The following is a 288,358-nucleotide window of genomic DNA, read 5'->3' on the forward strand; positions in this document are numbered from 1 at the left end:
CCACTGAAGGCACATTATATTCAGCTAACAACGCTTGCTCATTGAGTGCTATGGCGTGTAGAGATTTTCCTTTCCTTTATTACAAGAGGCTTCCTTCCTTCCCTCCTCCCTTTTGTGCTGTGATTCTGCCACCCCGCTGCAGGACTTCTCCCCCCATCCCCTTGTTAGAAAAGGAAAAAGAAAGGGAAGGGAAGGGAGGGAGGGAGGGAGGGACGAAAATCCAGTTTACAAAGGCTACAGCAGTATTTCTCAACTTTAGCAACTTTAAGATGTGTGGACTTCAACTCCCAGAATTCCCCAGCCGCCAAAAAACTCCCCAAAGAATTCTGATTTTCCAAGAATGCAGATACTTTTTACTTTCTTTTTTAGCTCTTTTTCTACTCACCCAAGTCAGCGGAAACACTGAGATTGATCTTTCGGGAAGGTGAGTGTGTACATATGGAAGAAATAAGCGTTTAGACCAAATGCTGCTTCTGATGCGCTCATTATGAAAATCTGAAGATAATCTCTGTTTAATGTCTTTGTGTTTTTTTTTGTGGTCAAATTTGTTGGAGAATTAGGAGGACAAATGAACGGGGCGGGGGTCAGGGTGACATCTAAACGGAGATCAAGGTGCAATTAAAATTCCTGAAATGTACCGGAGACTAATTCGAAAAGGATGACAAATACAGTTATCATCACCGACTAATTAGTCGCCCTGCTTCGGTGTTTCTGTGCTTGATTAATTTTGACTATGTGTTAATAAGTTATGGGAGATGGGCGGTAAGTTGTAAACATATACTTTTAGCTGGCCTGTCTACCTTGGTGAGAAAGAATCTCCTGGGGGGAGTGCACACGCACACCCTTGCAAAAATGCTTGTCAATATTTTATAGCCGGTTTTAAGACCTTGCGGAAAGATCTTACGCTCTCGCATTTTAGCTGCCAAAGATCCTAGGGCAAACTTCCTCCACAGGATTTAACATCTTGGGCTAAGAGCAGGGATACCCAAGTTCAGGTTGTGGATTTTGTAGGAGGGGAGCTTTATTAGTGTATGGCAACTCAAAATCAGAAGAAATATGGTAGCACCTTTTTTGACTAACAACTTTTATTACGAGGCAGAAGCTTTTGTGAATGCGGCATGATCAGATCTGCAAGATTCTGCTTTTATGGCCCATCGCAATAAAAATAGTTTTAGCCTTCCTGTGGAGTTGATTTATGCCTGACCCACTAGGTAGACCAGAGCAAGAAATCAACTCCATCAGAGACTAAAACAACTTTAATTGAGATGGGCTCTAAGAACAGAATCTTGCAAGTCTGACTGGGCTGGATCGCCTCCTCCTTATTGTTCAGTGAATTAGGGAAGTGTCTGCCTGACCTTCTTCTGAATATTATTTGTCTGTTGTGGACTTAAAATACGTTTTGCCCTTTGTCACCCTACCAATGGCACTTGCAGATCTCCATCAAGGTCATCTTCCTTCTCTCTACAATTTCCTGGTTTGATCTACCTAGCATGCTGGCTGGGGAATTCTGGGAGTTGAAGTCCATGCATCTTAAAGTTGCCAAGTTTGAAAAACAATGTTTTAGAGCATCAGACAAGTTTGCCCTGGATCCAAAAGTGGGTAATTAAGCTCTTAAATATTATTTATTATTTTATTTATTTATTTATTTATTAAACAGATTTATAAGGCCACCCAACTCACACATGGTGACTCCAGGCAGCTTACAGAATTAAAAACTATAAAAGCACAATTATATTCATCAGAGAGGCCAACAAAACCAATCTTTGTCTCTGTTTACTCTCTCTCTCTCTCTCTCACACACACACAGATTTTAACCTTTCAGTGTCATGGATTCCTTTCAGAACGTGGTGAAATCCACAGACCCCTTCTCAGAAAAATGTATGTGTGAAATAAAATACATAGATATACAGTAGATTGTATTACAAAGGAAACCAACTATGTTCAAATGGGGTTATCCAAATATTAAATATTAACTCAAATAATTTCAGATAGTGAGGTTTATTGAAGTTAAACATTTCTGTAGAGTAGAGGCCCTACACTGCTTTGTTGCCTACATTCATTATTGAACAGAAAGCTAAATTTCCATCAGACATTAGTGAAAATTGAAGCCAGTTAGTGGCCTGCTAGGACCACTGAAATGGAGCAGAGCTTAACACAGCTGAGAAGCTGCACACAGAAAAAGAATATTATCTTAAATAGCTTCAGTGAGCATGTCAGAGAAACACATGTTATTGATCTTACACACTCAGCCCTCCCAAGCGTAAAGAATTACACGCTTAGACATAGTAGGTTCAAAGGTAAAGTAAAAAAAGTCTTACTGACTTTTATTCTTGGTTCTGTTACATACATCTCTGGTGGAAAAATGATGTTCCTTGTTTCTTCTGTTCTTTAACTATACTTAGTGATCTCTTAGCCCTATAGCTGCCAAGAGCTGCATGGAAGAAAGGGCTAGGCACATGGCTTTAGGCCCAAGATGGAGACAGAGGAGAGCAGCATGCTTTCTGCCTCCTCAGAAGGTGGAAGAAGGAAGAGAAAGAAAGAGAGTGGCAACAAACAGCTTCCTCTAACAAGCATGGAGAGTGGGAGTGGCAACAAACAGCTTCCTCTAACAAGCATGGAGAGTTTGCATCCTAGAGCAACCATCCATATGCTAATGAGGCATGCTGGATTTGCCAGGACTTCCAACAAAAATAAAGTTGCCATTTTTTTCAGATCCAAATTCATGGACTCCCTGAAATCTCTCCATGGTCTCCCAAGTTAAGAATCCCACCTTTAGAAATGCTATAAATATGTTTTGTTTTCCTCAAATACAGTCATGATCTGGGTCTTGCTGCATTATTCCCTTTCTCATGTTTCTTTTCTTTTATGTGTGATTCTAATTCCTATTTTCTACTGCTGCCCTCAGTTTGATGTGTAATTCTAATTATCACAATGTACGTTTTGAAATTGCTTTAGTTCTTCTTTAAAAAGCAAAAGTCTGCTTTTCAGGACTTTATGATTCTACCACAGACTTTGCTTAAGGACTCACAGTTCCACATGAGACAGTCCTGCAAGTATGGTCAGTTGACATATATGTAATGTGCATGGATGTATGCACAGCACACTTCGTAATATTCCTCCTAAGACTACAGAACTATTTTTGTGTAATTGCAACCTTGTAAAAAAATTTGTTCTGGTGTAATTTTCATTGCTTTTTTTTTTCTTATGATAGTTTTTATGCTTTGTTGACTATTTGTTTAACTGCAGATTTAAAAATACAATTAAATGCATGATGATGATGATGATGATGTAGTATTTTAGTACAGTCATTGACCTGCTCAACAAGAAAAGTAATATGTATGCTCTACAAGCTTGGGAGAATTTTTGGAAAAAAAGTACTGCTTGACACCACTCGGACAAATCTTCTTTCAGAAGGAATTCCGTAAAAAAGACATTTTCTTTTCTCTGTTGTCTTTGTCTCACCAATACTGTTTTTTATTTCATTTTCCAAGTGCTCAAAACTTTGGAAAGTTCAAGAGGCTGGGTCTTTGGTTCATAGATCCCATGGCTTAGAATCAGATCAGGACTTCTTAAACTGGGTCACAACCTGTCAGCCTCACCAGGAGACCAGAAAAGAAACATGACCAGATGAGCTAATTCTACTTTATTGTAAAGCTACCTTAACAGAATCCTGCAAATCTGAAAGGACAATTCTCTTCCCGTCTCCTTTACTCCCTAGGAATAAAACTAGGGTGGGTCCCTTCTGCATCTCTTGCCCCACCCACTATCCAGCTGTGGGCAATGCCCTCTCTTATCTGACTGTTCCCTTGGCGGCATCTCTTTGTCCTGTCTCCCAAGGTCTTTCCCACATCCCATTACTCAACCTCTGAAGGCTGGCAAGCAAATCTGCGGGGCGCCAACAAAGTCAAGATGGCAGCTGCAATTGAACAATTGAAGTCCATGCCTTTTTCCTAGTGTTGCATGCAGGTGGGACTTCAATCATACAGTGGCAGCTGCCAACTTTTTAACCATCACTCCCTGGGCATGCTGGTCATAGCCAAGTCAAATTGTGTTCCTGCTCTGCCCAGACAAGCTTTCTGGCCAATTGTTTTGATTGGTACATAGCAAGTCCAGGATGGGCCCCAGACTTCTGAGATCCACCCCTGCATGTTCGCCTTGCCCATTTCACTCACTACCCCCTTCTTTTCTTTCTCTTTCATGGATCACAGGTGGTCTAAAAGTATGCACAGGCCTGCAGCTTCTAGCAGTGATCTACTGCTAGTATTCTCTTATATGCATTTATGAAAAATATAAGAACCCTGTCCTCTTCTGTATTTGATCCTGTTTGAGCTGTTGTGCAAACGAGCTGGATGCAGATTTAGGATTAGATGCAGATGGGTGGACAGGGGGGAATATATTGATTTTGGTTTCTCTCTGCTTCTCATTTTTGCTGATCTGCCAAGTTTGGCTCACTGAACTTGGGGATTTGTTTAAAGTTCATGCCACAATTTCTTTGCCCGTTGGTCATGTTGCTCCAATCTTAAGATTTTTTGCTTGCAATTTTGGCCAATGTGCAGTCTTTTCGCAAGCAAGTCACAAAATGCATCTATGTACTTTATTCTCATGAATATATGCATTTTTACGAAGGCTCCCCTTTTATGTATTTATTACTGGCAAACAGCATTGCAAAATCTGAACTAAGTTTGGGCTCGTCTATTTGATTAAAAAATGCTAAATTTAATACATTTGCACTCCTATGCAGGTTTAAACAGGTTTTATCATCCACATCAAATTTTGGTGTGCATCTCTGAAGATGGGTTATTACCAAGATCCTAGATACAACTCCATTCTGACCCCAGAGGGGAACGTTGTTCTGCCCTGCATTAAAAAAAAATGGAGATTATGAATGTCTGCGGCAACACCTGAGATTCTGCTAAAACACCTTCCCTTTTTCTGTATGTGGCTTCTTTGCGACTCAGATTCCAGGCTGGCAGCTGTTTTGCAATGGAGATTTTTTTTTTCCTGCCCATGTCCACTTACTCAAGCCAATCAGCAATTAAAAACTAGATCTGGTGCCCTGATAAGGCAGTCCTGGGCTCACCGCAGGGAGAAAAATGATACTAGCTTTTCTCTATCATTCAAGATGCAGGAATATGCCAAAAAATAACGTAACCCAACTTGTAATACTAGATCAACTTGGCTGACACATCCATTGTGTCTTGAGATTTACGCCTTTATCTTTTTGTGTTGAAAGGTAAGACTAATCGTAAAATGTTAATGCCATATTCTGGGTAATGCCGTACATAAACGAATGACATCACATGGGGACGTAGATAAATCACTGCAGTGTTCAGAAAGTAATTGGTTGGAGACTGAGCAATGCGCAGGTACAGCAAGCTAGAGAACCAGCATGTTCTTTGCTGTTTCACTGTGGAAGAGGAAAGAAATTCCAGTCTAACAAAGTCTTCAGTCTGTAACAGTAAAAATATGGACACTTGTGCCATCTTTGTCACCGGCTGAAATTTGGTTGTGAGATGTGATGCCAGAACAGGTGGAGAAGCCAATTGCTTCAGATGACTTTAGAAATATTGCAGGTTGCTTTGTGCCATATCAAGGAGCGTCCCGCTGTCTGCCAGTGTTTATCTAGGACTTTTGGAAAAGAGGACTACAAAATGTATGTTCAGGCTCCTTTGCTCAGTTTTTCAGAGTGGGGATCCTGCCATCTATCCCCAGCTTTTATTCCTAGAAAGCTATTAGCTCTGTCCCATCACTAATAGCCTGGGATCCTTGTTCATTGGGAAAAAACAGCTTGAATTGAATCACAGCTTGAACTGAGATTTTCTCGGAGTTAAACTGAGGTCCCTCCAAAGAGAACTAATAAATCAGAACACCCTGTCCTGTGGTTGAGATGGCCTGCTTTGAGCTTTTCAAAAGCGGAGCCATCCTGAAATGTGAAACACAGCCTGCTCTGCACTTAAAGAGGGTGAATGAGTGGGTGGGTGGAGGAGAGCCTGTTTTGTCTTCAAAACCTTTTGAATCAAATTTGTTAACAAGGGGTTCTCCAGTCACAGACGGCCAAAGAGGAGCCAGGGATGAGCAAAGATTTTAGTTGGCATGGTGTAGAAAAAAACACTTCACCCTGTTTCTCTGCTTCCTCCTTCCTCCTGTTCGTCTGGATGCAAGCTGGAGAGAGGCAGGAGTGTTTAATTCTACCAGATAACAATAGATGAACACATCTTCTCCTTGGGTCTTCCTTATGCCCTTGTATGCCTGCCTTGGGTTCTTCACCCCTAAGGATGTGGCCCGTCCCCTGTGAATGGATCAGATTATCATAGCCCCTTCGGTTGAGATGGGTGGCCTTATGAAGTCTTGAAATAAATAAATAAGTCGCAGCTATAGAGGATAGCAGTATGTCCCTCCATGGTTGCAACATTTTTTTTTAATCCATTCAATTGTGTCCGATTCTCGGGGACTGCCTGGACCAGTCCCTGCAGTCTTCTTGGCAAGGGTTTTCTGAAGTGGTTTGCCATTGCCTGTTTCCTAGGGCTGAGAGAAAGGGACTGGCCCAAGGTCCCCCAGCTGGCTTTGTGCCTAAGGCGGGACTAAAACTCATGGTCTCCCGGTTTCTAGCTTGGTGCCTTCACCACTACACCAGACTGGCTCATTTGCAACATTAAATGTTATTAAACTAACTTTTTTTTTAAAAAAAAGGGGCCCTAAAATTGAACAAGGGGTTTCCACGAACCCTTTCCACAACACAGCCTTGGATTTTGGTGGTTGTGTGTACTAGTAGGCTGGATTGACCAGGAGGATGACCCTGGGAGACAGGAGAAAGGGCTGCAGTTTGGGCAATGGTCAGATGAGAGGCAGCTGAGCCCACAGAAGGAATGGGGACATGGCAAACATCTCAGAAGGGCCCCTCCCTGGTTTCTTGGACGGTAAAGGCGAGGGGGGGAAAAATGTTCTTTCAGACTTGGAAGATTCTGTTAATGTTACTTTACAATTAAAGATAAAGCTGGTACTCCTGGGTGCGTTTCTTGTCTGGACTACCTCGCAAGGCTGACAATATTGCTCTTGCATTAAGGCTGTCATGCGAGTTCTCTGTCCAGACAGTGTGTTAGACTTTGAAGGTTTTCCACTTTGGATAGCTCCATTGCTACCTTTGCTTAAGGATCCGGGCTGGCCAGAGATACCATAAAGGTTTTAATTAATTAATTAATCATTTGCATGTATATCTTACCACAACCTGAATCAACTCTTGGTGAGATATAAATGCAACATACATGCTATATTTCCCAAAGCCAGACAAGTTTATTTATCTAATTTATTTATTTATTTAGAATGAATGAATGAATGAATATATATATATATATATATATATATATATATATATATATGTCCAGTTTAAACAAGTAACTCTGAGCAGTTAAGAATTAAAAAAAACATATACACCAGGTAGTCCTCAATTTACGACCATTCGTTTAGTGACTGTTCGAAGTTACGATGATGCTGAAAAAAGTGACTTATGACTGGTCCTCACACTTATGACCGTCACAGTGTCCCTGCAGTCACATGATCAGACTTTGGGTTCTTGGCAACTGGCATGAACTTATGATGGTTTCAGCATCCCAGGGTCACGTGATCGCCATTTGCAACCTTCCCGCCAGCTTCCGATAAGCAAAGTCAATGGGGGTAGTTGGATATGCTTAATGACCACATGATTCACTTAACCACAGCAAAAAAGGTTGTAAAAATGGACGTAACTCATTTAACGACTGCTCTTGCTTAGTGACAGGGGTTCCGGTCCCAACTGTGGTCGTAAGTTGAGGGCTACCTGCAATTAACAGTATGCCCCCCAATATAAAGCAATGCAAAATGCAATTAAGAATGATCAAGTTAGTTTGGCATATGAAGCAGAACCTCTTACTAGCAGTAATAGCAATAACCAATACAAACCCCATTTTACCTAATGGTAGGACTGGACCGGTGGTAGTTACCACCCATTTCTTTAGATGAGCAGTTAAGAAAATCTTTTTTTTTTTTTAATTCCCCTCTCTTTTTTTTAACCCTTTCTATCTTTTAGAAACTTGATCCCGGCTTCTGGATTGAAAGGTGGCAGGGGGAAGGTGCACCTTTTCAAATGCCCCCCCCCCCCGATTTGAGATTCTCTGGGTGCAAAGCTCTTGCTCGAGCTCCCGCCTCTGCCCCTCCCGTCTTTTTGGCGAAAATGTGCTTGTCAGCAATAATAGTGCACTTTCCTCCCCGACAATCCAAATCCTCGGTTAGTGAGCGAAGCCATTATAGCTTGCGCACGGAGGGTGAACTTATCTCCGTTGCCATGGAAACGTTGCTCGGGCGAGGGTGCCGCTTCCCGCGTGCCAGAAGTCCCGTTGACCTCACTTAGAATTATTAGCTTTAGCCAAATAAAATAATTTGTATTAATAAAGAGGCCGTTTTCTCTCGGCGCCCAAGTGCGCCTTCCCCAGAAGGCAGAGTGACTCCTTAATTACAGTTTTAACGGTGTGGTGATTAATGTTCAATATATGCAATACCCCGTTTAAATAAGTCACTTATTAACACCTTTAATATGTTTTAATTCCTGGCCTCCCCCCCCCCCGACTTTGCTGTCAAATTAGCAGGGTGGCTTATGGACTGTGGAGTCCACGGCCTCGCCACCGATGGAAGTCATGCACCACACAGCACTAGGTGGCGCTCTTACCTTGGACAACATTCTGGCTGGCGAAAGGATGATGGACGTTCGTTTTCCGAAGGCTGGAATGCCTCGAAATGGGAATCTTTCTGCTTTTTCCCCCCCAGGCAGCAGAGAGGGAAAAGTCGACTCAAACTAGGGATGACATATGTATTTTGTTCCTCTTGCCACTTCTCCTGTGACATCTGTGAAAAAGCTGCCCAGGAGTCCCCCCATGCCCGTGAATGTTCGTTCTTTCAACTGTCAAATATGCATTGCAGGCTTGATGTAGATAGCTGAGAGTCGATAACACTTGGTTTCAGTTTCTGACAGGTTGAGGGGTTGCAGGATGCCTTGTTCAACACCTCCCTCCCTTTTCCAAAAAATAAATGCTCTCCGTACAAAATTTCAGATGCTGGCAAACTGTACTTACTTATTTATTTATCGAATTTTTATCGCTGCCCATCTCCCCCACGGGTGGGGGGGAGTATTTATACATATCTATGCTATTGTTTATTTTTGGTATTCTGACTTTTTTCAGTTTCCCGTCTCATCTTCAGGGTTTGGGGCCTTGGACTGTCAACTTCTGCAGCAAGGCCAGCCGATTCCTGACGTACAACGCCTTGTGCGGAGTTTTGTTCTCAGGAAAATAGGAAGCGTTGGCTGATAGCTGGATCATCTGCAGGGTGAAAACAGCGCTGTACTGTCCCAATGCTAGCTCCGCCCCTTTTGTATGTGCACCACATCATCATAATGAAAGGGGTGGAGCTTGCATCACAGTGATGCAATTTATTTATTTATTTATTCATTTTCTATCCTGCCTTTCATTTCATTTCATTTTATTTTTTGCAATGCTGCCTAAGTCATTTTGACCACATCAGTGGATCCTAGGGACACCTCTCAATCAAACCTCCCCAACTACCGTTCTTTCCCATGATGGCTTTAACTCTGAGAAGCCTACGAGGTTCTGGGCCAGCCCTACCACTAGGCAGTTGCCTCAAACAGACAGCTGGTTTTGAGTATCATACATGCATCTCGCCCTTCCAGCTGGCTGGGGAATTCTGGGAGTTGAAGTCCACCTATCTTCAAGCTGCCAAGGTTGAGAAATCAAGAGAGTGAGAGCATTGCCTGAGATAGAAGTTTTTGAAAATTATGCTCCATAACTCCTCATTTCTTACTGCATTTTGATTGTTAGGATGGGGAAGAGATTACTGAAGGTTTTCAGTCCTATGAGCTACTGGCATGATGTACCTTGATGGATGGAAGGGAAGGAGGGTGGGAGGGAGGAAGGAAAAGGTGGAAGGAAGGAAAGGGAGGAATAACTAATAAAATCAATAAAAGTATAATTGACCCAAAATGGTGAAATAATAAACCTTATAGGAAGCTGGCTCGCAATTTGAGTGTGGTTGTTTAAGTGCAAACCGCCAAAAGACTTTGTCTGAACCTTGCTTTGCTTCCTCAGACAGTCGTCCAACATCGGTCAGCAAATCCACTGTGACCTGCATTAACATTTCTGAACTGGCTGCATCTCATAGGCCTTGGCCCTTGGGGCTGGATTTAGCTCCAAGGCCTCCAAGGGCTGACTCTTAATTTAGGCTGAAGGAACAATCCTTAGAGAATTCAAGCTTCTTAAAATATGTGCTTGTATGTATGTATGTGTGTGTGTTTATACACACACACACACACACACACATTTGTCTGTCTGTAGGTACTTCCAGACAACACTTCATCCCTTATAGACTAAATTTTACAAAGGTCCAGGCATGGTCATCTTCACTTTGGAGCCTTTTTATGTTTTGTTGCTGAACGTTTTGCCTTTTTCTTACGAGAAAAGAAAGAAAATCTGCTCACCTTTGGGGGACTTCCTTTTTTTAAATTAAGACATTGAAAGGAAAATTGAAACACCAACTGCTGATTACAGAACATCAGGTAGTACTTCTCTATGAAAAGACAGAAAGATAGGTAATACAATCTGCACAAAAGCATTTCTCCTGCCCTTTCTCAGCCACATCATGAGGACTAGTCACCTTTAAAAGGAAACCAAAGCATGGTTGCACTATCATTTTGCAAAACCTGTGGTGAACTCTTGCTTGCAAACAGAAATGAAAGAATCCAAGGTTAAACAGTTGTATTTCCCATATCTTTCCAGGACGAACCTTTCCAATTCCTTCAGATTTTCCTCTTAGAAAAGATCATTTGCTGGAAGACTCTTGTCATTTATAATTTAAGAATTTTAAAACAAATCATATGGTAGAAGACAAGAGGGGGCGAACAATTAAGCTAGAAAAAGAAGGGTGTTGGGGACAGGACCAATTGTTCTTGAGAAGCACTCAAAATGAGCATAAACAAGTAAATTGGTTTGCTTTCTTCCCCGTTTCTTCATTTCATTCAACATTATGAAGCTGTGGTGTTTATAATGGAGTTTTTTAAGTTGGTCTGAAGAAGTAGAAATAGTTCCTGTAATCATGGTAATTTCTTATGTCACTTAAAGCTGAAGAAACACAGAGGTGTATAAGTACTAGCAGAAATGCTGTTCGGTCTTTTTTTGCACCCCCCTCCCCAAATCTGGTAACTCTTATTTCACTTTCTCCCTTTTTTAAATACATTTTTAATCTATCTATCCAATTTCTCTAAAGCAGGAGCAAGTTAAAGGCCCTTCAAAGTGGGGCACAGTAGGACGCCCAGAAATAATTGTTTTATTTCATTAGCAAACAGTTTACTTCTCCCGGTTTAATCGCTTCTGAAGGTAGGAGGGAAAAACATTTCAAACATGTTTTTTGCTTTCTCGGCAGGCAATGCAGAGGACCAACCTTCTCCCTGTCTCTCTCTCTCTCTCTCGCTTCCCAACTGCCTTTTCTCCATCCTCTTCTGCTATTATTCACTGCTTTAATGTTGGTTCAACGACATTGCAAACAGTTCGGCTCAAGGCTGCGATTCATTATTTTTCACGATGGGGGGAAAAAAAATTAAAAGTCGTTTGAAAGAGTCGCAGGGACGGTGGTAGCCTGCCACTCTTCCCAGTAAATAAATAAATTAGGATGCTGAGTGATTGCCTTGCCTGGCGATGTTTTATTCCCGTTTTTAGTGGCAGAAATATTAATTTTACTCCATAATGGCTTCGTTCCTTGGATTAGTTTTAGTCACAAGGATGCTGAAGTCCTGTTTCCTCCCTTCCTCCTGTTTCGTTTGGTCCCACTTTATCCAGCCCAATCCCATACATGTTTACTCAGGAGTAAACCTCACAGAAGTCCAAGGCGCTTTCTCTAATGCAAGAGGCACAGCCATCATTCCTTATTTGCTTCTAGGCAGTTCAGCGAAATAAATAAATTTATTCATTCATTCATTCATTCATTCATTCATTCATTCATTCATTCATTTGTATGCAGCAAATCTCAGCAAGTGACCCCAGGCAGCGGACAATCTTAAAATAAATTAAAAACGAATCCCCATCACAGATACAAAAATTAAAATCCGCAGCATTTTTAAAGCATGTTCTACTTTTAAGCCTGGACAACCTTTGGAGCAAGTCATCCTTAGCATTGATGCTTGTGGATGGGGCTCAGGAAATACGAAATAAGCATGGGCTCTTTTCTATCCACTTCACACAAAGCAGAGGCCATAACAAGGATATGGAATAACTGTTTTCCTCTACTCTCCAGGTAAGGGGAAAACTCCCTTGTGACATCATTACAGTAGAGGCAATTCTCAGCCGGAGGCTCCTGTGGTTTAGTCTAGAATACGATTCCTCAAACTTGGCAGCTGTTAAAAAAGGTCTTCACGTGTGTTTCTGCACTGGAAGTCTGGATCTGAAGCTTTGCTTCATTGATGGCATTTCCTCCATCTTTCCTTAGCATGTTGGTTTTTAGGTGTGCAAATACAGTAGGTATGAAAAGGAAAGCGGGTTGAAGTAAAGGCTATTGACATTGCACAGATAAAATAAAGGATAGTATTTTTTTCTCTGTGCAGGACTGTCCTCCTGAATACGAATATTACCAGGTTTCCAATGCTAGATATTTTTCTCTGGCTTCCGCCCACCCCCTCCAACTTAATCTAAGTTAAGTTGTTAAACTGACTATGTTTTCCTTTCGAAAAGCAACTGTACCCCTTTTCTTTCTTTCATGAAATTTGCTCTTTTGAAGGTGTTTCTTCATTTAAAAAAAATAGACAAATGGGTTAATTTAACAGGTGGATTGAGAACTTTTGGCAGGATGTGGTGTAAGGAAAAAAAGTTAAGGTCCTGCACCATATTTCTCAATCTGATCCAAGCCTGCAGATTGTCCTTCCTTCTTTCCTCGAGAAAAGAACCATGGAGAAGCACAAATTCCAAAAATGCATCTAAGCTGACTTAGTTCTTCAACAGGGCCACCCAACCATGCCGGTGAAATGGTTGGAGATGAGAAAACTCATGGGATATTGGTTCATTATTCTAAAATAGGGGTTGAGTTGCAATGCTCAACCCACAGATAAATTCAGGTAATCCTCATGTCTGAAATGTATTTGTGGAGTTCTTGGTGCTCTCTGAGCTTGGTTGGTTGATTGCAGACATTTCATTACCCAAGTAGATAACATCGTCAGGTCACCTAATCGGGTCATGCAACGTCTGCAAGCAAACCACCAAACTCAGAGACCACCAAGGACACCACGCTTCAACCCTGAGCTATGGATGTTCTCTTCTATTGAAATGTATTTATTTATTTAACACTTGATGGCTGCCTGTCTTAGAAACACAGCTCTGGGTGGTTCATAGCAATTAAACCTCTGACAAGAGGGACCTGGATGGGGGATTCACCGTCAGCCTGCTGGCCAGAGAGGAAGGAAAAAGAGGGTGTTAGGAAAAGAATGGGGATAGGTGGATGGTAAAGCAGAGAGAGATTCTGTCCTTTGCTTCCATCCCCAGTGGACATGTGGCCCCAATTCCCCTAGGCAGAGCAAAAGGTTCCCCATCTTGCCCTAGGATATTGGGTTGGCATCCATATTTTAACAGAAGCATCAACCCAAATTCAGGGAAGGAATGTAGGATGGGCATAAGCAGGCACCTTCCAAGGTCCCCGATCGAATTCCAGGTTGCTCCGGAGTGCATTCCAAACATCTTTGAATCTAGGAAGCTGCAGTAAAAGTTTGTATTAGTTCTTTATCTTCGTATTTTTAAACTTTAATCAACATTATTATTTTTAAAAAAAAGAATCTAAGAAGCTCCAGGAGATGGCAAAAGACCTTTTCCTGAGATCATAACAAGCCACTGCCAGTTATAGCAGAGATTCGGAGCGTGGCAGACAAGCAGCTTTCTCTATTAATGATTCTGTGGTCAGAAATCTTGTTTGCTGGATTGGAAGAAAGGCCTAAAGGTCTATATATGGGAGGCAGGGAGGGCGTAGATTATTCCCCATCTATACTTAGGCTTATCTATAGTGATGTTTCTCAACCTTGGTGACTTTAAGCTGTATGGACTTCAACTCCCAGAATTCCCCAGCCAGCATGCTGGCTGGGGAATTCTGGGAGTTGAAGTCCATACAGCTTAAAGTCACCAAGGTTGAGAAACATTGATTTATAGGGTCATGGCCACACAGGGGTGGTGGGTCGGACTTCCTTGGATGTTCCTGCCATTAAAAAAAAATCCTCAGCAGGCCCGCAACTAGGGACTGTGCCACCCAGGGCAAACATGGTTTCTGTGCCCATTTTGGCACCCCCCAGCACTCATTTTGGTGCCCCCCCAGTGTGGTGCCCGGGACACATGCCCCGCTTGCCCCCCACCCCAGTTGTGGCCCTGATCCTCAGCAATTTACAAGTTAATGCATACATGCAATATTTTATCCAGGCGTCGCGATTAATATTTTAAATGACCTGTACTGTATATATTACCTATCTGGATATGAATCTGTCTAATGGTAGGCCTGAACCTAAACAAATTCTCCTACCTTAGACTAACCAAGAACTGAAAATTCAGTAGCTTCTTCTAACCATTAGAGACCCATCTTTTCTGGAACCACCACAGACCTGTAGGTTCCTCCAAATGACCTAATCAAACCAATGTTCAATATGGAGATGTACAGTACCAAACACTTTTTGATTCTAGCAGCATGAAGAAGTCATTCTACCTTCAACTGAAAATTTGGGAAGGAAGTTGCAGGAGAAACTGCTTCTTGGGTCCAAAAAAGTATGTGTGTGTCATCTCTGGTCCATGTAAGTAGATTACCAGGGACATCTACCTGCCCTGTATGGAAAGTCGGATGCTGGAATAGATGGATCCCTTCATCATAGATGGAGCCTTCGGGAGAAAACAACCAATATCCATCAGTGGCATTCTGTAGAGCTCAAGGGATCTCCTGTCTCAGATGTATTAAGGATTATCTGAAAGTGACAGATATATACAGGGTGTACTAAAAGTCAGGCCCCATAGGCCCATCACAATTTGTTTTATTAATTTCTTTTTTTCAGAGAAAACGTTACCATAATTAGGAATGTGCCATAGGTCATGCGTCAAACGAGTAAGGAAGTGCTTAGAAGAAAATGGCAACCAAGTCGAATTTCTATAATTTATTTATTCATTTGTTTTTCAAATTTCTATTACTGCCCACCTCTCCCAGAAGGGGGACTCTGGGCGGTTTACAATAAAATCAAAATTAAAAGCATATAAATTACAATATAACAGACCAATAAATAAAGATAAAATAGATATAAAATCCAAGATGTGAAGATGTCATTCGTTGGGGAGAGATCTATGGTATTAGAATCAATTGCCTGTGGGGCCTGACTGTTTGTATGGAGCCTGACTTTAGGTATGCCCTCTGTACAAATTGACTAAGTGGGTGTCTTTGTGGGATTGTGGGGTTAGAGAAGAAAGAGATAAAGGAAATGCAAAAAAAGAGTATAGTTTAAAATTAATGTAAACAATCATGCAACCACCATGTATAAGTACTTCTTAAACAACTGAAGCATGGGATTAACAGATCCAGCTTTCAAATATCCAGATGACTGTTAGGTGGCAGACAAGAGATGGGATTTCTTGAGTCTCTTCATTCCCATCTACTGGTCATCCAGGTTTACCGATGCATCTTGTAGTGATTAACCCAATAAACACGGAATTTAAAAAAACACACACACCACAATATCTTCATTCAGGCCACAGAACGCTTATTTTGACCCAAATTTTCACGCCAACAATTCTAAGCTGCTTTTCCTGGCACTTTCTTTATTATCTTTCTATCTTCCTCTCCTCCTCAACTCCAATCTTCATTTATTGTCTAAATTTAGACTGTAAGCAGCTTGTTGAGTTGTTAAACGTAAAAAGAGTTGCGATCCGAAGATGGCAATGGGCAGAATGCTGTATTGCTCTGAAGAAAACGTAGTTTTGTTTCCCAAATAGTAGCTTTAAAATAGAAAATGCTTCTTAGATTCACGAGGCAGATAGGTTTTTGTCTGTCTAATATTGTTTTAATTGGAAAGCGATTTTTCCTTAAATTCAGGGATATCTTCCTTTCAAATCAATACCGAGGCATTGCTGGTTTCCTTCTATTTCTTTGTAAAATGCCGTGTGTTGATAGAACTAAGTAAAGTAGGTGTGAATCTCTGAACAACGCATAATCCAAAATTGCCCAAACCTGGTATTACAAACAAGTTTAGAACTTAAGCCTTTTGCTTTATTTTAAATGCCGAAGATGTTGAGAAACATCTCTCTCAAGATTTTAAAATTCCCCAGCAAGTTTATTTGCACGGCACACAAAATTTCCTGTTTATTTGTTTGGCCTGCCATTCAGCTATTCACCGGTGCACATTTGCCCGTGGCTTCGAATAAACACCATCTTGTGGCATTCCCTTTTTCAAAAAATTAAACGTGTGGATCCCCTTTCCCTTTCAGTATCCGCCTGCCTCCTTTTTTCCCTTTCCACCTTTTAATATCATTTTCACTTGCAAGCAGATGGGTAGGGGCCTATAATTTCTCTCTGACCCGAATGGCTCTTTGCCTTTTACTCCGTATTTAAGCTGAACAAGACGGAGGTGAGTATCAAATAAGCCGCCGTTCCCTATTTACCCTGCCAATTTCCTTTGATAGCAAGAGGCGGTATTGAAATTAACTCGGCTGTTGTCTAATGCCGCAAAATGTTTACAGGCAAAAAGAGGAGATAGATTGTAGCAACCAATTACTGACACCGGAGGCCTGATTATGGCCACTCGAGCACCACAGTCATTTGCGCTGATGAATTTCGGATTAAGGCTGCCACGAGGAGACAGGCAGGAGAGAATGGGGGATTTCACCAAGGAAAACAAAGGAAGAAATCTGGCCTGGTGTGATTGTGGGTTTTGTGGTTTTCATGGGGTGGGGGTGGGCAGGGGGAACAACAATTCCACCTTCACCAGTAGGTGAATCAAAGTGGATCACTCAAGTGGTGGGATTTGCAAACTGCAGCAGTAGCAATCACAGAATGTGTGAGGTGTGTCGATTAAAGCAAATCTGGAAAAGTCTATCCATTCCTCAGCTACTTCAAACAGTAGGGTTTATTTTGAGTTTTTTGGGATGGTGTAAGAAAAGATAGACGGGACTTTCAATTGTCTCATAAAGTTCAAAAAACAAGTTGGATTCTTTTCTGGGGCAAGAAAAATACCAGCTGGGCTTCATCCTGAATGTTATTCCATGAAATTTTGCAATCTCTCATCAGAATCTACAGTGTAATAATAACTATTTGGTATTATTATTATTATTATTATTATTATTATTATTATTCCTTGTTTTCCTCCTACTCCATCCAGAAAGGATGCAAAAAATCACCCCTTGAAACATAGGCTAACCTCTCCCCTCCACCCCCCCCCAAAAAAAAAACTGGCAAAAATTCCCTTATTTCTCACTTGCTTCAAAAAGAATGCTCAGTTGTACTACTGGCAACTTGAAAGTTTCCTTTCAGACTGTTTGGGATGCAGTGTAAATGTCTGGCGGTAAATGAACCTCTCTGAAGACAAATGGGTGTGTGCCAAACCGTGGCAGGCAATGGGAGATCAGAGGGATGAAACGATAACCAAGTGACCCGTCTGGCCATGGGGAAGTTTCAAATCTAATTGGTATAATTAGTATTAGTATCATACTTAGCATACAGTAAACTTACAGTACATGCTAATGTATTCATCCCTTGAAAGATGGGGGATTTATCAGCTGAACATTCTTTCATCAGCTGACAACCCTAATTATTATATTATTAACTCCGGTTGGCTGGGAAAATTTGGATTTTCTGGGGGAGCCTTAAAGATGCAGCTGCATAACATTTAACCGAACGCTTTTTTCTTTTCTGCTCTCACTTCTGGCAAGTGAAGACCCAAATCTAATTCTTTTGTGATATGGCTAGCTGTTCTTAGATCATCTTTTCCCCCATCATCCTGTAAAATGAGTTTTTGTAAACTTAAAGCATGCTGTCTGGGGAATTTTGGGAGTCAAAGTCCACCCATCTTAAAACATACTGGCTGAGGAATCCTGGGAGTGGAAGTCCACACATCCTAAAGCATGCTGGTTGGGGAATTCTGGGAGTTGAAGTCCACACATCCTAAAGCATGGTGCCAAGATTACGAACAGGCGACTCATCTGCCTACTTGCTCAATCGGCTGTCTCTCTGGGTCAGAACCGTCTTTGTTCATCTTGCTTTCACTCTTAAGTCCTTCAAATAGAAGATGCCTCCAAACAGATATCTCTTCTTAGGATAAGTGAAGTGGGACACAGAATTATCTGCAGAGTGGCCAAAGAAATTAAAATGGGTGAACACAGCCACTTGATCAAAGCCCTTCCCCCTTTTTACATGCATCAAGAGACAGTGATGATGGCCACCATCTTGACTTTTCTTGTCATTCCCCCTCCCAGTGGATGCTTCTGTAGGAGACATGACTACCTTGCTGACTTACTACCCCACATTTTCCTTAGTTGTTCTTGGGCACTAATTGAGAATGATGAAAACATTTCTAACATTTTAACATTTTACTCCAAATAAAATTGAACCCTGGTTGACAAGAGTTTGGGAAGGATGGATAGACAGACAGATAGATAGAGATGATAGAGGTGATAGATAGACAGATAGATAGAGATGATAGAGGTGATAGATAGATAGATGATAGATAGATAGATAGAAATAGATGATAGATAGATGATAGAGATAGATAAATGATAGAGATAGGTAGATAGATAGATGATAGATGGAAATAGATGATAGAGAGATGATAGAGAGATAGAGAAAGATTTGTAGCTGCCTCCCTCAAGAATTATATGTTATGAAACTCATGGTACAAACAAGAGGATTGGAGGCTGTAAAGAAAAGCATGCCTTGAGAATTAAAGGACTTTAGTCACTTGTAGAAAGGAGGCTAAAATGACTTATTTTATGTCTGCTTGCTGCTGTTTGAGTGATACAGCATATACTGGGGGTATTTTTAACTCAACTGCTGCTTTGTTTCACTGTACCTTGTATGATACTTGTGGCTTTAAGATACTCCATCGTTTCCAGATTCTTTCCCTTCCCAGATTCATTAACCCCCATTCTGGGTGGAGTTAATGATAAAAGCTAGAAGGAGTTCCAGAAAGAGAGGTTGAATGCAGGTGCCTTTGTGGGGAGGAGGGGGTCAAAAGAGTCAAGATGGTGGCTGTGACCACATGACTAAGCCTCACCCCTTTTTTACGTGCAACTGCCAGCTTTTTAAACTTGCCAACTTAATTTCTGGCAAGTTTATTAAAAGTATAGGAAAATGCAACCTCACCAACTAATGACAAAAAAATTACAAGCACAAATTATGAACAAAAATAAAAAGGAAGAACATAACAATAAATAATTACAAACAAAACAAAGAGGGAAAAATTATGGACCACCTAGGGATGTCATCTGTATATTATGTATTAAACAATATACGGGGGGAAAACCCTTCATTCTTCTAAAATATTGTGAGATCTGTGCCAAAGAGATATTGCATCATTTTTTGATTAGTGGGAAAAAGTACCTTTTCAAAAATGGATAAATTACAACTCCAACATGACTTTTTGACCTCCCCTCCATCAGATGCCTTGGCTGAAGGCAAGAATCTGTAAGAGGAGTGGGAATTGAAGCTTATAATGGCATTAAAGGTCTTGAAACTTTCTGCACCAACCATGGATATACTTTACAGGTTTGGGAATAGCTTATCATTTTTCTTCGGAACAAGAAATGTAGTATTAGTATGACAAGCTACTGGAAAGCATCAATGATGTCAGGAACTCATCTCCCCCACCTGAATTCTTGGAGCCCTTCTTCAAACAAATTAATTTTTTTCTTCTTGTTTATCTGTCTATCTGTGGGAACATCCATGCCTGCTTCTTTGAGCAATACACGTAGTCCTCACTTAACAACCATTCGTTTAGTGATGGTTCGGACTTACGACGGTGCTGAAAAAAACAAATTATGACTGGTCCTCACACTTATGACTGTTGCAGTGTCCCCACAGTCATATGATCACGATTTAGGTGCTTGGCAACCAGTTTGCATTTCTGACTGCCACCGCATTCCATGGTCATGAGAGCGCCATTTTCTACCTTCCTGGCTAGCTTCTGGCAAGCAAAATCAACGGGGAACCACGTGATTTGCTTAACAACCACATGGTTTGCTTAACAGCTGTGGTGATTCACTTAATGACAAAAAAGGTTGTAAAATTGGGTCAGATTTGCTTAATGACCACTTCGCTTAACAACTGAAATTCCAGGCTCAATTGTGGTAGTTAAGCAAGGACTACCTATATGGTAAATTATAATATTTCTCAATAATAAACTTTCAACAAAATAGTCCAGGAGGGCATTCCTGTTTGCAGAGGGTAGCCATCCAGCAAAATTGATCCCTTTTTGGGGATACAGCAAGTTACCAGTGCATCTTGAACTACAAACTCCATAATCCCCAAGCAACATGAACCATAAGTGGGAATGGCTTGAGTTGTGGGTAAAAGGATAGAAGAAATCAACCCTGATCTGATTTAACATCTGTCACTTTTTACTGGAAAAGTTAGTGGAAAGCAGCATTTGTCTGAGAAAGTTGCTTCCCAAAATGCCGGTCAGAATCACAGAATTAGATTCATCTTTTGATTGGACCTTCTGGGCACAGGACCTTCCTCTCCAAGGACTTCTCCTTCCGCAAAACGCACTGGAACCCATGGGACCTTCTCCAATGGCCTGGGCCATTCCAGTTAACTTAAAAACTTTGGGGTGTAAGAAACTGCTTTGCAGCAAGTCCGCTACCCACAGTGGTTGATATTGTTCTACTCCTTGTTTTCAGCCCTAGCTGGAGAGGTCGAGGAATGAACCCTGAATCTTTGGGATGCACAGGCAGGATTCTTCCACTGTCTTATATATGGAAAGGCTCTGTTCTGTTCTCTCCTGTACTGCCCTACTCTACATTTCTTTTATCCTACTGTACCCAATTGTACCTTAGTTCCCTTCCCTTCCCCTCCCCTCCCCTATCCTACCCTCCTTACCCTTACGCTTACCGTTTGGCTCTGTTCTGCACTGCCCTACCTGACTTCTCTTCTACTCCTGTCCTTTTGTATCCTAGCTGTCAGCCTTCCCAGGTAGACCAGACGGGAAACACGACCAGATGAGCTAATTCTACTTTATTGTAAGGCTACCTTAACCGAAACTTGCAAATCTGAAAGTACAAATCTCCCGCTGTCGCCTTTACAGCTTGAGGAACATGGGAGGGTCCCTTCTGAGCCTCTTTCTCTTCCCATTATGCGGCTGCAGGGTAAGCTTTCTCTTATCTGACCATTCCCTAGGCAGCATCTCTTCGCCCCGTCTCCCAAGGTCTTTTTCACATACCATTACACTGGCCTATCCTATCCTACTTTTCATTATTCTCTTCTACCCCTCCCCTCCTGTATTCCATTCCATTCCATTCCATTCTGGAACCTGTCTTATATTTGGTGAATATTCCTACATTTCTCCTCCTAGCTTAGACTTGCCTGCTGTCCCCCGTGTCTGAGGGCTTTCATGTCCCCTTACCTAAGATCTATTTCTATGTGCACTGGGGTAGAAATACATTTTTAATTCCCCCTTAACTGTTTAGAGGCCTTTGGATGGTTGTTTAATTGACAAGGGAACGAGGAGGCGGAGGAGGAGGAGGAAGAAGAAGAGAAGGAAGAGGAAGAGGACGAAGAAGAGGAAGAAGAAAAGCATTATCATCATCATCGGAATGATAACAGATCTTTCTTAAACTTGAACAGAAGAAATAGTAGCTGTGTAAAAAATAAAAACAAATGTAGTTTGGAGAAACTACAGCAACTTGGCCCCGAAAGCAGTTTGCAAAAGTGGTTCACGTTGACCCCTCCCCCAAAACACCGTAACTGGGCTTGCCAAATGTAAACAAGGTTTCCAGACGTTCTCCCCTGTTCTGCACCTGCAATACAAATGGTGGGATGCTAAGCTTCTTGTACTTACAGTGGAGGGGAAGGTGGTGGTGGCATTGTTTGTCCTAACCTGTTCCAGACATGAGCCATTTTGCAGAAAGTGGACCTTCTCCTGCTTGGAGATGATCATCCTGTGGCTGGAGACTTTTTGTAATTTAGACTTCCGTCTAAAAATGCCTGCCTGCATTCACAGAACAAAAAAAAAAAACATCAGGGAAATTTGTGTTAAAAAGGCGTTTCTCCACCATTCGGGAGACTCTGGGCGGTTCACAATAAAACAGTTTAAAATTCAGTAAAGTCATACATGATATCGTTCATCAATAAGTATCAATATCAACAAATATGAATATAAAATGTAATGAGATCCAAGTAATGGCAGATCTAATTCCACCCAAAGGGGGACAAGACAAGATTGTATGTATGAGAAAACTGTAAATGAAATGGATAGAGATTTTTTTCCTTAATGGATCTTTAAAAAAAAAATCTATTAAAGCCTACAGTAGATGGCAAACTGTGAATTCCTAAAAGCTGGTTAGCTGGGGTGAGGGGGCCAACCTCAAACTCAAGCAATTTGTCCCAAAGGTGGCTTAGATGCTGCACAGGTCAACACAAGACCCCACATGAATGTTGCTGCTTCCTGAAATGTCTTTCCCCCCCCCCCCTTGGTTTTGGGGAGTTCAAGATTTGGGTTTCTCAGCCCTGCACCGTATTTGAAAGTTAAACTGCCCCATCCTAAAGGTAAACAAATAACAAATATTGAGTGGCTATTTCTCCCGTTACAAGACGACGTATCCGTTCAATCCTGGCTGAATCTAAAGAAGAGGTGGTGGTGCTCTTTGTATGCAACATGCCCCATCAAGAGCACGCTGGAAGGTGGAATAAATTTCACGGAGAACAACGACAATGAACTTTGCATATTACTGGGCATAATAAAAATGTGGAAATACCGTGGGGTTAGGGCTGGGAATGCAGCCTATCGATACAATAAAGCCAACTCCAGTGCAACTTATACATGCATATAAGCCTTAACAGGCTGGTTATTTTAAACATTGCATGACATATAGAATGTCATTCCTATATACATTTGCGCGCACACACACTTTCCCACCGAGCAACCCTCGATCCAAAGAGAAAAAAGAGATGCAGATCTACAGTTTCGCGCCCCATCTTATTGTAAAGGCATCAGCAGCTGCCAGACCAAATTACCGTTCATCTAAGCGTTGTTGTGGAAATTTTCATGGGATTTGCAGTAATTATATGACAAAATGCTTGCAAATCTTACTCATTGCTGAATAGAAACACCCGGGTCAAAGATTGAACAGGTTCTGCAAGGTAATTTGTAAACGTCAATCAAGCCAAGGAAACACTGGAGGTGTACAGGCATAAGTAAGTAGCGAGCAAACCATGATCCTGTAGCAACAAAAGCTTTTCCATGCATTTTCCACCCCCCTCTTTCTCTCTGTTTGCCAGTATGTGATATATATTGCATAGGTGTGTATATATTTATATACAAACAATATATGTGTGTTCAAACGGTTAGATATTCTTGTGTTAACCAAAAACACACTGATCACCCTCCGCCAAGGAGAGACAGAAATATATTTGTCTGGGTGGGTGGGGGGCAGAATGAAAGGCAACAGAGAGAGAGAGAGAGAAATAAATAAAAAAGGAAGAACAGCCCAGTTTAAATAAAACTGGTAAAGATTAAATTAACTGATACATGCAATTCGCCAAGGGTAGATCGTTTGCTTTGCAATAAATATAGGCCTCTATCTTCCCTCTTCTCGAGCCCGGCCAGGAAAGCAAAATAAAATTAAAAGATATAACAATAAAAATTATAAATGCATTGCAGCCCAGAGAGCAAAAGTCTATAATGAAGGCTGCAGACGAGACACGCCGAGGGTGTTATCTGTAGGGATCGTAAATAAACAGAAGCAGTCAAAGATTAGGGGGTTCGCTCTCACCCACACGCTCCACGCAGAAAAAACGGGGGTGAGGTCTGGAGAAGGGATTTCACGCCTAAGTGGTTGAAAAGCCAATTCTGAATGCATTTCCAGAAATGGGCTTCCGAAACAGGGTAACTCTGAAACTTGCAAACAAGGACTACCATCCAGACAATGTCATTTCTTCCTTCCTTTGAGGAATACATGCAAATCGTGGGCTTTGCTTTGTAACAGCAGCTTTTCTCCAACACAATGGTTATTTCAAACACAATTGCTTACGAGATCCCAGGTGGGTATTGTGAATTCGGAGAAGCTGCCCCCCCCACAGCCCCTCCAGTCTTTCCAGAGTTTCAGAGTTGCTTTACAACGTGCTTTGTGTTTGGGGAGGGAGCTGCAAGGATCTTATTCTTGAGGCCCCGCGTTTCACAAAGCTCATTCTTTCTTGCTAAAATATATTAAAAATAAGACCCCATGACTTTTGGCTCATTCGTTTTGCAAATCGCCATCCTTTCTGCAGTACAGCCTGCGATCTTGTATTTTAACCTCAGTCCAGCGCCCATCAGCATGACCAGGTAATCTGTTCTGAGCAGCAGAGATCGATGTGATCTGCAACAAAATGTTGCAGTCTGATTGATTTATTTCCAGGACTTATATGGCCACCTATCTCATACAATGACTCTAGGTGGCTGACAACAATTCATAAAACATAAAAAATGATACCCTTTCTCTTTTCTTTCCTCCTTCCTTCCTTCCTTCCTTCCTTCAATGGCCACCATCTCTCCTTTCTGCCCAAGTGCTAGAAAAATGCTATATTTTGGTCATTTTGGAGGAGAAAGCTGCTATCCAAACACAGCAGCCCACGATATTTGTTTGTTTGTTTATACGACTTATATGGCGGCCTATCTCATACAGTGACTCTGGCCGGCTCACAACAATCCATAAAAACGAAGATGAAAACAGAAGTCCCCTTCCTCCCAGGCGCCAGCCCAAACATCCTCCCAGCTCAACCCCCATGCTAGCCCAGTGCTTGGGGGAAGAGCCAGGTCCTCACAGCCCTCTGGAAGGCTAAAAGGGGAGGGACCCCTCACGTCTCAGGTGGGAGGCTGTCCCAAAGTGTGGGGGCGGCCACCAAGAAGGCGCCCCTCTGAAGTCCCACCAGGTGGCCACATTTAAGGGAGGGGCCCTGGAGCGCACCCACCCAATCTAACCTAGTACGATGGGCAGATACCCTCAGGGAGAGACGGCCCTGGAACATCCTCCCTCCAGAAATTAGGATGTCCCCAACCGTTGGCCTTTTGTAAGGCCGTGAAGACCTGGCTTTGTGCCTGCGGCCTCGAGCGTGTGGATGGTCCTGTCTCTTGGCTGTATTAACATCCATGCATTGCTCACTTGGCAGCCATGTATATTTATTTTGTATTTATTTTATATTTTAACTGTTTTAATTGTAATTGTTTTAATTGTTTTATGGTTTTATTGTTGTAAGCTGCCCAGAGTCACTTGCTGAGATGGGCGGCTATAGAAATCAAACAAACAACCAACCAACCAACCAACCAACCAACCAGGCCCTGTGCTATTTGGGGGCTTAAAGGTGATAACCAGCACCTTGAATTGCACCCAGAAAGCAACTGGAAGCCAGTGCAGTTCCCACAGCAGTGGTGTAATTCAGGTGAGCTGCGGGATACCAGAAACTCTGCATGCCGCTGCCTTCTGGACCAGTTGCAGCTTTGAGATGGTCTTCTGTGGTCTTCTGGATGACTTCTATGCAGCTGAGCATCTCTCTGGGATACCCCATCTCACTCCCCACTGGGCAGATAATCAGTCCACTGAGCTTGTTGCATTAAAGGGCTATCCTCCAGAATATGAGCTGGCCAAAATTTATGCCAGCATAAGTTGTACTGTCGTTCTTGGCAATTCCTCTTCCATCTCACTTACACAATTAGCACGTCAGGCTGTCCTTCCATTTTAAGGAGGAACAAGTAAGGGAAAGTGATGGGTGGAGTCCCATGGCTTTGTTTCCCCTCCCCTCAAGGATACCCACCAACTGATCTCACTGTAATGGTATGTGGGAATGACCTTGGGAGACAGGGCAAAGACATACTGCCTAGGGAACTGTTAGATAAGAGAGGGCATAGCCCTCAGCTGGATAATGGGCAGGGCAAGAGGCTCAGAAGGGACCCTCCGTAGTTTCTTGGGTTGTAAAAGAGACGCTGGGAGAATTATACTTCCAGACTTGCAAGATTCTGTTAGTGTAGCTTTAGAATAAAGTAGAATTAGCTCATCTGGTCGTGTTTCCTGTCTGGTCTACCTGGGAAGGCTGACACCCTAATGTGGAATTGGGCAATCAGAGGTCAGGTTTTAGCCACCTGTCAAGTCTTCCTGGTTAACAGGTCATGGGGCAAAGTGCTAAACCCAGGTTCAAAAACATCCTGGCTGATGGGTGAGAGGTATAGAGGATGGTTATGGGTGAAGCAGGAGGGGACCAAGTTCCATCCTCAATTATTACTGCAAGGGAATAGCAGGGCAGGCCAACAGTACCTGAAAGTAGTCAAAGTAGTTGTTCTGACTTGAATGTGCAAGGCTCCAGATAGAACAGGAACCACAGTCTATCTAACCCAGCATTTTTCAAACTTGGCAACTTTCAGATGTGTGGACCCACATTGAAATAATACAAGCAGGAAATAGTAAGCTCATGAAATCGCTCACTGGCAGAACAAACCAGGATCAGTCCCGGCAGAACAGACTCTTTACAGATTGAAATGAAATTCTGTGCAGCTCAGCAAGATTGCTGTCATAAGGATGGGGAGATGAATCCCTCCTTTGCTGCTTCTCCCTTCCAACCCCTGCTTCCTCTGAGGAAGGAGGAGCCTTCAGGGATATGAAAGGAGAATTTGGGGTAGACTAACTATCATGATGCAGGTGGGGTTAGGAGAGAGTCAGCCTGGAAGGTTGGAATTCTGGGAGTTGAAGTCCACACATCTGAAAGTTGCCAAGTTTGAAAAACGCTGGGTTAGACAGACTGTGGTTCTGATTCTATCTGGAGCCTTGCACATTCAAGTTAGAACAAGCATCTCCAAAAAGGTGCCCTCCAGATGTCTTGGATTTCAACTCCCACAATCCCTAGCCAGCAAGTCCGGGCTGGGCACAGCTGCTTTAAGGCAGAGAGTTACATGCTGCCATTTGCGTGCATATTGCAACGTGCGGTTTGACCCTTTGTTTCACATTGATTTTATGAGTCGTTTTGAATGTCTCTGTACAGGGCTGGAAAAAAAAAAGCAGCCTTTTCTGCTCACTGGCTGTGAGTGCTGTTGCTTGCATGTTCAAAACTGAGGCATGGGTATCCACAAGCTGGTGGGAAGGCAAGCAAGATAGAAGCTTATCTGCAGAAAATAGAACGCAGGAAAACATCCAAACCTCTACTGCAGATTTTCTAGGCAGCTGTTCAAGCACGGTGACTTTGAGGAGGGCCCAGAAAATGGGGAGGAGGGTTTGGAACACTTTGTCATAGATCCTACTTGTATTCTTCAGAGTCAGAGCCCAGAACAGTATCCTGGAGAATTTTCAGTTAATTTCCCATCAACTCACTAGAAAAGACCGCTTAAATACCGCTTAATTGAAGTTGGATTCAACATTTGAAGGGAAGGCTGAGAAAGGCTGTTCTGGAACCCAGCAGAAAAAGCAATACAGGGACATGATGCTTTTTAATGGATTCTGAGCCATCAAGTCATATCAGTGTTGACTTTTAGGGACCACATAGATAGAACTTCTCTAAGATGATCTGTCCCTATCCTGGTCCTTCAGGACTTCCAATGGTACCCCCATCGCCGCTTGAGTCAGTTCCCCTTGCTGCTGGTTGTCCTCTTCTCCTCTTTTCTTCTACCTTTCCCAGCATCAGAGTCTTCTTCAGAGAGCTGTCCAAAATATGATAATTTGAGCCTGGTCATTTGCACCTCGAGTGAGAACTCTGACTTGTTCTATAATCTGTTTGTTTGTTTTCTTGACTATCTGTGGTATTCTCAGGTCTCCTCCAACAGCAAAAGCATCTTCCTATCCCACTCCTTCAAAGTCCAAGAGGGGAATGATAGAGGTGCAAAGAAGAATTAAGAATGAGGCGAAGTCAATGGATCTAGTGAATGAAGCTGCTTCAGAATGGGTAACAGGAAATACATCTTTATCAGTGGGGTGTCAGGTTTAGCGTGTTGGACTAAGGTCAATTAATTGCTCTCTCCCAACAGTTACACTTCTAGGGACAAAATGAAGGGAATGTCAACCTGAGGCCTTGGAGAAGAGGTGGGATGCAAATTTAACAAACAAAAAAATAATGCAACATGGATGAAAGGATCAAAGCAGATGAACCAAGATTCCCCCAAAACATGTTTGGTTGGAACAGGTTTCCCAAAAGGTATAGGGTCTGGAAAAATATCTTTGAGCTTGATTTTCTCCATTTTCTCCTGCTTTATTTAATTTCCCTGCTTTCAGGTATGTTCACTGCTAGTCTTCAAAATGCATCAGAACAACACAGAAGAGTCTCCAAGAGGTGATTTGGAATACTCCTTCATAAAACCAACACAGACCACCTACATCTAGAGAGCTAGCTCATTAGGGAGAAAGGTTCCAGCCCAACTTTTGGTTTGGTGGGCCCATTCTCAGCTTGCAGGACAATCCATACAGGGAGAAATTTGGAACAAGAATGGAATTCTGTTTCCATGGTTTTTCTTACCTCTCTCTCATACATATGGAAACTGGGATGTGCTTTTTTACTTGGGGGAGGGAACATGGATGGTCAGGCAGGAGAAAGGGAGGGAGCTAAACATGAAGCATCTGCTTTCAGAGCCCCTTCCAAAACCATCAGCGAAGGGTCTTTTCTCACACAGGCCCTGTGACCGACCGAAGGAACCATTCAATGGTCGTTGGATCCCAGCCTGTAGGATCTGAACAAACCACTCTCGTCATTAGGCTGAAAATGTAATCTCTGCCAAAAACCAGCAAAAGAAAAGAGGAAAAGGAGGGAGGGGGAAGGAGGAAAAGAGAGGGAGGGGAGGAAAGAGAGACTGGCTGAGGCCATGGTAGACTTCACAGGGCCTGTTTGTGTGATGGGAATTTAATGCACCTGGTAGGAACAAAAAGCAGGCCATTGTGTTTTATCGGCGGAGCGCGGGTGATGTAGAGACTCAGGAAAACATTAACAAAGCCCTTCTTTAAAAAACAAAACAAAACACAACACAACACTAGAATCTGATTTTGCATCCCCAATTGCTGAACTCCCAGTTCTCAAAACAAAACAAAACAAAACCCTTTCTTTTGTTCTTAATTCTTTTGTTCTGATAGAATACCTCTTGAGAATTAAGGTGAGATATCTATCTATCTATCTATCTATCTATCTATCTATCTATCTATCTATCTATCTATCTATCTATCTATCTATCTATCTATCTATCATCAACCTACCTACCTACCTACCTACCTACCTACCTACCTACCTATCTATCTATCTATCTATCTATCTATCTATCTATCTATCTATCTTCTCTCTATCAACTATCTACCTATTCTCTCTCTCTCTCTGTGTCTTTCTATCAGTCTATCCATCTATTTGTCTGCAGGGGCTTAAAAAAGTCAATAGGATGATCCTAACTGCACCATCAAAGCCCTGATCTTTTTAGCATGCATAAATGCATGTAAAAAGAGCAGGGCTTCGATAGCATGGTCATGGCCACCATCTTGACTTTTTTGACCCTCTTCTGTGGACACCCCTGCTATTTCTTTCTTTTTCTCTCTCTCTCTCTAGTATGATATCTATCTATAATTTCCACCTCCACCTTTTATTGTAATTAAATTGCTATGACTGGAGAGGGCAGTCACATTTGGAACCAAACAGTAGAGTTACGGCTCTGCGCATACTTGGAGGCTTTTTCCTCTCCTTTCTCAAGCTGGAGGTGATATAATTACATTCAAAACAAGCATGTATTTTCAATGTATTTCTGTCCGGCAAAGCCCCATTTTGAAAACTACAGTACAAAAGTTAAATCTAGATTCTTTTAAAAAGGGTTTTCCCACAAGTGTTAAAAATCTGTTTCACTTAATTGCTTTCACCAAGTACATTATGAGCTTTGGAGGAGACTGAAGCCCAAACTGAGGGTACAAGAGGAAGTTGTGTGTGCCTGAGTGTGCATTACACTTACTTTTGGGGAGATTGGGCAGCACAAAACTCAGACTTTGACTAGGACCCTGGGGAACACTCCCATTAGATCAATGGACACCAGCTGCATGGTATGATAGTCCCAGATGCAACATAGTGGCTTGGGAATGGAGCCATTTATCAAATGCACAAATACTGCATACTACAGGTAGTCCTTGTTACCTTGTCCAGGTAGCGACTGCCTCATTTAGTGAACATTCGCAATTACGATGGTGATGAAAAAGTAACTTTGTGACCAATCCTTGCAATTACAATCTTCACAGGTCTGTAAAGCGAAAGATCATAAGCACAGTTGTGGTTTCACTTAGCAACCGCTTTGCTTAACAACCAACTTGCTGCCCCAATTGTGGTCGCTAAACGAGGACTACCTGTAAATTGCAGCCTTTGTAGGAGTTCTTGCATGAGTTAATTACCTAAGCTACAGCAAGATAATCCATCAACCACCAGTCATTTTCTCTGAACATCTGATTGAATTCTGTCTGTAAAGGAGGGATAGACAATATGGCTCCCTCAAAGCAACCCACCGCTAGACACCTTACCTTTAGCATCACAATTATTTACAGGAGTGTCTTTGGGAACCTCAAAAGTCCCACTAAAATGATAGAGAACATTTCAGGAAAGTAGTTAGACTCTGGTAAACATGGCTATGCCTATAGCAGCAGCCATTTTGTGATTGGGCAACTGTCCCATGGCAGCCATGTTGTGAGTTGGCCCGCTCCATGGCCTCACAATCCTAAGTCTGCTCCAAGCCCCAAAGTTTGGACAGTTCCTGCCGTGATGCATGATATTGCTTGTTTAAAAGAAAAGACTAGGATTTTTTTCCCAGATGACTTCATAACCAACTTGGCCTATCAAAATCTTCCAGGTTCCAGAGATTGCTTAGATATCAGCAAATGAATAAACTGAAGTCTGAATTCCATCAAGAATCATGGGATTTTGACAGCAGTGACAAGAGGATTTGTCCATTCAGAAAAAATCCAGTGGGGAGAAATGAAATTCAGCTAGAAATGAAAGTCATTGAACCAAAGTATCCCTCCATGTAACAATATTTTGGAAAATGAGTCAACTTCCAAGCCAAGTTGACAATGAAGTAGCCCCATTCCGAATCAAATGCACAGAGCGGGGTTTTTCCACCAGGGTTCCGTGGCACCCTCGGGTTCCGTGAGAGGTCCCTAGGGGTTTCCTGGGAGATCACGGTTTATTTAAAAAATTATTTCAAATTCAGGCAACTTCACATTAGAGAGGTAAAGCTTCATTCTTTATTTTCAGTTTAAGAACACTGTTAATGCATGCACATGCGCGCGTGCGCGCACACACAAAGAAAGAAAGGCCTACATATGAAATGAATATACTAGTTTCATAACTTCTGGCCTATATTTGAGCCTGAATGTGCAGGGGGTCCCTGAGGCCTGAAAAAAATTTCAAGGGTTCCTCCAGGGTCAAAAAGTTGAGAAAGGCTGGCATAGAGTAAGCATCAGAGTTGGGTCCCTGTGGAGGTGCTGAAAACTTAACGACCCCCTCAGCTTGCTAGATGGTGGCTGAACCTTCTCCCAACTGAACATGGTGTGCCACTAATGCCCCTGACCCAGTTATCCGTGCTCTAGGGACCTAGTTAGACTACTGTAGCGTGTTATGTATGGGCCTGCCTTTGTCTCAAACTGCAGCTGGTCAGTTGGTTCAAACTACTTGTTGGGACTGGGTTGAGGGTTGAAATTTTAGAGATCCTCTTTTGTCATGAGTGAGGGTGATGATGCTGGCAGTAATAGGTAAGAATGGAAATAAACAAACAAATAAAGAGCAGTCATTGAGAGGACCTCCAAGAAGACTCAGAAGATTTAAATCTCCTTTCTCAGGTATGCAGATCTTTTAGTAACTCTAGCTGATGTACGCCAGGCCTGGTCTCCAGGTTGTCACATCTGCACCCCTCGCTCCATATACAGCAACTCGCTGAAGGGCATCTGGTGGAACCTAGTGTCACCTTGTTTTGAAGTGACTCTAGCACTGGAATTCAATAAGAGGAAGAAGAAGAAGGCTTCCTGTTTCAACTGGTCACTCACTCGGTTGCAGGTGGCCCATTTTCAATGAAGCGCTTTCTAACTCTGGACTGGCAGCTCACACCATTTGGAAACTGGATCCTCGTGGACACAAAGGAATCAGAAAAGGGTCCCTCTTCTTCCGGTTCAGCAACAAGTCTCCTGAATGAAGCTGTGTTTCTGTTTCTGGAGATGCCTGTTGGTTATTAGTTTTGGATGGTCCTTCAGTTTGGGCATCTTCTTTGAGTTTGCACCATGGGTCTTCCTTACTCTTCAGTCATGGTTTCTGGGTCCATCCCAGGGTTCCTGCTTGACACTCTCCCATCACCACAACCTGACAAGAATTCCATGTTTATCTTCTCTGCTGGTGCTGTGGTTGTCTCTTATCAACGAGTCTTCCATATTACCAAAAATTGTAGCTGGTGGCTATAATCTTTTACTGGTGCCCTGGTCCTCAGTGCCTTCTTTTCTTGCTTGGTCTTGGGTGACCAAGTGTTATTGCTCCACCAGTGCATTCTTTCTAGCATTGCAAAGGATGTTCTAGCAGCCTATTGATATTGTGAAATAATGCTATGCATGGGCAATGCTTGGACATAATGTCTCACATATTTTTCTCCTTTTTTCTCCAATCAAGTATAAAAACATGTTCATTTTACAGTCTCCTTTTTATCTCCTTCTACAATGGGCACATAGAAATTGAATTCATACTTCTAGGCCATCATGCTTGCAAATTCAAGATGTGGGTCATCCAGTTCCTTCCTTCCTTCCTTCCTTCCTTCCTTCCTTCCTTCCTTCCTTCCTTCCTTCCTTCCTTCCTTCCTTCCTTCCTTCCTTCCTTCCTTCCTTCCTTCTCCCTCCTCTCGTCTTTACAGTCCAAGAAATTACGGAGGGTCCCTTCTGAGATGTTTGCCATGCCCTTTGCTTCTCTAGGCCCAGCTGCCTCTTATCTGACCATTGCCTGGTCTGGGCTCTTCCTCCTGTCTCCCGAGGCCATTCCCACATACCATTACACTCCACTAGAAAGGAATGCAATATGTTTGTTGAGATGATTGTACATATTTATGCTTATTTGTCTGCAAATATGAGTAAATATTTGGCCATATAGATTGAACAAACAAACAAACAACACATGGAATTTTTTTTTGTCTGACTTTTTCTTGGCCAAGACCACAACCGATGTGGAAGAAATCAAAGGACGCCAAAATGTATGGGTTTGGCCATCCCTTGATTGCACACATTGGAAGGGGAGAATTTGCCCACATTGAAGACAGCACACATTGGAAGTGGAGAATCCAAATTTCCAAGACATTTTCTCCACTCTTTATGCTAGAGCTGGCCGTTTAGAAGTCTTCTTATTTGCTTTCTAATTGTGGAAGCCATTGGATATCTTGAATCCCAGACCACTTGTATCCTGTGGGTTCAGCCCTAGAAGCAGTGGTGCTGGGCTGTTGAAGTCAAAGCTAGTTTTGAAGTTCCTGGTCAGGTTGTCTTCTGACCACTGGAAACACATTCTCCACCCAGAAAATTGCAATTACATTCCTGGAATTTCCCTAGGAAACCCCCACGATTGGCCTCCAAGAGACCAAGGTGGTATTTGCAGTAGGTGGCAAAGCACAAGAGATCAATGGTGGGATTTAAGGCAGATGATGTTGGATGTAGTTCAGGATCAACTGAGATTGGAGATGGGCCTGATTTCCCTGCCCCCCACCCATTTCCTCCGAGCTCTTCTTCCCCTTGATTATCATTTCTGTGCAGGAACTTAATGACCCATACTGCCAAGATTTTGCACTTAAGCAAAAAATACTTAACAAGTCATGTCCTGAGCCGCAGGGAATGTGATTTTCCCCAGGTTAGCTATTTGCATTAAGTTCATTTTGCTCTGGCTATATATTGCTTATTCACTTTAAAAAAAAATAGAAACCACCCCTTTTGAGCTGGTAGCAGTATTCTAATTCAGCTGTGTCACCCCCACTGATTTCTGGGAGATTCAACCGGGCAGTGGTGGGGGGGGGGAAGAAGTTTGGACTATTACCAGTCATTGATCTGTCATTGCAATGTGTAATATGGAAAGAAGAGGGATTCATACGTTGCAGAGGCTCCTCTGGAAGGAAGTGTTCCTGTTTGTAGACCAAGACCGATTGCAATCCAGCCATTCTTACCCAGGTCTCTAGCAGATGATGTTGGATCAACCAATCAAGAATCCAAGAAACCTTTTGACTTTTTTGTAAGTGGTCCCAATGCACTGTTGAACCTGTCCCCGTGGGAGCAAAACTCAGCCACTCCTGGTTTTGCTTCAACAAAATAGGATGCTTAACAGAAAACTACTGGGACAGAGTTAAAACACTGAGTTCCTAATGCCGGGGAACTCAGTAATTCTACCACCTGAGGATTGAGGCCATACCTCTCTGCATAGCACAACTTTTCATCTGCAAGAAGGCATACTTGGGAATACACAGCGCATTTAACTAAGTAGGTAAAGACCTAGCAGACAGGGGCATTTCTAAGTGGGGAGGAATCAAGATGGTGCTGCCCACATTGATGTATGTAGCTTCAACTGCATGGCGAGGTACCATCTTGACTTCTTTGACCCTCCCCTGAAGATGCCCCTACTAGCAGATGTAGTTGTACAACATGGGAAGCTTGCTTAGCTTGTGTCTCCGCACGTTTTCTGGTACAAAACCCAGCCAGTTTTATTAGCTCATGGTTTAACATATTGTAGAATCTATGAAATGAGTTCTAGTTGGTCTGGTGGTGAAGGTTAGGACTGAGAAAACTTAGTTTCAAATCCTCGCTCAGCCATAGCTCCCTGGGTGCCCAATCTCACTTGTGGAATGGTTGTTAAGGGAGGAGGGGGGTTTAAAATGAAGGGAGATTCCATATTGACTACCTAGAGCTCCTGAAGAAAAGTTGTGATATAAATTGAACAGATGACTATTAAACAGGTTGAAAGTCTTGATCTTGGGAACTACTGGAATGAGACACTACCCCTTGTGGCAAAATACTGAACTGCAGAGGTGAGCTTTGGTTCTGCCAGCCTTCCCAGGTAGACCACACAGGAATCACGACCAGATGAGCTAATTCTACTTTATTATAAGGATACATTAACAGCATCTTGCAAGTCTGAAAGTACAAATCTCCCACTGTCCCCTTTACAGCCTGGGAAGCTAGGGAGGGTCCCTTCTGAGCCTCTTGCTCCATCCATTATGCAGCTGTGGGCTATGCCCTCTCTTATCTGACCGTTCCCTAGGCAGCATCTCTTTGCCCTGTCTTTCAAGGTCTTTCTCATGTACCATTACAGGTTCAGACTCTAGACCAGGGAATTCTGGGAGTTGAAGTCCACACATCTTAAAGTTGCCAAGTTTGAAAAAAATGGCGTAGACTGACTCCATCCACCCCGTTTGGTTAATCTGAACAGGAATGGGAACAGGAGGGTGTCTTGTTCCTGTTAAGGCTTTCTTGGCCAGCAGGATTTTCTTGAGCTCCAATGTATTCCTGTATTTGTTGGCTGTCCTTTGGTCCTGATGTTTGGCTTGCTCTAGATCTTGCCAACTCCACTTTTGAATGCTCACTCAGAACCTCAGATTCCATTGGCCTCCATCCACTGAGTTTCTTTTTAACTCTCAGGGCTAACCCAGATGTGCTGGTTGCAGACTTATCTGTGATCTATATACCTGCCTTGGTCCACCGATAAATCAAGCTGATTTTTATACAGAAAAAGGCAGAAGAATGACTGCAGCTGATAAGGTCAAACCCAAATGGATGGATGGATGATGTTTACATCAGTGATTTACATTGTGGTGATCCTGTAATTTTAAGATTATAAGCCTCTTCCTTTTTTTAGTGATCCGTAAACTACTTTCCAGGGGGAGTTAAATGCTTTAAAGTAACACTACAAATCAATAAATACACAAACTGGAGCAAAAGTTTCATTCCTCTCACCTGCATCCTTTTTTTCCAGGAACATGAACTTTGCACATATATAAAATTGGCCCTCCACTATTTCTAGAATGGTGGCCAGTCTTCTGAGATGTAGATGTAGCTCCTTGGCCCATCTCACCACTGATGGAATTCCCTTCCAACCAAGAGAAGGTCCAAGACATTTTGTTGTTGTTAGAGGTGATAGAAGAGATACTTACCTTTCCTCCTTTCTGTATGATGGGGTAGCATCCTTCATTATATGGGAGGAAAGAAGCTTGTTTGAAGAATCAAGAAGGGCATGTGGCACTCTAGGTTGTTTGCAGCAAAGCAGGAAAAGCTATGCCAAGCCCCACCTTATGGCAACCTTACTGCACAAGGCCCTCCTTTACATCCCTGTATGGTAATGCTGCAGGGCAGAACTTACACAGTGATGTCATTGCAATGCTTAGACACCATGAAAGCCCATTATGTTCCTTGCTTGCAGGCAAAAAACAGGCCAGCCAGCTCAGCTGGCTGGTTTTCTGCTGGTAATTGCCAATTATTAGCCAAGAGCAGGCTAACTGTTTTGCTGGCAAGGAGTAATTAAAATGCCATTATTAACTTTTTTGCTGCCCTCCAGTTGGTTTTTTTTTTTTTTTAAATTCTGGGAATCAAGTTATGCCAATTGATTTTACTGGGGATAATCACCTACGATGCATGCACATCTCTATTTCACAGGATAGAGATGCTTCACGGCATCTGCTTCCTGAGGCCTTTGCAACGTGGTGCCCAATAGCTGGGCTGGTATTATGGTTATCTGTGAGGTGCCATCATGAGATGCCATCATAGGGACCATTGCTATAAGGAGCTCCTTGGCTATTCACAGTCAATTTTCATTTTCTCATTTGTGACTTTATTTTGTTATCGTCATTTTATTGCTTTAGCTCAAGACTGAAGTAAACCTTGGCTCAAAGCCGGTGTTTTTGATGGCCAGGATTTTCTGCGACTATCAGCCATTCTAGATTTCCTGAGTCTATTTCCACTGGCATTTCCAGAGATACTTTTGGGAGAAATCCCCAGCTAAAACTCAAATTTGCATTTAAATGGAGTTTTTTCCCCCCCTCCTCTCTTTTTTTAATGAGCAAGCCACGCGGGAGAGGAAGACTATTAATTTTATTTTTTTCCCCCTGGACTGTAGTGTTCAGCACATGCTCACCTCTGTTTCTTCCACACCCCTCTCAGGAAAGGTATCCATTTACATGCTGGGGGGGGGGGGAGAGAAAAACAACAACAACAAACAACCATTAGAACCCCACAACTACCCCAACCACAACAATGGAGAAACAAAGGAACTGCTTTCTTATCATAAAAAGAACTTGGTTATCTTTTTTGTTGTACAGATCTTCCCCTGGTTCCATGTGGTGATCAAAATAAATATCACAAGCTTTGCATTTGCGGGGGGGTGGGGGCTGGACAGAAGAGATTTAAGCTTTCCTTGTTGCAACTGATGGAATTGATGAAGCTAAATCCAGCCCAGTGGTTCAGACAGTCTTGTTTTCATTGCTGGGGTAGATGAGAAGAACCCAGCCACAGTCTTTTCAAATGATAATCAAGAGGGAAGGCCATTTCCACTTGGCCTGTCCTCTATTTGAATTTTACCTCTTGCCTCCTTCAAATCCTCCAGGGGGGAAGATGGAAATTCTCAACATTTCTTTTTCTTTTTCTCCCCCACCCCCATCTTTTCCAATGAGCAAAAGATGGCACCTCTGTGTTTCTCTGTATGTAAGCATTTTCTGCATGATCTTTGTGGATCAGATGAAAAGCTTTTGAGGTGCGTTCCTGTCTTCCATCCTTGTCAGGCACTGCTAGCAATTTTCAAGGAAATGAAACTTAGCAGTTTCAAAGAAGCACAGAATGAGAAAGGGTAGGTGGAGAATACCACCCAGCTCTTATGACTTTGGGTGATTTACCATCCTAAGATTTAAAACTCAACAAACACACCAAAAGCAAACTCAATAACCCATTGAATAACAAAATCATTGCTGCCCATTTATAACAATTCAACAAAAAACATTTAAAAAATCATCCACCAAGCACTCAAATAATATGATCTTCACTACCTTGCAAGATACCAGAAAAGAAAACAAAGCATCTTTCTGAAGGAAGGGCATCCCAAACTATGGAAGCCACTGTGGAAAAGGACTGCTTTGACCATATTCAACCTAATTTTCATTTCATTTCATTCTACTTCATTCATTTTTGTTAATATGTTTTCTACTACAGAGTAAGGTTACTATGGTAACTAATCATTTTGGCCCGGTGAAGAGGTTGAATTTAATTGTCCCCTTTTCACGGTTAATGGCTGCATTGCCTAAGGGAGGAACTTGCCTGAACTTGTTTTAGTTTCAGTTTCCCTTCTGTGTAGGCTTGCAGAGAATATGCAGCTGAGAGAAATCTTTCCCCTCAGCAAACAGCCTTTAAATACATTTGATTTCTGTAAATAAAATTATTTTTATAGAAATGCCTGGTGTGTGACTTTTCTGATCTCTCCTGGGCCAAATGCTTTCTAAGCACTCTGCCAACAGGCTATGGGCCCAGTAAGCAGCCCAGTAAAACCCAGAGAGAATAGAGAGATCAGCTCCACACCTCATGCACAATTTAAAGGCAGGTAGCAAAGACCTGTGAAGATTTTCTGTGGAGCCACCTGGAGATTTTCCAGCAACTGCCGGTCTACAGGACAAAGAAACCAGCTGATGTGACTTGCAAAAGAAGGAAGAAGCCATGGCTACCTCCCAGCCCTCAGCAATGCCTCTGGAGCGCCTATCAGAGACCAACTATTTGAATTGGGCCCTGAAGATGGAGATGTATCTTCGCAGAGAGAATCTTTGGCTGCCAATTGGTGAGCAAACCCCCCAAAATCCCAGTACTGAATGGCTTAGACAGGATGAGCGGGCTAGAGCCACCATTAGACTGGGAGTTGAGGACAATCAGCTAGTCCACGTGCGAGGTATGCAGTCTACAAAGCAACTTTGGGACGCTTTGAGAGACTTGTATGTAAAGGCAACAGCAGGGAGTAAAGTTACCCTGACAAAAAAGCTGTACAAAGCCTACCTTGCAGAAGGAGATAGCCTTCCTGAGCACCTGCATTATATTCAGCAGCTGTTTGTTGAGTTGCAGGAGAGAGGAATGGAATTTACACCTCTCACAAAATCCTATATCCTCCTGTCCTCACTGAATGAAACGTGGGACACACTGATTTGTACCCTGGAGGCTATGCCTGAAGCAGACCTCACCCCATCATATGTTACACAGCGCTTACTCGCTGAATGGGAGAAGAGAGAGGAAAGATCCCCCCCATCTCTTCTGGAAAGCTGCAGTACCAGAAAACAAGGGAAAAGAAGGGAAAGGAAGCTGAGGCCACAGCACTAGTCAGCCAGCGATGCTTCACTTGCGGTTCAGCTGGACATTTGCAGAAAGACTGTGCCTTGAGACCCAAGAGTAGAAAGACAGAGAAGAAGAACACAAGGGCAACACAGAGGAAGGCTCTTTAGACAACCCAAATTGCACAGGTTGCTGAGAAGGGTAATTCTGATGTATGGGTGTTAGATTCTGGGGCCAATTGTCATTTATGTAATTGTAAAAGCTCTTTTGTGTCACTGTCTAAAACTGAAAGACAAAGTGTATCTTTGGCTGATGAGTCTGTGGCCAAAATTATGGGACAAGGTGACTTGTATTTATCCTGCTTGGGAGAAACTGTAAAAGGTGTGTTGTATGTGCCAAATTTACAATCAAACCTTTTATCTGTGGCACAATTGGCTGCAACAGGGTATGTCATAACGTTTAAGAAAAATGGTTGTGAGATACGTAAAAATGGAAAATTGTGTGCTACTGGTATATTAAAAGACTCCTTGTACATTGTGCAAAATGCAAGGAAGCCAAGCTGCAAGGCTGCAATTGGCAACATGCCATATCATGACCAATGTGTACACCTGATGCACAGGAGATTTGGTCATGCTAATTTCAAGTATATAGCACAAATGCCACAGCTGTGTGCTGACCTAAAGATAAAACCCTGTGATAAATACTTAGACTGTGTAGTTTGCAAAGAATGCAAAACACTAAAAGCTCCTGTGAGTAAGCACAGTGACAGAGTTACAACTAGACCTTTGGAAATTGTACACTCTGACATTATTGGTCCTTTTGCTCCAAGCCTTGGACAAGCAAGGTATGCAATGACCATCATTGATGATTTCTCAAGATACACATTTATCTACATCTTAAAACATAAAGATGAGGCATTTGAGAAATTTAAAAGTTTTGTGACATGGGCAAATGGAAAATTCCCTAGGCCTGTATCTGCACTCCAATGTGATAGAGGAGGAGAGTACCTTTCTCACAAATTCAGAAGGTTCCTAGTGGAAAAGGGGATAGAACAAATTCTTTCTAACCCTTACACCCCTCAGCAAAATGGTGTTGCTGAAAGAAAGGGCAGAACCTTGCAAAATGCGATGGAATGCATGCTAAAAGATTCATATTTATCTTTTAAGTATTGGGGAGAGGCAATATCTACTGCCTGTTATGTACAAAACAGATTGTATAACTCTGTGATTCAGGATACTCCATTCCATTTGTTTTATGGTGTGAAACCAAAGGTAAACCATCTTAGAGTGTTTGGTAGCACTGCATGGGTTCATATTCCAAAACAACAGAGAAGGAAAGGAGGCCCCACAACAAAGAAAGCCATTTTTGTTGGCTATGAACAAAGCCAGAGGAGCTACAGGGTCATAGTGGGAGAGAAATTGATAATTAGCAAAAGCGCTTCTTTTGCTGAACAAAATCGGGGGAGATTAAATTCTAGCTCTCCAGTTGATCTGACCACCACAAGAGAACAGCAAGGACTTGCTGATGGTGATCTTTTGCCTGATGAGGACATTAAACCAGAAAAGCAAACTGAAGATCTGTCTGATGAGACAGATGCTTCTCAGGAAAGTGATAGGAGTCAAAATTTAAGCCCTGTATTACCTCGCAGATCTCAGAGAAGTAATAAAGGCGTTCCTCCATCACGTTTTCAGGCTGAAACAGTAAAGGCTTTTCACATATTCACAGAACCTGAGTCTTTAGAACAAGTGAATGCTTTACCACCTGAGATTGCACAAAATTGGCATTCTGCCATGCAACAGGAGTTAGCATCCTTGAAAGAAAATAAAACATGGAAACTGGTAAATCTACCTCCCAATGAACGCTGTTTAGGTTGTAGGTGGGTTTTCAAACTGAAAAGGGATGCTGATGGCAAAATCCAAAAATATAAAGCAAGGCTGGTTGCAAAAAGGGTTCACTCAAAGGAATGTCAATTCACCACTATGACATTCAAACTGCATTTCTCTATGGTGATTTAGACCACAAATTATATATGCAGCAACCCCCTGGCTATGAAAAAGGGGAGAATCTAGTCTGTGAACTGCAGAAGTCAATCTATGGGTTAAAACAAGCTGCTAGATCCTGGAACCAAAAATTAGATGAAAAACTGCAGAATTTTGGTTTTGAAAAAGGAAAAGCAGATCCATGTGTATATATGAAGAAAGACAAGCAAGGCTGTATGTATCTGTGCATTAATGTTGATGATTTGCTGCTGTTCACACCAACAGAAAAACAAAGGCTTGATTTTGAAGCCTGCATGAAAAGCCATTTCACATTAAAAAGCCTTGGAACTGTAACAAATAACCTAGGTTTGGAAATACACAGGAAGAAGGATGGTACCTTTCTGTTAAACCAAAGGGGGGATAATGTTAAAATATTGTGAATGGAAAGACAGAGTTGTCAAAGAAAATTGGTTTACATTTTATTCTGTAGTATAAAAAGGGGAGTGTTAATATGTTTTCTACTACAGATCAAAGTTACTATGGTAACTAATCATTTTGGCCCGGTGAAGAGGTTGAATTTAATTGTCCCCTTTTCATGTGTTAATGGTTGCATTGCCTAAGGGAGGAACTTGCCTGAACTTGTTTTAGTTTCAGTTTCCCTTCTGTGTAGGCTTGCAGAGAATATGCAGCTGAGAGAAATCTCTCCCCTCAGCAAACAGCCTTTAAATACGTTTGATTTCTGTAAATAAAATTATTTTTATAGAAATGCCTGGTGTGTGACTTTTCTGATCTCTCCTGGGCCAAATGCTTTCTAAGCACTCTGCCAACAATTTTCATTTTCATTTTCATTTTACTTGGATCAATGCCAAGGGAAGTAGTAATCAAGAAATCAAACGATGTATTGCGCTGGGAAAATCTGCCATCAAAGACCTATCTAAAGTTTTCAGAAGTAAAGATGTCAGTTTAAAAAGAAAGGTACATCTGACTCATGCCATGGTCTTCTCAATTGCCACATGTGCCTGTGAAAGTTGGACATTAAAAAAAAGAAGATAGAAGAAGAATTGATGCATTTGAATTGTGGGGTTGGCGAAGATTATTGAAAATACCATGGACTGCCAGAAGAACAAACAAATCAGTTTTAGAAGAAATACAACCAGAACGTTCCCTAGAGGCGAAGATAACTAGGCTTAGACTCTCATACTTCAGGCACATTGTCAGGAAAGACTGATTGCTTGAAAAGGACATCATGTTTGGTAAAGTCGAGGGCCAGCAGAAAAGAGAAGGACCTTCAATGCGATGGATTGATACAATCACCGCAACAATGGATGCAAACTTTGGAACAGTCAGGTGTATGACGCAAGACCGAACAGCATTCCATTCTGTTATAGGTAGGGTCACCATGAGTTGTAAACGACTCGACGGCAACTAACAACAACAACAACCTAGCATCTGGGATTCAGACATAGACTCTGAAAATGGAATTTCCATCCTACTTTATGATAGCTATTAAAAGCCTGCTTGCTGGGTCAGGCTGGGAAGGATCTATGCTGTACATGTGGTGGTAGTGCTCCAGAACATAACTCTGTGGAGCAGCACATTCAATGGTAGCTGTATTGAGAGCATGACCTCCAAACACCTGTCTAGGAGAAGTGAGGGATGCTGAAGTCTATCTGAGCTTGGCAACCAAAAATCCAACGCTTACAGGCTGCAGTTATTACATTTGTTTGCTCAATTTAGTTCAGTTTTCAGGCTTCAGATGTGCAGAAATCCAATTCTTTGTTCTTTCATCCTAAGCATTACAAGACGTTTCTCCTGCCCCCAACAAAGAACCATACCTTTCCTGCCCACCAGTTCCTTGATGAAAACAGAGATTAAGGGAAGCACCTCAAAGCCTCCTTCCTTTCCAGCTTCCTGCCTTTTCTAGTCAATTTTATAACTCCTTTTCAGAGGCCTGGTCCAGTCAATTTCATCATCCCTTAGCCAGTTTCACAATGCAATATAAAACTCTCCAGCTTGATTTTCCCAGCTTATAAAAGTTGTGGGTATGCATGTACGTGGGCATGCTCCTTATCTTTTCCATGTCCCACAAGTCAAATTGGTTGTATTACTCTTTGAAATCTATTGTATCTGGCAGCACAAAACTTTGATTACCTGGAAGACCTAGATTGACTGATTGATGATGTGCCAACAAGTTGGTGTTGACTCTTAGTGACCACATTTTCTCCAGGAGCATCTGTCACCAACTTGGTTCTTCAGGTCTTCTGACACCACACCCATCACCACTGTAACCGAGTCCCTCCACCTTGCTGCTGATCTTCCTCTTCTCCTCTTTCCGTCTACCCTTCCCAGCATTAAAGCCTTCTCCAGAGAGCTCGGTCTTTGCATAATGTGTCCAACATAAGATAATTTGAGCCTGGTCATTTGTGCCTCAAGAAAGAACTCTGGGTTGATTTGTCCAATGGTCCATTGGTTTGTTTTCTTGGCTGGGAAGACCTAGAGGGAAAACTTTGAGTGAGGAAGACAAGTTGGAAGACATACTACTGTATGTGCTGTTTGAGAGAGCCAGTTATCATAATAATAGAATGTAGGACCCAGGTAAATCTGCCAAAAAGGTCCGCCAGCATCCTAGTTCACACAGCATCTAACCAAAGGCTTTTAGAAAATCTAGAAGGAAAATAACTTGCCCCTTTGCTGCACCCTGGCAACTCACTAATATAAGCAAGGGCAGATCTCCCAATATTTTAACATAAAATAAGGACCTTTATGACAGCAAGTTGACCACCAAGAATTAATGTCAATTACCCCCCCCCCACATCACACATTACCGAATACTCTTTTCTGCTCACCATTTACTCCTTGTATTTATTTTACCATCGTGTTACTTGTTTTTGCTGCAGCCGATTCAGGATTTATCTCTACCACTTTACCATTAAAAATAATCAAAGCAGCTCACAATTAACGCAAAGTACAATCAAGTCCAATAAAAATCCAAGTACAATAAACAGCCAAACAGTAAAATTACTCAGTTGAGGATATTTATAGTTACATAGTTCTCGATGCTGCACTTTAAAAAGGATATAGACAAATTAGGAAGGATTCAGGGGTGGAAGGAAATGAAGACCATGAGAAGTTGGAAGCAAGTCAGTTAAAAAACAAGTTGTTTGTTTGTTTATTTATTTATTTGATTTATTTGAGTCTCAAACTCATAGGAATAGGGAAGTGGTAGAAGCTAGCCGAAACTGCCTATAACTGGTTTCCATCTGCTGATGCTAAAATGCTTATGTGCCAAATAATAAGAGGAAGATTGTGAGCCAAGCCCTCGGAGGAGGGGGAGGACAGTTAGGGTATAAAAGAAAGTAGCCAAGTATTATTTGGGGTTCCTTCTTGTATGGGGGAACCCACCTTTGCAAACGCGTACAAATAAACTCTTTTCCTTGAACCATCGAACCTTGAGGTGTGGTTTTTGCACCATATACCCGCTGACAAAGATCTCCCAGGGATCTCGTACTCTGTAGCACCCCCTTGCCTGCCTGTGCACTCCCACCCTCCACGTTCCTTATCTGGGACTCCCGTCGCTTCCTGCTTCACAACTCATGTGACTTGGGGTTATGATGGGAAGCGGGACTGCCGGGATTGCCATAGCAAAGCAACGGGGTCATGTGACATCATGCTTTACAATGGCATCGTTTAGTGACGGCAATCCCACTTCCAATGCCGTCCTAACCCAAGGACTAACCATACAGGCATTTGAGGCCTTGCTGTATGAAAATAGTCGGGAGGAACTTGGGATGTTCTATCTGGAGAAGACTTGTCTGAGGTCTGAGGTCGTGGTAGCCATATTTAAGTACCTACAGGGACACTGCAGGGAAGATGGTCAGGCAGGGCCGCAACTAGAGGGTGGCAAGTGGGGCATGAGCGTGGGGTGGGGCGCCAAAATGGGCGTGGAATCCATGTTTGCCCCGGGTGACACAGACCCTAGTTGCAGCCCTGTGGTCAGGAACTCTCCTTCCTGGCCACAGAAATTAGGCCACAGAAATTAGGACCAGCAACAAGAGGTGTTGGGTACAGCAATCTAGATTTCATTTAAATATAAGGAAAAACTTCTAGCCAGTAAGATCTGCCCAACGTGGAACGGTCTCCTTGTGGCTTCTTCATCTCTGGAGGATTTTAATAGAAGGCTGGATAGCTTCCTGTCAAATATGGCTCTGTTGGTTTTTCTGCACATTTCAGAGAGTTGGACTGGATGATCCTTGTGATCCCTTCCAACTCTATGATTCTATTTGCTACTTACAAAATTAAGGGCAGAATTCCTTAAATCCCAGCTAGAGAGCAGCAGCAGAAGAGAGACCATTTTCTTGTGCTGCTAGGGAGGTTCCCAATTTATTGGATTGGCCCCTGGTGGGCCCGGATTGCTGGACTGGATGGGCCCTTGGCCTGGTCCACCGTTGGGGCTACAATTCTTCTGTGCAGAACACATGAACTTAACAGGCATAGACTTGATTTCTGACGAGCGTTCAGCATATCTTGATAGTGACAGCAGTTTCATCATCAATTACCCAAGACATCCCACCGGCCCTTAAAGTTTATAGCATCCCCATTACTCCTCTAAAAGTGTGTTGTTTATTCGTTTAGTCGCTTCCGACTCTTCGTGACTTCATGGACCAGCCCACGCCAGAACTTCCTGTCGGTCGTCAACACCCCCAGCTCCCCCAGGGACGAGTCCATCACCTCTAGAATATCATCCATCCATCTTGCCCTTGGTCGGCCCCTCTTCCTTTTGCCCTCCACTCTCCCCAGCATCAGCATCCTCTCCAGGGTGTCCTGTCTTCTCATTATGTGGCCAAAGTATTTCAGTTTTGCCTTTAATATCATTCCCTCAAGTGAGCAGTCTGGCTTTATTTCCTGGTGGATGGACTGGTTTGATCTTCTTGCAGTCCAAGGCACTCTCAGAATTTTCCTCCAACACCACAGTTCCAAAGCATCCATCTTCCTTCGCTCAGCCTTCCTTATGGTCCAGCTCTCGCAGCCATATGTTACTACGGAGAACACCATTGCTTTAACCTTGCGGACCTTTGTTGTCAGTGTGATGTCTCTGCTCTTAACTATTTTATCGAGGTTTGTCATTGCTCTTCTCCCAAGGATTAAGCGTCTTCTGATTTCCTGACTGCAGTCAGCATCTGCAGTAATCTTTGCACCCAGAAATACAAAGTCTTTCACTGCTTCTACATTTTCTCCCTCTATTTGCCAGTTATCCATCAAGCTGGTTGCCATAATCTTGGTTTTTTGAGGTTTAGCTGCAAGCCAGCTTTTGCACTGTCTTCTTTCACCTTCATCATAGGGCTCCTCAGTTCCTCTTCGCTTTCAGCCATCAAAGTGGTATCATCTGCATATCTGAGATTGTTAATGTTTCTTCCAGCGATTTTAACTCCAGCCTTGGATTCCTCAAGCCCAGCATGTCGCGTACAAGTTGAATAGGCAGGGTGAGAGTATACAGTCCTGCCATACTCCTTTCCCAATCTTAAACCAGTCCGTTGTTCCGTGGTCTGTTCTTACTGTTGCTACTTGGTCGTTATACAGATTCTTCAGGAGGCAGACAAGATGACTTGGTATCCCCATAGCACTAAGAACTTGCCACAGTTTGTTCTGGTCCACACAGTCAAAGGCTTTAGAATAGTCAATAAAACAGAAATAGATGTTTTTCTGAAACTCCCTGGCTTTTTCCATTATCCAGCGGATATTGGCAATTTGGTCCCTAGTTCCTCTGCCTTTTCTAAACCCAGCTTGTACATCTGGCAATTCTTGCTCCATGAATTGCTGAAGTCTACCTTGCAGGATCTTGAGCATTACCTTACTGGCATGTGAAATGAGTGCCACTGTTCGATAGTTTGAACATTCTTTAGTGTTTCCCTTTTTTGGTATGGGGATATAAGCTAATGTTTTCCAGTCTAATGGCCATTCTTGTGTTTTCCAAATTTACTGGCATATACCCTCTAAAAGTAGCAATTGAATTATAAGATTTGAACGTGACCCAATGGGATACTTGTTAAAATAAATGAGGGCCTTGTGTTTAATTAAGTTTGGTGGCAGTCTGTGTCTGACCTTGTCTGGATTTGGAAACTAAGATGGATCAATCCTGGTTAGTACTTGCATGGGAGACCACAAGGAAATCCCAGGACTATAGGCTAGATGAGGTTGAAAAACTTCCCTGAAAAAGGCAACGGCAAACTAATACCAAGAACACTACAAAAACCTGTCCATAAAATCAGCAGGTGTTGTGAATGACTGAAGGAGTCTTTATTTTCAATACAGTTTTGATTAATTTTAAATTAATGAAGTTAAATTTAGTTAGGCCTTGGCCCTAACAGCCTTTATGTGCCACAGGCTCACCACTCAAAGGCCATTGCACACCCCTGTGGGGTACGTGATGGTGGTTCTACCTGGTGGGAGGTTTTTAAAAAAAAGGTAAAGAGATATTTCTTGCAGATGCATGGAGCAGGGGGCTGGTTTAAATGTCCTCTGAGACCCTCTACTCTCTGATTCCATCCAGCCATCCGTCCATCCATCATCACATTTCCAACCAAGCCTAGGATAACAACGGAGAGCTTAAAAAGAAATGCTTAAAAAAATACTGATTAAAAGAAATGGGAAGAGAACTGCCAAGTCTCTGTAGGGAAGAAGTTTGATGGTGTATTTTGTGCTGCTCCTGCTTGGAGCAGGTGCATTAATAAACTTACAATAACACTTGCCTTTAAAAAAAACCAATTAAGAATGCTCAGTCTCACTGTTGGAGATACTCCTGCATATCTTACAGCTTCAGCAAAGGCAGAACAGCATTTAAGGAGTGGGATAAAACTATATTAGCCTCAGTATCCAACAATTAGCATATGCAAGTAGAAATCTAGCTCTGAGTTACTTAAGGCAGGTCATTCCAACAGAAATCCTGTAGAAATCCTTTCTATAGGAGGGCTGTAGAAAGATCAACGAAAACTAATAGGCTGCGTTCATCCAACAGATGGAACTTGGCTGAAATGAGGTCAGATAATGGCCCTCAACTCTGGGATGTCTGCAGGATACAGTCATAAAAAGTTGCAACGGCCACAAAAAACAGGTGGAGCTTCCGTCGCACCATGCTGGCCAGCATCTTGACTTGTTTGACCACACCCTGTGGACACCCTGGTTCAGCTGTGCCCACTTTGTGCCCTGTTTTTTTTTAATCTGTTCATCTTTTCTTTCCTTCCAAATGGTACACCTTCTGGAATGGAATTCCAGTTTGGCATTGCAGAATAAAGGAAGTGAAAAAAAATGGGTGCCCAAATGTCAACAATAAAAAATGACAAGGTAGGCAAATAACACTAGTCCAAAATACTATTCCTAGCCCTAATTTTGGAAGGGAACTTTTTGTTCAGGGATATGAACAGGATGGTACAGTAGGTCTCCATGAGTGTGGTTCATGAATCCCATGAAATAGTTGCATTATTTGAGGTTGCACTCTTCAAAGCAATATTGTTATAGAAAATAGGGTACAGGTAAAAAATAGGGTACAGGTGAAAAAATTAAAACATATTTTTATATGTATATTAATGAAATATTACAGTAAAGGATAAAAATAATATAATTTAAATGTATGGTTCACAAAATCACAGAGGAGTTATAGAAAGTGAAATAAAAAGAAAAAAATTCTACCGTAGATTCAGGTATCCCAACACCTCCTCCTATTTTAGCGTTGCTATGACCACATTGATGCCATTCAGTTGCATCAACTTTTTGTTCTAATGCAGTGTTTCTCAACCTCGGCAACTTTAAGACGTGTGGACTTCAACTCCCAGAATTCCCCAGCCAGCATGGCTGGCTGGGGAATTCTGGGAGTTGAAGTCCACACGTCTTAAAATTGCCGAGGTTGAGAAGCACTACTCTAATGTAATAATGAGCCTCTTCTTTTTAAAATTTGTAGAGCGCTGTTTTCCTCTGATGGAATCTGCCTTTTCTCCATTTTGCATGCAACCTGGTATCAATTTACATTTTGCACTAAACCGAATTTCTCATTATTCAAACATGCCCTAATTGCGACCTCCCTGTGTATCCCTGATCCTTCTCCATATAAACTGGCCCTCCGTGGACATGCATTTGGTGAAGGAGTGATTAGAAATGTTACCTAAATGGGAAAGGCTCCTTTGAATTCCGCTCAGCTGCTGATGGTTGTGCGAACTTTCAACCTAGTTTAAGCCCTGGGATTTCTTAGTACCCCTTTTTTTAAAAAATGCCTTCATATCAGTCTTGACTTCTGGCTACTGCCTGGACGAGTCCTTTATGTTTTCTAGCAGTGTTTTGAGAAGTGGTTTGGCCTTGCCGTCTTCTTCTAGGGCTGAGAGAGAAGTCCTCTGGCTGACTTCGTGCCTAAGGCAGGACTAGAACTTAGGTCTATTGCCCTTAACCACTATACCAACTGGCTCTCCCTGCAAGTATTAATGAGGCCCAGTCCTGCCTAGCTTTTTCAAGCTCAGCAAGGGTCAGCTAGACATTGCCACCCAGCTGACAGCAGATGAAATCTGGGTTCGGTGCAGTGGGAAAGGTGCTAGACTAGAAACCAGAAGATGTGAGTCCTAGTCCTCTTTAGGCATGAAAGCCAGCTGGGTGACTTTAGGCATGTGTCAGCCTTACCAGGTAGACCAGACAGGAAACAACCAGATAAGCTAATTCTACTTTATTGTAAAGCTACATTGACAGAATCTTGCAAGTCTGAAAGTACAGATCTCCTGCCCTCTCCTTTACAGCCCGAGAAGCTAGGGAGGGTCCCTTCTGAGCCTCTTTCCCCACCCACTATGCAGCTGTGGGCTATGCCCTCTCTTATCTGACCGTTCCCTAGGCAGCATCTCTTTGCCCCGTCTCCCAAGTAAGCTCCTACCATCAAGTACCAGTCAAAGCATGCTGGTGATCATGGGTTGAGCATTCAAGCACATCTTTTGACCCCTTGCCCATTTGGTGCATAACGTGGATACATGAATTTGATAACACTTCCACAGGCTAAAAATTACTACAGTAGATTTGCTATTATTTGGCAAACTAGGAATTGTAATGAAATTCTCTTTTTACAGAGGAGTAGGGAGTAGCTGTGAAGAAGATATGTAGCCAGCTGTTCAGAAAAAAATGAACTTAGTCCAGGAAAACAGGAAGGGGTGAGGAAGAAATTCAGAGTTGTCCTGCCTTGACTCTCTTTGGTTTAAGAGGGAAGGAAGGGGAAACACTATCAGGAATTCAAGATTCTGTTATTATACCCTTTTACAATAAAGTAGAGTTCTAGCATTTCTTGTGGGATTGGTTTCCTGACCTGGCCCACCTCGAAGGGATGACATTGTTTAGTGAACTTTTGGAACGAGTTTGTTTTTTGTGAGAATAAAAGGTGGGTTGAAACCCAGCAGTAAATATTAGGGAAGGGGGGGATTTTGTAGGATGATCCTTTTTTATAATTTGTAAATGGCATGGAAGGACCTACAATAAAGTTCAGTATTTGAAACTGTCTGTTGGATGATTGCCTCAAAGGTGTTTGAGGTGAATCAAAGAAGCCCATTATCACAAAGACCATTATTTTTTTCTCTGTTCTTGTACAGATAGTCCTCACTTAACAACCGTTTGTTTAGTGATGGTTCGGACTTACATCGGTGCTGTAAAAATGACTTATGACCGGTCCTCACACTTACAACCATCTCAGAGTCCCCATGGTCACGTGATCATGATTTTGGCACTTGGCAACCAGTCCACATTTATAACCATCGCAGTGTTCCATGGTCATGTGATCGCCATTTCTGACCTTCCCGGCTGGCAAGTAAAATCAATGGGGAACCATATGATTCGCTTAACAACCACTTGGTTCACTTAATGCCTACTGTGATTTGCTTAATAACTGCTGCAAAAAGGTCGTAAAATCGGGTTGGATTCACTTAATGACTGCTTTGCTTAGCAACCAAAATTCTGGTCCCAATTGTGGTTGTTAAGCAAGGACTACCTGTAATGGTATGTGCGAATGACCTTGGGAGACATGGAGAAGAGCCACAGCCAAGGTAGGACAAAAGGCAACTTAGCCCACAGAAGGAACGTGGATGGGGCAAGCATCTCAGAAGGGACCCTCCCTAGTTTCTTGGGCTGCAAATGCACGGGGGAGAATGGTACTTTCAGACTTGCAAGATTCTGTTAATGTAACCTTACAATAAAGTAGAATTAGTTCATCTGGGTGTGCTTTCTGTCTGGACTACCTCACGAGGCTGACAGTTCCCCCTCCCTCCCTATTGAAATCAACCACCCAGCAAACAAGGGTGTTTGCAGAATCCTTGGCCTGCAGGCATTTGCCCTAAGTTCTCACGACACTTGCCGTCAGCCAATCTGGGAAGAAACAACCCAACTTCACTCCAGGAAACTGGGGGTGGTGGTGGGGGAATGACGCTTGGCCTATGACGGGCCTGTAATTTCATCAGCATCTCCTCCTGACTGATACCAAGTGACACAGCTATTGTATAAGTAACAGCTCAACCCAGTGATGAGTTTGTCAGTTCCATGTAATGTGGTGGGTTGACAGGCTGGCTTATTTATTTATTTCTCCTCCCCACCCCTTCACCCCCTTTCTCCCCAGTAGAGAGGAATGAAATTGAAGGAGAAAAGGTCAGCAAGGGCTGGTCCTCTTCTCTTTCTCCTTGAAATGGCTTGTTCCCTTCCAGGAAAATTGGAGGCGACAGGTTGCTTTTCCTCTTGCGGAATCTGTGCCAAGCCAGAGTGACATCCGAAAGGAAAACTCGTTAGAATGGCAGGAGGATGGCAATGAATGTTACTTGTTCATAATGAATTTCAAAGGTGCCAGACCCCGGTTATTGTGAGTGGCATCTGCTGCCACCGAAGCAACAGGGACAGCTCCTTGGATTAGCGAGGTGGGCTGACTCCTTTGGCCACTCTGCCTGCCTTGCCACGTGTAGGGAGAAGTTATCTTCCTGGCCAAACACTCACCAAGGATGAGTAAAAGCAAGTGTGTGATGCTGAAGATATTTCTCCTGTGATTGCCCAGTGCCCATGGCCTCGAATATGCAAAGTCCTAAAGCTGGACCACTGATCTTCGTGGCTCAGGAACTTCTCTTTTAAGTTGGCAGAAAATGTTTTGGAGTCTAGAGTAGTGCCAGGGTCGGGTAGAGTTGGCCCATGGTTGGGGAGAATATGTAAGACAGTGTTTCTCAATCTTGGCCACTTTAAGCTGAAGGGACCAACTCCCAGAATTCCCCAGCCAGCTATGCTGGCTGGGGAATTCTGGGAGTTGGTCCCTTCAGCTTAAAGTGGCCAAGATTGAGAAACACTGATATAAGATAAGGGTTGCAATGCATGTAAAAAAAAAAGGCAGGGCTTTAATCATACAGTCAGCGGCACCATCTTGACTTTTTTGACCCTCCCGCCACAGACATCTCTGTCAACCACCCTCAATGGGAAAAAAAAAAGGTTACTTTCCTTATCCTTATAAACCACACCCAAATTTTACAACCCAAGCAACTCAAATCCTTCCCCAGGAAGAGGCATATGCCGATGCCATGTGTATTTTGTGTAACACAATGAACTTTGCATAACTTCCATAACTTATTCTTATTTTCTATCTAGAGGGAAGGGAAAGAATCTAGTCAGAGCAGTGAAACTCTGCCCCCCACCCCCAACACCCAAATATGATATATTTAGGAACCGCTGGTCTGCATGCTTTCAGGTTTGATATTTTTCTTCCACCAGAAACGTGCTTTCAAAAAACATGGAAAGTGAGATTCTGAGGAATCCGGATTCCTTATCTTGGACATTTTTCCCCCCCTGTTCTCCTGTGCAGTTGTGGTATATGGATAGTCAGCCCATCAGCTATGTAAGCATGAAAGAGGAGAATACAGCAGAAATATAGCATTTATGCATATCTTGATAGGTTTAATGCGCTAAGGGCTAAGAGTACAGTGATGAAGATAATGGGGCATGAGTCACTGGCTAATTGAGCTTCTGCTGAGTATTTGTTTATTAATGCTAGTGTGAGTCAATTATGAGGCTGGAGGAAGACAGATTTTTTTCCCCTCCCAAATGATGTATTAAACAATCTTTGTTCATTTGTGCTTTGGGATCCATGCTGGATGTTTGCACTGCAAACATATTGCATTGCCCCATGATGCTAGTATTTTTCTGCTGGTAAAATGTGATTCTTCTGGAAGGCAAGGGCACCCAGTGTGATCAGCTGATAGGGTGACTGTATTCGGATTGCCAAATTCTCCGAGCAGTAAAAGGCAAGGAAGAGTTTTCAGGGCCTTTCTGCTGCCAATGCCTGGTCATCTGGATTTTTGGGGCCCAGACAGAGCCACTCCGTTATAAGCAACAAACAGAAGTTGGAGTAAAATGTTCCATTGCCCAGTGCTCCTGTCTGGATTGCCAACCAGCCCGCCATGTCCACTTGGATACACCATTGCATGTCCTTTCCTTTTTAAAAACTCCCTCAACAATCTGCATTCTGGTCCCATATTATTTAACCACATCTGGATGGAGTAGGGTTCTAAACTTTAGGAATTTCACACACCCCCATGATCAATATAGGTACAATATAGGCCAGATGCTTTGACATGGGGTCGCAGTCTAAACCCTGCCTTGTGTGTGTGTGTGTGGGTGTGTGTCAACATTGTACACACGCACAAAGGGGCGAGAACTGGTTCACAATGCCATGGTCACCTTCTCACCCTCTCTGTGGGCACCAATGTCTCATCCAGTGATCCTTGGACTCCAGCAAACCTTGGGATCTCCCAGTCTGGCTGTTACAGCTCTTCTGAACATGGAAGTCCAGTTAAAATTGAGACTGCTATTTGGAACATCTTGGTGCATTGGGGAATTCAAAATGTCTTTCCAAGAGAGTCTTAAGAATGTCGTAAGCAAGACTGCAAGCTCAAGATCCCTTAACAGAGGTCCCTTATAGTTTGTCTTGTAAGAGATCTTAGGGACGCCTTCTTCCTTGACAAATTTAACTGCACGTTAACCAAGCGATCTTTGACATTCAGTAGATAAGAATGATAACTATTATTTACAAAATGGACCATCATTTAGGGTTCTTCCTCACCACTGGCTTAGTGCTGTCCACCACTTCTTGAACTGGCAAAATACTAGAGCAACATAACATTTGCTCCCACCCCCACCTCAGTGTTCCCTTTCCTGCTAATGGTAGATGCTGGTAAATGGTATTGTTCTTTTTTACAATGTACAGGGCACTTTAAGGATGAGGATTAATGGATTCTACTAAAGGTCACCAGCCAGTGGGAAAACATCAACCTTTTTTTAAAAAATGTGGGATGGGGCTGGGGAGGAGGAGAGTTTCGACTGATGGCTACCTGTGCCAGTGGTTTGTGTGGGTGTGTTCAATGGGTAGCCCAGCTGTCAGCCCCCAGATAACCTGGCTCATTTTGGAGGTGCTGAGCTTGCCAATCGGAAAGTCGGCAGTTCAAATCCGCGTGACGGGGTGAGCTCCCGTTGCTAGTCCCAGCTCCTGCCAACCTAGCAGTTCAAAAACATGCCAATGTGAGTAGATTAACAGGGACCGCTTCAGCGGACAGGTAATGGCGTTCTGTGTAGTCATGCTTGCCCTATGACCACAGAGAAAGTGTCTTTGGACAAACGCCGGCTCTTCGGCTTTGAGACGGAGATGAGCACCGCCCCCTAGAGTCGGACACGACTGGACTTAATGTCAAGGGAAACCTTTACCTTTACCTTAGTGCTAAACGTGTGTTCAAAAGTAGCTCAAGCAACAGCTGAGAGGCATGGAGAGGGTTATCACTGAGAAGCAGGAGAGGAAGGGGGAGGTCTCCTTTTGCATCCTGCACAGTACCCCCATCTTCACTGCTGATCAGCTGCTGTTCAGGCTAATCCAGGGATTCAAGTCAGGGGCTAGCTCAGAGGCCTGGCGGGTCCAAGGGGAGAATCTCATTTGAAAGAACCAGATTTTCCTGCAGCCCAAAGCAGATTTGGCCCTGGATGACAGATTGGTCAATATCTTCTGGGCTCTTCTCATTGCCTAGGGTAGAGTTTCTCAACCTTGCTGGCTGGGGAATTCTGGGAGTTGAAGTCCACACGCCTTAAAGTTGCCAAGGTTGAGACCCACTGCTCTAAACATTATTGAACATTTCCATTATTGTGCACCATGCTGGCCGGGGAATTTTGAAGGCTGAAGTCCATACATCTCAAAGCTGCCAAGGCTGAGAAACACGGGCGTAGGGGATCACCTGACGGTGACACCAACCAGTGGTCCATGTTATTTGCACCGAAGGCATTTTGTGGCCTGATTAAAGGGGACGCCACCAACACCACAACAACGAAAGACAACTTGAAGCTGCCCCAGGTATGGGCCTGGGGAGGGAAGGAAGGAAGGGAACTTCATGAGGACAAGTTTGCTGTCTCACAATTGTGATGAAGTCAGGGGCAAATGGGGAAAGGCCCTTTGGCTTTGGGTACAGAAGAGTCTAGCTTCAGTCTGCACTCCTAATGAAAGGAATGAGTAGCAGTACCAATCGAGCAGCAAAGGCTCGGCTAGATGAAAAAAATATCCCAACTAATCTGCCTAATCTGGGGGATTAGAGTTCCTGAATCTGGGCCTTTTCTAGATGTGTGAACCTCAACTCCTGTGTTCCCCAGCCATTGCTGGAAATCCTGAGAATTGAAGCCCCCATATCAGGAGGCTGTCTAGGTGGGGAAGGCTCTGGTAGATGACAAAGGGGCCATGTAGCATGATACAAGTTCCTCACCTTTAAAATAAATGGGAGAAGAACAGGGAATTACGAGTGAGGCTTCTGTTTTACCCCAAACCTTTCCTCTCACCTTTGTGTTCAGCATCAGAGCTCTTGAACAGCTGAAAGAGCTCCTGAGCAGCTGCAGAGTGCACTCCCTTCACCTCCAAGGCCCTAAGGACAGTTTCAACCCAACAGGTCTCAAGAGAAATACAGGTAGTCCTCACTTAATGACCATTCATTTAGGGACAGTTTAGACTTACAATGGTGCTGAAAAAAACAACTTACAACCACAGTCATGTGTTCATGATTTGGGTGCTTGGCAACCGGTTCACATTTATGACGGTTGCAGTGTCCCATGGTCACGTGATCGCCATTTTTGACCTTCCCGGCCTGCTTCTGGCAAGCAGTCAATGGGGAACCACATGATTTGCTTAATGACCACGTGGTTTGCTTAACAACCACAGTGATTTGCTTAATGACCACCACAAAAAAAGGTCATAAAATCAGGTTAGATTCGCTTAATGACCGCTTCACTTAGCAACTGAAATTTTGGTCCCAATTGTGGTTGTTAAGCAAAGACTACCTGTAGTTACGGTCAGTTTATGGCATTTCCAATCCCAACTCTTATTTTGCTTGGAATAAAGCATTGAGAAGGTGTGAGTATGGTTGTTGTCTTGTGTGTGTGTGTGGGTGGGTAACCTTTTTGATTTATTCAAATGTTCGTAGTCAGGAAAGCGTTAAGACTTCCCCCTCTCCTCCTCCTCCTCCTAACTTTCTAAATGGTTGAACTCTTGCGTGTTGTAGTTTTTGACCGCAAATCATCTTTAATAGCAGACATCATGGGACGACTCATTACATTAAACTATTTTTCATGCTATCTCCTGTAATATCCTTTAATCCAATGCGTTTCAAATCACCTCGGGCTAAAATAAGAGACATAGCAGTGTAATAGCTTAGTGTATTAGTGGATTAATTGCCCTGTTGTGGTCTCTGTTAGGAGATCTATGGAATGGCCCCCGACATTAATTGTCAACTGCAAAATGAATTTAACTCCTTGAGGGATGAGCAGGGACCTGGGCTGATTTTGGGGTTCCAGCTGGTTTGGGTGACTGTCCTGGCCCCATGGGAGCTCATGGAGGTGGGGCAAAATTGGTCTTCCGAGAGAACAAGCTCCTAATTTCCGAAGGGATGAGAGGACATTGATGTAATAGTATGTGGGAAAGACCTTGGGAGACGGAGCGAAGAGATGCTGCCTAGGGAATGGTCAGATAAGAGAGGGCATAGCCCTCAGCTGGATAGTGGGTGGGGCAAGAGGCTCAAAAGGGACCCTCCCTAGTTTCTCGGGCTGTAAAGGAGAAGGCAGGAGAATTATATTTTCAGGTTTGCAAGATTCTGTTAATGTAGTTTTGCAATAAAGTAGAATTAGCTCATCTGGTCATGTTTCCTGTCTGGTCTACCTAGTAAAGCTGGCAATTCCTGGAAAGTTTTACCCCATCAGAATCCTCAGCGGATGGTTTAATGCCACATAATGTAATGCAGTCAAAGCCATGTTGTGAAAATGGGGTCTAAAAAGGAGACCATTGATGGAGAAAGGACTCCAGGAGGGATAAATGTCCATGGGGGAGGTGCCAAAATGAGCAAGATGGTGGAAGGAGCATCGTAATGCAAGCTCTGCCCCTTTGGAGGTTCCACATGCTCAGAAGGGGTGGAGCTTGCATCGTGGGGCCCCTTCAGCAATTTTGCTGATTTTGACCTCTCCCCTTGCTAGGAAGCCATTTTTTCATTGACTCACTGATGTTCCCCATAATATCAGTCTTTGTGAACTGATCCTAAATCCGCACTCTGCCTTAAGAATTTCAGGAGGATTTGCTGCATCAGACCAACATCCGTTGTGCTCCACATGCTTTGCAAAAATCCTGGGAAAGAAATGGCATTTAAGTGAAGGATTGCAAAAGAGGTCCTTCAAGAAGCTTCCATGGCTACAGAGGGACTAGACTAGTGTTTCTCAAACTTGGCAACTTTAAGACATGTGGATTTCAATTCCCAGAATCCCCCAACCATAAACTCAAGTGCTAATGGTATTCCCTGTGATACTCTATGGAAGGAAAAGTTGGACTTTAAAGAAGCAGGATAGAAAGAGTATTGACACCATTGAACTTAGGTGTTGGAGAACACCATCAACAGCCAAGAAAACAAACTGATGGATCATTGAACAAATCAACCCAGAATTCTCGCTTGAGGCACAAATGACCATGCTCAAATTATCCTACTCTGGAAACATTATGCAAAGACCCAGCTCTCTGGAGAAGGCTCTGATGCTGGGAAAGATGGAAGGAAAGAGAAGAAGAGGACAACCAGCAGCAAGGTAGATGGACTCAGTTACAATGATGATGGGAGCATCGTTGGAAGACCTGAAGGAACAGGTTGAGGACAGATCAACTTAGAGAAGGTCTATCTACGTGGTCACTAGGAGTTGAAAACAACCTGATGGCACACAACCAATCAATCAACGTGTGTCCTACATTGCAATGTTTTATTGCAATCCTTACATGTGAATGCCTCAAGTGGCTTCTTTTGCTGATTCATCATGACAGATAGCCATGGGATTTGCTCTTGTATGAAGGCCTGGGTTATTAAAGAGTGCAACACACCATGGCCCAACTTCAGCACTCAAGACTCTGGAGGGAAGCCATGATGCTGGAAAATAGTTTAAGATGGATCGGTGTTTATAGCACAAGCACACACCTAAGGGACCATGGGGAAATTGCAAATATTCTATGTTCTTTGCAAGGAACTCTCCTTTTCCTCCACCCCTCAACTGTTAACTGCTGAGCAAAATGTGTGTGTCTGCATTGGAGGGGACATCCACCAAGTTTGTTGATTTGATTGGTGTATCACAATGTTCCATTTGTAAATGTCATCTCCTCCCTACTGCTTGCCCGCTTACAGTTGTCATTTTGGCAGCAGCTGCGGGAAAGAGTGACAGGTCCTATATTCCCCCAAGGTTCCTTCAATTAATCCGTTTTAATATGTTACAGATGGCCATTGTGCAAATGGCTGCTGAGACCGTAAAACCCTGACACACAACAGCTCATGTTGTGCTCAAAGGGGGATTCCTGCGTAATCCTTCTCCCCCACCCAGATGTTTTCCCTTGACCTAACATCTTGGCCTGGTTTGCAACCTACATGGCTGGGATGGGTTGTAGAGATGATTATGGACCCTATCTAAAGAGTCTTTAAGTATCAATAAGTTATTCTACCCTTGAACTCATATACTTCCTTGATTTCAGTAGAAGAGAATAGCTCAGTGTTGAACTGTGGAGTCCTTGGTGCTCTCTGAGCTTGGTTGTTTGCTTGAAGACGTTTCATTACCCAACCAGGTAACATCATCAGTGTTACAACCACACTCAGAGGACACCAGGAAATCCACATTTCTTCATTTCCCTCTTGCCTGCCTCCATAACTTCTTGGTGCATGAAAAAGAGCACATCAGCTGCTCAGGGACCCACACAGGGCCTTTCTTGACACCTACAGTTCCAGAAGGGAAGGTTGGTTGTCAGGGCTGTCTGCAAGATACGATCAAAAAAGTCAAGATGGCAGCCACGATGGGACAATCAAAGCTTTCCCTGCTTTTTATATTTTTTATACACATGAGGCATATAAAAAATGGGCAGAGCTTTGAATTCACCGTTGTGGCCACTGTTTTGACTTTTTTTGAGCATGCCCTGCAGACACCCTTGCTGGTTATCCAAAAAGTCTGTCTGTCTGTCCGAGTGGAAGGCAAGCCTTCTCATGGCTTTATTTTATTCAACGTATCAGTAGTGTCTTTTCCCTGCTTGATAACTTAGACGGAAGTACACTAGAAAGACATGGGGATTAAAAAAATCTTGAGAAAACCCAGAAACAGGGGAGCAAGCACTGTGCAATTGGAAGGAGAGAGTGGCAGATTGCGACTCAAGACTGCTGGTTAAGAAAGGAGATTAATTTAACTCAGTGTTTTGGGAAGTTGGCAACTTTAAGATGTGCGGACTTCAACTCCCAGAATTCCGCAGCCAGCATGGCTGGCTGGGGAATTCTGAGAGTTGACATCTGCGCATCTTAAAGTTGCCGTGTTTGACAAACACTGATCTAACCCATGGCAGGGGCTCTGTGATGGAACTGCTCTAGGCCTAGATGCTGAAAAAGAAGACAATGCAGGAATTGTGGAGAACCCTTTCAAGTCTGGGTTGCTAGCAAAGTCTTGAGTCAGTCGGGATCTGGGACACAGGAGCTATGGACCAGCCCAAGATTTGGGACAGAGATGATCTCAGGACTGAAGAATAAGCTAGAAGGATTGAAAGGCAGGACAAGATCTTTCCTGCTTAAGTGAAGTTCAGCTAGAACAGGAAGCTGTTTTATATTCCCTGAGTTCTTAAGGTACACAAGCCAGGTTTGGCTGATTTCATAAAACTAACCAGCCTTGGAGTTAGTGATTCGTTGGATGGAGACTACCAGAAAACCCCAGGGCTGTTAGCTAGATTGGGAAATTGGGGGAGGGGGTACTCACAACTACACAGCCCTGAAGAAGGCAATGGCCAGCCAATTCTGTATTCTTGCTCTGAAAAAAACAAGACAGTGTCCTCGTAGTGACATTTGTAAAGTTCGGCTCAAGGGAGATGTTCGGTTATGTTCTGCGGGTGGTGGATCTTCCTCTCTGTATTGTTGGTGTTGAGGTCACAGCAAGGATATCACACTTTCTCCCAGCTGGCATTTTCATTTCCATAGTCTGTCCTGGAAGGAGCATCATTCAAGCATGCTCCAGATTAAAAAGGGCAGCCGTTCCCCCACAAATCAGAAATAAATGGCAGCCCATAGTGCTGGCCAGTATGGCAATATTGTATTTTCCCATTAAATGATCCCTGAAAAGACTATTCTGCAGAGTTAGTTAGTTATTTATATTTTTTATTCTGTGCAGGCTGCTAACAATCCCATCTGTTTTAATGCCTGCTTCTCAGAGCAGATTTTTGTCTGGGAAGATTTACGTCTCCATTTTGCATGATTGCATAGTCAGTCCATGAAAAGTTTCATTCCAGAATATGTTTGCATGATCAGATGGTCAGTCCAGGAAAGGTTTGCAAAGGATCGTTACCTTGTCGTGGTGCTGGAGCTTGAGCACCTCAATGATGCCATGAGCTAAACCGTGAAGGGCCACCCAATACGGGAAGGTCATGACAGAGAGGTCAGACTAAGTGCGATCCCTGGGGAAGGTCATGGCAACCCACCCCAGTATTCTTGCCGTGAAAACTCAATGGATCAGTACAACCAGAGATATGTCGGTATACCATCGGAAGATGAGACCCCCAGGTCGGAAGATGGTCAAAATGCTACTGGGGAGGAACAGAGGATGAGTTCAACTAGCCCCAGACGTGATGACGCAGCTAGCTCAAAGCCGAAAGGACGGCTAGCGGCCGACGGTGCTGGTGGTGAACGGCGAATCCGATGTTCTAAGGATCAACACGCCATTGGAACCTGGAATGTAAGATCTATGAGCCAGGGCAAATTGGAGGTGGTTATTGGTGAGATGTCAAGATTAAAGAGAGACATTTTGGGCATCAGTGAACTGAAATGGACTGGAATGGGCCACTTCACATCAAATGACCACCAGATCTACTACTGTGGACAAGAGGACCACAGAAGAAATGGAGTAGCCTTCATAATTAATAGTAAAGTGGCTAAAGCAGTGCTCAGATACAATCCAAAGAACGATAGAATGATCTCAATTCGAATTCAGCGCAAGCCATCTAACCTCAGAGTGATCCAAATATACGCCCCAACCACAGATGCTGAAGAAGCTGAGGTAGAGCAGTTCTATGAGGATCTGCAGCACCTACTGGACAACACGCCTAAAAGAGATGTTATTTTCATCACGGGAGACTGGAATGCTAAGGTGGGCAGTCAAATGACACCTGGAATTACAGGTAAGCATGGCCTGGGAGAACAAAATGAAGCAGGACATAGGCTGATAGAATTTTGCCAAGACAACTCACTCTGCATAACAAACACTCTCTTCCAACAACCTAAGAGACGGCTTTATACATGGACTTCCCCAGATGGACAACACCGAAATCAGATTGACTACATCCTTTGCAGCCAAAGATGGCGGACATCTGTACAGTCGGTAAAAACAAGACCTGGAGCTGACTGTAGTTCAGATCACGAACTTCTTCTTGCACAATTTAGGATCAGACTAAAGAGATTAGGGAAGGACCCACAGGTCGGCTAGATATGAGCTCACTAATATTCCTAAGGAATATGCAGTGGAGGTGAAGAACAGATTTAAGGGACTGGACTTAGTAGATAGGGTCCCAGAAGAACTCTGGACAGAAGTTCGCAGCATTGTTCAGGAGGCGGCAACAAAATACATCCCAAAGAAAGAGAAAACCAAGAAGGCAAAATGGCTGTCTGCTGAGACACTAGAAGTAGCCCAAGAAAGAAGGAAAGCAAAAGGCAACAGTGATAGGGGGAGATATGTCCAATTAAATGCAAAATTCCAGAGGTTAGCCAGAAGAGATAAGGAATTATTTTTAAACAATGTTTAAAAAAGTGGAAGAAGACAATAGAATAGGAAGGACAAGAGACCTCTTCCAGAAAGTTAGAAACATTGGAGGTAAATTCCAGGCCAAAATGGGTATGATCAAAAACAAAGATGGCAAGGACCTAACAGAAGAAGAAGAGATCAAGAAAAGGTGGCAAGAATATACAGAAGACCTGTATAGGAAGGATAACAATATTGGGGATAGCTTTGACGGTGTGGTCAGTGAGCTAGAGCCAGACATCCTGAAGAGTGAGGTTGAATGGGCCTTAAGAAGCATTGCTAATAACAAGGCAGCAGGAGACGACGGCATCCCAGCTGAACTGTTCAAAATCTTGCCAGATGATGCTGTCAAGGTAATGCATGCTATATGCCAGCAAATCTGGAAAACACAAGAATGGCCATCAGATTGGAAAAAATCAACTTATATCCCCATACCAAAAAAGGGAAACACTAAAGAATGTTCAAACTATCAAACAGTGGCACTCATTTCACATGCCAATAAGGTAATGCTCAAGATCCTGCAAGGTAGACTTCAGCAATTCATGGAGCGAGAATTGCCAGATGTACAAGCTGGGTTTAGAAAAGGCAGAGGAACTGGGGACCAAATTGCCAATATCCGCTGGATAATGGAAAAAGCCAGGGAGTTTCAGAAAAAGATCTATTTCTGTTTTATTGACTATTCTAAAGCCTTTGACTGTGTGGACCAGAACAAATTGTGGCAAGTTCTTAGTGGTGTGGGGATACCAAGTCATCTTGTCTGCCTCCTGAAGAATCTGTATAACAACCAAGTAGCAACAGTAAGAACAGACCACGGAACAATGGACTGGTTTAAGATTGGGAAAGGAGTATGGCAGGGCTGTATACTCTCACCCTACCTATTCAACTTCTATGCGACATGCTGGGCTTGAGGAATCCAAGGCTGGAGTTAAAATCGCTGGAAGAAACATTAACAATCTCAGATATGCAGATGATACCACTTTGATGGCTGAAGGTGAAGAGGAACTGAGGAGCCTTATGATGAAGGTGAAAGAAGAAAGTGCAAAAGCTGGCTTGCAGCTAAACCTCAAAAAAACCAAGATTATGGCAACCAGGTTGATGGATAACTGGCAAATAGAGGGAGAAAATGTAGAAGCAGTGAAAGACTTTGTATTTCTAGGTGCAAAGATTACTGCGGATGCTGACTGCAGTCAGGAAATCAGAAGACGCTTAATCCTTGGGAGAAGAGCAATGACCAATCTCGATAAAATAGTTAAGAGCAGAGACATCTCACTGACAACAAAGGCCCTCATAGTTAAAGCAATGGTGTTCCCTGTAGTTACATATGGCTGCGAGAGCTGGACCATAAGGAAGGCTGAGAGAAGGAAGATCGATGCTTTTGAACTGTGGTGTTGGAGGAAAATTCTGAGAGTGCCTTGGACTGCAAGAAGATCAAACCAGTCCATCCTCCAGGAAATAAAGCCAGACTGCTCACTTGAGGGAATGGTATTAAAGGCAAAACTGAAGTACTTTGGCCACATAATGAGAAGACAGGACACCCTGGAGAAGATGCTGATGGTGATGCTGACCCTGGAGAGTGGAAGGCAAAAGGAAGAGGGGCCGACCAAGGGCAAGGTGGATGGATGATATTCTAGAGGTGACGGACTCGTCCCTGGGGGAGCTGGGGGTGTCGACGACCGACAGGAAGCTCTGGAGTGGGTTGGTCCATGAAGTCACGAAGAGTCGGAAGCGACTAAACAAATAAACAACAAGAACAACAACAGTCAGTCCGTCCAGGAATTGTTTATACGATCGCATGGTCAGCTCAGGAAACGTTCACATGATCGCACGGTCAGTCCCGGAAAGGTTTGCATGATTGCATGGTTAGTCCAGGAAAGGTTTGCATGATCGCATGGTCAGTCCTGGTTTGAATTCCAGAAAAGAACATAAGCTGTGCCCTGCTGGATCTGACCCCTGGCCCATGTAGTCCAGCAGTCTGTTTTCAGAGTGGCCAACCACCTGCATCAGGGAGCCCTCTAGTCTCCCAGCAGATGGCTTTCGGAGGCTGTCCACAGCCATCAAGCCTAAAAGCCCTTGATCCCCAAGAATTGCATAAACTGGTCCATCCCATTTTTGAAGCCAGCCAAGCTGGTAGCCAGCACCACACCTCACACTAGCGAAATCCAAAGTTTAATTATGTGTCATGTAAAAAACTACTTGATTCTTCCCAGATTCAAGCTAAGGAGGCTCCTAAGGACGTGACAGGAACAGCTTATGTTCTCAGCCTCAGCTGCAAATTCCTGGCTGCCCAGCTATTCTCTAAGCAACCCTTCACCCTTTGCTACCTCAAGCTGCTTCCAAGGAGCTACGACAGGGCTGGGAAATGTGTTCCCCCTCCCCGCCTTGCATCTTCCTAATTGGCTTGTTTGTTTTGTAATAAGCGATTCCTGCCGGTCTCCGTTCTGGATAGTTTCTCACACCATTAAATGAAGTTCTGCTTTATTGATCACTGTGTTTCCAATTTGAAGCCCGAAAAACGATGAAGACGTTTTCTTGGTTCCCCCCCCCACAACCCCCCCACCCTCTTCCACTAACTCCCCACCCCAAGTCTGCTTCACTCCACTTAGGTGACCTGCTCCTTGTCCTCACTGTGGCTTGAGATAATGGCTTCTCTGGAGGAATGCGACGTAACGGCGGCTGTATTTGATGCTCCGCATCTTTATCCCTGGGTGGGTGAGTGGGTGGGTGGGGAATAGTTGCTTGCTTCGAGTGGCAGCAGACAGGAAGGAGACAAGGTTGAAACCATCGGCCTTGCAGTCGTTTTCTCATTGGTGATATTGCCACACAGCTGGGTCAGTGTCACCACTTCTGCAGATTAGAGAAGGACCCGGGCACCTTTTGCTACGCCGGAAAAGCCCTGCAAATATATTATTCGTGGATGGCTGGGGAAGGCCTCTCTCTCTGGGACCAGCCTTGGCACTCGCTTTAGCCAATTAGATGCTTCTTCTGGTCTCCGGCGGAAGAAAACAAGCCGGGATCGTGCGTTGCGCCAGAAACGACCTTGGTAGGCCTGCTTTATTTATTTATTTATTTATTCATTCATTCACTTTTGGCCATTCTCATTCACCTTGATGGGCAGTAAATGTGTTGTGGGCTCCACATCCCCAAAGAAGCGAGGAAAAAGGCAGAGAAAAATCAAGGAGCAGTGAGAATGCTGGAAGATTGTACTTGTTGTAACCCCAAGATGAATGAAGGGTCTGTTCCACCAGGAAAGTTTGCAAACTCCCTGACTTCCCACAGAAAATCCCAAGTACAGCCATTATGAGAGCCAGTTTGCTGTAGTGGTTAAAGCGCCAGGCTAAAAACTGGGAGCTGTGAGTTCTGGTCCTGCCTTGGGCACAAAGCCAGCTGGGTGACTTTGGGCCAGCCACTCTCTCTCAGCCCTAGGAAGGAGGCAATGGCAAACCACTTTCGAAAAAACCTTGCCAAGGAAACTGCAGGGACTTGTCCTGGCAGTCTCTGAGAATCGGATCCGATTGAACGGATTAAAAAAAAAAGCCATTATGGAGGAATTCTTGTTTGGAGCGTTTCATATTAGAGCAGCCAGGAGAACTTTGGAGGAACTCGTCAAGACATGTAGAATGTTAAAAAAATGTGTACTGTATTCGCAGTGGAAAAATAAGCCCAAAATCTTCACAGGAAAAAAAAATCTGAAGGAACCCTAAAGCATCTGGAGAATGAGAAAGAAAAAGAAAAGCTTTGTTTGCCAGGAAGGAAAAGGAACATTTCCATAAATGGAAAGTGGATCTCTGTAATGTTTTCGTAATGCAAGCTCAGTGCTCCCCAACACAACCAGTCCCCCCCCCCCATTTTCTTAGCACCAATACAGCATTTTAGAAGAAGGGGGGAGGCAAAAGAGGACAACGATGTGCATTAATCCGCATCTGGAATTTTCTTAGGATATGCATGACATTTTACAAGAGGGCCTAAACAAAGTGGATCTTTTACGGAATGAGTAAGCATTCAAGCTTACTTTTATTGCCCTTCGTTGCAAACATTTTACAGCAAGGTTTTCAAAAGAAAGCAACATTTTAAAAATATATTTCTTTTAGAGCAAAGGGACTGGACAGCCTGTGCCACGTTCCAACGGTTCTTCTTCTGAGAACGGACTATAAACAAACCCAAGGTTGCAAATCCCATTTTTAGGGAACAAGGGGAAAAAAAAGCCAGCCCATGTGCCCTTATTGATATTCATGGGAACCTGGGACAAGATATCAAGGCCCTCGAAAAGGTATCTGCTGGATGCCCTCTTGCCATTTTTTTTATGGGGGATCTTAGGTTAATGAAATTAAATGCCAAGTGCTTCATGCGGAGGATGAACCTGAGGTCGTCCCTGCAGCAGTAGAAAGAAAAGCCTTGTCTGGAGGGTGCAGCATCACTGATTTAGACCCCCAGCAAGCGAGTGAATAGCAGGCACTGAACCATGAAGGTAGATTTTTATATTGCATTGCATGGAGGGGAGCTGGTGGCTTCTGCTTTCAGTGAGAATCACCCGCCTGTTCCCCCATTCCTCTTCCTCCTCCTCCTCCTCCTCCTCTCCTCCTCCTCCCCCCTCCTCCTTTTTTCCCTTTCTTGGAGCAAGGAGAAAGAAAGGGCTCCCTTTTTTATACAGAGACGCTGTTGCAAACAGTTAAAGGGCTATAGGTTGGCTAGGAAAAGATGGGATGGAGGAGGATGGAAACATTGGCTCTGCATTTCCTCTCCTTCTGCTCCGAAGGACCAAATGTGCAGCGCCGGGACGGTTCTAGGGTGAAATTCTCTCCTGCTACTCGCGTCTAGGCAAGGCTTTCTAGAGTGAACCTGCAGGAGTCTTTATGCTGGGTTGCCTGGGAAAAGCAAATTGCAACTCACTAATTGGGGAGCGAGATCTAGTTTGGTATGGTGGTGAAGGCAGCAGGCTAGAAACTGGGAGACCGTGAGTTCTAGTACTGCCTTAGGCACAAAGCCAGCTGGGTGACCTTGGGCCAGTCACTCTCTCCCAGCCCTAGGAAGGAGGCAAGGGCAAACCACTTCTGAAAAACCTGCCAAGAAAGCCGCAGGGACTAATCCAGGCAGTCTCTGAGAATTGGACACGATTGAACAGATTAAAAAAAAAAAAGGGGGACCACGGGCATCTACAAGGGAGATCAAAAAAGTCAAAAGGGAGGGCGTGGCTGTGCACTTGGAGCCCCGCCCCTGCATAAAGAAAGGGGCAGGGCTTTGATCATGTGGTCAGGCCTACCATCTTGAATTTTTCACCCACACCCACATACCTGACCAATGCCCATGCTGGGGAGGCTGTTTCAAGGTGAGTTTATGCAACACCCAACTAAGACCAAACTACATTATAGGCTTGATGCAAACTATGTTCCCAACCACAATAGTGGGTCAACAATGGTTTATGGATTAGTATGTTGGGTGGACCTCACCAATTGTGATTTTTTTTCAGTAAACCACGGTGAAGCAAAGTGGTGTGATCCGGATCTGTTCTGCTGTGGTTTGGCTTAGCATGTCCCGTGAACCTAGCCATGGAAGTTTGTAAACCATGGTTTATGGTTTCAAATGCCACCCTGAACATCGCAGTAGTTAATTCAATATGCAGGTGCGTCTGCAGTGTGTGTGTGTGTGTGTGTGTGTGTATGTGAAGGGAGGTGTTTCAGAGAAATCAAGATGGCAGCCACCACTGTATGATTTAAGTCCCCCTCCCCATTTTTAAAGTGTACCACAACATATAAGATAGGAGGAGGAAGGAGTATTAGATGTGTTTGCTGCCTTATTTATAAAAATAATAAAGGCGGGATGAAGAAAAATCTAAAAAAATGCGGCAGAGCTTCAATTATACGCTTGTAGCTGCCATCTCGCTTTCTTTGACACACGTTAATGCTGCTGTCAATAAAGCCCAGTTAAGCAGTATGTGAACTCAATCTCCAAACAATAGGGAAGTGTCTGGACCAGGTCCCCTAATTAATAGGCGTGAAAAAACTCCATGGATTTCTATAGGAGCGGTTTTGTGAAATCTGAAAAGGAACTCTGCTATTACAACACTGCAGCACAAAATGGAATTTCCTAACATCCTAGTCGGATTAAAAACCCACCTCAACTACCCTCCGTGGTGGCCAGCATGTCTGAAAACAAAAGTACCTTTCTAAACGTTCTCTACAGAAAGGAGTACATATTTTAAAAAGGAGCTTACTTTGGAAGAAATGGATGCTAAATACTGGGGAAATTTGAGTCTCTGTGTGTGTTTCAAAGGTTTATCTAGGAATTTGTGTTGCAAACTTTATATTAAGGGAAGGTGGGTGCAAAGAATGTGCATATTAGGAAAAACTGCACGTGAACATGGACGCTGATTTTTAAGCCAATCTCTTTTTTTTAGGCTGTAAAAAAACACCCTAGTCTGCTGGCCCAGCATATTGCCCTAAGTGGGCAGACTATAAAACAGACCAGATGTTTACCGATGTGAACATCTGCAGGCAGAAAATTTGAAGGGTTCCTGTAGAAATGTTATATGGAAGGTTATGGAAAGTGACAGAAGTGGTTCATTTGGTTATGTTTAGGGTTATACATATAATTGTACCTGCTATCTGAAACAGCCCCCACTGTACCTGCCTTTAAATGAGCCTTAAAAATCTGGCACTTCCCCCAGGCCTTGGATTAGTGTGTGGTCAGATCCCTCTAAGTTAGAGGATGGGGTGAATGTTCTTTCTTTATTTACTCCCTTTATTTGGTTTCATTTTTTAAATTATTGTCAAGCTGCTCAGAGCTGTTGTAGAACGAGGAACCCACAAATATGATGAATGAATGAATGAATGAGAACTGAATCCCTAAATGTAGAAATGTAGCGCATTAAGGAGAAGTCTAGGTTGACAGCTTTCTCCCTGAGATGCTATTTCTCTATGAACATGGAGTGCAATGGAATCATGTAAATTCATGTCTCAAAGGCTGGAGTAGTTTGGACCAAGAAAACAGATTCTAACAAATATATTTCTTTTTCTTGGTCCATTCTGTTCTTACCCACACAGTTTGTATTGGCTGACATACAAATGCTGACCCGCTGAACCTTAAGAACAGAAAATTAAGTCCTCCTAACTATCAATTGATTATAAAACCATAATAATTGATGTTTAACATCCCCATTAATGGGGCGAGTTTCATTATCTAGCCATTAAACTCTTGCCACATATATTTAAAATAATCAATTAGTATTTATTTAACATACAATAACTTTGCTGTTACATCTTAATTAGGAGCCAGTTAGAAGTGCGTAAAGGGGAAATATGCTTTGCCTTTGGGCAATACTTCACTACTTCTCTGGTTGCCAAAATTCTGGATCTGGAAAGTTCGGAAAATCAGAGTTGCAAAGATGAACTTGCTCACCAAATTTCATTCTCTGCTTGGCTTCAGTACGCCTGGACAATGAAGGTCTCCTGAGTCTTGAGGTCCTGTTTGATGAATTTGCACAAGTCTGTAAATTCAAATCACCTTTTGCAAAACTAAAGGTTTTTAAAAGACAAGAATGTAACTTACAGGTAGTCCTCACTTAACAACCACTCGTTTAGGGTTGGTTTGGACTTATGATGATGCTGGAAAAAATGACTTACAACTGGTCCTCACACTTACAACTGTCGCAGCGTCCCCGCAGTCACATGATCACGATTTGGATGCTTGACATTTATGACTCTTGCAGCATCCCGTGGTCACATGATTGTCATTTTCGACCTTCCTGGATGGCTTCTGGCAAGCAAAATCAACGGAGAACTACGTGATTCGCTTAATGACCACATGGTTCACTTAACATCCACAGTGATTCGCTTAACGGCTACCACAAAAAAGATTGTAAAATCAGATCAGATTCGCTTAATGACCGCTTTGCTTCGCAATTGAAATTCTGGTCCCGATTGTGGTCATTAAGCGAGGACTACCTGTATTTACTTTCAGTCTTCATGGATTAAAGGGCGGGGGTGGGATTTCATACCATTTCTCTTTTACTAGTTCTTGACCTCAGTTGGCCTCCCTACCATTTAAAACTATTGCCACATGATGTTCTTAATCAGAGGCTGGCAGTCTTATTTGTGTTTAGTGGTCCTCACACAGTTCTGCACAAGGAGGTCTTTCCCCTCAAGTTCAGCCCAAATCTTGCAAGTTTGTTCAGTCTTGGGCAATTGAAATCCAGCGGACTCTACCAACCTGTAAAGCTACGTAAAGCGTAGCGTTTAACTTGCAATCTGCTCCCTTTTGCTAAATTCAGTAAGTAACCTCTGTTGCCGCTGAAGATGAAAGCTGCTGTTTAAACTGCACAGCCAAGGAGATTTGGCACAGCACAGCGCTCTCCGCTCTGGAGCGTGCTTCCCAAGTGCCTTGTTTTTTTAAAAAATACGAAAGAGTTGGTATCGTTTTCCACCTTGAGCTCTATTAACTCCAACTTGTTAAAAAAGAAATAAATAAATAGGCGCAAGCCCACCGTTTTTATATGCCTCTACCTTTTATGAGCTGATGTTTCAATTACAAAAAAGGAAAAAAGAAAGAAAGAATTGCAAGTTAAGAACCAGAGAATGCGTGGGGCTTTAAATAAATGAACAACCGCAAAAATCAGGTATCTCTGGAATGGATGTTTTGTTTCAAAGAGGCGCAGGCAGGCGAGACAGGGACAGGCTGTAAAATTCTCCACAGACCTGATCCAATGTTGCCTGTTGCAAAACAGGAACTCCTTGAATGCAAAATTTTTGCGGGGAGGGGTGTCGTGGAAATTGCCGAAGTAAGGAGCACAACACGGAGAAAAACCATATTTGTGGCAACGATCATTGGGTGCCTGCTTTACAAGAAAGAGGGGCCCTGAACAATGGAAAAGCAAAGATTTTTATAGACGCTGAGAGCTATAATGCAGGGAAATCCTAGGGATCTGATTGGCTGGCCAGGTTTGGGGAAGCTGGGCAGGTATGGGCCTAACAGAAGAGAATCTCTGTAGCTCAGGGTTGAACTGTTGAGTCCGTGATGCTCTTTGAGCTTGGTTGTTTGCTTGCAGACGTTTCATCACCCAACTAGGTGACATCATCAGGGTGAGGGAGGGTGGGGTTTGCACCCTGTTTATCTACAGTGGCTTGCCCTGCCAGTGTTGGTGGGGGGTGGTTCTCTCCTGGGTCTTCTTAGACCAAGCTTAATCCAAAAACACTAGGGAATTCCTAGAAGCTTCACATTCAGACAAATTAAACATCAATAGACACATAGAGATAAACCACATTGACACACCGCTCAAAAGAGACAACAAAATAGATAAGAAGGAAACAAAAAAGACCAGAACACATCCCCTCCACCAACCAACACTCAGATCAGCAGGGATTAACACCAGACAAACAATCAAGCAAGCAGAAAACTATACCCTAATCAAGGAACTACCAAGGAGAAAACCCACCTTCACCAACATTGGCACAGGGCAAGCTACTGTATATAAACAGGGAGCAACCCCACCCTTACCAGCACTGATGATGTTACGTAGTTGGGTCATGAAAAGTCTGCAAGCAAACAACCCAGCTCAGAGAGCACCAAGGGCTGCACAAAATGACCCTTTCAGGAGGGCAGCAGAGCTGGGAAGCCCATTGTGAAGAGGATGGAACGTTGAGACAATGGGGGGCGTGTCCCCGATTGAGGGTGGAACCTTGAGACAATGGGGGGGGTGTCCCAGATTGAGGATAGCACCTTGAGACAATGGGGGTGTGTCCCTGACTTAGGATGGAACATTGGGGTTTCTCACCTTGTTCCTATGTTGCAACTCCCTTATTAGGGCCACCTGTGGGCTGCGCTGTGAGCCAGTGGGCCAGGCTTCTGTTCTGTGGTCTAGAAGGGGTTGTTGCAGAGTATTGGAAAGTGTTTGGCCCAAGAGATCAGAAATAAGACACCAATCATTTCTACAAAAATAATTGTATTTAAATAAAGCATAGAACACAAACAGTTTCCTTATCCAGAGCTGGATAGGCTCAAAAGCTTCTTAAATACAAAGAAAACATATTTACAAGCTCATACACACACACACACACCTGCTGAGCAGAACAGCTGCTGGGCTGGAAGAGAGGCTGCAAACCGAAACTGAAACTTCTGGTGGCAAGTCCAGGCAAGTCCCCCCAGGCAATCAGCAGCTTTTTCTTATATGGTCATCCTTTTTCCACACCCCAACCTGAGGACAATGAAGTCTGACCTTCTCACCCTGCCGATACTTAATTACCATGGATACTGTTCCTCTATGACTTGCTCTTTGCATAACAACCTGAAATACCAACAGGGGAGTCGGGGGCTTTGTCTGGGAGGGGGGGGGGGCGTCAATCTGGGTCGGATGGGAATAGGCAAAGAGAGGAACTGGGTTTGACCCTGCTCGTGTCCAGAAGACAGGGAGGAAAGGTGTGCAGCCTCCATTTTGTTCGCTAGCTCTGTTTCCTCCACTCCAGAGGGATCTTTGGCTGCCTTCTGCTTACTATTTCTTCCTCACATGCGCCGTTTCTGGAAATAAGGAGAAAAAAGGAAGCAAGGGTGAGAACAAACAAATGGCCTGTGATTATTGTCAATGAGATGGCTTTATAAACTGAAATAGTAACAGTAATAACCACAATAATAAGTAACTAGGCCACAAACAAAATGCAGTAGTCCCCAAGCCCAGGACAAATATTTCTCCTGAATCTGGGGATTCCAAAAATTAGCTGAGAGATAATAATATCAGAATTTTCTCTAGAATGCAAAAGGACAAACTTTCTATGACTCTGTATTTTTCTTTGGCCAGTGTACCTTTTACACATGTACATGCACACGCACGCACACATAGCAAATTTAATCTCGGATGTCATGCAGCTCAATCGGCATCATTCATGCACAGTGTTAAAGCTGTAGACGTTGGGGGAATCCCAAGATTTCGAGAATTACAAATGAATGAATGGGAAATCAAAGTCAAGGGTGGGGCGAAATCCATGGATTGGGGGCAGGAGGGAGGGCAAAACCAGCTTCGGTATGCATGGAAGTCTGCCTTTGGGATGAGATGGATGGAATGGGAGGAAGGGGCTGGACATTAGCAGCATATATTCTGTACTGGCATAGTTTGGCCAGCTCCATACAGTGCCTCTTTCCAAGCCATACCTCATTAACTGTGGGTTATAAACTGAGCTGCATTGCTGAGATTGCACAACAACACAACACTCTAAGTCATGCTAGGGCTGGGAGGGAATATGTTTTAAAAAAAAGTTTGGGGGCTTTGAAAAAGGGGCTGTAAAGAGTAAGGAAGATGAGCTTGACAGAGATACGCAGGATCTGTTGCCAAGGCAAAAGGGGCTGAAACGTTTTTTAAGTCCGGAACAGCAGGATAACATCTGGAAGCAGCTTGGGCAGACACTTCCCTAATTCACCGGAGTTGGAGGAGGTGGAGGAACAGCACAACCAGACTTGCAAGATTCTGTTGTTTGAGCCAATCTCAATAAAAAGTAGTTTTAGCCATCCTGTGGAGTTGATTTCACGATCTGGTCTATGGAGTGGCGCTGACAGTGACGGGTCCGGTGACGAAATGTTCTCAGTGTCAACATTTTTGGCCCGTTTTGGGTGTTAGGAGTGGGAGGGTGGGGTTAAGGACTGAAACAGATGCCTCTATTTTCCAGAGACTTAAGGCTTCTGTTTTACCACAGCCCCCCAGGGAAATAATGCTCTGGTTTGACGGGGGTAGTGTTCATGTAATCCCTTAAAACCTCCTGAGATCTTTCCCCCCCCCCCAATAGATTGAAAATGTTGGGGATGGTCTGATTGAGGATGTTCTGGGGGCCCCCAAATGGATGGCTGCAGATTGTTTCTGGACTGTGAGTAGTGCAGGCAGAGCTGCTTAGCAAAAATCTGGAGAATGACTAGATGCCAGCAAAGATATACAGGTAGTCCTTGACTTACAACCACAACTGGGAGTGGAACTTCTGTTGCTAAGCGAGGTGATTGTTAAGTGAGTCACTCCTGATTTTATGACCTTTTTGTTGCAGTTGTTAAGCGAATCACTGCAGTCTTTAAGCGAATCTGGCTTCCCCTATTGATTTTGCTTGTTGGAAGCTGGCTGGGAAGGTTGCAAATGGCAATCACATGACCCTGGAATGCTGCAACTGTCGTAAGTACAAGCCAGTTGCCAAGCGCCTGAATTTTAACCATGTGACCGCAGAGATGCTGTGATGGTCATAAGTGTGAGGATTGGTCATAAGTCACTTTTTTCAGCGCTGTCATAACTTCAAATGGTCACTAAATGAATGGTCATAAGTCGAGGACTACCTGAGAAATCTAACTGTTTGCTCCCATCTGATGGTCTTTTGCTAGCAATATCATGAGCCAAGATTCATAAAACACTGGGGAAGATTTCACATAGCAGACTAAGCCATAGACAAACAAACAAATAAGCTTGGTGTAGCATGTGAACTCAGTTTTTGGCACTTCCAGATGACCCATTTCCTGCCAGACTCCACGTTGGAAACAGAGCCAAATTTCAATGGGCTATTTTGACCCTTGATCAGATGCTGTTGGAGAGGGCGTGTTCATTCTTGGTCAGAATAAATCTGCCTTTTCTACATGGACCATCACACTGTCAGCATGGATGACATCTCCCTTCTCCCATTGCAAAAACTTCCTGCCTTTTGCAGCTTGGATTTAATGGCGCTGTTTTCCAACCTAAGCTGTTTTAAGCCCTTCAGAGTGGATGGTCTCCAAACACCTTGTTCTGTTCTAGTAGCACCTCCTGCTCTGATTGGTTGCACAGCCTGACACACCCCCTTCCCTCCCCTGCATCAGCTGGTTGCTGCCTGGGGCAGCCATTTTCCCCTGGGCGGCCAAGCTGCTATGTTCTCTGCATTTTTAAAAGATATACTTGTGGTCTAACAATGGCCTGTAAAGCCAGTGATTGACTGACTGACTGATCAATAATGTGCCATCAAGTCAGTGTCAACTATTAATGACCATATTTCTCAAACTTGGCAACTTTAAGACATGTGGATTTCAACAGTTCTGTTCTGTGATCTAGATGGGATTAGCCTTGCGAGGTGGTCCAGACAAGATGTACTAGATCTAACTTCATTGTAAGGTTACATTAGCTGAATCTTGCAAGTCTGAAAGTACAATTCTTTGGCTGTCTCTTTACAGCCAGAGAAAGTAGGGAGGGTCCCTCCTGAGCCTCTTGCCCCGTCCACCTTCCTGCTGAGGGCTAAGCTGCCTTTTATCTGGCCATTCCCTTGGCTACAGCTCCCAAGGCCATTCCTACATACTATTGCACTGAAGAATGAGGTGGGGTGGGTCAAAACAGGCAAGATGGTAGATGTAGCACCTGCCCTCTTCCCTGTTTTGATGTTACCCTGTAGATTGCACTCTACCTGCCTCAATTTAGGGGAAAAGTAATTTCTGCTCACCTCATGAGTTTTAGGGGAGAGGGACCCTAAAAGCAGCATTTTCTGTGGGGCCAAAGGCGTATCCCATCCTCATGTCCTTCTGAAAGTCATTTGGGACCAGATTGATGGGCAGGGATTGGCGCCAGATTGGCAACTATTAATTGCAATTTTAATATTATATAATTTTAACTTCTTGCATTTTACCTTTTTTTTTTTTTTGCACTGGCTTATCCCTGCCATTCTGGTGCACAACCTAGACCCTTTTCAGATTTGAGGTGGTTTAAAAATCTGATCAATAAATACATGTTGAGCTGGTGGAGGATGAACTGGATTACAGGTTGTTGTTGTTTATTCGTTCAGTCCCTTCCGACTCTTTGTGACTTCATGGACCAGCCCACGCCAGAGCTTCCTGTCGGTCGCCAACACCCCCAGCTCCCCCAGGGACGAGTCCGTCACCTCTAGAATATCATCCATCCACCTTGCCCTTGGTCGGCCCCTCTTCCTTTTGCCCTCCACTCTCCCCAGCATCAGCATCTTCTCCAGGGTGTCCTGTCTTCTCATTATGTGGCCAAAGTACTTCAGTTTTGCCTTTAATATCATTCCCTCAAGTGAGCAGTCTGGCTTTATTTCCTGGAGGATGGACTGGTTTGATCTTCTTGCAGTCCAAGGCACTCTCAGAATTTTCCTCCAACACCACAGACCTCTTTAGTCTGATCCTAAATTGTGCAAGAAGAAGTTCGTGATCTGAACTACAGTCAGCTCCAGGTCTTGTTTTTACCGACTGTATAGATGTCCGCCACCGTTGGCTGCAAAGGATGTAGTCAATCTGATTTCGGTGTTGTCCATCTGGTGAAGTCCATGTATAAAGCCGTCTCTTACGTTGTTGGAAGAGAGTGTTTGTTATGCAGAGTGAGTTCTCTTGGCAAAATTCTATCAGCCTATGTCCTGCTTCGTTTTGTTCTCCCAGGCCATGCTTACCTGTAATTCCAGGTGTCATTTGACTGCCCACCTTAGCATTCCAGTCTCCCGTGATGAAAGTAACATCTCTTTTAGGCGTGTTGTCCAGTAGGTGCTGCAGATCCTCATAGAACTGCTCTACTTCAGCTTCTTCAGCATCTGTGGTTGGGGCGTATATTTGGATCACTGTGAATTGAGATCATTCTATCGTTTTTTGGATTGTATCCGAGCACTGCTTTAGCCACTTTACTATTAATTATGAAGGCTACTCCATTTCTTCTGTGGTCCCCTTGTCCACAGTAGTAGATCTGGTGGTCATTTGATGTGAAGTGGCCCATTCCAGTCCATTTCAGTTCACTGACGCCCAGAATGTCTATCTTTAATCTTGACATCTCACCAATAACCACCTCCAATTTGCCCTGGCTCATAGATCTTACATTCCAGGTTCCAATGGTGTGTTGATCCTTAGAACATCGGATTCGCCGTTCACCACCAGCACCGTCGGCCGCTAGCCGTCCTTTCGGCTTTGAGCTAGCTGCGTCATCACGTCTGGGGCTAGTTGAACTCATCCTCTGTTCCTCCCCAGTAGCATTTTGACCATCTTCCGACCGGGGGGTCTCATCTTCCGATGGTATACCGACATATCTCTGGTTGTACTGATCCATTTAGTTTTCACGGCAAGAATACTGGGGTGGGTTGCCATTACCTTCCCCAGGGATCGCATTTAGTCTGACCTCTCTGTCATGACCTTCCCATCTTGGGTGGCCCTTCACGGTTTAGCTCGTGGCATCATTGAGGTGCTCAAGCTCCAGCACCACGACAAGGTAACGATCCTTTGCTGAAGGGATTACAGGTAGTCCTCACTTAATGACCAAAATTAAGACTGGAATTTTGGTTGCTAAGTGAAGTGGTCATTAAGCGAGTTCAACCTAATTGTATGACCTTTTTTGCAGCAGTTGTTAAGTGAATCACCATGGGCATCAAACGAACCACATTGTTGTTAAGCGAATCACGTAGTTCCCCATTGATTTTGCTTGCCAGAAGCCGACTGGGAAGGTGGAAAATGGTGACCACGTGACCATGGGATGCTGTGATGGTCATAAATGCGAACTGGTTGCCAAGTGCTCAAATTGTGATCACGTGACTGCAGGGACGCTGCAACAGTCATAAGTGTGAGGACTGATCGTAAGTCTTTTTTCCAGCACTGTCGTAAGTCCAAACCATCACTAAATGAATGGTTGTTAAGCGAGGACTACCTGTATACATGCATCTTCGTGCCTTTGGGGGTTCAACTCCTAGAACACTCCTTCTTTCTCAGGTGACTTTGTTGTGCAAAATGTGCTCCGAAACTCACATTTGGGGGTTAGGGTGTCCGCATCTGGGTGTTGAAGCAGCTTTTAGAAAACCAGAAACCCTGCACTGTCAGCTGGTGATGTCCCAGACCTGTTCTGACAAGGCTGGTGGTATATTTACAGTTGGCAGGACTGAAGACTTCATCAATCTCCCCACTTTGAAAGGGGCCTGTTTCCCTGAGCACCTGCTCTGAGGGAACAGCTGAAGTGTGGCTTCCAGGGAACCGGCTGTAAATTTTCCCCATTCCTCCCCCCTTTCTTCTACAACCTACGCCAGCCAGAAGGATTTTAACCTTGCCCAACCAGCAGGCCTTCTGGCTTCCAGAGTCGAGATTTGCCCTCTTTTAAATTCACCTTTTCTTCTCCAAGGCCACCTCGGTTTCTTCTGTGATCCCAGGGGACAGAAGGGGCAGCTATTTTCATTCCACATCTCTTGCCAGTTTGCTGCTGGGAAAGGAGAATTCTCCTCCCCCCGCTTTTTCTAATTTTTGGTTTTTGTTTTGTTTTGCTTTCAAGTAATGCCGGAGTAAACTTTCGCAGTTTTGAAAGCTGGACCTAATTTTTCAATTTTACACAGAGGCATCTGCTGAAGGTAGAGTTGGGGGGGGGGGCAAGAAAAGGCAAATGGCCAAAGCAGCCTTGTGGCATTGTGATGCCAGCTCATCTGAATACATTGCGACATCACACACCTGCACGAAAGGAGCAGAGCCTTCCATCCTGTGGATCTATGAGATCGACCGGCCTCCCTTATTTTGCATTGTGCCTGGAGGATCTGCAGGGTTCAGGAGGGGACTGTTGCCTTGAAAGGTACCAAAGTGATCTGTTTTGTTGATTGGCCAGAGAAAGGGGTACATGTTTGGCTACTAGAAATGATATCTGGGCATTCTATGCACCTGTTCCAATTTCTCTGAGTCTTTCTTAAAATGCGGTTATTCAAAACCAGACAGAAACCTGGAGGGCTGTCCAGTGTGAAATACAGTGGACTGATTGCTCCCCATGACTAGGAAGCTGTACTTCTGCTGTCTAAAATTGCATTTGCCTTTTTTGCAGCCCTGCCACACTGCTGGCTCATATCAGTTATTAAAGGTAAAGGTAAAGGTTTCCCTTGACGTAAAGTCCAGTCATGTCCGACTCTAGGGGGCGGTGCTCATCTCCGTTTCTAAGCCGTTAGAGCCGGCGTTGTCCGTAGACCCGTCCGTGGTCATGTGGCCGGCATGACGACACGGAACGCCGTTACCTTCCCGCCAAAGCGGTACCTATTGATCTACTCACATTTGCATGTTTTCGAACTGCTAGGTGAGCAGGAGCTGGGACTAGCAACGGGAGCTCACCCCGCCGCGCGGTTTTGAACCGCCGACCTTCCGATCGACAGCTCAGCGGTTTAACCCGCAGCGCCACCGCGTCCCTCATATTATTCCAAGATCTTTGTTGAAGGTCCTGTTAACAAGTGAGGGATCCCTTGCTGTATATCAGTGCATTTGATTTCTATTTCCCAAGTAGCTCTAAGTTCTTGTTATTTTCAACCCATGTCTCTTAACCTTAGCAACTTTAAGATGTGTGGACTTCAGCTCTCAGAATTCCCCAGCCAGCAATGCTGGCTGGGGAATTCTGGGAGTTGAAGTCCACACATCTTAAAGTTTCCAAGGTTGAGAAACACTGCTCTAGTCACCTGAGATTGTTTTGAATTTTACTTCTGATTTCTAGGATATCAGCTATCCTGCCCAATTCTGTGTCATCTGCAGATCTGACTAGCATTTCCTTCAACAACTTGTCCAAGTGATTAATAAAAATATTGAAGTGTGCAGTGGGCAAATCCTAACCCCGACTAGCATCCTTTTTCCTTGATCCAAAATCCACAGGGCTGCAGGCTTAACTGCCGCCCGATATTTTATCATTATGGCAACACGAGAGGCAGATTAGGTAGAGAGATCGGCCCAAGGACTTTGAATGAACATGCCTGAGCAGGTTTCAAAGTCAGGTCTCCCCAAATTGGATTTGACACTCCAAGTCCATGATGATGGAATCTTTTTGTCTGGCCTCTGCAGGGTAAGGTTCTGTGGCATTGACTTTTGCACAATTTATTGTAACACAGGAAAGGGTCTGTGTGTCTATCTGTTCTCTCTCTCTCAGCAAAGAGGAATAATAATGACTTCTGTAATTTAGTAGGTACTTGGTCTGGGGGAAGAATGCCAACAAATCCATTCCACAAAATGATACTTTAGCTTCCCCTTTACAGGTAGTCCTCACTCAACAACCATTTGTTTAGTGATGGTGCAGATGGTGCTGAAAAAACTGACTTATGACAGGTCCTCACACTTATGACCGTTGCAGTGTCCTCACAGTCACATGATCACAATTTGGGCGCTTGGCAACCAGTTCGCATTTATGACTGTTGAAATGCTTTTTTACCTTCCTGGCCGGCTTCTGGCAAGCAAAATCAGTGGGAACTGTGTGATTCGCTTAAACACCATGTGGTTCGCTTATTGTCTGTGGTGATTTGCTTAATGACCGCTACAAAAAAGGTCATAAAATTGGGTCAGATTTGTTTAATGACTGCTTCGCTTAACAACTAACACTCGGGTCCTAATTGTGGTCGTTAAGTGAGGACCACCTGTATAAATATATATTTCCAGAAATGCTTTTCTTTCTTCTTGCTTTGATTACTGGGTTCCCACACCCAGCTGGGGATCAAGATGTTGAGTCAAAGACGGCCATATTAAAAAAATCTATGAAGGATAATAAGAAATCACCTATCGACAACAGGGATGTTGGGAATCACTGTGAAATATAGCTAAGAATTCAATTGTTTGGATTTTCTTTTTTTTTACATATAATTTTAATTATACAGCGTTGTTTGGCTTTTCAAAATGCACTTTTTTTCTGGAAGGGATCAGCATCCTAGCTAAGCGAAAACTCTGGTGAATGTTGGGCACCTGCACTGTAGTTTGGAAAGCCAACCAGACAGAAGAGCAAAGCTGCTAGGTAGGAGTGTCCGGGGGGGGCAGGAGAGGGGTCAAAAAAGTCAAGATGGTGGCCACAACTCCGCAATGAAAGCCCTGCCCCCTTTGCAAAATCTTTCACAGACTAAAAATGTAACTTGTTTTCCTGCCTCCATCCAGGCTATGCATGGTGCTTTTGTAGCAATTTGCCCGGGGGCAGGGCTGCACAGCTGGGTGTGGCTAAAGCAGGAAGTGGGTGTGTCCAGAAGAAATGCCATATTGTCATTTAATCCCATCTATTCCCTTCCTGGGAGCTTTGTGTAGTGGTTAAGGCACCAGGCTAGAAACCTGGAGGCTCTGAGTTCTAGTCCCGCCTTAGGCATGGAAGCCAGCTGGGTGACCTTGGGCCAGTCGCTCTCTCTCAGCCCCAGGAAGAAAGCAATGGCAAACCACTTCTGAAAAACCTTGCCAAGAAAACTTCAGGGACTGGTCCAGGCAGTCACCAGGAATCAACACTGACTTGAAGGCACCAACCCCCCCAAACCCCACCCTGATTATTATTCTTATTATGATTATATACACAACAATGTGAAAACACACCTGCCAGTTCTTTAGCTGGTGTTGGCCTTCATTTGTATCCAGTTCTTCCCACGACCCTCAGATGTTGTAGCATTATTAGTATAATTATATAATTATATCTTATGTTGTTATTATTTGTTGCATTTATAGCCCACGGTTCCTCCAGGAGCTGCAGGTGGTTTATAGAGCACCTCCACCACTACACCCTTGTGATATAGTCTGAGCAAAGGGAAAGTGACCCAGTGTGATCCAGGGAGCTTTTGTGGTGGGAGTGGATATGGAACAGGGTGACCCCAACGCTGCAACCGTTCTACCCCATCAGAACTCCAAATCATCTGCCTTCTTCACTTGATCTGTTCTTAAAATCACTCCCTTTCAGCAGGATTGAAGACAGGTGCCATAGAAGAAGCCTTGGGGGCTCATAACTGCTCAGGTTATTATACAGGTAGTCCTCACTTAACGACTACAATTGGGCCCATAATTTTGGTTGCTAAGTGAAGCAGTCATTAAGCGAATCTGACCCGATTTTACAACCTTTTTTTGTGGCAGTTGTTAAGCGAATAACTGTGGGTGTTAAGCAAACCATGCGATTGTTAAGCAAATCCCACGGTTCCCTGTTGATTTTGCTTGCCAGAAGCTGGCCAGGAAGGTAGAAAATGGCAATCACATGACCATGGGATGGAGTGATGGTCATAAATGCGAACTGGTTGCCAAGCGCCCAAATCATGATCATGTGACCGTGGGGATGCTGCAACGGTCATAAGTGTGAGGACTGGTAGTAAATTGTTTCTTCCAGCACCATTGTAAGTCCAAACCATCACTAAACAAATGGTCGTTAAGTGAGGACTACCTGTAAGGTGAAGCAGCCACAGCCTCCAGCAAGGAGTGGAATGAGAGAGTGAAGGCAGGGTTGGGATCCTTCATTATTATCTCTGTACCTTAGGACCTGGTTTCAAAGATGGAGTCTCGGAATGGGCCAGTAGAAAAACTTGGCACTTTGCTAAAAGACCGCTCATACCCTTGTGACCTCCACATTGGACCACTGCAATGCACTTTACGTGGGGCTGCCCTTGAAGAGTGTTCGGAAGCTCCAACTGAGGCACAATGAGGTAGCATGGGAAGTTACCGGTGCCAGTTATTCGGCACATGCGATGCCACTGCTCTGCGAGCTCCATTGGCTTCCGGTCTCCTCCTGGGTGCAATTCAAGGTGTGGCTTCTCACCTTTAAAGCCCTTTGTGGCTTAGGGCTGGGTTACTTAGGAGAGTGTCTCTCCCAATTGTTTCTACCTGTCCTACCAGATCTGGCAGGAAGGGCATGCTGCGGGTACTGTTGGCTAGGGAGTGTCAGCTGGGGGCCCAGAAGGAGAGCCTTTTCTACCATGGCACCTGCCTTCTGGAACATCATCCCCTCTGAGATTAGATTGTCCCCGTCCCTGTTGGCCTTCCCTAAGGCCTTGAAAACCTGGCTTTGTTTGGGGCTCTGGGCGTGGGATAGAAGCCGTCTCCTGGTTGTATGGATGATTCGTTAGATTATGCCCAGCTGCTGTGTATTTTATTTTTATTTGCTTTTTTATATTGTGCATTTTATGTTTTATTGTAAGCCACCCAGAGTCACGTACTGTAAAAGTGAGATGGGTGGCTATATAAATAGAATAAATAAATAAAGGCTTGCAAACTTTAAAGTAAACAAAGAAAATTTAAATAGAAAGGAGACAAAGGAAAAATCTCAGATGAAGGGCCAAATGAATGAATGAATGAATGAATGAATGAATGAATCAGTCAATCAGTCAATTTGTCCATCCATCCATCCATCCATCCATCCAGAAACATCCACGAGGGGAGGGGGGATTAAAAAAAAAGTTGAGGCCAGCTGTGACTGTGCAATTGAAGACCCTGCCCCATTTTACATAAAAGATTTGCCATCCTGATTTTTTTAATCTCTATCATCTCTATCTTTTCATCTATCATCTATCATCATCCAACTAACAGCATTATACATTTCTGTATAAATGTTGTAGCAGAAAACTAGAAGACTTGAGGATCATTCTCATAGCAAGAAAATAATGCAAACTTAGGGCTTTAATTAAAAGAAGAGTGGAAAGGAAAAAATAAAATAAATGAAGAATTTTGCCCAAAATTATCACTAACCAAGCTTAGCATGTTGGATGAATACAGGGTTGCCTGCTGCAAACAGAAGCTGCAATTGCATATCATGCTGAACTTGGTTACTGTTAACTTTGGTTAGGGGTGGGTTTGGTTTTTTGGGTGGGGAGATTGCTCAGTGAGCTGTGCCCTCCCCCCTGGGAAAATTCAGTAGATTCAGGCTGTTGTCGGAACTGAATGAGGGAGGGGTTGTTTTCTGCTGAGCCTCTGAGATGAAGCCAGACACTGTGATTGATGAAGTTCTGATTCAATGGCTTTGCACGTTGCTGTATCGGCTCAGCCAATCATGGCTTATTCAGGAAACCATGGTTAAGGAAACAGTGGCTTAGCACAATGTCTGGATTGCATTTTGGCGGGGAACAGGAGTGGAAAAATATATTAGGAACAAGGAAATGGGGAACGGAACAGAATGTGCCTGGAATTGGGCACGGCCGTGTGGCAGTTAACCTGAACGGGAGTACTTCATACTGCAACCCTTTGTTGAAGGTTTGGTGGTTTTATTTTATGTATTTTGGGTGGGTGGGTTGGTTTTCGTTTTGTTATTTTATTTTATTTTTGCCCCACGAAGGTGATGTTTGGAGGTAGATAATCTTTTAACTGAAGGAAATTATATGGTTAACAGAAAAAGATTTAATTGCCAGGAAGATTTGGGGTAACTTGTGTTCAGGCATGGACCAGTATAAAGCCAAAAGTGGGGCATCATGTCACCCCTTTCCTCTCTCTTTTCCATTTTTTCTCTTCCCCCCCCTTTCAATCTTACTTTTTTCTTCCTCTTTCCCTCTCCTCTGCCTGCTGTATTCCCCCCCGCCGCCCACTCACCTCTTTCTCCCTCCCTCTCCCTCCCACCTTTTCCCCCAATCACTTTTATTTCCCTCTTTTTCAAATTTCTTCCTTTTCCTTCTTTTCTTCTTCCTGGGTTGAGGAGAGCTTCCTCTCACCCAAGTTCTGATATGCTTGCTTGGAGAAACCTTTTGAAACTGGGGCAAAAAAGTGTCAGGAATGTCACCCCCGATTTAAAAGGCATATTTAAACTTGTGCTTGGCTTTATTCGATCTATCCTTAATATATTTGGGTCTTAAAAGGCAGTGGCCATTTGTTGTTTTTTCAAAGGTTAGCTTGAGTTAGGCAACCCTAAGTTTCTTTAGTCGAAAGTAACCCCACTATAGGAGTTCCTTTGTGGAAGATGTTATATTCAAAGACGCTGTTCACATTTCTGGGAATGTGGTGCATTATTGCTATATGAAAAAAAAATCACTCTCAAAAATGTCATTGAAAACATGCCAAGTTTTTCTGTTCTCTGCCACTAGAGGCTGCTCCATACCTCATTAAATGAAATAAACCAGCCCGTTAACCAAGGTTCTCAACGGGACTTCAACCCTGATTTCTATCAGTTCTGACTCGGTACTAGCCAGGCTGACCATACGTACCATTTTGAACGGGACGGTACCGTTTTTTTCACATTTCTTGACCGTCCTGTCATTTTAATGTAAATGTCAATTTTGTCCCTTTTTAAAAAAACCGCCTATCAGTGCGCGCGTTAGGTGAGCTGGGAGGCGGGCCGAACAACAGGAGGCGTGATTGGCTCCCACACGAAAATGGTGGGAGAATCGCGCCAATAAAAGGAAACTGATGCTGGTAGAGGTTGCCGGAGACAACTGTTCCAGTGAGCCCACACCGACGACCCGAGACTCCACACCAGAACCTCTCTCGGAGCCCTGCCCTGCTGCCATGATGGAGCCCGCTTCAGAGCCCTGTCTGACTGCTGTGCCAGAGCCCGATCGTGGACCGCGGAACCTCGTCACGCCAGATGCCAGCTGCTTACCCTGCCTTGCTGCCATGCCTGAACTCGCCGCTAAGCCTTGTCTCGCCACTGCGCTCAATCTTGCCTCCCAGCCTTGCCATGTTGCCATGTGGAACCCCAGTGCTGAGCCAGAGTTTGCTGCCGGGCCTTGTCTTGCCGCCGCACCTGATCTCGCCTTCCGGCCTTGCCCTGCCGCCACGTGGGATGCTGCTGCTGAGCCAGGCTTTGCTGCTGGGCCTTGTCTCGCCACCACACCCGATCTCGCCCCCTGGCCTTGCTGTGCTGCCACGGGAGACGCCGCTGCTGAGCCGGACTTTGCTGCCAGGCCTTGTCTCGCCATGCCGCCACATAAGACCCTTTGTCTGAGCCTTGTCCGGCTGTTGCACCCGTGGACTTGCCTCACCCTGTCTTGCAATTGCGTGCCTGCCTTCCGTGCCTGACTGCTCCTCTCATTGGGAAACAATGCCACAGGGGCTGATCCACGTGCAAACAGGCACCGATGTGTTTACCTGACTCTACCTGGGATTGTAAATAAAGATTGTCTAAAAGCACCACTTCCGTGTTGTGCCTCTACTTTTTCATGAATATGGAATATTATATAAGTTTAACCCTGTCTTGTTTTTGCCATCCCAATGTCCCATTTTTGTCTCAAGGAAATATCGTCGGCCTAGTACTAGCCCAAATATTGTCAGGACTTTCCATCCCTGCTGTGTCACTAGCCGACATTGAAAATCCAGGTTTTCTTCCTCCTCCTCCTCCTCTTCCTCTTCCTCCTCCTCCTCCCTTCTCTTTCATTCCCCTTCCTTTTCATCCTCTTCCCTTTCTCCCTCCTTCTTGTTCTCCTCCTTCTCCTTCCCCTTTCATAGGCTGTCCAATTCCAAATGACCCTGGCTGGCTTACACTTTCACAAGCAAGAACAATGAAATGCATCATATGCATCATATCTCCTGAAAAGCCACCCCAATCCAAAAAACGATAGAATGATCTCAATTCGAATTCAGCGCAAGCCATCACCGTGATCCAAACATACGCCCCAACCACAGATGCTGAAGAAGCTGAAGTAGAGCAGTTCTATGAGGATCTGCAGCACCTACTGGACAACACGCCTAAAAGAGATGCTATTTTCATCACGGGAGACTGGAATGCTAAGGTGGGCAGTCAAATGACACCTGGAATTACAGGTAAGCATGGCCTGGGAGAACAAAACGAAGCAGGACATAGGCTGATAGAATTTTGCCAAGACAATTCACTCTGCATAACAAACACTCTCTTCCAACAACCTAAGAGACGGCTTTATACATGGACTTCACCAGATGGACAAAACCGAAATCAGATTGATTACATCCTTTGCAGCCAAAGGTGGCGGACATCTGTACAGTCGCTAAAAACAGCTGTCTGCTGAGACACTAGAAGTAGCCCAAGAAAGAAGGAAAGCAAAAGGCAACAGTGATAGGGGGAGATATGGCCAATTAAATGCAAAATTCCAGAGGTTAGCCAGAAGAGATAAGGAATTATTTTTAAACAAGCAATGCGTGGAAGTGGAAGAAGACAATAGAATAGGAAGGACAAGAGACCTCTTCCAGAAAATTAGAAACATCAGAGGTAAATTCCAGGCCAAAATGGGTATGATCAAAAACAAAGATGGCAAGGACCTAACAGAAGAAGAAGAGATCAAGAAAAGGTGGCAAGAATATACAGCAGACCTGTATAGGAAGGATAACAATATCGGGGATAGCTTTGACGGTGTGGTCAGTGAGCTAGAGCCAGACATCCTGAAGAGTGAGGTTGAATGGGCCTTAAGAAGCATTGCTAATAACAAGGCAGCAGGAGACGATGGCATCCCAGCTGAACTGTTCAAAATCTTGCAAGAAGATGCTGTCAAGGTAATGCATGCTATATGCCAGCAAATTTGGAAAACACAAGAATGGCCATCAGATTGGAAAAAGTCAACTTATATCCCCATACAAAAAAGGGAAACACTAAAGAATGTTCAAACTATCGAACAGTGGCACTCATTTCACATGCCAGTAAGGTAATGCTCAAGATCCTGCAAGGTAGACTTCAGCAATTCATGGAGCGAGAATTGCCAGATGTATAAGCTGGGTTTAGAAAAGGCAGAGGAACTAGGGACCAAATTGCCAATATCTGCTGAATAATGGAAAAAGCCAGGAGTTTCAGAAAAAGATCTATTTCTGTTTTATTGACTATTCTAAAGCCTTTGACTGTGTGGACCATAACAAACTGTGGCAAGTTCTTAGTGGTATGGGGATACCAAGTCATCTTGTCTGCCACCTGAAGAATCTGTATAACGACCAAGTAGCAACAGTAAGAACAGACCACGGAATAACGGACTGGTTTACGATTGGGAAAGGAGTACGGCAGGGCTGTATACTCTCACCCTACCTATTCAACTTATACGCAGAACACATCATGCAACAAGCTGGGCTTGAGGAATCCAAGGCTGGAGTTAAAATCGCTGGAAGAAACATTAACAATCTCAGATATGCAGATGATACCACTTTGATGGCTGAAAGCGAAGAGGAACTGAGGAGCCTTATGATGAAGGTGAAAGAAGAAAGTGCAAAAGCTGGCTTGCAGCTAAACCTGAAAAAAACCAAGATTATGGCAACCAGCTTGATTGATAACTGGCAAATAGAGGGAGAAAATGTAGAAGCAGTGAAAGACTTTGTATTTCTAGGTGCGAAGATTACTGCAGATGCTGACTGCAGTCAGGAAATCAGAAGACGCTTCTCTTGGGAGAAGAGCAATGACAAATCTCGATAAAATAGTGAAGAGCAGAGACATCACACTGACAACAAAGGTCCGCATAGTTAAAGCAATGGTGTTCCCCATAGTAACATATGGCTGCGAGAGCTGGACCATAAGGAAGGCTGAGAGAAGGAAGATCGATGCTTTTGAACTGTGGTGTTGGAGGAAAATTCTGAGAGTACCTTGGACTGCAAGAAGATCAAACCAGTCCATCCTCCAGGAAATAAAGCCAGACTGCTCACTTGAGGGAACAATATTAAAGGCAAAACTGAAATACTTTGGCCACATAATGAGAAGACAGGACACCCTGGAGAAGATGCTGATGCTAGGGAGAGTGGAGGGCAAAAGGAAGAGGGGCCGACCAAGGGCAAGGTGGATGGATGATATTCTAGAGGTGACGGACTCGTCCCTGGGGGAGCTGGGGGTGTTGACGACCGACAGGAAGCTCTGGCGTGGGCTGGTCCATGAAGTCACAAAGAGTCGGAAGCGACTGAACAAATAAACAACAAAAAGTTGAAACGTAGGAGCCACTGGTGCCCTGGAGCCCCAAGGTTGGAAGAGGTGAAAAGGGAGCCCAGCAGGGGCCCAGAACAGACAAATCCTGGGAGATGGTGGCTTTCAACCGTCTCCGTAATGGTTGGGTGGGAATAACATGTATCTGTTCTGGAGCTGATGACCTAAAGAGGTTTCTGTTGAGGGCTCAAAGTGAGAACAAACAGTGTTTAAAAAGGTGACACCAGAGATTTGGTGGGCCTAGAAAATGTTTGTGTGCATAGGGGAGAAACATATAACTCACCACCTTGTTTTGCTTTGAAGAAGAACAATTCTTATAGGTGAAAAGTGAGAATTTTTAAAGGGCATTTTCCAGGTGCACATGTTTCTCTGCCTAAAATGATTTCAATTCTATTTTCAGTGTATATGTGTTATTTTGGTTTTTTATATATATTATATTGTGAGCCATCCAGAATCAATCAAGAGTTGGGAAGCTCCTAAATTGAATAAATACATACATATACATTTGCAACGTGATAATATGGTTGAACAGCTCATGATTTCTGGGCCTGGTTTATCTAAAGCAGCATGGAAGTTCAGCCATGTTGTTGTTTATTCGTTCAGTCGCTTCCGACTCTTCGTGACTTCATGGACCAGCCCACGCCAGAGCTTCCTGTCGGTCGTCAACACCCCCAGCTCCCCCAGGGACGAGTCCGTCACCTCTAGAATGTCATCCATCCACCTTGCCCTTGGTTGGCCCCTCTTCCTTTTGCCCTCCACTCTCCCTAGCATCAGCATCTTCTCCAGGGTGTCCTGTCTTCTCATTATGTGGCCAAAGTACCTCAGTTTTGCCTTTAATATCATTCCCTCAAGTGAGCAGTCTGGCTTTATTTCCTGGAGGATGGACTGGTTTGACCTTCTTGCAGTCCAAGGCATTCTCAGGATTTTCCTCCAACACCACAGTTCCAAAGCATCGATCTTCCCTCGCTCAGCCTTCCTTAGGTCCAGCTCTCGCAGCCATATGTTACTACGGGGAGCACCATTGCTTTAACTATGTTCAGCCATAGGGGCTTTTAAAAGCAAAATGGTGCAATTTGCCCCAAGGAAATCCATTGTGTCAGAGATGGCTCAGCGTCCATAAAATCTGAAGCATTTCTCGGAATGACAAGACATTCTTTTAAGAAAGAAGATAAAAAACTAATAGAAACTAATTTAGAGTAAGAAAAAGAGGGAAAGAGATCAAAGAAAGAGTGCAAAAGTGAAGAAAGAAAGAAAACACAAAGAAGTAGCTTCCAATTTTCTTTATAGCAGTTATAAGTAAAATGATAACTTTACCTCTTGCTCTATGATTATAGCTTAACTCATTTTTTTCTATAATCTCTCCTGTCTAATCATCAAATCCATAAATCGTAAGTTCATTTTTTTTTCTGTTTCACGCAAAAAGTCCATTTCCAGTCAGCAATAAATGTAGATACTGTCTCTAACCAAACAAGTCAAATTGGCCATCTCAGCAAATTCCATCATCTTCTCCCACCATTCTTCCATGGTGGGTAGTACCAAATCTTTCCATCTTTTTGCATGTAATTATCTCGCTGCAGTTGTCATGTGTATAAACAAAGTTCCATGACCTTTTTCCAATTGTGTGTCTATCAGTCCCAAAAGAAAAGCCTCAGGACATGCGTTGTGTTATCTGTCATGGTACAAGCTCTGCCTCTTATGAATGAGTGATGTCATGGCACAAAAGAGGAGGTCTTCCATCACAAAGTTTATTGTCTTCCTGCCCTTTATGAGTCTGCAGGTGCCCATGGATGGGTTTCACCTCAGTCCAATGCAGTCACATACAGGGGCATCCACAGCAATGGACACAAAGACTTATATCAGTGTTTCTCAACCTTGGCAACTTTAAGATGTGTGAATTTCAACTCCCAGAATTTCCCAGCCAGCATGGGAGTTGAAGCGCACACATCGTAAAATTGCCAAGGTTGAGAAACACTGACTTAGATTCTATTTTCTTGTTCTCTACCAACTGTAACCAAATTAGAAGCTTTAATGCAACAGAAAGAGGAAATAATTAAATGCAGGGGGATTATCATCTTAATGTTAAATCCAAGTGTGCCCCTTGGCAAGGGCATCCAAAAAGTCAAGATAACAGTTACCATTGCATGATGCAGCCCCCATCTCGACTTTTTTTGACACCCCCCTCCCTGGTCCTTTGCCTGGGAAACACTGCACACTTGAGTCAGAGAAAGCCATCAAGGGCCTAAATGTACCAAATAAGTTAATATCCCTGAGATTTAACTTGTTGCCTGAGAATAATTCTGAAAACATGAATCTTGGGGACTGATCCTTAGCAATTTCTGCTGTGCAGAAATGCTGAAATTCAAAATAAAAACTAAGATTGATTTTCAGTTAAGCTTCCTTTTTTTTTTTCATTTATGTGATGAGATGTTTGGAGAGGTTGGCATTCGAAAATGATGATAGAGTATATACAGCAATGTTGGAACAATGAGAAGGCCTTAGTTTTCATTCATGCCAACCTGTTTCCCTGACTGGGCAAATTTGCAGAGCTCTTGAAACTGATCAGGCCAGGTGGGGACAAGTGATGCTGACATCTGAAAGGAGAAGTGGGAAAGACCTTGGGAGACTGGACAAAGAGATGATGCCAAGGGAACAGTCAGATAAGAGACAGCATAGCCCTCAGCAGAATAGTGGGTGAGGCAAGAGGCTCAGAAGAGACCCTCCCTAGTTTCTCAGGCTGTAAAGGAGATGGGGGAGAATTCTGCTTTCAGACTTGCAAGATTCTGTCAATGTAGCTTTACAACAAAGTAGAATTAGCTCATCTGGTTGTTTCCTGTCTGGTTTGCCTCACGAGCCCGACATCAATCTTGTTCGATGATCCATTGGTTTATTTTCTTGGCTTTCTACAGTATCTATTATTTGTTAGTTTACTTCGATTTGGACACTGCTCAACTGCAACTGACTCTGGGCAGTTCACAAATAATAACATTAAAAACCACTATACTGTGGCTTCCACCCTTTAGTGGGTTCCCCTGTATTGAATCTGGCTCCTGTAAGGCCTCTTCCCTCTGCAGGAAATGCCAGGACCCTATTAGAATAAAACACAGTACACTGATTCCCTGAAGCCTGCACACATTTAAAAGTAATTCAAAGTTAGCAAAAATATTAATTTTACCATTTTTCTTCAACCCAAGCTTGTCTGGCTCCTCAGAGCCTTTGAAACCAAACTCCCTGTCCCAAAACGAAGGTTTTCCCCCAAATCTGAAGGAAGCCCCCCAAAACACTTTTCTCAAAATTTCTGAGTTCCCTTGACTTGGTGAAATTTTTATACAGGGATGCTCTCTTTGTATTAGATTATGGCTGGCAATCTTGACTTTGCTGTCCATCAAGCCCTACATGGATGTGCAGGATCAGAGAAGCAAGAATGACCCAGATCGCAGTCAGATCTCTTTAATGCTAGTTGTGGGGTGAAGGCAGAGTTTTGGAAAGGGCAAGAGGAATTTCCCATCCCCCTTTCTAGTGAGTTCATTGAGGCAGAGTCTCTTTTTGAAGGCTTTGAAACGCTTCCTCCCAGCTTTCTCTCCACCTGGGCTGACTTGCTGTTTATGAGATCGGCTGCCGACAGGTCTGCTTTCTTTCTCTTGAGCATTTATGTCTGCATTGTCTTCTGTGCCTTTCCCATCCTTCCCACTTCTCACACACCCTCTCACCATATTCTCATTTACCAAAAATTGGTGACTATTCCTTAATCTCCCTTGATCCCGAACAGATAGTAACAACCCAATTTTCAATAAAGCTCTTCTGTGACTTGCTTTTTGGCTGAGCTCTGGTTTGGGTTTTACATTTTAGGAGCATGCAACCGGCATGCTTCCTTCCCATAGGCTTTTAAGTCAGTCACTTCGGCAAAATTCAATGGGTGGTAAAATATACCCTATTCTAGATATGAATGGATAATCAAACATCATTCGTAATCTGTGGATCCATACCTTTCTGAAAAACTGAACATTAACAGATTATCCTAGCAGGATAAGTAAAGCCTCTCTGTTTGATGTTGCTATAGAATCACTAAGCTTGCAGATACTTAGGATCTACAGTATTGTAATATCAGACCATGTTGCCCTACAGGAATATGTTAAGACCTTAAACATAGATAGGCAGATAGATAGATAATTAATAGATAATTAATAGATAAATAAGCAAATAACTATAGGCAAATAGATACAGTAGACTCTCAGTTAACTAGAACTCAAGCAACCGGCAGAAAAATCGAATTGGGAAAAAAACCGGCACTCTCAAGCAACCGGCAAAAAATCTGTATCTCTCTGCTGCCATCTAGTGGGTATTCGGGTTTAATAGTAACTCTCAAGCAACCAGAAACTACATTTATCCAGCATTTACCAATCCCCATGGGTGCCGGTTAACGAAGAGTCTACTGTAATAATAGGTAGACAGACAGACAGACAGGTAGGTAGATATTAATAGAGATAGGCAAATAAATAGTAATAGATATAGTTAGGTAGACAGATAGATAAGCAGATATTAATAGGTAGATAGACAGGTAGATAGACAGTAATGTCTTTTTTGTGTCTTAAGGGAACTGAAAATTTTGGTTGACCTTTCTGAACAAGACAAGGCATTGGTCCCTTCCTCTTTAGGCACCCTTTCCACTGGAGAAGATAATTCTCCATCCTTCATCTTCCAAATCCATGTTTGCATTTTAAAATCTAAGTGAGTTTCTAGTCCTTATGATCATTTAAAAATCCTCCTGCCTTTTACAGAACAGTTCTCCCTCAGTGTGATAAAGAGAATTTGCTTTTTGCAAATTCTCTCAAAGGTGAAGAGAAGAGGGAAATGTAGGCCTCTTGCATTATGTAATTATGAAGTAGCCAAGCAAGGAATGGGTAAGTGAATAGGTGACTAAATGCCCTGTTTTTCTTTAGGTGACTCTTTCGGCAGGGTCTGCAGCCTGGTTTCCCACGTTCTTTTGTGAGCTTTCCAAAGTGAGAAATGTGGGGGGTCTTCCAAGGAATGCAAGAGAAATTAGAAAGAAATTGTCAAGTGTCCTGAGACTGAGTTAAAAGAACAGAAGTCCTTTTCTCAAGGGGGGTGGGGGACAAGAAATTGCAAAGCAAATTTCATCACGATATTATTTAAAAGATGTGTGTGCCTTTTCTGATGCAGTCTCCAGTCTGGTTGTCTGTCCTTGATGTGATTTCTCTGACTGGTGCCCTACATTTCTCGCTCCTGTGGGGTTGCAGGCTAATTTTGCTTAATTTACATGAAGAATTAAGTTTTTCCTTGCTGAAGAATTTAGGTCACAATGGTGTTAAAGGCTGGCATGATTTAAATATATATATAAAAGGGGAGTGGGCCCTAATCTGAACTCTGGTTTCCCTGTTATGAAATCAAGCCTGTTTCTATGCCACTTATGGCAGATGGTCACTCAGGCATTTAGGATTTCAAAGGCAAGAACGCTGCCTGTGTTTTTAGTTTAGAACGGATTTTGGAGAATCCGTGGCCCTTTTCTGCTTACTCAGTGCCTACATGGCCAAGGGGCAGGACTATGTAGCAATCTCAGATGACCCGCAGCTTCCCTATACCCTGAATTTTGAAAAAAAAAGATGACTAGATGGTGATATCACCGACATTCCGTGCACAAAGAGGGAAAAAAATGGAGAAAGCGCATGATAATTTCATTATTTTTATTGTTTGCTCTGATGATGCTCAAGGGGGCTGATCAAATTAAAAAACCAACACAGAATATGTGTTTACTTGTTTGAGGCAGGTTATAAATATTATAAAACAATCTCAAGCTCCCAGTCTGGACTGTACAACATCCAGCAAAACAACAACAACCGCACAGTACATTAAATCCAAAGGAGTATTAAAGGAAAATTGTAATGGAAAGCAAGCGTAAAACTTTATATTCAGGCAAAATAAGTGTCCCAGCCAGTCAGCTGGGACCAAAAGCTCATTGAGATAAAACGGGTTTAACTTTGAAAAGTTAAAAACAAAAATGAAAAAGGACGTAAAAGATGGGGTTGTTTTCTTCTGCCTGGGGGAGAACTCACAGCCAGGGTGGGGTAGCAGTGCGGGTATGGACTAGGAGCAGAGTTCAAATGTGTCCTGAATCATGCAAGCTCCCTGGCTGACTTCGGGCCAGTCCCTCTTTCTCCGCCCAGTCTACCTTCCAGGGTTGTTGTTGTAGAGAAAAATTGCTGAAGGGAATGCTAGATAGTCCTTCTGCAACTCCTGAATGAGAGGGTGGATAGAAATAAGAGACCCAGTGTGGTATAATGGCGAAAGGGCTGGATGAAGGATGGGGAGACCCAAGTCCATCTCTGGGCCCATTACTCTTTCTCAACCCAACCTACCTTGCCCGGCTGGCATTTTAAGGATAAAATGAAACCTGTTTTAAAGCAATAAAATGGCCCCTGTCACCTACCTTGAGCTTTTGAGGAAAAGCAGGATATTAAATAAATAATCCATGAATGCTGGCTAGGAATTCTGGGAGTTGAAGTCCAACTATCTTAAAGCGTGGTTGGCTGGGGAATTCTGGGAGTTGGAGTCCACACATCTTTAAATTGCTGAGGTTGAGAAATACTGCTTTAGATAATCAGGCTGTAAGCCATCTGGAAAGAGGTCCTTCATCACACAAAAGTTCCTGTTGTGCTTCGTCAGTGAGCATTGATTTAAAAAATGGCTGTTAGGCAAATACAGGCAGTCCTCACTTAACAACCACAATTGGGACCAGAATTTTAGTTGCTAAGCAAAGCAGTCATTAAGCGAATCAGACCCGATTTTACAACCTGTTTTGCATCAGCTGATAAGCAAATCACCATGGGTGTTAAGCGAACCATGTGGTTGTTAAGTGAATCATATGGTTCCCCATTGATTTTACTTGCCAGAAGCCAGCCGGAAAGGTCGGAAATGGCAATCATGTGACCATAGGACACTGCAATGGTCATAAATGCGAACTGGTTGCCAAGTGCCCAAATTGTGATCACATGACCACGGGGATGATGCAATGGTTAGTGTGAAGACCAGTCATAGGTTGGTTTTTTCAGCACCACTGTTAGTCCAAACCATCACTAAACAAATGGTTGTTAAGCGAGGACTACTTGTATAATTCTGCTTTCTGTTTTTCTGCGATTTCCATTCTAATAAAAACACTTGCTTGCTACATCTCCTCAGTGTGGATAGCAACAGTTCCAAGCAATGTTGCAACTGCAGATCTATGAACACACACATCTGTAAATCAAAGATGGGGAATAATTTGTTTCCTTTGTGTTTGAATGGAAATGTATCCCATTCCACATTTTCAAACCGATATACAGTATAAAACGTAGCTATCCTTTGAAATGTGTATTTCTCAGAATTCTGCAGGCTAATGCAATTATATATTAAATGTTAACATACAGTATATAAATTCATCTGATCAAACTGTTTGCTGAGCCTGAGTACATTAGGCCAAATCACTGTAAAAATGTTTAAGGGGAAAGAGGCACTCAAGAATCTATCTATTAGAAAAAATGGCATGGGCAATCTTTTTTTTTTTTTAAAGATTCAAGCGTAATAAAATAAACTTGATTTACAAAAATGAAAAGTTGAGAGAGACTGAGACAGAGAGAAGCAGAAAGAAAAAAGTCTGGTTGTCCCTGAGATATGGCACCAGGGATAGGGGAATCTCTGTTTTTGTATTTTGTATTTGTATTTTATTGTTTTATTGGAAACCAGCAGAAGTCCCTCAATGATGTGGTGCTCTACGAATATTGCCAAGACACGAATAAATCTCCGCTAATTTAAGCAATCCACCACATGGAGAAGTCACGAAAAATGGAGCAGGATAGACTAGCCCTATCTATCCATTTCCATTTTTTGTGGCTTCTCCCTGTGGTGGATTGCTTAAATTAGTGGAGATTTTTTTGTGTCTTTGACCTCAAGGTAGACGGTGCCAAGTACAGGTAGAGGGTGCATGCTGGCTGGGGAATTCTGGGAGTTGAAGTCCACACATCTTAAAGTTGCTAAGGTTGAGAAATACTGTCCTAGCCCATTAAACTCATTAAACTTTCTTCTGAGGAAGCATCTGCTAGATTTTAATGAAAACTAAGCATCCATGGGTTTTTGAAAATTTCCACTAAATCTGTGGATATTGAAATTAGGGGTGGGGGATCCTCACACTTAATGCCAGTGAAGGACAATTCTTCTACAATTTCTCTCTCCCTCTCTCTCTCTTTCTCTCTCTCTCTAAATCTTATTAAAAGTCTTTTAAAAAGATAAAAACTAAGAAAAACTAATTTAAAGGAAAGAAAGGAAAAGAGAAAGACAAAAGTGCAGAAAGAAAAGATGAAAAGAAATATAAAGAAGAAGCTTCCAATTTTCTTTGCAGCAAATCTGAGTATGATTACAAAATGATCTCTTACTCTATGGTTACAAAAAGAAAAACTCTCTTTTTTCTATTATCTAGGTTTTTTCCCCCTAATCATCAAATCCACAAATCATCAGTTCATTTTTTTCTGTTTCATGCAATTCTTCTACAATTTCTCAAGCGTCCTGGCTCCTGATTGGTTTGTCTTTGAGCTAGGCTGCTGATTGGTTCCTTGTGTAGGTGGACTTCTGATTGGTTGATTTTGGAGAATCCAAGAAAGTCAGTTCCCGACTGGAGTGTTTTTGAGCCAGGTTACTGCTCGGTGTCCTTTCTGGTGAGGCTGTTGCAGATGGTTTTTGAGTACATAGCAGTGTTTTTCAACCTTGGCAACTTGAAGATGTGTGAACTTCAATTCCCAGAATTCCCCAGCCAGCATGCTTTAATTCTGGGAATTGAAGTCCACACATCTTAAAACATGCTGGTTGGGGAATTCTGGAGTTGAAGTCCATGCATCTTCAAGTTGCCAAGGTTGAAAAACACTGCTATATAGTGATCCATAAGTGAAATGACCATCTGGTTTGCTGATCTGCCTTTTGGAGAATGCTTGCTCAGGTTTGGCTAGCTCAAGATTTCAGCAGGCACTGCAGAATTCCATCTTCTTTCCTTTCCATGCGGCTTTTTCAAACTTAGCTCACTGAAATGGTGACAGTAGCAATGCTTCAAAGAACTGGGAGATGCCAACCTCATCCCCCAATAGATCCCACAAGTATTTGCATGGAGGGAAATCAAAGTGGAAATTAAACTCTAGGAGTCAGCTGTCTGGCATGGAGAGCCTGGGGCAAATGCCAGTAATGGTGGGGCCAAGGATGCCCTGATCCTAGCATCACACCAAGCTTAACTGTCTCTCTCACTGAAGCTTCCCCATTCCCCATTCCTCTCTGTTGCATTGTTGTGCCACAGAATGAATCCAGAATGGTTCCTACAATTCCAGTGTTTTTAGAGTCATCCATCTTTTCCCTTCTGGTGGCCCAATTCTTGGAAAATTGCTAAAATATGAGAGGGACTACATTATCTGCGAGAGTATCAGCACAGGTTTAAGTCAAATGAGTCACTTCTCCTCCTCTTCCTTCCTAAACTGGAGGCTCTTCTCTCATTGAGAATCTAAATTTGTCCAATGAGCACGATGGGGATTAATGGATTTCTCCACCCTGCTGCTCCAAATGTCTTTCTGTGTCATCCTTGCAGACAGGTATAATTTTGAGTCATGCAAATACCGTATGTAAGGGACAGAAGAACATTCCACACCTGCCCAGTTGAATCAAAGACAAGGACAATATGGGCATAGGGGAAGATGCTATCAGTCAGAGGCCCAGGAGATGGTGGGAATGCAGAAGACCCCAAGTTCCATTCCCAGCCTTTTCAGTTAAAAAAAAAGGAGCAGGCAGCCCATCCTTGAAACTTGGTCCTTATTTATTTATTTATTTATTTATGTATTATTTATTTATTCAATTGCTATAGCCGCCCATCTCAGCAAGGGACTCTGGGCGGTTGCGACCATGTTTTCCACCAAGAAGCCATGAGTGTCACTTTTGGAGGCCTCTCAATATGGCCATGAATTGTAATTTTAAAACTACAGAATATAATCGGAGAGGAATCGTTGTTTATTTTGCATTATGCTGAAAGGTAAGAAAATGGAGTTGAACTTAGCTTTTGTCCTGGACCGGCCTACCATTTCTTGGAATGCAACATTCCATGTGAAAGTGGGGATGAGGTGCAGAAAAAGGTTGTGCGTTCCTGGGCTAAATGGATTAGCGGGGCAAGTAGACTTCCTGCGTATTTCCATGAACAGCCTGCCCTATTTCTGACATTTGGGGATGGAAGATTAAAGGAAACGAATGAACAAACAAACACGTACTAAAAGTTCTAAAAAGTTCTACAAGTTCTAAAAAGATGAGTAAATTAATCAGACACTTTTTTCACTTCCCGGTGAAAGATGTTTTGAATCAGGTTGGAGGTCCTTGTGGGGTTTCGTGGAAATACCTTGTCGGCCACTGCGGGATCAGAATTCCAGACGAGATAAGCCTTTAGTCCGACTGAGTAGGGCTCCTCTTAGGTTCTGTCACTGAGCAAATAATGTTTCAACGGCCATTGCTCAACTTTTAAAGTCTCCTAAATGCCGTGAAATAAAACTTCAGCAGTTTGACTGCTGGACATTTAAGAAGCAGGATAGAAAGGATATTGACACGTTTGAACTTCAGTGTTGGAGAAGACTCCTGAGGAAGCAAACCGATGGATCATCAAACACATCAACCCAGAGTTCTCACTTGAGGCACAAATGACCAGGCTCAAATTGTCCTACTTCAGACACATGATGCAAAGACCCAGCTCTCTGGAGGAGGCTCTGATGCTGGGAAAGGTGGAAGGAAGGAGAAGAAGAGGACGACCAGCAGCAGGTGGGGGGGGGACTCAGTTACAGTGGTGACGGGTTGAAAGATGTGAAGGACCAGATTAGGGACTGATCATCCTGCTGAATGTCTCTCTATGTGATTGCTAAGAGCTGATACCAACTTAATGGCACATAATCAGTCAATCAATCAATCAATCCAATTTTGACTGCACTCTTACAGGTAGTCCTCACTTAACAACCATCCGTTTAGTGACAGTTTGAACTTATGACAGTGCTGAAAAAACCCAACTTATGACCGGTCCTGACACTTATGACCGTTGCAGCATCCCCGCGGTCACGTGATTATGATTTGGCCGCTTGGAAACCAGTTTGCATTTATGACCATCACAGCATTCCGTGGTCATGTGATTGCCATTTTCCATCTTCCTGGCCAGCTTCTGGCCAGCAAAATCAACGGGGAACCACGTGATTCACTTAACGACCATGTGACTTGCTTAAAGCCTGCAGTGATTCACTTAATGACCACCACAAAAAAGGTTGTAAAACCGGATTTGCTTAATGACCGCTTTGCTTAGCAACCAAAATTCTGGTCCCAATGGTGGTCATTAAGCGAGGACTACCTGTATTTGTTTGTTAGATTTATATCTCACTTTTCCTCCAGAAGCCCAAGAGGACTTACATGGAGATCCCCTTCATTTTTATGCCCATAACAGCAACCCTGAGATATAGGTTGGGTTGAGAGTGACTGACACTAATTCCCTCAGAGAGCATCCATGGATGAGACCAGACTTGAATCTGAATCTCTCTAGTCCTAATTCTTGTCCAGTACATTCACTACTACTTCGTACCAGTGGTGGAATTTAGTTCTCACACGGCTAGAGGAAAACAATCTGCTGTCAGGTCTGTCTGTTGTCAAATCGAGAGAGAGAGAGAGGTGGAAATCGGGCTTCCAAGCCCAAAGAGAAGGCAATCTAGCCCGCTGCATTGTTTGGGCAGGAGAAAGAGCCCCCAGAATATGAATTTGAAACCCGGCAGTTGTTGGAATTCTTTGGAAATGGCTTCTTATTTTTTCTACAATGACATCTATTTATCAGAAGTCCTGGGATTCTCCTGTGCCTTTTAGATGTTTCAGGTCCAGCCTGCAGGAGGAGCCGGACACCGGCTCTCAGAAAGAGAGAATCAGTCTGGTTCCTCCGTGGACAATTAGGAGAGGAAATTGGGAGCATGTCAGGTATAAGCAACTCTTTATAGGGAACAAGAGGCTGAGGGACAATGCCTGGTGTCAAATTGTGGAATGAATCCAAAATACTTGTGCTGCTGGGTCAGATTATGGGTCAGGGGGCAGGACGATTCACCTGTATTCCCGTCAGGTGATTTAGAGCACTGGAAGATGCTTGGTTAGTGTTAACCTTGGTTTATGTATATATTGTGTGTGTTTGTGCTTTAGTTTATTGCAGACCAACCCTGTTTGGTTCTCTCTCTCTCTCTCTTCGATTTGTATAGCTGCACATCTCAAACCAGTGACTTGGGGTGGTGAACAACCACAAAAACAATTAAGAAATTAAACAAAAAGAAATTAAATACAAATTGCAGCCAAGAGGTGTCAACACAACCAGGAAACGGGGCCCTTCACACACTCGGGTCAGTCTGTAGTTGAGGGCATTGTGGGAACCCAGACAACAGGTTAATTCAACAACCATGTTAACCATATTGGGGGAACAACCTTAGCGTACCACTGATGTCCTTGCTCAATGGGCTCAGTCAGTCATGGGCATCCCTGTGTGTGCATGTGTGCATGCAAGGAAGGCCAGTAATCTTGCATGTGTCAGGAGGGTATAGTGCAAATGGTGCAAATGATATCATTGGTTGGCTGTTGTAGCCAGAAAGTGTGTCCCAGTGCAGGAAATGACCTCAACCTCATTTCTCTTCACAACATATGGTTGCTACCAAAACCTCAGCACACCTCTTCTCCCTCCCTCCCTCCCTCTTCTATGTCTCTTCCTTCCTTCCCTCCCTGTCTTTCCTTCCTCTTTGTCTTTCCTTCCTTCCTTCCCTCCCTACTTCCTTCCTTCCTTCCTTCCTTCCTTCCTTCCTTCCTTCCTTCCTTCCTTCCCCTCCCTCCCTCCCTCCCTCCTTCCTCCATGCCTGCCTGCCCGCCTCCCTCCCCTTCTCTCCTTTCACACCTGAGACCCGTTCCCTTCTTCTCTGTTTTTACAAGGAAGGGGAACTCGGTGCCCTCCAGATGCCGCTGAATCACACCTCCGTGCCTCCTTTGCTGTGTCGCTTCCTGGATGAGGTTCCCGGGGCCAGGGTTCAGCCGTCCTGGAGGGCTCCAGACCGCCCGTCTGTTGCTGGTTAGCTTGTACAAGGACCCCCCAAAGCCCCGTCCCGTCTATCTGTGCATTTTAGACCACGAAATACATTTGGGCAGCCCCAGAAGAGGGCACGGGCTATCTGGGGCTCCGCGTGCCCAACCCTTCCATCCCACCCTTGCCTCCGCCGCCGCCTCTTCCTCCTCCTCTGGACGCAACTCCCTTTTGTGGGGGCCCCGCGCTCCTTTCACGCCCCCCCGCCACACGGCCGCCCCGGCAAATATCTCCCCAAATTATCGCTTCTCGCCGAACGGGGGTGCGAGGCCCGCGGCTCGAGGGGGGCGAGGGTTCCCTTTCAATCTGCCGCCGGCCTCCTGACACCAAAAATAAACAGCATAAGCCCGGAACGTTCCCCGTCGCAAGGGGCAGAGAGGGCTTGTCAAGCAGGCCTGTTTGAGTTGCTAGGATGATAATGTGGCATGACACTTCTGAAATGAGACACCGGTTGCCATGGCGAGGGCTCGGGAGGAACTATCTCTCCAGAGGCAGAAATAAAACATGCTTTAAATGATGTTTGATTAGAATTTAGATCATGTAACTGAATGGCTGGGCTTGCTTTGCTGCCTTGCCCGCCTCCCCGCCCTGTCGCCCATCTCGGCCCCCGGTCCCTTGTCATCTTCAGCTGATGGAACCATTCACATTCATTTGAAAAAGAAATCAGCCCTAAAGTGGGCGGGGGGACCCCGAGGTCGGGGTGGCGGGGCCGGACTCTCATCTCGACAGTGGGGAGCTTCAATTCTCCCCTCTCCCTCCGTTCCCGGCTTTATTTCTCGCGGGCGGAAAGAGATTTCTGAATTTCTGAATGCAACGTCCAATCCATTAAGCTTTTTTACGTGCATCAATTGCGCCCACATACACACAGGGACACTCCGGTGGATGCCAGCTTCAGCCGATTAAACGGCGCCAGGGATGGAATGATTGTCGGCCGCGGGAGAACAACCACCCCCCAGACAAATCCCCGCACTTGGTTAATCTTCTTTTCCTTCTCCCCCTTCCCCATCTCTCCTCCTCCTTGTCGTCTTCCTTCCCTTTCCCCATCTCTCCTTCTCCTTCCCTTTTCCCTTCCCCTTCCCCTTCCCCTCCCCTCTCCTCTTCCTTCTCCTTCTCCTTCCCCTTCCCCTTCCCCTTCCCCTTCCCTTTCCCTTTCCCTCCTCCTCCTTGTTGTCTTCCTTCCCCTTCCCCTTCCCCTTCCCGATCTCCTCCTCCTTTTCATCTTCCTTCCCCTTCCCCTTCCCTCCTTCTCCTTCCCTTTTCCCTTCCCCTCCCCTCTCCTCCTTCTCCTTCTCCTTTTCCTTCCTCTTCCTCTTCCTCTTCCCCTTCCCCTTCCCCTTCCCCTTCCCCTTCCCCTTCCCTTTCCCTCCTCCTTGTTGTCTTCCTTCCCCTTCCCCTTCCCCTTCCCCATCTCCTCCTCCTTTTCATCTTCCTTCCCCTTCCTCTTCCCTCCTCCTCCCCCTCCCCTCTCCTCCTTCTCTTCCTTCTCCTTCCCCTTTCCCTTCCCCTTCCCCTTCCCTTTCCCTCCTCCTCCTAGTTGTCTTCCTTCCCCTTCCCCTTCCCTCCCCCTCCCCTTCCCCTCTCCTCCTTCTCTTCCTTCTCCTTCTCCTTCCCCTTTCCCTTCCCCTTCCCTTTCCCTCCTCCTCCTCCTTGTCTTCCTTCCCCTCCCCCTTCCCCTCCCCCTTCCCCTTCCCCATCTCCTCCTCCTTTTCATCTTCCTTCCCCTTCCCCTTCCCTCCTCCTTCCCCTCCCCTCCCCTCCTTCTCTTCCTTCTCCTTTTCCTTCCCCTTTCCCTTCCCCTTCCCCTTCCCCATCTCCTCCTCCTTTTCATCTTCCTTCCCCTTCCCCTTCCCTCCTCCTTCCCCTCCCCTCCCCTCCTTCTCCTTTTCCTTCCCCTTCCCCTTCCCATTCCCTCCTCCTCCTTGTTGTCTTCCTTCCCCTTCCTCTTCCTCTTCCTCTTCCCCTTCCCCTTCCCCATCTCTTCTCCTCCTTGTCATCTTCCTTCTCCTTCCCCTTTCCCTTCCCCTTCCCCTTCCCTTTCCCTCTTCCTCCTTGTTGTCTTCCTTCCCCTTCTCCTTCCACTTCCCCATCTCCTCCTTTTCATCTTCCTTCCCCTTCCCCTTCCCCTTCCACTTCCCCATCTCCTCCCCCTTTTCATCTTCCTTCCACTTCCCCTTCCCCTTCCCTCCTCCTCCCCCTCCCCTCTCCTCCTCTTCCTTCCCCTTCCCCTTCCCCTTCCCCATCTCCTCCTCCTTTTCATCTTCTTTCCCCTTCCTCTTCCCTCCTCCTCCACCTCCCCTCTCCTCCTTCTCTTCCTTCTCCTTCTCCTTCTCCTTCCCCTTCCCTTTCCCTCCTCCTCCTTGTTGTCTTCCTTTCCCATCTTCTTCCCCTTCCCCTTCCCCTTCCCCATCTCTCCTCCTCCTTGTCATCTTCCTTCCCCTTCCCCTTCCCTCCTTATCCCCCTCCTCTGTGGCCATCCCCCAATTTAAAGTTGTTCTCTCCAAAGGCTCTGCAGAAGAGAAGTGTTTTTACCCCTGTCCTAAAAACTGGGGCTGGGGGGGGGAATAATTTGATTTTAGAGGGCAAGTTATTCCATGGTGAGGGGGTTGCCAGTGAGAAGGTTATTTTCTGGACCTCAGGCCTCTTGATCTTTTTAGGAGCAGGTACTCATAATATCCCCTCCTGGCTAGATTGTGTCAGGTGGGCAGGTTCTGCTTGGAAATAATTTCCGGTTCTTTCTACTTCTACATCTCTCTCACCGTCACCATCACCACCTAAGGAACAGAGATCAGCCCAAATGAATTAGTAGCATCCTGGGATCTCTTAAGGTGGCTCCCTAGCTGACATGGCTATAGTAGTTAATTTATTTATTTACAATATTTCTAGCTAGAGAACCAGTAGTTATGGTAGTTGGGCCAGTAGTTAAGGTCCTGGACTAAGGTGAGAAACCTGAGTCTTGTCTTAAGCATGAAGCCATCTGGGTGACTTTGGGACAGTCACTTTTTCTGAGCCCTAGGAAGAAGGCAAGGGCAAACCACGTCTGAAAATGTTACCAAGAAAACTGCATGGACTTGTCCATATAGCCACCAGGAGTCAAGGCTGATTTGAAAGAAAGAAATCTCAGCAACAAGGACTCTGGATGAGTAAGTTGTATACATAAAGAAGAGCATTGTTTAAAACCACCAATACAGACAAATCTTATAAGTGTCCCATGTCTAAAAATACAATAATGGCCAAACCCCAGCTGAGGCAGTCCTGGTTTAGCTAGTTTCCAAAATGTCAACAGGATAGGGGTCATCCATTACTTCCAGGGGGACAGTCCTCTAAAAGAAGCATAGCAGTTATTTGGAAACAATATATCCATCCTCCACCCATTCATCCCTGCATCATACTTTTACTCAGTGACATTGACAGGCCCCCTTAAGGTCAGTTTCAGTTGTAAATGGGAAGCCTCACCGTAGAACAGTCTCTAGGTTTTGACTTTGCTCCAGCTGTAAAGGGAGGCCAAATTGAAGCTGAGCGAGTGTCATGTTCCCCGTTGCAAGGCATAAGTGCATCACAACGGGGAACATGCACATCAGGAAAGAGGAAGGGATAACCATTATCCTTTAAACACACACATCATCCCTTAAGCACCCAAACCCATAAATAAATCAACAGGACAAATGAACCGCACCCCGGACAGGATCTGGGAACCATTAACAGATCGGGAGAACTCCCACCCATTACCCCGGGGGACACACCTGCACCAGACGAAGGCAAGGAGACAAAGGGGAACGTCGGAGATCGCCCGAATCGCCCATCGTCAGACCCATACCAACGCTAATCACCCATCCGGACCTGGCTTGGGGGACAATAGGGGGTGGAGGAGAACAAGGTCCACCACCGGGGTATAAACGAGAGACCCTGATACCACACCCGCATTCCCGTCTTTTTCTCTGCATGCATTCTGCTTCAATAAACCCAGAAATCCTTAAACCCTTTAAGTGAGTCCGCGTTTTATTGGAGCAAGGCTGCCCTGACAGCGAGCAGAAGTTGGTGGAGACAGAATTCCATCTGGACTTTGATGAAGAGCACAGGATGTTGAGTTATAAGATGGTGAAGGGATGTGGATCAGTACCTGGTTGCCATTGGGCGGTGACCTCTGGAACTGTAAGGGGTCATCCTGCCTCACAGTGCTTCAATTCAATTCATCTTCTCCACGGGGACTTGGTTTAGATCAGTGTTCTCAACCTTAGCAACTTTAAGATGTGTGGACTTCAACTCCCAGCATGCTGGCGGGGGGAATTCTGGGAGCTGAAGTCCACACATCTTAAAGTTGCCAAGGTTGAGAAACACTGGTGTAGACTGAGAAGCACAGCCAGACAAAGAGGCTTTAGGAAAGATATGGGGCTAAAAACACTGCTAGTCCCAACAGTAAAATCAACTCAAAAACACCACCAAGAGAAATTTGAAAGGAATTCTGTGTTTTTAAAATAATTTTTATTAAGAAGTTTCCAAAATGTAAAAGAGAAATCCAAAGAAAAAGAAAGAAGAGAAAAGAAAAGAAGGTGCAAGAAACAAAGGAAAGTTAGAAAAGACAGAAAGTGAAACGAAAGACAAATAAATGACTGCCGACCTCCTTTTCAACAGATATTTACGAACTTCTTATCCCTCCTCCCTCTTGGATGGTAGATAAATCTCTTCAACCCCTTTATTTAATCCACATCTCAGTCCTCAGATCCATAAATCATCATTTCATTTGTTTCTTCCTTCAGCCAAAAGTCCATATAAGATTTCCAGTCTTTCAAAAATGTACTTGTTGTCTTTTCTCTGACCAAATGGGTCAGTTTTGACATTTCTGCAATTCTGACAGTTTTACCATCCATTCCTCTGTTGGGGGAATTTCAGTGTTCTTCCACCAAATTTGAAATAAATTCTGAAGCATCTGAGAGTAAGGCAGAAGAATGAAGCTTGTTAACTGGCAAAGGATGCTTTTGAGAAATGGTGAGGCAGATTTCAGCATAGTATTTAGAAGCAACTTTCCTAAATATGTACTTTCTTTTTAAAAATGCATTTTCTCCTCAAATAGACATTTTTAGTGGCCTCCTTGCATTTTTGCTTTCTATGCCATAACAGAAACTGCACTTGATGGATATTATCATTATAACTAGAAAACTGTAATATAAAATAATTATCTATCTTGATTTGGGGAATAAGAAGCATACACACACAAATGTTACCCCTTTGGGAAATTGGAACTATCTGAACTAAACTGTACATTATTTTACCACTAGTCCTCATGGTTTTCATCTCTTGACCTTTGAAAGGTTAGAGTAACAGATGAATTTCCAGGCTTACAGATTATGTAAACACATTCATTAGGACTTATTAATAATTCAAATAAAACAAAAGTCCTCAGTGAACTTCAAAATCAATTAAAACAGAGGATGGGATGTATTTGAGAGCTAAATTTAAAAATGAAAAAAAGAGGGTAACACAGTCTTTCATGCTATCCTCGAGGTGTCACAATTAGACCTGGAAATTATGTTCAACATTGATTAGTTAAACATACTGTTAAAACACTTGACAATGGATATAGGCTTGGGAGCTAGATTCACAGAGAATATGAGCGAGAGAAACCAATTTAGTAGTTCTAAACCAAAGAAATGTGGAAGGTTCTCAATAAGATGCTCAGATGATCTTCAGGAAGTCAAAAAAACAGTGTGATACATTGGATGGATGTCAATTCTTTTTCCATGGCATTTTATTTCTGAATGCTATGGAATTTCAGATTTGATAGTATTTGTTCACAAACAGAAGAATATGTGGTAGCTAGTTTCCAGACAGTGGTCTAATGAAGCAAGTGAACAGGAAGAGCAAACAGAACTTTGGCAGGGGGGTTAAATAGGAGGAAGAGACAAGGCAGAGAAAGGAGTGACCATTTTAACTAATGACATCCTCAGCTAGGTAGCTGAAAAGTTCACTTCTTAAATAATTATTCATCGCAAAGGATATGACTTGAGAATTGGCACTTGCTAAATGTGGATGATAGACTGATTATTCTTGCTGAGTAAGCAGAAACTGTAGAAAGAATATCAGGCAGCTAGTTTCCTGGGGACAAACAGATGGCAGTTTGGCAGTGGATTTCAAGAGGGTGAACCCTAACAACTTTTTCCCAAGTTGCCTAGGAGTTCCTAAAGAAAAGAAGACACAAAAGTACAACTGCAAATAACTCCATTGAGGAAAGAGATGGAAGACATTGGATGAAGCCAGTGCTCAACACAAAAAGTGAAAATTGGAAGATTAAAAAAGACATACAGTATTTGAGAGGTAGAAAAAAGGACAGGTCACTAAGGAAGAGTACAGAATTGTAGAGATGACATCTGGGATGCTAAAACTCAGAACTGATCTGATGTTAATGAATAAAAAATATATTCAGAATAAAAGAAAGAGAAAAGAATCAATATATCAACTGCTTAGTGAAGTTGGCAAAAAAAGATATTAGGTAACAAAAACAAAACAGTTTAAAAAACCTACTCAACTCATATATTGGTTCAGATTATACCATTATATACATTATACCAGGGAATTCTGGAGAGCAGCTTGAAGGAGCAGAATTCCAGCTATACTTTTCTACTTTTGTAGAAGAGTAATTAGGGATCCCTATTCACCTGGAATAGAGTTCTCACGAGGCACAAATGAACAGGCTCAAATTATCCTATTTTGGACACATTATGTGAAGAGCCAGCTCTCTGGAAAAGGCTCTGGGAAAGGTGGAAGGAAAGAGAAGAAGAGGACACCCAGCAGAAGGTGGATAGACTCAGTTATGGTGGTGGTGGGGGCACCATTGGAAGATCTAAAAGACCAGATTAGGGACAGATCATCATGGAGAAACCATCTTTGTGGTTGCCAAGAATTGAAAATGACTTGATGGCACATAATCAATCAATCAATCAATCAACCAATCAATCGACCTTGAATAAGTTCAAGTAAGTCCATCCTCAGAACTTGAAAAATGTTCTGATAGTCTGGCAAAACCTCTATCCATTATTTTGAGAGGTGGTGCTGCGGGTTAAACCGCTGAGCTGCCGATCGGAAGGTCGGCGGTTCGAAACCACGTGGCGGGGTGAGCTCCCATTGCTAGTCCCAGCTCCTGCTCACCTAGCAGTTCGAAAACATGCAAATGTGAGTAGATCAATAGGTACCGCTTCGGCGGGAAGGTAACGGCGTTCCGTGTCATCATGCTGGCCACATGACCCGGAAGTGTCTACGGACAATGCCGGCTCTAAGGCTTAGAAACGGAGATGAGCACTGCCCCCTAGAGTCGGACACGACTGGACTTTACGTCAAGGGAAACCTTTACCTTTACCTTTACCTTTACCAAACGACTGGAGGAGGGCAAATTATGTCCCTATTTGCAAAAAGAGGGGAAAGAGAGATCCAGGGAACTTTAGACCTGTCAGCCAGGTGTAGACACATGGGACAATTGTGGAACAGATCATAAAGGGACTGATCAGTGAGCACTTTGGAAACAATGCAGTAGTTAATAGAAATGAGCATGGATTTATCAAGAACATGTCTTGATTGAGGGAATCCTGAGGACATAATCTATTTTGACTTTAGCAAAGCAGTGGATGAAGTAGCCCACATTTTGATCAGCAAGCTAATTAAGTTTGGTTGGATGATATGTCTATTCTGTGGATACACAATCATTTAGAAAACATACTTGGAGAATCCACTGTTGCTCATCAAACTGGAAAGAGGTATCAAGGGGATGCCTAAGACTTCAGTCCTGGGCCTGGCATTCTTCCCATTTTTCATTAATGACTCTGAGAAGACACTGGAAGAAACATTGAGCAGATTTGCAGATGACACAAAAGCTCATAGGACAGCTGACACGAGAAACAAAACTGGTAATGGTTTACCATGATCTTGGTTAACAAGATCTTGGAATGGTACTTGATCACAATCTTGATAAGAACCAGCATTATGATATAGGGGCTAAAGAGACAAATGCACTTTTGGCTTCATCATTAGAAGCATAGTTACTACAAGTTTTCCCCATATATTGTGCAGTGGTCATACCCCACCTTGGCACACTAAGAAGATTTCAGACAGACTGGAACAGGGCAACAAAAATGACCAGGAGCCTGAAAAAGGAATCGTATGCAGGGAGATGGAAAGCACTAGGAATATTTATCGTTTATAAAGATTATTTATGAAAATAATACGGGCAGGATAAAAAAAAATCTAAAAAAACTATTTAGCCTTGAGAATAGGAGACTGAGACAACCTTCTTCCACTACTTGAAAGGATATCGTACAGAAGAAGGTGAAGATCTTTTGCCTGTTGTTCCAGAGTGGAGGACACAAAATAATGGATTTAAGGAAGGCAGATTCCAACTGAATGTTAGGAAAAAAATCTAACGGGAACAGCCATTCAACAGTGGAACCAATGACCCAGAGGGATCTCTTTGGATGCGTTCAAGATGAGATTAGATAGTTGTCTTGTTGAGGATGGATTCCTCAACAAGATGGATTCCTGCACTGATTTAGATCTGATAGTCTTGACTGGCCCTCTAACAAGGTATAGCAGTAAGAATCTATCATAGGCAGCAAGGGAGTGCATTCATATATACAGGTAGTCCTCGACTTACGATCATTCATTTAGTGACCATTCAAAGTTATGACAGTGCTGAAAAAAGTGACTTATGACCAGTCCTTGCACTTACAACTGTCGCAATGTCCCTGTGGTCACGTGATCAAAATTCAGGCACTTGGCAACCAGCTCACACTTACGAGAGTTGCAGCATTCTGGGGTCATGTGATTGCCATTTGCAACCTGCCCAGCCAGCTTCTGACAAGCAACGTCAATGGGGGAAGCTGGATTTGCTTAATGACCATAGCAAAAAAGGTCGTAAAATGGGGTGTGACTCACTTAACAACTGCCTCACTCAGCAACAGAAGTTCCAGTCCCAATTGTGATCACAAGTCAAGGACTATCTGTACAACTTTCCAAAATAAAATAATAATATAATAAAATATAAAACAAAAAACCCAATAAAATAAAATAAAATAACTCTATAGCACTCATCTTTCAGATTAAAGACAGAGAGAGAAGGGTAAGATCTCAGACCAGGTTTTTAACAGAGGAGAATGAAACTTCCAATGTAGCTACTTAATTTCTATTACTTTGGTGCTGCCACACTCCCAACAAACTCCTGATGGTGCACAGCATAAATCTGGTAATGCCGTCATCAAAAGTTGATGGGTGAAATTAGAAATTTTGGCAGACTTCAAATCTTCTTTCTCGCCCTATGCAGGAAGAATAAACACATCAATGGCCAAGGGAGCTGAGTTTACTCGTAAAATCTAACAAATTTTCAGAGTTGCTTTGGAAAAAATAAAAATGGGAGAAAGTCACTGGCTCTGTGTGTGTGTGTATCCTTCCGAATATACAAAATATGCAGTGTGTTATCAAGAGCCAGCATTACACTGCCTGCTGAGAATTACGGAGATCTTAACCCTCTGAAGCTGAATAAATTATAAAAGGATTATTTCCGCTCCTGACAATAGCTAGTGTATCTCTTTGTCTCTCATAAATTAAAGGCCATGCATTCTTTTCTCCAAGACACGATTTGTGCCCGTTCACGCAGATTTTGCCGTCCTATTCCTATTTTCTCCACCTAAGTCTATATAAACCCTGGGATCCATCAAAATGCACAGAATGTATTGATGTTGGTCCTGCCATTTATATAGGAGAAGCTGGATCTTATATAAAAACCGGATTCTGCCCTTGGCATGCACAAAACACTATTCTTTAAGTGGAAATGTATTTATTTATGGGAAGCATGAAGCCGCTTCCTTTGGCCAATGCTAGGTCTTTGTTGACGAAGGCACTAGAGTCAAGAATGAGCTTTCCGGCAGCTTGCTTTATTGAAATATGCAGAACAAACTCACTCCTGTGAATCTGCAAGAGGTACAACATGTACGGGCAGCCCAAGCTAATCAGTTCATAATACTAGATCACAGGCATGATTAATCAATCGATGATAGCAATATCCCAGATCATTACAATACAGCCAACTTGTTTCTAAACAGTGTGGAGACCAAGAAAGATTTCCGTAAAATGTGCATCATAGGAGAACTGAGCATAGAAATGCATCTTGGTGCAATGTTTTTTTCTGGCCAGTCATTAAATTCATCAACAGCAGTGTGGGATAGAATTTACAGTTGGGAAGATGCCAAATTGGTGAAGACATAATGCATAGAACTATCCATTCTTATAAACCTTCTTCCCCAAATAAAAAAAGATTGCCTGGGTTCAGTAGCGTCTGGAGGGGCATAGTTAAAAGAAACAGAAAAGAAAATTAAGATGTCAGTGAGGAGTGTCCTGGAGTGGGTGTAAAAAAGTAACTCAGGATGGCAGCCACTATCTTATGATTAAAGTCCTGCCTATTTTATGCATATTGTGATGTATGTAAAAAGGGGCAGGACTTTGAATGCATGGCTGGGGGTGCCTTCTTGACTTTTTTGACCCACTTGCAGTCACCCCTGTCTGGATTGATTCTAAAACAGTGTAGCCAGAATCTACTTGGGGCCATGGCAGAGCCAATGAAAATGCCTCTTACATACAGCAACTTTTTCCTATCAGAAGCCCCCCACTATTGACCAGCTCCTCCCAATATTTGCTATAGCCTCACTCTGCCTAAACAAATTATTCCTGTGAGAATTTTTTTATTAATTATTTTTTATTTATCTAATTTATATAGCCACCCATCTCACTTTTACAAGCGACTCTGGGTGGCTTACAAATGTGGACTTCGCAAAAAAAGTTTGCCCGGTCCCGATTTCCAGAGTGTAAACAAGACCATTTGTGTTTCCTTTTGAATTTCCTTTTGTCTATAGGTAAAGGGTGTAGTGGTTAAGACATCAGTCTGGAAACCAGGAGACTGAATTTCAGAAAATGTGCTTGGAAGGAGGCAAGGCAGGACCAGTTTCAAAAAGGTTGCCAAGAAAACTGCAGGGACTTCTCCGTGTAGGCCCCAGAAATTAAGACTAACTTGAAGGTACAGATTTCCTTTCATATATAGGACCCAGGAGGACATGAAGGAAACTTTCTGGAAAACATTGCCATGTGAAAATCAGGTAGAGATCTTGATTGTGTTATTTAGGATTAAAGGCTCTCTTGGAAGTCAAGCTAAATCCCGTCATGGCAAGGGGAAACTGCAAAATTCCAGAGCGAATGCAAACGGGCATTCAATCCAAACATCTCTGGCATAAAAAAAACGAGTTGCCCTTTCAGAATTTGCATGTGTAAGACAGGTAATCATGCCTTGTAAATATTGATTGTAAGAGGAAGCATGGTGTTGGGTTACATAGTCTTAGTCTGTCTATAAAACCCTGATCAAATGTACGGGAATAGAGGCTCACCTGGGCCCAAACATCACACTTAGCAAGTACAGTAAACCAGCTCTCCCCTGGATAAGAAATTGCAATAAAACTGTCTTCTTTTTATTTAAGGGTGTCTGCAGTTTTGGAATCTCCCAAACTGGATAGAAAGGGTTCCCTTTCTCTGGCTTGTAACAGATGCCTAATTATCGTTAACTGCTAATTTGTATTATGCACCAGTGTAGGATATATTCAAACAGTCTGGGCTCAAGGCGCGTTGGGCCTTATAGATAATAACCCAGGGTTGGAATAGTCCCTGGAAATGGACTGATACTTGGCAGATATATTCTAACCAATGAGTTCCCTGGTCCCTGTTATCAGTTTCAGTGATCATACTGGCTGCAGCTTTCGAGGAAGGGTCCGTAACCTTTACAGGGCAAATTCCATGTGCAGTGTATTACTGTAATAGAATGTGGGAATGACCTTGGAAGATGGGGAGAGGGAGATGCTGCCTAGGGAACAATCAGATAACAGGGGGAGGAGCCCACAACTGAGTAATGGGCAGAGAAAGAAACTTAGAAAGGACCCACCCTAAGGATCAGGTGGTAAATAGGGACAGTGGGAGACTTGCACTTTCAGACTTGCAAGATTTTCTTAATGTAGCCTAATAATAAAGCAGAAGTAGCTCATATGGTCTTGTTTCCTGCCTGGTCTACCCGGGAGGGCTGATGATTTTGTTTATTCGTTCAGTCGCTTCCAACTCTTCGTAACTTCATGGACCAGTCCACACCGGAGCTTTCTGTCGATAGTCACTAATCCAAATTCAGAGATCTAGCAACCTCAAAGAAAGGAAGAAAAAAGTGGGGGTGAGTCTACGGCTTGGGCATGGTGACAGGACAGTAACAGGTGACACAGATAGGACAGAGTGCCTGACTCTTCCTTTCTTTTGGTGTTCCTCCCAAATGAGAACTGTCAAATGGGCCAAAGCAGAACAATTGATGAAGGGAGGGAGTGGCAATCCAAGGTAAGCAAAGAGATGGTTAGGAAGCACCTGGATAGCACGAATGAGTTAAAGTTTCCAGAACCAGAGCCTTGAAGGAGCTTGCAGATGTCATCTCAGAGCCTCCTTCTCTGATCTTCAAGAAATCATGGAGGACAGGGGTAGAGCTAGAAGACTGGAGAAGGGCAGTGCTGTTCCTATCTTCATAATGGGCAAATAGAGGAGCTGGCTAACTACAGCTTACTTATCTTGATGTCAGTACTGGGCAAAACTCCTGAACAGATTAAGCATCTGGTTTATGAGCATTTAGAAAAGCATGCATTGTTGGCAGGAGCCCACATGGATTTGTCAAGAAATTCAATCTTACCTCCTTTTTGGTAGGAAGCCCTCCTTCAATTTGACCAGGAGAACAAGGAGAATGTGGTGTATCTCAACAAAGTCTCTCATGAGATCCTAGCGGAGAAGATGGCAATATGTGGGCTGAACAATGCTGCCACTAGACAGATCAGAGAAGGCTGACAATCATACCCAATGAGTGCACATTAATGGCTCTACATCAGTCTGGAGGAAAGTATTAAGGGGCATAGTGCAGGGCTCTGTTCCTGTAATGGTATGTGAGAGAGACGGGGTGAAGAGATGCTGCCAAGGGAATGGTCAGATAAGAGGCGGCATAGCCCACAGCTGCATAGTGGGTGGGGAAAGAGGCTCAGAAGGGACCCTCCCTAGCTTCCCAGGCTGTAAAGGAGACGGAGGGAGAATTGCACTTTCAGACTTGCAAGAATCTTGTAATGGTATGTGAGAAAGACCTTGAGAGACGGGGCGAAGAGACGCTGCCAAGGGAATGGTCAGATAAGAGGGGGCATAGCCCACAGCTAGATAATGGGTGGAGAAAGAGGCTCAGAAGGGACCCCCCCTAGTTTTACCCCTAGGGGGTAAAGGAGATGGGAGGAGAATTGTATGTTCAGACTTGCAAGATTCGGTTAATGCAGCTTTACAATAAAGTAGAATTAGCTCATCTGGTTGTGATTCCTCTCTGGTTTACCCAGCAAGGCCAACAGTTCTGGGCCCTGTACTGTCCACCACATTCATAAATAACGTGGATGACGGGTCAGAAAATATGGTTATTGAATTTGCCGATTGGGGTGGTAGCAAACTCTTAAAAAGAAGACGAAGATCCAGAGGGATGTCATACCCTCACCCTCACCCTAGGGTTCCATGAACACAGTTAGAAAAACTTTGATGTAGAAGAAGGGTAGACTTGTTTGGTGTTGTTCTGGAAAATCACAAGAAATGATGCCTTCAAATAACAAGGAAGCAAATTTCAGTTGAACATCAGGAAGAACTTCCAACTGATAAGAGCTGGACAACAGTGGAACGGAGTGGCTCCAGGGGTGGTGGACTCTGCCGGAGATGTTTAAACAGAGGCTAAATGGTCATCTGTTGGATTCCTGCACTGGGTGAGGGTTTGAACTAAATGACCTTCCAGGTCCCTTTCCACCCTTCCACCCTACTGACTTTTAGTGCCCACCTAGATAGATCTTCTCCAGGATGATCTGTTCACAGCCAGGTCCTTCAGGTCTTCCAACAGCCCACCCATCACTTCTGTAACTGAGTCCATCCACCTTGCTGTTGGTTGGCCTCTTCTTTTTCTTTCCATCTTTCCTAGTATTAGAGCCTTTTAAACATCACCACGAAGCAATGCAGCCCATATTAAAAAAAAGCTATTTAAAGTTATGGTTGTCGGTGAGTGAGAGAGACCCAAGTGTGGTAATTCCAAGTTACAAATCAGGGAGAATAGGCTGGAGTGGAAGAAGGGCACCAGATCTTTATGCGTCCTCTAATTCGGGCATCTTGAAGAATCAAGGTTGGAACTTCTTCACTGTGACACATCTGACAGAGAAAAAGCAAAGGCCAAAAATGATTGCTTCCCAGCATGCAGGGAGACAGGGGACAACAAGGTCCAATTTCTGTTCCCCAAAGGTAGAAGGTGGAGAAGACAATTGAAGAGGCTGGGAAGGATCAATGCCCAGCTGGAATGGGGATGCTGTTACAGGTAGTCCTCGACTTACAATCACAACTGGGACCAGAATTTCCATCGTAAGTCATTGTGGTCCTAAGTCGAGTCACCATGTGACTGGACCCAATTTTACGACCATTTTTTCAGCAGTGGTTAAGCAAAGCCAGCTTCCCCAATGGCAAAAACGTCACACAACCTGATCACGTGACCATGGGACGCTGCAACTGGTCGTAAATGCGAGCCGATTGCCAAGCATCTGAAATGCGATCATGAGACCTTGGGGTGGTGCTGCGACATTTTGTGACACTTGGAAGCACTTTACAGGCTGTAAAGCATCCATTCTGAGGCTGTCGTAACTTCAGACCATCCTTAAACAAATGGTTGTAAGTTGAGGACTACCTGTTATATAATTCTGAGGAAAAGCCTGCTTGGAAGAACAATCGTCTTCCCCTTTCAGCGGCTTCTGTTTTTCTACCTTATTTTCAGGGTGCTTGAAAAGCTCTTTCAAATTTCTCTTCTTAGTCTTAGGACAGAGCTGGCTTTCTGGCCAGAAATGGTGTAGGACGCCACTGTTTTCCTTTCAGTGATATGGCTTTCCATCACCCTGAAGCCCCCCTGATCGTCCCCCACTTCCCAAATGGAAAAAGCCCCATGGGCAGTGTAGTCAGCAGGGGAAGGTATCAGAAAAAACAAGATGGCAGTCACAGACACGTGATTGAACTTCCACCCCGTTTTACGTGGGTGTGATGTTGATGTGTGTAAAAAAGGGACAGGGCTTTGATTGTGTGGTTGTGCCACCACACTGATCTTTTTGACCCCACTCCCCTGCAGATGCCACATCTGGGGGCTTCCTAGGACCTGGTAGGAAATTAAACTAACAGATATGCAAAAGTCTTTTATTGGTCTCTCTTAAGTCAAATTCAGACCCGCCCGCAACGATGTGGAACTGGTTGGCCAATGTCTTCTTCCAACTTCTTGATCTAGTCTACAACCGTAGGAATCATCCCATAATTTCAAGCCATCTTGTGAATGGACTGTCCAGCTGCCCAGAATAAGAGGCAAAAAGGTACTTTTGATACCTGGTTTCTTTCCTCTCTGTTGATGACTGGAAGAATATGCAGTTCTCCGTGTCTTTCTCTGTGGTCCAAATTGATACAGGATGCTCAAGGAGAAATCGGTGACTTTTGAAGAAGAATTGTAACTCGCCATTGTTCACTACTATTGACAGGATCAAACAAAGAAGAATTTGAAAAGATATTTCTCTGCCCAAGAACCTGGAGAGTGGATGGTATTTGTAATAGAAAACACTCTTTTTCAGTTTCTCAACCTGAGTAACTCTAAGAGGGGTGGACTTCAACTCCCAGAATTCCCCAGCCAGTATGCTGGCTGGGGAATTCTGGGAGTTAAAGTCCACCCCTCTTAGAGTTACTCAGGTTGAGAAACCCTGCTTTATTTGATGGACAAATAATTTGATTATAATTTGAGTATAAGGAAACCACCTATATTTCCCTGCTATGTCTCTGCTCCTAGTTTTCATTGTCTTTGTCCTTTCCAACCTGTACTGGAGGATGCAAATTCAGTAGGCTTTCTTCCATTAAGAGGTAAGAACTTCCATGTTCCGCCACCCCCACTCAACTCCAAACTCCAGAGAATATGATAAATTCTGTTTTATTGCTTCCAGCTATGTTATTTAAAGTAATTAACCTTAATTTATAATTTTTTATTTCAAACTGCCTTTTAACTTTGCGAAGTGGCGAGCAAAGTCCATTTCCCAAGGCTGCTAATAGTTCCTCTATTTAATCAAAATTCATCCATCAGATTCCAGTGTTAAATCATCTTTTAATTGGGAGTTACATTCTGGTTAATAGTTTTATAATTCGCCTACTCTAATAGTTTTTACCACAGGGACCCACTCTATTTCTTTCTCGCTATTATTTCTCTGGTCAGCAGGGATCTTTTAAAACCTTTGCATCCCCCCCCCCATTCCTTTTCCCTAGCTTTGTTCTCATTAATTGCTCACTGCAAATTCCCTGCGCCCTCTCCCCATCACCAAGTGAGATTATGGTCCCCCCCACAAAAACATGGTCACTTCAAGAGACAGCACCAGAATAATCATAATTTAGGATTAGGCTCCTTGAACTGTGGCTGATCTAAAGCCCTGGGCATGATTTTTGCATGTTCTCAGCACCTGAATGCTGAGTCAATATATGCATCACTGAAAGATCATAAGACATCATTTGCTGAATTTTAAGAGAAGGCAATAAATTACTAAAATTGTTTATACTTGTTGCTATGAAGTCACTTCTTTATATATTTCTTTTCTTTATTATAGTCTTATTTTTTCTTTCTTTTCTATTTTTCTTTCTATTTTTTCCCCTTCTTTTCTGCACGTTCTATATTTTTAAACAATATTCTTTTATTTTTTTTAGTTTGTATTAGTTCTTATCTTTTTATTGTAATGTTTAATAAAATTAAATGCAGTGGCATTATGGGTTAAACCGCTGAGCTGCTGAGCTTGCCGATCGGAAGGTCGGCGGTTCGAATCCATGTGACGGGGTGAGCTCCCATTGCTAGTCCCAGCTCCTGCCAACCTCGCAGTTCGAAAACATGCAAATGTGAGTAGATTAATAGGTACTGCTTTGGCGGGCAGGTAACGGCGTTCCGTTTAGTCATGCCGGCCACATGACCACGGAGGAAGTGTCTACGGACAAATGCCGGCTCTTCGGCTTTGAAACGGAGATGAACACCGCCCCCTAGAGTTGGACACGACTGGACTTAATGTCAAGGGAAACTTTTACCTTTACTAACCTTAATAAAATTACTATTAAAAAGAAAAAGAAAATCAATGTTTCGTGCAGGGCATCCTTGGCCAGAAAAAGGAGCCAAAATCTGGATGGCCTCCGCTCTGCTGTTGTTCAGAAGAACCAGGCCTTCAGTGAGGGAGAGTGAGACCCCTCACTTTATCACACTTGCCCCCTCGTATTTTTATTTCTTATTGATTTTATTGTAATTTCTTTGTTTGATGGTTGTGAGCCAGCCAGCGTCATTGAGAGACAGGTAGCATACAAGTTTAAATCATCATCATCACCATCACCATCACTATCATGTCAAACTGGGACCGTCAAGTTGAGAAGGTTTTGGGAAATGAGTGGGTTAAGATCTTATGGGACTTTAAAATCCAGACAGACAGGCACCTTGTTCATAACATGCCTGATACAACAGTCATTGGAAAGAAGAGAATCTGGCTTGTTGATGTTGCTATACCAGGTGATCGTCTGTAGGTTGAGTCATGGCAACTGGATTTCTTTCTTTTTGGAAGGAACCTTTTGCTGCTTGTCCAAGCAGCTTCTTCAGTCTGGGCAAAGGTTGGTGAGGGGACCCCATGTATGTCTTCCAGGGTGACTGCATGGTCCCTACACCTGAATGGCTTGTTAATTGGGCCCTGGAGGTGTGGATTGCCTTTGGGATGTCTTACCCCTAGATCCCTTGTTCATCCCCAAGTGAATCATTAAGAGTGGCCTTCCTGGTGGTCTTAATCTTCCTGGGGACTGATGAAAGAGCAGCATGAAAAAATGGGGCACAACTTGTCCCCCATTTTCCATGCTGCTCTTTCATCAGTCCCCAGGGAGATTCAGACCACTTCACAAGTTCCCCAGGAAGGCTGCATGTAACAATCCACTTGGGGATGAGTGAGGGATCTAGGAATAAGACATCCCAAAGACAGTCCACACCTCCTGGCACAATTAACAAGCCATCCAGGTGTAGGGACGATGCAGCCACCCTGGAAGACATATATGGGGTCCCCTCACCAACCTTTGCCCAGACTGAAGAAGCTGCTCGGACAAGCAGCGACAGGTTTCTACCAAAAAGAAAGAAATCCAGTTGCCCTGACTCAGCCTACAGACAACTCCACCTGGATGACTGAGAATCTTCATTGATATATACCGGGTGATGCTCGAATTGAGGAAAAGCAATCCGAAAAAAATATGAAATACCGGGACTTGCAGATCAAAGTTGAATGCTTATGGAAAAAGAAATCCACTGTTATTGTCATGAGCACTGATGGTGAGCAGGAGGGGGCCCCTATCCAGGGGGGAAAATGCATGCGTAGTAGAGAGAATTTGAGCTGTCATTCAAAGAGACCCAGAACAGACCCGCCTTAGCCTTTGGGGTTTATATGTCTGAGTTTTTCCCATGCTTCTTCAGTTTGTTAGGATTTTCTGTCTAATGTAGCAGTAATAAAACACTAGAGACCTATTCCTTATCTCAGCGTGGTTCCTGACTGTTAGGACAGTTATACTAATCGGGATTGGAGCCCTTGGAGCAATACCTAAAGGACTCCCTTGATATTTGGAAATTGTGAATTTATTGGACCTGAACACCCCAATTTTACAAAAAAAATCCCCTGCTTGGAACTGCCTATATCCTCAGATGCTACAGTAATAACTCTTAGGTCCTTGGTTAGGACTTGAATTATTAAGTTTTCACCAGCCTTTGCCTCTGAATCTAATTGTAGATTACCCATACAGAGTAATAATAAACATGTCAAGCTGAATGTCCTAATGTGGCCAAACTCATACCAGAGGAAAAAAGGAAGGTGCAGGAAGAGGAAATGAAGCTTTGTGGAAGAGGGCCAGGCTAACTAAAAACTCCTGTGCTACATTTTGTGGCCTATCCCCCATAGGAAAACAGAGCGGGGAATATATTTCTCAAGCCATAAGCACCGCCGAAAAATATGACTAGTGCAAAAGCCAGTGTAAAAAAAGCCAAGATGGAGGCTGCAGGTGTGCAACTGAAGCTCCGCCCCTTTGGGGATGCATTACAGACACCCCTGATCACCCCTCATCCCTTTCTTATCCCCCCCCCCAAACTATGATGGATTGCCCAGCCCTCTCTGTGGTGCAATGGGCAGTTTCTTGGTTCGAAAATGCTCAGATTTGCTGTCATTTTGTCTGTCACTGACTGCGTGAGAACTCTTACAAGCAGGGACTGAAAATGGGAAGACTTTGAGGGGAGGGGAAGAATCATTTAAAAAATTGCCTTGAAGCCACTTAGGGAAAAATAGGGGTGAAATTTCCTTTGGTTTGCTGGCTAGGCCGCTCTCTGTTAAAGACTTGGGCAAAATAATTCAAATTACACCATGCTTGGTCTTAGCCAAAAGATGATAAACATGGTAGTTTCTGCTCCCCACAACAAGACCTCCATTTTATTTCTTTTTTTTTTAAAGAATGCTTTATTTCCGTTAAATATTTTTGAGAAAGGAAAAAGAAATAATAAAAGAGGCCAACATGGAAAGAGAAAAACAGAGGCAAAACAAGAAAAAGGAAACACAAAGTGAAGGAACAGGAGATTTTCAAGCATTGTAGAATGAAATAGGACTACATTTGTTAGATAAGATTTTTCAGTATTTCTTGGGTTTGACGTAAAGGAATATCTTATATATCCTTTAAAAATAGTAGGTTATTGTTGAAATCCAAATATTATATAAAGATCAAAATGCACTTGCACATGTAGTTGCCAGAAGAAAGAAAGTGAGAGAGAATAAGAGAAAGAAAGGAAGGAAGGAAGGAAGGAAGAAAGAAGGAAAGAAGGAAAGAAAGAAAGAAAGAAAGAAAGAAAGAAAGAAAGAAAGGAAGAAATAGTACAGTATAAATAATAACATCATAAGTTACAGTAATTTCTGTCGGAGCAGTGAAAGATTGAACCTGCTTTAGCAGAACACTGAAAAGTTAGAATATTAAGACTTTTTGTTTCAATGAAGTTTGTTGTTGTTTATTCGTTTAGTCACTTCCGACTCTTCGTGACTTCATGGACCAGCCCACGCCAGAGTTTCCTGTCGGTCGTCAACACCCCCAGCTCCCCCAGGGACGAGTCCGTCACCTCTAGAATGTCATCCATCCATCTTGCCCTTGGTCGGCCCCTCTTCCTTTTGCCCTCCACTCTCCCCAGCATCAGCATCTTCTCCAGGGTGTCCTGTCTTCTCATTATGTGGCCAAAGTACTTCAGTTTTGCCTTTAATATCATTCCCTCAAGTGAGCAGTCTGGCTTTATTTCCTGGAGGATGGACTGGTTTGACCTTCTTGCAGTCCAAGGCACTCTCAGAATTTTCCTCCAACACCACAGTTCCAAAGCATCCATCTTCCTTCGCTCAGCCTTCCTTATGGTCCAGCTCTCGCAGCCATATGTTACTACGGGGAACACCATTGCTTTAACTATGTGGACCTTTGTTGTCAGTGTGATGTCTCTGCTCTTAACTATTTTATGGAGATTTGTCATTGCTCTTCTCCCAAGGATTAAGCGTCTTCTGATTTCCTGACTGCGGTCAGCATCTGCAGTAATCTTTGCACCTAGAAATACAAAGTCTTTCACTGCTTCTATATTTTCTCCCTCTATTTGCCAGTTATCAATCAAGCTGGTTGCCATAATCTTGGTGTTTTTGAGGTTTAGCTGCAAGCCAGCTTTTGCACTTTCTTCTTTCACCTTCATCATAAGGCTCCTCAGTTCCTCTTCGCTTTCAGCCATCAAAGTGGTATCATCTGCATATCTGAGATTGTTAATGTTTCTTCCAGCAATTTTAACTGCAGTCTTGGATTCCTCAAGCCCAGCATGTCGCATGATGTGTTCTGCGTACAAGTTGAATAGGTAGGGTGAGAGTATACAGCCCTGCCATACTCCTTTCCCAATCTTAAACCAGTCCGTTGTTCCGTGGTCTGTTCTTGCTGTTGCTACTTGGTCGTTATACAGATTCTTCAGGAGGCAGACAAGATGACTTGGTATCCCCATACCACTAAGAACTTGCCACAATTTGTTATGGTCCACACAGTCAAAGGCTTTAGAATAGTCAATAAAACAGAAATAGATCTTTTTCTGAAACTCCCTGGCTTTTTCCATTATCCAGCAGATATTGGCAATTTGGTCCCTAGTTCCTCTGCCTTTTCTAAACCCAGCTTGTACATCTGGCAATTCTCGCTCCATGAATTGCTGAAGTCTACCTTGCAGGATCTTGAGCTTTAGCTTACTGGCATGTGAAATGAGTGCCACTGTTCGATAGTTTGAACATTCTTTAGTTTTTCCCTTTTTTGGTATGGGGATATAAGTTGATTTTTTTCCAGTCTGATGGCCATTCTTGTGTTTTCCAAATTTGCTGGCATATAGCATGCATTACCTTGACAGCATCATCTTGCAAGATTTGGAACAGTTCAGCCGGGGATGCCGTCGTCTCCTGCTGCCTTGTTCTTAGCAATGCTTCTTAAGGCCTATTCAACCTCACTCTTCAGGATGTCTGGCTCTAGCTCACTGACCACACCGTCAAAGCTATCCCTGATATTGTTATCCTTCCTATACAGGTCTTCTGTATATTCTTGCCACCTTTTCTTGACCTCTTCTTCTTCTGTTAGGTCCTTGCCATCTTTGTTTTTGATCATACCCATTTTTGCCTGGAATTTACTTCCGATGTTTCTTATTTTCTGGAAGAGGTCTCTTGTCCTTCCTATTCTATTGTCTTCCTCCACTTTCGCGCGTTGCTTGTTTAAAAATAATTCCTTATCTCTTCTGGCTAACCTCTGGAATTTTGCATTTAATTGGGCATATCTCCCCCTATCACTGTTGCCTTTTGCTTTCCTTCTTTCTTGGGCTACTTCTAGTGTCTCAGCAGACAGCCATTTTGCCTTCTTGGTTTTCTCATTCTTTGGGATGTATTTTGTTGCCACCTCCTGAACAATGTTGCGAACTTCTGTCCATAGTTCTTCCGGGACCCTATCTACTAAGTCCAGTCCCTTAAATCGATTCTTCACCTCCACTGCATATTCCTTAGGCATATTAGTGAGCTCATATCTAGCCGACCTGTGGGTCTTCCCTAATCTCTTTAGTCTGATCCTAAATTGTGCAAGAAGAAGTTCGTGATCTGAACTACAGTCAGCTCCAGGTCTTGTTTTTACCGACTGTACAGATGTCCGCCACCTTTGGCTGCAAAGGATGTAGTCAATCTGATTTCGGTGTTGTCCATCTGGGGAAGTCCATGTATAAAGCCGTCTCTTAGGTTGTTGGAAGAGAGTGTTTGTTATGCAGAGTGAGTTGTCTTGGCAAAATTCTATCAGCCTATGTCCTGCTTCGTTTTGTTCTCCCAGGCCATGCTTACCTGTAATTCCAGGTGTCATTTGACTGCCCACCTTAGCATTCCAGTCTCCTGTGATGAAAATAACATCTCTTTTAGGCGTGTTGTCCAGTAGGTGCTGCAGATCCTCATAGAACTGCTCTACTTCAGCTTCTTCAGCATCTGTGGTTGGGGCGTATATTTGGATCACTCTGATGTTAGATGGCTTGCGCTGAATTCGAATTGAGATCATTCTATCGTTTTTTGAATTGTATCCAAACACTGCTTTAGCCACTTGACTATTAATTATGAAGGCTACTCCATTTCTTCTGTGGTCCTCTTGTCCACAGTAGTAGATCTGGTGGTCATTTGATGTGAAGTGGCCCATTCCAGTCCATTTCAGTTCACTGACGCCCAGAATGTCTATCTTTAATCTTGACATCTCACCAATAACCACCTCCAATTTGCCCTGGCTCATAGATCTTACGTTCCAGGTTCCAATGGTGTGTTGATCCTTAGAACATCGGATTCGCCGTTCACCACCAGCACCGTCGGCCGCTAGCCGTCCTTTTGGCTTTGAGCTAGCTGCGTCATCACGTCTGGGGCTAGTTGAGCTCATCCTCTGTTCCTCCCCAGTAGCATTTTGACCATCTTCCGACCTGGGGGTCTCATCTTCCGATGGTATACCGACATATCTCTGGTTGTACTGATCCATTTAGTTTTCACGGCAAGAATACTGAGGTGGGTTGCCATGACCTTCCCCAGGGATCGCATTTAGTCTGACCTCTCTGTCATGACCTTCCCGTCTTGGGTGGCCCTTCACGGTTTAGCTCATGGCATCATTGAGGTGCTCAAGCTCCAGCACCACGACAAGGTAACGATCCTTTGCTGAAGTTCAATGAAGTACAAGCCCATATATGGAATTATAATTAAAAATGATTTCCAAGTTGAATTTAAATTCAGTGTCAGATTTACTTTTGAAAAACCTACGATATATTTATTTATCTATCTATCTATCTTCTCGTACTTACAACCTGCCCCAGCTCTGTAGGACTGTGGGCAATGTACAACAACAAAAATCAACGAAAGCAGGAAGAAATTCCCCCCGCGTCACAATCCAAGCATCGTCCCAAACAAACAATTTAGGTGCCCCAGTTGGGTCCAGAGCCTTGGTGCTTTGATTTTTTTTTTTTGAAACATTGCAAAATGGGGTCTCTATGTTCTTCCTTGGGAAAGCCATGCCTTAAAGTTGGGCTACAGAGAAAGGCTGAGGTCTGCGGACCCCATGTTACCCTTATCCTCAAAATGTGATGCAGAATTTTAGTTCCAGGGATGCTGATGCCCCCCCCCCCAAATCTCAGATATGACCCCAACCACAAGCCTTTGCAAACAGGTCAGGAAAATGCAATTTTCACTGTGAACAAAGGAGCCATTTCTCAATACGTTGGGAGTGATGGCATGACTGGTATTTAATTTCATTTGATCTTGATTCGATTCAAATCCAATCAAATGATTCGATCTACTCTTTTGATCTGTGTTCACCCTCTTATGGACAATGGCCTTGGCCTGCTCTGAAGAGGCTGAGTACAGTCCTTGTCTAAAGCAGGGACGGAAAATCTGCACGCCCTCCACCTAATTTCAAACGGGTTATGCAGACAATCTCCTCAGATCTCTGATTAGACTTAACTGTATATCCCAGAAGAAGAAACAGCCACATTCACACAGTATATTTAACCGCCCAGAGTCCCCCGCTGGGAGGAGATGGGCGGGGACAAATTAAACAAACAAACAAACAAACTTGCTTATAGGATTAATCCATTTTTTGGGGTTCACAAAACAGGTTAAGTGCACAAACAAAACTAAACCATGGTTTACATTAAGCAAATGTGGTGCTTTGTCTTAACTGACCTGGTTAGGCATATTATTCCATGAACACAACCTTTACAATAGTGTTTCTCAACCTTGGCAACTTTAAGATGTGCGGACTTCAACTCCCAGAATTCCCTAGCCAGCAATGCTGGCTGGGGAATTCTGGGAGTTGAAGTCCGCACATCTTAAAGTTGCCAAGGTTGAGAAATACTGCTTTCTGGGAACAAGAAAACAGTGGCAGGAGGAGACTGGATGTCCCTACTCACTTCTTACTCTAACTCCACCTCCTGATTGTTTCAGAACTGTCCTTCAAAGCATGTCTTATTCCCTCTATGTTTGACAATTTTGTAATTTTGTTGAAGACGTATATAGTGACCAAGAGTTACATCAGGTTTACTTTCAAGTTATGAAGCCTCTTTCTGCAAGAAGACAATGTTGCTTCGAGACTAAATGTGCTTCGCCACAAAGCAGAAGCACCCCCCTCCATTTTATTTCACTAGTGATGATGCCATAATTTATGCCGCATTTAAAATGCAAACTGGCATAGGCTCAAAATACACCTTTCAGGTTGTCAGGGTTTTGCAAACCCCAGAGATGCGCCCCTCTTTGACATGCTTGTATGCCGATGCTGCTGCAGTGCAAGGCTTGCAGAGTGATGTCACTGCTTATGATCAGATGCTGTGAAAGGACGTTTTTTTTTCTTGCTTGCCAGCAAAAAACAGGCCAGGCTGGCTTGTTTTCAGCTGGTAATTGCTAAATATCAGCTGAGGGCAGACCAGCTAGCCTGTTTTTTGTGATCAAGGAATAAATACACACGTGCACACACATGCGCAAATCTATTTGCTGCCCTTTGTTTGGATTTTTTAAATTATGGGAATCAGCTTCAATGAAATGTGAGCGATTTTGGGGTTCAGAGGAGGGAAATGGAACGAAGTCAGTGGTAAGACTCTTACGTTGCAACATTTTACTGCAGAGCCCTGTTGTAGCTGCCTTCTGCCCTTCTGCCAAACACTCAGAACTGGCATCAAATCAGTTTTGAAGCCAATATCTTGTGGGGGATGATTTCTCCAAACTGCAGCTTTAAAAAAACTCTCATTCTCTGCTCCTCCAATCCAAAGGACTCCAGACTTAGGGTAATATAGTAGCCTGACGATTTGCTAAAAGTGTTTCCTCTATGGAAAACAGGGGACAGGGGCTGTAAAACCCTGCTTTGCAAAGTGAAAGGCCAAGTTGGCAGACAGTGGGGGGTGGGTACAGGGAGAAACTATCTAAAAAAATCTGTTTTTTTAATCCCCCCCCTCCCGCCATGCTCTGCAAAAGTGTTTCAGATAGAAAGCGCATTGATGGGGGGGGGGGGCGGACCGAAATGGGGATTGGCAAGTAGCAAGAGGATTATTACCCAATTACGATGCTTTCTTCGCAAACTATCATTCTGGCTGAGCTCCATTTTATGTTTATGTCCTTAACTACCAATTCCATTTCCTGCTCATTCCCACCACCTTCCCCCCACCCTCCCCAGATAATCCCATGGTGTGGCGTTATAATAATTTAGCCCATTTAATTTTCATTGGAGATGACGACAAATACCCAACTGGCCAGCAGCTTTTGCCTGTCTAAAGAGGAAGGGAAGGACTGGAGTTTGTAGATGCAAGATCTTAATCTCTGGGATGACTTTTATCCTGGCTGCTCTTGATGAAGTGGCTGTTAATTAGAAAAGTCAGTAGCAGGGAATGGATTAAGTCATTAGTGGCGGTGGCGGTATTGAGCAAGGAAACAGCCACACGTGGTGGATAACCTTTTGTCACAATAGGGAGAACAACGGAGGAAATGTCCACTTTTTGAAGAAAAAAGAGAAATGATGGCCTTTGCCATCAGGAAGCTGTAGAATAGAAATGCTTGAGGAATGCAATTTTGGAGAACTGCAGTTCAACAATCTGGAAGTGATTTGTCTTTCCTTTCCATAAAAAAAAAAGGTGAAAGGTCCCCTGTGCAAGCACCGAGTCATGTCTGACCCTTGGGGGGGACGCCGCTTTTGCGACATTTTCTTGGCAGACCACAGTGGGGTGGTTTGCTGTTGCCTTCCCCAGTCGTCACCTTCCCCAGCCAGCTGGGTGCTCATTTTACCGACCTTGGAAGGATGGAGGGCTGAGTCGACCTGAGCCGGCTACCTGAGAATCCAGCTTCCGCTGGGATTGAAGTTGGGTTGCGGGGAGAGTTTTTGGTTGCAATACTGCCGCCTACCACTCTGCGCCACACAAAGCTCTACTCCTTTCTATAGGGATGTTTTTTAACTGTCCATACTAGTTGGGATCATCTAGTGGTCTTCCATCCAATTCCTAGCTAGATTCAACTCTGCTTAGCTTTTCAAGGTCAGCTAACGGTGTGGTGCTGCTTCTTAGCTGGGCATAAGGAATTGTTTTATCTCTTTCTCTCATATTATTGCTGGAGAGGGCCTTTGTCCTCAGTCATTTTTCTTGTTCAGATTTTGTGGCGCAGCCCTTTGCACTTTAAACCTATCAAACCATATATTTAAATGTGCCTTTCTTGTATTGTACATTAAAGAACTTTCATTTTTGAGGAAAATGCTGCGATATACCCATTTAAATGGGTATTTTAACATGGGATAGAAAAAAATCATCTGCATCTTTTTACCAGTTCCTTTAATGTAAGGAAAGAAATTTTGCTGTAGAAGTATCTTTCAAAGGAAAAGTGAAAAAGCAACATTCAGGGATGGGGGAATGATACTTCTTGTGACTGTTTGGCTACAAGATGTCTGGAGGGGAATCCAGAAGAGTCTGTGAGGCAAGGGAGGTCAAAGAAGGCAAGATGGCGGACATGCACTCGGGACTGAAGCTCTGCCTCTTTCTAACACGCATCGTGATGCGCATACAAAGAGGCAGAGCTTTGATGGTGCAGCTATGACTGCCATCTTGCCTTTTTTGACCCGTCCCCAGTAGACAGGGGGAGTTTGAAGGAGATTAGGAATGGCTGTGAGAAAGTAAGCAATTATCTTTAAAATTGTAGGTGCTTAAGGTGGGGCAGCTGGCAGGAAAGGGAGTGGGCCGCCCAGGGCAATGACATACTTATCGACACACAGACCCCTCACTTTACCAAACTGGACCCCGATGTGCTTTTGTGACCTTTAAAGGCACTTAATTTCTTAGCCGTCATGGAATTCCAGGAGTGCAGCATTTCAGCACCAATTTCAGCCTTTTTTTTGGTCGCCGTAAGTGATGGTTAGCAATTTTTTTGGGCCGTTAAGAAATGCTACGTGGGCTCTCGCCACACATGTGCACCCGCCGACATAAACTGGGGCACCCTTGAAAGAAGGATGTTGCATTCCCGGAGAACGGGGGAGCAGCATGACCTTGAAACATTTTTCCTTTGGAGATCAAGCCGCTGCGTCCTTCCCTCTCCCTCTGCATTGATCATTCACATTTTTCCTCTTTTTTTTTCCTCCCAAAGATGAAACAGGGAGAAAAGGAGAGCATCTTGGAAGAACTAATTTAGTTAAAATTTACACTCCTTGGTCTTGCGCCTCCTCCCTCCATCCCGTCGCCCGTTTTGTTGCTATGATGCACTATCGATCGCGAGATCTATAACGGATTGTGCTGCGTGGCTCCAGGTGGGTGGTGGGGAATTGGGAGGGTAAAGTTTCATTTCCATTTGAATGGCACTGAAAATAATCCTCCTTTCCTGCCTTTTACGGCTTCCTAAGCCTGCATTTCTCTCATTGTTGGAGTTGGACAATTAGTTCTGGTAGACAGAAACCAGGCTGATTTCCCCTTTGCTTGCTCTGTCTGTGTCTCTCTCTTAGGGGTCTGTTGAAAAGTAGTAAGATAATTCAGGATCTGCAAATGTTGATAGAAGCCCAACCCCGTGGTTCGTGGGACGTTTCAGAGGCCTTTAGTCTTCGGTCCTCAGTCTCTCCAAAAAGAGTTCTTGTCCAACACGGATCATTTGGGGGCTAGATTGGAATGCAATCTGCAACGGTTGAGGTTACAACATGTTCATTACAGGTAGTCCTCGCTTAACGACCACAATTGAAACCAGAATTTTGGTTGCTAAGCAAATCGGTCATTAAGCAAATCACATCAGCCATTAAGCAAACCATGTGGTTGTTAAGCGAATCACATGGTTCCCCATTGATTTTGCTTGCCAGAAGCCGGCTGGGAAGGTCAAAAATGGAGATCACATGATCACGGGATGCTGCGATGGTCATAAATTAGAACCAGTTGCCAAATGCCCAAGTTGTGATCATGTGACTGCAGGGACGCTGGAATGGTTGTAAGTGTGGGCACCAGTTGTATGTAGTTTTTTTCAGCACCGTCGTTAGTCTGAACCATCACTAAATGAATGGTTGTTAAGCAAGGACTACCTGTAATTAGAACCACAGAACAAGATCAACTCAGCAAAGACGGTCTAACTTGAAGAGTGCAGACCAAAAAATCCTTTCTTTGTCCACCAGGAGATAAGAAGAACTTCCTTTCAACTTTATACAGAGGCAGCCCAAATGGTCTTGTGGTTCCTCAAGATGCCAGGAACTTAGATTTAGGCAACAGGATGACAACCCCTGGCAAATTTGATTTTGCAGCAATGCAACACTGTCTTGCCCCTCAGGACTATAGAAGTTCATTGCCCATTTCCATTCAACGTAGCCAGGCATATCTGTGAGTTCTGTTTTGTGTATTCAAGATACAGCTTTCAAGAAAATATGAACAGGAACATTCCCCCCCTTCTAAGTTTCTTTGGGAATGTGGGCTCCATCTCTCCAGAGATAAATCCAACAGTACATGGCAGGGATATCTGCAAGAGGACCAAAAAAGTCAATTTCACATGGATCCTGATGCCACCGTTGAATCTTTGCTGCGTGTGTCTGTTGGGCCTTGGCCAAAAAGAGGATGGCGCTGACCTTAGAGCAGGGTTTCTCCGCCAGGGCTCTGTGGCACCCTATGGTTCCGTGAGAGGTCCCTAGGGGTTCCCTGGGAGATCCCAATTTATTTAAAAAACGATTTCCAATTCAGGCAACTTCATATTAAAGAGGGAAGTTTCATTCTTTGTTTTTAGTTCAAGAACACTGTTAGTGCATCTAGACAGGCCTACCCATGAAACGGATATCCTAATTTGGTAACTTCCGGCCTACCTTTGAGCCTGGATGTGCAGGGCTTCCCCGAGGCCTGGGAAATATCTCAAGGGCTCCTCCAGGGCCAAAAGGTTGAGAAAGGCTGGCTTAGAGGAAGGAAACGTGTTACTCGTTTGCCTACAGCTCAACATCCCAACAGCAGCTTGGTGGCCAAGTAACACGATGGGGCAAAGTGTGCTCCATCTGCAGGCAAGCCATCCTCCTCACAGGGCTAAAGACAGGAAGGGGAGATCTTCCAGATGCTGCTGGTCTCCCTGGAGGTCTTCTTGGAGGCTTTTCACATCCAAATGTTTCCCAGTCCGCCACCAATTTACACTCACAGCTGCACGGGTGTTCATACATGCTCTGGCTGCCAAAAAATCAAACCTGGGGGGTGATTTGGTATCTGCGGAGTCTCACTTTGCCAGCAGGCATGAGATAGCGCCATCTTCTACTGCACTTCTTCCGGGGAGATAATTTCTTGTTTGGGAAAAGAAGCTCCAGGTAACTTCATTGTGCCCCCCCGAAGACAGCTTCATTTGGGGACCAGCTAGGGAACTCTGGGCAGGATAAAATTGCTACCTGTGGGGACAGAGTGTGGTGTTCCAATCCATCAAACACGTTTAAAGTATGTGTATGTTTGCACACATGTGTCTGTGTGTGGGTGTCAAGTTCCTTACCTAACTCTGCGTTCATTTCTATCACAACGTTCCCCAACCATATGGAGCTTTTCTGCACAATCACTATTTATCTGTGTCACTGACAGAATAAATTCCAAGGAAACCTGTTATTTTATACACATTCCCCTGTTGTCATTCTTTGGAAATTTCTCCAGTGCAGATTTTTATTAAAGGGTACATTTATCTGATGCTGGGTTTTTGACAGGTGATTTCCTCTTTTCCTCTGCCACCGGCCAACACATGCATTCTTTTTTAGGGGTGCTAAATATTTCTTTGTGCAGTTTTTTCACCAGAGGAAGCTGAATGCTAGCAGGGACTGTTCAGTTTGGCTACTCAGATGGAAATGAAGTGTGTTTGGGTTGGTGTTGTAAATACATCAAGGGATGTGATAAAACAGGAGGCTACAGGGTCCAAGTTTTCCTGCTTTGCAAGTGAGTAAGTCCTTGCATGTGGAAAACTAGCTGTGAGAAAAATCTTAACCTGCTAGCTTTTTTATTTGATTGTTCACTGGGGAGAAGGGACCTGAACTTGCTACTGGCTATCGAAATGGTAATGCCCAGGAACAGTTTGAGTATCTCAGCTGTGTGGAGAAAAATTCACAATCCCCAGTTGTCTTGGTATCTGGAGAGTCATACATTTTATGAAGGAAAGAGGAACAGAAAGAAAGGGAGAGGGGGGCAAAAGAAAATTGAATAAATCAAATTTCTTGGGACAAATAGCATGGGCCGAAATGCAGTTATCCTTTGAATTGTGCACTTTTCCCGGTTTCGCAGTGCAAGCCCCACGCAGACAAAAATGCATAGTTTAGGGGGAAATGCATAAAGAAATGTGTTTTTTTTCCAGAACGGCTTGTAAAATGTGCCTTTTAGGGGAAAACGTTCCCATTTAAATGCAAATGTTTGACTATTTCAAACAAGGAAATAGCAGAAAAGATCAGGAAGAGAAGTGTGACTGTGAACAGGTTAGAAACTGACACGGCCTGCAAATGGCAGAAAACGTGCTTAGGCTTTTCGGGTTCGGAGTCAAGGATGTGACTTCATTGTCCTGGACTAGAGACTGTCTAACCTTCTGGGCAGGCTGGTGGCCTTCCATGAGCCAAGCAAACATAGGACATGAGGATTGTCATAAGGAAAAGTCTCCATCCCAAGGAATTTACAAATACCAGAAGCAACAAGAAGGGAGTTGCCTGCAATGGATGGAAACAAAATGATTTGTCTGTTGTAGGTGTCGTTATTAAAGCATTTCGGACATCCCCATCACAACGAGGATGGAGAAACCAGGTGGCGGATTGGCCTGCATTTCTCCAAGGGGCAGGGAAATTTCCTCCAAATTTCTCAGTGGTAGGACTCAGGGGCATATGAAGGGGGGGTGGGGTGGTAAAAAAAATTCAAGCCCACCGATGCAACCAACATCCTGTCCCTAGATGACCTCTATGGTCCCATCCAAGTCTGATTCTAGGACTGCAACACCCATCACTCCAGCCAGCATGGTACTCTTTCCCCCATCTGATCCCAGACAAGGTGCTTTTTCTCTCTATTCCCCTTTTTGCCCCCATTCTGGTTCCCCAGATTCCTTTACTAAGTCAGTAAGCATTTCATGCCAACTGAAAATGGTCCATCCTGCATCTGGTCAGTGAAGACCAAGTGGGCAGCACTGTCTGTTAGGGGATGGGTTAAAAAAACGTCAACAGGGCAGCCATAACTGCCCAAATGAAGCTTCCCCACTTTTTACACGTGCCACGTGATGCATATAAAAAGGGTGGGGTGTTGATTGTGTTGTTGTGGTTGCCATCTTGAGCTTTTTTGACCCTCCCACGGAGGTTTCTGCACACACACACACACACACACGCATCTGGTCCCTGAACCAGTGGAAGGACCCTACACTGTATCTCTGGACATTTCACTAAAACTCTCCTTTGAAAGCATTTCTATAGCAAATCCTTTTTCATCACCTTGGATGAAAAGTCACCGGAAGAAATACAGGAGCATCTCTGTATGTAGGTGGTGCGTAGGAATGATTCTGTGCGTTGTGTTGTGTTGTCTGGTGGGGGGCTTTCAGGGGTGTGGCTATTGCTGTCACTGCAGAGGGCTGTCCGTAGGTCCTTCCTTGGAGAAAATTTGGAAGAAACCAGTCATTTCTGTGCCCACCGCATGGAGAATTCAGGCTTACCTTTAATTAGGATAATAAACTTAAATAGCCAGCATCATTTCTCCAAACCAAGCCAACATGCAGGCTAAAAGGGAGCGAATGTACGCCCGCCTAAAGGTAGGTTACTTTCTGAAAAAAGCAATCGGTTTGTCTTTGGGAAAAACGAAAAAGATGTCTATCTGAAAAATGAAAATACACATACACACACACACCGACACAGAGAGAAACCTGGATTAAACTGTCACTCAGATTCTCAATCTATCCAGACAGCCGATCCACGTCTCTGCAGGCAGTAGTTATCCCAACGGGAATGCGATATTCTCGTCACAATCCTAGAACACAATCGGCACAGTCCAATGGGCAACTTTGATTAGAGTCTGCCAGGACAGATGTCCACAGCAGGTTATCGAAAGAAGCCCATCTTCTGATAACGGCTTGCTTCCCGCCAAGAAGCAAAGGTCAAGAGCATCTCTCCAGATATTGAAGTCGGAGGAGGGAGTTACTAAGCCGTGCGAAGTTTCCGAAAACAAGGGCCCGTCTCCCTTTGAACATTTACTTGGTTAAAAAGCATTGACTTGGTTGTACGAGTGCGGCCCACAATGTTGTGTGATCCAGCCAAAGAGAAAGAGGGGAGAGCAGGAGAGTGAGCTGTATTATTTTCTTTATTTTACTATGGATTTATTTATTTGAATGCTTGACATGGCTGTCCATCTCGTGCTGCCCGCAGCGATGAACAATGGATGAAAACCGACAATTGCAAAGGATAACCCGTAGATGAATGTACTGTAGGTCGGAGAAATGAGGAGAAATGTATAATTGCCTCAACTTTCTGGGTCCAAACTGAACTGAGCTTTGCTGGCTGAAATGTGAGGTTCCAGTTATAAAAGTAACTCTGAAAAAGAGTTGGTCTCTGTCCTGGAACACAGCCTGGGGCATTGGGGGTCAAAAAAGTCAAGATGGTAGCTACAACTATGCTATTGAAGCACACCCACCCCTTTTTTTTAACCCGTGTCAGATACACGACACAGTTAAAAGGTGAGCAGGCCTTTGATGGCATGCTTGTGGCCCCCATCTTGACTTTTTTGACCTATCTTGCAGACACCGTCAAACATAGCCATTGCTTTGTGGTCAGTGACAGAGTATTTGTTTCATTTTGTTTATGTTTTGAATTGTTTTAATTGAGTATGGTATTTTGTAAGCCACCCAGAGTCCACTGGAGTGGGTGGTTATATTGAATTTAAATTTAAATAATAATAATAATAATAATACTGCTCGCATTCAGAAAGCCTTGAGTTCTGTCCTTGGCCTCTCTAACTCAACAGATGAAGTAGCAGGTCATGGAAAAGGCCTGCCTGAATCCCTGGAAAGAGTCCTGGTTGGGATGTTGCTGGCTGGAATGGGCAGTACTGGGCAAGGAAGAGAAATGGCAGCTTCTTGATTAGCGGTGAAGTGGGTAAAGCCACTGGGCCAGAAACTGGGAGATGGTCAGTTCTAGTCCTGCTGGGCATGAAGCCAGCTGGGTGTAATGGGCAGAAGGAATGACCTTGAGCAAGAGGAACAGACGCAACCAAGACAAGGGTCAGATAAGAGAAACCTGAGTTCAGGGCAGAACTGTAACCTGGGAAAGGGTCTCAGACAAGGCCCTCCCTAGTTCTCACAAAGGTAAAAGGAGGGAGGGGGGAAGCGCATTCAGACTTTCAAGATTCTTATTAAAACCTTATAATAAAAGGAACTCACCTCACAGGGCTGTTGTTGTGGGAAAATAGGAGGAGGAAGGAGTATGAAGTATGTTCGCTGCCTTGAGTTATTTATAAAAAAAATAATAAAGGTGGGATAAAAATAAAATAAAATAAAGTAATAAAATAAATATTAGCTTTGGTGTCCTAGTCTGGTCTACTTTGAAGGGCTGACATTGGGGAACTTTGGTTCCTTAATCTCACAACACATGGACAGGCTCAACCACAGTTTCAAGTGGGAAACGGTGAGCATCCTAAACCAAGCCAAATCCAAAAACGCCAGGGAATTCCTGGAAGCCTGGCACTCAGACCAAGCAGCCATCAACAGACACACAGAGGTAAACAACATTTCCATACCATTCAAAAGAGACAACACAAAAGCCAAAAGACCAGGACACTCCCTGGCCAGCAATCAACACCCAGATATGCAAAGATCAACACTAGGATTAACCCCAGATGAACCAGCAAACAGCACAATACACCCTCATCAAGGAACTATTAACTCAGGCAATCAACCAAGCAGCAAACTGTTGGAAGTTCTGGCAAATCCAGCATGCCTCATTTGCATGTGAATTAACATGTAAATTGAGTTGTCCCACAATGCAACTCTGAGGAAGCTGTTTGTTGCCACTCCCACTTCCTCTTTCTCTCTTCCTTCTTCTCCACCAGAAGCAAGCACAGGAATGTGTGCTGCTCTCCTCCATTCTGGGCACCATGTGGTGGGCCTGGAATTCCCCTTTCTTCCACACAGCTCTTGGCAGCTGTAGGGCTGAGAGTTTAGGGCAAAACTAAGTGTGTAGAAAGGAAAGAAGAACAAAGGAACTTCATCTTTTCTACCAAGATGGATGTAACAGAAGCAACAGTATAGTCAGTAAGAAATTCTTTTACTTATCTTAACCTACTCTGTCTAAGCGTGTGATTCTTTATGCTTGGGAGGGCTAAGTGTGTAAGATCAATAACCTGTGTTTCTCTGGCATGCTCATTGAAGCTATCTAAGATAATTTTCCTTTTTCTGTGCCAGCTTCTCAGCTGTGTTATAAACTCTGCTCCATTTCAGTGGTTCTAGCAGGCCACTGAATTGGCTTCACAAGCAACAGCCCAATCAAAGAACTCCCAAGGAGAGAACAATACCCCCACCAACACAAGCAGGGCAAGCCACGGTATATCAGCTGAGAGCAAGGCCCACTCCCTCTTCGCACTGAAGATGTTGCCTAGTCTGGCAATGAAACGTCTGCAAGAAAACAACAAGGCTCAGAGAGCACCAAGGACTCCACAGTTCAACCCTGAGCTACAGATATTCATTTCAATTGGAACTTTGGGTCAGTCATAATAAGCAACAATCCTACTGAATAATAAAGAGCAGGGATATCTGCAGGGTGTGGTCAAAAAATTCAAGTTGTTGGCCACAAAGTGAGATCGAAGCATTGCATGTAAACACTAGTGGAGCTTCGATTGCACTGTCGTGGCCAACCCCTTGACTTTTTTGACCACATCCTGCCAAAAAAAAAAACACGATAAAGAAGCGTATGGGTGAGAATGGCAAAAGGGAATAAGCAACTCCATAAAACCATAATCCCTGTGTGTACTGGATTGGCCCCAAGAGAACAAGGCTGATGGAGGACAGAAAACAAAAAAGAGAAACTGCCCATCTCTGTGCATTTGCTAATATATATATATATATATATATATATATATATATATATATATATATTAAAAAAAAGGGAAAAAGAGAAAAAAAAAGCTAAGCATTGACTTTTGTCACCTAGTACAGAGTAAATTTTCACTTGCTTGCATGCCTGTTCTCCCTGCATGCTAAGACATGTCACCATTCTCCTGCTCTGCAGGACAACATATCTTTGATTTTTTTTGGCCACCCGATAATCTTTTTCCTCCCTTTCTTGTCAGATGAAGCAGCACTGAAAGGTGGAAATGAATCTCCTGCCTGCTTCCCTGTCCCATGAAAATTCAGCGACGGGGACTTCGCGTTTTCTGCCATTTCCACCGCAGGATGCTTTTGATTAGCAATTATTTCCCTGATATTAAGAGCAAAGCTGCAAGAATCATTTATAAGACCCTTGGCTTTTATTTGCCTTTGCCCCTTTCCTGTATGAAGCTTATTAAAAAGGAAGGCAGACAAATGTGACAAATTAGTTATTTATTTCTGCCGTTTGTCACTTCGGCTGAATCAGTTGCAGACACAAAATGCAGATGGTTTACCTTCTTTTCATCTGTGATTGTCTGCGTGCTACTTTTTTTTCCTTCTACCAAGTGATAAAAGTTGACATGAAATGGGTATATTCTCCAGTTGGGGACAAATAATCTCTGAATATTTGCTGAGAATTCACCAATAACACGTAGTTGCATGTTATCTCCACTTGTGTTGGACTTCTAACTTTGCATGTATGAGTAATGGCCATGCCAAAAAAAAAAATCTCAGTTTTTTTCTCCCTAACATAGTTCATTCAATAGGAAGAAAGAGAAATTGCATGTGAAATTTTTTTTAAAGGAAATGAGAATTTCAGTGAAATTCGTCCGGGTCAATTGCATTGTTGCACCGATTTAGAGATGAGGTAGAGAAGGTAAACAAATCTCCTGCTTTTCATTTTTATTTTCATTTCTTCAGAAACTGCAGTTTTATTCTCCTGGCGAACCCAGACAATTTCTTTCTCTTGCGATCGCTTCACCTCCACCCCTCGGATAATTTGAAGAGTCCGTTTGCAATAACGCAATGGCAAAATCCACCTTGCTATTTCTCAAAAAGGCCCTTCCTGTAAAAAGAAGCTTCTGCTTTTCTCCTTTATTTTCAGGTTGTGCGAGAATTGCTTTCAAATATCCTTTAATGGTATTTTGGAGCTTTTGTTCCTGAAGAGGAAAGAATGCTTTTCTAAAGCTTTCTGTTTTTTTCTGAAGCTTCCTTGGCAGACAATTTTTCCCCCAATGCCTTTCCTTGGTGTTTAATTGAAGTCCGAGAACCCAGGGAGACCACAGACCAGTGGAGGATGATTGTACAAGGGAAAAACAGGACATTGACACACACCTCTTGACCAAACTAAATAAGTGTGAAAACACCCCACTCCACTGGATAATTTTACCAAAATTCTCCAGTGTGGAAATGTGGAATATAAATTCACTTTCATTGAACTGAATGGAGCAAGAAAAAAAAACAGTATAATTTTTCTGTGAAGAACTAAATTGTAGCCCCTTCCAGCTGGTGATGATGTCATGGGCTAAGTCAGAATGGAAGACGTAACTAAAGCCATGGCTTTATTCAACAATATTGGATTATACTAGGTCGGATTCACTGTTACAGCTGAGCTTCAGGGCTCTCATAAGAAGTCTAGCAAACTGGAGAGGGGAAAAGTTTCACAAAGTATTCTCCAGGGTGTATGTATGTGTGAAATTCCGTATTGGACAGAGAGGTCTTGAAAAAGCAGAGTTCTTCAGATACTTCCTATGAACCTTTTTTTCTGGAAAAGTTTTGCATTGGCTCTAAAAGTAAGTGGGAGATGCACCGAATGAATGAATGAATGAATGAATGAATGAATGAATGAATGAATGAATGACAGCTCTTCTGATAATGTCTGTGAACCTTCTTTTCTGGAAAAGTTTTGCATTGGTCTTAAATGAAAGTAAGTGGAAGATGTAAGTCATCTTGTCCACCTCCTGAAGAATCTATATAACAACCAAGTAGCAACAGCAAGAACGGACCACGGAACAACGGACTGGTTTAAGATTGGGAAAGGAGTACAGCAGGGCTGTATCCTCTCACCCTACCTATTCAACTTGTACGCAGAACACATCATGCAACATGCTGGGCTTGAGGAATCCAAGGCTGGAGTTAAAATCGCTGGAAGAAACATTAACAATCTCAGATATGCAGATGATACCACTTTGATGGCTGAAAGCGAAGAGGAACTGAGGAGCCTTATGATGAAGGTGAAAGAAGAAAGTGCAAAAGCTGGCTTGCAGCTAAACCTCAAAAAACCGAGATTATGGCAACCAGCTTGATTGATAACTGGCAAAGAGGGAGAAAATGTAGAAGCAATGAAAGACTTTGTATTTCTGGGTGCGAAGATTACTGCAGATGCTGACTGCAGTCAGGAAATCAGAAGACGCTTAATCCTTGGGAGAAGAGCAATGACAAATCTCAATAAAATAGTTAAGACCAGAGACATCACGCTGACAACAAAGGCCCGCATAGTTAAAGCAATGGTGTTCCCCGTAGTAACATATGGCTGCGAGAGCTGGACCATAAGGAAGGCTGAGCGAAGGAAGATCGATGCTTTTGAACTGTGGTGTTGGAGGAAAATTCTGAGAGTGCCTTGGACTGCAAGAAGATCAAACCAGTCCATCCTCCAGGAAATCAAGCCAGACTGCTCACTTGAGGGAATGATATTAAAGGCAAAACTGAACTACTTTGGCCACATAATGAGAAGACAGGACACCCTGGAGAAGATGCTGATGCTAGGGAGAGTGGAGGGCAAAAGGAAGAGGGGCCGACCAAGGGCAAGGTGGATGGATGACATTCTAGAGGTGACGGACTCGTCCCTGGGGGAGCTGGGGGTGTTGACGACCGACAGGAAGCTCTGGCGTGGGCTGGTCCATGAAGTCACGAAGAGTCGGAAGCGACTGAACGAATAAACAACAACAAGTGGGCGATGTATTGGATGGATGGATGGATGGATGGATGGATGGATGGACGAATAAATTCTATTTCTCCAGTCTTTTTGGTTCTTTCAAACATGCAACACTGCCTTCTTTCTCAGTAACCCCACTTTGGAAAAATATTTGTTGCCATTTGTTTTAGTGAGCAATTGCTATCAGGAGCTTTTGATATGAGCTTGGAATGGGAGGAGATGAGTGGGGACAAATTTAATCAATCAATCAATCTGCAACAGTGTGTAATGGTTGCCTATTCTAAAACACCATCAGATTCATGAGCAGGATCACAAAGATATCTGATTTATTAAAGAATAGTATGCAGGATCACAAAGAAAGCTGAGAATGAAAAAAGCACGCCAAATGCAAACTAAAATCCCTCGGTACAAACGAGATCCCTCCCCCCGTAGAATCTTCCCAGGCTCACAATCCCAGGTGCTCCCAACGGCTTCTGATAATGCAGTGGAAAAGTCCTTGAGCCGAGCACATGACCCAAACACATTCCATTGAAATGAACACAGATACAGAGCTTGGCACGAGGTTTCACAGCAGCTCCGTCCCAACAGAAACGCGCGTCAGCGCCATGGCATGTGAAACGTTACGATGTACAGTGCACACTGAAACAGTGAACATGACACAGTGCAGCTGAAGGTACAAAGAAATCCATCTTGGGATTGTAGACTGGTATAAATACAGTCCTTTTTACCCTGTGCATTTTTCAGGACCTATCCGGTCCATTTAAAAAAAATGTTTTAATCTATTAAAAAAAAATCCACATCCATTTTGGTCTGTGACTTTCCCTTCCCTAACAGTCACTTTTGGATATAACTTCTAGTGCTGTTCTTGGTTGGACAAATTTTCCCAGGGTAGGTTTTTAAATGTAACTTCTCCAATCTAACCTCTTCCTTTTTTTTTTTTTTTAAATTGACCCATCCATCAATCCAACCCTGATTAACCCACCAACCATCCATAATGACCATCCTGTTTTCATATAGAACTTTACAACGTAGTGTTTGTACAAAGAGGAGTGGGGCTTTGGACAGGTTTTTATTCAGAGAAAGACCATTTTGACCAGATTCTTCTGTTAGAGGAAAATCTATTGCAAGTGGTGTGTTCTCTAGGCCCTCCCATAGAAACTGGCAGTTGCAGACGTTTTAGCAAACAGATAGCCTGCAGCTTCACAGAGGTCTAGCTTGGGCAGAAGGAAATAGCGTCATCACTTCCTAGAGAACTTTATGCTGTTGGACAACTTCCATGAAAAGGAGGCTGCTCTTTTCCCATGCCAAAGAAACTGGCATTAAAGTAGGGGTGTCCTCAACCCCTTTTTGGAAAGTATTGCAACTGCTGCAGCAAGGCCTGATCTTCTCACTGTGGCTACATATAGGAACTTTCCAACTAGGATTTTTTTTTTTTCTTGGAAGTGCGTTGATTTCCTCTTCTGCAGGCCTTCTCCATTAGAAGAGAATCTCTGTAGCTCAGGGTTGAACTGCGGAGTCCTTGGTGCTCCCTGAGCTTGGTTGCTTGCTTGGAGACGTTTTGTTGCCCAACTAGGCAACATCTTCAGTGCAAGCAAGCAACCAAGCTCAGAGAGCACCAAGGACTCCACAGATCTCCATTTCTTGGATTCAGCAGCTACATTCCCCCAGTGTCTTCCCATGAGTTGGGCTTTTACATCTATTCCTCTGGACTGTGTCGGAAAGCTCTTCCTGAACATCTTTGCTGTGATGCCTTAGTTTCCCTTCTGGCTTTGATTTGCCCCTGCTTCTAAGGACACAGTGAAGATCTCCTCTCAAACCATTGCTTATCTGGACATGGGAAACAAGATCCGACAAGGTTCCTCCTTTTCACTTCCTTCAGAGTAAGCAATGTGGTATGTTTTAGTAGTTTGCCAATGACAGTGCAATCAAAGCCCCCTTTTTTACATGTGGTGCATGTGTCTTGCAGGTAAAAAGGGGTGAGGCTTTGATTGCAAGGCAGTGGCCACCATCTTGACTTTTTAGACACTCCCTCCTCCCCAGTGAACGCCCCTGCCTGCTAACCAACTTCTCTTGAGGTCAGGTTTCTCCAAAGAAGGACGTCAAAGACGCTATTCAAATACTACAGATTTAAAAAATGCTACAGAACTTTTCCATGCATGGTGCAATAATCTTAGAATGACTTTTGGGAGGAAGGGAAAGGATAGGCAGGTAATCACAACGAGGGAGAAGAAAGGTTTGCAATTTAAAGACCGGGTGAGAGACTCATGGGCATTTTGTTGAAGGCTTCCTGAATGTCTTCAGCATATTTCTCCATATCTTTGCAGCGGCTGGTGCCGACGGTGTTTATCAGAATGTATGGTCTATCATTTCTATTGTGAGTCCATGTGACATTCATTAAGTGCAACTATAGAAGGAGAGGGTTAACCAGCATGGCCTTTTCCCTCTGATTTGATCATACATCAACACGCACTCCAGGTTAAATGCCCACGATACGGCCTCAGATGAATAGTCAGAAGGCATGCAGGAGATACTTCACCCTGTGCTACTTAACTCAAGGAAATGAGTCTCAAAGCTGGTGTCACGGTAAAATATGGACGCGCACTTAGATTATGTGTGCCTAGAAATCTACACACACTCCCCTTTTTTTCCAGCATTTACAACTGGCTGCACTTTAAGATACGGAGCCCCCTCCTCCCTCTTGCAGGTTTTCTTCCACAAAGAGGCTGTTCATATCTGCCAATGGTTGCTGTTTTTATTGCAACATCAGGGAAGATGTTTAACCCTTGGCACAGTTTAAAGAAGTCTTGGGGACTGGTGGCCATTTGACAGAAATTTCTAAGCACACATGTGTATACATGAATGTCCGTGCATAAGAATGGGGGAAGGAGAAGGTATTCAAGGATGCTCTTGAAAATTGGCAGCATCCACCAGCCAGCCTTCATAGTCTAATGCTGGCTGGGGAATTCTGAGAGTTGAAGTTCAGCCATCTTAAAGTTGCCAAGGTTGAGAAACACTGGTCTAAAATGACATGCAGAAAATTATGTGCAGGAAAGTCAAAAGTAATTTGCCATCCCCAAAGCTGGGAGGGATGCCCCATGCTTTAGGTGAAAGAGAGAAGATGCAAGAGGATCTAGGCTTGGTGAAATGAACAAAGAGAAATGTCACATTCTCCATCTGGGTGGGGAAAATGTAAGGCACAAGGATGGGATGGGGGAGACCTGGCTCAGCAGTGGTACATGTAAAAGGGATCTGGGTGTCCTTGTTGACCACAAGTTCAACATGAGCCAGCAGTTTAATGTAGCTGCTAAAAATATTACCTTGGGGTACATTAACAAGAACTTTGGACCCAGATCATAGGAAGTAACTATCCTATTCTACACAGCCTTGGTGAGGCCCCATTTGGGGTCCTGTGTCCAGTTCTGGGCACCAGAGTTGCAAAAGGTCAATGAGAAATTGGAGATGTTTCAAAGGAGGACTACCAAGATGGTGAATGGTTGGGAACCCAAGCTCTGAGGAACAGTTAAATAATCTGGGTATGTTTAGCCTACAGAAAACGTGACTGTGGAGGTATGACAGGCAGTCTTCAGATATCTGAAAGGTTATCACACAGAAGAGGGAGTGGGTTTGTTTTCTATTGTGGGCAGGACCAGAATCAATGCATTAAAACAAGGAAGAAGCTTCAGGGTAGAATGGACTTCCTCATTGTATGAGCTGTCATTCAGTGGAACATGCTATATAAAGTGGCGAGTCCTCTTTCTGTAGGAGTCTTCAAGAGACATTAGATGGTCATTGGTCAGAGATGCTCAAGCAGATCTTGCCCTGACCAAGAGATTGGACTGGATGACAGCTATGATCATTGCCAAATCTATGATTCTGTGACTATAGTATCCATCACCCCACAGACAGGATGATACTCAACGGTCTTTCTGGGTTCCAGACAATAAGCTCTTCCCTCCCTATTCCACAACTTGGTATCTCCTCCAGCTTCCCAGATTCCTTCAACAAGAGGGTCAGGATTTCAAGATAACTGAAAACGCTCCATCCTGCTTCTGGTCAGTGGAGACCAAATGTGGGCCCCCTATGGACCCACAAATTTATGCTGTCACCGCTACTTTAAAATTGTCCAAACATAGCTAAAAACAGACAAATAAGAATCAAACAAAAATGGCTGTGGAGTCCTGGGGGCTCTCTGAGCTTGGTTGTTTGCTTGCAGATGTTTCATTACCCAGCTAGGTAACATCATCAGTGCTCTGATGGCTATAATTGCATCAATGGCTATTGTCATGGCCCAGTAGGAAGGAGGGCAGAGCAGAGGTTCTGTTAGGCTGTTTGCCTAGCAACAGAGTAAACATTCCGATGGGTGGCAGTTGGCTGCAGCCTATATAAGGGGCTTGGCTGCCTCTGCTCTCTTTGCTAAACAATGTCTAGCTCAGGTGTGATCTCTCTGTAGGAGTTCCACTCTTGATCCTTAGACCCTTCGACTGGCTGCCAGCCGTGACCCGGCTCTTGAACCTTGGACCAACTTTAGACTTTGCAGGCAAGCCTTTGCTTTGTTTGACATTCCTGAGTACATTGCTAACACTGTTACCTGAAAAGAAAACTGATGATCTTCCAAGAAACCGTGTGGGTGAGCAAGGCTGAAACCTGAAGTAGGACAGCTGTAACTGCATCATGGTGAGGACCATGGTGAGGATCAATGGCTGTAACTGTGTTGCCTGTAAACTCAGGCACCCCAAGGTTGGCGTGGAGCCGAAGACCTATTCCCTGAATTTGGGAGAGGAACAACTTAACCTTTGCAAAGGTGGCTTTCTGCCTACCTGAAAACAGGAAGCACACAGCAATTCAGGCAAAAGCAAAAAGTGTTTATTAAGGGGGGTGAAGACCTTTTATAGGGTGCAGAAACAAATGATACACACATTAGTGCATGTGACACGTCATAAAGCAAGTAACGAAACAATGAAAGGCACTGATTACATGTGAGAATTGAACAATAGGAAACATGGATTCTAGATGACATTCCACAACTGGCAAATTTATGAGTTACATCAGTCCCTTTCCCAGCGGGGTTTGTATCTTTTAAAACTTGCAAGTGTAGTCAAGGACTTCCAGGATACGCTCCCTATTGTAGTTGCTGAAAAGACAAGTTCTCACATACCAGAAGAAATGGCAGAGAAAGCTGAGAATGAGCAAAAGCGCGCCAAATACAAACTTAAAAGCATTGCCTGTGAGCAAGTTCCGCCCCCATCCCTCGTCAGTGCGCACCCCCTCCCAGGTGCTAGGAACCGTTAGACGCGCCTGGGAAAGTAACCTTGAGCAGGAGCGCAAACCCAAACATACATTCCAAACCCTCAAAACAACGGAGGGCGGAGGAATGGAAAAACCCTGGATGGGTGAAGAAACATGGAACAGAAGATGACATGTGAAACGTTACAATGTTAACAGCACATTGAAATGGGTAACATGACATTGGCCCAGAAGAAAAAATGTTTTCCTCAAGTTAGAAAAGAGGCCTAGACTCCCATGTTAGAAATGCCAATATCACCTTTCCTTAAAAGCTAAATGAAGCCTAACAATTCCAGGTCTTCAGCAAAGGATCGTTACCTTGTTGTGGTGCTGGAGCTTGAGCACCTCAATGATGCCATGAGCTAAACCGTGAAGGGCCACCCAAGACGGGAAGGTCATGACAGAGAGGTCAGACTAAACGCGATCCCTGGGGAAGGTCATGGCAACCCACCCCAGTATTCTTGCCGTGAAAACTCAATGGATCAGTACAACCAGAGATATGTCGGTATACCATCGGAAGATGAGACCCCCAGGTCGGAAGATGGTCAAAATGCTACTGGGGAGGAACAGAGGATGAGTTCAACTAGCCCCAGACGTGATGACGCAGCTAGCTCAAAGCCGAAAGGACGGCTAGCGGCCGATGGTGCTGGTGGTGAACGGTGAATCTGATGTTCTAAGGATCAACACACCATTGGAACCTGGAATGTAAGATCTATGAGCCAGGGCAAATTGGATGTGGTTATTGGTGAGATGTCAAGATTAAAGAGAGACATTCTGGGCGTCAGTGAACTGAAATGGACTGGAATGGGCCACTTCACATCAAATGACCACCAGATCTACTACTGTGGACAAGAGGACCACAGAAGAAATGGAGTAGCCTTCATAATTAATAGTCAAGTGGCTAAAGCAGTGTTTGGATACAATCCAAAAAACGATAGAATGATCTCAATTCGAATTCAGGGCAAGCCATCTAACATCACCGCGATCCAAATATACGCCCCAAACACAGATGCTGAAGAAGCTGAAGTAGAGCAGTTCTATGAGGATCTGCAGCACCTACTGGACAACACGCCTAAAAGAGATGTTATTTTCATCACAGGAGACTGGAATGCTAAGGTGGGTAGTCAAATGACACCTGGAATTACAGGTAAGCATGGCCTGGGAGAACAAAACGAAGCAGGACATAGGCTGATAGAATTTTGCCAAGACAACTCACTCTGCATAACAAACACTCTCTTCCAACAACCTAAGAGACGGCTTTATACATGGACTTCACCAGATGGACAACACCGAAATCAGATTGACTACATCCTTTGCAGCCAACGGTGGCAGACATCTATACAGTTGGTAAAAACAAGACCTGGAGCTGACTGTAGTTCAGATCACGAACTTCTTCTTGCACAATTTAGGATCAGACTCAAGAGATTAGGGAAGACCCACAGATCAGCTGGATATGAGCTGACTAATATTCCTAAGGAATATGCAGTGGAGGTGAAGAATCGATTTAAGGGACTGGACTTAGTAGATAGGGTCCCAGACGAACTCTGGACAGAAGTTCGCAACATTGTTCAGGAGGCGGCAACAAAATACATCCCAAAGAAAGAGAAAACCAAGAAGGCAAAATGGCTGTCTGCTGAGACACTAGAAGTAGCCCAAGGAAGAAGGAAAGCAAAAGGCAACAGTGATAGGGGGAGATATGCCCAATTAAATGCAAAATTCCAGAGGTTAGCCAGAAGAGATAAGGAATTATTTTTAAACAAGCAATGCGTGGAAGTGGAAGAAGACAATAGAACAGGAAGGACAAGAGACCTCTTCCAGAAAATTAGAAACATCGGAGGTTAATTCCAGGCAAAACTGGATATGATCAAAAACAAAGATGGCAAGGACCTAACAGAAGAAGAAGAGATCAAGAAAAGGTGGCAAGAATATACCGAAGACCTGTATAGGAAGGATAACAATATCGGGGATAGCTTTGACGGTGTGGTCAGTGAGCTAGAGCCAGACATCCTGAAGAGTGAGGTTGAGTGGGCCTTAAGAAGCATTGCTAATAACAAGGCAGCAGGAGACGACGGCATCCCAGCTGAATTGTTCAAAATCTTGCCAGATGATGCTGTCAAGGTAATGCATGCTATATGCCAGCAAATTTGGAAAACACAAGAATGGCCATCAGATTGGAAAAAATCAACTTATATCCCCATACCAAAAAAGGGAAACACTAAAGAATGTTCAAACTATCGAACAGTGGCACTCATTTTACATGCCAGTAAGGTAATGCTCAAGATCCTGCAAGGTAGACTTCAGCAATTCATGGAGCGAGAATTGCCAGATGTACAAGCTGGGTTTAGAAAAGGCAGAGGAACTAGGGACCAAATTGCCAGTATCTGCTGGATAATGGAAAAAGCCAGGGAGTTTCAGAAAAACATCTATTTCTGTTTTATTGACTATTCTAAAGCCTTTGACTGTGTGGACCATAACAAATTGTGGCAAGTTCTTAGCAGTATGGGGATACCAAGTCATCTTGTCTGCCTCCTGAAGAATCTGTATAACGACCAAGTAGCAACAGTAAGAACAGACCACGGAACAACAGACTGGTTTAAGATTGGGAAAGGAGTACGGCAGGGCTGTATACTCTCACACTACCTATTCAACTTGTACGCAGAACACATCATGCAACATGCTGGGCTTGAGGAATCCAAGGCTGGGGTTAAAATCGCTGGAAGAAACATTAACAATCTCAGATATGCAGATGATACCACTTTGATGGCTGAAAGTGAAGAGGAACTGAGGAGCCTTATGATGAAGGTGAAAGAAGAAAGTGCAAAAGCTGGCTTGCAGCTAAACCTCAAAAAACCGAGATTCTGGCAACCAGCTTGATTGATAACTGGCAAATAGAGGGAGAAAATGTAGAAGCAGTGAAAGACTTTGTATTTCTGGGTGCGAAGATTACTGCAGATGCTGACTGCAGTCAGGAAATCAGAAGACGCTTAATCCTTGGGAGAAGAGCAATGACAAACCTCGATAAAATAGTTAAGAGCAGAGACATCACGCTGACAACAAAGGCCCGCATAGTTAAAGCAATGGTGTTCCCCGTAGTAACATATGGCTGTGGGAGCTGGACCATAAGGAAGGCTGAGCGAAGGAAGATGGATGCTTTTGAACTGTGGTGTTGGAGGAAAATTCTGAGAGTGCCTTGGACTGCAAGAAGATCAAACCAGTCCATCCTCCAGGAAATGAAGCCAGACTGCTCACTTGAGGGTATGATATTAAAGGCAAAACTGAACTACTTTGGCCACATAATGAGAAGACAGGACACCCTGGAGAAGATGCTGATGCTAGGAAGAGTGGAGGGCAAAAGGAAGAGGGGCCGACCAAGGGCAAGATGGATGGATGACATTCTAGAGGTGACGGACTTGTCCCTGGGGGAGCTGGGGGTGTCGACGACTGACAGGAAGCTCTGGCGTGAGCTGGTCCACGAAGCCACGAAGAGTCGGAAGGGACTGAACGAATAAACCACAACAAGGGGTTACTTATTCATATACTGCTGTTTTCATTGCAAGCTGTCCTCAAAGTGGATCAGGACCACTTTGACCATGACTTGCAACCCGAGTCTGTAAAATGAAATAGAGCAATTCAAGAAGTTCCATGTACAACACAATCCAATTATAAGCAATCTTGCAAACGTTAATGCAAATACCAGTAAAATTAAAATATCCAGTAATAATTCACATTGGGCTTTAACAAGAAAAATATGCAGAACAACATCCAAAGAGCAGCACCAATAACACCCCTTATTCAAGGTGAAATAAATGCTGCAGTTCACCACCAGCTGAAGACAATCCTCAGGCCTCAGTGACTCCTGGGTAGATTTAGATTTGATTCAGTTCCATTACAGTTCAAAGCCGGCACTGGGGTTTTTTTTAAATGCAAAACCTACAACTGGGGTCACGCAGATTTTATTTTAATTTATATACTAGGTAGCGTGCCACTCCAGACAAGGGACACTGAGTGGCTCACATGCCTCATTAAATATCTTTTTTCAAAAAATGCAAAATCATAACAATAATAACAGAACAGCATTGACAATCGGTTCCACAAAGAAGAAAATGTGCTAGAAAATTACATAAAGAACAAACATTGTCCTACAGGAAGGAACCATCTCATTGTTCAAACCCAAAAGCTTGTTGAAACAGCCTGGTCCATTGACCGGTGTTTCTCAACCTTAGCAACTTTAAGATGTGTGGACTTCAACTCCCAGAATTCCCCAGCCAGCCATGGGAGTTGAAGTCCACACATCTTAAAGTTGCTAAGGTTGAGAAACACTGCCTTAGACAATGCCAAAAAGAAAGGGGACATTCTGATCTCTAGGGCAATATTACTCGTGAGAAGGGGCCATGACAGAGACGTACTGCCCCTGAGGTTCCTGTAGATGAGATCCCCTAAGGGTTGAAATAGAGGGAAGCCACCCTCTAGGTCTTAGTAGATGGGAAAAAGGTGTTCCTGAAGATATCCAGTTGATGAGCCATGAAGAGCTTTAAAGGTAGCCACCAGCACCTTGAATTATAGCCAGAATCCAGCTGGTAAGCATTGCAGTCCTTGGAGTATTTATTTACTTATTTATCCATTTTATATGGCCATCCATCTATTCAAGAAACTCTGCAGAGTGGATTAGATAAAAACAAAGAATTCCATTAAACCAACCAAATGAAAAATCTGTATTTTTCAGTGTTTCTCAATCTCAGCAATGGTGAGATGTGTGGACTTCAACTCCCAGAATCCCCCAGGCTCAATCAAACCACAAAACTGTTAATCACACACACCCATGCCAGAGCCCCATGCAAACATCCCAGCCCCAATGCCTGGGGGAGTAGTGGTGTTATGTGGGTAAACTAACTAGCACCCATGACTAACCAAGTTACTGCATTCTGAACCAATTGCAGCTTCTAAAGACTCTTCGTTGACAGCCTGCATAGAGCCACCAGGGCCTCTTGATCTAGGAAAGGCCATAAGTGGTACACAAGATGAAGCCGGGCAAAGGTTCTCCTGGCCTCAGCTGCCACCTGTTACTTAAACAAGAGCTGTGACTCCAGGGGGACCCCCAGATTTTGATGACATCCTTTCTCAATGGTGGCTTTCTTTAAAAAAAAAATGCAATCTAGTAGCCCCAGAATGTCATAGCACCTAACAGATCTTGGCTATCTCAAAAAAGCTAATCAGAGCTGAAACTGGTTAGCACCCAGATGGAAAACCATTAGGAATTCCCTGCAAGGCTGTAGACTAGTCTGGGAACGTGACAAAGTGGGCTATGACGAATCACGTTCATGTTGAGGCCAAGGAACTACCATGAAGTCACATGACAGTGAATACAAGGGAAAGATTTGTTGGCATTTCTTTGTTTTTGCTCGGACCAAGCCACTAGGTTACCATGGTAATTGAGTACTTTCTTAAGTATCGGCAGGGTGAAGAGGTCGAACTTAATTGTCCTCAGTTTGGGTGTGAAAAGTCATGACCAAATAAGGAAATTGCCTGGAGGGCAGCTTGCCTGGACTTGTTTTAGTTTGCTTTTGTAGCTTTCCAGCACAGCCTCTCCTTCCCAGTCCTCTCTGAGCGCATGTGAATGCACAGCTTGTAAAATATGTTTTTGTGCTTTCTGTAAATACATTTATTTTTATAGAAATGCCTGGTGTGTGTGATTTTTCTGATCTTTCGGGCCAAACACTTTCCAGCACACTCTGACAAGATTCTCCAAACTCTAAACCAGAGATGTACAAGTCAATGTCCCAGGGCCACATGGGGGCCCAAGAAACCTTGGATATAGCTCCTAAAGAACTCCGAAAATAAATAGGAGCAATTTTGTGAAAGAAGGGAGAACATGACGCAAGGGCCGGTAATAACTAATTTAAGATTAGATGGAATGTGAGAAGATAAACTCTTAAAAGGAAGATCGGTTTGACAATGGAACGAATGACCCAGAGAGATGGTGGGCATCTTCTCCCAGATGTGTTCAAATGGAAGGTAGACTGCCATCTGTTGGGGATGCTTTACTTTGGATTCGTGCACTGTGTAGAGGTTTGGACTTGATAACCTCAGTGGCCCATTCCAGCTTTAGAATCCTATGACAAGAGGTATGTGACTGGAGATTAATCATAACAACTATCTTTAATTGGAATGAGTTTTCAGTGACCATGGAATCAAAGTGAAGTTTGGTCCTGACCCTATCTAACACTTTTTAAAGAATGGGAGATAGCACTTGTTTCATTTATGCACTGGTTTGTCCTCTTGGTGGATCAAGGCATTTTGATGAAAGAATTGAGTGGTTAAAAGAAATCCATCTCTAAGTGCAGCTAATGCTGCAGCCAAAATTCATCTCAGTTCAGCTTTTGCTGATCTCATAACAGTCATTTGCATTATGAATCCAGCATCCTTTTCCCTTCAGAAGTCCTTCACTGGCTTACAAGGTCAAAGGAGATACTTTGGACATGCAGAGTTTAGGCCCACCAGACGGACTTAATAGACGTGTCAGCAACGTTCTACCAAGTCATGAAGTTTCTTCAGACAGTTTGCTCCGAAGCTGTGTAGATGGCCAAGGGCTGCTGTCGTAGGATCATGGAATGGATGGATTGGAAGGGATCTTGGTGGCCATCTAGTCCACAACTACAGCATCCTGGCTGCCCAGCCTCCAGTGAAAGAAAATCCATCACCTCTCAAGATAATGTGCTGAACAACTGGCATGCATAACTGCCCCCCCACCTCATTTTGCACCAGCTGAAGCTTCTGAATACTCTTCAAGGGCAGCCCCATGTAGAGATCATTGCAGTAATCCAATCAGGAGGTGACTTGTGTCTATTTTCTTGTATCCGTATGGGCAGTGGCATCTATAGCTGGATGCCCAAACCAGCAAGACAGCAGGTGGAGCGTTATGATGAAAACATTCCAAGCAGCAGGGCTTGCATACTACAAGTAGTCCTCGTTTAGCAACTGCCTCATTTAGCGATGATTTGCTGTTACGACAGTGATCAAAAAGTAACTTTATGACCAATCCTCGCATTTATGACCTTTGCAAGTCTGTAAAGCCAAGGAAAGCTGAAGTAAGATCGTAAGCACAGTCGAGGTTTCACTTAGCACTTTGCTTAACAACCAAGTTGCTGGTCCCACTTGTGGTCACTAAAGGAGGACTCCTTGTAATGGTCTGTCCACCATCTTGCTGGCTTCGACACCCTCCCCAGTGGATATTGCTGCATATGGAAGCTACGTATTACAAATTCCAAGGGCGTGTTTCATTATGTAGGGGAAAAAAAGTTGATTTTTCTTCATGAGTTCTCTGAATATTCTTGTAAATAGGAATCCAGTTTCAAAATCAGCCAAAGGAAACGTGTATATATCTGTCAGGTAATGCAATATTTATCTGGAATGATACGAATGTATTCCATGGGGTCATCTGGCTGTTGTCATAACTCAAGAAATAGGAACATCCAGCTACGTTTCTACCTGGAAACCACTTTTGGACTTTTTGCTTGAAACTGAGAGAAATGAAACTTTAATTTTGGGATCTGATGATTAGAACTGTTTATGATTATAGAAATATTGTGTATTATTGTTAATTTTAGAGTAAGAGGTTAATGCATTTTGTATTTGTACTTGTACCAAAGAAAGTTGGAAGCTATTCTCTATTCTATTCTATTCTATTCTATTCTATTCTATTCTATTCTATTCTATTCTATTCTATTCTATTCTATTCTATTCTATTCTATTCTTAATTTCCCTTTTTCTTTTCTGCACTCTTAATTTTGCTCTCTTTCTGATCTTTTCCTCTTAATCCTTTTTCTCTGCTTCTTTATACTTTTTCTTATACTTTATACTTACACTTTATAAAGTTTTTCATAAAACTTAATAAAGTTTTATGAAAAAAAAAGCAATAGGACTGCCCATTACAATTCATACCAGACCGAACATGAGTACAAGCCCACGTCTGGGCCTACATCATGGCGATAAGGGTGGTGGAACATCGTCATTTCTCCCCCCTTAAGGCGTCTGCCAAGAGCTGCCCTGTGGCCTGTTTAGGGTGACCTGCTGGGGGGGAATAGTTCTAGGAGCACCTGCAGGTCCATGTTGAGGAGTATTCATGCTATCTGGTGGACAGTCTCTTGATTCACTTGGAGTTGGACTCTTATTTAACATCATGCAACCTGAACATTTCATTTCAGCATCTTATAGATGACTGCTCTTTAGCACGCAATGGCGTACTCTGTTGTCATGCAATAGATTTAGGCCAAACATAGAAAAGGGGAGGCATGCAATGAATGTGCATTTATGGCTGCCATCTTGACTTTTTTTGCCCACAGCAGGGTGCCCTTACATAGCTTCATGCTCAGGACTTGCTGAAGGGAATTCTCCAGCTGTACGTCTGGCCTCTTCTGAGTTCAAGAAGACGTACCCGGTCTCTTCCCAAACCTTGGAGTTGACATTTTTCTGCTTGAACATTGACCTGTTGGAGTTTGGGTCACATGCTGAGTTGTAATTCTGGATTCTCTTCTTCCTCTTCCTCTGGATCGTTTTGACAGAATAGTGGAGACAGATAGCCAGTCCGTTTTATTGTCTCGGCAACAACAATAAAATGATGTTTATATTCCACTGGAGCCAAACGAACGGAAGCCTCAGGAAAGAAATAATGAAAGAAAAAGAGGTGATTATTGTGATTATTGTAACTATTCCCCATGCTGGCTGGGGAATTCTGGGAGTTGAAGTCCATGCATTTTAAAGTTGCCAAGGTTGAGAAACACTGATTGCTAGGCTAGCCCCACATATGCCACCTCCAGAAAATAAAGGGGACAGATTTGTTGGAATTATCAGGGGTCAACTCAGCATTGTCTCATAAGCATAAGGGGGTCACTCTAGCAAATCGCATCTCTATTGTGCTTGTGGGATGTCATGTGGGTCACCTGACTTCTTCTTCCTCCTCCTCCTCCTTGACTTTGGGAATTAACACAGTCTCCATTACTTGGTGGGCAGACATGCAGGCAGGAGGGCTGCATAATGCAGGTCTCGTCCTTTAACATCTCGCCTGCATGCACACTTTCTATTCCACACAGAAAGTGTCTACAAAGGACCAGTGATGATTAAGTGATTATTCAGATCCACTGAATAAAAGTAAGCTATCTCTGTTTTCTTCATCTAACCACCGTGTGAAGACTGAATTTGTTTCCGAACGTCATCAAGCTGAATGTGCAAGTTCTCTTTTTGGTCCACGCTTCTGCTCTGCAAGATTGCTGCTAGCTGCTTGGAGTTCTTTTATGAACCTTTAAAAGCTCCATCAGGATTTACACTGGGTGATCCATGTTCAGCAAAATCTCCAGAAGGGTCTGAAAGAAATTTGCATTTTAAGAAATGGCTGAAATTTGGCGAGATAGACCTTTTGGTATTCTCGACCAAAATTCCATGAGATTATGAATGAGAATAATCACATCTCCCGAGACACTGAGCTTGAAGCCACGACTTAAGATCTGCCCCCCTGAAATTGGGTGAAAGTTTGTATGATGGTGCAAATATTCTCTGTTCACTGAATGTTTTTGCTGTTTTGTTGTTTTTGCTTGCAATCCATTTTAAACATCTTTAGATTTATTTTGGGGGGTAGTGGCACCTGGCACCTGAAACTACTAATTCATATATAGTGAGGCACCGTTAAAAAACCCCGCAACACTTACTGTGATTTAAATAGGAAGTAATGTTCAGTCCACTCTCGAGAGGCCGTTGCTCATCACGAACAGACAATTTTGTGGATTCTGCGCTTTCTTTTTCTTCATTGTTTCATCTTTTAACAGGACTTCATTTCAGAACATAAGAAGAGCATCAGGCCAGAGGTCCACCTCATCCACCTCCTGCACCTTTATTCTCCATTATTCAGTGGCCAATCAAGCAATTCCACGGAGCTCACAAGCAGGGTGGGAAAACAATTGGCTGTTCCCATCCCTACCAGCCGGATTTGCAGTCAATCCACTGTGAGACTAGGCTGAATCTGCCATTACCTCAAGATGAGCAGACATGTATGCAGAGAGGACTAAAGCCAGGAAACTTGTCTAAAAGACCCCTTCAGGGAGGCAGATAAGAAGGAAGCAAGTCATTAAGGAGACAAAGGAAAAATGTCACCTGAACCAGACAAAGGAAGTTGGGCCTGAGCACATGGAGACCCCACCCCCCACAATCTCATCTACAGCTACCAAACTTGTGAATCAACAAAGCAAGGACTTTTGGGGATAAAAGGGGTCCCAAAGCCTGCCCACTCCTTGAGTCGTCTTTGGATCCAGACTTGGTGGCTTCCATCCCTCTAGCTAGTGCCTGGCAGCTTAGTTGGATGTGGGTAAGTGTGGAAGAGTGTGTGCGCGTGTGTGCGTGCGTTTGAGAAAGAGCAAATGTATCTTGCAACCAGTAAAGTTTTGCTGTTACTTTAAATTCACTGGGTCTCCGTGTATTTCAAAGAACCTGTTGGGACTCAGTGTTCGGCTGAAAGTTATTTGTGTGCGTCCCTAATTACTTCCCGGCTGCTGACCAGGGCTGCGTGTCTTGTCTGCTCAAGCCACACCTATCTGGAAAACCCAGGTAGAAAGCAAGGGGGGCTGACAAGATCCATGTGCCTCAACAGGCTGTGAGTCTGTGAGTGACTGACCATAAGCTGAACCTGGGAGCTTGTGTGTGTAACACCACCAGCCATCAAACACCGGTGCCCAATACAGAATAACTACATTTTTTTTTCCTACACATTTTCATTTAAAGGAACCTAACAAAATTTGCTTTTGGGATTTATTTCACACAGGCAAAGAGAATTTCAGTGAAATTTGCACAGGTTGACTGTGGTGATCTTGCACTTATCTAATGAAGAAGTGGCCAAGGTATGCAGAAGTGTGTATGTGTGCAAATGTCCTGCTTTTCACTGTATCATTGTCTTTCAAAAGGTCTGCACTTTTATGATGACCTTAACGCCCAAAGGAAGACAACGTGAAGGAACTTCTCCTGCGGTCCTTCTTCAGTTGCCCTGTTCCGGTCATTATCAAGGGAGAATCTGTCAGGGGAGAAGTGGTTGAAGAATTCCTCTTTGCCCTGGAGAAAGTAGGAGACATTGTCCACATAACTCCACTGTCCCAAAACTGGGTGGAGAACTTTGAAAGCTCATTTGTATCTGCTGTGGTTGGGGCCATCAAGTCAACCTTGACTCCTGGTGGCTGCAGGAACACGTCCATGCAATTTTCTTGATGGAATTTTCAGAAGTGGTTTGCCTAAGGATGAGAGAGAGTGGCTAGCCCAAAGTCACCCAGTTATTTATTTTATTTTATTCAAATTTATTATAGCTGCCCAACTCCAATAGACTCCAATGGACTCAGTTGGCTTCCATGCCTAAGGTTGGATTAGAACTCATGGTCTTCCTTCATTGTCTCCTGGCTCTAATCCAGAGCCTTAACCACTAGACCAGACTGGCTGTTATAAAAGTGTTTGCTTTAGTCTAATTCCTTCAGGAATTTATTGAGTCTTCCTTTCAAACTAGCTAATCTTCAAATTGGACACCATCTATCCAATGATGCCAGCAAATGCCATTGTTTAGGTTGTGTAACGAAGTGTTAGCCCTGAAGATCCCTTTCTCCTGCACTTTTCTCCCACTTTTAACTGTGATGTTAATGTTTCATATCTTGGCATCAGCTTAGAATATTAAAATTACCTTTGACTGATTGATTATGTGCCATCAAGTCAGTGTCAACTCATAGCAACCACAGAGACAGATTTAACACCTCCCTAATACTATTATTTCTGTTTTGCTTTGTTGTTTGCCACCCTGTGACTTAATTTATGGGGGCAACCAACAAATGTTGTACATAAATAGATAAATAAATAATATCTGGGGGGAAAAAAACTCAGTAATACCGGGAAACCCCAGAATATCACAACTCCATTGGGTGTGGTTCTTAGGGTTGGCAAAATGTTTTAAGAAATGCATTTTCAAGCAATAAAATTATTTCTTGCATGGGAGTCAAGGCATCAGTTTCCTAGAGGTGGTACTGGGTGTGTTAATCACACTGAGTGTACAGTGTTGAAATGATGCTGGTGGGAATCGGATGAACCTAACCTGGAATGGGGGCTTGGCTCCAAAAAGTGTATGGCTCCTTTCTGGGGCATCCCAGGTTGGCCTATTGGTTGACTGATTTTTAAATTTTTATCCCATTGTTTTTGGTAAACTCAAGGTGGCACTCAAGCCTCTTGGCTTTCCCACAACAACAACCTTGCGAGGTAGGCTGGGCTGAGACAGCGGGGCTGGCCCAAAGTCCCCCAGCCGGCTTTCGTCCCTAAGGGAGGACTAGGACTAATAGTCTAGATGCCCCCACCCTGCAACATTCATGCTGAAATTTTGCTGCTGTTGCTTTATCACGGCCCTTCATGCGCAATCTCTTTCCAGTGTGATCTCCCCAGGGGCATCCATGGGGGTCAAAAAAGTCAAGGTGGCAACAGTGCAATTGAGGCACCATTGTGTGCAAAAAAAGGGGTAGGGCTTCCACCGCACAGTCATGACTGCCATCTTGACTTTTTTGACTCCTTCGGTGAACGCTTCTGGCTCTTCCCTTGGAGAAGAGCTGCTGGACCAACCAAATGGTTGCACTTATCCCGAACAAAACACACCATCCATTTTGCTGCAAACATGTCAATGCCTCCTAGTCCAGCCGGCAGGTCTGTGCACAAGGAACAATGGCATGAAAGCGTGTGTGTATGTGTGCGTGCGCGCAAACAAGGCCAGGGGAGTCCTCCTGCATATAAATCATTATTGGCGAACATCTCAGCTTTTGGGGCCTTGCTGTTTGCGGCTGCCTTGCGGGAGCCCGAGACATAAATCATAATTCCCCCACAGTAGATCCTTTTGCAGCCTCCATCAGGAAAAACGGTGTTGGTTTTATTGATTTTTTGACACCCGAGCCCTGGCGGATGGCCGCGCTGAATCATTATGAAATGAAACTGATTAGGAATTCATGGAATACTAAATAAACTTTACGAGGCTCTTGTAAGTTTTTTGATGCATAGGGAGCAGAGAATGAGAACTAATGATATAAAAATTACACAGCGTGCTGACTATTATTATACTGCTATTGATTGGTTTCAAACTGTACATCAGAATCGAAGGATGTGGGGTTGTGTGTGTGCGCATAGTTTTTTTTTTTTTGGTGTGTTTAAGGCTGGGAGGCTGGAATGCTCAAAGACCTACGCTATTTTTAAAAGCTAACTAGGGGTGTAGATTTTTGTCTTTGCTGTCTGACCTGCTATAGGATGGCTAACAGACCCTTGAGTTATCCTAAGGTGAGAGGGACCTGCATTTTTACAGTGGCCTTGAGAGGGGGTGGTGGTTATCCAATGTGGGAAAAAATTATTTCTTCCAAAAATGTGTATGTGCCTAATTTCGCCAGCTCTACAAACTCTACTTTGGTTTTTAAAATTGGATTGCAAAGTTGGATTCAGCTGCAAGCCAGGTGGTTCTTGTCATTCCATCTCTCAGGTTTTTTCCCTGTCTCTTCCCAACTCTTGCAGAGGTGTGGCTGGGTTCACACAACCCACTGAAACCATCAGTATATGGTGCATAGATGGTGCATGTGACATTGCTTGTCTCCCCTCATGACTGCGACCCAGTTTAGGGTAGTGCTGAGGGTGCTGAACTAGAAACCAGGAAATGATAAATTCTGGGCTGCCCTTAGGCATGAAAGCCAGCTGGGTGACCTTGGGCCAGTCCCTCTCTCTCAGCCCAAGAGCCAATCAGGCGTGGTAGGAGAGTTCTAGTCCAGCCTTAGGCACGAAAGCTGGCTGGGTGACCTTGGACCAGTCCCCCTCTCTCAGCCCAAGAGCCAATCAGGCGTGGTAGGAGAGTTCTAGTCCGGCCTTAGGCATGAAAGCTGGCTGGGTGACCTTGGGCCAGTCCCTCTCTCTCAGCCCAAGAGCCAATCAGGCGTGGTAGGAGAGTTCTAGTCCAGCCTTAGGCACGAAAGCTGGCTGGGTGACCTTGGACCAGTCCCCCTCTCTCAGCCCAAGAGCCAATCAGGTGTGGTAGGAGAGTTCTAGTCCTGCTTTAGGCATGAAAGCTGGCTGGGTGACCTTGGGCCAGTCCCCCTCTCTCAGCCCAAGAGCCAATCAGGCGTGGTAGGAGAGTTCTAGTCCCACCTTAGGCATGAAAGCCAGCTGGGTGACCTTGGGCCAGTCTCTCTCTCTCAGCCCAAGAGCCAATCAGGCGCGGTAGGAGAGTTCTAGTCCCGCCTTAGGCATGAAAGCCAGCTGGGTGACCTTGGGCCAGTCTCTCTCTCTCAGCCCAACCCACCGCACAGGGTTGCTGTTGTGGGGAAACTAGGAGGCAGGAGCATTAGGTACACCACTTTGAGTTGTACAAAATAAAGGTGGGATATAAATATGAGATGATGATGATGATGATTAAAGTCTATGTCAGGTCAACAAACACAATTTGGACGACCAACTATGGCCTAGTTCATATTCTGAATCCTGGGCAACCCAACCTAGCCTGGGTGTTGTGCAAAACTAGGGTGTGTTTTCCTCTCTCTGCCCCCCGCCAACAATTCAACCTCTTTCTCTTCCTTCCTCCCATCTCTCCTTTCATCTCCTTTGCATAACACAGTTTGCCAAATTGCACCAATTGTAATTTAAGTTACGTTAATCTTAAATCTCTGAAAAACATACTACTTCTGTTGAGTGCCTCAGGCCTTTTTCAGCTGAATAAATGCAGAATGGCACACTTTACCCGTCATCATTTTGTCAGAATTTTGTCTTTGGAAAAAAGAAGTCCAAAGCATATTTTCTGAGGGGAATCATGGGGGGCAGGGGGTGGAGAAGCAAGAAAATACCACTGAAATTCTCTTCTCCTTTATTCACTTTTCCTTTAAAGAAGTATCAGAAGCCAATTCTCTTCAAGAATTTGAACCCTAGCCGTAAAGTAAAATGTTAGAGATGTCCTCACAGGTGGACCAGAGAAGACAAGTTTAGTTAAGACATGTAGAGTCCTTGCACTTAACAACTAGAGGGTTGTGGCGGTGTCTTTGCATCAACTGTATTGTGGTGGGCTGCCATCTTGACTTTTTTGACCTCCCTCCCTGCAGACACCTCTGGACATTAGGTAGGAGCTGTTCCTGTTTGGCCTGGACAGGTCACAGACAGCCAAAGAGGCTACAAGGGGATGGAAAGAGGGATAATCCAGAAGGTGGTGAAGGGGGCCTGCAGTTAAATTGACAAGAAAGTCAGTTTAAAAATACCAAAAAGAGAAATTCAAAGAAATTCTCAAGCACACCGAGAATAAAGTTTCTCTTCTGTCTTTCCAACTCCCTCTCTCTCCTCTTTTTGCTGGATTTTTCTTCTGCCACCTCTTTCGTTTTCCATCTTTCTTTCTCCCCGCTCCCCGACAAGGAAAGAGATACCACATTTTTTATTTCCCTATAATTTTATGTTCCACACTTTCCTTTCCAGTGCACTCATGTTCCCCCAGCAAATCCTTAGCAAGCATGGATTTGTGGATACACACCTAACTATATTTAGATAGCTGGAAACAGGGGAACTGTCACCCTAAATGGTGCGAGTTTATTTCTACCCCCTCCCCTCTTATCCTCTCCCCCCACTTTGCTTTTCCTGCCCTCGCGGTGCCCATTTTCTTTCCCTGTCAGCCTGTGTGTGTGTGAACGGACTTTTTGTTTGGCTGAACTTGGCTTTGTTTCTCAGATATGTATATTGAATTTAGATTTGTGCTCTTAGTACCTTCCACTCATTCATTCACTGCCATATTGACTACATAAATTGAGTGTTAACAAGTAAGAGGGAGAGTTTAGACATTATTCTCTGTAATTTGATTTAATGGCATACACACACACACAACACACACACGCAGACACACGGTTACAACTCTTCATATGCGTATACTTTTTCATTTTGGAGAGTGTGTGTGAAAAGGGGAAATTCGATCCTAATAAAAATTACTCTCCTTTTGAACAAGCATTTTCTGCGGTTCCAAAAAGTGACTTCTTTTTGGGAAGATGGTGTGGTCATGTTATGATGAGAACCCCCCCTCCCCACCTTATTCCTTGGGCAATCCCTGATTGGCTGGGATCCGTTGTACAACCAATCAGGATTGGATCAACTCCACCATTTCATGCACCCCCAGTGATAGCCCTCACTTACCAAATTTAATAGGCAATGCCCAACTGGGGTGTCATTCTCTTCCTGGCAAGATCTGTAATGAATGAATCCAGGAGGAGGACAGAGGATAGCCTGGACGTTTTATCAAGAAGAAACTTCAACATCATCCCGGTTAGTAGGAAGAGGGGAAGAAAAAGGTGAATATTCACAATAAAATGTTTTTGGGGATTATTTCTAGTGCCTGAAATCACTACTGGGGGCCTGAAAGTTAGAATGGGAGAATACTGGTCACAGACCTAAAATCCATGAAATTCATCTGTCTATCACTGAATAGATGGGTCCCCTCTCCTCCCCCCCCAACATTAATCTGTAATTTGATTATATACCCAATGCAGTTGCCTGTTCGACAGAAATATTGTGTGCAGGCAGAGGAATGATATTCAGAGCACTATATTACTGGCACATAAAAAGTTTCTCCTAAGCAGCCTGCTAAAGATTAGTCAGTGCCTGACATACCATGTCTTGCTGTCCCTGTTATTGGGCAAAATTAAATCAGAACAGGAAAATATTAATTTAAAGTCGGGGGATAGAGGCCATTCACTTCCAATTATGCACCACCCTGTCTAGCTTCATACGGGCGTAAACAAGGGAAGAGGGCTGGATTAATTGCCTGGGATTCTGCCCCATTCCAGAACCAATTACAGAAATATATTGGCTCCTAGCATTATTATATACACTGCTGTGAAGGAAATTGTGTGAAATTTTAACGGATTTCAGATGTAATAATCGAGAACACAGTTCAGCACTGTATTAGCAGTCTAGCAAGGTCTCTCTCTCTCTCGTCTCCTCCTATTTCTAACACGGATGGGTGAAGGTTAAGCTGTTTGGGACTTCTTGGTGCATTAAAGGATCATCTGGTTAACCCAAGTATGGGGAGCTTTTGATACCGGCCTGACAGCAAATGGAATAAAACCGCCGATCTTTTGACAACAAGGAACTAAATCCACAGACCAAGGGATGGGGGCAGCACACAGACGCAATAGACCCATGGCCGGATTTGCTGGTGGGAATAATGCAATTTCATGATGACTTTGTCAAGTTCCCCGTGGCCATGACGGGCGTTTGGCGGAAGCCTCCTTGTGAGGGAAGGTGGCATTGGGATATTTAATGGTCCAAGGGCTACGTTCACGTAGGGCAGATATGTGGGGGACACCCCAGGTCACAGGTGCCTGGTAGATGCCCTGGTGATGTTCTTGGGCATCCAGATGTTCTTGATGTGACTGAAGCAAACTCTGCAATTCCCATCATTTGCATGATGAATTGATGTCTTGTTACATTATGGCTGGGTGTGCTGTTCTTGTGGTCAGCCAGGATCTTCTTTTTTTTTAAATCAAATTTACAAATATTATAAAGTGTATGCTGCCCAGAGTCGCCATGGGTGAGGTGGGCGGCCTTATAAATGTAAGCAATGTATAAATAAATAAAATATTGTTCTTTTTTATCTGTAGGCTGCCCAGAGTCCAAAGCCTTAGGCTGCCTTGTAGTTGGATAAAGCTACATAAATAACATTATGATGTACATGACATCACTTGTTCTTCCTGCCCCCCCTCCCCCCCAGTTTCCAGGCTGGACATTCTTGGTGATTTAATCCATGCCTTTTACCCTGGTAATACCTTGGAAGCAAGTCTGGTGTGGAAATTTGATCAGAAAGTTGGGGTTGGGATGAAATCCATGAGTTGGCTTAATTAATATTTCTCCCCCACCCCCCAGGTAAGGAAACGCAGGGATGAACCATCTCCAGCTCATCTGAATGTCTTTACTTGTGTGAACAGGTTTAATTAAGGAGCAGGGGATACTAACTATGATTCTTCTAGAGCATGCTCCAGATTTTGGCCTAGATTAGCTTTTGTCAGAGATGAGGCATCCATCATTTTACAAGGCAAGTGATGAAGAGAGCCAGGAGTCTTCATCCATGGGGAAACAGCCTTCATCTTCATCATCTACCCAGAGTCGCGCTCTGAGTGAGATGGGCAGGGAATACATTTGATAAATAAACAAATAAACAATAAATCTAGGAATCTACCATGTCAAAGACCTTACCTGTTGAAATCTAGTACATAACGGACCTGTCAGCGTCTCCGATCAAAGGTTCACAGAACCCCTTATCGGAGCATCTTCCATCCTTCTCTCAGCAGTGTGAACAGACTTCATGTCGCCAGAAGGGAGGGAGTGCCAGATCAGAGTGCGAACTGAATTGTTATGGCTAGGGGCTTATTGCATCGGCTACCCCAAGGCCATGCAAGCAGGAAACATCAGAGGAGCCACCTGCCATGGGAAGGGGGGGTGGCATGCTTTAGTAGGAAGAGGGGTAGAAGGCAATTTAGAGAATGTAGTTTTAAATGTAGGTATGAGCGGGAATTGGGCATTCACAGCTCTCTTCTTGTACTGGTCATTTCGCTTCATTAAAACAGTAGAAAGAGCCTGGCCTCCTGGCTGTCACTGAATGAATGCTTGAATGTGCCAGTGCTTATAGGACCTTTTCTTCATTTTTATTTTTATTTATTTATCTATCAAATTGGTCACCGCCCATCTCCTCCCACCAGAGGGACTCTGGGCGGTTTACAACAAAATAATAAAAAAAACAATAAATATATAATAAAATTCCAATATAAAAGTGCACTATAAAACAATTTCACATAGCTACTAAATATAAGGAAGGTCCAGATGGCTGCGATCTCATTCAGTCCTTGCACTTCAAGGCACTAGCCAACCCCAGGTATGATTATTCTCCTCCCCACCCCAGGCCCGGTGGCAGAACGAGGTCTTCAAATTCCTCCAGAAGGCCGGGAGCGAAGGGACCAACCTCACCTCCGGGGGCAAGATCTTCCAGAGGGCAGGTGCTACTGCAGAGAAGGCCCGCCTCCTGGACCCTGCCAGGCAGAATTCTCTTACCGACGGGGTCCGCAGCATGCCCTCTCTGGGACGGGTCGACGTAACGGGGAAGAGGCGGTCCCTCAGGTAGCCTGGCCCCATGCCGTGTAGGGCTTTAAAGGTGATAACCAACACCTTGAATTGGACCCGGAAGCAAACTGGTACCCAGTGCAGCTCGCTCAGCGGAGGTGACATAAGTGACTGTTCAAATTCATATTTGTTAATAGTCAGCATACCAGAGATATGTCTCTATATCTAAAAAGATTCTGCCTCTCTGCTTTTGATTCCTCCTTTTGGCCACCACACAAAACGTGCTGCAGTTTAACTGCTGCAAGTCAACAAGTGACAAGAGCGAAACTCCGAAAACCTCTTTAAAAATCTGTGGATGTAATTGAGTGCATTGTAAACTAACTAGAAGGTTTCTGAAGCTGATTTCTGAGTGGCTTTGGGCTTTATAAGGAAATGGAAAAGAGATGGGAAAGGGAAAAGAGATTAAGAACTTGCCCCTAACGTACTGTCTTTTTAAAAAAAAAAACTTTTTAATTGCATTTATGGTCCTTTCTTCAGTTGGATAGAAGACCCAGAGACATTAGAGGGATTTTTTCACGAAAATATGATTAGGAGCACAGTTTTATCCAGGATGTGCATAACATTTTGCAAGGATTTGGTGCTTTATAATATAAGGTGTTTTCCCCTTCCGTTTCTCTCTATCTGGGAACAAGAGGTATTTTTCAAAAGATAGCCCTTCGTAGAATCATTAGCCTCTCAGTTCTTGCCTTGTATTCCTTCAGGTTGACTGCATTTAATAAATTTGTTGGCAAGTTTAATGAAATTGCATCTGTCCTGGCTTCCTGGTTGGGTATGTCAGTCCAAACGGAGTTTGATGTCTCAGTGGTTTGATTTCAAATCAAGGCGCTTAAAACTACCATAGACTCAAAGCAGTAAGAAAAAGGGGCTGATTTAAATAATTGATTCCCCCCCCCCCAGCTTCTGAGTTCACAGTGGCTGAAGAAGCAAGTATATATGCTCATTTCTTGCTATTTGATTCCCTTTCAAGAGTATGAAGAATAAACGTATAGGCAGGGAGGAGAAAATTACTGACACTCCTCTTTAAAATCCATACCTCCAGTGAAATGTCTGGAAAACAAGGAGTCTATAAGAACTTGTGATTCCCTAGAGAGGAAATTTGGAAGGGGAGGGAGGGGGAAAGAGACAATTTGAAACATCTGCAGCGATAAACATTAACAAAAGCAACAAAAACATCCATGGTAAATATAATAACCAATGCAAAATCAGCATCCTAAATCCAGTGTTTCTTGGCAACATGAAGATGGGTGGACTTCAGAGTTGAAGTCCACCCATCTTAAAGCCTCCAAGGTTAAGAAACACTGTCCTAATCTAATATTAATAAGAAGCCTGATCGAATGATCATTATAAAATTAATGGACCAGATGTTCTCTGGAGAAATAAAAATGCTGGGCACACTCTCACCTTGGGTCTGAAGCACATCCCAAATCTTTGAAAAGGAAGAGAAAAGGGGGAAAAAAGTAAGGCAGTTGGAGCACTTTCAAATTTGGATGTGTGGTGAATGCAACTCCTTAAACCAAGGAGGTACCTATGCAAGTCCTTAAACCAAGGAGGTACCTATGCAAGTCCTTAAACCAAGGAGGTACCTATGCAAGTCCTTAAACCAAGGAGGTACCTATGCAAGTCCTTAAACCAAGGAGGTACCTATGCAACTCCTTAAACCAAGGAGGTACCTATGCAACTCCTTAAACCAAGGAGGTACCTATGCAACTCCTTAAACCAAGCATGTCTCATCCAGAGAGTAATCACAGCATCATAGAGTTGAAAGGGGCCTCAGAGGCCATCTGTTCCAACCTCCTGCTAGGTGCCATGGAGGGGCAGCCATGCAATCCTGGGACAAGGCGGAGCTTTAAGGTCCTACACAAGCGATGCCTGTGTGCCCAAGCCCCTTTTGCTTTTAAATCCAAAATTTAAATCCAAAGGCCTAAAAACTACGCACAGGGCTCCTTCCCCTTTACAAGAGGGGGGAGGGGAGGGGAAAATGCAAAGTCCCCCTGGAATTTGTTGCCATCAGAGGTGGGCTACCAGCCTTCATGGCAGGATGCTGCCTCTGAAATCAGAGCCATCCTTCTGTGAATCCCAAGTTCTTGGAAGCCACAGTAGAAGACGACTGTCATCTAGGCCAGTGTTTGTTAACCTCAGCAACTTTAAAATGTGTGGACTTCAACTCCCAGAATTCCCCAGCCAACATGCTTTAAGATTTGTCGACTTCAACTCCCATGCTGGCTGGGGAATTCTGGCAGTTGAAACACTGAACTAGGTGCTCCTTGGCTTGATCCAGTATGGAGAACCAGAGAGATTCTACACTACTGGAGAGAAAAGTACAACAAAAGGCAGGACATTCATGCACCCCCTTTTGTTCCCTTGTGCAAAAAAGTGCAAGAATGCCACATTCCACCTGTGTGAGTTTTAGTGCAGTTGATTTCTTCTTTGAAAACCAGTCTGAAGCAATTTCCCCTTCTTGCAGTTGAAGATGAGCTAGTAGAGGAAAGAAGGAAGGTGAATTTTCTTGCATTACATTAGCAATGTTATTGGTCATCGAGGAAAGGAAAATGCTGGAGGGCAGGCTAGGCATCTGCTCTACAATAGCTTTTCAATCACTTGTGTGTGTTTTAAAAAAAAGTGTGTTGAATTAACTTCTCACTTAATTTCTGAGTCAAATTGAGAAAACGGGTTCACTTGCTAATTAAATTACCAACTTGGGCCATCCCTGCTTTAAATAACAACAACAACAACAACAACAATAATAAATACTTTATTAAACTTTTATTTGCCTGACTCTCGGTGACTCTGGACAGCTCACAACAATCAAAGAAATTACAATAAAATCAATAAAAAATAAAGATAAAAGATGGCTAGTGTGATGAAGTGAGGGGTCTCCCTCTCCCTCACCAAACGGCTGTAGCCCCTGAACTGACAGTGAAGAAAATATGTTCGAGCAAAGTTAGGAAAAACAGTTATTTGACAAAATAAAATAAAATGAACAAGCAGCAATTTTTTAAAAAACACCACGTGTATTCAGGTTGTCTTCGGCTCGGCTGTTCCAGAGCGGTTTGCATCTGTAAATCTGGTCCGGGGCTTTAAACAGAGGCAAGCCAACCTCTGGAAAATCATTTATTAATTTTCATCGTCCGTGTATACTCATTTGATAAACACAAACCGGGTGAGATTGTTTATGGCCCGATCTGCTTCCATCATACCCAGGGAAGACAAGATGGATCAGACAGGGTGGTGTAAAAATTACAGCAGGCAATACATCTTAGATCGGGTTGAATGCTGAGCTGAGGGTTAATCAATAAAGCCCTAACTCGGGTATTGTATGAAATGGCACTTCATCTATTACTGGAGTTTGGGATAAAAGATGACTTACTGGCTTGATGTATTGGCCCTTTCACCTCGGGGACCTACGTTCAAATCCAGTCCAATCTGAAGTGACTAAAGATCACTCTTCCTGGAGAGAGAAATGCAAAAACAACCAGAGTTTAGAAAGTGGATATTCTTGCGTGAGATAGATTCCACTTGAGTTTCAAAAGGTCCATGGGATAAATTAAGACAAGTTCTACCTGGAGTCATGGCAGCATTAAGGCAACTCCTGAGTCTCTAGGGTCAGATGTGCCCACCGTGTGTCTGTGTGTTGTGTGTGTTAAAAAAGAAAGTCAGGATGGTGGTGGAATGGTCTGTGAGAATGTCCTTGAGAGACAGGAGGAGGAAGGGAAGAGGAGCTGCAGACCAGGGAATGGCCAGATAAGAGGCAGCTGAGCCCAGAGAAGCAATGGGGCATGGGAAGCATCTCAGAAGGGACCCTCCCTAGTTTCTTGGACTGTAAATGCGAGAGGGGAGATATGTATTTTCAGACTTGCAAGATTCTGTAACTGTAACCACACAATAAAGGTAGTGTTAGTACTCATGGTTGGAAGTTCTTGTTTGGACTACCTCTAAGGGCTGACAGGTGGCCACAACCTGGAGATCAAAGCCCCACCTCTTTTTTACCCCCAAAGAGGCAAGGCATTGATTGTCCTGTTGCAGCCACCATCTTGACTTTTTAACCCCCTTCGGCGGGCAGGTAACGGCATTCCGTGTAGTCATGCCAGCCACACGACCACGGAAGTGTCTTCGGACAAACGCCGGCTCTTCGGCTTTGGAACGGAGATGAGCACCGCCCCCTAGAGTCGGACACGACTGGACTTAATGTCAAGGGAAACTTTTACCTTTACCTAAGAATGATCCTGTTGAGGATTAAATTGTGAGGGTACTAGGGATGAGCAATTCTACTGATTGGGTTCTTATACCACCCACATAAAAAGATTACAACTTAGCAAACTTAACGTGTGTGTTGTGAGTTCGCCTGCAAGATCCTTCACTTCCCCTAGTTAGCCATGTCGTGAAAATGCAGTTCCACTTTTTCTAGCACCCTCTTCAAGTTTTCAGTTAGTTGAAAACCTGTGTGAAAACTTCAAACAAGTCTCCGGGACATGGCTCTCATTATTGATTTATTTACATCTTTCAAAGAAAATACTTCTTTTGCCCCAAAGACACGCAGGGCAACTTACACATATGACAAATGAGACCTTCCTTGTTCCCATATTTAGAATCTAAAAGACATGACACGTGAAGAAATGAATAGGGGGTGGAATGGGGAGAGAGGAAAAAGAAAAGAAAATGAAGCCCAAATATTCAAATCTACTGTTCTTATGTAACTAACAGGGATAAAAACAATTAAAGTAAAATGGATGAATATTTTTTGGTTTATATATGTAAGTTCATATATGTGGGTATCTGTATCTGTATATCTATATCATTGCCTTCATCTGTCTGCACATATTGCTCAGACTTTAAGATCTTCTTCACTTTTCTGATGTATCCACTACTCCTCCTATTCCTGATGTTGTCAACTTGAAGGATGCTCAGGTACTTGTAGCAATCTTCTTCATCCAGACTCTTGATGTTATTTCCACAGGGCATCTTGATTCCTTCAGTTTTCACTATTTTTCCCCTGTTGATGCTAAGGGTGGCACATTTGTCCAGTCCAAGCTCCATTGCAATATCTTGGCTGTGTATCTGGACAGTGTCGAGCAGCGCTTCCATTTCAAATGGTGTCTTTCCATACAGCTTCTGATCGTCCATGTAAAGGAGGTGGGATAGCCTGGTAGATGTTTTTGATGTTTTTGATGTTTTTTATTATTACTATTATTTTAAATTCATTAGCTGCCCAACTTCACTGGAGATGGATGATATAGATAGATAGATGATGGATGGATGGATGGATGGATGGATGGATGGAAAAACAGGATGAAACGAACCTATAAGGAAATACAGACACACACTCACATGCACACATACATTATTCATGGCCCTATAAAGCAAAGTACTGGGATACATCAAATACTGCCTTGCCAGAACTGAATCTGTCTGTCTGGGGAGGACATCGCAGTAAGGCCTGTTAAGTGTCTTGAGTCCATCTGAGGTCAAAGGGACATGGATGAGACAACAGACCTTCTTGGTGGTAGCCCCCAGACTCCAGAACACTTTACCCTTGAGGTCCACAAAGTTCTCTTCCTTCTGGGTCTTGGAAGATCTTTGAAAGCAGTTCTATTTCCCACCCTGGAGGAGAGTTGATTTATTTTTCACGTTTTCACTACAATTTGGATTTTTCTCCTATTGTTTCCTATCTTTCTGCTATCTAATTCAACAGCCTGATTTTTTTCAGCCTTTGGCTGTGCTCTGAGAAAAAGAAAGATGCCAGTGCTTTAAGGAATCCGTTGGTGAAAGTTCAGTGATTCTTCAAACAACTGCAGGACTGGAAGCTTAAAAGAGGCCAGATTCCTTAAATGATTAGCAGAGAGGGTCAGGTCTTGGCCTTGCTCTTGGTTTCCAGAGGTCTGACAAATCTTCCAAATCATTTGCAAAGCATGGACAACCTTAGTATCAAGTCTCTGATCAGAAACTTACTTAATATCCTGCTCAAAAGCTGGTCCAGAAATGATGCTGTTGGTGTGGTCACGTTGCCACCAGATTTCAGAAGGCTCAGAAGGGTCACCTTGAAGAGTTCCAGAAACCACCCCAAAGAAGCCCAAGATATCAGCTCAGGGACAACCTCAGATAGTGGTATCACACTGGACCACAGGAGATCTAGCATGTTCCAATAGAAGAGAATATACAGGTGGTCCTCACTTAACAACCACAATTGAGACCAGAATTTCAGCTGCTAAGCGAAGCGGTCATTAAGTGAATCTGACCCAATTTTACTATTTTTTGTGGCGGTCATTAAGTGAACCACCACAATCGTTAAGTGAACCACATGATAGTTAAGTGAATCATGCGGTACCCCATTGATTTTGCTTGCCAGAAGCTGGCTGGGAAGGTTGAAAATTGTGATCATGTGACCATGGGATCCTGCAACGGTCATAAGTGCTAACTGGTTGCCAAGCGCCCAAATCGTGATTACATGAATGTGGGGATGCCGCAATGGTCATAAGTACGAGCACTGTTTGTAAGTCGGCTTTTTCAGCACCGTCGTAAGTCTGAACTGTCACTAAAGGAATGGTCATTAAGTGAGGACTACCTGTATGTAGCTCAGGGTTGAACTGCAGAGTCCTTGGTGCTCTCTGAGCTTGGTGGTTTGCTTGTAGACATCTCATTATGCAACTAGGTAACATCATCATGACGATGTTCCCTAGTTGGGTCATAAGATGTCTGTGAGGAAACCACCAGGCTCAGAGAGCACCAAGGACTCCACAGATCTAGCCTGGCCTTCCCCCAGTAATCCTCTTCCCCTTCCAGTTCCTTCGGCATCTTGCCACAAGGAACACCACGACACAGGCAGGGAAGCTTCCAATTACAGTCATGCTCGAGAATTGGGGAAGAAGAAATGGGGGTGTCGGTGGGGAGAAGCAGCGATATAATGAACCTGCTTTTTCAACCATAACTAAAGCACCACTGCTGTGATGTTGTAATTGGAATGCCAAGGAGTATGTCGGCTTAGGACGGTAATAAGTGCCACTATCAGTATTAAATAAAATGCATCTTTTGGGGGGGGGTGGGAATGTGTATTAAATCAAATATTCGTGTGCGTGTACCAATTGGAAAGGGGAGAAAATGAGCTCCCCCGCCTCCATCGCTTAGCAATGCAAATATTTAAAAGGCTCTATAGTTTATCCGTGCAAAAACAACACACGCACACTCCACTTAATGTAACCTAACTTTGCATAAAGAGACCTCTTAAAATGTCCTGCTCTGTCAAAGTATTCGGCTGCAGTTTCACTTTCAAGAAGTTCTACATTTTAAGACCTTTTGTGATGTCCGTTGGGACTCGAGAAGCAGATCTCTTGCTTCTAATGTCTGCCAGCTTCTTGGGTTTTACCTACAGGTGAAGTTGGCTTTCCAAAACTTGAGCACTCTTTTCAGTATCAGCATTACAATCTCTTTCCGTTTCGATGCTCATCTCTCCGAACATTGACTTCAGTTCATAATGGTGTGAGCCAAGAACAGTGTGTGTCAACCTTAGCAACTTTAAGATGTGTGGGCTTCAACTCCCAGAATTCCCTAGCGAGCAAGCCCACACAGCTTAAAGCATGCTGACTGGGGAATTCTGGGAGCTGGAGTCCAGACATCTTAGAGATGCTGGGGTTGAGAAACACTGACCTAGGAAATGGGGAGAATGAATCAAGGGTGGTCAACCAAGGGTAAGTATGTGGGTGAAAGCGAAGCCATTCGTTCCCCAGGCTCACAGCTTCCCAAGCTGCTGTTTCTTACAGGGTGGATCTAGCCCACTGGGGACATGCAGTGAATGGGAACTGAACTCTGTAGCCAATCTGTTGGGTAGCTGATGCTCAGAGGGCAAGTGAGGAAGATGAAGCAGAAGGCAAAGAAGGACTCAAAGGACCACGGTCAGATGCAGCGCCCTCTAGATTGAAGAACAGTGCCTGGATGTCAACCATCTGCCATCCCCATGACCACCATGGAGAAGGGCTCCATTTCTCCCAAGGCTACCCAGCTGTTGTTGAGTCAAAATACCAGCAATGAGGATAGGGTTCATGTCACCTCAATGATGGCTGGGTGATGGAAGGAGGGGGAAGGGGAGGAGAAGGAGCAGCATGGAACAAAAATAAAGGAATATCAACTGAGCTTGAATATGCAAAAAAGTATATGGGCAAGAGAGGACACAGTCCTGAGACAGAAAGAAAGTCAAGATAACCCTGACTTTTTTGTTTTTTGTTTTTGATAGAAGATGGATCAGAGGGAAACTTGGACAGGCTTTCAAGGTTCTGCTATACTTCAAGCAGGCTGAGATTCAATGACTCTCAGGGAACTGGCTCTGGGGAAGCTATGAAAGAGCCCTTAAGGTGGTAGAAGATAGGATGGAGGGAAACGGACTGGCTTTCAAGACTGATGCCAGTTCTTCCAGGTCAAGAACTGGTATTCCAGGAATGGTATGTGAAAGGTCCCCTGTGCAAGCACTGAGTCATGTCTGACCCTTTGAGGGGATGCCACTTTCACGACGTTTTCTTGGCAGACTAGAGCAGGGTGGCTTGCCATTGCCTTCCCCAGTCATCTCCTTCCCCAGCCAGCTGGGTACTCATTCTACAAACCTCGGAAGGATGGGAGGATGGAAGCTGAACTGAGCCAGCCACCTGAGAATCCAGCTTCCACTGGGATCGAACTCGGGTCGCAAGGAGAGTTTTTGGTTGCAACACTGCTGCCTGCCACTCTGCGCCACACGAGGCTCTAAAAAGTACTCTACAACCTCATTAATCACAACATCCATAAATGTAGGCTTTAGATCAAGTTCCCCCAAATGCATTTTTCCCAACTAAGTTACCACAAAGACAGTCTCCTGCTCCACCCCCCAGTGAAAAAAGGCCACCCAAACATCAGCCCTATGTCATGGCATGCCCCTTGCAGCCATTGGAAACAAGCCAGAAATCTAAAGAAAATATGCCTTCCTGGCTAGACCTTGCCATCTTGTGGTCAGGACCCCGGAGACTTCCCTGTGAAGGTGAAAGGTCCCCTGTGCAAGCACCGAGTCATGTCTGACCCTTTGGGGGGACGCCGCTTTTGGGACGTTTTCTTGGCAGACTATAGAGCGGGGTGGTTTGCCATTGCCTTCCCCAGTCGTCACCTTCCCCAGCAAGCCAGGTACTCATTTTACTGACCTCAGAAGGATGGAAGGCTGAGTCGACCTGAGCCGGCTACCTGAGAATCCAGCTTCCGCTGGGATTGAACTCGGGTCGCGGGGAGAGTTTTGGTTGCAATACTGCCGCCTACCACTCTGCGCCACTCAAGGCTCTCAGAATGATATACCCTGCAATAATAAAATATCAACGATTGGGACCAGAATTTTGGTCGCTAAGCAATGCGGTCATTAAGCAAATCTGACCCAATTTTATTACCTTTTTTGTGATGGCCATTAAGCGAATCACTGTTAATGATTCCATTAAACTTAATGACTGTTAAGCAAACCACATGGTCGTTAAGTTAATCATATAGCTTCCCATAGATTTTGCTTGCTGGAAGCTCTCTGGGAAGGTCAAAAATGGTGATCACGTGACACAGGACACTGCGATGGTTGTAAGTGTGAGGACCAATTGCAAGTCAGTTTTTTCCAATGCTGTCGTAAGTCTGAACCATCACTAAACAAATGGTTGTTAAGCGAGGACTACCTGTACTACCTTTATTGTTTTTCCCCCCCTTTTTTATTAATTAGTAATTGTTCAAGATAAAATTAAGACACATAATGTAGAATAATAAGAGCGACAGAACACAAGTCTAAGAAAGAAACAGGAAAAGCTAAACTGGTGAAGGTTATAATAACAGAATCTTGCAAGCCTAAGACCACTTCCCCCTTCCCCTGCGTTTACGTACCAGAGAACTAGGGAGGGTCAACTCCGAGACGCGTTCTCCACCCCCATTCCTGCTTTGGACTCAGATTTCTCTTACCAGACCACTGTCTTCCTCCTGTCTCTCAAGGTTATTCTCACAGCCCATTTCATCACGGAAGTAAGATGAAAGTCTGATAGGAAGGTACTGAGTGAGAGAGTCATGTGACATCAGCTTATCGAAGGTACACCTGGAAAAGCAGTAATGGCGCACTTGGTGCATCAGTGCCCCGGCTCGAAGGTTAAATATAATTCTGCAGAATTGTTCCGTACAACAATGGCTGTTGATGTAATTAAGATTACGTGATTCATGTCAGATAGGGTGAAAATGTCCGAGAAAAGAAAAAAAAAATTGTCTGGGGCTGAAAACCGTAAAGTTCAAGAACTCGAAGAAAAAAAGAAACAAGGGGCACTTTTTTGAAATTCCTAACAAAATTGGAAGATGAGCCAAACCATAGGGGGTGCCAGAATAAGACTCTGCCAAGGAGGCCAAAATGTCTGGAGCTGACCCTGTTTATCCCCAAAGGAATTAATCAGTTTTCATTGCTGGATGTACTTGCAGGTCCCCATTTTATCAGGGGATTTGAAGCAGGCTCCTGGTGAAGGGTACCAGCCTCTCTGGAAATTCAGGGCTGCAGAAGAGCAGGCTGCAACAAAGTTTGGGGGCCATTTCCTTCTTCTCCCTGTTTCCTTCCTGGGAGCAACTCAGGAGTGGGCCATGCCAGGGGCTTGTATGAGACATTCACACAACCAGGCCATTAATAAATCCAAAAGCTTCCCATGAACTTGTGAGCCAAACAGGAGTGAAAACCAGCAGTGCCTATCACCTTATAGATGGTAACCTTGCCTGCGTATTATTCCAAACCGCAGCCCTACTGTTTTTAATTAGTGTACAGCATTTTTTTTTTAAATGGAACAAAACTAAAAGGAAGCCCTCGGAAATCTCTAAGGGAAGCAACCTAGCACAAAAGAATTGGTCGAGTTTTTCCAAAAAGCCTTAATAGATTTTTAAATGGGATTATTAACGCCTCTGATGAATTATTTTTAAGGGCACTAATTATAAAAAACAAAACTTAACTAATTGGGCTTTGCAAACTCCCCTCCATGGAGGGTGAAAATGGGTTAAGGAAATGCTGAAGGATGCAGGAACTGGGGGCTGATCGAGGTGGGGAGAAGGAAGCTGACCCGCAGCAGAGAATCAGCGGACTTCCTTGCCAAGACCTTTGAATAATTGTGCCTTTAATTATTGGCAAACTGCTGTCTTCACTTATACGGAAAGGTTGGACTGCGTCACCCAGCAACCTCAGTATCTCCCAAATGATTCTTTTTTCTGGAACTTTGGAATATTACCATACTTAATCTTACCTATGGCCACTTGCATGACTCGAAGTCTGAGATATCTTTCCTGCAACCAAAGGGAATTTGCTAGACCAAATTTCTGGATATTTGCTAATTCCACCACCATAAATTCCATGCTGATTTGGGGCACAATTTCCCTAAAATCTGATTTGGTTTGTGCAAGTAACAGCTAGATGTCCATCTGCTTTGGTGGAACAGAGCAGGTAAATCCTAAATCCAGGAACACAGAAGCCCAGAACTGGGGCATTTTGGTTCAGGCCAACTCTCTGCGCCCTGTGGAAATCTAAGCTGAAGCATTCACAACTAATGTCTCTGCAGCTGTGGCTTGACCCCAGATGTGTGGGGGAGTGCACATCTCTCCAGCTAAACGGTTCCACTCAGGTGTCTGCAGGGTCGGTCAAAAAAGTCAAGATGGCGTCCGTAATTGTGCAATAGAAGCCCTACCATTTTTTCATCCTTCTGGTTAACTCCAAGCAACATCAGCAGATCGAAGATTAAGATGAAAAAAGGAGTTTCCTTCCTCCTGCTGCCAAAATTTGAGGTGCTGGGGAATGAAACAGATTCTCTCTCTCACGTCCAAACAGAGAGAACTGCTGCAAAATCCAGCATCTGAAAAGAAAAGAGTTGGAATATAATGTGTGCCAATGGTTGATCTGAATGCAGTACAATCTCAGGGCCTCATGCTCACTGCTGTGCAGCAGTTTTCTCCTGAGCTTCTAAACATTCAGAGGTCCCACCCCAACCAGCCCAGGTAAATGGTAAATAGGTAATCCTCAACTTATGACCATTCATTTAGTGACCGTTCAAAGTTACAACAGTGCTGAAAAAAGTGACTTACGACCAGTCCTTGCATTTATGACCATCACAGTGTCCCTGTGGTCACGTGATCAAAATTCAGTCACTTTGCAACCAGCATGAGAGCCAGTTTGGTCTAGTGGTTAAGGTACTGGGCTAGAAACCAGGAGACTGAGAGTTCTAGTCCTGCCTTAGGCATGAAAGCCGGCTGGGTGATCTTGGGCCAGTCACTCTCTCTCAGCCCAACTCACCTTACAGGGTTGTTGTTGTGGGGAAAGTAGGAGGAGGAAGGAGTATGACATATGTTCGCCGCCTTGAGTTATTTATAAAAATAATAAAGGCGGGATAAAAATAAAATAAATAAAATAAATGTATTTATGACAGCATCCCGAGGTCACTTGATCACCATTTGTGACCTTCCCAGCTGGCGTCCGACAAGCAAAGTCAATGGGGGAAGCTGGATTCGCTTAATGACCATGCGATTCACATAACAACCATGGCAATTCACTTAATGACCTCAGCAAAAAAGGTTGTAAAATTTGGGGCCTGACTCACTTAATGACTGCCTTGCTTAACTATGGAATTCCGGTCCCAATTGTGGTCATAAATCAAAGACTACCTATATTCTGTAACTAAGCAGCATAAGGAATCAAGTACCAGCCGGCTTTGCTAGATCTGATAGCTGGTGCATCAATTCCAGCCCTATGTTTCCAGATGGCCTCTAACAAGACCTACAGAAGGTGTAAAGTTTTTGATCCACAGCTGATCTTTGAACATGGAGGATTCATTCTCAGTTATCATCCTCAGGGGTTCTTGGATTGACAGAGGCTGTGGATGAATCTGTTTCAAATCCTCTATTTTTAGGTTTGATTAGTGCAGTTGATTCTTTTAAAAAAAAAATGGGCATGAGCTATATATGTTGTCCTTTATTAATGTTTATTGATGGGGCTGTTCTGTATAATGTGTATATTTTACATAAGCAATTTTCATACAACGGGCTTTTGTAGATTATTTGCAATAATCTCTCCCTCTCTGCAGCAGGCCTTGCAAAATTCACAGAAGAACTGTAATGGATAATGGAGTTTTGATGTACGGGAGGTTTGGTACAAACTCTGATGACATGCAAATGACAAAAAGTGCATTGTTACTATAAAGCTCTGCCCCTTATGTACTTGTAAGCAACCTCACAGTGCATGTACAAAAAAGACAGAATTTGCATTGCACTGCACAAATAATACACATCATCCCTTGACCTCCTTTGTTCCCCATCTCTGGACATCCATGAGTGTAAGTTCAGTACAGTGAAATTTGATGCACCTTGTGATGCATAATCTGTTGGGCCCAGAGCCGCAACTGGGGGGTGGGGGGTAAGTGGGGCATGTGCCCCAGGCGCCGTGGTGGTGGGGGCACCAAAATGGGCGTGGAATCCATGTTTGCCCTGGGTGACACAGACCCTACTTGCGGCCCTGGTTGCGCCAATCCTGGCTCTAATAATGAGATCCAGATGTAATGATATGTGGGAATGACCTTGGGAGACTGGGTAAAGAGATGCTGCCTAGGGAATGGTCAGATAAGAGGGAGCATAGCCCACAGCTGCATAGTGGGCGGGGAAAGAAGCCTTCCCAAGTTTCCTGAGCTGTAAAGGTGACGGCGTGAGAATTGTACTTTCAGACTTGCAAGATTCTGTTAAAGTAGCCTTATAATAAAGTAGAATCAGCTCACCTGGTCGTGTTTCCTGTCTGGTCTGCCTGGGAAGGCTGACATTGGGGGAGGATACTACTGAATCTTATAGGCTCACCTATCTGCACAAAAGCTCCCTCCAATCCCCAAACATTGCTCCCCTCCAATCTTCAGGGCTTCTCTTCCCACAGAAGGCAATAGGGATTTAAATTAAACCCAAATTTAAATCCCCCTGGGTAGAGAAGCCCCTGAAGATGGGGACTGAAGATTGACAGCATGTTCTAAGTCTTGCAGGTGGGTGGGTGGGTGGAAACAAAGGGATGTTAGCTTGAAACTGGCAGGCAGGCAAGGATGGCAGGTGGGGGGGTGTTAAGAAAAGGTCAAGATGGTGGCCGCAACCATGGGGTCAAAGCCCTGCCTCTGTCTTTTTTACTTGTGCTGAGAAAGGGCAGAGCTTTGACTGTAGTGAAGGAAGTAAACCTAACAAATAAAATGGAGGCTGCACCCTCTTCCTGTCTTTTGAACATGAGCAGGGTCAAACCCAGTTCCTCTCTTTGCCTAATCCCATCAGACCCAGATTGATGCCCCCGCCGCCCCAGACAAAGCCCCCGAAATCCCATCTAGACCACAGAACTGAAGCCTGGCTCACGGGCTCACAGCCCACCCACGGGCGGCCCTAATAAGGGAGTTGCAGCATAGTAACTAGGTGAGAAGCCCCAACGTTCCATCCTCAATCAGGGACACGCCCCCCATTGTCTCAAGGTTCCACCCTCTTAACAATGGGCTTCCCAGCAAAGCTGCCCTCCTGAAAGCACAATTTTGCCTAATAATAGAAATAACTCCAGGTATGCTGACAAATACCTGCCTAGCTTCCCCCAAACTGGCCAGCCAATGAGATCCCTAAGATTCCCTGCTTTGTAGCCCTCCCCTTGTATAAAGCTCTTTGCTTTCCCATTGTTCAGGGCCCCTCTTTCTTTCTTGTTAAGGAGGCACCCAACCATTGATCTTGCAAAAAAGCTTGCTTCTTTCTTCTCAGCGTTGGGCTCCTCCTTCAGACTGAATCCACGACATTGATTGCTTGGTTGAGGCCACCAACCTGTCTTTTTTGATGCCCTCTCGGTGGGCCACCCTTGCACGGCAGGATTTGTTAATTGTAAAGGGTGTGATTTGTACAGCCGGGGAGGTGAACGTGGAAAAGTTTCATATGGAAAAGAGAGGAAAACAGCTGTTTTAAGCTCCTGGCATGTCATGAGTGAAAGAGTACAGGTTGGCAAAGAATAAGTCATGCATGGTCTTGGGGCAAAGGCCATATAGTGAGTGGTAGGAACAACCCAGCAGCCTTGCAGAAGACCGGCGTTGTTCTCCCTTATTAGCTTTACAGAGATGCCCCCCTCCCCCACTAACCTTGGGGAAACAATGCAAATGCATAAACATTGCAAATACCTAACATTCCACTGGACTGGAGGTTGGGAGAGAGTGGTGTGACAGAACATTTATTCATTTACTTGTTTCTTTGTCAAATTTAGAAGGCCTCCCCACTCCTTAAAATGTCTGGGCGATGTACGGGATTAAAACCCTAAGAACAACAAAACAGAGAAAAGAAAAATGGACGTCCAGACTAACATATAAAGTAAGTGTTTCTCAACCTTGGCCAGTTTAAGATGTGTGGACTTCAACTCCCAGAATTCCCCAGCCAGCATGGTTGAAGTCCACGCGTCTGAAAGTGGCCAAGGTTGAGAAACACTGCTTGAGAGAACTAATTCTATATTGCTCTCCCTTTGGTTGCCTTGTTTTGAGAATCTGTAATTTCTCAGTAAACAATATTAAAAATTAAAAATTGCAATAACAATAAAAAATGAGCAAAAACAATCTGACTTCATTCTTCCTCCAGTAATATTGCTAGATCTCTACCATATTTTCAATAAGCCTTGCTGGCTGGGGAATTCTGGGAGTTGAAGTCCACACATCTTAAACTTGTGAAGCTTGAGAAACACTGTATAAAATCCTAGAAGGTGCCCACCACCCACCCTAACCCAAGGCCTGGGGAAACAGCCAGGTTTTTAAAGACCTTTTAAACACCATCAAGGCGGGGGCCATACCCTCTGTTGGGAATATGGTTCCACAGGGCCAGCTTTTTCATTTCCTTCCTTTTTCCAGATAAGACGGAAAATCTGTTTCCTGGCTGCAGGTGAACTGCTTGATTATGACAGTGAGCAAATGGGCCAGTGGGGGGATAATAAAGGAGGACCTCTCTTTTCCTTTCATTATCTGTACTAACATGGCCTTGGAAGGGTGCAAGGCCAGAGCACTGACTTACGCAGAAACGCAACAGAGAGTTCAACTCAACAGGACAGGGGAGGTCTGCTCCATTGAACGGTTCATTTGAGGGTGGGTGGTATTTTTGTTCTGGCTCATGTTCCTATTGATGTTTACCTTTTAAAACAGCGTTTCTCAGCCTCAGCGACTTTAAGATGTGTGGACTTCAACTCCCAGAATTCCCCCGGCCAGTGCTGGCTGGTTTTAAAACATTGTAGAAAAATGATCAGGGGACAGAGGCAAGTGGCAAATGGACTTTGTACTTACTTTGTAGAATACGAAGTAGCACAGATATCTCGTTTATTCTTCCCTAACGTTGAAGAAGCCCAGTGTACTTGCAGCAGCACCAGGGTCTGCTTCCTGGGATGACCGTGTGATTAATAAATGTCACTTTTAAAATTATTTTAGACTACTGGAAAGACAGATGGTGCTTGAGGCTGGTCCTCGATTTTGCAGGACACTAGTTTCCTTTTTTCATTCTTTTAATTACATGAATCTAGGGAGACCAGGAGTCTGTTGGGTATCAAGGGATGCTGCCTGGCAGGGACATTTTGAAGCCAATTTAGTGGCCTGCTAGAACCACTGAAATGGAGCAGAGCTTATAACACAGTTGAGAAGCTGGCACAGAAAAAGAATATTATCTTGGCTTTAATGATCATGCCAGAGAAACACAGGTTATGGATCTTACACACAGCCCTCCCAAGCATAAAGAATCACACGCTTAGACATATTAGGTTAAGAACTAAAAGAATTTCTTACTGACTTTATTCTTTGTTGCTTCTGCTACATCCATCTTGGTGGGAAATATGAGGTTCCTTTGTTCTTCTTTCCTTTCTACATACTTAGTTTTGCCCTAAACTCTCAGCCCTACAGCTGCCAAGAGCTGTGTGGAAGAAAGGGGAACTCCAGGCCCACCACATGGTGCCCAGAATGGAGGAGAGCAGCACACATGCTGGCTGGGGAATTCTGGGAGTTGAAGTCCACACATCTTCAAGTTGTCAAGGTTGAGAAACACTGCACTAGGAGAAGGAACTCTGGAATGAAACCCAGAAGAACACAGAAGCAGCTACGAAAAGTCTGTGGACTGACGAGGAATCAGGAAATGCCTTTGTAAACTGCTACCTGCAGATTCCTTGGTTATGAATGAAAACAGCCTTATCCTCATCAGAAAGCCGTTTGAAGGGAACCTGGGAACGTTTCTGCCCTAGTGTATCGGGGGAGAAGTGGGTTCCAAATAGGAAATAGCTCCATTGCTGAAATTCTGGTAACCCTACCCCTTTCTTCTCAATAAATCTTGTTAAAGAAGACTCTGTGAGCAACAGAGGCATGCATTTGAGGTAGGCGGCCGCATAAATCTAATAAATAAATTAAAAATCTTGGAAGAAGTACTTTTGGATGAGAACCTGGCATTTTATACCATTGCCAAGAGAACAGCATGGACTTTTTTTTTAAAAGAACTTTATTAGTTTTCAAAGTATTGTTAAAGCACAAACTATAGAACATAGGAAAGGAAGCATACAGAGCTAAAGAAAAACGAAAAGCGATAAAAGTGCAAAATTAGATAGAATACAGAAAAAGAAAGTGACTTCCAACCTTCTCCAACACATATATAAATGCATATTATACAAATATAATCTCTTACCATTAATTGAACTTCAGTAACATTATTTCTAGAAAATCAAACCACTTAATCCACAAAAAGAAAACCGCATGGATACGGCTCAAGCATTAGGCACATTTGGGTGCCAGATGATGCAACCCCCTCCCTCCCCCAGGTTCATAGAATCGTAGCTTGGGGAAGATCACCAGGATCATCAACTCCAACCCTTTGCCAAGTACAGGAAAACCAGTGAAACCATCCTTAAGAAATAGCCATCCTGCTTCTTCCTTAAAAACTTGCAGAAATGGAGACCCCACAGCCTTTTAAGTAGATGGTTCCACTCTTGTATAGATCTTACTGTCAAGGAAGTTTTTTTTTAAATACTGAAATGAAACCTAGCTCATGTCCTGCTATATTCCATCCTCTATAAGGACTTAAGGACCCACTCTATAACTCCTTACCTGGTTAAGGCTCCAGGCTAGAAACCAGGAGGCTGTGAGTTCTAGTCCCGCCTTAGGCGTGAAAGCCGGCTGGGTGACCTTGGGCCAGGCCCTCTCTCTCAGCCCAAGAGCCAATCAGGCATGGTATGAGAGTTCTAGTCCTGCCCTAGGCATGAAAGCTGGCTGGGTGACCTTGGGCCAGTCCCTCTCTCTCAGCCCAACCCACCTCACAGGGTTGTTGTTGTGGGGAAAATAGGAGGAGGAAGGAGTACTAGGTATGTTCCCCACCTTGAGTTATTTATAAAAATAATAAAGGTGGGATAAAAAAAAATCTAAAAAAAACCCACCCAGGGACTTCTGATCTTTTTTATTTACAGTTGTTTTTATTAGATCAGTATGATTCAGTCTCCATGAACATAGCTAAATTTTGTTTCTTTTTTTAATCCAATCAATCATGTCCGATTCTTGGAGACTGCCTGGGCAAGTCCCTGCAGTTTTCTTGGCAAGGTTTTTCAGAAGCAGTTTGCCATTGCCTCCTTCCTAGGGCTGAGAGAAAATGGCTGGCCCAAGGTCACCCAGCTGGCTTCAGGCCTAAGGCTCAAACCGGGGACTCAAACTCACAGTCTCCCGGTTTCTAGCCTGGTGCCTTCACCACCACACCAAACTGGCTCTTCAAAATTTTGTTAGGCAGGCTTTTATTATCCACTGACAAACCCACTATCAACTGTATTATTTTATCTTTTGTTTTTACTTTACTGTTATTTTTAATGTGTTTTTGTTTGCAGTTCTGGTCAGTGACCGTAATAAAAAATATTCTATTCCATTCTAGATAAATGCAACTATATCCATTATTTCTGGTCTGAGTTTCTGTAGAAGTAGAAAGTAGTTTCCAACCATCATACCCTTTTAGGTACCTGAACACTAAGACGTTCTCCTCTGCCTTCTTTTCTCCCAACCACAGATTAAAAGGCCCTCTGGTTACTGGGGAGGAACTTCAAACATTCACATGCTGATCTAGTCATGATGTCACGGCCAGACCAAGGCTGGGGAGTGTCTGCCCACTGAAGGTGCCTGTATTGAAATAGGAATTCTTCATTTTACAAGAACAAAAACAGTGGGAATGTGGAATGGGAAAAGCAGGAATGTAAGAGGACATGACATTGTTGAAAAGGAAATGAAGCATAACCCACAAAGTGGAAGTTTTAGGAATAAATAAACCTAGGGTGACAGCCAGTTTAGTGTAGCAACTTAAGGCCCCAGGATAGAAACCAGGAGACCGTGAGTTCTAGTTTTGCCTTAGGGACGAAGCCAGCTGGGGACTTTGGGCCAGTCCCTCTCTCTCAAACCTATGAAGAAAAAGGCAATGGCAAACCGCTTCTGAAAATCTTGCTAAGAAAACTGCATGGATTTGTCCAAGCAGTCGCCAGAAGTCACAAATCTCTCAAAGGCACCAAAAGAGAACAAAAAACGAAACAAAAAACCAATAACAGCTTACGGAGACCAGAAAGGGCCACTTGAAACCAGATGTTTACATTATATATACACACACTGTCTGGGCAGGAGACCATATGGAAGAATGAAGTAGGCATTATACTCAGAAAGGACCGCCTGAACTGGACTGCACCTGCTAGTGAATATCAGTGCTGTACGATTATATGGCCATACCGCAAACGTAACAGAGAAAGAACTGTATAGCAAACTGGAAGAGATTCAAGACACAGTCGTGTTAATTTGTGCTTTGAATGCAGAAGTTGGAGGAAGGGAAGACATCGCAGTAGAATTCGGACCAAGCAAGCACAATAGTGCAAGAGAGGGGTGAGCAGAGTTTTGTCGCCAGTGCCTGCTTCAAGCAATATAAATGCAGAATCCACACTCCGACATCACCAGATACTCAACACTGTAATCAGACTGACTACATAATAGGAAGCTGAAGATGGAGAAGTGCAATCAAGTCAGCCAGGACACTTCCAGGTAGAGATGGTGGAACAGACCATGAATTATTGGTGCCAAATAGATGGGTTAGACTTGGAAAATTAAAGAGAGTAAGTAAGATTTGACCTGGAGGACATACAATCAGAATGCAGCATCAGCGTAGGGAATGGATGCAGCATGCTTCACTTACGTGAACCCGGGGAGCTACGGAAGAGATGAGAGACGTGCAAATCAAGGAAGGGAAAAAAATCATATCATGTATGAGTTTATGTATGTGAGTCATGTATGTGAGAGCTGGACCATAAGGAAGGCTGAGAGAAGGAAGATCGATGCTTTGGAACTGTGGTGTTGGAGGAAAATTCTGAGAGTGCCTTGGACTGCAAGAAGATCAAACCAGTCCATCCTCCAGGAAATGAAGCCAGACTGCTCACTTGAGGGAATGATATGAAAGGCAAAACTGAAGTACTTTGGCCACATAATGAGAAGACAGGACACCCTGGAGAAGATGCTGATGCTAGGGAGAGTGGAGGGCAAAAGGAAGAAGGGCCGACCAAGGGCAAGGTGGATGGATGACATTCTAGAGGTGATGGGGGAGCTGGGGGTGTTGACGACCGACAGGAAGCTCTGGCGTGGGCTGGTCCATGAAGTCACGAAGAGTCGGAAGCGACTAAACGAATAAACAACAACAACATGAGTTTTTAGGTAATTTAGCTCACACAGGTCAGTGCAAGAATCCACTATATAAAGGGGGCAAAGGGGAATAAAGGGGAGGCCAGTGCTTGCCTGGGCTGAATCTTCTCCTGCTTAGCAGCATTCGCTGTCAGCAAGTTCCTTCTAATGTCCAGCCTGAATCTCCTTTGTTTTAATATCAATACGCTGGCCCTTATCCTGCTCTCAGTTGCAACAGCCTGCCTTCTCTTGCACTTGGTAGTATTTTGTATTTTGATATCGTAGAGCATAATCAGATCTCTTCTCAGCCTTCTCTTCTGAAAGCCTTTCAAAGGGAAAAAGATTCAAGTGGCTTTCAGCACAAGAGATTATGATAGTGAAACAAAGGCAGGGGATGAAAGTCTTAGGCATCCAGACAGATAGAGAACGATGAATGCAGACTTCCGTGGCCGAGCACAAAAGAATAAAAAAAGCTATCTTAATCACAAATGTTAACAAAAACATGGAACAAGAAAATAGAAGTAAGATGTCTTTTCAGGAAGACTCAAGATTCAAGAAAGCCCAGGAAAACGTTTACAGCAAGGATAGTCATCCTCAAGAACCATCATGGAAGCAATGATTTAACAGAGGCAAATAAGGTTAAAGGGAGATGGAAAGACTATACTGAAACTCTTTGCCAGAGGGATTATAGAAGTAACAAAGCAGTTACAGAGAGAAAATATGCTTATATACTGACTGTGCAATACAACAATGGTTAAATAAAGAAGGACCAGATGCCTTTGAGTTTGAAAAGGTTAAGCTGCAAGAGAAGAGGCAGTCAAAGTGCTAACAGCTCTGTGTCACCCAATATAAAATAAGACTGGGCTAAAATCTGGTGTATACACACATGTACATATACATACCTGAAAAAGGGAGACGCAAGGGAATGTGTGAATTATTGAACAGTTGCACTAATTCCTCATGCAAGCCAAATTTTGCTTAAGAATAAATACACGTAGTCCTCGACTTACGACCATGATTGGGACCAGAACGTCTGTCGCTAAGCAATGTGGTTGTTAGGCGAAACACTGCATGACTGCATCACTTAGTGATGGCAATCCTGGCATTCCCGGTTGCCATCGTTAAGTGAATGCCCCGGTTGTTAGGCGAGGCAACTTCCTGCCGGCTTCCCCCAATAAAGTCAGTGACGAAGCTGGCAGGAAGTTGCAAGCCCCAGGCATTGCTGGGCGGGGGAGGGGGTGCGGGGGTGCAGTGCAAGTTGGGTGCGCGAGGGCCTCAGAACCGCTTGGATTTTCAGCCCCAGAGTTGAGAGGCTTCTGAAACCTCTGTGGCTGAAAATCCTGCTTGGATTTCGGCACAGAGGATTTTCAGCCAGCTCCCAAAGCCGAGAGGGAGTCCTCTCGGCAGGCGGCAGCAGCTTGCGACCTTCCCTGCCAGCTTCCCCATTGACTTCCTGGGGAACCTGGCAAGGAAGATTGCAAATGGCGATCACATCATCACGGGGCGCTTGGCAACCGGTCGTAAGTGTGAACCGATTGCCGAGGGCCCGGATTGCGATCATGTGACCACAGGGGCACTGCAACAGCCATAACTTCAGGCACGGGGCATAAGTCCCTTCTCTCAGCGCTGTCGTAAATTTGAATGGTCGCTGAACGAGTGGTTGTAGGTCAAGGACTCCCTGTAAGAATAGAAGAGAATAACAAATAAGAATAGAACTTTACATGAAGAGAGAAATGCCAAATGAACAGGCAGGTTTCAGAAGGGAGAGGAACACAAGACCAGATAGCTAACATCAGATGGATACCAGAATATGAAATAAGAACGAGGAAGGCCCATATTGTCTGTAGGTACCCTGAACAAGGAAATACTGTAAGAACTGGAGTACCAGAGTGGTCCAGAGTAGGGAAGAGTGTAGGGTCCATATTTTTCCCATATCCATTTAGCAAATAGAGTAAAAGAATAGTAAGACTGGAAGGGATGACAGCAAGAATTAAAAGAGCCGGTCAAAATTTTAATAACACGAGATACCTAGATGCCAGCATTTGATTAGCCAGAAGTAAAGATCTCATGATGGAAAGTAAAAACAACAAGCAACAAGATGTGTCTGGCACAACTGGTTTTTAACAAACCCATGATGGCTTCTACTAATACTTTGTTCATTTTCAAGTGTCTGCACACTCACTGCCTGGTTATCTTTTCTAGCCTTCTTTTTTAGGATTTTCATAGCTACTGATGTCAAGCTGACTGAACTGCAGTTTCCTGAGTCCATTCCATGTCAGGAGTGTTGGGAATCACTCTGCCTCCTCCTTGGCTGATCTGCAGAACTGCCTGCCACTTTGCTGGGGAGAGAGGGAACAAAGGGGGCTTCGGACTGTGAGGAAAACTGCACTCCCACTTCCCATCCTGGCATGTCCCCAAAGGCCCCCTCCCTCCATGGAGGAAGAGGGCTCGTTTGTTGACCGCTGGTGGCCCCCAGCCAGCCCTACCTTGCCAGCAGGTATCTGAGTCACTCCCTCATCCTTCACTTGCTGCCCACCGCCATTAAGAGATTTCAAATTTCAGTCTCGGTTCCTAAGCGGCCAATTGCCACTCACCCATCAGACCTTGCTGCCAGCCAATTGGGTGCAGGGGCCAGAGGGAGGTGCGAAAGAATGCAGGCACACACCCTTCCCATTTTCCCTTGTGCCACGTGTTTCTGGGAAGTATAGTCGGAAGGCGCAATGGCACGGAAGTGGCCACACCTTTGCCAAATTTCAATCCCGTGGGAGTAATGGGTTCCAGAGTTTGGATGCATTCTTTAAGTTAGCCCAGTTGAGGTACGCTGATTCAAAAATGGCTGCCCTACGATGCACCATTTTGCCCAATTGAAGGTTACAAACAGACAAACACTGAGAGTTCTAGCAGTATATACATAGAAATTGGACTTTTGGTGAGCAAAATATGTAGACCTCACCCCTGTCAACACGCACAAGTGCACTGATAGAGACGGCAAAGTCAGGGCCCGAGTAAAGTGGGAGGAGGTTGTAAATGCACTGTGGGAATTTAATCTGGGAATAAAAATAAGAAGAACAAAACATCCATATACCCCAGAAACAGGATTCCCAACGCATCATCTCCCCTTTAGGAAAAGGGACGTTTGAGAAAGTTGATGTCTGTGAATTCCAAAGCACGTTTACTCAATCTGGACCTCCTGAATTCATGGGTAGACTGAATGTTGATTCTTTACTGCATTTCCCCACTTTTTCAATTTTAATGCAATGTCCCTCCTTGGAAGGGAGGCGGAACCCCAGACTTCGCATCCTCCCGCTTAATGATCCTCACCGTCTGATTTTCACCATCTCTTTCTCCCACCACCAGCCCAATGAAAATTGGAGAAAGTGGGCCTTTGTCCATAAAAGCCGGCCTGAGGAGCTCCAGCATGTTGGCAGTCCATCCCCATCCCCATCCCCATCCCCATCCCCATCCCCACCCCCTCCCCAACGCCATCCCATTTCACACACCCTCTATAAAAGGGACACGGGTTACAAGCCTTTCCCATTTGTGCAAGCCGTCTTTCGCGGCTTATGATGTATAGACTGACAAAAGCGGTAATGCTCTGAATACATAAAAGGCAATGCCTGAGCACCGAACTGTGATAGCTGCCCTTTAATGCTCTGCTTTTTAAAGATCAGGGTAGAGTTCAGGACGCATAGTCATGAGGTTTAATGATTTAATGGGGTTGGCTGGGGAGCTGAAGTAGTTACTACACCCTGGGGAAAGCGGGCTTCTCATACATATTACTTTAGTCTAATGGCCTATGAATGCTTCTTCGGTGACACAGGGAGAAAGTCATGCAACATAGACTCTATAATCTTGAATGGGTTGATTAAATGCATATTAAACAACACTAAATTGGAAAAAAAGGGGAGGGAGGGAGTTAAGGGGCTAGGGCGTGTGTTGACATCATTCTTGGGAAATGTTGTTACTCATTCCATTTTGTGGGCATTACGAGCATAATTTCTCCCTCTGCAGATCTTGTTTCTGATGGAACCAGGAGGAAATGGACTCAGTGGGTGAGTTAGAGGAGGCAAGATGTAGGGCCACGATAGTGGCTTGTTGAAGAAGGCACCTGCAAGGCTGAAATGGAGGTGTTCTTCAGGGGAAAGACCTTCTAAGATGAAGATGCAGAGAACTGGGGATGGTGGCAGAACACGGCAATGCTGTTCAGGTACTTTTGGAGGACACTGTTCTACTGATGTATGTATGGATGTTTGAACTATGGTTCACAAACATTTTCAAGCAACCGAATAACATAAACCCAAGATGCATACAAAAAAAACATTCCCAAAGTCCACTAAAAATTAAGTAGACAGGAACTGTACATGTACAAATTTGCCATATATGTAAATATTACCATATTATAATTGGTTGCTGTTGAGATAAACTATAAAATCCATCCACGTTTGATAGAATTGTGTTCCAGCCTCTGATGTTTCATTATTTTAACTTTGTCTGTGACTTCCTTCTAATGTAGCAGCTGAGGAGGCCTTCTTAATCCACATCTCAATTGTTAGGTTATCCAGAGTTTTCCAGTGTTGGGCAATTATTACTTTAGCTGCTAAAATTAAATAGATAATAAGTTCCTTATTTTTAAGCTTGAGATTCAGTTGGGTAAATAAGTGCAGTAAATTCAATTAAACTAAACTTTTTGGCCACCCAACTCCAGTGGACTCTGGGTGGCATGTAGAAAGGTTAGAGTATGCCAACCATTGAATGGATCAAGGAAAAGCTATGGAAGAGACTTAAAGGTAATCCTTGCTTAACAACCATTTGTTTAGTGATGGTTCAGACTTATGACGATGCTGGAAAAACAGACTTGTGGCCTGTCCTCACACTTATGACCATCACAGTGTCCCCATGGTCACATGATCATGATTTGGGCGCTTGACAAATGGTTCGCATTTTTGCCTATCACAGTGTCCCATGATCACATGATCACTATTTTTGACTTTCCTGGCTGGCTTCTGGCAAGAAAAATCAATGGTGAACCACGTGATTTGCTTAATGACCATGTGGTTTGCTTAATGCCCATGGTGATTTGCTTAACAACCACTGCAAAAAAGGTCATAAAATCTGGTCGCTTAATGACTGCTTTGCTTAGCAACTGAAATTCCAGTCCCAGTTGTGGTTATTAAGCAAGGACTACCTGTATTCAGGAAGAATCCCTTTTTCACATACAGGAAGAAGTCAAAGAATGAGGGGAAGAACCAGATGGCATCTTGTTAACACTAACTTTTCTGTGCTCTCTCAATCTCTCTCTCTTTTTTTTTTGCTTTTAACTGCTGCTTTACTCATAGGTGATTAATATATCATGCTATATTAAACACTTAAATACCTTCAAATATTTACAGTTATACCGGGGAAAGAAGGGGGAAGGAGAAGGGGGAAAGAAAGGGAAATTACCGGCTTTGGGAGGAAATCCACATCAAACTGTTTCATTCCTGAGTTTCCCCAAAGCAACTCAGAGGAGTTGGAGAATTCACATTTATGATCCATTTTACTCTGATGTCATTAGCAACAATCACCAAGGGCCCCTTGAATGTTGAAGATGTGTTGATATGAGAACAAATATCGGTGCAAACAAGGAAAACAAGGAAAGGAATGGACCAGCCACTCAAACATACAGTATATGACTTTCTTCACTCTGGCATGTTTTAATGACATGAACTGAACCTAGTGCAATTTGGAGATGCCTTCTGAATCAAATGGGATTGATTTTCTGAATGGATTTAAGTGTTCCAATAGAACCAGACTGATTGTTCCAAATCCGTTTCGCCATTCAAACTGAACAGGGGCCTAAATGGCCTCTATTTGCCAAGAACGGCTACCCTCTTTCTCCAGCCGTGGCGCAGAAGCAGCAGAGAAGGGACTGGAGCAGGTGAAAACTTGCTCATATAAACGTAAATCTTACACAGAATCATGAATATTTATGTTTACTCCTGTGTCTCCATGGCAAAAATATTTTGTCCTCCTCTTCATCTACATCCTCTCCTTTCCATTTTCTTAATTCGAGGAGGACAGGTAGACGGGAGGGGAGTCCACCTTACTGTCTACTAATCTCCTTAAAGTATGCTAATGCTTTTGCAATTTGGACTCATTATGCGAAGACCCAGATCTCTGGAGAAGGCTCTAATGCTGGGAAAGGTGGAAGGAAAGAGAAGAAGAGGACGGGCGACCAGCAGCAAGGGGGAGGGACTCAGTTACTGTTGGAAGACCTGAAAACCAGGCTGGGGACAGATCGTTATGGAGAAAATCTATCTACGTGGTCGTTAAGAGTCAACACTGACTTGATGGCTCACAATCAATCAATCAATCTTGGAATAGGCCAGACTAGGTTAAAATTGGGTTGGACAGCTTTTAGTGTTGCCTCGGATGCAGACTCAGCAGTTGGGTTTTGCTCATCTGGATATAGAGTTTGGCTTATTTTATGAATCTGAAATGTGAACGTAGACCAGCTTACTCCATCTCAGCATGCATCAGTCATGTTGGACAGCAACATGTTGGACAGCCAGAACGCTCCAGATTGCAGAAAGCTGCAAGCGACAAAGCAGAAGTGGCTCAGAGGGGCTCTTTTTCTGTCCAAGGATGTGAGAGGTCATGATGAGCTGGGAAAGGCATGGAAGAGAGAGCAGAGATAAACAATCAAGAGGTATGGAAGAGTTTGCTGTTGGCAGTTGATCTACTAAACAGCAACTCAGCCCAGGTGGAGAGAAAGCTGGGAAGAAGCATTTCCAAGCATTCAGATAAATTCTGCCTTAATTGATCCATTATAAACAAGGCTTGGAATTTCTGAGATTTTGTGTTTCACCCAGACTAGCATTAGAGACTCTGTTGATCTCTATATATTTCTTGTTTCCTTGGTCTTGCCCAGCTGGGTGGGGTTTGACAGTAGGCCATAGAGTACCCAGGCACTGAATAGCACAGTGTCCCATCTTAGGGTTGCCAAGGTTGAGAAACACTGGAATAGCATGAAGAAACCATGGCCAGAATAAACAGCGGACAAAAATGAAAATCCGGTTCAATGTAATTTAAATTAGGTACAAGTGATATGATGGCTTCCTCTGTATTGAGTCATTTTTCCCAGTTCTTTTATTAAAACATTCCAATATGGTGGCAACATTTGAAGGCTCCCAAGGATAGCGTGCAAGGCTTTCAGGAGCCAAGGCTCCAAATGGCATGTGTGAATGATGTAGTAGATAGTATAAAATATACAGATCTAGTATATTTTTTGTTCCAGACTTTAAAAAGAGAAACTAGACACCCTCCCCCACCCCCCCATCAACAGGGTTAGGTCTTTTTCAGTATAAGACTTTCCAATCTTATTGGCAAACCTACCACTTGGAACTGAAGGGTTATGAAAAGTGATGGAGGGGGTTAAATTATCTTTTTAAAAAATATTGCATCCACCCACACACTTGCCCAGTGATGGGTTGGTTGTTCCTTCCCTCCATGTAAGTGATGTTATTGGATTTTTATGCAGCCTATTATATCCTGAGCCAGTTCTCTGAGTATTTTGCTTCCAAATTGTATCTCCTGCCATTTCTGTGTCACATTTAAAATGCTAACACTATAGAATGTCATTTATAGAATCGGGGCGTTTGCTGCGGAAAATTAATTTGACTTATTCCTTCTGCCTTTTCCTATCTCCAGGCCAATATTATGCTACTCATTCTACAAGAGTAATACTTAATGAATAGGACTATTAATAATGTCAGGGTCTAAAGGGAGGGTCGTCTTACGGGGAACGGAGAGGCGTCAGTGTTGGGGGGGTGAGAAATCACCTGACTTGGGTTAATATACCATGGAAATATCAGGCAATGCAATGTAATTATGGAGCAGAGAAGAGTTAAAAAGAGTATCAAACCAGTCGGAGCGACTTGCAGGCATGCACACATGCTCTCTCCTTCCTGCCAATAATTTTTCTCAGCCTTTGGGCAAAGACAAAAATGTTTTTAAAGGTATCATATCAGGTCAGCTGTGAAAACATAAAGAGGAACTGAGCTGAGATGGAGCAACATGCTCTGAAGAATACGGGGCTGTCTCTGGAAATAGCAACTGTTTGCCTCCACCCAAAACTGGAGTTGTCTCTTGAACATCCTCTTCCTCCCCCAGGGTAAAATATATATCTTCCCATGCCTTTGGGTTTTCCTGGGGTGTGGCTCACCCCACTGTGGCCAGTGGAAAGGCCTCTTCAGTCATGGCCCTGCAGATGTTCATCTTAAGGTCACTGCATCAAATGAAGACTTCCCCATTGTCCACCAGTGTTTGTAGTCTAAACTGCAGTTCAAAAGAGGTGCCACTGCTTTGCATGTCAAAAGTTCCAGGTTCTATGCTCTGTATCAGTGTTTCTCAACCTTGGCAACTTTAAGATGGGTGGACTTCAACTCCCAGAATTCTCCATGGCTGGGGAATTCTGGGAGTTGAAGTCCACCCATCTTAAAGTTGCCAAGGTTGAGAAACACTGCTCTATATCTCCCCCATTTGTTTTTACAACATTGTTGGGCTTTTTTTTTTTTTTTTGAGGGACAGGATCTAGATTTCCATCACAAGCAAAATCTTTGTGCCATGCAATTTGCATGGCTTCCCCAGCAGGGCCAGTGTTGCTGGGAAGTGGGGCAATATTATTAATCAATGCAGAGCAAAGAAAAAATAATTCAGGGTAACTGGGCTTGCTAGGTTGTAAAAAACAGATTTTCTGCTGCAGGGAGGAGGGTTGGAATGGGATGTTCATACTTTTGCCTCATCTATATGTTGAAATGTGTAAGCCAGCTTTAATACAGCCTCCCTTAGAGCCTACATCTTCTACCTATATCAGCTGAGTAATATATGGATCTGCCAGTTCCAATTTTTTCATCTTCTTTCATGGCTTCATCTCAGGAAGGTTTCTCAGAGGGGGTAGAAATTGCCTGGAGAAAGTGGGCAGGCATTCCAGAAAACCCCCAAACCTGGAATCCCCCAAGGAAGCTGATTGGAAGGAGATTTAGAACAGGCCAAAGGAAGCATTTCTTCCCACATACCATATTAACTTGTGGAATTCTGTAATGTTATGTGGGAAAGACCTTGGGAGACAGGGCGAAGAGATGCTGCTGAGGGAATGGTCAGATAAGAGATAGCATAGCCCACAGTTGGATAGTGGGTGGGGCAAGAGGCCAGAAGGGACCCTCCCGAGTTTCTTGGGCTGTAAAGGAGACCAGGGGGTGGGAGAGGATTGTACTTTCAGGCTTGCAAGATTCCGTCAATGTGGCTTTACAATAAAGTAGAATTAGCTCATCTGGTTGTGATTCCTGTCTGGTTTGCTCCATGAGGCCAATATCAATCTTGCAAGTCTGAAAGTACAATTCTCTCTCCCCCCCCCCCCACCATTGTCTCCTTTACAGCCTAAGAAATTAGAAAGGGTCCCTTCTGAGCCCCTTGCCCCTCTCACTATCCAGCTGTGGGCTATGCTATCTCTTATCTGACCATTCCCTTGGTAGCGTCTCTTGGCCCTGCCTCCCAAGGTCTTTCCACATACCATTATAAATTCATAGGCACATGATTTATTTACAAATGTATACGCTGCTGCTATCCACTGATGCACAAAAGCAACAGCTGCAACCAGTGCAACAATAGACAATAAAATCCATTCATATATGATAAAACAGTTACAGTTGAAAAGTACAATTAATCACCAATGGCGATGACACAAAGTTAGACGGCTCTAAGAGGGGAATGAATGAATTCATGGAGGGGAAGCCCATCCAAGACAATTGGCCTTGAAATTATTAGTCCCTCTAGGATAGGGACACCCCCAAATACCTCTTGTAATGATAGTCATGTGCTGAGTAGATTTAACTGATTTAATAAATCAATTAAATACAATGAGTGAATGAATGAATGACAGGAGTGGGAGTTTCTCCGCTTTTTGCTAGCAAGCCCCAAGAGACGGCTGAGAAAAAAAATGCTGGACTAAGATGGCCTTCGCTGGATCCAGCAGGGCTGTTCTTATGTTCTTAAGACAGGCCAGGCATGGAATCTGCTGCATTAGAAGAACTGCGTGTTAGCAGAGGACACCGATCAGAACCAAGTTTCTTGGTCTGGGACCTGTCCATGGTGCTGACTCAGACTCACCAGGGCTGCTAAACAGCTCAGGGCAAAGCACCTGTTGCTGGATCGAATATTAGAGGGCTAAGAGGCCCCCAGATGCTTGGTTACAAGTGCATGTGAGGACAGAATTGTGACAATACTTTGCAAGAGGTGTGGGAGAGAGGGCCATCTGCAGAGAGGGTCAACAGAATCAGGATGGTGGCCACAGTTGTGCGATAGCAACCCTACCCTGTTGGGTTCACATCTTGGCTAGTTTTGACCCCTGGTAGGCACAGGTGGACAGCAGCTTGCTTACAATCATTAAAGTAGCCATGTATTTTTTTAGGCTTATGCCTCCATTTCAGAAGCTGCTCCCAGCTGGCTTCATAACGTGTGTGCAGGGACAGCAACTTTGCTCTGCGATTTTCCCAGATCTCCCCACCCACCCCAGGGAAACCTTTGTCCCAGCCTCTGAAATTTGCCCTCCCAGCTTCTCTTTGTGGTGAGACCCCTTAGCCCAGGCCTGAAGTTGGGATCTCTCTGAAGATTTAGTCTGCCACAGAAGTGCTGGTGGACATTCAAACTCAGATACATATAAATATATTGCAGTATTATGCAAACAATCTTATTACAGTACATACTCATGTATAAGCTCATCCACAGATAAACAGAGACTCACATTTTTAATTCAAATACCATGAAAAGTGCACCACCCACAGATAAGCCAACCTGCATTTTTCATGATATTTTGGTTAAAAAATTGAGCGTCTGCTTATCTGTGGATGGATGCAACAGTATGTGGGAAAGACCTTGAAGATGGGGAGAAGAGACACTGCCAAGGGAATGGTCAGGTAAGAGAGGGCACAGCCCACAACTGGAGAGGGGGTGGGGCAAGAGGCTCAGGAGACCCTCCCTAGCTTCTCAGGCTGTAAAGGAGACAGCAGGAGATTTGCACTTTTAGACATGCAAGGTGCTGTTAATGTAGCCTTACACTAAAACAGAATTAGCTCAGCTGGTTGTGATTCCTGTGTGGTTTACCCTGAGAGGCTGACATCAATCTTGCAAGTATGAAAGTACAATTCTCTCCCCTCCACCGCCTGCCCCGTCTCCTTTACAGCTTTACAAAAACACTTCATGATGGGTTGTGAAGCCAATTCAAGTGCACAAGGACATCTTCAGTAACATCCCATGGGCAAGACCCTGATTCACAGGAAACAGAGTGTATTTATAATCAAGCAACAAGGAAACATAAGATTATGAATGTGATTAGTGACAAATTAATTATAAAAAAGAGCAAGTTTTAAAATAGACCTGAGTGGCTAAGTTGGGCCACTAAATGTGCTTGCTAAATCTCAAACCACAGCTTCAGCTAGCTGTAGCTACTCTGACCAACCTTGTCTTGAATGCAACATAGAAACTGTTCCTGTGTTCCTGCTTGCTTCTAGTGCTTGCTAAATATTTGCTTAAACTTTTGCTAATTCTCAAATGAAATGGCTTAAATTCTTCCACAGGGGCCCTCAAATGTCCAGTGGGAAGTTAATCCAAAGAGCTGGGACAGCTAAAGAGAAGGCATGCCTCTGAGGTCCCATTAGATGACAGCATTTAAGGGAAGGGACCTGGAGTGTGCCCACTCTATCTGACTTAGTGTGACATTATATTATAATGTAATATAGTATAGTATGATATGATATGATAGGATAGGATAGGATAGGATAGGATAGGATATATAATAAAGAGGTGGAGGTGCTAGACTAAAAGCAAAGGGACTGAAGTTTATCCTTCACCCTTCATCCAATAATCTTCATGGGTAACTTTGAGCCGCTCCCTCTGTCTCAGCCCAAGAACCAGGATGGTCTAGTGGTGAAGGTGCTAGACCAAGAATCAAGAGACCCGGGTTCTAGTCCGTCCTTAGGCACAGAAGCTGCTGGGATGATTTTGGGCCAGTTCCTCCCTCTCAGCCCAAGACTAAGAGATCATAAAACATCTATCTACCAACCTGTATAGACTTGATTGATCATGTGCCATCAAGTTGTTTTCGATTCCTAGCAACCACTTAGATAGGTATTCTCCATGGTGATCTGTCCCTAACCTGGTCCTTCCAACAGTGCCCCCATCACCACCGTAACTGAGTCCATCCACCTTTCTGCTGGTCGTCGTCTTCTTCTCTTTTCTTCCACCTTTCCCAGAGCTTTTCCAGAGAGCTGGGTCTTTGCATAAATGATTTTGAGCCTGGTCATTTGTGTCTTGAGTGAGAACTCTGGGCCAATTTGTTCAATGATCCATTCGTTTGCATAGACTTGGAAATTAAAAGGAAAAAAAAGGGTTCTGAGAGTGGCTAACCATTTCTGTTGCAAAGAGAACAAAATATGTTCATGAAGTGTTTGGGAGTTGAGATATTTCCTATTTACCTATAAGAATTATTTACAGAATGGGTATGTAAGAACCAGTGAGAAAGTTTTCAGGTATTTGGTATTTCTAGGGGCTAACAGATTTATAATGGCAGAAGGTCAGTTCATGTGTTCAGTACAGTGTTTCTCAACTTTGACAACTTTAAGATGTGTAGACTTCCTCAGCAATGCTGGCTGGGGAATTCTGGGAGCTGAACTCCACACATCTTAAAGTTGCCAAGGTTGAGAAATGCTGGCTTAGTACCTAGCTATGCATGTGTGTGCGCACCTATGCACAAACACACACACACACACACAGTCTACTGAGAATGATTTTTCATACCTCTGATTTTATGAACTGGGCTTCTTTCACAGACACCGCCCCCCACATAAACACACACACACACAAAGAAGGGATTGTTGGAATTGGTGAGATCAGAAGGAAATCAAATACAGAACTGCAGAATGTGGGAGAGCATAAATAGATAGCAAATAATTTCCCAGGCTTCTGCTGAAAATGCAACCTACCTCTCCCCCCGACCCCCATTTCTGCAATGAATATTTTCATGCATTGAAACGCAAACCAGTCTCCAGTAATTGTTTGGATCCATAGCTGGACTGATGCCCTAAAGGGCATCCCAGAAGCTTTTTCCAGGTCCTCAGAGGTGATAGCTAAGAAGGCCGTTGCCCCTGCATAGGTGAAAAAGTTGACCAGTGGAACAAGGCCTACAATCTTTGCTGGTCTGGGCTTTGGAAGCAGAATGGATGGAGCACTGGGGAGTGAGTCTCTCAGCAGAATAAGGCTGGACTGGAATATTCACCCTCCATTTTTGCACCCAGATTGGAGAGGGTGAAATTGGGGGAACCTTTGGAGACCAGGTATAACATTCTGGAAAGGCATTCTATATTTGGCCAAATTCTACCAAAGCAACCTTCTGTAATGGACAATGGGGGAAGTCTAATTAAAATGCAAATGGCAGCTTTCATCCAATGGCTGCAATTCACAAAGGACATTTCATTTGATTATTGAATTAACTAGCGTTCTGGATATCACGCTGAGGCATGAACAAATGAAATGGGAAGATCTGCAGAACACAGAGCATTGCGGAAAAGCTGCTGAAGACAGGGGCCTCCAAAAAGTCGAGATGGCACCGCAGCCAAGCAATGGAGGCCCTACCCTCTTTTTATGCGTGTCACACTACACAAAAGAAGGGGTGGGGCTTCAATTGGCTGTGGTCATCATTTTGACTTTTTGGACACCCCTCCCCCCCTGGACACCCCGATGCAAGATTAAAAATAACCAAGCTTATCGTGTTGGGCAAAAGCATTTTCTAACTGAGCTGACTGTGTGAACACATCTATGAGATCAGTGTTGACAGGGACCAAGGATTTTAGCCCTACCTATGACAACCCATGGAAACAGTAGTGCAAACCTTCAAAAAGTCATCAGTAAAAGCTCAATGAAACAGAAAGAAAGCAAAATTGGACTGGCCCAGTCTCCCTGTGAAGAAAACACAGCAATGTACACTTTATATCATCACCTCAGTAAGGCTGTCAGCTCCAATCAAAACGTCGCCATCTTTAAAATATTTGCACTCTCCTGCTCTATTCAGTGGATGGAGATGGCCCTAAACCATTTGTTTGATTTGGCAAATATTCCAAATATTGGTAGCTTCAAGTTTACAAAGCTTGCTATTTCGTAATTCTGTCCTCTGTCTCTTCACTCACTGATCCACTGATACATCCATTTTGTGATTTATCCTCCCCTCATTGTGGAGGGACTGTAGGTGATCCTTTTGAGGGATTGAAATGGCAAACTTCTACTGGAGAAACAGGAGTTCTTACATTTTCAGTCTATTTTCATTTCAAGCTATAGGGGTATGTAGTGGAGACACTCATGAGCAAATCATCTTTGCACATAGAAATCTAGCACATCAGGAAGAAGGCTCAGCTGGAATCTCTCTTCTTGATGTCCTCATTTTCCATGCTGGGAGACTTTGCTATCACTGCAATGAAAGAACATTTAAATGTGCTTCAGTCTGGACTGCCAGTAGCTGAGAGCTGACATCTCTGAAGGTGAAGCACCCCGTTTTATGATGATGATTATTGTTTTATTGCCACTCGTTTGCCTGCCTCGTAATTTATTTGTTAATCTGCTCTCCAGCTCATGAATTTTGTGTTCAGAAAGTGGGAAAAGGGAGAGAGGGAGGGAGGGAGAAATTAAAGACACATTGCTGGCCCTTTGAAAGGTGAAGGACAAAATTTGAGAAGGAAAGGGTTGTGACTCCAGCTTTCCATCATCCTTGTAAAAAGACAAATCTAAAGTCAACAAAAAAGGAGAAGAAAAGGTTAAAGATTCTTCAATTAATAGTTATTCTGATTAGGGTTTTAAATGCTGGGGGTTCAACAACAATCCATCCATCCATCCATCCATCCATCCAATTGCTACCCCACTAAGTTGGGATTTTTGCCATCTCTCTCCGACTCCCTAATGCCAACTTTTCCCTCCATTCCCTTTTTATACCCATCTCCCTCCTCCTCCTCTTCCTTTTTTTACGATCATCTTGAGTGTGAAGACTATAGCTTTCCTTTATGGTACTCCAACTAGAATGAAGCTATAAAATTATGAACAGTTTTTACGATGGGTTTCAAGGGATGAGCCAATATTGATGGTCCAGACGCTGTATCTATCTTCCAAACACTTTCCCTCCCAAATTTTTCCCTTTCTCTCTCCCCCTCTTGCCTCTGACACCCTCGTTGCGTCCGCAGGGCCCACCGCAGAAAGACGAGGAGGGGGTGGTGCAGGGAGGGAGGAGAAGGAGTGATCCGCGTAACTATTTTTCATGCATTTAATATATTAATTATGCAGTAAATGTTCCCTCGGTTATACTTGGTTTGGCGGAGAATGACAGCTTGCGCACGGTGCTCGAAAGCTGGCCCATCAGCCTATCGTGTATTATATTGGAGAGGTCAGGCTGAGGTTAATGTAACTTTTTATTTGCTGATTTTTCATAGGTGGGGGAGCAATATGGCAGCAGGGGGGAGGGAAGGAGCTAAGGAAGGTGTTCAGGGGGGCTGAGATATGAGCTAGTGGCTAAGTCTCCCTCCTTTGACCCTTCTGGCCCACTCTGGATTTGCTCCCCTGATTATGCAGGTGGAAGGAAAAGAAGAGATCGGGGATGCCACTTTACATTAATTTCCTTATTAATATATTGCATAGAGCAGAGCCGCAGGAAACAAAACTGGATTTACAAAGGGGGTGATTCCCACCACACTGCTCTTGGGAAATGCCCATCTGTGGTTTCGAAACAGATCGTTTCAAAATAGATCATTTGAGGCTGGAAGCAAGATTGTGAAACCTGTGGGGTGTTAGGAATAGGCAAGGCTGCGCTCTTGGGTGTTTTGATTCAGGGTTAATGAAGAGGTAAAATCTCTTTCAAGTCAGGCCCCACTCCTGGTGACTTCGTGGACACAGGCAGAACATGGGTCTTGCCAGAAATCCAGAAGTGGTTGCCATCACTTTTCTCTGAAAAACTTACAAAATTTCTCAGTCCAAGTGAGAATGTCTGGTGGTTTTCTATCCAAGTACTAATGAAGCTGCTTAGTTTGTTGAGAACAGCCAAGGTTGGCTAGGTGCTGCTACCTAGTTTATTTGTTTAGTTAAAATATTTAGATGGACCCCATCTCCTAAAACACAACTCTGGGTGGCTCACAAGAATAATAAAACCACAATCAACAAAAATCAGCTGCCTAATCCATCATCCCCATCCATTCATCAAGGCCAGTGTTTCTTAAACAGAGGTCCAAGGACCCCTGGGGTTTCCCCAGGACCCCCTCAGAGGTCTGCAAAATCAAACTTATTTGCCAGATATTGAAGATACTTGCAAAAGTGTAAAACAATGTCACCCCTCTCATTTTTTTTATTTCATAGGGTTTTTTTCTGTGAAAAATATTTTATTTCTGTTAATAGCTAATGGGTTTAGTATTGTTATTTTTAGATAATTTAATAAATAGATATTCTATGAAAGGGGTCAATTTTAATTTTTTAATATGGTGAATATCAATATTACCCCATACAAACACAGGCTTGTCGGGGATCCTCCATAATTTTTGAAAGTGGGAAGGGGTCCTGAGAACAAGAAGTTTAAGAAACACTAATCCATTGTTTCTCAACCTTGGCCACTTTAAGATGGGTGGGCTCCAACTCCCAGAATTCCCCAGCCAGCCATGCTGGCTGGGGAATTCTGGGAGTTGGAGTCCACCCATCTTAAAGTGGCCAAGGTTGAGACACACTGCACTAATCCATACAATTCCTGGGCTCCAACTTTACTATCCTGGTGCCTGGGAGAAAAGCCAACTCTTTTAGTTGGACAGGTATTGGTAAGACACTAAGATTTACAGCCTGCCTTTGTTTTGTTCAACTCAAAGCAGTTGTACTAATGTTCCTGTCATGAGTACTGATGGTGAGCAGGAGGGGGCCCCTATCCAGGGGGGAAAATGCGTGCGTAGTACTGAGGAGTTAAGCAGCCATTCAAAGAGACACAGATCAGACCCGCCTTGACTTTTGGGGTTTATCTGTCTGGGGTTTTCCCACGTTTCTTCAGTTTGTTAGGATTTTCTGTCTACTGTAGCAGTAATAAAACACTAGAGACTATTCCTTGTCTCAGCGTGGTTCCTGACTGTTAGGACAGTTCCCTCTTCCTATTTTCCCCACAACAACAACCCTGTGAGGTGGGCTGGGCTGAGATGGAGTGTCTGGCCCAAAGTCACCCTGCTGGCTTCCATGCCTAAGGAGGACTAGATCTCACGCCTTCTGGTTTCTAGGCTGGCTCCTTAACCACCACACTAAACTGGCTCTCAATGTTTCAAATCTCAGCTGAGCTGACGAGAAGGAACCATGATTACATGCTGTAGGGTAAGCAGACTTTTCTTTCTCAGATCTACTTTGTCATTAAAAAAAACCAAGAACAGCCAGGTTTTATGAGGATCCCAAGGTCCTCCAAGGGAAGCCAGCCAGGTGTAGCAGCTATCTGCTTAAAATTAAAGAATTAAGGTTTGTGGCAGTTCCAGCTCAAATCATAGTTTTTCTACACCCAAATCCACACACAGTTTCTTCATTGTGGCAGTGTAATTTATGAGACAGTCTTGTTGCAATTGCTAAACAGTGAGGAACTTGACATCATTGCAATCTAGCCCCCTGATCTTCAGACTTGATAGGCATTTCCTCCGCCACTTCATCAAAGTAACGAATGAGCATATTGAAGAACAGAGGACATGGGACTGATCTTTGTGAGGTCCCACTTGATACCTCTGTCCAATTTGAGGTGGAATAATTGATGAGCACTCTTTGATTATGATTTTCACACCAGCAACGTATCCACTTAATTGTCATACTATCCAGCTTGCTAACCAGCATGTCATGAGCTATTTTGTCAGACGTTTTGCTGAGCTCAAGGTACAATATCTTATGCGTCCAGCCTTCCCACCGTCTATTTAAAAAGTTACCCACTCAAAAATGAGATCAGATTAATCTGGCGAGATTTGTTCTTGACAAATCTATGCTGACTTTGAGCAATGACCATGTTGTTTCAAAGGTGCTTACAGATTGATCTCTTTATAGTCTACTCTAGAATCTGTTTAAGTGTCAATAACATATTGACTGCTCTGTAGTTTGCGGGATCTTTTGTTTTCCCCCTTAGAAAGATAGACATGGGGGTGTCAGAAAAATCAAGATGGTAGCCACAGAGAAGTGGAACCCTATGAATGTCTGTGGGAGAATGAGCAGGTAAAAAAAAATCAAGATGGCAACTGTAGCTGGGGTGGCCATCTTGACCCATCCCAACCCTCACTAGCAGTGGGTACATTTAAGGTTTCTACAGACGCAGATAGAGGGAGAAAATGTAGAAGCAGTGAAAGACTTTGTATTTCTAGGTGCAAAGATTACTGCAGATGCTGACTGCAGTCAGGAAATCAGAAGACGCTTAATCCTTGGGAGAAGAGCAATGACAAATTTCAATAAAATAGTTAAGAGCAGAGACATCACACTGACAACAAAGGTCCGCATAGTTAAAGCAATGGTGTTCCCCGTAGTAACATATGGCTGCGAGAGCTGGACCATAAGGAAGGCTGAGAGAAGGAAGATGGATGCTTTTGAACTGTGGTGGTGGAGGAAAATTCTGAGAGTGCCTTGGACTGCAAGAAGATCCAACCAGTCCATCCTCCAGGAAATAAAGCCAGACTGCTCACTTGAGGGAATGGTATTAAAGGCAAAACTGAAGTACTTTGGCCACATAATGAGAAGACAGGACACCATGGAGAAGACCCTGATGCTAGGGAGAGTGGAGGGCAAAAGGAAGAAGGGCCGACCAAGGGCAAGGTGGATGGATGACATTCTAGAAGTGACAGACTCGTCCCTGGGGGAGCTGGGGGTGTTGACGACCAACAGGGAGCTCTGGCGTGGGCTGGTCCATGAAGTCACGAAGAGTCGGAAGCAACTAAACGAATAAACAACAACAACAGACGCAGAATCAGGATACCAGCTGCTTAGTTGAAGAAGGCAAAATGCTAAGAGATACTAAGAAAAGGCACAAATACTCAAGTTCTGCTTTGGTTCAATCTTCTCCACCAAGAGCTGGGGAAAGGCAGGAGACAGATGTAGGACTGAAGCTTGAGACTGAGAGAAACATGTCCAGAGAACACCTCTTTACTTTGAGTGAGTTTATAACTCCAGGAACAGATGAATAGGACAGTGTTTCTCAACCTGGGCAACTTGAAGATGTGTGGACTTCAACTCCCACGGACACCCCTGTAGGGAAACATCTTGCTTTTTCAGCTCTGGCAATTTCCCAGAGTCATTTGGCATTTCACCGATTCTCCAGGTATTTTCAAAAAGATAATTCAGAAGGCTTCAGCTCAACCATCAGCTAGCAACTTCATCACCCTGTTCCAGTGTTTCTCAGCCTGTAAGATGGGTGGACTTCAACTCCCAGATAACATTTGGAAATGGCTCAGACAGACACCTCCCTGATTCACTGAACTGTAAGAAGGTGGAGGAGGTCCAGCACAATCACACCTGCCAGATTCTGTTACTACAACCCAATGTTTCTCAACCTTAGCCACTTTAAGATGCGTGGACTTCAACTCCCAGAATTCCCTAGCCAGCAATGCTGGCTGGGGAATTCTGGGAGTTGAAGTCCACGCATCTTAAAGTGGCTAAGGTTGAGAAACACGCACCAGTCTCAATAAAGTACTTTTAATCTTCTTGTGGAGTTAATTTCCTGGTCTGGCCTGTCTAGTGGGGCTAAAAGTAGTTAAGTGGGGGGGACTAGAATCTTGGTCTCCCCACTCCTAGTCCAGCATCTTCACCACTGGACCATACTAGCTCTTAGGCTGAGAGAGAGAGAGACAGACAGACAGACAGACAGAGATCAACCCATAGTTCTCCAGGAGATTCCCTGGCTGAGGGGAGGGACCAGAACCTGTGTCTCCCCACCCTGGCACAAACCCTAACCCCTTTACCACTATACCACACTGCCTCTTCTGCAGTGGTGATTCATGTTGGCTTTCACATGCAAAATCTTGGTCTGATCACACAGACTTGACAGGCTGGTGAGATTCCGGCAATCCTCCATCCATCCATCTATCCATCCATCCACGGATGCTGTCTAGGAAGGTGACAAACAATCTGGCCTCCCCAGCCATTACTTTGCTGACCCCAAGTGGACAACTGGATTTTCCTGCCCCACACAAGACTTGGGCAAGAGAGGGCCAAAAGCATCCTCAGAATTTATGTGATTTTCTAAGGGTGTGTGTTTGAGTGTGTGTGTGTGTCACCCTGGCCATCACTCAAGCTTGTGCGATGGTGCTTGAAAAGTTTGACCATGCTTGCCCTCAACAAAATCAGAGGCAGAGTGGACCTTAATAGCAGGGGGAAAAAAACATAAGGCTCTTCTGGCACTGCTGAAGCGAATTCTCTTGAATCATTTTGTTCTCTGCCCTGTGAATTTTTAGGAAGGCCCCCTTCTTGTGCAAAAAGAAATCCGCTGCTATACCAATCGGGATTGGAGCCCTTGGAGCAATACCTAAAGGACTCCCTCGATATTTGGAAACTGTGAATTTATCGGACCTGAACACCCCAATTTTACAAAAAAATCCCCTGCTTGGAACTGCCGATATCCTCAGACGCTACCTTAATAATTCTTAGGTCCTTGGTTAGGACTTGAATTATTAAGTTTTCACCAGCCTGAGAATCTAATTGTAGATTACCCCAATAATAATAATAATAATAATAATAATAATATTAAATTTGTATGTCGTCCGACTCTCAAAATAATTTCTTGCCATTTGACTCCAAAAATGTTTGTTAACATCAGTAAATCTCACTAAAATTATTATACCCTAAAAAATGGGACTTGTCTTGTTATTCATTTCATGGATAAATAAAGAAGCACATCTATTATGTTATTACATATTCATTATTGTTTAATATTTTGATAACTGTATTTGAGCGTGACTGGCTTCCTTTGTAGTACAATCTCTATGTATTTTATTTTATGCACTGAAATACGCTTTTCCTAGGTTTCACCAAACTGGTCCATAGCACAGAAAGGTTAAGAATTCCTGTTTTAGCTTTTTCTTCTTGTCCTCTGTCCTATTCTGAGGGATGTCTGCAGGGTGTGGTCAAAAAAGTCAAGATGGTGGCCATGATGATGCAATCAAAGCTCCACCCATTTTTTACTGTATGTTGCACATCTTAGAGCAAGGAAACTATGGTACAAATGTTTTGGGAAATGAGATATAACAATCAAGGAACTTGAGTGATGCAGGAGGGCAAGGAAAGCTGGCATTTGAGTTTTTTTACCATCCATGGGAGCATCTAGAGACTAAAAAAAAAAGGGGGGGGGAAAGGCTAGACATTCACCCACAAAGGAATCTGCATCCCAGAAAATTCCACTGAATCATAAAATAAGTATTGGAAGAGGCCACTAATGGAAAGTCCAGCACTCTGAGATGTCAGAGAACATGCCATGGCCTTCTATGTGACACTCCTTTAGGTACTTGAAAAGTTCCCTCCCCCCATCTTTTCTCCTGATTATCCCCATTTCATTTCTCTGCCCCGTATCATTTTCTAAATCTTTCTTCATGTAATGCTCAGAACCGGCCATAGGTCTCAAGGTGGAAGCTGAGCGATGCAGAGCCTTCTGGAACATTAATTTATCCAATTTGGAGAATGTCTTTCTATTGATGCAACCTACAACTCTATCTGTCATTTTTGCAGCTGTGTCATACTGATGGCTCATATTTTGCTCATGTTCACCTTGACTCCAAGAACCATGTCATGTGTGCTATTAACAACCCAAATGTCTTACAATCTCTGCCTGTGCATTTAATTTCTTTTTCTTCAGTGAAGAATTCGGCATTTATCTGAATTAAAATTCATTGTGTGAGCATTCTTTAATGTAGTTTTCAAGGCAGCCATGGGCCTACCATATTGGCATGGTATCAACCCACTTAACTAATGAACTAATGAATAAGATTTTGAGCTAGCTGTTATAGTTACTTAATTGTCATACCATCCAGACCAACACTTGCTGATCCAAAAGTCATGGGTACTGTGTCAAATGCTTTCCAACAGTCAAGTTATATTATATTATATCCACAGCATTCCCCCATTCTATTCAGGAAGTTAAAATAAAATGTAATGAACATAATTATTCAGACAAGGCTTGTTTTTAACAAGTCCATGCAGTATTGTTTGAAGCTGGATTGTTTTATGATTGCCTCTAGAATCTAATCTTCTCAGTTATTGATATCAGACTGATTGGTCTGGGGTACCCCAGATTTTATTTTCCTCTTTTTGAAGATAGGGACAACATTTGCTCAGTTCCCCAAGACTGTTCAAAGAGAATGGTAGATGTTTGGCCAGACCACTAGCCATCCTTTCAGTATGCTAAGATGCAAACCATCTAGGCTTGGATTTCACCTGGCCCTGGAAATCCATCAGGCCCCAAATTCTGTTCTTCTTGGAAAGAAATTTCAAAAGCAATTTCTCTCTTACCACACTGAATAAGAACAGGTAAGAAAAAAGGCAAGGTCTAAGCCAAATTGATTTCTTTGATTAGCGAAAAGACAATATCTACATTTATCGGTGACTGGAAACTCCTCATGGACGTTTTGCGTAAAACAGCAAAATGGAGCTTACGATTTATGGTTTTGATGATTAGACAGGATAGAAGACAGAAGAGACTTATGTTGTAACCATAGAGCAAGAGGTAAATTTATAATTGTGCTGCTGTAAAGAGGACCAGAAGCTACTTGTTGGTATCTTTTTTCTTTCTTTTCTATTTTTCTTTTACTCCCCCCCCCCCCACTTTCCTTGCACTTTTAGCTTTTTCTTCGATTTCTTTCTTTTTCTTTTCTATTTCTTACTTTATATTAGTTTGCATTCGTTTTTATCTTCCTTTTAAAAAATCTTTAATGAAAATTATATATTAAAAAAAAAGAGAATGGGACTACAGCAGGGAGATGCAGCTTCATTCCTCCAAATCCATATTTCTAGGATTTTTCTCCAGCACCTTCTCCCCTTCCCCAAATGCTGCAAATGGGATGGTGTCATCATTTCCTTCATAGCAATTAATAGTTGACTTACTCTGGGTTGTGGGAAGTGGTCCAGACCAATGGCTCTGACCTCATATAACTCAGCTGCAAATCCAGACACGATTAGCTCTCTGTGGATTTACGGGATCTGAGCATGCATTTCGTTCAGCCGGTTGTAAATCCAGGGTTGCCCCTTGATCTTTCCTCTCTTGAGGCTGATGCAGAAAGGCATTTTTCAAATGGTCTCTTAGGGGTAGCTTCTGAAAGTCAAGGAAGAACCTTTGAAAGCATTTGGAGAAGGACTTATTAGTCTGAGAAGAAAACCTGCGCTCGAATGGAATGCTGGAGAATGTACCGTTCTCTTTGATTCATTGTTTCTTTAAAAAAAAAAACCCATGGTGCTTTCTTTCAATAGCTGATGACATCTTGGGAGCTGGGCAGTGTGAAAATAGATGCAACAAGCAATGGAACAGGCTACTGCTTATTCTGTTAATATGCCTTAGCCTCACACTTAATTGCAATAAGCAAAATCTGATTTTCCAGGTAATAGCTTCAAGAGCAAGTAAAATCCAGCGAAGGGAGATTAGATTTACAGTGTAGTGTTTATTTGTGATTCTGTTTCATGACATCCAGGGCCGCTGCAACATCTGGGAACTGGAATCTGTTCCCTCTAAACCAGTGTTTCTTAACCGGGGCAACTTTAAGAGATGTGGACTTGGCTGGCTGGGGAATTCTGGGAGTTGAAGTCCACATGTCTTAAAGTTGCCAAGGCTGAGAAACACTGCTCTAAATGTTATTGAATATTTCCATTATTGTCCATCACTGATCATGGTGGCTGGGGTTGATGTAGTTCAGCAAAAACTGCTCCACCTATGTCATTAGCAGAATAAAACAGTGTTTTTTAAGTAGTATGCTTTTTTAAATAGCTTATTGGAGCTCATCTCAAAAAAGAGCAGAACTCTTATAAATAGAGAGAAATAAACAATATTACAGATTTTATTTGGGAGTATTTTTTTAGCACATCTGCTTTTTTCTTCCTTTTTGAAAAAAAATTGTACAAAGGGGTGGACATTGAGCATTTTCTGCTGGCTGCATATCATGCAGACTTTCCCAATTAGGAGGAAAAATACACCCTCTCCCCCCTACCATATTTTATATATTATAATATATAATATTATATAATACATTAAAATATTATATATAATATAATATATTAAAATATATTTTATTTTGATCCTCGGTATAGGTTCACTGACCTCCTTTATGTATGTGGGAATTATGAACAGACTAGGTTGACGTGGATGATCTTGTCTGGGGTTGCAAGCTAAACAATGTGGATGGGAGACCACCAGGAGATCCCAAAGTTGTAGACTAGGAAGGCAATGGCAAAATACTTCCATACTTTTCTCAAGTAAACTGCATGGGTGGGTCTGTGAAATCAGCAGAGGTTGTGCCTGGTCAGATAAAATTTGGATACAATGCTTTCCTGCAGCCCAACCCTACTGGCCTTTCAGAAGACTCTGAGGACATGGCTTGGCCATCATTCTTGGGGATCCAGCTGTGAAGTGGAGCCTGCTAGATGGCTGTATTGATTGTGTTTAAGTTTTTATTCTGGTTTTTAATGGTGTTATATGTTTTTGCTGTTTTATGTGTCTTTGGTTTACAGTTTTTTTGCTATTATTTTAATTGTGTGAGGTGCCAAGAGTCACATATGTGAGATGGGCGGTCATGTAAATTGAACGAAGGAACCAACAGATAAGTAAGTAAGTAAATAAAGGATGAGTTCAGGGTCCCTTCTGAAATGGGCACTTTCTTAAAGATCTTGAGCTGTATCAAGGGCCACAGCTCTGGTTCTTTCTCTCTTCTTAAAATCTTCATGCAGAATGTTGGATGTAATAGTTCACCGGCCGTTAAGCCTGCTGAATCAGGAAGCAAGATCATCATACAAGAAACCACCGAAGGGGGCATTTTGAAGACTTTCAGAGGAGAAGGTGGGGAAGGATGGAACCTGATGCTAAACCGCGGCGGGGGGGTGAAATGGTGCAGGCTTGCCTCTTTTCCTACCCGGATTTGCTCTGAGGAAGGCAACTCCGCCTTCGGTTCAAGCAGGGGCAGCTGCCGGAAAGGGCTCCAGGACGAGGCTGGGAGGGAGGGGAGGGGAGGGGGTCTTGGTAAAAGGACAGGTTAATAGGAAAGCCGAGGCAGGAGGCATCAGCATGTGCGGCACGTCAAGAGCCTCGCCACTGGGTGATGGGTTCGAACCGGGAGCTGACAGGAGATACAGAAGGGTTCGTGGAAAATAATTCAGAGTGACGCCTGCGTTGGCCTGAAACTGAAGGAGGGCTGGAATTGCCCGACACCTCCCGAGCGGGAGAGCCCGGCGTTGCGGGCCAGGCGCGGGGGTCTGCGGAGAGGGACGCGGCTCGGCCGGCCACCGCTGGTGCTTGGGGTGGGGCGTTGTGCATGCCAACCAGCTGGGGAGGAAGGCGGGAGGGGTTTTCTGCGTGCGGATATCCAGCTCCCGAGGCTGATAGGAAGTGATCATCAGCCTGATCTGAGGCAGGCTCCGACGTGCTGGGTTTTGTCCCTGGATTATGTATTTCCTGGGCAAATAGAGGTGCTTGCATAAAAAATCATTCGGTGTTCCATTGTGTAGATACTTCTCCTCCATCCCTCCTCCTCTTCCTCCTCCCTCCTTTTCCTTCCTCTGCTCCTTCCTCTTCCTCTTCCCCTTCTCCATCCTTCCTCCTCCGTCCTTCTTCTTCCCCTCCCCTTCCCCTTCCTTTCCTCCTCCCTCTTCCTCCTCCTTCCTCTTCCCCTTCTCCATCCTTCCTTTTCTTCCTCCCTCCTCCTCCTCCTTCCCCTTCCCCTCCTCTTCCCCTTCCCTTTCTCCATCCCTCCTCCTTTTCTTCCTCCCTCCCTTTGTCCTCACCCTCACCCTCGCCCTTCCCCTTCTTCTTTTCTTCCAAGTATCCCTTCTCCTTCATGTATCTCTCCTTCTCCACCTTCTCCTTCTCCATCCCATCCCATCCCATCCCATCCCCTTCCCCTTTTCTTCCTTCTTCTCCTCCTTCCATTTACTTTTCCCCTTCCCCTTCTCCTGGAAGTCTGTTTTCCTCTTTAACAATTCATACATTGAATAACTACCCCCCCACCCCCAATGTTGTTGTTGTTCAGTCGTTAAGTCATGTCCAACTCTTCGTGACCCCATGGACCACAGCATGCCAGGCCTTCCTGTCCTCCGCTGTCTCCCGAAGTTTACTCAGATTCATGTTCACTGCATCGGTGATGCTGTCTAGCCATCTCATCCTCTGCCGTCCCCTTCTCTTTTTGCCTCCAGTCTTTCCCAGCATCAGAGTCTTTTCCAGTGAGTCCTCTCTTTGCATTAGGTGGCCAAAATATTTGAGCTTCAGCTTCAGTATCTGTCCTTCCAATGAGCAGTCAGGGTTGATTTCCTGTAGGACTGACGGATTTGACCTCCTTGCAGTCCAATGGACTCTCAAGAGTCTTCTCCAGCACCACAGTTCGAAAGCCTCAATTCTTTGGTGCTCAGCCTTCCTTACGGTCCAACTCTCCCAGCCATACATCACTACTGGGAAAACCATAGCTTTGATTATACGGACCTTTGTCGGCAAGGTGATGTCTCTGCTTTTCAATATGCTGTCTAGGTTTGCCACAGCTTTCCTCCCAAGGAGCAGGCGTCTTTTAATTTCATGGCTGCAGTCACCGTCTGCGGTGATCTTGGAGCCCAAGAAAATAAAATCTGTCACTGCTTCCATTTCTTCCCCGTCTATTTGCCAGGGAGTGATGGGACCAGATGCCATGATCTTAGTTTTTTTTAATGCTGAGCTTCAAGCCAGCTTTTGCACTCTCCTCTTTCACCCTCATCAAGAGGCTCTTTAGTTCCTCTTCACTTTCTGCCATTAGGGTGGTATTGTCCGCATATCTGAGGTTGTTGATATTTCTCCCGGCAGCCTTAATTCCGGCTTGTGATTCATCCAGCCCGGCATTTCTCGTGATGTACTCTGCATATAAGCTAAATAAGCAGGGTGACAAAATACAGCCTTGTCGTACTCCTTTCCCAATTTTGAACCAATCGGTTGTTCCATGTCTGGTTCTAACTGTTGCTTCCTGACCCGCACACAGGTCTCTCAGGAGACAGGTAAGGACATCCTATACATTTTCTCACACTTTGAACTACTTGGTTTCTTACTCTTTGGAGAAGCTGAGGAAACAGTGGCACCTGCCTACAAGGGACAGGCTTTCCAATAGTTTAAGATGGTTAATGATCTCTTTTCTGGATTAAACAGACACGGCCTTTTCAACCTTTCTTTGCAGGAAACATTATTAAGGTGAGGGAAAGGGAGAGTACCTTGGCAGTGTTGTATTTCTAGATTGCACCGGTATTTCTGTGTTACAGTTAGTGCATTGGAACAGAGGGGAAAAAAACAGTGCCCCCAAAAGAATCTTGATGCAGTCAGAGACATGCAATTATTTCAGTAGCCTTTTTGTAGTGTTTACTGAATGAATGTGTTTCTGTGTGTCAAAAGCACAGGAAGTGGAATGATGCTGAGGACTGAAAAGGCCTGAATTATACTCATTCAGCCCCCACAGTTTTACAGGTAGCCCTCACTTAACAACCACAATTGGCTCCAGAATTTCAGTTGCTAACCAAAGCAGCCCTTAAGAAAATCCAACCTGATTTTATGACCTTTTTTGCAGTGGCTGTTAAGCAAACCACACAGTCGTTAAGTGAATCATACCATTCCCCATTGATTTTGCTTGCCAGAAGCAGTCTGGGAAGGTCAAAAATGGTGATCACGTCACTGTGACACTTGTAAATGTGAACCAGTTGCCAACCACCTGAATTGTGATCATGTGACTGAGGGGACGCCATGATGGTTGTAAGTGTGAGGTCGCAAGTTGGTTTTAGCACCATTGTAAGTCTGAAATATTGCTGAAGGAATGGTCATTAAGCAAGAACCACCCGTAGTCAGGCGTTCTTAGTTCAAGAGGAGACAATCTCCAGCCAAAGGACTGGGTGTGGCCCCCAGACAGTCACTGTGTTGGGCCCCCGAGGAACCATCAAGCAGGTTCACATCAGCCCAAATCAGCAGCGAAATTTCCTGCTTGAACCAGAGACAATCCTTCTTCCTTCCTCTAAGCCTTTCCTTCCTTCCTCCATGTCCTTCCTTTTTCCCATGTCCTTCCTTCCTCCCTCCCTGCCTCCCTCCCTGTCATGACCTCATTGAAAGGCACAAAGAGCCTCACAACGTAGATCATGATCATAAAGGAATAGAGGAAGGAGATAATTAAATCAGACATTAACACAAGCACCCAAAGTACCCACACCCATGGACTCATATACAGCCGAAAAGAAGGGCTTCCGATAAGCAGAGATAAGCCGCACCTGGTGCCCTGGAGGACACACCGGAATCAAGAGGACAAGGGAAGACACCGGGAAAATGCCCACGCAACCCTCAAGGCAGCCATCAAGAGGAATTAGGGACAATGAAGGGTGGAGAAGCACGGGACCCCGAAAGAGGGTATAAACAGGGCGCCTCACCACCGCACCCCCGTTCCCGTTTTTCATTCTGTCAGCTACCATTCCAATAAACCGGAAATCCTTAATACCCATTAAGTGAGTCCGTGTCTTATTGTGAAGCAAGCCTGACCCTGACATAAAAACGGGAACCCACAAAAATTTTTTACCTAGCACCTATCCAACCAGCTTGTGAGGGACCCAGCTAGGTATGAGCAACCACTCGGCACCCGGTGGAGAAGCTCCCCTTTCCTTGGGCGGGATGCGGCTGAGGTCTGGGCAGCGCCATGCCTGGGTAAGTATGGGATCCAGCTCGGGGGAAGAGGAGTGGGAGGGAACCACCCCGGCACCCCGGGGCCCGCGGGCTGTCGGGTGCGAGACGAGGGGGTCCTCTCCAGGTTCGCCCGGCACCCTGGAGGAAGCGCGAGCCGAGCCGACACCTGCGGCGGATGGAGTCGAGGGATCGCCCGGCACCCCAGAGGGGCCGAGGGAAGGTCCGTCCTCCACAACGGCCACCCGAAGAGAGGGCGAGTGGAGTGGCGAGCGCACCGGCGGGAGTCTGCAGGCGGTGGCAAGGCTGGACGCGCTGGAGGAAGGGATGCAGGCGATGCGGCTGCTGCTCCAACAGCTGACGGCGGCGCAGAAACCCCGCGGTGGCAGCATCGTGGAGGCGCACCCGGACGAGAGACGGCGGGACGACCTCGCGGGAGGCGGCGGCTACGAAGGAGTGCAGTCCAAGGAGCCCACCCGACGACCGGAGGCGCACCCAGACGAGAGGCGGCGGGACGACCTCAGCGGCGGCGGCAGATACGGCGGAGCCTGGTCCCAGGAGCCCACCCGATGACTGGAGGTGCACCTGGATGAGAGACAGAGTGGCTACCCAGCGGACGGCAGCTGCTACGGCGGAGCCCGATCCCAGGAGCCCACCCGACAACCGGAGACACACCCAGACGAAAGGCAGAGCGAGGACCCGAAGTACGGCAGCGGCAACGGCAGGGGCCGGTCCCAAGAGCCCACCCAATGGAGGACATCCTGCCCTCCCACCCCGTCTACGGGCCGGCTTACTTGCGAGGAGACCCAGAGAGAGACAAGGCTACCGCAAGAGGACTGGAGACAATCCGACCCGCACCAGCCCCCGTGGAACACGCTGCATGGCCCAGAGACGACCTGGAGCCAAACCAGAATGGCTGCCAAGGACTTTGGCATAAAGTTTGACGGGGACCCCTCAAAACTCTCATTTTTCCTAACAAATGCGAGGTACTACCTCGAAGAATGGGGTCCCTGCTTCAGGACGGAAAGGGGCAAAGTCAATGCCCTGGCCATAAAACTAAAAGGACGGGCCGCCGATTGGTACGTCCAGCTGTGCCAATCAGGCGCCCGGGCGCTGCAGGACAGCACAGAATTCCTGCGGGCGTTGGAGCTGCACTTCAGGGACCCCCTGGAGCAAGAAAGAGCCAAAAGGGTGCTGAAAACACTCAGGCAAGGCCAGCGCCCCATGGCAGAGTATGCCATGGAGTTCCAAGCCCTAGCCGGAAAAGTGGACACCTGGTTTCAATCGACCCTGATTGAGAAATTCAAACAAGGACTTAACTTAAACGTCCTCCGGTGGGCACTCTGCTGCAACAATCCCAACTCCATGACCGAATGGATCCGGCTGGCGGGGGAAGCAGAAGACGCCCACGACACATTCCTCCACGCCAAGAAGGAAGCGCAGCAGACGGAGGCAACGAGACCCCCTCGAACAGCTGCGAGGCCGGGGAAGGTGAGACCCCAACTGTGGAAGGAGGAATGGGACCGGCGCTTTGCAAAAGGGCAGTGCTTCATGTGCGGCAAGGACGACCATAAGGCAGCAGCATGCCCCAAACCAACACCCAGAGAGAGCACGAGGAGGGCACCAACCACACCAACCCCAGCACCAAGAAAGCGACCAGCAGCGAAGTGGGAGTATCGAGCCAGACACTTCCCCTACAGCTCAGAGGAGGAGGGAAGCAATCCCGATGAGCCGACGGGAAACGACAGCCACCTGGCCTAAGGGGTGCCGAAGGACAGGTGGAGAAGAGTAACAGGCGCAACGACAAAGGGGTGAGTGAGGAATGCCCCACCCTCTATGTCCGTGTCACCCTCACCCATGGGGATAAAACTGAAAAGGTCTGGGCACTGATTGACTCTGGCTGCTCCAAAAGCCTAATGCACCCAGACCTGGTAGCTGCGCTTAACCTCCGCTGCTATCCACTTCAGCACCATTTGGTGTTCACGCAGCTTGACGGATCAGCAGCGGGAGGGGGCCCGGTCACCCAATACACCGGAGAAACCGCGCTAAGGCTCGGCAGCCACGAGGAAAAATTGGCTTTCATCGTGGCACCGGTGGGGCAACCCCTACTCATACTAGGGATCCCATGGCTCGTGCAGCAAAACCCAGTCATCAACTGGAGAACCAGAGAGATTAAGTTTGCTGACGGGCGTTATCAAGCACCTGCAGGGAACAGGGTCCCCTGAGCGGCCATGGGGGGGGGCAACGACGACTGCAGAGCACAGAGAGGCGGCGCTGCCAGAGGGACTGCCAATCAAATATGTGGATTTTGCAGACGTCTTCGGCGAGAAAGAGGCGGACAAACTCCCCCCCCCACAGGAAAACGGACTGTGCCATTGAACTGGTCCTGGGGGTACCCCTACCCAAACCCAAAATATATGCCATGACCCAGCGGGAGCTGGCAGCATTGAGGGACTTTGTGGACAAAAACTTGGCTAGAGGTTTTATCGAGCCAGCAAACTCTCCAGTGGGAGCGCCAGTCCTCTTTCGTGAGAAAAAGGACGGGTCACTGCGGCTCTGTACAGATTACCGTGGATTAAACGCAGCATGCATATCAAATAAATACCCCTTACCCTTAATAAAGGACATCTTGTCCCACCTGGCAAAGGGTAAGGTATTCTCCAAACTTGACATAAGGGAAGCCTATTACTGTGTATGGATACGGGAGGGGGATGAGTGGAAAACTGCCTTCAACTGCCCATTGGGGGTGTTTCAATATAAGGTGCTCCCATTCAGACTGGCAGGAGCACCGGGGGTTTTCATGCAGTTAATTAATGAGGTCCTGCGTGACCACCTTTTTAAGGGGGGTTTGGTTTACCTCGACGATGTATTGATCTACACAGAAACAGAACGTGAGCACGAACGCTTGGCAAAAGAAGTGCTCAAGAAACTTCGCAAGGCAGAGCTGTTCGTTAAGCTCTCCAAGTGCGAGTTTCATAAAAAACAAATTGACTACCTAGGGTATAGGATTTCAGCTAAAGGGATAGAAATGGACCCCAGCAAGGTCCAAGCCATACTGGCGTGGGAGCGCCCACGCACGAGGAGACAACTCCAAAGTCTCCTCGGATTCACGAATTTTTACAGGGGGTTTACCCCGAGGCTGGCAGAGATTATATTACCCCTAACTGACCTACTTAAGACAAAGGGCTTGGGGGACACGCGCAAATCGAGAAACCCGGGGGCGTTACTAAACTGGACGGCTGATTGTCAAACGGCATTCGAGAGACTAAAAAACCTCTTTACAGCTGAGCCAGTGCTACAACACCCCGACCCCACCAAGCCTTTCGTGGTGCAAGCAGATGCCTCCGACTTTTCCATCGGAGCTATCCTGCTCCAAAGGGACTCCGACAACCACCTAAAACCCTGCGCCTACCTTTCCCGCAAATTCTCCGAAACAGAGCGGAGATGGCATGTATGGGAAAAGGAGGCATTCGCAGTAAAAACAGCTCTGGAAACGTGGAGGCACCTGCTGGAAGGGGCCACCTGCCCCTTCGAGGTCTGGATGGACCACAAGAACTTGGAGGCACTCAGCACGCCAAACCGGCTCAGCCCGAAGCAGGTGCGTTGGGCTCAGTTCTTCAGCCGGTTCAATTTCACGCTGAAATTTATACCGGGCAGGAAGAACTTCCTGGCGGATGCCCTCTCCCGACGGCCACAGGACGACACGCAAGCCTCTGACAGCGTGGGGACAGTATGGACCGAGAAACAGCTGAGATGCCCAGCTGTCACACGCAGCCAGACAAGGAATCAGCGCATGCCAGCACGAATGGCAGGGAACGAATGGAGCCGCCGTTCAATTTCACTGAACTGGCAACAAAAACTCGCACAAGCACTACAAACAGATACATGGTTGCAGACCAACCAACACCATGTATCTATCAAGGACAGTCTCGCCTGGAAAGAGAAAGTCTTGTACATCCCAGAATCTCTGCGGGGGGAAATCTTACACAGATCACACAACGACAAAACTGCGGGACATTTTGGGTTTGTAAAAACCCTTCATCTAACGAGGAGGCAATTTTGGTGGCCAAACCTGAGAAAAGACGTTAAAGACTACGTTGCCACCTGCCCCACATGTGCCACCTCCAAACGGAAAGGGGGGAAACCCCAAGGGCTGCTGCAGCCAGTAGCCAGCCCCTCCCGCCCATGGGAAGAAATTTCCATGGACTTTATTGTGGACCTCCCACCCAGCCAAAGGAAAACAGTAATATGGGTGGTAAAAGACTATTTCTCAAAGCAGGCACACTTCATCCCGTGTGCAACCATCCCCTCCGCACAACAACTGGCACGCCTGTTCCTGACACACATATACAGGATACACGGTGCCCCCTGCAGGTTGGTAACCGATAGGGGCACACAGTTCACATCAAAATTTTGGCGGGAATTTTTAAAACTAATCGGGACTAAGCAAGCACTGTCCACGGCATGGCATCCACACACGGACGGATCTACAGAGATCCTAAACTCAACACTTGAACAGTTCCTGAGGGCATTCATAAATTACCAACAGGACAACTGGGTGGACCTACTACCTTTTGCAGAGGTAGCCTATAACAATGCGGTACATCAGAGCACTGGCCACACCCCATTTAAGGTGGTCTACGGAAGGGACTTTGTACCGATACCAGAACTGCCTCAACCAGATGCCCCGCCCTGCTCACCAGACGACTGGGCGGCACAGCTGGCAACAACCTGGCCAATCATCCAAACGGCCCTAGCAGACGCACAAACAACGTACAAAAAATATGCGGACAACCACAGGGCGGAGGCACCGAACTACAAAGTGGGAGATAGGGTCTACCTCTCCACTAAGTTCATAAAAACCTCGCAACCCTCGAAGAAACTGGCACCGAAATTCATCGGACCTTTCAAAATCACAGAGGTAATCAATCCAGTTACATTCAAATTGGAACTGCCCCACAACTTGAGACGGGTTCACCCGGTATTCCACTGCGCCCTACTAAAACCAACAAGCACATCACAATGGCATACGGAAGAACCCCCGCCCCCACCCATCATGATAGACAACCAACAGCATTTTGAAGTACAAGAGATACTGGACTCAAGAAAGCAAAGAGGCAAGCTGCAATACCTCGTTAAATGGAAACATTTCCCACACCCAGAGTGGGTACAGGCACAACATGTCATGGCAAGACAACTAGCTAGATGGTTCCACGAGGCATACCCAGAGAAACCAGCACCCTAAAGACATCTTCGGGGGGCAGCATGTCATGACCTCGTTGCAAGGCACAAAGAGCCTCACAACGTAGATCATGATCATAAAGGAATAGAGGAAGGAGATAATTAAATCAGACATTAACACAAGCACCCAAAGCACCCACACCCATGGACTCATATACAGCCGAAAAGAAGGGCTTCCGATAAGCAGAGATAAGCCGCACCTGGTGCCCTGGAGGACACACCGGAATCAAGAGGACAAGGGAAGACACCGGGAAAATGTCCACGCAACCCTCAAGGCAGCCATCAAGAGGGATTAGGGACAATGAAGGGTGGAGAAGCACGGGACCCCGAAAGAGGGTATAAACAGCGCGCCTCACCACCGCACCCCCGTTCCCGTTTTTTGTTCTGTCAGCTACCATTCCAATAAACTGGAAATCCTTAATACCCATTAAGTGAGTCCGTGTCTTATTGCGAAGCGACCCTGACCCTGACACGCCCTCTCAATGGATGCATCAGATGGGAAGATCACATAGGAGAGGGAGGCAACAGAAGGAAGCTCATATCAATGGAAACCACATGATCTCAAAGACCAACCCATGGGTAGGAGGAGCAAAGAAGCCAGAGAATCCACCAATCAGATGCTCTGGTACATGTGCTCCAGACAAAACACCAGGCCATCTCTGGGGACAAAGCATAGGAAGGGGTGAAATCCACAAAGGGATTTCTTAAAATGGCTTTATTTCCAGGCAGTTTACAAAGAAGAGTTAAGCAGTTTAAGGCTGCACTGAGGAAAAGCCCATGAAGCAATTTATTAATTTATTAATGAATGTTTTATTGGATTTATATTGCCTTTCTGCTTATACAGCACTTAAGGTGATACACAATCATTTAAAAAAAATGCAAAAATAGAAATCCTAATAGTAAAATCAGTACATTAACATCAAAATTATAATCCATACCATTACAATCAATTAGCAATATTTATAGTTCATTCCATCTCCAGAAATTCTTATGGAGAGTTATAATCCATGCAAACAAGATCCAGCTATAAAGCCAAGTCCAATCAATAAAGAATGACTCTAAAATAGACAGTTATATACATCATGGTCCCCCCAAACAGGCCACTCTTTGCATACAGCTCAAAAGGCAGAATCAGCAGTCATAGGAATTAATAAAAAACTGTAAATTCACCCAGATACTCAGGTTCACTGTTAGAATATGGTCTCAGGCCAGTTTCCATGTGTGCAATGCAGAAAAATCCCACTGTAATTTTTGCCCCTACTACTGCTCATCCAATTTCATAAAAGGGAATGTGCATTAGAAATTCTTTCAAAGGGGAGGAAAATTGGGTGTAAAATCTCACAGATGAAGCCTGGTGTTCTTGTATTCTAGTCATCTAGTGACAAGAGGGGCATCCATGGAAAGGGTCAGAAAAGCCAAGATGGTGGTCCCAACTGCACGATTGAACTCCCCATCCATCTTTTATTACACCCTATCTTTTCAATAGAAGATAATTATATGTAGCTCAGGTTGATCCATGGAGTCATTGGTGATCTCTGATCTTGGTTGTTTGCTTGCAGACGTTTCATGACCCAACTAGGTAACATCATCAGTGAACTGTGGAGTCCTTGGTGCTCCCTAAGCTTGGTGGTTTGCTTGCAGATGTTTCATGACCCAACTAGGTAATGAAAATGATAATTACCAACCAGGTAATGATGATGTGACCTAGTTGGGTCATGAAAGCTCTGCAAGCAAACACCCAAGCTCAGAGAGCTCCAAGGACTCCACCCTATCTTTTGTTATACCATTGTCTCTCTGGTGATCTGCAGCCTTCTTGCCTTTCCACACTTTCAGTGAATCCCAAGGAAACCTTAGGAGGGATCCAAGGGATTTTGTGTGTCTCTGTGTGCATGTTTTTAAAATTATTTTTAGGTTAGGAAGGATAAGCAGCCCATCAGTAGAAGTGTCCAACAGAAGACAGCAGAACTGTCTCCCACCTCCAACGGTTACAAATCATCCCCAGGACAGAAGAATAAGAATCCCCAGTGCAGAAGACATTCTCAAGGACACTGTGGGCTCCTTGAGCCCTTCAGGATCAACCAGATCAGGAAACGGACTCCACAGGAAGACTAGAACTCTACTTTATTGAGATGGGGTTGTCTTTTCCCTTCCCTCCTCAGCGAATCAGAGAAGGCCAGTCTGAGTCTCTTCCTAATACTTTGTCCTGGGCTCAGAATAGGCTTCTGTACCTGTTGTTGCTTTAATGGTTTTTGAATAGTTTCTCCAAGATCCTCTGTGTGGCTCCCTACAGACCCAGACAATAAAACAAAACAAGTATCTAGCTTCATCCAGCTGTGCAAGACCAAGGAAGGTACATCCAGTCAAGTCTCTGTAATGCTAGTCTGGGGTCAATATGGAATCTTGGATACCCCAGAAGGAGTTGTCCACCCTCCTTTCTAGTGAGTTCATTAAGGCAGAGTCTCTTGGAAGGCTTTGAAATGTTTCTTCCCAGCTTTCTCGCCACCTGGGCTGAGTTGCTGTTTAGGAGATGAGCTGCCTACAGACTTGTCTTCTGTCTCTGGGTTGTTCATGTCTGCCCTCCCTTTCTTTCCCCACCAGTTCTCACAAAAGCCAAAGCCTCTTTCCCAGGAGTAGAAAACTTGGGAGAAATTGCCAGCCAGCTGTTGATGAAGATTCTCAGTCATCCAGGTGGAGTTGTCTGTAGGCTGAGTCAGGGCAACTGGATTTCTTTCTTTTTGGTAGAAACCTGTCGCTGCTTGTCCGAGCAGCTTCTTCAGTCTGGGCAAAGGTTGGTGAGGGGACCCCATATATGTCTTCCAGGGTGGCTGCATCGTCCCTACACCTGGATGGCTTGTTAATTGTGCCAGGAGGTGTGGATTGTTTTTGGGATGACTTACCCCTAGATCCCTTGTTCATCCCCAAGTGGATCGTTAAGAGTGGCCTTCCTGGTGGTCTGAATCTTCCTGGGGACTGATGAAAGAGCAGCATGGAAAATGGGGGACAAGTTGTGTCTGAGGCCTCCCCCCCTATCGAGGGAAGGATTTTCCTCTTTGGCATGAATGGATTCCCTAACCCCTCTCTCAAACCACCTGTCTTCTCTGTCCAAAATGTGAACATTGTTGTCCTCAGATGAGTGTCCTTTTTCTTTTAGATGAAGGTAAACTGCTGACTCTGGTCCTGTGGTGTTGCTCCTCCTGTGTTGGGCCATCCTCTCGTGCAAAGGCTGTTTGGTTTCCCCAGTGTAGAACTCAGAGCTCACTGCACCGGATTGCATACACTCCGTTGCTCCTCTTATGTTTCGGTGTTGGATCTTTAGGGGGTACAAGCCTCTGTCTCAATATGTTAGTGGGTTTGAAAAATACAGGTATGTGGTGTTTTCCAAATATCCGCTTTATCCTTTCCGACATGCCAGCCATGTAAGGAATGACCAGGTTCTTCCATTGACTCTGGGTCTCAACCCTGTCTGCCGTTGTTTTGGGTCTGGGGGTAGACTTAGATTTAATGAAGGACCAATTTGGATACCCACAGGCCTTCAGAGCTGTCCTCAGGTGCTGATTTTCTTTCTTTTTGGCATCCATGGAGGTGGGGATGGTTTCTGCCCTGTGAAGTAACGTCCTGATGACTTCTAGTTTGTGCTGCAGTGGAAAGAGCAGTGTTTTCCACGCTGCTCTTTCATCAGTCCCTGGGAAGATTCAGACCACCAGGAAGGCCACTCTTAATGATCCACTTGGGGATGAGTGAGGGATCTAGGGGTAAGACATCCCAAAGACAATCCACACCTCCTGGCACAATTAACAGCCATTCAGGTGTAGGGATGATGCAGCCACCCTGGAAGATATATATGGGGTCCCCTCACCAACCTTTGCCCAGACTGAAGAAGCTGCTCGGACAAGCGGTGAAACGTTTCAACCAAAAGGAAAGAAATCCAGTTGCCAGCCAGTTTTGAGCTTGGCACTACTCAATAGCGGTTGGAGGTCCCAGCAAATCAGCATGCCTCATTAGCATGTGGATGAGTTTGTTCTAGGATGCAAATTCTCTATGTGCTTCTGGAGGAAGCTGTTTGTTGTCTCTCCCACATTCCTTACTCCTACCTCCATCTACCATCTGGGAAGGGAGCATGCGGCTGCTGCTGCTCCTTCCATCTGCGGGCCATGCATGGGCCTAGGGTCAGGAGGTTCCCCCTTTCTGCATGCAGCCTTTAGCAGCAATAAGGACTAAGGGTTAATTCAGTTTAGGGAAAGAAAGAAGAACAAGAATAATTTTTCCTGAATGGATGTAACTGGACCAAATAAATGAGTAAGACATTTTTTTGCTTCCTTCTGAACCTACTTTGTCTAAGTGTGTGATTCTTTATGTTTGGGTGGGCTAAGTGTGTAAGATCAATAACCTATATTTCTCTAACGTGCTCATTAATGCTATTTTAGATAATATTCTTTTCTGTGTGTGTCTTTTCTCTGTATTAAGCTCTGCTCCATTCAGTGGTCCTAGCTGTCCACTAATGGCTTCAATAGCGAGGTTCCCTTCGTATTAAGGAAAACCAAGCATTTCACAAACATGTGCTCAAATTAGGTGAGCCTTCTCACAGGTACAAGCGCACACACACACACACACACACAATTGTGGCAATAGCCCAAATGTTCAGGAAGAAGATGTGCGCCAGGTTGTCATGGTAACCAGTACAGCCACGTTCTTTGGTCTTTTGGCTTTGGGAAGAAAACAAAATATCTCGAACCCAGGCCTGCCATGTTCTCTTGCTAACAGCTGTAGCTGCAGTGCATTTCAACAGCTCTCAGGCTGGCCTAGTTCTGTCCCAAGGCTCAGGACCAAGAAGGAAGCTATTGTCTACCATAGCTACCCATTCTGAATAGTGATTTTGCCTTGAGTTTATTCTTTTGCAGCATTGGGGCATATGTATTTGAACTTAAAAGGAAAAAAATTATATTCGCAGAATTGCAGGAACAAGCAAGTGCAAAACGCAGACACACAGAGAGGCTCGTTTTAAAAAGGAAGCAACCGATCCAAATTAAACCAAAACATGTTTCTTTAATACTCCCTCCCCCAGATACTGTTAGTCTCTGGTTGCTAAAAATCAGGAGGAGTTTAGTAGCACCTTTTCAGACTAACAAATGTCATTAAAAGGCAGAAGATTTTGTGAACCTCAGCTGCCCAAGACTGTTTCCTAATGTGAGGTGAATATTGAAGTTGCAATCAAAGTGGTGTCATTGATGGCGAAGCAGCATGCTTACTCTCTGCAATGTCTCTATTATTATTATTATTATTATTATTATTATTATTATTACTACTACTACTACTACTACTACTACTACTACTACTAACAAAGAAAAAAGAAAGCGGAGGAGAAGGCTGCAGCAACCTGGATGACAGAAAGGGGATTAAAGAAACATTAAATGGATGTGGCCACGCACACCCGCCAATAAATAAATAAAATAAACACCCGAGCCAGCCACAATCTCGGCTTTGTAAAAGGGAAATTGCTACAGCACACGATGTTTACATGGCAGGAATCGGAGGGGAAATTACGCTGTCATACTGACATCTGTAGGAGGAGGACAATTTTAAAATTACACTGTTCAACACCTTTAATGATTTGTAACACAAGAGGTGTGGCTACTCCTATTAAATGTGTTGCCAAATCAATAAAAGGCATAATTGGAGTTGTTAGAGCAAATTATAGCACCCGTGCTCTGTTGCAGTACAATGTTCCCTTGTAAACTGCCATTACAGGCAATGCTGTATTTCTCTCTTATTTGGCTGTTTTGTAATGAGTTGGCATTTTCCTCCATAATAGTTGCCCACTTTCTTTTATGGACCGCTCACTTTTTACTTTCCCTTCTTTGTGCAGCCTGTAATTTTCCCCTTTCCTTCAGCTGCCTTCTCCGCTTGGTTTTCAAAAGTCTGCTTAACTGACAATCCTGAAGTTACCAACTATATTATTTCACAGTGTTTTCCCCCCAACCTGCAGCTCGCGTCTCTTTTACATCAAAGGAGAAAAGGGCCAGGAATGGTCCTGGCACCGACCCCGTTAACATCAGGGGCATTTGCAAAGGGCGTGTGCGTGTGTGTGTCAAAAAAGTCACGATCGTTTGCTCAAAGCCCTACCTCGTTTTTACATGCATTGCCAAAAAGTGACACAGACATGCTCCCCACCCCCCACCGGCCCCTGTCTTGTCTCCAAATACCAGAACTTGGAGCTGATTGGAAGAAGATTTAAACAGAAAAAGGATGGCGAACAATTCATGGAGGACAGGTCTATGAAAGGCTTTTATTCCTGAAGACTCCATATTGGCTAGCCCAGGGTTTCCCAACTTTAGCAACTTTAAAGTGTGTGGACTTCAACTCCCAGAATTCCCCAGCCAGCAACAGCGCCGCAACTGGGGTCTGTGTCACCTGGGGCAAACATGGATTCCACGCCCATTTTGGCGCCGCCCCCAGCACATGCCCCACTTGCCCTCCCTAGTTGCAGCCCTGGCCAGCAACGCTGGCTGGGGAGTTCTGGGAGTTGAAGTCCACACACCTTAAAGTTGCCAAGGTTGAGGAACCCTGGGCTAGACTAAGATGGGTCTTTGATCCAGCAGGGATATGCTTATGTTCATATGCATTTCATTTCACATGCATCACATGCATGCATTTCCTAGCATCTAAAGGGAGTCCTCATTTAGTAACCACAATTGGGACCGGCAACTCAGTTGTTCAGCAAAGCAGTCGCTAAATGAAACTGCGACTGTGCTTGTGATCTTCTTTCAGCTTTCCTTGGCTTTACAGAACTGATGCGATGCTGTAGTGCACTTTCTGGTAAATCAGGCCATGTCTACTGTGGCAGCCATTTTGTGAATGCACCCACCGTGTATTTCCCTGTTAACTTTCCGGAAGTCCCTCAAGACCTGAGTGTGTCATCAAGCCTGGGGACCCCAGGGGACTGGTAAAATATTGAGATAGCTCCAGTGTAATTAACAACCGCTCCTCGCCCAATATATTTTTTAATTTTTTTAGTTTTGTGCCTTTTATAATTTTAAAGATTTTAATAATAATAATAATAATATTAACATCAATTTGTATATATTGTTTTTAGCTTTGTTGTATGCCGCCCAGGAGTCACTTGTTTGTGAGATGGGCAGCCATATAAAGATGATGAATAAAATAAAACAAATAAATAAAATATTGTCAACATTCTAAATATGTCCCCAGCTACTGCTGCTAAATATTGAGTATTCCCCCTTTCAGGACAGCCTATCTATGGTGTGATGAAAAAACTGAACTGCCTTTTTCTCCTTTGAACAACTTTGCAGGTCCTTCTGATCTCCATCTCTAATAACATTGGCTCTGCTTGTTTCTATTTCCCAGTTCTTCTTTCCAGATCTTTGTTCTGGTCAGCTTCCTCCTTAACTTTTCTGAGGAATGTAGCCTCCTCTAAATTGTGTTTCCCTCCTCCCAGTTGCTGCCTAGATTTTTTTTTTAATCCATTCAATAGTGTCCGATTCTCGGAGACTACCTAGACAAGTCCTTGCAGTTTTCTTGGCAAGTTTTTTTGGAAGTGGTTTGCCACTGCCTCCTTCCTGGGTCTGAGAGGGAGTGACTGGCCCAAGGTCACCCAGCTGGCTTTCGTGCCTAAGGCAGGACTAGAACTCTCCTACCGTGCCTGATTGGCTCTTGGGCTGAGAGAGAGGGACTGCCCCAAGGCCACCCAGCTGGCTTTGTGCCTAAGGCGGGACTAGAACTCTCCTACCACGCCTGATTGGCTCTTGGGCTGAGAGAGAGGGACTGCCCCAAGGCCACCCAGCTGGCTTTGTGCCTAAGGCGGGACTAGAACTCTCCTACCGCGCCTGATTGGCTCTTGGGCTGAGAGAGAGGGACTGCCCCAAGGCCACCCAGCTGGCTTTGTGCCTAAGGAGGGACTAGAACTCTCCTACCGCGCCTGATTGGCTCTTGGGCTGAGAGAGAGGGACTGCCCCAAGGCCACCCAGCTGGCTTTGTGCCTAAGGCGGGACTAGAACTCTCCTACCGCGCCTGATTGGCTCTTGGGCTGAGAGAGACGGACTGCCCCAAGGCCACCCAGCTGGCTTTGTGCCTAAGGCGGGACTAGAACTCTCCTACCGCGCCTGATTGGCTCTTGGGCTGAGAGAGAGGGACTGGCCCAAGATCACCCAGCTGGCTTCGTGCCTAAGGTGGGACTAGGACTCACAGTCTCCCGGTTCTAGCCTGATGCCTTAACCACTGCACCAAACTGGCTCTCATACAAACTGCCTAGATACCAGGTGGTTAATTTGGGAGGTAGAATTTTCAGAAGGTGCAGGAGGCCTAAGGTGGTCTATAGATTTCAGTGTGCAAACAAGCCCAGGAGGGGAGCCTTGATGTGAATAAAAGTGTTAGGAGTGTAAAGAGGAAAATGATGATAGACAGACAGACAGACAGGCATAGGCATAGGCAGGTATAGACAGACAGACAGACAGACATATAGACATAAACAGATATAGATAGATAGACAGACAGACAGATAGACAGACATAGATATTTCCATCCTTGAAATGTGAAAAGGGACATAAAACTCCTAATCCATGAGGCTTTGCCTCCTCGAGAATAAGGCGGCCAGCTCCACCATTGGGCAGAATGCAATAGTTGACATTGATGTCTCCTGAAAAGGCAGCCAATACTTACTTATGTTCTTTATTATTACCTTATTTTTTTTTGCCCCAATGGAGTCCTTCTAAGACGTTTGCTTCCTGTCAAGAAGGAGAAACCCTTTTCATTGCCACTTTCCTGACATGGAATTTCTACCTTTTTTGCAGAATATAATGGAGGTGGAGTCTTCCAAAACAAGGCAAAATGCCACCCAGGAAGATTTCGGCCAGCCTTCTTCTTGCCCGGTGTTTGCATGGCCCACTTCACTTCCCTAAATAAGCAGCTGGCAAGACAAATATTCTCCCTTTGCATGCCTGGAGCAAACCCACAACCCCTGTCTGCTGCCTCATTAACAGTGGTAAAGCAAAAATGCAACACAGCCAACACTTTTCACACCCAACTGATGAAGCAGTCAAGAGCGTTAAGGTTGCAGGAGAAGGCTTGATAGTATGCACACTTAGTCACCATCTGCCTTGTCGCAGAACAAAGCTAATCTTAGACTGACATCAAGCTGACAATCAGATAGCTAAGGGAAGAGGGAGGATTGTGTAACATTTCACACTCCGGTGTTACTGGAGGCAGATCTGAGTTCCTTCCTGGGGAGATCTCCCTTCCTCACTTCTCACCCAGGTCTGTAGTTACTTTATTTTAATTTGTTGCAAACCTGCCATGTTTTCCCTTAAACTTTCTACACAATTTGCTCACAGTGCCAGATCATCTGGTAAAGTCAAAAGGACAATATTGTGGAAGCTTATTAGCAGTGCTTGTACACCACCTAGTAGCTGAATTTTTCTGTGCCATTAACAGTAAAATTTAAAATCCATGATGTTTATAAAAAGAGGGGGGGAAAGAAATCAACATGAATTTTTTTTAAAGCTTGCAGAGTTAAGGGGAAATCAATCTAAATGTAAGGCAGCAAAACATTCGTACTACAGAGCTAAGTGTGCCTACAGATCTTTTGATTAAAAAGCTTAGGAAAATATAACCAATTCCTGTGGCTGAAAATATAATGTGGGTACCTGATGAGTTTCTATGGGGAGAGAGAATACTGGTGAAAATTCCTTCTGTGGAGTCATTATTCATGACTTTTTAAAAAAAAATTCTATCCTACCTTTATTATTTTTATAAATAACTCAAGGTGGCGAACATACCTAGTACTCCTTCCTCCTCCTATTTTCCCCACAACAACAACCCTGTGAGGTGGGTTGGGCTGAGAGAGAGCGACTGGCCCAAGGTCACCCAGCCAGCTTCCATGCCTAAGGCGGGACTAGAACTCACAGTCTCCTAGTTTCTAGACCAGCACCTTAACCACTAGGCCAGTGTTCTTATTATTCTTATATTGACCACAAGAAATATGATCTCTGGATACTTCATCAGAATTCAGTGAAAAGGTTGAGTAACAGTCCTATCCTTGTTAAAAAAAAAAAAGGAGGGGGGCAGTTTTGACTGTTTTGAGAAAGGACTAGAACCTGGCTCTATTTTTTTTTCCTCTCTTCAATGGTCCATAGTCTTCGCTTCCTCCAAACCCAGAGAGGCTTTAAAACTTCCCATGCTGATTTTGAGTTGCAATAACAAGGGTCTGATCCACCTTTTTCAATGAGTCAGCCTGATTTGTAAAAAGGCAAACACTATCAGGGAAGGATTAACAGGAGCATGGGGTCTGGATCACAAGAAGCAACTATCTACTCTACTCTGCTTTGAGTGGGCCCTGCTTGCAATACAGGGTCTGTAGAGTCCTTGGAGCTCTCTGAGCCTTGTTGTTTTCTCGCAGACGTTTCATTGCCAGACTAGGCAACATCTTCAGTGCAAAGAGGGAGTGGGCCTTGCTCTCTGTTTATATACCGTGGCTTGCCCTGCTTGTGTTGGTGGGGGTGTCATTCTCTCCTTGGGAGTTCCTTGATTGGGCTGTTGTTTGCTGCTTGGTTGATTGCCTGAGTCGATAGTTCCTTGATTAGGGTGTATTGTGCTGTTTGATGGTTCCTCTGGTGTTAATCCTAGTGTTGATTTTTGTATATCTGGGTGTTGATTGCTGGCCAGGGAGTGTCCTGGTCTTTTGGCTTTTCTATTGTCCCTTTTGAATGGTATGTAAATGTTGTTTACCTCTATGTGTCTGTTGATGGCTGCTTGGTCTGAGTGCCAGGCTTCCAGGAATTCCCTGGCGTTTTTGGATTTGGCTTGGTTTAGGATGCTCCCAGTTTCCCAGTTGAAACTGTGGTTGAGCCTGTCCACGTGTTGTGAGATTAAGGAGTTCTCATTGTGTCTTCTGACTGCTAGTTGGCATTCATGGATGCGCTCTGCTAGTCTTCTGCCGGTCTGTCCTACATAGTGGCTGTTACAGTCTTTGCACTGTATGTTGTAAATAACTCCTGTTTTTTCTTCTTGGGCTACTGGGTCTTTTGGGTTGCTTAATATGTTTTGAAGAGTTTTAGTCGGTTTATGTGCTACGGTGATGCCATGCGGTTGTAACAGTCTGTTGGTGGTTCTGAGATGCTTCTGATGTATGGCAGCGTTATCCTTTTCATAGTTTCCATCGGTTGGGTTGTAGTGGGTTGGGCGGTGAGGCACTTTTTGATAAAGTTGAGCGGGTATCCATTTTGTTGGAAGATGCTGTGCAGATGGTGTTCTTTTTTCTGGTGTTCTGGGTTGCTGCAGTGCAGGGCAAGCCACGGTATATAACCTGAGAGCAAGGCCCACTCCCTCTTTGCACTGAAGATGTTGCCTAGTCTGGCAATGAAATGTCTGCAACAAAACAACAAGGCTCAGAGAGCACTAAGGACTCCACAGGTCAACCCTGAGCTACAAATATTTGCTTCGATTGGTAATACAGGGTCCACTTCTAGGCACTGCCATGTAAAAAGGACATTGGCAAATGAGAATGAGTACAGAGGAGGACAACCAAGATGGTAGTGGGCTGAAAACCAAGTTCTAGAAAGGATGGTTAAAGGATCAGGTATGTTTAGAAGAGGAAACTGAAGGGAGATACAACAGCAGTTTTAGATCTCTAAAGGAGATCCTATAGAACAGGGTTCCTCAACCTTGGCAACTCTAAGCTGTGCGGACTTCAACTCCCAGAATTCCCCAGCCAGCTTTGCTGGCTGGGGAATTCTGGGAGTTGAAGTCCGCACAGCTTAGAGTTGCCAAGGTTGAGGAACCCTCCTATAGAAGATGGGACCCTGCAGGACCAGAACTGATGGGATGAAATGACATGAAATTAGAATTAGGTCAAATATCAAGAGGGATTTATTGATGGTAAGAGCTGTCAGCCCACCGAATAATCACCTCATGATGGTACATCCCCATCACTAGAAGTCTTCAACAGCAGCTGGATAGCCATCTGTCCAAAATACTTAGCACTGAGTAGGAGGTTGGGTTAGATGACCTCTGAGGTACATTCCAACTTTAAAATTCTCCGAGGCTCTTCACAACATGATCCCTGATTGGTTGGGATCATTCATGCGAGTAATTCAGAAGGAGAAAGAAATGCCCACTGCGTTCATGTAGAAATTGCTTCCAAGCAAGCAGCCATAATGACAGAAGGCTGAAATGGGTTCAAAACAGATACATATTCATAGAAAATATTTGGGGTGGAAGCTTTGGACTGCTTTAACTAAGGGTAATTTTGCCCAAACAATCACAGCTGGAAAATAATTGTTATAGCCTTATTATTCCAAACAATGATCAGTGCACTGTTCTGTCTGCAGAGTGAGTGAGAAAGTAACAATTGCCTTCCCGCTCCTGAGCAATTTTTACTAGTTTTAAATAAATTAGAGGGTGGGTGGAATGAGGTGGGAAGAGAAGGAGGTGGGCTGTAAAAGCACCTGCTGATATTCTCCCAGGATGATATTTGCAATCAAGTTGAATTTAAATGACAAAACTGGTCCTCTCTTCCTCAGCCCCTCTGCTTCCTCTCTCTCTCTCTCCCACTCACCCATCTGCCCGCATTATACCTGCAGGTTTTACAAGGGTTCTGGTATCTTACAAAGCTGGCCTCTTCCTCAAAGCAATTTTGCTCCAGCTGTTTTTTTTAAAAAATTTTTTAAAAACATTATTTATTCATCAAATTTATATGGCTGCCCATCTCACCAAAAAAAAAAAAAATCTTTGCTTTCATAGATAGGCGGTAATGGCAGTCTGTGCTGCAGGTTCCTTGGTTTGGCTACTCCTGAGTAAGGCGTAGGGAAAGGCATGCATTCAGGCCAGGAGTTGGGAGAAGAGGAGGAGGAGAAGAAGAAGAAGAAGAAGAAGAGGAAGAAGAGGAAGAGGAAGAAGAAGAAGAGGAAGAGGAGGAAGAGGAAGAAGAAGAAGAAGAAGAGGGGGGAGGGGGGAGGAGAAGGAGGAGGGGGGGAAAGAAGAAGGAGGAGGGGGAGAAGAAGAAGAGGAGGAGAAAGAAGAAGGAGGAGGAGGGGAAGAAGAAGAGGAAGAAGAGGAAGAGGAAGAAGAGGAAGAGGAAGAAGAGGAAGAAGAGGAAGAAGAAGAAGAGGGGGGGAGGGGGGAGGAGAAGGAGGAGGGGGGGAAAGAAGAAGGAGGAGGGGGAGAAGAAGAAGAGGAGGAGAAAGAAGAAGGAGGAGGAGGGGAAGAAGAAGAGGAAGAAGAAGAGGAAGAAGAAGAAGAGGAAGAGGAAGAAGAGGAAGAAGAAGAGGGGGGAGGGGGGAGGAGAAGGAGGAGGGGGGAAAGAAGAAGGAGGAGGGGGAGAAGAAGAAGAAGAAGAGGAAGAGGAAGAAGAAGAAGAAGAGGAGAAAGAAGAAGGAGGAGGAGGGGAAGAAGAAGAAGAAGAAGAGGAAGAAGAAGAAGAAGAAGAGGGGGGGAGGAGGGGGGGGAGGCTGCCTGAGGTTAGCAAAAATTGCTAATGGATAACTTATACCCTATTTTTCAGTTTTGGGAGGAAGCCAGGTGATTGGATCCCTTCTGGCAGGGATTCCATAAAATTGTCCAACCTCTGGGAAGATTCACTGTATGGTTCCTTGTATTATCTATTGCTTGGGATTTGATTTTTTCTGCTTATGAGGCAAATTCAGATTTACATGGAAGCAGAACAATTTGGCCCCTGCAAGATTGCAACAATATTTTACCTGCATGCTCTAAAAGCATGCTGCTTGAGCTCAAGGGGTGAATGTCCCCATAAGGTAATGTACCCCAAAATTGCCTTCACTCTGATTGGGCTTTAAACATTGTGTAGTCAATCTAGAGTGAAGAGTTTAAAAAGGGATCAAAACCACAGCATATGGTTACTGTTGCTGGTGTATCAGCTCAATGGTCTGCTTCTGTTGATGGCCCCTTACATCATCTGGATATCATTTAACTTCCCGATTTTCAAAGCAATGACATTCTTGCTCCTGGATTGACAATCCCATAATTATGTTTTATATTTCAGAGATGCTTCTGAATTTACCACCAAGTCTCCCTAGGTTCTACATTTCCAAATGACCTTTTTTTTCCCAGGTTGGAACCCAATGCATTATGAATGTTCCAATGTTACTTTTCATTTTCATTTTCAACTCTGGAACACAGGTTATATGAAAAACAGCAGGTGGCAGCACCTAGCCAACCTTGGGCTGATCTTCAAAAAATTAAGCAGGTCAGACAGGGTTGGTACTTGAATAGGAGACCACTAGAAAATCCAAAGCAAGCCTGGAATGTCAAGAAACCTGCCATAAGAAGACAGTGGCAAGCCACCCCTGTATTGTTGCCAAGAAAACAACATGGTTGTGTTCACAAAGTCCTCAAGAGGACTCATATCAAGGAAGCCTTTATCATTTTTTAATATGAAATACGATGCTGACTTTAGATCCTTCACAACTTGGTTGTTCACATCACCAAGAATGTGCACAGTGAGTCAACTCTGCAGGAAAAGCAATGGTGTGATTGTACATAATATTGAAACAGATTCAGATGAGTCCAGTGAAGATGGATAGAAGCATGGGAAATAGCCCCTATGAGGAAATATTAAAAATTAGGACAAGAAAAGGCACAGGGGACACTTGCTCATGGTTTCAAATACCCAGAAGATGTCTCTCATCTAGAAGAGGGCAATCCCTCTGTACAGAAGACACAATTAAATGTAACAGGCTGTATATTTCAGGTGAACATTGGGAGGTACACAATAGAAATAATTTACCCAATGGGATCAATGGAATAAATACATGGTGCTTTCTCTTCCTGGAAGTCTTCAACCGGTTGATTCTGTTAGATATGTTCCTGTTCTGAAATTAGTTCATGGAGCAAGGAGCAGGATTAGATAATCTACAGATCCTCCAGTGATGGTCCAGTGGTCCTATCTGGCTCACAAGCAGAAGATCAGAGAGGACAAGAACATTAAGCTGGCCTTGCACTGTTTGGAGCTGATGTACCTTGGAGAGTTCCAGGAGAGCAACTTGCTCTCTGTAATTATAGCTATTTAAAGAGCTCAGCTTTTGTTAAATTCTAGTATTACTTGAATTAATCTGAGTCTCTGGGATTAGAATGTGGATCAGAACAAAGCTTCCCATCAGCTTGCATACTTTGAATGTTGCAACACAATTCCAATAAGGTATCAACATGGACTTAAAAACACACTTTCTAAAGCCAGATTAGCAATGCCTGGTTTTGCAAGAAAATAAGTTCACAAATCTGTCCTTGAAGACTGACCCATAAGAGCTTTCAAATAAATAAGTCAAAACAAAAGCAGAGACTTCAGTAGCAGAGCCCTGAGGAAACTGGAAGAAACAGACTCAGCAAGAAGCATGAGTATGAAGGCGACTTGGCATTCACCTGTTTCAAGACCAGGTAAGGTCATTCATGGTTCTTAGGCTCTACCTCTTCTCTGGAGAACAGTGTGCTTGAAGGTCTACTGTCCCAACTAGAACCAGGCACTTCATGACCTTTCCATTAAGTGCTCTCCCCATCCTCAAGTCTCTGTATGCTGAAGATGAATACATAGCCCATTCCTTGAGGACCACAAGTTCCAGCCTTCCTATCTCAAGAATCCCCATGAAATTCTCCTGGCTGTAGTGGCAATGTAGAAGACCATTGTTATTTCAAGGAGTTTAAGTGACCTATTTTGATTTTTCTCCTTCACACGACGAAGCTTAGGGTTTCTTTTGAGTTATACTAATGTTTAGCTGGCTTGTTTTTTCATTTCTGTTTGGAATGGAGGAGGAGATAAGAGAAAACCCCAAGACTGTTTTTGTTAAGCACTAGTTTATCTGTATAGCTTCCCAGGCTCTTGGATTATGTCATCAACAGGTGCTCCAGACTGTGGGACCTATCCCGTCAAGGTCAGATCCTGCTGTCTCTGGAGCATGGAGACAGGGTCACAAGGCTTTAGGGCCAGACTTCAATAAAAACCTTAGGATTGCCTTTTGAGTTTGGGAGCTTCTGCACAGATCTGAGCACTGGGTGCTGTGAAAATTGAGCCATCCTGGGGTATTTCCGCTGTCCTTATTAAGGAGCTCCTGACAGCTTATGGGAGACAGAGTCTCAACTTCCTTGGTATGTAATGATTTCCTTTCTTTATATTATGCTGTGTATGCTTCGGTTTAATCTGTCTAAACCATGTTTCTGTTTAAATCTGTTTGCTTAAGTTAATAACAAACCTTAAAATCTCTTTATCCACTGGTGTGCTTATTGTCTCTGGATCTAAAAGAACCAATTGTCTGAGCACTGCTTGGACACTTGGCAGAACACTGGCTAAGGATTTCAGACTCTAGCTGCAAAATGACCTAGCCCCCCTTCCTGAGAATGAAATCTTGACACAGGACTCACAAAACCCTGGGGCCCTTTCCTACCATGGTGCCTTGTTTATTCAGAGCTACCACACTCAGTCTGTGTTTTGGGTGCTTGAAGGGGCTCACAAGGGGTGTCCCAAGTGAGTATGCAAAGGAACCTGGCACCAGAGTAAAATCCGAAAACAGGCTCCTGAGCAAAGTTGAGAGCAGGTTCAAGATGCAATAATGGTTTAAGCATTGCCCAGGAATGATGTGGAAACAGCAGGGAAGGAAATATTGTACAGGTAGTACTCATTTAACGACCATTTGCTTGGTGATGGTTTGGACTTAGGATGGTGCTGAAAAACTGACTTAAGACTGGTCCTTACACTTATGACCATCACAGTATCCCCAGGGCCACATGATCATGATTTGGGCACTTGGCAACTGCTTCGCATTTATGACCATTGCAGTGTCCCGTGGTCATGTGATCACCATTTTCTATCTTCCTGGCTAGCTTCTGGCAACCAAAATCAATGGGGAACCATGTGATTTGTTTAATGACCACCGCAAAAAAGTTCATAAAATTGGGTCGGATTCACTTAATGACCACTTTGCTTAGCAACCAAAATTCTGGTCCCAATTGTGGTCGTTAAGCGAAGACTACCTGTAAGCCCTACAAGTCAATTTCAGATAGTGCTTCTGCCATTGGCAAGCTTGAACAGCAAGGTTTTAAAGATGAAACTCAAGGGTCTTACCCAACGCTCACCTACAGTTGACGTACGGGTTCCTTGAGAACCTTACCCAGGAGAAGAGCTGTTTCTTGAGTACCTTTTCTATGGTTTGGGGCCCTTTGATGGGAAGCCCTATAAAAGACTGAAATTTATTGATCAGAGGAGAAGAAGACTTAGCAGGAAGGGTATGATCCAGGTTCTTTGAAATCTCCCAAAACTTTGTGGGTAACCCCCAAAGTCATGCCCAGAAGCTCTTTCCACTTGTGAAAATGTTTAGCGGCACCAGCCACAGGAAAGTACAATCAAAATTTGCTTTTGCTCAGATTGAAACTCGTCCAAACAGGTCATCAGATCCACCCTTGAAAATGGCATTTAAATGCAGAGTCCGTTAACTCCCTAAATGTATTTAACCTCAGCATTCGGCAGTTTTGTTGGCAGCCGTGAATCTTCTTCCTGTGGATCAGATCTGATTCTGCTCTTTCTCCTCCTAACTTCTCAGTGACAATCCGCTTCCCTATTAGGAGAGATCAGGCCGATAAGTAGCACTGAGAGCCTTGCATGAATATCAAGTCATTCCTTAATGGCACCACCAACGCTGAGTGAACAGCTAACAGTGGGCACCTAAAATTAACCATTATCCTAGCTTCTGTCCTTGCTCCAACAACATAACTATTTGAGAAGCTCAACCTTTGACACCTTAGTAGACTTCTTCTTGCCCCTTAATCTGAAACATATTAGTGTGATTAACTTATTTCCCTTTGCATTACCAAAGGCACAGGACCCAGATTACATAAGGAAGAAGCTAGCCAGCTCTCAAACGCAGTGGTTCCTGATCGCTTGCCAAGGCTGTTCCTTACAAATGCACCCTGTCATTCCCTGGTTATTTTATTTTATGCTGTAGGAAGTGACCAACTACCCTTGAAGAGTATCCAGAAGCTTCAGCTGGTCCAGAATGCGTCCATGTGGGCAGTTGTGAGTGCTCCAAGATTGGCACAGGTGACACTTGCTTCCAGGTCAAATTCAAGGTGTTGGTTATCACCTTTAAAGCCCTACATGGCATGGGGCCAGACTACATGAGGGACTGTCTTGTCCCCATTACATCAACCTTTCCCACCTGGTCATGCAGAGGTGGCATCCTACGAACCCCATTGGTAAAGGAATTCCACTTGGCGGGGTCCAGGAGACAGGCCTTCTCTGCAGTGGCGCCCACCTTCTGGAACATTCTACCCCCAGAGGTGAGGCAGGCCCCTTCACTCCCAGCCTTCTGGAAGGATTTGAAGACCTGGTTCTGCCGCCTTGCCTGGGTTGGGAAGGGCAGTAGTTCTTCCTGGGGGTGGTGTCATAGAGTCCTCTCTACCAAATGAAATCTTCACCACTTGGATTTTGTATCTATTTTATTTTTATTTATGTTGTTTGTGTTGTAATTGTGTTTGATGGTTTTTAATTGTCAGTTTTATTGTAAACCACCCTTCTTGGGGCAGATGGGCAGTGATAGGAATTGGAATAATAAATAAATAAAATAAATAAAATAAATAAGATGAAACATGCAAGAATGGCCTTGGTAGGTCTGTAAAGATTTGCGAAAAAAACGAGAGTCCAGAATGTCTTTAACTTCAAAATATTGATGGCCATTGATCATGATGGGTGGAGGGGTTGCTGCAGGCTGATTCCACTTAGAATGTTCTGGTGCAGGTTTAAGCAAGCTGCAATGAAAAACAGAGTGAAGCCATTTGGGGGAGGGGGTAATTGTAATTGAACAGTTATAGGATTAATAATTTTTGTGATGGGGAAAGGTCCCACAAACTTAGGGGCAAGTTTCTTTGAAGGTTGTTGTGAGCGTAAAAAATTGGTGGATAGATAAACAAGATTGCCCACTTTAAATTTCCATTCTGGGCATCTGTGCTGGTCAGCAAATTTTTTCTAAGTTTCATGGGTGTGATCTAATGCCTGGCGGATGACCGGCCAATTAGTGGCGATCTGGGAAGCCCAGTTGGCTACTGAGGAGTCAGGCAAGGATTGCAAGTGAAGTTCAGGTATTGGAACGAAGTCCTGGCCATAAACAATATGAAAAGGGGAAAAGCCAGTGCTTTGGTGAACTGCATTATTATAAGCAACCTCAGTGAAAGGGAGGAGGTCCACCCAATCATCCTGTTGAAAGCTAATGTAGCAGCATAAGAATTGCTCTAGAGTAGACTGAGCCCATTCAGTCGCTCCATCCATCTGCGGATGGCTCGACGAGCTGAGGGATTGCTGGACGCCAATTAATTTCAAAAATGCCCGCCAAAATTTTGAAGTAAATTGGATGCCTCTGTCTGAGATTACACGCATGGGACACCCATGGATTTTATAGATATGAGTGAGAAATAGCTTGGCTAATTGTTGAGCAGTTGGGATTTTAGCGCAAGGTATAAAATGAGCTTGCTTGGAAAACAAATCGATTACGGTCCAAATAACAGTCTTGTTTTTACTCTCAGGTAAATCTACAATAAAATCCATGGCGATTTCTTTCCATGGAGCCTTGGGGGAGGCTACGGGTTGTAAAAGTCCTTGCAGTTCCCCCCCCCCCCCCCCTTCCTCTTCTCCTGGGCACAGACATGGCATGAGGTGATGTAGGACTGTACATCAGCATGAAGGAGGGCCACCAAAATTGGTGCCTCACCAAGTGAAGAGTTTTTGTAAAGGCAAAATGCCCTGCAGATTTGCTATTGTGGGAGCGATGTAAAACGGTCTGGCGAAGAGATTCAGGCACATAGATTTTGCCATTACAATACCAGAAGTTGTCAATTTCAGTTAATTGGGCTTTGTTACATTGTAGCCAGGGATTGTTAGGGAGCACCTGAAGCACTTCCTCGCTTAGGTCAGCCTGCACTTTCACTTTCCTGGCTACTGCTTGTTTGCGCGTTATGCAAGCCATTCCAAGCTGCTTCTGAGAGAAAACTGTGTCTACAATTTGAGTTTGTGCAGTGTGATATTGTGGGAGGCGAGAAAGTGCATCAGCAAGAAAATTTCTCTTGCCAGGAAGGAAATTTAGGGTAAAATTAAAATGGCTAAAAAATTGAGCCCAACGAATTTGTTTGCCATTCAATTTCCTGGGGGTTTGTAAAGCTTGGAGGTTTTTGTGATCAGTCCAAACCTCAAAGGGATAATGAGCACCCTCTAGCAAATGCCTCCAATGTGTGAGAGCAGTTTTTACAGCAAAAGCCTCTTTTTCCCAAATGGGCCAGTTGCACTCAGAGTCTGAAAATTTGCATGAGAGGTATGCGCAGGGGCGAGGAAAACCTGTTTCATCTTTTTGAACCAAAACTGCCCCGATAGCTGAGTCAGAAGCATCTGCTTGCACAACAAAGGGGCAAGTTGTGTCTGGGTGAGCTAGAATGGGTTCTCTAGTAAAAAGAAGCTTTAAACGGTCAAAAGCAGTTTGACAATCAGACGTCCAGGCAAGTCTAGCCCCTGGGGAGGTAATTTTCCAGGTTTCCCCCCTCCCTCTAGTTTTCAACAAGTCAGTCAGAGGCAAAGCAATTGGCAAATTGGGGGATAAAATTTCTATAGAAATTCGCGAAGCCTAGAAAACTTTGAAGTTGCCTCCTGGTGCAAGGGGGTTCCCACCCCATAATGTTTTGTACTTTGGCAGGATCCATTTCGATGCCCTTGGAAGAAATACGATAGCCCAAATAGTCCAGATGGGACTTGTGGAACTCACATTTAGAAAGCTTGGCATACAGCTTAGCATCTCTTAGTTTTCGCAAAACTTTTTTGACAAGCTGAACGTGGTCTTTGAAGTTGTCAGAATAGATTAAAATGTCATCCAAGTAAACCAGGACCCCTTTGTACAAATGTTCATGGAGGACCTCATTGATATATTGCATAAACACTCCAGGGGCCCCCACCAACCCAAATGGGAGGACTTTGTATTGATAGGAACCCAGAGGGCAGTTAAATGCTATTTTCCATTCATCCCCCTCCTGAATTCGAATTCTAAAGTAGGCTTCCCTGAGGTCAAGTTTGGTGAATACTTTCCTTTCAATAGGTGTGATAGCATGTCCTTCATTAAGGGGAGAGGGTATTGATTGTTTATTGTGATAGCATTTATTCCATGGTAATCTGTGCAGAGTCTCAGAGGGCCATCTTTTTTTTTGCCTGAAACTTTGGCAGTTCACTGAGCTGCCAAAGGTGAATTGGCAGGCGCAGTGAACCCCCTCTCCAAGTTTTTGTCAATGAATTATCTGAGAACTTGTTTCTCAGTTTCTGTCATAGCATACATTTTTGGCTTGGGTAGTTTAGACTTTGGGTCAATTTCAATGGCACAGTCAGTTTTCCTGTGAGGCGGCAATTGGTCACACTCTTTTTCATTGAACACGTCCAGAAAGTCAGCATACTCGGGAGGAATGCCAGGCTGTGGCATAGGTTCTGCCGGAGGGGTGTGGTTGAGGAGAATGCCAGCTACATTCCGCCCGGTTTGTGGTATGGTAAAGAGGTTGCCAGCCCCATTGTTAAATAAAGCACCCAAGTCTCAGTCAATTTGTGGTTTTCTACTCTTTAGCCACGGGAGTCCCAGGATGATAGAATAGTTGGCGATAGGGACTACAATAAATTGCAAGGTTTCTTTATGCCCCCCCAACCTCATGGCTGAAGTCTCAGTTCGGAATTCAATGGGACCCCTGTGGGCAATAGAACCGTCCATCTGGGTGAAAATAATTGGATTTTTAAGTCTTATGGTTTTAAGGCTCAGCGTGTCAATTAGGGTGGGGTGTATTAAGCATGTTGTGCACCCCAAGTCTAACATAGCTGTCAGATTGGCTTTGTGCCGGGTTCTTTAGTTCTACTTTCACCAGCAAGGTGGGGCAATCATCACTCACCAAAGGGTCTTCTTTATCATCTATCTCCGAAGTAGGCATGTTGCACCCTGGAGTTTCCACCTGCTCGCGGGTGCGATTTAGAACAGGTGAAATTCATTTCCCACTGGCTCCAGTTCCTCCTGTTCGGAGTCTTCACCTGAGTCCATCAGGGACTTGACCTCCAGATCCTTTCGGGCTAGTGCTGTTGCAGCGGTGGCCTTGTGTCTGGTCAGCGGGGTCTTAGCTGGTTTGGTTCCTCCTTTCGGTGTGTTGGACTCCCCGCATGGGCATTCTGTTGCTCTGTGGGTGTCCTTCCCACATTTGAAACAGCTGCCTCTTTTCCCTGGGTGGTCTTTTGGGTCCTCCTTGTCACAGAACAGTTTTTGCTGAGTGAAGGGAAATTGACCTGAGGCTAAGGTATTCTTTCCCATCATTTGCGCTCGGAGTTGCCGACGGAATTGGTATTGGGTATTCTCCACCTCCCCTGCCAGGCAGATCCATTCTTTCAAAGTGGTGGGGTTTCAGCTGCAGAGCGCCCATCTCAGGATTTCTGGCTGCAAGCCCCCTTTGAAGTAATCAATCTTAGTGGTTTCCGACCAGTCCATAACTTTTCCGGCAAGAGCTTTGAACTCCATAGCATACTCCGCCACACTTCCCCCTTGCCTAAGTTGCTGGATACCTGTCTTTGCCCTCATCTTGTCGAGTGGGTCCTTGAACCGGTCTCTCAGTGCCCTCATGAAGTCTCACAGGCTGTTCAGCTCTGGGGCCATGGCATTGTGCGGTTGCACAAGCCATTCCACTGCAGGTCCCTGAAGCCTGGCATCTACCTGGCTCACTTTCTTGTACTCAGTGGGAAAGCAAGACCCATATTCCTTCATGTATATGGACACATTGGTCAAGAAGAACGCCAACTGTTGTGGATCTCCATCAAACTTAACTTGTATGTCCTTCGGGGTTGCAGCCGCTGGGCAGGGCTCTCCCCCAGTCACCTTGGCTCTCTTGGTGGCCTCCACTCTGCCGGCACCTCACTGGGGATTTGAAATCCTGGGTTGGGGTTAGGGTACGGCGTCTTCCTCATGAGTCTGGCGACGCCACTCTGGATAGCTGAGTTGAGATCTCTGTCAAAGGGTAGGCCATGGTCTCCAGGGTTCTCGATACCTGCTGCAACACCACTTCTGTAGCAGACATCCTCACCTCCAGGTTCCACATTTCTTGCAGAGTTCCATTATGGTCTGTTAGAGTCCCGTGCAACCCTAGACTCTGCACGCTTACTTGTGCCTCCATGAGTGGAGGGGCTCTTCCCTCTTCCTCTATGGCGACATGCTGGCTGGGGAATTCTGGGAGTTGAAGTCCACACATCTTAAAGCGGCCAAGGTTGAGAAACACTGATCTGGACCATTTCAGTCAGATTTCAAGCCAGATTACAGTACATAGACAGGACTGGTTGTGCTTGTCAATGACCTTTGGCAGGGCTGGGATGGGAATTTGGGGCAGGGTGCAAACAGTGTGCTGAGAAGCTGGATGAGGCAGGGAGGTTCCTGAATCCCACCACCATCATCCTCTTCTTCACCATTGTTTTGCTTCGGCAGCTAATCCAGGCAGCTAACAGAATTAAAACAAAACAAAAGCTGAATAAAAGCAGTTAAAGACAGAGGACTATAAAACAATTCCAAACACCATCTGTGCCTGCTTTCCTAAATGCGGTGCATTTCTGCAGACACTCTTTCAAGTACGGACATTCTTTTGCCCACTTCGCCCTTACCGTGTAACTTTCGCCCAGCTTTTGAACTGCACAATGCAGTGGGTTTCTGTGGATGACAGGGTCCTGCTTTAAGAAAAGATTCCAAAAGACCATGGGATGATTCAGCCTTGAAATATGGACCATCTACATTTCTTCACCTTGCCAAATTGCACAGCTTCCAAGGGAGATGTACTGGACCTTGCAGGTCCAGATGTTTTCCACTTCTCTACAGTGGAAGACTTCACCAGGTAGCAACATCTGTTGCTGCTACAAACTCCATGTTTTAAAATTCGTCTGAAGTGTTCTGCAGACGAATCGAAGTGAAACCAGGAATGATTACGGTCTTGCATGTTTTGAGGTTCAGAGGCTGGATAATCTTGTTTTTATTTATTTATTTATTTATATTATATTATATTATTTTTTATTTTTATTTATTTATCTATTTGTTAATTTTTCAAGATATAATTAAGACACACGATGCAGAATATAAGACCGATAGAGTACAAGTCTAGAAGTGAAACAGGAAAGGCTAAAACGGTACAGGAATAAACAAAAAGGCATATCAGGCCAGTGGCTCCTGGCCTTTCCCAGCACAGGTATAAAAGTACATAACTAGATTCGTTTCCATCTGGAAGCTGCTCTTGGACTATTGGCTTGTAATGCAAAAGAAAGAAGTCTTGATTTTAGAGGCTGGATAATCTTGTGAAGGGTGGCAAATGTAGAAGCTGGGACTGAGAGATAACGCACCTCCTTCTCCTCCTTCTCCTTCCTCCTCTTCCTCTTCTCCCCCCTCCTCCTCCTCCCTCTCCCCTCTTCCCCCTCCTTCTCTTTAGACCAGTGACAAAGCTGCACATAAAACACAGCAAAGCCATCTTAGCCTCTGTAAGGTCATTCCCTGAACACAGTAAACGAAACAATCAACTTTGGGCAGTTGGGGGTGGGGTACAAACTGAACTGAAGAGGCTTATCCTTTGTCCTGAGCGAGCGGGGCGAGGGTCTTCATCGTCAAGCCTTCAAAATGGCTGCCGAGACAGTCTCCCTGGGGTGTCCTTGGGGGCTGAAGTCTCTCTCTGGGAAACCGTGACAAAACCTAAACCAGGTGGCTTTGCTGATAACACACACTCCTGTCCCCCAGGGCAGCCTATAATGGCTATCTCTTATTTCAGAACAACCCAGTGCCATAGAAATACGTACATCTGACATTGCATCTCCACTACAATCTTTGTTTTTGAAATTTGAATGAGGCACCGTCCGGTCCCCTGGGCGGATTTCTAGCTGGCCCTTCAACTGAGGGGTGGCATGGCTTCTTGGCACAATGACGGTCATATGAGCCAGGCAATCACAGCTGCACATTTCCCTTCTGCCTTGCACAGGGTGGGGACCACTTCTGACCACTCCCTCTAGAAAGTATCTCTTGTGGGCCTTTTTAGTGGGTTTTTATTTTTCCCCTTATGTCACTGAACTCCAGTAGGCTAGACGTCGTTCAACGGTGGGGAGTATGGAGCAGTCCTTCAAAACTCCCATGGTTCTCTACTGTTCTGGACCATGAGGCATTGTGGGAAATTTGAGCAGAAGAGCCAATTCACCAAATACAGGGAACTGGGGAAGAAGAGTGTCTTTCGGGCATCTTAATCTTAGAAGGGAAGGTATTGCACAGTGAGGGGGCTGCCCCCACAACGTGATGTCTTGGCCCACGTATTGGATGGAGAGATTGTCCTTGGAGCAGACAGTCCTGGGTACAACAAGAACTCCAGCCAGGAACTGTTATGATGGTTAATGTGAACATCAGCCTTGTATAGAAATCAAGCGATTGTCTTAGCCTGTTTCATGAACCAAGTCATCAGGTTAAGCCATCATATGGTTTGGCGTTGCTGTGTCAACACATCCTGAGATTAGGGTTTAGTGGCAGATCATTTTGGATTGTACATCTTGAAGTTTAGGGTTATTTGATTCATTTATTACCTCTGGGTGAATTTCTGCATTGATGGGAAGGAGCAAGTGTATGTGTACATGAATGTATGGGTGCATGCCTGTGTGTGAACAAGGCACTAAACATTTATTGTGGTTTTGGTTAGATATCAAGAAAACAGTCCAGCCAGGCTGCCTTGGGAGGTGGTGGATTCCCCTTCACTTGACTGCCATTTGCCAAAAATGCTGCAATGGTGCATTTGTGCACTGACAAGGAGTTGGACTAGATGATCCCCAAGACCCCTTTCAAGTCGTACACTCTACGTTTCCATGAAACACTTGCCCCAGTGCCTTTTTTCCTACTTCCACTAAAGTATTTGTGGCTCATTTTAACTCCAGCCTTGTTGGCACACAGGCACAACTTTCTTACTCAGTGCCTCTCTATGTGGTAAATACAGGCAGTCCTCGCTTAGTGACTGCCCTGTTTAGTGACCATTCAAAGTTATGACAGCACGGAAAAAGTTACTTTATGACCGGTCCTTGCACTTACAACTGTCGCAGCGTCCCGTGGTCACATGATTGCCACTTGCGAGCTTCACAGCCGGATTCTGACAAGCAGAGTCAATGCGGTAGCCAGCAGTAAGTTGCAAGTTGTGGTCACATGCTGTCTCACTTAATGACTGTGGGTGATTGGCTTAACGACCACAGTGGAATTGAGGCCATGAGTCCATTGTTCTCGTCCATCTCGGGAGCAAATGGAGTCCCCCTGTTGTGGGGAGATGGGCTGTAATAGAAATGTGAATAATTAATTGATTAATTAATTAATTAATAGGTCTCAAGATGGTGGCTTGTCATTACAGCTTTCTCCCCATCTCCAAAACACCGATGCCATCTTCCGGGGTCGGGGGCCGCTTGCGCTTTGCCCGAGCACTATAAATTTATGCCTAGTCTATCACCGCCCCCCTTTGCTCCTTAGCAGCCTGCAAAGGTGGAGATACTCTTAATGAGGAGGGGTCTGGACTTTATCGCTAGTCGACTCCGGCCATTATCTTGCCCTAGTCTATAACCATGTGGTTAGCCCTGACAATAAGCCTCATTGGCTACCCAGGCTGATGACTTTCCTATGCAGTCCTCACAATAAGTCTATCAAATCAAGCTCGGGAAATTACGGGCCCCAGCGATAGACAAATAGGAACTGGGTCTGCGTGTGAATTTACAGCCGGGATGATGGGCTCCTTTTAATTCTACCAGCTTTCCTTATCGCCCCTGTTGCTCTTCTGCGGAGGAGATAACAGTAATTCTTCTGTATGCTGTTTTTTTTTCCCCTCCCTCCCCGCCTGGCCCGTTTCTCCCTCCACCCCGCCTCTGACTGAGTAAGATGTTTTCATGTCTTTCTGCTTGCTAAAGATAAAGGGTTAAATACCAGTGTATGTTTGGGTTGCTTTGCACTGCAAGAAGGTGGGGGAGTCGGGGAGAAAAAGGGGAACTAATCAGCATTCAAGAGATAGTTATCGGAGGACGGCAGAGAGAACAGTAATTTTGCCTGCTTCAGTCAGAAGCCGGCTTGCTTTCGCGCTTGCTTGCTTTTTTTATTATTTTTTTTATTTTTTTCCCACGGAAAAACGCATAATGCCTTGAGTGTTGAGGCCAGATAAAAGAATTAGTGGCAACTCGGAGGAAGGACTGTGCGAGGCGCGCTGGAGAATTGCGAGGCCCGCCTTTGTCTCTTGCAGCTCATCCAGGCAGACGGGGCTCCTTGCTCGTAAACAATTTAATCTTTTTGTTCCACTTTTTAAAAAAAAAAAAAAGTGGGGGGGAGGATGCAGAGGCAAACCTTCTTCTTCCCAAAGTTGGGGTGGCTTTAAAAAAAAACTTTTGTTTTGTTTGGGGAAAATTGGTCGAAAGGTAGTAACTGGTACAGGTTGTTAAGGGATGGGGCCAGGGGATACAAAATGGTCTTTGGAAAAGAAAAAGCGGAGTCAGATGGTCCTGACTTTTTTGCCTGCCTGTCTTCTCTTCTTTCACTTCCTCCCGGAGAGGCATTGTTAGCACTGTGACGCAGTCCAGACATGAAGCACAACAAAGAGTACTAAGCTATGTCTTTAACTGTAAGGTTACATTAAGACAGGGTTTCTCAGCCTCGGCCACTTTAAGATGTGTGGACTTCAATTCCCAGAATTCCCCAGCCAGCTTGCTGGCTGGGGAATTCTGGGAGTTGAAGTCCACACATCTTAAAGTGGCCGAGGCTGAGAAACCCTGCATTAAGAGAATCTTGCAAGTCTGAAAGCACCACTCCCTTCCTTCTTACTCTCCTGAAAACTAAGGACGGTCCCTTCTGAGACACTTTCTCCATCTTCTCCTTCAGACTCCAATTTCATTTATCAGACCTTGACTGGGCTGCGGCTCTTGCTTCTGTCTCCCAAGGTCATTCCCACATGCCATTACAGACATCCACAGGGAGGGAAGGTCAAAAAAGCCAAGGTCAGCCACCACCATGCAATCGAAACATGCTATAAAAGGGCAGGGCTTCAACTGCCCGGTGGTGGCTGACATCTTGACTTTTTTGACTCCCTCCACATGGACGCCCCTGGCTTCCAGCACCATGAAATCTAACTTCCTGTCCAGATGTCAGATGACTCTATCACAACTGCAGTCCAAGGATTGTCATTCAAAAGCTTATTGGGAATGGCGTAATTTCTTTTCCCCTCCATTTTAGTATCAGGAGACCTTGGAAAAACCCACTCTATGTGTTGATTCATGATCCAGAAGGATCCTATGATCCTGTGCACATTCAAGTGGCTGTCAATCCTGATAGATAGATAGATAGATGGATAGATAGATAGATAGATAGATAGATGGATGGATGGATGGATGGATGGATGGATGGATGGATGGATGGATGGATACAAATAGATGATAGATAGATGATAGATATAGATAGATGATAGATAGATGATAGATATAAATATATAGATGATGATAGATATAAATAGATGATAGATAGATGATGATAGATGATAGTTGATAGAGACAGATAGATAGATATAGATAGATAGATAAATAGATAGATAAATAGATGATAGATAGATATAAATAGATAGATGATAGATAGAAAGATGATAGATGATAGATAGATATGAGTTTTTCAATATATATTCAATATATAAAAGTATACAGAACAAACAAAAGCAAAGATAGGAAATAAGAAAGAAATAAGAGATCAGAAAAAGAAAGAAAACATACAATTATGTCTTCCACCCATCTTTCTACTGAGTAATTATCATTGTACTCTTCTCCCCCACCTCTTTGTCCTTTTTAAAATCTCCATTTGTCATTTTTTCTCTGACCAGACTGGTCAACTTCACCATTTCTGCAAGTTCAGTTAATTTTATAATCCAGTCTTCCACTGTAGGTATTTCATTGTTTTTCCAACTTTTTGCATACAATAATCTGGCTGCGGTCCCAGTTGCGTTTTAAGTCCCCCCTTATGCTTTGGGGACTGCATTTGCCCCAGGAAAATCTTGCCCACCCTAAACGGACCATAAATTGCCTTTTGAAAAGCCTTCTCCACTTTTGGGGGCAGAGAAATAGGGTGAACGATTTCTCTGGGGGAAAGCGAAATTGCCTAATGATTTCTCAAGGTGAGGGTTTCCTCTTGTTGATGAGAATAGCAGCTCCCTGGAAATTTCCCCAGGAGATGCTTTTTCCCTTGGGATTTTCTTAGAACAGTGGACCGCCAGGGAGGCAAGAGATGGCTGGAGAGAAAATTGTGACAAATGAAAGACAAAACCCTGCCCTTAATCATGAACACCATACACCCTTGCAATGACAATATCTGCACACTGAATGGGAGAAGCTAATATTCATTTAGCCGACTGAATGAGAATGGATTAAAAAAGGGGGGGGGCTTCTCCTCCTGAGCTGTAGCATGCAACTGTCAGGTTAAAAGGAAGTTGCATCGGGGCCTTTCCAGCTTGTGGAACTGAAATGCACCAGTGGAACAAGGAACAAGAACAAGGACCTTCCCTTAGAGATAGGCTGACCATACGTCCCGTTTTGAATGGGACAGTCCCATTGTTTTTACTTTTCCCAACCATCCCATCATTTTAATATAAGTGTCAATTTTGTCCCACTTTTTAAAAACGTTGGAGCCATTATTGGGAAAAGCGGGAAAAATTTGAAATTGAAATGGAGGCTGACTTGGCAGTAGTTCTCAATGGGAACCGCAGGAACAGCTGATTGGCAGCAAGCAAGAGGGAGAGTCACTGCCGCCAATCAGTGCAGTGGAAGACGGTCGGAAAAGCACACCCAGCAGAAAAGAAGCCGATTGGCTCTCAGGCCAAAATGGTGGGAAGAAAATAAAATAAAAGGGCGTGCCAGAGAGGAACAGGTTGTCGGGGACAACCATTCACTAGACTCCTCCGTCCCTGTCCTCCTGTCCCAGCTTGCCGCCACCCTCAGCCCTTCTGCACTTCTCCGCCCAACGCCACCCCTGCACCAGCCTCTCCGGACCCAACCATTGCTGCACCTCCCCCTCCTGCACCTTCCCAGCTTACTGTCAATAACTTTTTTAATGGTCTTTTTCGTGAATAGGGAATATTACATAAGTATAACCCCGTCCTCACTTGAGGGAATGATATTAAAGGCAAAACTGAAATACTTTGGCCACATAATGAGAAGACAGGACACCCTGGAGAAGATGCTGATGCTAGGGAGAGTGGAGGGCAAAAGGAAGAGGGGCCGACCAAGGGCAAGATGGATGGATGATATTCTAGAGGTGACGGACTCGTCCCTGGGGGAGCTGGGGGTGTTGACGACCGACAGGAAGCTTTGGCGTGGGCTGGTCCATGAAGTCACGAAGAGTCGGAAGCGACTAAACAAATAAACAACAAATAACCCCGTCCCATTTTGCCATCCCAATGTCCTGTTTTTGTCTCAAGGAAATATGGTTGGCCTACTTAGAGAAGGCGAGCATGTGGTTTTCACACCAGGTTCATTTTCAAGGCGTCTGTACAATTTTGCTGCTGAATCAGAATGACAAAAGCAGCATTGCCCTGAGGTCCCACAAGGTCCAGCCCTGGTGGGCATGTCTGCAATGTCCCAATGAATGGAGCAAAGGGGTGTGGCTTGCACTGTGACATCATAATGCGGCTTTGGCCTCATCTCATTCTCCCAGCTCCATGCTGGGTCTGGATCCTGTTCTATTCTGGGCCTGTAAACTTGTGCGGTGCCAGGAATGGAATTGCTGTAAAAGTTTGTTTCTTGAAAGCCCATGGTCCAGCTTTGTAACCTTAAACGAAGCTCAGCAAGCTTAACTATTGGCTGCTTACTAAATTAGCTTGTTGTCTGAGTTGGCATAATAGACTGAAGCATAGAGTGAGTAGGCTGGGGGTTTGCACCACAGGATGACTAATCAAGGTTAAAACGAATTGAGATTAGCAATATTTTTATTGTAAACCACCCAGAGTCCCTCCTTGGGATGGAGATGGGTGGTGATAAAGTTTGATTGATTGATTGATTGATAAATGAATAAATAAATAAAATATCCTTAACTGACACAGTGAAGCATTCTGCATGAATATAGCCAGGTCTTCATATGCACAGGGGTTACATGTCAATGCTTCCCACGAAAAGGTGAAATTCCACAAAACTCTGTACTCTCGTCCAAATAGCCCCAGATGTTTTTTTACATGTGCCTAAATACTGACACATATGCCTAAAGTCAAGTTTGAGATCACACCCAACACTCAGAGGTCACAAGCCATCCTATCTGGATGTTGCCAGACTGAAGATATACGTGCCTCACCATCACCCAGGGTGAATGCCGTGATCAGCAGCCATATTTTTAGTAATATAATGGTTGTGACCGCCACCGCAAAAACATGAATCCGCAAATACAGGAAGTCCTTGCTTAACGACCATTCGTTTAGTGATGGTTCAGACTTGTGACAGTGCTGAAAAAAGCAACTTACGACTGGTCCTCGCACTTAACAACTGTGGCAGTGTCCCCATGGTCACGTGATCATGATTTAAATGCTTGGTAACCGGTTCACATTTATGACCGTTGCAGCATCCTGTGGTCACGTGATCACAATTTTTGACCTTCATGGCAGGCTTCTGGCAAGCAGAATCAGTGGGGAGCCGTGTGATTTGCTTAATGACCGCTGCAAAAAAGGTCATAAAATCAGGTCGGATTCACTTAGCAACCTAAATGCCGGTCTCAATTGTGGTTGTTAAGCGAGGACTACCTGTAGGTCTGATTACTGCAGTTAGTGAATTCCAAGGAACGGTCACATTATTCGAATTTGCACAGTTCGAAGTGATATTTCTATGGAAAATAAGGTAATTAGTTCCGGCTTGATGAAAATAGGCAATGGAAAATTTTAAACATACATTTTTATAGGTATATTAATGAAATATTACAGTAAAGGATAAAAAGAGTATACTTATAATTTAAATTTATGGTTCATAAAGTCGCAGCGTTAAATTTGTACTGTTTTCCTCTAATAATGTGACTTTTCTCCATTTTGCACACACAAAGGTTAGCAACATCTAAACCCCCAGTCGTAACTGCGCATGCGCTGGGCTTAACTGCACTGGCATCGCATTAACTGAATTTTGGGCCGCATTAAGCATGACCTGGTATCAATGTACAATTTGCACTTAATCGAATGCTGTATCATTTGAACACACACTAACCACGACCTGCCTGTGTAGTTCCCTCAAATATGGAGACCCTGTATAGCCGTAGAGCCATAAATTCTGAACAACAGATCCATGCTAGTGGGGAATACCCCAGCAATTATAAAGCAAAGGCTTCTGGTTGATTTAGGCCCATTAATGCTTTTCTCCTTTTGTCAGTTTTCATGCAGCAAAGTGAGTTGGCTGTGGTGCTGGAATGCGCGGAGGGCAGACATGTCCTTTCGTAAATGTGCACCTTCTTAAGGATTGGGATTATAATCCCTAACCTTGGAAGTGAAGTGCTAGGCAACCTCTTGCATTTGGGGGGTGTCCTCAAAACCACTCCGTGCTCAGAATGAATCGATTTAAACTGGGGAGAAGACAGGGCCTTAGGCATCCGTGCCTGAGACACATTATAACATTTTTGTGAAGGTGTCACGTTGAACGTGATGCCACCGTGTCTTCTACCAGACACCTGTATGCACAGCTTCACACACACACACACACACACACACACACACACACAGAGACAGAGTATGTGTGTGTGTGTGTGTATCTATCTGTGTGTGTGTGTTTGTGTGGTTTGTGTGTGTGAGAGAGAGAGACAAAGTGTGTATGTAATGTGTATGTGTATGCATATGTATATGTATATATGATTTTTATTGAAACCTTAAAAAAAGAAGTTAAAAACAAATCCAAACTAATATAAAGTAAGGAAGAAAAAAGGAAAAGGAAGAAAGCAAAGAAAAAGAAAGAAAGAAAAATTAAGAAAAATAGAAGAGAAAGAAAAAAGATACCAAGAAGTGGCTTCCGATATTCTTCACAGCAATTATAAGTACAATTATATTTTAACCTCTCTCTAAAGTTACATCATAATACTCTTCTTTCTATAATATATCCTTTCTAATCATCAAAACCATAAATCACAAGTTCATTTTTTTCATTTTTACACAAAAAGTCCATAAGCGGTTTCCAGTTATCAATAAATGTAGATATTGTCTTTTCTCTAATCAAAGAAGTTAGTTTATCCATCTCAGCAAGATCTGTCAATTTCACCAACCCTTCCTCCATACAGGTAGTCCTCGCTTAACGACCACAACTGGGACTGGAATTTCGGTTGCTGAGTGAAGCAGTCATTAAGCAAATCTGACTAAATTTTACGACCTTTTTTACGGCAGTCGTTAAGCAAATCACTGCAGGCATTAAGCGAACCACATGATTGTTAAGTGAATCACGCAGTACCCCACTGATTTTGCTTGCTAGAAGCTGGCCAGGTAGGTCAAAAATGGTGATCACGTGACCACGGGATCCTGCAGCGGTCAGAAATGTGAACGAACAAATGGTTGTTGGGAGGTTCCATGTCTTGGGGGGTGGGGATGGGACTAGAACCTAATTCTTTCCATTTCTGGTCCAGCACCTTCCCCACTAGATAACCCTGGCTTTTATGTTCCTCTAGACTGGTGTTCTCAGGCATTGTCAGCATCTTTTGGTGATCAAATCTGAACCCTTCCACAGCCCTGTGCAATAGCTGTCCCTACCTACGTCCATTTATTCTTCAGCCGAATGCCACGTTCTGCAGGCATCCCTTGATCAGAGATGGATTGAATTGAGATGTCACCATTTTCTTTTAATTTTCGTATATTTTAGATTAGAAAGGAGAGGGAGGGAGAGGGAGACAGAGAAAGAAAGAGAGAGATGAACAAAAAGAACTCAAGCTGGAGGCAGGCAGAAAAAGAGATTAAAAACTTAAAAGTAAAATCTCACGTTGCAGGTTTTGCTGAAATAAGCATCTCAGATGAGACTAAAACAAATGGAGATTAGCACCGCAATTCAAAACTCCTCCATCCTGGGAATAAATGTGTTTTCATGTTGTCACTGTTTCACTCCCTGGCCCCTTAAAAGCAGTTTGAAAATGACCTGCAATCATCTTCAGACCTAGTAGCTATGAAAAAATAGAGATTTTTTTTTCCACTGTACATAGAACATGAGACAAGGAAGAAAACCTGTTTGGATAATATCTAATTTCTATTCAATGCTACTTCTTATGGACAAGGATCCAAAAATACCCTCCCAGGTTGCCCAGTTTTGTGCTACCATCTGCACAATACGCCACACCATCACTTAGATTTAGAATTTCTTAACATAGTATTTTATTTCAATTTATTTTAGTATTTTCATTCTTAATTAATTTTAGATCGTCATATACTAATTGTTTTTGTTTTATATGTGTGTGTGTGTGTGTAAATGTAAGATTGTTGCTATTGTATAGTTTTATTGTGTCTGGCCTTAAGGCTGTAATAAACATGACCTGAAGTTTGGATGATATGTTGCTTAAGAAGGAGACTCTAAACCAGTGTTTTTCAAATGTGGCAACTTGAAGATGGGTGGACTTCCAACTCCCAGAATTCCTCAGCCAGCCCATAGGTGGTTTGAGAGAGGGGTTAGGGAATCCATTCATGCCAAAGAGGAAAATCCTTCCCTCGATAGGGGGGGAGGCCTCAGACACAACTTGTCCCCCATTTTCCATGCTGCTCTTTCATCAGTCCCCAGGAAGATTCAGACCACCAGGAAGGCCACTCTTAACGATCCACTTGGGGATGAGCCAGGGATCTAGGGGTAAGTCATCCCAAAAACAATCCACACCTCCTGGCACAATTAACAAGCCATCCAGGTGTAGGGATGATGCAGCCTCCCTGGAAGACATACATGGGGTCCCCTCACCAACCTTTGCCCAGACTGAAGAAGCTGCTTGGACAAGCAGCAAAAGGTTCTTTCCAAAAAGAAAGAAATCCAGTTGCCAGATTCAAGTTGCCACGCTTGAAAAACACTGTTCTGAAGATTTATCACTGCATTTGGGCACAACATTGGCGCTGAACCCCACAACCCCCTTATTTCCCCTGGTTCAGTGTCTTGCTTTATGCTAATTTCCATTATGTGAGGTTTTCAGGGAACTTAACGCTAGCATGAAGTGAGGGAAACCTTTGTGTTGTAAGGCAGTTTGGCCTAGTGGTTAGGGTGCTGGGCTAGAATCCAGGAGACTGAGAGTTCTAGTCCCGCCTTTGGCATGACAGCCGGCTGAGTGACCTTGGGCCAGCCCGTCTCTCTCAGCCCAAGAGCCAATCAGGCATGGTATGAGAGTTCTAGTCCCGCCCTAGGCACGAAAGCTGGCTGGGTGACCTTGGGCCAGTCCCTCTCTCTCAGCCCAAGAGCCAATCAGGTGTGGTATGAGAGTTCTAGTCCCGCCTTTGGCATGACAGCCAGCTGGGTGACCTTGGGCCAATCCGTCTCTCTCAGCCCAAGAGCCAATCAGGCGTGGTATGAGAGTTCTAGTCCCGCCTTAGGCATGAAAGCCAGCTGGGTGACCTTGGGCCAGTCGCTCTCTCTCAGCCCAACCCACCTCACAGGGTTGTTGTTGTGTGGAAAATAGGAGGAGGAAGGAGTAGTAAGTATGTTCCCCACCTTGTTACTTATAAAAATAATGAAGGTGGGATAAAAAAAATCTAAAAAATAAAAATAAATAATAAACCACCTAGAGTCCAGTTGGACTGAATCCAGTTGGTGTGTATACATTTCACAAATTGATGAATTTCTCACACTCATACCTTCCTCAGTGAATGGCTGAAGAGTAAAATCTGGTCCTAAAGCTTCACGGTCCTCCAGTTTTGCTCCTGGGCACCTCTTCAATCAAAACCCCACCCACCATCTTCCCAGGGACCCTTAACAAACTATTTGCTCTGCATCTTTTGCATCCACTGTCACAAGTCTCCCCTGTATATAGCAGAACAACAGCAGCATGTTTCCAAACAACAGGCACGGATGCAGCTTTTGCACACAAGCCAAGTCTCGCAGCTGCTCCAGCTGCAAACTACATCACACTTTAATATTTCTCCAGTTACTCTACCTGTATCTGCTCAAACACAGCTTTAAGTCATCCATGGGAATGCTCTCACTGGGGAAGCCTAACCTTGGAAACCACAATTTGCAATTCTCCACCTTGTAGGGCAGTGTTTCCTAAAATGTTTGTTTCAGGACCCCTTCCCCGCTTTAAAAATTATGGAGGGTAAATATACCCCAAAAGAGCTTTTGCTTGTACGGGATACATTGATATATTTATTTATATTTACCATATGAAAAATTAAAATGGATGCATTCGTAGAACGTTTATTTATCAAATCATGTAAAAATAACAATATTAAACCCATTAGATATTAACAGAAATATTTTTCATGAAAAAAATTTTTTTTAACAAATAAAAAAGTAATAATGAGAAAAGTTACATTGCTTTAAAGTTCTGCAAATATCTGGCAAATAATGTTGGTTTCGCAGACCGCTGAGAGGGTCTCGGGGGACCCCCAAGGGTCCTCGGACCACACTTTAACAAATGTTGTTCTAGGTCAGGTTTCTCCCATGCTTACCAATTCTGAGAGCTGAAGTCCACCCATCTTAAAGCGTGCTAGCTGGGGAATTCTGGGAGTTGGAGTCTAAACATCTTAAAGTTGCCAGGGTTGAAAAACACTGTTAAATGGGTGAAATCAGCTTGGCTGAGGTAAAACACAAGGAAGATCCCTTTTCTCAGCATCAAACACACAAATATAACTCCTTGAGAAGATCTATTTGATCTTTAGTTGGGGAGATGAACTGCACAAGAGGAGAAACCTCCTAGGGCAGAGTTGTCCAGGTTCGTGTGTGCGTGCGTGCGTGTGTGTGTGCGTGTGTGTGTGATAAAAATCATCATGGTGGCCACGGCTGCATGATCAATGCCCCACTCCTTTTTATGTGTGTTGTCCATGTGACGTGTAGAAAAAGAAGCAGAGCTTTGATGGCATGGTCACCAGCACCAGTTTGACTTCTTTGCCGCCCCACCTGCAGACGCCCTTCTTCCCACCCATCTGCCACTCCAGGTGGACAACTGGTGGTAGGTTTGGGATGGAACTCAACCTCCAAAGCTTTTCAGAGACGGAATGATCGGCTTCCTTTCTTTTTTCCAAACAGAATTTTGGAATTAATTTGAACTCCAGGGTGACAGCATTTGAGAACAGGGGGAGGCTAAGTGAGGAAGCCCCCCCCCTGCTTTTATTCTGCTGAGGACTCCCCATCAGGATGGCATTTAAACTAATAATTAATCAAAGCAAGACAAGAGGCGGATTCTGTTGGCCTCTCTTACCTCCACGGTGTGGATAATTATCACAAGTGTGCATTTATCACTGTAACAGTCGCAGCAGCGGCTACAATCTGTCTGCAGAGCTGAAGGGGTTCGAGGCTGGTCGAAGAGAAGCTCACTCCCATTAGCCATGGTCCCTCCAAATAGGAACTCCAACAGCGGTTGTTTGGACTCGGGCCAACCAGAAAAAAGATCCTGCATTTTTTCCTACTACGTCTCATTCAGTTTGATGAAACAGAATTTTTTTCCTAGAAGAAGACAATTCTGGAGACACGCTTATCGATGGAGGGCAAGGCACTGGCATTTCTTTAATTTGGGGGCAGTTAAAGAAGGTGTGTGAACTCTGCTGGGCTTGTTTTTGGTAATGCTGCTACTGTGGCGGTTCAGGGTTTGAGAAAAGGTTGGAGAATTTCTCTTTCTCCTGGAGAAGTCAAGGAAATCACCCGCCTATTTCTCCACCCACAAGTTGGATGCCGAAGGTTGAAAGGCTATTTGTGTCCCCGCCCAGGTTGAAGAGCAAAACTCTGGCTCTTGATTTGTAGATAGTTCAGGGCAGCCCTTCCCAAGCACCCCTCTAAATGGATGGGGTTCACCTCCCAGAATTCCCCAGCCAGTAGGTCCTGTTTGTTTAAATATATAGATATTTATAGATATCCCATACAGACTACTGCAATGTGCTCTAGGTGGGGCTACCCTTGAAGAGTATCCAGAAGCTACAACTGGTCCAGAATGCAGATGCGCGGGCTATTCTTGGTGCCCCTAGATCAGCACATATAACACCTTTGCTGCGCGAGCTGCACTGGGTGCCAGTTTGCTTCCAGGTCCAATTCAAGGTGTTGGTTATCACTTTTAAAGCCCTACATGGCATGGGGCTAGGCTACCTGAGGGACAGCCTCTTCCCTGTTACATCAACTCGTCCCACTCGATCATGCAGAGAGGGCATGTTGCGGACTCCGTCGGTAAGAGAATTCTGCCTGGCGGGGTCCAGGAGGCGGGCCTTCTCGGCAGTAGCGACTGCCCTCTGGAACATCTTGCCCCCAGAGGTGAGGTTGGCCCCTTTGCTCCCGGCCTTCTGGAGGAATTTGAAGACCTGGCTCTGCCACCTGGCCTGTGGCAGGGAGGAGAATAGTTATGCTTGGGGTTGGCCAGTGCCCTAGAGTGCTCATCGCATACAAGGACTGAGTTATTATCCACTGCTTGGATTTTATTTTTATCTATAATTATTGTTTACTTGTAACCGTTTTTTAGATACTGTATTTTTATGTATTGTAATTTTATTGTATATTTATTGTTTTATTGATTATTGTTGTAAAGTGCCCAGAGTCCCTCTGGTGGGAGGAGATGGGCGGTGACAAATCTGATAGATAGATAGATAAATAAATAAATAAATAAATGCATATTACAGAATATTAGAATGGGATGAGATGGAACGGATCTTAGAGTCCACCTAGATCAGTGTTTCTCAACCTTGGCAACTTTAAGACGAGTGGACTTCAACTCCCAGAAAACACCAGCAAAGAGGAATCCACCGTTGTTCTAGCCCAGCCTTTCTCAACCTTTTGACCCTGCAGGAACCCTTGAAATATTTTTCAGGCCTTGGGGAACCCCTGCACATTCAGGCTCAAATATAGGCCAGAAGTTACCAAATTATTATATTTGTCTCACGTGTACGCCTGTATAGATGCATTAACCGTGTTGTTAAACTGAAAATAAAGAATGAAACTTACCTCTTTAATGTGAAGTTGCCCAAATTTGAAATAACTTTTTAAATAAATCGTGATCTCCCAGGGAACCCCTAATGACCTCTTGCGGGACCCCGGTTGAGAAACCCTGCTCTAGGAAGACCCTCCCTCTGCCTCACAGCTTCCACCATCAGGAAATTCCTCTTATGTCCAGCCTGAATTTCTTTTTTTAATTTCAACCCACTGACCCTTTGTCCTGTTCTCGTTTTCAACGGAAACTGCATGTGGCACCCTTTAACATATGCGCATGACCATATCTCCCCATCATCTCCTCTTTTCCAACTAAACATGTCCTGCTCCTTTAACCGGTTGACATAGGGCTTGGCCTCCCCACCTCTTCTATTTCCTGCAGCTTTCTTCTGAATCAGCTCTCCCTTCTCCTTATTTGGGGCTCAGAACTGGATATAGCACAGCACAGCCTAACCGATACAGATTACAGTGGAAATATTAACACCTATGATTGAGACTCAGTGCTTCCGTTAATGCAACCTAAGACTGCATTGGCCTTTTCTGCTGCTGCATCACACTGCGTGCCCCTGCTTAGCTGGTGGGCCACTGGTTCTCTTGTTTGTATTCAGAAAGCAACTTGCCTAACCAGGGGGATTTTGAATGGATTACATCTGAAGCATACTAAGCCAGAAATGTATTTTTAACTTCTGATGGTGATGGCTGGGATTTGGGGGGGTGTGGGGGAGAGGTGATGCATTGTTCTTTACCCAGAGATATTGCCACTCTGCCTAAAAGGCAAGGAAGCTGCCCCGGTGGCAGTCCCTCACCAATTGTACTATTGCTGGGGGTGGTGCACATAATTCATTCCTCCAGTTGTGGTCAGCTTGAGTGCAGGCAAAGAAGCAAATGGTAAACATCTAAATATTCATTTGCATTTGAAGATAAAAATGTATATTCTGACCACAACGTTTTTGCACCAGCTTCTCCATTGCTGTTTCTTTATCCAAAGAGATATGAAACAATATCATACAAGGGAGAAAATTGCCCCTAAATTGGAGTCACTTTTTAAGATGCCTTTATCAGAGGCTTGTGCACAACAAAGGAAAGCTGTTTTCTGCACTTATGAGTTGCCCTCCCTACAGACATTAGCTGTTGCATTATACATTTCAACCTTATTAATTTTTTTTAAATTATGAAAAATAATTTCAGCCTTAGCTTTCTGCTTTCATAAGCACTCAAGGCATTTCCCAACAATAACACGAAATACAAAAGATCAACCAAGTCGAGACGATCAACATTAAGATGAAACTCAGCAGAAGCGACTGCAGGGGAGTCAAAAAAGTCAAGATGACAGCTTTGATGGCATGGCTGTGGCCAACAGAAGTAAACAAACAGGCAAAAGCTTAGCAAAAGACGAGCACTTTTGCCATTTTCCTAAATATGAAGATCACAACTCTTTCAAGCCCACTTGTTTGTGAGTGTGCTGAGCTTTCATTTGTGCCTGTGTGTGTGTGTGTGTGTGAAAAAGACAGGCATGGAAGAAAAGAAAACTGAAAGAAATTCAGTGCAACTGCAGTAGAACAACGGCAGGGAGAGAAAGTGCCCTCTGGGGGCAAGATGTTCCAGAGGGCAGGAGCTACTGCAGAGAAGGTCCACCTCCTGGACCCTGCCAGACGAAATTCCCTTACCGACGGGAATGTAGCATGCCCTCTCTGCATGATGGGGTGGGACGGGCTGATGTAACGGGGAAGAGGCGGTCCCTCAGGTAGCCTGGCCCCATGCCATGCAGGGCTTTAAAGGTGATAACCAACACCTTGAATTGGACCCGGAAGCAAACTGGTACCCAATGAATCTTGTATGAAAAAGTTTGAAAAGACAGATTAATCTCCCAACAAAATGAATGGAAGGAAAAATGTTGCTGGCAACAGATGGAAAAGAATTTAGGTTCCAATGCACCACCGAAGAGTGTGGAGTTGCACGAAAGGGAAACCTGAGAAAGGATGCTTAGTAGAACAATGGAGTGAAAGAGTCTGTGGACATGGAAAAATGCATCCAACAGAATGACTGCTCCAAAGCTATATAATGTGCATATTTTTATTTTTATTTGTCCAACTGGCATGCTGTCAAATCTTCCAGAGCAATGTTTCTCAACCTTGGCCATTTTAAGATGTATGGACTTCAACTCCCAGAATTCCCCAGCCAGCCTTGCTGGCTGGGGAATTCTGGGAGTTGAAGTCCACACATCTTAAAGTGGCCAAGGTTGAGAAACACTGCTCTAGAGTCAGGGCATCTTCCAACAACCTACTAAATATGATAAAATGTATTCAACAATATAATTAAAAGTTAAAAGCCCAATAATCAACAAGAAACAGACAATGATTATAATATGTAATAACGGAAAAATACACGCCCAGTTAGTGCTGAGAAATACAGAATTCCTCAAAGGCCCTCTGAAGACATTTGGTATTTTGGAAGGTTTTTTTGGGGGGGGGGGCACGTGTAACCTTATTTCTGGAGGTAGGCTGTCCCTTAATGTCTTACGGTCTGAGTCCCCCTTCCAAAAATGGGGTATCTCAAGTAGAAAAAAAACAGTGCCAAAGAATATATTAAAGGAAGCAGATAATTTGCAGTGCAATTGGGGTATAAAATATTATTTTGGACATGGATAAATAGGGCTAAACATGGAGCATCCAGCAGAGTGCGTGGAATTAAGAATAAAAGTGATGAAATTATCTGGCTTGAAGCTGATGTAAGGGAATTGCGGAAGGTGTATTTTAGAGATTTATATGGAAATGATTGTGCTATATTGAAGAGTGGAATTGAAACAAATGTTACACATGCTGGTGTTCAAGAAAAGAAATGGAAGAAAAGAATGTCATAAGTGCTGTGAGAATGGTGAAAAATGGTATGGCTGCTTGTGTAGTTGATGTAACTGCAAAATGTTAATTTAGGGGGTATGGTTCACTCACCGAGAGGCTGTGCAATTTCACAATCATGTAAGGACTGCATCTGTGCCAAGTGGATGCAAAAACTACAGGGATATTCGTCTGTTAAGTGCGTCTGGGAAGGTGTTTTGCAAAATTCTGAATATGAGCAGTGAGAGTGTGCAAATTTTGGGAAGTGCTGTGTGCCCTTATGTCAGGCAGGGAATGAGCAGACCTGATATTTATTTGTCAAGGGGTCATAGACAAATGTATGAATGTGGGAAAGTTCCTCTACATTTGCTGATGTAGAGAAAGTATAAAATGTATAGGCTTGAATTTTTGCATGAATATGGAGCTGAAGGTTGGTTGCTGAATGCAATAACTGCCCAGAGTCCTTCCTTGAGGGACGGTGATAAAAATTTGATAAATAAAATAAATTAAAATAAATAAGCGTAGTTTAGTATGGAAGTAAAGCATGGGTGAGAATAAGTGTAGAGCTTGTCTAATATTTCCACGCTCATCAGGGATTTAGACCGGGATGTGCGATGTCCCCTTGGTTGTTTAAAATATTTGTGAATAAAAGTAAAATGCAAGAACAAAAGAGTATTAATAAAGATGTATGGACATATGGAAGCAAGAATAGAAAAATATGGAGAGGAATAGGGAGTGGTGTTGGTGTAAATTCTAGCTTTCTTCAAAACAATTCAAGCTCAAAGTAGTACTTGTGGCTTCCTGCTACTTCTTAAAAAAATAATAATCTGTACATTAAAATTCTCTCTCTCTCTTTCTCATCTAATGGGTGAGAATAAGTGTAGAGCTTGTCTAATATTTCCACACTCATCAGGGATTTAGACCGGGATGTGTGATGTCCCCTTGGTTGTATCAGCATTAAACATTTTGTCATGTATGTCACCAAGCCAAGAAGTCCGTCCTAATATTGAGCAAATGAACACACTTGAAAAACATTTTGCTTGGGTTTAACCCAGTCTACTGCATATCAGGGGTGTTCACAGGGTCAAAAAAGTCCATACTTTTACTTGACCATATACTGCACACACTCCTGCTGTGTATGGAAGGAAGATAGATAGCAGCATTACAGAAAATGGACTCCCAATCTTTATTTTTTAAAGAAGAACAATTAGGACTGCAGGATTGATGAATAACTTAATCAACTAAAGTTTAGCTGATTAATTAAAAAGTAATTTTAATCAAATGTTATGGCTTGTGTGTTTTGAGATTATCATCATCGGCATCTAACATGTTATCAAGCTTAAAACATGAAAATAAAGATTCAGAGATAGTTCTCTTATCTAAAAGTGGACAATATTTTTTATTCACTGGGAAATTGTCTCCCCAAACAAACAAAAATAAAAATCCACTTAATTTGGAATGTGGGTAATATGCAAATTTAAATCAATCAGTCAACCCATCTACAGGCAGAAGACACACAAGCAGAAAAATCTCTCAATTGGTTGGCATCTCTAATTGTTATTAAGCACTAGAGATGGGAGCTCATCGCTTGGAACTAATGCTTTTTAAAAGAAAACAAAACAAGAAGAAAATAATACATGTGGAAAGATCTGATTATATATTTTACTCCATTTATCACTTCCCCAAGAACAGCAGGCATTGACTAATACGTAATTTTAAAAATAGTGGTAAAGAATATCTTACTTTTAAGAAAGTCAACATTCACTTCAGGGAAAGTTGTAGGCTTAAAACAGCAACAATGACGAATTTTCCAGGGTTTCTGTTTGAAAACAGAAACATTGACATGTTTAGATGGCCTTCATATCTAGTCCATAGTATCAAGTTATTACTTATAAATAATGTTCTTCTTCCCTCCATCCCTCCATCTTCCCAGACATTCACCCTCTGTTCTGGTAGGATTTTACTGTCACATAGAACAGTGGTCCTCAAACATTTTGGACTCAGAAGCCCTTTACATTCTTAAAAATGATTGAGGACCCCAAAGAGCTTTGGTTTGTGTGGGTTATATCTATCAATATTTACTGTATTAGAAATTAAAATGGAGAAATATTAAAATATTTATTTGACTTTGCAGACCCCCTGAAAGGGTCTTGGGGACACCCACGGGTCCCCTGACCACACTTTGAGAATTGCTGACCTAGAGAAATAACTGAAGTGATGAGCCATGAATCTTTGAGATGAAATATCCTGAATATTTTTGAAATTCTACCAGTGTCTCAGTCCATGATACTCTAGACTTTGACTCAAGTTTGCTTAAAGTAATTTGTTCTTATAGTTGACATTACATGACTATCCCAACCATATAAAGGATCCATGATCGGGGCTGTGACTGGGCAGGGGTCAAAAAAGGCAAAATGGTGGCCAGAACCATATGACTGAAGCACCACCCATTTTTACGGGCATTGCAATGGAAGCCCCGCCCCTTTTGAATGTGGATCAATGTCACACATATGTTCAAAAGGAGGTCTGCATCGTGACGCTCCATTCACCATCTTGCTGATTTTGACCCTTCCTGTCCCTTGCAGATGCTGCTGAGGCCTTTTGGGGGAGAGGGGCGGTGATAGCAATTTGAAAAATAAATAAATAAATAAATAAATCTGCTTTGGGGGACAGATTTTTGCAAATTCGGGGGCTATTTTTAATTGAAAGGCCATGGGGGGAAAAATAGCCTAATCAGATCAAATTAAATCAGATTAAAAACTTAGAAAGTGCTGTACATTCTAACATTTGTACTGTTTGTTTTTAATTTAATTTATTTCTTTTCATTTACTACCTTAATTCTGATTTATAATGTTGGAATGAATGTTGGGAGGTGGTGGAGAAGGGGAAGAACAAGGACTTAGAAGAACAGAAAGCTGTTCTCCTGTCCATTTTGTAAAAGTTTAGTAAATAAATGCAGACCATGTTCGCTCCCTCTGTGGATTATTTCTGGGAACGCACAAATATTTCGTGGACTTTATTGCAGTTAAAGTTCTTTCTGCTATGGATTCATATTTATTCATTTTTTTAAAAAATCCCTATTCTCAAACCCATCATTTGTAATATCTTTATTAGGACCAGCCAAAACATGATAAAAACAATGAAGGTTAAAACTGTTTTTCCATCCCAAGCAAACTGCTAACCTTTTTGGAAGGTGATTCTAGGTGAGAGGGGGACAGTGTTCTCCTCAGCCTCGTAGTACAATTTTACAGTTTTTTAAAAATCCCAACCTTGATTGCTTCCTCATCATTTCTGTCAGCGAGAGGTGATCCATAGCTTACAGACCCTCCATTTTGTAGTAATCATTACACCCTGAGATCAGGCTCCTGAAATATGGTGGGAAAAAAATGCCCAATTTGGGGTGACACAATGTTTTGCTTTTTTTGACAAACTGAACGGACCTAATAGGTACAAAACACTTGTCACTGTAACCTGTAAAATTTCCTGAACACCTCTCCAAATTGGCTCCCCAACTTAAAACTAATCTACCCTTGGCTTCAGCTAAAGGTCAGCAAAATGGAGTTTTTGCTTGTACCTCACCTCAAATCTTTGGACTGGATGAAATTAAAATCACTATAAGAAATAAGAATGAATGAATGAATGAATATTTCCCTTCTCTTCAGCTCTTCACTTGGGAGTGTCGGAGAAAGACTGGCTGTGTTCATCCCACATGTTAAGTTTGGTTAGAGTTAATCATAGTTAGATTTTTTTCCCCCCTTTGGCTGAGGGGGTCATGCAAATCAAGCCTGATTAGTTGATGGCTTGGTGTACTGTATTGTGTGATTATGAATTAATCCAATAACTCTGATTAAGTAACAGTACAGTGGAGATCTTAATATTAAGTAATTAGTTCAAGACTGAAACTATTATCATATAACTCATATTTTGATGTGAATTGCAGTAGTTCTTTTTTCTTTGTTATACTCAACTTGGATGAAAATCTAAATCATCCTATGCTTGTAACATTGACATCCTGAATGGCAATTAATTCTGATAGAATTTTTACTTTTCTCTTTTTATTTTCAATACTTCAAGCTTTCTAAATGGTAGAGCGTTAATAATTTTAATCATATCATAGAAACATTACTGCACTGAAATCTGCATTGAAATAATACAGTCTATCAAGATTTATAGCATTACAATAAAAGGGGGGGAAATTAACCCAATAATTCTGCTAAGCCTGTAGTACGAACACAACAGTCATCCAATGTAGACATTGACTCCGCCCCTCCTTACTTCAGCTCCACCCACCATGCAGCCTTCTAACAGATCTGAAAGCAAGAGGAGGGTCAAAAATAGCCCTCCATCACTAAAGTCATCAATGACCAACTCTTTGCTGGGTTTGACCTTTGCTAGAGACACAACCTTGGCAAAAGGTGGTTTGGCCTTCGCCCTCCCAGCCCCCAACAAAGGAGCAAGAAGAAGGAGGTCCCCCGCCCACATTTCTCAAGAAATTTCCCCAGATTAGATTTGTAAATCAAAAACCAATATATAACATGCAAGAATTGATCTGTTTTATATTCCTCAGTTACATTTTTGTAAAGCACATTTAGAAGATTTAGAACGTATTTGCGCCTGCTGCTTCAGCCATTATATGCTTCAGCTGAGACATCTATTTGTGAGCCCATAAAACAGCCGCTGACTACCCATGTAAATTGTGTTCTCCACAATAAATTAGATGCATACTTGCAAAAATACATAACCGCCGTTGGTCGGCTTACGGTGGCAGAATACTAATGAGGTTTAAAGTTGCATTGTCCCTTTTCTCAGGCCCAATTTAGCCTTTACATCAAAAATTATGAAGGCAAAAACACTTTATAATCTTGCCAAGAAATAAAATAGCACTTATGGAGAAATGGCATTGCACACTTTGGAGACATACACATGAAGTGCGGCCGTGTTCGTACTTATTCTAGCTGGGCTCATTTCGTAGGAAAGTATATTATACTACTGGATCAGCACAGAGTTTGACATCTTCCATTCCAAATCTTATACTCCAACTTGGTCTTTGGAGTAAAGGGTGAAGGAGTCAGGAGCAAGATGAATGCGAAAGATGCACTTTGCCACGGGGTAGAATACTATCTTGGGAATCAGAAGAAATTAATTTCACTGCATTTATAAATGAAATGGCCAAATTTATGGCTCCTGAGCTGATATCCAGATGCAAAGATTTTTCATCAATGGGACTGACTACTTTTCTGTATTTGATGTTGCAAGTCTTGGGGAAAATCTCAGGCAGAAGTATATAGATTAAAGAAAACTGTCTACAAACACACACACACACAACATTTCAGTCAAGAAGAATATACTCAGAAAAGATGTATAAATGATGCCTATAGTTGGAAATCATCTATATTCAGAAAAATTCCATGCAAAAAAAAAAAGGCATTTTTAAAGGAAAGCTGAATGCAGAAATGTGCATATTAGGGAAAGGTATGTGTGAAAATTTGAAAAACTGAATGGAATTTTTCTGCATAATTGCAGACACATAGGGAAACTGAATCAACTAGACTTCTGAGCAAACGGCATGGAAAAACGATGGCATGGCAATTGATTGGGCCATCTGTTCTACTCAAATGCTAATGCATGGAAAAGGGGGTTGGAGTGGAATCAACCACTGGTACAGAGAACTGTCCAAATGGTGAACCAGCCTCCTCCGAGAAAGCTAAATTTTAAAACCAGGGAAGGACCAATCCATCCAAAGTCCTAGCTTCATTTGAAAATGAAGTGTTTCTTCTGCAAAGCTGGATGAGTTCTCCCACTAGTGGTTGCTCTTCTTAGATTTATATCTCACTTGTCTTCTGGGTTGTCAAGGTGACGTACAATCCCTCCAACAGAAGAGAGTGTCTGTAGTTCAGGGTTGAACTGTGGAGTCCTTGGTGCTCCCTGAGCTTGGTGGTTTACTTACGCGCACTGATGATGTTACCTAGTTGGGTCATGAAACATCTGCAAGCAAGCCACCAAACTCGAAGAGCACCAAGGACAATTCTTCATTTTATGTCCACAATAACCACCCTGTAAGGGCTGAAGGAGAAGGACTGGGCCAAAGTTTGCAGGGAGTTCAGTGGTCAAACTGAGACTTAAATCTTGTTTTCCTTTTCTCAGTCCACTGGTGCAGAAGACCAAATAGGAAGAGAGGTCACATAATGGTCCAAGGTAAATCAACTGGGACTGACATCCAGTTGTTTAATTTAGAAGGATTTTTTTTTCTTTTTGGTACCGAAGGGATTGTATTCTTTGGAAAAATCCCTTAAAAATTAAATCCTTGCAAACCTTTTTTTTTAATTTGAAGTTTCCCAGTGAGTGTTGTGATCAAGTAGCAACTTCAAACGATAAATGTAATTCCATACATCTGTTAAACGTCTAGTGTACAGGGTGAAAGGATTTCTTAACCGATTCTTGAGGGAGAGCATTCAGCATTTTGTTCCTAGTGGCATCAATGCTTGTTTGTTTATTTAAAGTATTTACTTACTGTTCTAATCTGGAAAAAAAATCCTGAAGCAGTTTGCCATACTTATAAAAACAATATAAAATCCGAATCAAAATAGTCCCTGAAAATAAAATAAAGAAAGGGAGTTAATGGTTGTGAAAATCTAAGATAAGAATATTTTTTGAAAGACATCTAAAACACATTAGCTTTTGCAGAAATGAAGTCCTGCTAATGTTATCTTTTCTTTCTTCCTTTTCTTTTTTTTTAAAAAGCAACTTTTTTAACGGTACAAACTGGCTTGTTTTTTCTTTCTGGCTACAACTGAACATGGTCCCATGGTCTATCCAAGGAAGCGCTCCCAAGAGGCTTCGTCCCTGTGAATATCTTTTAGAGTTTTTATTAAAGAAATAAAAAGGCATGATCTCAAGATCTCACAGTTCTCCAGATTTTGAAAATTAAATCAAACCCTCTCTAGCATCTAAATTTATTTACGTGTATTCATTTATTTCAAATATTTATAGCCGACTTGTTAGTCAGAGGTTCCTGTGGCAGGTTACAATCCTTACAAACAAAACAGTTAAACGAAGGAAATAAACAATTAAGAAATTAAGTCAAAAGTTAATTTAAAACCCACAATAATTAGCAAAATCCTATTGATAGAGGGATCCCTACATATCAAGAGGCATGTTTGGGCAATGATCCTAGATCCTGAATGCAAAAATAAAATATCTAGTAGTTAAGGTGCTGGGCTAGAAACCAGGAGACTGAGAGTTCTAGTCCCGCCTTAGGCATGACAGCTGGCTGGGTGACCTTGGGCCAGTCCCTCTCTCTCAGCCCAAGAGCCAATCAGGCATGGTATGAGAGTTCTAGTCCCACCCTAGGCATGAAAGTCAGCTGGGCGACCTTGGGCCAGTCACTCCCTCTCAGCCCAACCCACCCCTCAGGGTTGTTGTGGGGAAAATAGGAGGAGGAGGGAGTATTAGGTATGTTCGCCGCCTTGAGTTATTTATAAAAATAATAAAAGCAGAATAAAAATTAAAAAACAATTAAAGAAAAATCTTGTCTTTGCCCCTCACCAGAAGAACATAAATATAGGCTCAGAATTGCTTCCAAGAATGAGGTTTGAACCTCCCACCTCCTCACATAATGTACCTTTTACAACTGTGGGACACTAAGCAAGAATTCCTTTGTACACCACACTCATCCCACCTTAAAGGGTGGGAAAGAGAATATTTCACACATGCTCCTGCCCAGCCTTTCTGAAATTTGGCCTGGTGGGCTGATGGATGTTGCTCCGTTACCCAACAGTGGAAGTGGAGAAATTTCTCCTTGTTTTCAATCTGATAGATCAGTGTTTCTCAACCTTGTCAACTTTCATGTGTGGACTTCAGCTCCCAGAACCCCCCGCCAGCAGGCTTTAAGATGTGTAGACTGCAGCTCCCAGAATTCCCCAGCCAGCATGCTTGAAGTCCACACACCTTAAAGTTGCCGAGGTCGAGAAGCACTGGCCTAGAGGATGTTGCCATTTCTTCTCCCCCAATTTGAATGTGAATAATGTAACTATATAAAAATGGAATGATTTTGTTGGCACAGCCCTGTTTAGCAGCCTTAGATTCTTAGCAGAACTGACAAAGCAACCTCGACATTTCTTTGAGTCAGCAAAACAAGGGTAAACTTAGCCCTGAGAAATATTGGACTTCTTCAGATTCATATGTATATGTATGTGTGTGTGTATGTATGTATGTATGTATGTATGTGTGTATATATATATATATATATACACATACATACATACATACATATATATATATATATGGGTATGCTTGTGGATGTGTTTGTGTGCATAGTTTGTGCGCATGCGTGTGTGTGCGCACGCACATACCTACGTACACAGTTTTTATACTATGCAACCATTAGGTGTAAACAATCAGCATAGGGTGTCTCAGATGACATACAGTGGTTTAAGATTTAACACACACACACACACGTACACGGCAACCCCCTGAATCCAATAAAATTGCAAATTTCACTGCATTTCACAATATCCTAAATAAACATGAACAGCGTGCATTTCTCTTTCTGGCATCAAATATTAATCTGTCCATGGTCGGAAATGCGTTTTCCATCTCGTATGTTGGGTAAACACTCGGGAGATTGCTATTCCGAACCCTTCATTCTCTCCTAGAGTCGAGAACATGACAAATTTCTCTCCTAATTACACCCACCACTGTTTGCCTTCTAAGACTGTAAATCCTCCATCACACAGGGGTTTCCCCTCCTTCTGACCCTCCCCAAGTTTGTTTGGATTAGACTCCTTTTCTGTCGTGCAAACTATTGCAGAGGCAAAGAAGCAGGTAGTGAGGTACAGGTTGTTCTCCCTTAACGACCACAATTAGGACCGGAATTTTGGTTGCCAATCAAGCAGTCATTATCCAACCTGATTTTACAACCTTTTTTTGCAGTGGTTGTTAAGCAAATCACCGCAGGCGTTAAGCAAATCACGCCGCTCCCCATTGATTTTGCTTGCCAGAAGCCAGCCGGGAAGGTTGAAAATAGTGGTCATGTGACCATGGGATGCTGAGATGTCATAAACGCGAACCGGTTGCCAAGCGCCCAAATTGTGGTCATGTGACCATGGGGACGCTACGAAGGGCATAAGTGTGAGAACCGGTCATAAGTCGTTTATTCCAACACCGTTGTAAGTCTGAACTGTCACTAAACGAATGGTTGTTAAGTGAGGATTACCTGTATGTTATGAACATTTCACTGATGGGGCGGAAGGAGAATGTGTGGAAGCTGTCAGATGTGTTGATTAGCTGGTCACAAGAAGAAACAGAGAAAAGCTGTGCTTGGTGGGGTTCCTGGAAGATGCATGTGTGTGTGTGTGTGTGTGTGCGTACAGAGCTGTCAACGTTGCAACTGGCACCAGGAGGAGAAAAATGGATTTTCCGTTTCTCTGGGTTGGTAACTTTCTCCAGCACCGTCGTAACTTCAAACGGTCGCTAAACAAATGGCCGTAAGTCGAGGACTACCTGTACTGCAGAGAAGCCCACCTCCATGCTATCATCAAGTAGCTACTCTTGGCATGGAGAACAAGAGCTCATCTAAAGACTGTGAACCAAGATATTCTTTAATGTGACTTGGTCTCAGGCTGGCCCCTCAGTACGGATAAGTTTAGGAAGGGTGTGATATGAGTGTGGTGTGATATGAGTGTGGTGTGGCACCATAGAAACAGCAGAAACTTAGCCACTGCGTTCTGTATGAACTGTAGTTTCCAGGCCTGTCCCAAGGGCAGCTCCACGGGGAGAACCTTACTGTCTTCCCATGACCACACCAAGCTCTCCCTGTCTAGGAATGGGTACAGCTGGTATACCAACTCAGACTAGTTGAAACTCCTATGCCAGGGCGGTCTCCGGGTCTCCAGCATCAGTGATGGATCCAGGATCATCCCCAGATTCTGGACCGGTTCCTTCAGAATGAATACAACCCTTTCCAGAGCAAGAAGTTCTCTTAGTTCTCACCACGGAATAATTCAGCCCAGCGCTATCACCTTACTGGATTCACCTTATCGACTGTCACTTAGTCCTCCACTTCGTTGATCTCTGGCTTGGGTTACGGCTGGCCATGCGTGATTCAGACGTCACAGGACAGCAAAGCTAAGTGCCATCAGCACACTGGTGGTACCTTATCCAAAGTTCGCACCCAGCACCTTCTTACATCTAAACTGGAATACCGCAACACACAATATCTGGTTGGACATCAGGAAGATTGTCCAAACGTTGCGTTCAGGTGGCCTTGAAGGTGGTAGACTCTCCTTCAGTGAAGGTGTGTAAACAGGTTGGATGGCCACCTCTCAGGGACCCCATAGTAGCGGATTCTTACACTGGGCAGGGGACTGGGCTAGATGATCTCCAAGGTCCCTTCCATTCTATACGTGGGTCTACCTTTAAAGAACCTTTGGAAACTGCAATGGTTCCAACGCGCAACAGTGGAAAGCTGGTGAGCAAGAATCAGAAGGAACGCCATTCACCAGCCGTGCATGGAGCTGCCCTGATCACCAATTTGTCTCTGGGGACAATTCCCCATTGGTGATGACCTTCAGAGCAATGCTCAGTTGGCTGTTTCTTCTTGCCTCTTGCCTTCATCATGTAGATGATCCCATGCGATCAGGGATCGCCAGGGGAAGAAGAAGATGACATCACTGTTATATAGCCAATCAGATCTGTCTTTCAGGTGACATCACCGAGAGCAAGCAAGAGCCTTCCAATAAATCCGCCAGCACGCTGCAAAATAAATGTTTTAAAAGGGGAGCCTTCTTTCGCCTTCCTGAGACTGTCTCTGCCCCCCCCCCCACTCCTTTGAAAGAGTAAACAGTTTCAGCTCAGCCTTCATTGTACAAGCTGAAAGGAAGTGTCAGTCTAGTTTTCGACGGCAGTTTCAAGGAGCCCCTCTGGCACGAGGACGAGGCTGTGGCAGGAACGCAATTGCTTTGGGGACATCTGTTGGGTGACCTCAAATAAGCAGTGAACAAACAGCATCTCAGCCGGTGCGTTTCCACCAGCCCTTCGAAACCCACAGGGCGAGAGCCTCCAAAGGGAAGCCGTGGGAAGGAACAGGGGCCAACCCAGAGAAACGGAAAATCCATTTTTCTCCTCCTGGTGCCAGTTGCAACGTTGACAGCTCTGTACGCACACACACACACACACACACACACACATGCATCTTCCAGGAACCCCACCAAGCGCAGCTTTTCTCTGTTTCTTCTTGTGACCAGCTAATCAACACATCTGACAGCTTCTGCCTTCCAGCTGAGCAGGTTGGCCGTCTCTGTCCAGTCCCCCTCGGCCCTTCGGAGCAGTGAAGGCAGAGCTGTGGTTTCTGACTCCGAGAAGGACGGCTGCGGGATTTGCAAGGACAAACTCTGCTGCTCCCCTGCAATCCCCTTGGCAGCTTTATTCAGCCTGGAGCTGGCGTTGGCTTTGATGGGAGGGGGTGGTAGACATCTCTGGCTGCCCCCCGTTGGTGACTCCACCAATGAGCCCAGGTGGGCTTTGCTGGCTGATTTGGCCCTCTTCCAAGCAGCCCCGGCCAGCTGTCACTCCCCATCTTTCCTATGCCAACTGCGCTCATTTGTTTAAGGCTTGGAATTATCCTATCTTCTCAGCAGGGGGCAGCACCACAATCTAGTCCAGGCAGGCTCAGAAGCTAAGCAGAGTTGAGGTTGGCTGGTATTTGAATGGGAGATGGCCAGGAAATGTCAGAGTTGAAGACCAGACTGGCAGGTGTGAAAGTGAAAGGTCCCCTGTGCAATGTCTGACCCTTTGGGGGATGCCGCTTTTGCAATGTTTAGATAGACTGGCATGTAAAAAATAAGAAGAAGAAAATCCCAGAAGACAATAGGGAAGCAGAGCTAAATTCTTGCCCAAGATGTTTCTCTGAAGTCACCAGTAGTTGAGCTTGACTCATGGAAGGCTTTCCCTTTTTGGTTACGCTAGACATGATTAATTTACAGAGGCAGCTCTCTATTATTTAAGGAAGCTTTAATTGAAAGAAGCCCAGCTAGAAGGCAGCACTATGCTAATCTTGGTTGATCTCTATGAACAAAGTAGGGCTGGATCAGGTTAGGACTTGGGTGGGAGATCTTCAGGAAATCCCAGGGCTGTAGGCTAGATTGGAAAATCAAAACATTCTGGAAGAAGGCAACGGCAGATGACTTTTGTTTTCTTGTCAGAAAAACCACTTGGAGTATCCAGCTATTACCCACTGATTTGAGGTTGTCTTTACTCTCATTATCTTTTATTATGCTGATTAATTATGTGCCATCAAGTTGGTGTTGACTCTTAGTGACCACACAGATTTTTTTAACATGCCAGTCTAGTTTATATCCTGGCATAGATTTTCTCCAGGAGGGTCTGTCCCTTCAGGTCTTCCAACAATGCCCCCATCGCTACTGTAACCCAGTCCATCCACCTTCTTCTGGTTGTCCTCTTCTTCTCTTTCCTTCCACCTTTCCCAGCATTAGAGCCTTCTCCAGAGATCATTATGGGTCTTCTCATAATGTGTCCAAAGTAGTATAATTTGAGCCTGGTCATTTGTGCCTTGAGTGAGAACTCTGGGTTGATTTGTTTGATGATCCATCGGTTTGTTTTCTTGGCTGTCTGCGGTATTCTCAGGAGACTTCTCCAGCACCGAAGTTCAAAAGCATCAATACTCTCCCTATTCTGTCCCTTCAAAGTCCAACTTTTGCTTCCATGGAGTGTCACAGGGAATACCATGGCTTGCACGATTCTGACCTTTGTAGGTATAGACCAGGGTTTCTCAACCAGGGTTCTGTGAAAACCTATGGTTCTGCAAGAGGTCACTAAGGGTTCCCTGGGAGATCGCAATTTATTTTTAAAATTTTCCAGTTTGGAACTTCACGTTAAAGAGATAAATTTCATTCTTTATTTTCAGTTTAAGAACACTGGTAATGCCTATAGACAGGCCTACACATGGAACGTATATAATAATTTTGTAACTTCTGGCCTATCTTTGAGCCTGAATGTGCAGGGGTTCCCCGAGGCCTGAAAAGTATTTCAAGGGTTCCTCCAGGGTCAAAAGGTTGAGAAAGGCTGGTATAGACACATCACGGCATTTGAGTATCTTTTCCTTCATGGCTGCTCTACTGAGTGCTACTCTGTGGTGTTCTTCTTGACTGCTGGTTCCTTTACTGTTGATGGTTGATCCTAAAGGCAGAAGCCTTCCACCATTTCAGTATCTTCATTATCACCTTCAAGGCTAGTGGTTGTACTTGTTGTCATTAGTTTGGTCTTCTTTATATTTAATTTTAATCGCTTTTTTCACTGCACTCCTTAACTTTTGGATGCGGTGGCGCTGCAGGTTAAACCGCTGAGCTGCCGATCGGAAGGTCGGCGGTTCGAAACCGTGCGGCGGGGTGAGCTCCCGTTGCTAGTCCCAGCTCCTGCCAACCTAGCAGTTCGAAAACATGCAAATGTGAGTAGATCAATAGGTACCGCTTCGGCGGGAAGGTAACGGCGTTCCGAGTCATCATGCTGGCCACATGACCCGGAAGTGTCTATGACAACGCCGGCTCCAAGGCTTAGAAACGGAGATGAGCACCGCCCCCTAGAGTCGGACACGACTGGACTTTACGTCAAGGGAAACCTTTACCTTTACCTACCTTAACTTTTATTACTAGAACTTGCCGATTTTTTGGCATTTTCGGCTTTCAGAGTATTTACTGAGTATAAGTATCAGAGTATAAGTTACTATAGATGTTGAATTGGAAGAGGTAAAAACAGTGTGGAAGAACAACTTCCAAATGTGATTCAGAGAAAGAAATCTTTGAAGGCCACACCATTTATTTCAGATGATGGCTTTTCAGGCTTGGTTTCTGATCATTAATGCAAACTTGATTCAAGAATTTCTGAACCCATTTCTGAACCAGCAAAAATGGTGCCCAGAGTCCCTGAGTTGATTGTGACTTGATTACGGTGTTCATCCTGGCATGTGTGACCCAGTCATAACCCTTAGCATAAAGCAAGGTGTAGAACATATGTGAAAGGTTAAGTTTTAACCTTTCAAGGGTCTGAGATGAAGCTAATCATTTTGAAGAGACCGCCTCTTTCTAATGTTAATTGGATCTTGGCTGTTCAGAGGCGGGTGGAACCAACAGATGGGGGGGATTCTTTAGTTGTAGTTGGGGGGGGCATAGTGGAGCAATCAAAGACCATCTGTTGCAAACTTGGACCCTGATATAAAAGCTGCAGGTTAGAAAACATTGACTAAACAATTCTTATCAATGTGATGTGGGATGAGTTCTTCAAACTCAAGTTTGGGCCTGAAAAAAAAAATTGGGGGTGGGGAAGAAAACGATGTAGGAGAGATTATTTTTTTCTTTTACATAGCATAATCATCATTGGATGTTGAGATGGATGGATGGATGGATGGATGGATGGATGGATGGATGAGGTGCCATCAAATTGTTGACTGTTGAAGTTACACGGCAGTAAGTGCGCATGTGTTAATTAGCTCAACCTTCAAGCTTTCTGGTAGAATCAGGATCCTGATGGCATGGAATATAAGGAACCAGATCTTTGCTGCTGGTTGCTCTGATACAGCACAAACACACCATGATTTTCTAACACTTGACCAGGGCATTCTCTTCTGTCTGAGCACCTAGCAATAGCACTGTGATGTCACAGAGCCATTCTGTGATCCCTGATAGGTGTTGTGTCAGTCATTCTGTGATCCCTGATAGACTGCAGTGATGTTGCTTTTTTCTTTTTTCATAGCATAATCATCCATCCCCCAATTGGAAGGGATCCTAGAATCCAAGAATTCTACAGTTGGGAGGATCTTAAAAGTCATACAGTCCAACTCCCTAATCAGTGCAGGATCCACTAGAGCATTTCTGACATGATGCACAAGATCAATCTGAACATCAACAAGAGGTAGTGGTCAAGAGAGAATAAATAACATCAGTATAATATAACCAAGGGCAAAAGAAGTTATCTTTAGCTGAATCAGACATTGTTCTTCTTGCTTAGTACTGTCTGTCTGTCTGTCTGTCTGTCTGTCTGTCTGTCTGTCTATCTATCTATCTATCTATCTATCTATCTATCTATCTATCTATCTATCTATCTATCTATCTATCTATTCATTCATTCAATTTCTATAGCCGCCCATCTCAACAAGTGAATCTGGGTGGCCTTTCAAGTGTCTATGGCAGCTTTTCTTGACCTTTTGACCATGGAGGAACCCTTGAAATATTTTTTAGGCCTCAGGGAACTCCTGCATATTCAGGCTCAAACACAGGCCAGAAATTACAAAATTATTTATATTGTTTTCATGCGTAGGCCTGTATAGATGCATTAACAGTGTTCTTAAACTGCAAATAAAGAATGAAACTTACCTCTTTAATGTGAAGTTGCCTGCATTTGAAATAATTTTTTAAATAAATCGTGATCTCCCAGGGAACCCCTAGGGACCACTCGCGGAACCCACGGGTGCCACGGAACCCTGGCTGAGAAACCTTGGTCTGCGGTGAGGGGGGCAACTCTCTAAGGTTTGAAAGCCTTCCCCAGATCAATCTGGAGAAACTGGGGATTTGATCTGAGATCTTTTGCATGCCAGCTGTTTGGTCTCCCATTCTCTGGTGCACCAAAAAGAAAATACCCCCCAAACATCAGGAACCAAATGCTCCCACATAATTTATGCAAACAGTGACTGTTGAAATACTGGAGCTCAAGACACACCTGAAAATGTTGAAATATTTACCCCATTGAAACAAGTATGTTTGATCTCCACCATCACAACTGAAAAAAAACCTTCTTCTCTTTCCCCTGGTCTTCCTTCTCCTTCTATGCTCCCCTGACTCTCTATCCTGGTTTGCTCTCTGTCACAAGCAAAGGAAAATCCCCTACCTACATGGAATGTCCACTGTAAATGAAACAATTATGGGTCCCCTGATTTTGCAAGGCCCGGTTACAACACCGCTCTTCCACAGGCTGGTTTTCAAAGACAGCCTCTCAAGTGGAGAAACGAGTGGGTGGAAAGCCATTATCCTCAGCGCTGTAATTTATTCAGCCAAGAATTCAAACTGCCCATTATCTGGCGTGCATGATACCACTTCTTCTGTTTGGGAGCACAAAGGTGCCTGGATCTATTTTCCAGGATCTAATGTGGTCCGTGTTTAAATTAGAAAAGGACAGAGATGACAGGGGGGGTGATGCATATGGTTAAATAAATACAGCCATGCAAATCAGCGGGAGACGGATAAATATTTTGCACGGGATGTTCCAAACAAAGTGATGAAGTGCTTCAACTAGGAACCTGAAGTCATTTGCAAAAAGCTTTGGAAACGCGCCCGCCTTTTGTTGCAGTTGGAGTGAAAGGTTTTTCGTGCGGACCTCCTGCCTCAAAAGGATGGTCTGGTTCCAGGATCGAAACTTCACTGGTTCAACCAACTATTTCCAGCTCATAAGGGAGGTAACATTCCAGTTGGGGAAGAAGGCCTTTGGGGGGCTCACTCAGCTCTGCATGAAGGGAGAGTCGCAGAGGTGATAAAATCCAATAATTGAAGGCTTTTCTCCTTACCTTTAACACTCTCAGCTGCCTGTCTCAAAATCTTTTTTCTGCTTCCCCCTCTTTGCCTTTTGGGGGCATCTGCAGGGGGATTTTTTTAAAAAAAATCTAGATGGTGATTATAGACATGCAGTCAAAGCCCAGCACCTTTATGACATGTGCCACGTGCTGTCAGCCTTCCTAAGTAGACCAGACAGGAAACACGACCAGATGAGCTAATTCTACTTGATTGTAAGCATCTTGCAAGTCTGAAAGCACAAATCTCCCGCCATCTCCTTTACAGCCCAAGAAACTAGGGAGGGTCCCTTCTGAGCCTCTTGCCCCACCCACTATCCAGCTGCGGGCTATGCCCTCTCTTACCTGACAATTCCCTAGGCAGCATCTCTTCGCCCCATCTCCCAAGGTCATTCCCATTACATCTGCATGGCCCAAGTTTAAAAAAAGGGCAGGGGTTTGATGCAACATCATGGCTGCCACCTTCCCCACCCCCACCCCCACCCCCCAGATGCCCTTGAAGGAAGGTAAACTGGGGTGCTAGGGAAACTCTTGAAGGAAGCAGGGAAAGTCACAGAGTGCGCAGCAGTGAAATTGGTGTTTTCTAACTAGCTTTGTTCCTCTGGGCAGTTGTTTGATAAAAGAGCAATTTGTTAAAAAAAAATACTACTTTATTTTAAAAAATATTAAATACTTGCTTTGGGGGTTGTAAACCTGACTCCCCTAACATGGTTTGAGAGGGCTAAAAGGCCGCCTGTGCCAAATAAATAGATTTTTTAAAAGGGTAGCCCCTTTTGCTTTTCAGTTGCAGCAAGATGGCTGCCCTGTGTTGTGCAAAGTCATCAAAGCAAAGCCATTAGAATATTTGAAAGCTGAAACTGGGCAACATGTTTTTATCCATAAAATGGACACGATGGGTTGAAACTAACTTATGCAACAGATGAGTGCTGCAGTTAAGGGAGTTTTTCACACACACACACACACACGGGAAATCAGAGGGGAACGGGAAGGGCTGTGGCTTCTATTCCTTGTAATCTGGAGGTGATATTTTGGGGTGGACTTGCTCAGCCCCACGGAAGAGAGCGTTTCTTTTGCGAAGCCACAGGGAGAAGGTGGTTAAGGAAACTCCATTGCGCATAGTTACACCACCGCCAACGAAACAGCCTCTGATCTTCCCCTTTTGTGACAAGATTTCAGAAGCCCGCACACTCCAGCTGTCCAGTTATCTAGGTGACTAATTAGCCCAATTAATTAAGAACTTTCACGGTGACACCCAGGGACCTGAAAGAGCAAGGAAGAGGTCATAAGGAAAGATGTGTTTCGCCACAAGAAAAGATGCAATAATTAAAACACAATGAGAAGGAACTCCTGTTTTTCTGGCCCCACTAATTACACATTAAAAAAGATGTTACCCATCTGGATGTACGGCTGGATGTGTTTCAGAGAAACCTCCAGCAGATTGATATTGGAGAATGTTATCGAGTCCGTTCCCCAGGCTGCAACAGATTTTTTTCTTTTTTAAATAAAGCTAAATCTCCTATCTGTTCTGCTTGGTGAGGAGGCTTCAGATTCAGAAGGGTGAGAATATGGACAGACCCACTCGGGAAAATCTCCTCACCTTTGCCCCCCAAGTCTGCAAAGTGGGAATAACAAGGATCACCATGCCAATGATAAAGAAGGACAGTACAGGTAGTCATTGCTTAATGACCATAATTGGGACTGGAATTTTGGTCACTAAGTGATTCAGTCATTAAGCAAATCCGACCCAATTTTATGACCTTTTTTGCAGTGGCCATTAAGTGAGTCACCGTGATAGTTAAGTGAACCGTATGTTTATTAAGCAAATCATGTGGTTCCCCATTGATTTTGCTTGCCGGAAGCCAGCTGGGAAGGTTGAAAATGGCGATCACGTGACCGCGGGACACTGCGGTGGTCGTAAATGTGAACTGGTTGCCAAGCGCCCGAAATTTGATCAAGTGACCGAGGGGATGCAGCGACGGCTGTAAGTGCAAGGATAGGTTGCACTTACAACTGTCTCAGCATCCTTGCGGTCACATGATTTGACTGCTTAGCAACCAGTTCACGTTTACAACTGTCGCAGCATCCCGTGGTCACGTCATCACCATTTTCAACCTTTCTTCCCAGCTTCTGGCAAGCAAAATCAATGGGGAACTGCATGATTCACTTAGTGACCATGTGGTTTGCTTAACGTCCACAGTGATTCCCTTAACGACCATCACAAAAAGTTCATAAAATTGGGTCAGATTCGCTTAATGACTGCTTCACTTAGCAACCAAAATTCCAGTCCCAATTGTGATCATTAAGGGAAGACTACTTGTACTCTCTGTTGATAATGATCCCTTTTGCTTTATTTCATTTTCCTTGCACCTTCATCACAGGGTGTGACTGGGTGTGGAAGCATGCCAGAATAACTCTGTGAAGTCTTTACATATCCATATTATTCTTCATCCCCGTCTTCCTCCTGTCCTACATTTCATCCCTATTTTGTTTCCTCAGCTTCATTTTTAGAAAACCTCACTCTATTTCACTGTCATCTATGTCCTGCTTAATCAGCAGAGAGTCCCAGAAGTGAAACCAGCTTCTTTGAAAGGATCAGATGCTGGAATTAATATGCAAATCCATCTGGGGTTTGAAAAACAGTGTTGACCGAAGAAGAGCCTTGTTTGCTCTCGTGAACAAACATATTGGTTAAACATACATTTTAAAACACAACAAACACATGTAAAGGGATGTAATAGGGAGGGAGGGCATCATGCTGTGAATACTAATGAACGCTTGCATGATAGAGAAATACTGATTGCAAAATGGACCGTTAGCGCAGACATTCAGTGCATGGCTCCTGAAAAGGAAGTCCCATTGAGTTCAGCAAGGATTACTCTTGGGTAACAGTGCGTAGAAGAGGTTGGAAAGCAGATGGGAATCATTATGCAGTCTTGAGTAATATCTCCAGTACGTGATGATGATGACAATTATATTGATAACCACGTTATTTCTGAGTTCATCCCCAAGATCTTGGGTTCTTCTGCAGCAATGCTGGAATCTTATGAGCTTGGGCCACCCCATTTGATTTTTTACATTTAATTAATTAATTAAATTTAATTTGGCGGGTTCCAAGGATATACCTAGCGGCACTCTCTACTGTTTTTCCCCAGTCTTAGATTACTTGGCATATATGGTACACCCCACTTTTTTATATTGAAAAAAAAGTCAAAGCTCTTTGCAATAACCCTACGCCCATAAAGATCAAATGCAGTGAACAACACAGCCTGTCCCGACCTTTGCCCGTCTCAGCCCTCCAATCTGATTTATACCAGGTACAAGTAGTCTTCACTTAATGACCACAATTGGGCCTGGAATTTCCATTGCTAAGCAAAGTGGTCATTAAGCAAATCCGACCCAATTTCATGATCTTTTTTTGCAGCCGTCATTAAGAAAATCACCATGGGTGTTAAACAAACCACGTGGTTGTTAAGTGAATCATGTGGTTCCCCATTGATTTTGCTTGACAGAGGCCAGCCGGGAAGGTAAAAAATGGCAATCACATGATCACAGGATGCTGTGACTGTCATAAATGCAAACAGGTTGCCAAGTGCCCAAATCGTGATCATGTGACCATGGGGAGGCCGCAATGATCATAAGTGTGAGGACCAGTTGTAAGTCATCTTTTTTCAGCATCGTCGTAAGTCTGAACCATCACTAAATAAATGATTGTTAAGTGAGGACTCCTTCCACCTAACATAAGCATTGCCATCTTTGATTGCCATCTTTTCTCCAGTTCTTCTGTAAATATATTCCCCACTACTAACCATTTTTTCAATAAGGTGTTCTGTTACTGGCAGCTCTGCAAACTACATAAATAGTCATGTCAGGGGTATTACTTAGCAGAATAAAATTCTTTTGCTTGGAAAGAAATCTGCACATGAAAGTTGACATTTTAGGTCAGGGCGTCAAAATGGCGTCAGGAAAGAGGTACTGAAATATTCAAAATACCTCCTCCCAAAAGACTTCTGTGATCCTTAAAGTTAAGACAGATTTCAACAGTTGTCTTTAAACAGAACATGGCTGATTTTCTGGACTTGCAAAATTAATTCATATTGTAACTCTTCCAGACAGGTCTTGTGGATCCTCCAATCTCTCTCTATATAATTAAATCGGGAAAAAAAATGAGTGAAAACTTACAAGAACTCTAAAGCTTGGGAGATCTCAGCATTCACAGGTGACAACTCAGAAGAACAGAGACAAGACTATCCGAATCTTGAAAGATTAGGGGTAAAAAACCTGAGCATGAGATTACACCCGTTTCTCAACCTTGGCAACTTTAAGACGTGTCGACTTCAACTCCCAGAATTCCCAGGCAATTCTGGGAGTCGAAGTCCACATGTCTTAAAGTTACCGAGGTTGAAAAAGGTTCTCTCCAAGGCTGAGAAACACTGGATTAGACATTCACGTTGAGGGATTGTGGCACTCTCACATGCATGCTCAGGGTCCAGATTGCCGAAATGGGATGAGATGTGGCATTTTTTTGAAGTTTGGGGACATTTTAAAAGTGAGACTAGGCATGGTGGCTGATAGAACACCATGACTGATGTCTTCTTTGATTACTCGTTAATGTTACTAATACTTCTTGCCATTAATTGAAGTTCCATACAGCATCTTTGTGCCGTTCTTTGTGTGGGCTACTATATGATTTCCATGTTGTTTTTAGGCAGATTTGCATCATGTTTTCATCATGTTTTCCATCGTTTTAATTGTTTTCACTGCTGCATGCCAAGAAGTTTGGTTATCGGGTGGTACAAAAGTACTGTTAGCTGGAACCGTGGAAACGTACAAATCCATTTTAGCAAGCTACAAGTTACAAGGGTCTTGACTGTGATTCAGGGAAGCATTTCATCCTTGTTATTCGCTGGTTTGTCTAAAAGATTGCCTAGGCTGGCTGCTTTTTTCAGCCCTGCGATACAACATCGCTTTCAAGCAAAGGGAAATACACACAGCCCGTGAGCAAACTGGACGTATCGTGGCCTGCATTTTACTCTACTCTTGGGGAAGCGACACATCTCAGTCGAAACCTTCTTATCCCTAAGAATGAGCATCTGAAATCTTCTTGAGTAATGCAAGCACAGCAGGGGGTGAACGCCTTGCATGCCGCCTTCCTCCAGCTAAAGATGCTTGCATGACCTCTGACCTCCTGCACCCTCCATCACAGGAGTCTTAAAACATTCACAATCCCAAAACAAAGGGGAAATGACAGGGGGAGGCTAAGACAGGATTGGCGTGCACGGGTGTGTGGCTCAGCCAGGATTCATCTTGCCAACTGACACCTCCCGTTAATTAACGACTTAAAAATCAATGACAGAGAGGACAGGTAGCAAATGACCCTTTGGAATGGCCAGAAATTGTCCGCTTGTCTTTGGGAAGAAAATCATATATATGTAATGGGAGACAGAAAATGCATTTGTGATTTGACACGGGGAATAAGATGAAGACAGAGCTGGGTCCCATGAAAGCCCACCTTATTGATTGCTTCCTGTCCCCCTCATGCCCTGGTTTTTCAGATAATAATGTGAGGGATCTGGGAATCTCTCGGAAGCATCCAGGAGAAGAAGCCTGCATGAAAGCAAAAGGTAGGATAGCATCCCTTCTCCTGAAATTTGGAGCTTGCTTGGAGAGAAATTGCCCATGTTCTAGCTGGAAGGTCTCCAAGTGTGGTTCACAAGAGCCATTCTGACCTTTCCTTGGCCTGCACTAGGCTCTTGTGGTTGATGAAGATGCTGGTGACGGCAGCGGCGTAGATAAGAAAATAAAGGAGGTGAACGCAGTTCCCCGGTGCTTCTCATTCAGTTTGATGGAAAAGAATACGCTTCCAAGGAGCTGATACTTTTTCCACTGAAATTCTCCAAATTGGGGTGAGAAGTCTACACATCTTAAAGTTGCTAAGGTTGAGAAACACTGGAGTAAATTGACACCAGTGGCAACACTACCCAAATGACGTGGATTCGGTAGTGATGCCAAATGATATAAAGTAGCAAAAATGAAATTGATGTGCAGAATCTGATGTACCTAAGTCTGGTAAAATGAGGTTTTGCTGTAATGAAATCAAGAGGTGCACTTCAGCTGTAACAGGAGATGATATAAGCATTATACATACACAAGGGCAGATTTCATATAGCGGGGCCACGTCCAAATTTCACCACAAATAAATAAAATAAAAAATGCTGTCGCAATGAAATATTTATATTGCAATTATAAGTGCAGGATAACATAAATATAATATAATAAAAGGCATAAGCATTGTACATAGACGAGAGCAAATATTGTAAAATAGGGCGGTGTACAAATTTAACAACAAATAAATTTTTTTTAAAATGTTAGAGCAATCCAAGAGTTATACTGCAATCATAGATATAGGCGCCAGATCACCTAAACATTTGCCACGGACAAGACACAAGTCCACGTCCTAGGTGCGATGACGTCATGCCCCGCAAACTCATTCCTGCCCCCTCCACACCCCAGGGCCAATATTCTAAGGCAGTGTCTCTCAACCTTAGCCGCAAGGCTGGCTGGGGAATTCTGGGAGTTGGAGTCCACACACCGTCAAGTAGCTAAGGTTCAGAGACACTGTTCCAAAGAAATCAAAGTTGAAGCAGTCGCGAGGCTCCCATTCCGAGTTTTGCGGGTCTCTCTCTCCGGTGCTCTGCAGGTGGACCGCCCGGCGCCCCCCGCCCCCCGCGAGCTTCTGGGGTCCCGCAAGCCGCTTGTCGCCCACCCGCCGCGAGACACGCTGCCCGGCGCCCCCCACCCACTTTTCCCCGCGCCTCTCCCCCTCCCCTCCCGCCCTGCCCGCCCACCCCCCCGGCTAGGGATTAGCGAAGAAGGCAGGAGACAATGGGCGCATATGCTTCTGTGTCCAGGGCCGGCTATTCATCTGTGTGTTACTTAACCTAATCAGGATTAGGACTCGTGAATTGGAAGGAGTTAACCGTAGAAAGAGGCGCTGGGGACGGGGGGGGGGGGGACAGGAGGAGGAGGAGGAGGAGAAGAAAGAGGGGTCTAAGTAGCGGTAATTCCATTTCATGTCGCTTCGGTGTCGCCTGGCTTTCAGCAAATAGGTGTAATCCTCTTTGAAATCAAAGGGGGTACAAAGTATGAATTTAAATTTGACATTTACAAGTCTTGACAAGATTATGCAGCCCGGAAAGGTGGCCAAGGGAGAGAGGGAGGAGGAGAGGGGAGGCTGGAAAGAGGAGGCAGCGAAGAGCGAAGCCCTCCTGCCCCCGGCTGACCTTGGCTCCTCGCAGAAAAACTAAGGAGGGGTTGAGCTAGTTGGGACTTGGATGGGAGACCACAAGGAGATCCCGGGGCTGTAGGCTAGACAGAGGCGACAACAGATAGCCCCAAAGGCAGCAAAGACTGACCACTTTGTGGTTGCCTAGGAAACACACTAGGTCAGTGTTTCTCAACCTCAGCAACTTTAAAGGGTGTGGACCTCTACTGCAGATTTCAACTGTGAACTTCAACTGTGTGGAATTCTGGGAGTTGAAGTGCACACATCTTAAAGTTGCTGAGGTTGAGAAACACTGACCTAGACTGTCTTTAAAAACGTATTTAATTTGGCAGTCTTCAAATACTACTTACTTGCACTTGAACAAATAGAAGTCACCCTGGGTGACCCTGGGCCAGTCCCTCTCTCTCAGCCCAACTCACCTCACAGGGTTGTTGTTGTGGGGAAAATAGGAGGAGGAAGGAGTATTAGGTCTGTTCGCCACCTTGAGTTATTTATAAAAATAATAAAAGTGGGATTAAAAAATAAAATAAAATAAAACAATAAAAGAAGTCATCCAGAGTCAGGTTGGACAGAAGGGTAACAAACTTCAGGAAGCTCCTCTCCAGGATAAATCCTATGGAAACTTGGTTCGGGAGAAAAAGGGGGATTAAGACCGAGGGGAAGTAAAGAGTTTTTCGAACAGACCCCTCAGCGAACTGGACCGAGGCATGGCATGGGAGCAGGCTTTTTTTTGCAAAAGCAAAAAAAAAAAATTTAAGATGGCAGAAGAGATTTGGAATAGAGTATTAGAAACAACGGTTAGCCCTACACAGAACTGAGAGGGGCAGATATCTTCATGTCTGAACAGAAGGACAAAACGAGTATCACTCCACTGAGGATTGTGGATTGTGGATTGTGGATGTGGATGGTGTTATTGAGGTCTTGAAATAGTATTGTTAGAAGAGAGGCAAGCAGGGATGTGACTGTGCAATCAAAGCCCCACCCCCTTGTTAGGAGCATAACAATGCACATTACAAAAGAGGTAGGGGATTAATTGCACGGCTGCAGCTGCCGTCTTGACTTTTTTGACCACCACCTACCAATGGATGCAGGGACAGGGTTGGCGCCTGGTTTTCTGCAGAACTGTAATCTGTATCTGCATCTCTCTGGGATGAGCTAGATTTCCTGATGAGCTGCTACGTCAAGGTAGGCAACTATCAGCAAGCCAATCCAGATTTATCCAGGGCCTCTTATGAAGTTGCATTGTCCAAGATGGGCTGTAGGAGATTGATCACTGACAGCAGCATCAGCAGCAAAGCACATGGACTTTCTTAGGTACCTGACACATTACATATTTGTAGCCCAAAGTCTGATGCACCTTGCGACAGGTGCATGATGACATCACTTGGTTACCAGGAAAGCCCATGATCATTGAGCTAAGACAGTGTTTTTCAAACTTGGCAACTTGAAGATGAGTGGAGGTCCACACATCTTCAAGTTGCCAAGTTTGAAAAACACTGTCTTAGCTCAATGATCATGGGCTTTCCCGGTAACCAAGTGATGTCATCATGCACCTGTTGCAAGATGCATCTTCAAGTTGCTAAGTTCGAAAAACACTGATCTAAGAGGATTTTTCTGTGTGTTTTATGTGGCCAACAGCAGTTGAGTTCACACGACACATTTAAGTATGTCAGTTAAAGACTCTGTGCATCCACACAACCTGCTAAGCTTGGTTAATATTAAACATGGCTAGATGTTATACAGTAGCTGTGGGATTAATCTAACACTGCTTGCTTTGCGGATGGTTTGAAGTAATGTATGAATCCAGAAAACAGGGTAATTCACCAGTCAGGTTAAATTGTTGTGTGAATGGTTAGGTGGTTGCCATACAATAATGCAGTAATATGACTTGAGTTTTTCCCATGCACAAAGATAAAGTGCAGTTGGCAGGTCTGTGATTGATTCAATAGTGGGATTTGCACGGCATGCTAAAGCTAAATTAAAACAGGGTTGGGATATTGTGGTTTAGTAATCCGGCTACCATATTAAGCCATCATATGGTTCCTTTGTTTGTTAGGACATGCAAACAGAGCAATCTGCAACTGATCTGTCAGGAGCTGCTGTTTCCCAGCCTTGGCAATTTAAGATGTGTAGACTTCAACTCCCAGAATTCCCCAGCCAGCATGAGAATTCTGGGAGCTGAAGTCCACACATCTTAAAGTTGTAGAGGTAGAGAAACACTGAGCTAGACTGTGATAGGATGAGAT

Source organism: Candoia aspera, chromosome 1 (genome assembly GCF_035149785.1).
Source record: "Candoia aspera isolate rCanAsp1 chromosome 1, rCanAsp1.hap2, whole genome shotgun sequence".
Classification (NCBI taxonomy): domain Eukaryota; kingdom Metazoa; phylum Chordata; class Lepidosauria; order Squamata; family Boidae; genus Candoia; species Candoia aspera.